The sequence below is a fragment of the Oculina patagonica genome, chromosome 4 (genome assembly GCF_052425735.1).
Source record: "Oculina patagonica isolate OP01 chromosome 4, crgOcupat, whole genome shotgun sequence".
Classification (NCBI taxonomy): Eukaryota; Metazoa; Cnidaria; class Anthozoa; order Scleractinia; family Oculinidae; genus Oculina; species Oculina patagonica.
The window spans coordinates 51,439,802-51,683,551 of record NC_135761.1 but is presented as its reverse complement, the minus strand read 5'-3'; the positions used below and the strand labels follow the sequence as shown (position 1 = coordinate 51,683,551).

The following is a 243,750-nucleotide window of genomic DNA, read 5'->3' as shown; positions in this document are numbered from 1 at the left end:
AGTTGCCCAACTTGTCAAAAGACAACAAATTAAAAATTAACATATTCTCGTCAGTATGAACAAAAAACTTGCTTTGAGTTCCACTGTAAAATTCCTAAGAATAAAATATTACGTTCATTCTGCTCCCGATAGCAAAATGCGTTCTTATAAATTTGTTTAAAAAGAGAACGCTTAAAAAAGTTAACACTTGGGCTCCGTTTTAAGTCCGCGCTAAGTGAGTTCCATTCTTTGATTGTCCTTACACTAAACGTCTTGCCGCCTTCAGTATTCATCTTATATCGAGGGCAACTTAAATTAAGATTACAGAAACGAGTTGATCTTTATGGGTATCAGAGTTTCTGATGAGTTAATCATTTATATATTCCGGCGTGGTGCCATTAATCCGTTTATAGATTAAGGTACATCGGTTAACATATGATTCTGCATAGAATGGGATCCACTTTTTAAAGTGGATCCCATTCTATGCAGAATCATATGTTAACCCTCGGACGTACAAGCAAACTCACACCCCCATCATCGTACAAGGGGGGGGGGTGGATGGAACCCCTCCCCGGAGTTTTCGTTATATTAAGGCATAGCGAAAATATTTTGCACTGAGAAGAAAGCCCTTAGCTTACTCTACAAGATGACATAATTTTAATTGGCTGTGACGTCATATGACGTCACGTGACGTCATAAGAGCCGCCATCTTGGATCCGCCATCTTGGATTTCAACATTTTCTTAGAAAGTCACAAAATAACGGAAATTGATGCAAAATCAAGCCAGAATGCTTAGGGAATGTAAAAATAAACAAATTTTGCACTTCTGTTTACAAAAAAAACTGGAAAAAATCAAGAAAAATGTTAAAAATGACGATTTTTGGCAAGACCTGCCTGTATTTATGACGTTGCCATGGCAACGTCAAATACCATGGAGACATGGTTGACATATCAAAATTTCCGCAAAGGATGAATGAACAGCTACTGAAAGTTTCAGCATTGTAGAGTAAATCTTTTTTTCAAAATTTGGGAAAAACCTTATGGGGGGGTGGCATCCACCCCCCCCCCCCCTTGTACGTCCGAGGGTTAACCGAAGTTTCTTAACAATTGAAAAATCAAGTCTACTTTGTCTTTTACCGAAGAACAGTATTAAAGGTAAATCGTTACACAAGTGCAGCTTATTTAAACCTTGTATTAAATTTAGACTTCTATTTGCTGTGAGAGATTTTCAATCATTTTAACACTGATCGAACTGATTAAAACAACTTGGTGTGCTCGAAAGACAAAGGCAATTAAGAAGTAGGACTAAACAACCCCATAAAAGTCATTGAGGCAAAGAGTAAAAACTAAAAAAGTATCAAAGATGTGAATGAAACACTGCACCAAAGCACAAATTGAAAAAAAAAAATGATCAGCCAAACAGAAAGATGGATTTTCTGAAGAATCACGATGCTGATACTTTTTTGATTCAATCGAATCAAATGTGCGAAGGAAAAACGCGACGTTCTTAAAAAAAAGTGACGGTTAACTGCTAAAGAGTTGTACTGTGGAATTGAAGATCCCTGTAGAGTAGAAGGTTCTTAAAGTCTGGTTACCTACCTTGCTTAGCTTGTTATGCCTGGATCAGCTCTTACACCTCGCTTCAGAAACTCCAGTGTGTAGAAGAACTGCTTGGCAATGACCTTCTTTCGACGTAGTACGTGTTTAATGATTACTTAATGATTAATTGTCGCATATAATACATGTCAAAATAAAAGTTATTTCTGGCGTTCTTAAGAAAAGAATTTTCATATCCTGTTTGCGTTTCTAGGATAAACATTTTTTCATGAAACTAAAGGTATCTTGGAAATACTTTGTTATGATAGATCAATAAACCATTCTCCCAGCTATAGATTGCCGCCTACAACATTTGCCCTCAGAAAATATAACTGCTTAGCATTTAAGAGGAATATTTTTTAGCTGAATTGGCTCCTTCCTTTAACGAATTCACTTAATACGTCTTTGTCGCCATAATAAAAGTTATTTCTGGCGTTCTTAAGAAAAGAATTCACATCCTGTTTGCGTTTCCAGGATGAACATTTTTTTTAGTTTTTCGAGGTTTTAAGCCGTAGGGTTTCTGATGCTACAAAGAGCAAAAATACAGAACGGGAGAAATTCTGCATATTTTGGTGCGAATCAGTAGATCTTAGCATTCCATGTCTGTTGTGTAACCTGTCCTCTCACACTGCTTGAGCAATACTTCCATGAGACTTTCCCAGAATAGTTTCAACTACCCTGCTAAAGAAGGCTCGCTTCGATCTTCCTTAGACGAGACGAAGCGACTTGGCTAGCAGGACTAGCAGGGTACTGTTTTAGTTTACATAAAATATCCCCTCGTTTTAGCACTTCCGTGGTACTAATGCGCATGGCATATAATGCAGAGTCACTTAGATCTTTGCGGGAAATTCGCCTCTTGAATCTCGATTTTTCTGGGAAATAAAACGAAAGATCTTGCCCCTGTTTTGTCACTAACTTCAGTTATGGACTCACCCACCACCCCACCGTAGACAGATTCTGAACTCAAGGGGGAGAAGTAAAAATCTGAGACCTGGGCTAAATAAATATCTACTACAGGAAAGTTTGGTTGTTTTTTTTTTTAAATAAAAAGACGTGCACAGATCCGGGCAGTGACGGACCGACCGTGGCTGGTAAATAACATTTTTATTTTTTTTCCTACTTTATTTGTTTTTAATATACATTGCCGCTAACAAATTCCCCCCCCCCCCCCCCCCCCTTCCCGCAAAATATAACTGCTGGTCAATGTTATCGTGTTTTGTGAATCGCGATATCGCGGCGATAAAAATCGGGCTGAAATCGCAGCCGGTTTACACGAGCGATATTGAATTTGCAACTTTGGCGCGACAAAAATTGCATTGAGTTGCGCGACAAAAATAGCCTGTGTAAACAGTTTTATGGAAAAATGTTCATCCTGCAAACGCAAGAAGGATGTGAATTCTTTTCTTAAGAAAGCCAGAAAAAACTTTTATTATGGCGACAAAGACGTCAGTGAATTCGTTTAATATTCATGTGTTTTTTAAAATCACGTACGTCGAAAGAAGGACATTGTCATTGTTTTAAAACGACTAACACTTAGCAGTTCCCCTACACACTGTAGTTGCTGGTTTGTGAAGCGAGGTGAAGGAGCCGATCCAGCTAAAAAATATTCCTCTTAAATGTTAAGCAGTTTTATTTTTTTCTTTGTTCGTGAGCGGGCGGTATTCTCCAATGCCCGTTCACAGCGGGCGGTATCCGTTGCGAGATGAATCGTCGAGAGCACTTTCCGCGCGAAATCATTTTGCAGCGTTGTACGAACGAACACATGAAAGATTTGCGCTGCAAAATCAAAATAGCCGCTCACCAATTGTTGTAAATGTGAAAAGACAGAATAGAAGTGTAATTAAAGTCCTCGAAGTTCTTCTAAAGGCGAGTATTTATTTCTTTATCGACAAAATCAAGTTGAAGTTCTAGTCATAGTTTGTTGAGTTTGTGGTTGTTTGGGCATTTCGCAATCGCTGCGCCGGTTTAAACTTCAATTTTTAGTTAACACCGTCTTTCTATCGACCACTTTTTTGCCAAAACAAAACACTAGTTGCCATCATTCAAGAAAATGAGATTTATTAATTAAAAACAGCCAAAATAATTCTCGTAATATTGTGCCGTACGTCCAAACTACGCATTTCATTCAGCTTCACTTTCGCACTGTTTATCACAAAGAAATTATGCTGGGAATCAACGTAGAGCTTATTAATTCGTTAAATACAAGTGTGTCTAGCTATACTGAATTTGTCTTTCAGTCAGATAGTATTTTTTTAGTCAGAGAAATTCTCGAACTTAATGTCCTGCGAACAGAGTTCTTTATCAAAACATTCATCGAGAAGCCGGAATCGACGTTTAGTTTTGTCAGTGATAATGCTTTGGCTCTGTTTTACATTTATGATATATTTATACTACTCCAATTTCTTTAATTAAATCTCTTCAGTGTAAATTTAATATGCTGAACCTTTCTGTGAATACGGTTCATTTAAGCGAAGCGACTATTTATTAATTTTATCGAACCAAATAACAAACAGCCTTTTTACAGTCTTGGTAACCCGTCGATCGACTTAACATTGAAATGGCGCGCGTATACAAACTTGTGAATAACATATATCTACGTGAACAAACTGGTTCAAAATCTTCAGTTCAGCTTTATTTGACTATTTTTTCAGTAGAAAGAAAATTAGTCCTAGACTTGTTTATCGAGGTTTTAAGCCGTAGTGTTTCTGATGCTACAAAGAAAAAAAAAATATTCAACGGGATAAAATTCTGTATATTTTAGTGCGAATCAGTAGATCTTAGTATTCCACGTCTACTGTATAACCTGTCCTCTCACACTGCTTGAGCAATACTTCCCTGCTGAAGCAGGCTCGCTTCGATCTTCCTTAGACGAAGCGACTTGGCTAGCAGGACTAGCAGGGTATTTTTAATTTTCGCGAGTACTAATTTTCGCGATTTTCGTGATTTCAACTGAAATAATCGCGAAATTTAATACGCGCAAAGAAAACATTTCGCAAAATTTAATACACACGCGAAAATTAATACCAAGTTGTTAAGTAAAAGCAAATAAAAAAATTTAAATGTTTAGAACTTCAAGTTTCTGTCATTGAAAGTATCTTTCCGTCTGTTTTCGACAAGCACCCTTCCTCTGAATACTCTTTCGAGCTTGTAAATCGGCCAAAACCGTGGTCTTTAGTACAGTCACCAAAGTTTCCATTTGCAAGTTCCTTGTAGTTCTATTGAGCCAGACCTTAATATATATTTCCAGTAGTTTCTTAGTAGTTCCTTGGTCAATAAAACACTGACAAAATCGTGACAAACTTTTGCTCTAATTTTCTTGCAATCGCGAAAATTAATACTACTCTCGAAATTCGGCTCTCGAATTTTCGCGAAATTAAGTAGACCGTTTGGTGTCCGTCCACCAATTTTTAACTTCAAATTCAAATTTTAAAATCACATTAAATCTGTACAGGCCCGCAAATGATCCCGACTCGCAAATGATCGCGGGACCGCAAATGATCCCAAATTGGACCGCAAATGATCCCAGTACCGGAAATTATTTGTGTAAATGATACAACAGAATACTTGGAATGGCGTGGACTTTATGAATCGTCTATGGATGTATTTTTATAAAAGACCAAGTGCTTCAGGCATAATAAAACGCAACGATTAAAAGCGGTGAAAATAACGCTGTGACTATCCAAGTTTTACATTTAGAAAACGCACCTAAAAAATAAACATGAATCTTCGAAGACGCCTCTGCTGTCTAATTAGCCACTTCCTGTACAATGCTGCCTTGGTAGACACGAGCCTCCTTTTCCTTGGAAGCGCACAAAATTTCTACGTGCGAATTTTGGAGTTTATGACAGATTTTGAAACCGTTATTTGAAAACACATTTTCCTTCACAATTCGTTCTTGCAAATATAAAATGAAATACAGTAAACGGTTACAGCGTCTCTGGGTAAATTTATTTGCATACCGCACGCATAGAGCTGTCAACTTTTGCACGTGCAAATTTCTTACTGTCAATTAATCTTTTACTGAAAGCTACGCGAAAATGAAGTCAGTTTTTGAGAGACTTTTTAGTTGCCTGTGTCAGAATTTATTTCAGTGACTTGATGAAGACATTCAAAGAAAAAAATAACCACAGATTTCGACTGAGAGAGTAGCTCGATAACAAGAGTCGGAGATCGATATGATAGAAATCAGCAGCAAAACTCAACTTTCTTCCAGACTTTACGTCTAGACATTTATAATGTCGCTATGAACGCTGCGTGACTGCGTGTGAATGGCTATCAGCTTAAAGCATTTCGCCGCAAATAAATCATCCCTTGATGGAGAGAGTTCATATTTCTGTTGGTTGGATTGTTAAACTTTATGTCACGTTTTAGGTTACTAATCGGAGTACATTTATCAGCTATATTGATACAGTTGTGGGTTTGAATTTACTTTAGTAAATCGTAAACGGTACATTCTCTCGCGTTAATTGTTTTTCTAATTGTTGTATTATTAATAAAGAAATGGATTAAATAAATTTAAATTCCCTGTCCAAATTCTTTAGTCCACGCATATCCAACTTTTACGGTTAGGCGACTGTTTCCGGTCCGGGGATCATTTGCGGTTCAATTTTGGGATCATTTGCGGTCCCGGGATCATTTGCGGTCCAATTTGGGGATCATTTGCAGTCCTGGTATCATTTTCGGGCCTGTACAGATTTAATGTGATTTTAAAATTTGAATTTGAAGTTAAAAATTGGTGGACGGACACCACAAACGGTCTCCTGACAACCCGGAGTGCTCTTGAGAGGGGGTCAACTGTTTGGAGGTGTTTCCATTCTTTTCTTCAATCCCTTCTTTAAATCTCTTAAAGTTCCATTCAAATTCAGGTAGAACCCCACCTTAAGTTTTGTTCTTGTGAGAAAACAACAGAAGTCAAAGGTTGCGTGATATAACCAAGCATGAATTTTAATTCTCCCTCCCTTTCCATCTCTTTAGCCTTTCAGCCCCACCTGTCCCTCCCTTTCTACTCTCATTCAATTTAATGTTTGTTTACATTTCCTAACCAATTCAGTATCGTACTAACCTGTGCCAAGCAATCAGATAATAACAAAAATTTGCCTTAATTTTGATCTCCCATACCAAGACCTAGACGAGTATAAACCGCTAATAAAACAAAACACACTTGATAATAATTCTCTGAGGTTATACACCTTGCAGTATTAACGTACTAACGAACTTGATAAAAAAAACCCATGTCGTACTAAGGATTTTTACTGATCAACATAGAAAATAAGTTCACAATGGTTTGTTCCCACAACGTTTTTTACTGTACAGAGGGTCTGTATATTGACCTGTAACTTGTATACCGTATTGAAAAATTTAGAACGAACCGACTTCTGCACGCTACCATGATATCATGTTGAAAAATTAGCTCGTTCGAAACCGTAGCAAAAGACAAGATACAGCCGTTTACTGGCAGTCTTTGAAAATCTTGAATTTCGTCAAAATGAGCCAAAATAAAGTTATAAAATTTCCTTTATCAATATGGTTCTTATCTTTTTATTCAGTTAGGGAGGGCCATATTGTAAACTACTGGGCCACCAGTAAATTATGTTACCCTCATTAAATAAAGTCGTATTATTATTATTATTATTATTATTATTATTATTATTATTATTATTATTATTATTATTATTATTATTCTATTTTTATGCAGTACTGTCCACAAAGATTTCAATTTCCTCAAAGTTTCGGGACAAATGGATACAAAATATTTCGTGCAGAATGTAATTTGATTAAGCGAATGTTTTCACGTCTATAAATACTTCAAGCAGTGAATGAAAAACCGTTTTGTTCTCATCGATGAGAACCACTTTCAAATAGTTAATGCATAAAAAAATAACAATCAGATCAGAATACAATAATTATTAATGTAAGGTCTCGCTATTATGTCTCGGCAGAGATACTTCTTTTTGCAAGTTCAAATGTAGCAAATTTCGTGTGAAATGTAATTCGATTCTATTGTCTTGTTTACAAACTCTATCTTAAGAAAGTTGTATTTTCGTGAATAAAACCCATTGGCCTGTTTGTTTTCCTGATCATGTTTGTTTGTGATTTTTACAAAACATGTGGTCTTTTTTTCGGAACTTTAAGTTGTACAAAAATTCCTATTTTGAACACAGATGTCACTTCCGGAATTTCTCATCTAAAATTCAATTGGTATTTAATTATAATTACTCGAAGTTTTCATTTTTAAGTCATCTTTTCATTCGATATATAGCTTTACTGATCTCGTAAAAAATTCCATTCAAGTTCACACCAATACTGTACAGTACCAATGTTTTGCTGACGTCTTGAGAAGTGTCTTACTAACGTCACTAGTCAAATCTAAAATATATCCAAACCATTTTGTGCAAACATTCTACTCTTTGTGACAGGCGACTTTAACGCCCAACTGTGCGGAAATGAAAATCGAAATACTTCTTGCTATAAATATATAAAAAATAGTTTTAAAGTGGAGTCCGCCTCAAAAAAATGTACCGCCAGATCACACTGCTATTTGTAGAAACCAGCAAAGCGTCTAGTTTCAAAATTTCCCAAAGTCAGAGCTAAGCGACAGTGAAAGTAAAGCTACAAGGCCTCCTGATAAGAAAAACAAACTCTTGAATTCTCCACGTGCGAAATACAAATTTGTGCATTTAATGAAACTTATATGCAAATGTGTAGTGAATACCCAGAACACCATACGGTATTGCCTTTTAGCTTTAAGCTTTGACCCGACAACGTTTATTGAAATAGCTGTATAACCTAATAACAAGATCAAAAGAGAATAGTAAGCAAATGCGAGTTATCTTGCAACTGTTTGTTTAATGTCATCCTATGACTTCATACAATGACTAAATATTAAAAACGTGTAGTGCCATTACCCAAGAACAAACCAAGGCTTTGAAGGTAGTCTGTTAACTTAGGCCTCCCAAAACTAAAGTTTCGATTGTACGTTTATTTTGATTGTATTTCAACTATGAAAACCTAGCCGGAAACACAATACCGCAATTTCCCATTACCTGTATGGCATCCGTTTTGAATGCGATATCCCACAGCAGTAGTTGTGCATGGGCTCGACCCCCACTGATAAGGGTAATTATGGGAGATGATGATGCGCGGGCAACTGAAATGAAGAAAATGGATGTGTTCCTATCATTTGACTGAACAGTGGTGTTTAAAAATAGGGACGGTGGTCAGATAAGAAAGGGGATAATCTATTTTACACTTTTAACTTACGGTGACAATGAAAATGAACAATTATTGGTTGAATAATTTATTGTATGACTAATTTACACCTACACTGTAGTTTCAAAATGGTCAACTAAGCAGACGAGCAGAAGCAATTTAAGAAACAATTATGATAGCTGTACAGCCCCCGAAATGATCCCGACCCCGAAATGATCCCCAACCCCGAACTGATCCCCAAATTGACCCTGAAATGATCCCGACCCTGAAATGATCCCCAAATATTTTCATGCTGACCCCGAAATGATCCCCAAGTAATTTGGGGAATGGCGTTTTAACGTAGAAGTGTGGACTGCTCAATAATAAGGCCTTATGGCTTAGAAGTGCCATTCGGTTGAAGACTGATGTGATCGGTGTTACATGTATTACCTGGGATGATAACATGAAATCACCGCGAGTTTGCAAGCGTGTAAATTTAACTAGCGGTGATTTTATTACCGTGATACCGCAGGAGTTTCGAATGAGTGCTATTATAACTGAGTGCACAACGTGACCATAAAACAGAGACGTTTTTTAATTCTTATTTATGTTACAAAATTGGTTATTCCCAAATAGGAACCAAGAAAAAGCAAGAACCGTTTTTTTTTTTTTAATTTTTGTTTATTGGATTGTTATGTTCATAGTCATACTTTCAGTCGTGAACTTATTCAGAGAAAAAAAGCGGGATAAAGAAAGGCAACATTAAGTACCCTTAAAATGTTAATTCTCGTTTAATTTGATTTATTTCTAAGTTGATATGTCGCAATCACATCATACCTGTTTTTGACTTCTCGACGTAACCCGGCACAGCGTCAAGCTTTATAAAGGTTTGTTTACAAAGACGATTTTTGTCGCGCAACTCAATGCAATTTTTGCCGTACGGAAGTTGCATCAAATTGCGAACATGTTCGAAACTCCTGCGGTATCACGGTAATAAAATCACCGCTAGTTAAAATTTACACGCTTGCAAACTCGCGGTGATTTCATGTTATCATCCCAGGTAATACATGTAACACCGATCACATCAGTCTTCAACCGAATAGCACTTCTAAGCCATAAGGCCTTATTATTGAGCAGTCCACACTTCTACGTTAAAACGCCATTCCCCAAATTACTTGGGGATCATTTCGGGGTCAGCATGAAAATATTTGGGGATCATTTCAGGGTCGGGATCATTTCAGGGTCAATTTGGGGATCAGTTCGGGGTTGGGGATCATTTCGGGGTCGGGATCATTTCGGGGGCTGTACATAGCATGCAGAGAGTTTTTTGTCATTTTATTCACGGTTCACATATATTTCACTGCGCTGCACTGTATTGCATGTGCTGCTCCGCACTGCACCACACAAATTACACTGGACTAATTTATGAAGCAAACAAACAAGCAAACAACATCCTCTATTTATACGTGATATTTGGTTTAATGAAAAGAAATAAACCATTAAACTACGATGAAAACAAACAACGCACTTACTGCCCAAAACTGCAGGAAGAGTTGAAACTTTGTGGTCCACTCGGAATCTTAAAGTTACAAAAAAATGAAGATAGATTTTTTATTCAAGGGACAGTTTTCACGAAAAGTGCTCCAAAACTTCACACCATAAGTATACTATTTCATACCTTATAAAACACAGTTAGTTGAGTATTCAACACATCGACTCTAAAAGTTCCTAGACAAATATAAAAACAGAATAAAATATAATAAAAAATACAATTCAATAATATAACAAAAATAACTTGAAATACATGATTTAAAGTCTCTATGTCACGCAACTTTGGGCAATTTCGGCATAGAGTTAACTGGAATATCACCATAACAGCTTACAACTGCTGAAGAATTCAAAAGAAACACAGAAAGGCCAAAAAGGGCATGGATGGGCTAAATTCGAGAAGATTAAAACTGATTACGTTCAGGTAAAATTGAAAAAACATCGGCTCGACTTCTCTCAATTTATATGAAAGTGCCATTTACAATGCTTGAAAATCATCTTTGTTTGTCATGTGGCCGTGATTACACCAATAAAAGACTTTTGGTCTGCCAATTTGAAGTTAAGGAGGCTCGATGCAATTTTTTTAGCCAAAGGGGGGTTGTTTTGAAAATTAAAATTATCTAGGAAGCCAATGTTCGATTTTTGCCAAAATACACCATAATGCCATAATGATCAAATATGACCAAATTTTTATTTTTTACCCGTCACTTTGTCACAAAGGTTTCCATAGCAACCATTGACGATTTCTTTTGTTCTCAAACAAGCTTGATTTTCTCGAAATCTAGATTGACTCTTGGTGTTTATTTTTTGATATGTTCAAGTATAGTAGATTTACTACCTGTACACAAAATTTTAGGAAAATCTGTAAGAGCGTTTTAGAGTAAATCAAGAATGAAGTTTTTTGGTATTTCTTATAATTTCTTACAATCGGCAGTCGATATATTTTAACAAATTAAAGCAAAAAGACTTTCGCTTTTAGTTAATGGTCTTTGATGGTGTAAGTATTTATATTTCAGTGATAGTAACTGTGGTCAAATAATACGAAACAAATTTAAAGCACCTATTTTATATCGAAACGGTGTTTTTCTGAAAATTTTATTCTTGATTTACTTGAAAACGCTCTTACAGATTTTTCTAAAATTTCGTCAACAGTTAGTCAATCTACTAAACTTTAACATATCAAAAATTAAACACAAAGAGTCAATCTAGATTTCGAGAAAATCAAGCTTGTTTGAGAACAAAAGAAAACGTCAATCGTTGTTATGGTAACCGTTGTGACAGAGTGACGGGTAAAAAATAAAAATTTGGTTATATTTGATCATTATGGTGTATTTTGGCATCAATCGAACATTGGCTTCCTAGGTTATTTTAATTTTCAAAACAACCACCCTTCGGCTAAAAAAACTACATCGAGCCTCCTTAAGAGCACCAGTTAACGAAAATAAACCAACAAGTTAAGCTAGAAGGGTGAAGGAAGATATTATCGAAAGATATAATTCAACGACTTTTGGTCTGCCAATTTGAAGTTAAGAGCACTAGTTAACGAAAATAAATAGAATTACCTAAAACAACGTGACGTATACGTAGCCCCTTTGATATCATATAATGAAATAACTATATCAGTTTAATATAAAATCTTATCGTATATTTCATGTTTTTGACACCAACTTCCTTATTGGTGGATACAAACAAGCAAGTAAACAATATATAGTTTATATTCTTATTCTTATTCTTATTCTTATTCTTATTCTTATTCTTATTCTTATTCTTATTCTTATTCTTATTCTTATTCTTATTCTTATTCTTATTCTTATTCTTATTCTTATTTTATTATTAGTATTATTATTATTATATACTTTTTGACCTCTTGGGAACTTCATGTGAAAGGGGCTAGGTGTGGTTGAGGCTAGGTGCGTTGAACACAGTTGGCCGCAAGTTAACTTTCATTCATACATTCGTTCATTCATTTCCCCCCCCCCCCCCCCCCCCCCCCCCCCCCCCCCCCATTCATTTATTCATTCATTCATTCATTCATTCATTCATTATTTCATTCATTCATTCATTCATTCATTCATTCATTCATTCATTCATTCATTCATTCATTCATTTAGTCATTCAGTCATTCAGTCATTCAGTCATTCAGTCATTCAGTCCTTCATTCAGTCAGTCAGTCAAACAAATATCAACCACGTATCTCTACCTTCAATTTGTGCCAGTTTATGTATGTCCTCATCGCTTAGTTTCCGGCCCGCAATGTTATTATCAGTAAAAGGAACACACATTATTGAGTTGAGACAGTTGTTGGCATTTCTCTGAAGATGATTGATATTCTTGGAACTGATACTCACAGCCAAAGTCCAGCCACCGCCTAAATAATTCATAAAAATAAAAACATTCTTGTTCGAAACTGTGTTAAACTAAACATCCTTTCGCTTTTCTCTTCTTTGTATTATATTCAGGGTGGAACAGGGGGTTCTCCCGTCCATGTCTCGCAAAGGTTTTTAAGCCCTAATGTAGCGAAAGGCTACGTTTCTTTTAGTCAAAAAAACGAACTTGTTCCACAGTTTAGAATGCACAAATAACCATACAAATAGTAAAACCTATAAATCCGTGTGTAATGTAATCATGTGGTTGTGTGTGTGTTCTTAACTGTGGAACAAGTTTGTTTCCTTGACTAATGGCAACGCAGCCTTCGTAACATCATTCAGAGTCTGCGGCGAAGTATATCACTTAGCATGAAATCCAATCCAATGCATCCAAAATTACACGGTAGACACCAAAAGACGAAATAGCATGAGACAAATAACATGCAGAAAGCGCTAGAATTTTAAATCAGATGAATAAAATGCAGATAGGGTTATGCAATACTCCAGTATATTATGTCATAGCTTAAACAGGCTTTGAAAAATGCGCGGGAAAACAATAAATGAAATTCGAGTTGCGACACCTAATTTAAGAATTATATCCTCTTAAAGGCCCAACTCGAAAAATGACGTCCTGTTCACATGAAAACTTCGTTGGCCAAGCAGAAGTGAGATCTACATTCTCTAAGACAAAATCATCGATAGCCAAAAGAGAAAACAAAAAAGGCCAATATTTAATAAAACTTTGAAAGAAAGCAATTAAAATGAATGAATTGATAACCATCTTAAGTAAAAACAAGATTGCTTCAAACAGAGAGTCTCGCTAGCAGTAGGCTACCGATGATTTTTGGAAAAGGGACAACGCTTTTTAGTTCTTAAATGTTTCGACAGGAACGTCTGTCATCGTCGACAGTTACATTATCTTCGTTGACTTCAAAGGGAAGCTCTCTTCTTCTCTTTCACAATGGGTGTTACTAAAATAGCATACATAACTTAAATAAATTACATCGATCGACAACAACAAAAAAGCAAGTCACAGATGCAAGAAAACATTCATTCATTGATTTCGACATGTATTTTTCAATGACTAACTTACATTTAAAGCTTTGGCCATTATACCTACCATAATTCTCCATATCGCAATAAACTTGTGCATCTCTGTCCCCAATCTTTATCCAGTAATAACCACTTTCGGCCTGGGGCAATTCCTGATGTATATCTTCACAAGACTTAAAATCACCTTTCTAAATTAAAAAGGAGAAATGCACATTGGCAAATCATGTCGCTGTATTTTTTTTTCTGGGAAAGGGCTAGCACACAAATTGATTTATTCTACATTTCTGTATTTGTTACCCTCATTTTAGAAAATGACATGTAGAGTAAATTTCCAAAATTAAAAACATAGAATCATAAAGGTTACGTGTGCTTTGCAGTTACGTCTTTAAAACGTATCATTATTATTCAAATTACATAAATTATATAAGACCTTTCTGTGTTTTTCAGAAGTGTCCATGTACACGGATCCTTCCTTAGGACCATAATCCTCTGGGTGGCTGTGTCTGTCAGCATCGTTCAAGTCACATGACTTATCGTTCAAGTGAAAGTTCCAACTTTTACAGCGGGTCTCGTCTGAGCACATCATAAAACACTCAGCAAGACTGGAGGATATTCTTGTTGAAATCACGTGGCCAGATAAGCTATGCCCATACACTGAGTACGTTGAGGCAGCTGGACATTGTTCCAAGGCTTCATGTAGCTTTGCTGAGCTTATGATGACGAGAATACCAAAAAAATGCTGCAGCATTGTATCAATAATCTTAAGAAAAATAATGACAAAACGTAATTTTTAATGTATTTTACGTAAAATAGGAAATTTGTATTTATTCTTGGGATAGCCCACTGTCATCAGTAGTTGTGACAAGTAATTTTGAAACTAAGTTTTGAGTCCACTTGCATCAACTGTTGATTCTGATAGTTACTATGGGGCAAAGTTTAAAAAGCTCCTGTTCTTAATAATTTCGTAAGATCGTTAAAGGTGACTTGCATCGATTCATCCAGCTATTCTTCAGCAATCATTTGTTTCAGAGGGTGGGCAAAAAGGATTTTACATATTGCTTCTTTTGTGATCCAAAGCGCAAGCATGTAGCTATCTCTCAATTGCGGTGGTCAGTTTAAAAGTCCGTTTACACCTAACCCAAAATCTGTGTACAGCGAAGGCATCGTGTTTCTTCTACCACTTTAAGAACCTATACTTAAGTTATTAAAATAAAACATGAGTCAACAATATCCTTTCGTGCCAGATCGCACTATTTGCTGTCCGCTGCGTCTACTGTTTTACCTGAATTTGTTTTGAAAAACGGCCAAGTCATATACAAAACTGTTAATTTAGTTTCTATCGACAGTCCACATGTACATCTTTGCATCCAAACCCGAAGGTGTTGAATTCTATAGTTTATGAGAGAAACATTCTTAAACGTTTTAGGTACACTCCTTTCTTACAAAAACCAACACGAATGGCGATATGGCTAAAAAAAAAACAGGAAGAGGATATTCCTTTAAAACCGTTCTTGCGTTTTACGTTTTAAGCTGTAAATTCGTTTTAACTCTTCTATTTTCTATTAGGTCATATAAATGCAAGGTCAGAAAACCTTTTTTTATGCCAAAAAGCGTTGCGATGCAACGTTAAAATCGACTCTCCGGGCGATCTTCCAATTAGCTTAACGCTTGTAAATTTATCAGTTTTTAGATAAGTGGTAAATCGTGTAGCTATTAATTATAGCGGATGAATTATATCTTTCGATATCTTCCGTCACCCTTCGAGCTTAACTTGTTGGTTTGGGTCGCCTATGATCAATTTCAAGGAAGTAATCAACACAGAAAAAAAGCAAATAAGTAATCGCGCTTCTAAAATACAGTTTTTGTTTTCTTTAATGAAATACACCTGCAGGACCAAATTCAAAGAGCCACCTTAAAGTCAACCACAAATCAACTCTTTATTTAAATAGAACGAAAACTGCAGAAGCATCGGAATACTTCACAAAACTTTCTGAAAATGCCATCTCTTTTCTGAATTTCCATTTTTTTCTGAATCTTACTGACATATTAAAGAGACCTATAAGGCAGATGGTCTCGTAAGATGGTCTTGTTCAGAAATAATATGTTTAACTATTCAACTATTCTGGAGAGGAGAAGACTTTAACAGGTAGATGCAAGTGACGCTAAATACTTACCTTTACAATTAATGTCTTTGATCGAGCTTTGACTGTGGTATTGCTTTCAAACCCGTAACGATAACCTTCCGATGATGACTAAATTAGGTGAGAGCTTCCCTATGTGTTTAATACTATGTGGATTAAGTTATTAAAACCGTTCATATTTACATGTTAATGACTCAAAAACAAACTCAACAACGAAAAAAAAAATGTTTCACTGTAATTTGCTTTTTGGTATATTTTTTTGTTTATGTTTGGTTTGTGTTTGTACCAGCAGAAAGTAAACGTGCAAGGACAAAAATTTTTTATAAACCTTATACCATTTTTTTACATCTTTTTTACATCAAGATTTTACATCTTGCCGTGATTAATAATTTAGTTTTAAAATTTTGACTTGAATATTTCAATAGAAGTTTTAACCCTTTAGTCATGTAAATATGCAAACGTTTAAGCCGTTTTCCAATAGGTTTCCTTAATGAAGTTTTATTTGCTGTATTTTTATGTATTGCTAGAATTACTTCGCGTAGGGTAAAAAGCCATCCTCGTGTAAATTTTCGTTAGTGTGTGTTATTTGTTGGGTTTTGTATAGTAAATTCCTTTCTTGGCATGTCTTTCGGTTACCGATTTTTTTCTTGGGATACTTTTTTTTGTGTATTACACTTGTTTGAGAAGATCCTTGCCCACTATGCATTTAAATGAATAGGTTAAGACAGTGATACGCTTCTCGGAAAAAATAGTTCGAGTTTTTTGCTCCTGGAGACAGACACTCTTCACACCGGAAGACGCTGTCCCTAAGCTACAGAAGAGTTAGAAGTCAAGTTGCAGAAGGTAATACATGTTTGTTCGACTCCTGTTGGAGGATTTCGACACTTTCTTTCCCCTTGCACTTTTTCTAGTCGCTAGCTGTAATTAATTTAATTTGTAACTGCTCTAGTAAAAATCGAAAGTCCAATTCCGGAATATGTGGATTCCTGCATGCATCCTACTCTAACTGTCAGAATACCCCTAACAAACCGGAGTTATGATGTCATTTATTTTTGAATCGCAGTTTTTAGAAACAGTAAATAATTACGAACGCCACTGGCGGTGAAAATGAACAAAATTGCATACTTCTAGAGTCGGGAGGAAATGCTCGAAGAAGAAACGCGCATCTAGTGGAGAGGCTGTCCTCTTCTTTAGTCTGATAAACACAAGGCCCGAAAAGGCGAAAATTCGGGCGTGATGCTGCCGCTGCCGTCGTTACAAAATTGCTTCCTGTAGAAATTTCATTTTTATTTAGCTTTTAGTTATTCCGTGTGGGACCGTAAACTATTCCACAATGCCTTTTACGTTCATTAAGAGCTCGAGGAGATATATTTTATCGTGACATCTTTAAAGCATGAGCATATGTTAAATTGCATAAGAAGTAGCGAACACGCATATTCTTTCTATGCTGCCCACAAATTAAGGACGTTCGTGCTAATTGTGTATGCGCATCCTTACTGCGCACGTAATTCATTTAGCAACGTCATGCCACGTCATTCATTGAGCGCACGCGCTGAGAAAACTTTCTAAGCACATATAGGATGGGTAGCCGTTCCGCTCACTTAGCATGGAGTTTGCGCTCTTAAATGGTCGGTGATCCCTACTTTTTTCTTAACGGATTACTTTTGTTAATTGATATCTACGTTTTGCGAGAAAATGAAAAAAATCTATTGAGTGGAAGTTTGTTTTTATTGTCCGACTGACGTTTATATTACGCTTTTTGAGCTTTTCGTTTTGCCGTACGACAAATTCTAATGCCTTTTTCAGGGATAAGTCTTACAAAAATGATATCAACACTATGAATTATTTACGTAACAGACGCCCATCTACAAAATGTGACTAAGATCGTTTGCCTCCGTTCACTAATCTTCGATATTTTTAACTATACAAGCCTTGTAAACACTGCTGAATTACGCGCGCCAATTTTTCAAAATCAGGGTAGTTTCCCACACGATTTATCTCTGATACAAAGTCGTGACCCCAACTATTTTGGGACAAACAACGAAAACGTCAGGAAATGCGACTCATCTTCAAACTGGGAACCAATCAATCGAGAAAGGGTAGTTGCGATATTTATAATTAATATTTCTTTCTATTTCAACTTGAAAGTGCTTCAGCCACAATTAATCTTTTGACAGCACATCTAAAAAAAAGAGTGGGCTAAAAAGTTTGTAGGCCCGGGCCTACGGGCCTACGGGCCTATAGCCTAGATACGCCCCTGCAAATTGTTCTTTTTTCCCCAGTAATAAGTACAGTATATTAAAAAAAAACATGACGTTTTTCTTATGGGCTCATGCTAATTAATTATAATATATTTTTGTGCATGCATATTATGCCTGTGCTTGTGCTTTCGCCAGGGTAATATAGACCGCTGAGACCGTCTTCAAAAACCAATAAGTTTCAAGGATTCTTTATTTTTGACCGTTGCGATGTTGGAAACAAAATGAAACATTTTTTTTAAGAAGAAAACAAGTTATTTTTTATCTGGAAGGGTAATTCATGAACTATGTATATGTTTGCTTGATTAAAACCGAACCTTAAGATTTTGCCTTCGGTGGGGGTAAAAATGTGTTTTTTATCATAACGGAGTAGACGTTTTTCCGGGTAGAGATTTAGTTTGTTTTATTTTCATGTTTCGGCCTTTTGCCGAGGATTTCTTTTATTGCTAATTTCCGATTAGTCGAAATGCGATTTATCAATCCAAAATATAAAGTGAAAGGTGTTTCAAGATGAATTTTTTCGGAGAATTGATTAAAAGAGAGGAAATTACTGTCGTTTTGAAGAAGGTCTTTTATACGTAGAATATTTTTTTTGCAAACCAGTTTTTTTGCCAAAAGGTGTTTTGCCTTCGATTTTTATTTTGCGACTGTTCCAAAATATTTCATTGTGTGGAGATGTGTCGTTTTGAAAAGCCTGTTTTGTGCTTTGCCAATGTTTTAAGACTTCGTGATAGAACCTTGGGAGGTGGTTAAGTTGCAGGGAATTTATATCATAATTGCAGTGTATCAGAAAAGACAGTCCTCTCTAATTTTCCGAAGCGATCACAGGGATAATCTTCCCGGATGCGTTAGTTCTGGTTTGCAAACGTGGTATCCAAGCAACTTTTAAAGCTTTATTCATAATGTCAAAATCAGTCATCTTGAGTCCGACGTGTTTTTTCTCACCAATGATAGTTAATTTTTTTATCTTTGCGGGTTTTCCATCCCAAATAAAGTTAAATGTCAATTTCTCGATTTCTTTGATATTTGTTTCTGGGATAACGAGAACAGACGCGTTGTAGATTAATTTAGAAAGTCCGAAAGCTTTGCCAATGCTTATTTTTCCGTAAAGTGTTAAATTTTTTCTTTCCAACTGTTAAGCGTCTTTTCTAAGTTTCGGATTTTCGCTGCAAAGTTTAACTCGTTAGCTTTATCTGTGTCATACTAAAAGAAAATTCCAAGAGCTTTTATTGGTACCTGCGGCCAGCGGAAGGCGAAGGGAGTTTCGGTTTTATTTTTCCATCGACCAAGCCACATTCCTTCGGACTTTGCGGTGTTAATTTTTAGGCCGGAGAGGTTTTTGAACTTATCAAGTAGAGTTAGCAGGTGATCAACATAACCCAGGTCAAGAACAAAAACAGTGGTATCATCTGCATATAGAGAGACTTTAATTTCTTTCTCACTTACATTAATGCCGTTTATGGCGGTATCATTTTTAACTGCTCTCGCGAGTATTTTTATATGCTATTGTAAGGGGTAAATTCCCACCCCACCCCACCCAATTAGTCATTGTGAAGTCACGTGATATGTAAACTAGTCGACCATGAGGTCGAGTGAGTGAGCGAGAGAATAAACTTTGGACAATCTATGACAGTTTATGGTGTTTATTCGGCGACAACGTCCAACACAATTCAAGTGTAACTGTGCTTCCTGTTTATAATCTATGTGCCTTTAACTCCGGTAGACGCCATACGCTGATCCAACTACTTCACATACAGCATTCCTTCACTGTTTTGATATATTCCAAGACTATCGCTAGGGTCCTCGGGACATGGAAAACCATACATTGCCCGTTTTCCAGCCGCTAGTTGGATAAAGATAAAATAAATCAGAGATGTAAAAGTAGCGAGTTACTGACGTACTTCGTTACTAGAGCTTAAGGTGTCTTGTTCTATCGCAGCTAGACCAAGAATGTTGAGGTAAGTGTTTAATACTTATTTTTAATGGTTTTACCAATGAAACAATAGGTTGCTGTTACCTCAAAAATCTTCACCCTGGGAACACCAAAAGAAGTCACAGATACCATGTTTTAATCCTTCAAGGATAATTACTTAAATAACTACTCGATGGAAGCTTTTGTTTTTTGATATATTCTTGCATGAACAGCAAAAGAATTATTTTTAGATTTTTTGTTAAAAAAGTGGAGGAATGGTTGATAGCTACAGTGTTGTTTTTTTTTTTATAAATTTAAGGTGGCTCGGAAGCCTACCTTAACAATTGCTTTTTTAATATTGATACACTTTTTGGTTTGTAAGTTAAAAAAAGACAAGTTTTCACAGACTATATTTGTTAGTTAAAAGCACTATTATAGTCAATTAGGGCATCATCGTCACTTTAGACGTTGCCATAGTGACTAAATTTGTCGTAAAAGTGACCTCAATTTTAGTGGTGAAAAAAATATGTACAAAAAGTTTCTCCTCGATATTATTGATGCAGCTGCGATAAAATAGACGGGAATGATGCTCGATTTTGTTGGAATTGCTTACTGTAACAAACACGTGGTTGACTTATTCCAAAGCTTTTAAAATCGTTTAAAAGCTTCGATTCAAAATCGTCATCAAAACTTTGCGAATTTCTCGCGATCCCATAGCACTCGACCTGATCACGTGCCGGACCTCTGTTCAAGCTTTCATACAGTTATTCTGTTTTGAGGCGCGTCACGTGTTTCAGTCGCGATTCAGTAACATTTTTTAGATAAGGTTGAGCATATTAGCGGGAATTTTCAAGGCCAAAGTTTGTGTTATCTGCCAAATCCGGCGACTGAGGCAGATAACAGGAATCTTCTGTTGAATATCACATGTTTATAAAAATTTCATAACTGATCTACATGATGAAGCTATTTACTTACCAAAGTGCGATGAAACCCAGTTGAAACCACACTCCCCGTTATCATGTCCGTCAAAAACTAAAATCGAGATTGAAAATAAGCACACCGATGGACTTCAGAAAAAATAAATGAATGGATTCTTTGACAACTGGCGTTATTTGGTCGAGAGCAGTCGTCTATAGGGGGACATACCATACAATTTCGAAATTAGGAAGAAAATCCGAAGGTCATAATTCAAGTTAAATTAGTTATTGTACAGTGGAACCTCGATTTAGCGAAGTGCCAAGGGACTGGGGAAATTTTACTATAACTTTGGACGGGCTGAACAAAATCGTTCGTTGAACCGAGGACTTCGTTATATAGAGGTTCGTTAAATCGAGGTTCCACTGTAATAGCCATTGCATGTTCTCGTTTACAATGACTTCACGACAAGATGAAATAAATTGAGGAATAACAAGGGAATACGAGTGATTGCCTAGCCATCATATAACTTCAGAGTATTGTATGTATGTATGTATGTATTTTAGAGTACATGTTCATTCAATAGCTAAAGAATAACAATTTGTAGTGTGATTGCCCAAGAACAAATTAAAACACGTGGTCAACGCCCAGGGCTTAAATGTAGTCGGCCAAAACACCTCTCAGGCCTGACGTTTTGATTGTTCATTTATTCTGGCTGAATATCTAACGGCAACACAATGCTTTACTATTTCAGTTACCGCTGTGACATCCGTTGTAAATATGATATCCCACAGCAGTTGTTGTGCAAGGGCTCGACTCCCACTGATACGGGTAACTGTGAGAGATGATGATTCGTGGACAACTGAAATGAAGAAAACAAATGAATGCTTCTAAACTTAGGCATCAATGGATGCGTTTCTTACAAGTTGGGCTTAACATTAGGGGAAGTGGTGAGATACGCAAGGATCCGTTTTACTCAGTCTATCTAAACAGAGAAGTAGCAGCACTTTGAGTGACACTTTTGGTAAACGTTACTCGCATTTTTCTGTCATTTATAATCGTGGTTCACATATTATTGCACTGTGCTGCACTGTACACTTCACTGCACAAAGCACATTTGTCCTAGTTTAAGGGAAGCTTCGAGCCAAAGTGGCGCATACTGCCGGACCTTATCCCGGTTTCCTTAACATTAAGCAGCTAGTAGTATTTCTACTCCCTCTGGATGGGATGCTAGTCCATCGCAGGGTACCCCCTAGCATTATTTCGCCGGTACCCATTTATACACCTGGATGGAGAGAGGCACTGTGAGAGTAATAACACAAAAATACAACACAGTGACCCCGGCTAGTGCTTGAATAGACTGTTCACAGCCTCTCGATTTTCAACGCAAAAAGCAAACAAAGCAAGCGCGCCCCCTTGCTTCTTTCGTTTTGCGCTGGCGTCCAGTTCTCTCGCCGTTCTCGCCGCGCGCTCATCGATCGAAAAAAATAACACGAAAAAATAGAGGCTTTGGACAGTCTAGTGCTTGAACCCGAAACGTTCGCTTCGGAGTCCGACACGCTAACCATTAGGCGGCCGCCCCCCGCTATTTGTCCTAGTTTACAGAGTATTAATGCGACCAAATAAGCCGATAAAATACGATGAAAAAACAACGCACTTACTTCCCATAACGGCATGAAGAGTCGAAATTTTCTGGTCCACTCGGAATCTTAAATTTGCAAATAAAAGAAGTCAGATATTTTATTAAAGAAACAGTTTTCACAAAAGCTCTCCAAAACATTACACCATAGCACATCATTTCGTACCTGATAAAATAGAGTGTTCATTGTACTCAACACATCGACTCTGAAAGTTCCTAGAAAATATAAATGTAATAATAGAACTAAAAATATAAAATATAATTTAAAATACAATTATAATAATAATATAACATAACATAACATAACATAACATAACATAACATAACATAACATAACATAACATAACATAACATAACATAACATAACATAACATAACATAACATAACATAACATAACATAACATAACATAACATAATATAATATAATATAATATAATATAATATAATATAATATAATATAATATAATATAATATAATATAATATAATATGTTATGTTATGGTGGATACAAAAGACAACTGGAACAATTATTATTTGACCTCTTTGGAATTTCGAGTGAAATGTGGTTCAGGTGTAGCTGTTGCTGTAACATATTTTCAAGTTAGGATTTAAGGTACTTTACTCTCTTACATATCAACCATGCAGGAGCCCTGTTAATCTACCTTCAGCTCCTGCCAGTTTATGGATGTCCTGGTCACTTAGTTTCCGGCCTTCAATGTTATTATCATTAAAAGCAACACACAGTATGGAGTTAAGACAGTTGTTGGCATTTCTCTGAAGATGATCGATATTCTTGGAACTGATACTCACAGCCAAGGTCCAGCCACCGCCTAAAAAATTAAAGAAAATAAAGACATTATTGTTCAAAGCTGTGTTAACCTAAAGAAATTTTCGCTATTCTCTTCTCTGGATTATATGCGGGAGGGGGGGCGACACAAATTGCTTGTACTGTGCTGATTTTAAGCATATCATAGTTGAAAAGCATTCAAGCAATGATTGCGAAAACAAAAAGTATCAGGGAAAATTAAATTTTGTTAATTTCTTGAACAGATTTCCAAAGGGTGTTTTTACCTAGTTTACTGTTTTTAATTTTAAGCTTAATATAAGTAAAGATATCGTTTGGCGTGACTGCCAATAAAATAAACACTTTGGTGGCCTTAACACCCCAAAAAATTATTTTTTACATGTTGTGCTTTATACATGTACCTTCTTTTCCTCCAGCCCCGTTTAGCTAAGTGACGAAGTCCGACCAGGGGTAATTTTTGGGATTTCAATAAGTAACTAATTTTTAAAGCTATGCACGTTGCACTTACCGTAATTTTCCATATCACAATAAACTTGTGCTTCACTATTCCCAATCTTTACCCAGTAATAACCACTTGCAGTATGAGGGAAATCTTGGTGTATTTCTGCGCAAGACTTAAAACCACCTTTCTAAAGAAAAAAATGCATATATTCCAATTACTTAGATTAATCTTTCATTTCCGTGCGGAATGCTAAGCAAAACATACCTTTTTCCTGGTTTATTCTAGATTCTTTCTATTCCATATTAGTAGAATTATACAAATGACCTAAAACAAATGCTGCAATCTGATTAGCAGAGCTATCGTACACTATCTAAACAATAGAGTGTTTCTGTCGAGGAACTATCGGCTGGTAGTTTCCCCGCAGAAATTTGATGTTCTTAAAACAAAAATTTCTCGGACGGGCACTACGGGCTGATAGTCTCCTCTGCGCGACATGTGACATGTGATCAACTTAACCCTATGCAGACCAGGTGGGGGGGGGGGGGGAGGGGGGCGGAATGAGCCCGCGCCGACTTTCAACGCTAATAACTTTTTCAATATCTAACCAAACGCTACCAAACTTTGCGACTTTATCTAAAATTTATCTGGGAATAATTTGGTAGGAAAGGTTGTTGTATCAGGATCTTGACGTCACCACGGCAACGACACTTTGACAGGCATGTTTTCCCAAATTTGTGATTTTCGTGTTTCTATTAATTAAAAATAACTTAAATGCAATTATTTCACCTTTTTTAGGGATTTTAAGCACCTTTTTATGGATTCTGAGTACTTTGCAGTAATTTTGGGCGGTTTTCTGACGTTTTGGAAAAATTTCAAAATCCAATATGGCGGATCCAAGATGGCGGCTGTTTTGACATTACGATGTAATTGTCACGTGATGTGACGTCATTATCCCACGTGACGTATACTAAAAGATATATTTCCGGAGATACTATATATCCTCTAAGTTTCATTGTTATTGCTTAAATATTCTGGAAGTTAAGGAGGGGGGCGGAATCCTCCCCCCCCCCCGGTCCGAAAAGATCCAAAAAAGCCCGGTCTCAATAGGGTTAAACCAGTCAATATCGGAGAAAATTTAGTGGTGAACTACGGTATAACGGCTATTAGTATGCAGTGGATTGATAGGATTTAGAAACAACACTGGGTAATTTAATTACCGAAAAGACGAAAAGAGGGAATTCACCGTGACGTGTCTCTAATTAAAAACGCAAAATTGTTAAATAAACTGATGAGTGCGTGTACGCAGCTTTTAGATTCAAATGGTTATTCAGTCCGCGCGATTTCTCTTTGTGTTAATTTTTATAATAATTTAAATTCGCTATTAAAAGAAAATTTATCAGAATTCTTCTAAAACAAATAGATTACTCGATCTAAATTTCTATGAGTTGATAAGAGATTCGACCTTCGGTGTCATTACCTTCTGATCACCTCGCAAATTTCAAAAATCAAATAAAAATTGAATCACAAGTGGTTATTTTATGTATCAGTAGGAATCAAATTGTTTCAAAATTATTATTAACTAACCTTTCTGTGTTTGTCAGTCGTGTCCATGTACACAGATCCTTCTTTTGGTCCATAATCCTTTGGGTGGGTGTGTCTGTCAGCATCGTTCAAGTCACATGACTTGTCATTTATGAGGAAGTTTATGCTTTTACAGCGGAACTCATATGAGCACATGATGACGCATGCAGAAAGACTGGAAGAAATTCTTGTTGAAATCACGTGACCAGCCAAGTAATGACCATTGGTAGATCTCGTTTGTTCCTTGCAGTTTTTTAAGCCTTCGTTTAGCTCTGCACAGCTTATGATGAACAGAATAACAAAATAATACTTCTGCAGCATGACTTCACTGGCCCTGAAAGAAATCAGTATATTTTTATGAAACGAGTTCATTATGTTCAAAAGTAGAAAATTTTATTCATCTTCTAAAACATTAATACGCTAATTTGTAACAAAGTACCTAGCCTTTCAGAACCTTTTTGTACGAACAATCTCTCATTGAATTAAAAAGGAAACAAAAGTGATCGATTAAACCCCTTCAGTTCTGACAAGCGACCATGAACAATAAGGCAGATAATAACTCTAACCCGTTTCCAAGTCAATGCTATTCTTTGTTATTTTTTTTTTTTTTTTCCTTTTTTTTTTTTTTTTTCTCCCTCTTTTGTTTTTTTTTTTTTTTAGAGATATTTTTTTTAAATAATTTTTTTTTTTTTTTTTTTTTTTTTTTTTTTTTTTTTAAAAAAAAAAAAATATTTTTTTTTTTTTTATATAGATAAAAAAAAAAATGGAAAAAAAAAAAATTGAAAACTCTTATATCTACTCTTTTTCCCCCACCATTTTTTTTTTTCCCAAACTTCCACTCGTGTTTTTATAACTCGATAGAAACACGGAAAATGTTTTCTATTTCTTAATTACCATCAACTTTTAATATGAGGATGTTTTTTTTTTCACTTTTTTGTGCAAATTATTTCGTTCTGTTCTTATTTAACTCGACTAATCTTTGGCCCCACCTAACCTTTCCAAAAACGGTCTCCAGATTGAAGAAATTTGAAAATGCAGACAAGGCGGTGTAGTGTGGACGGCGAAAACGAAGCTTTTGAAAAAAGCTTCGTTTTCTCTCTCTTTTTCTCCTCTCTCGTTTTCTCTCTCTTTTTCAAAAGCTGTGCACGTGCGTAAAATATATCTTTAATTGGAATCGATCGCTGTCTTGAAATATTCAGCGGTTGATAGCTCTAAAATCTATAGACAAGCAGATTGACTGCATTGGTATTCAGTATCGCCGAGTTCTTTAATTAGATTAGAATGCAGTAGTATGTGCGCAAGAAATGTACGTAAGCTCCATTTTTCGTCTAGGGCCGATGCAGCGTTGCGTTTTCAAATTTATCCAACAAAAGTGTGGACGGTGAAATTATTGATAACAAAACAAAACCGATAGTGTGGACAGAAAACATTTTATCCGTTTTCCGGCTTGGCGAAAACTTCGTTTTCAAATTTTTCCGAGTTAGTTTGGACGAACCTTGTATATTTATACATTCGCCGCGAAAAATTTATATCGCTCGTTTATGGTAATTAAGGTCATTGCCCTGAAATAGAACTGAACACAATTTTTTAACCAAACTTCGCCTACTGGTTTTTTACTTCAAGGGAACTTAAATTTTGAAATAAAAAAGGGGGATCACCAGATTTGTTTAGGAGCAGGAAGACCTTGTATATTCCATATAATTCCTTTAAAATTCCTCTGCGAGTACTAGCAAAGTACACGTTTTTAGCGATAATTATTTTTTCAAACACAAGAATTGATTTGTTTTCATTTTACAGAAAGAATTTGATCGCTACACCCAAAATATGAGAAAAAATTGATAGGTCACCAGACTCGTTTACGAGAAAGCGACAATTTACTTCTCTCGCGGACTAAGCCACAAAGAAAAAATATTACCCGTAAAATTATGCGCAGTAAGGATGCGCAATGCAATACAGGGCAATGACCTTAACTCCAATTTCAATAAATTTTACCATATTTGAAATTTTCACCTTTTTTACATCACAGCTGTATGGATTGATTTTCAGTTGGTTTGTTTTAGGTGGCATACAACTTGCTCAAAGTTGAACGGTATCGTCATGATCATTCAAAAACCCGATCGAGCCACCATAAGGCTGCTGACTTCAAACCAAAAGCTTAAACTTTTCTACAAACTTTTAACTAAAAACATTTTATTTTGGTAATGATTTAAATTACCAAAAAACGACATCTAAACCTAAACAATAAGTGTTTCCAATTTTGAGGCTCCAAATGTTACCTATTGAATTTAATATTCTTAAATTTGAAATTACCATCCATATTTATCACCGAGGGCGATGGTTTTCCCTTGTTGTAAAGTATTGAACAATGATAGTAATGCAAGCATAAAAGCAAAATAAAGCTGGTAACTGTTATATGAAATTACAGAATGCTTACCTTGTTTCGGTCTTGTAAGAGGTTGAAAATCATAGTGTTTTGGAACGAACACATCTGGTTAGTAACTAAAGCTTAGCTAAAACAGTGCGTGTGCTTAACCTATTGAACTTGTTGTATTAAAACGTCAAACAGCCTGTAAAATTGTGCGCTCTTATTGGCTCAGGGAAAGCCATGTTTTTATAACGCTACAGAAACACAGAAACTGTTTAAAGAGTGCGTGGGTTCATTTTTAAATAAAATTATTTTTAATGCACAAGAAGATACTGAGGAAATATGTCCTCCTTCCTTTATCAAATTGATATTTTGGTCATTGAATTGAACAATTTCGACATGTTTTAGTTTTAACTTAGCTCCAACGATTCTACAGGAAAATAAAATTTAAAAAATCACATCCAGTTTGAAGGATGAATAAATAATTTCTTTTGTTTTACTCCCTAAGCCCCGTTCCCAAGTTAGAATTTTTTTGTTGTAATAAATCCCCTGTACATATGAAAGACCTGCGCCATGTCGTGTGGGAAACTTTTAACTTGAGGAAAGTAAATAAAAGAAGATAGCTGACAAAACCATGAAAAGACTTGGTTTAAAAAAAATGATAATTACCAAAAGAAAATAGCAGGGTTAGTAAACAAACCAGACTAGACAAGGAACGCACCTGCACTAGAAGCAAAGCTTTATAAAAACTATAAGTCGTAAGTTGTTTCCTGGATGTCTTTGCCGTTTCAGGAATTAGTAAATTCGTGACATTTCAACTCACTTTGTCTTTAAGTTTGCTATTCTCTAACATTTCTCTTTATTTTTTGGTGTTTTGACATTTTCTTAACAATGCGCTAACCAGGCGGTAACACGCAATGCCGCAAAGGATGACAATTACCGTGACGAATCCCCAATTTATTAGTAAACACAACTGCAGTCAACTCTGCAGACACCTCTATAAGACGGACACCTACATAAGACGGGCACCTGGTGTTGGTCCCTGCCGTTTTTTAGTCATTTTACTGTAACCAAACTCCCTGTAAGACGGATACCTTTCTAAGACGGACAACGGACACTTTGAAATCATTAACGGACACTTGAGAATTGATTTTTAATTGCGAATATAATTCTAAACTTTGTATCGACCAAAGTTAGTCAGCGGCCTAAGGATACGTGTATACCAAGCATACTATTAAACCAAAAACAATGACGCTTTAACGGATTACTTCTCTGCTTAAAGTGCATGGGCAGTTTGTAGAAGGTCTCAACTTTTGCGTTAACAAGCGAATACGTTCTATTATTATTTTAGTCTTGTTGCAGTTTGCAAATGTTTGTTGCATTGTGCAAAGGACACCCCTCTGTAACAGACCCAGTGGCGTCTTTATCCTCACCGGGTTTTCGGAGAAAACGTCACTGGGTTGGCTAATTTTCCACTGGGTCGGCTTAAAATGAGGGGTTTTATTGTTTTTACTTTCCCCTTCCCGAAAGTAGCTGCTTTATAGTGGCTAAACTGAAGGAACTTTCTTACTGTCCACAACTTCATCTCTTGCCAAGGTGACAAGCAAAGATAAATCTATTGAGTCGTATGAGTGCAGAGGCGTAGCAAAATTTTTTCAAATGGGGGGTCACACCGTGTCTCACCCAGGTTACTTATCAGATTATCATCTCGCCATACACGCCATATACTTTAAGTGACATTTTTTCGGATGAACAGTCAGGGTTTTCGATAACATTTTTAAAATTCTTCAAAGTACCGGATTTAAAGGTTTAACTAACGGGCGTGAGCCAAGAGGGTGTAAACATGAGTGCCGGAGGCACGAACTTCTAGGGAGTTCCGGGGGCATGCTCCCCAGGGAAAATTTTCAAATTGGACTCTCTAAAATGCCATTTCCTACGTTCCCTTGACCGGAATTGGTTAACCGACCGGAAGGCCTTTTTGGCATTAACAAATGCTCACAAAAATGAAATGTTTCGGATTTTGACTTTTGCAGTATTATTATTTTGTATTATTATTATTATTTTTTTTGTTTGTTTGCAAAATTATGCTGGGTATGGAAAATTCAAACCGCACAGTCACTGGGGAAGCATAAAAATAGCCGGGTAAAATCAAAATATTCGCTGGGTATTGGGGAGACTTAATTTTCACTGGGTAGGGGGAAATAATCCACTGGGTCGGTTTCCACTGGGTCTGTTACAGAGGGGTGTCAAAGGTTTAGCTTTATTATCTCAGAATTACTAGTGTCATGTTACCTCGACTCTCCTCGATGTTTTGACGGCGTGGAATATCAAGTGAAAAATTTGTCTTGGTTGACATTAGTAACAACCAAAAAATGGTAAATCATTTTAGAATCATTGGAGTTATTTTAATTAGTATATTTCGCAAGCCTTTTGACAGACTGGTCACCGTTATCACTGTGTGTTGTTTTTATGTCCGGCAAACTTCAAAGGAGCAAACAAAATGCAAATAGCTATTGTGTTTTGTGGATTCTCTAAGGCCGCCACTTTTCCAATTGTTCCGGCCCCAGTACTTATTGACCGGTACCTAAAGGATATGATATAATCAATGAATAACAACATTTTTTTGGAATATTAAAACTATTTAGCAAATCGTCAAAAAGCAACATCTGTTAAAAGCATCGTATAAAGTATTAAACACATGGCATCCGAGCAATGGGCGTAAACAAATTTGTGCAAGCCGAAAATCCCCCACTGTTCTAGTAAGCTCATATTCCAAGTCCGAAATGATTTTGTGGATTCCTGCATACATTCTACTCTAGCTGTCAGAATACTCTTCACAAACCGGAGTTATGACGTCATTTCATTTTTGAATCTCGGTTTTTAGAAGCAGTAAATAATTACGACCGCAACTGGCGGTGAAAATGAACAAAATTGGATACTTCTGGAGTCGGGAGGAAATGTTCGAAAGGAAACACGTATCTAGAGGAGAGGTCGTCCTCTTCTTTAAGCCTCAAAACACAAGGCCCGAAAGGGCGAGAATTTGGGGTGTGATGCTGCCGCTGCCGTCGTTACAAAATTACTTCCTGTAGAAACTTTATTTTTATTTAGCTCCTTATTTTCCGTGTGTGTCCGTAATATATACCACAATGCCTTTTACGCCTATTAAGAGGGGAACTATTAAGCAGTAACAACTTTGAAGCAAGAGCATAAGTAAAATTTCATAAGAAGAACGAACACGCATATTCTTCTGTTTGCTGTCCTCAGGTGGCATACGTACAAGCACAAGCATAAATGCATGAGTACGAACGCGCGTATTCTTCTTATGCTGTCCACACGATGCATAAGTACAAGCACAAACATAAATGTAAAGGTACGAACACGCATATAGTCTTCGTATGCTGTCCTCGCGAGTATAAGCAAAAGCACAAGCATGAGCATATTAAGGAGGCAGGAGGCAGCATGGCCGAGTAATTAGGTCTTTGGAATTGAAATCCCGGAGGCTGTGGGTTCAAATCGTTCTTCTTGCACCTTCCCAGCAAAGAGAACAATATATAAAAAGCATGAAGTTTTTCTTATGGGCTTATGCTTTAATATATGTTTGTGCATATGCCCGTGCTTGTGCTTTCGCCAGGGAAAACCAGCCTTTAGTAATAAATTCCCCAGGGATATTTGGGCATATGCAAATAAACATAGTAGGTAATAGACCACTGAGAGCGTCCTCGAAAACCAAACAGTTTTAAGGATTCTAAATTTTTGACTGTTGCGATGATTGGAAACGAAAATGAAACATTTTTATTAAGAAAAAAATGTAGACAAAGCCGCTGTTCTAGTAATTCATGGACCAAGACTACTAAACTTGAAATACAATAACCAGTTTTAACTCGGCTTTACCAAAAAGTAACTGAACCTTTAAAGACACAAATTATACGAATATTAAAGGTTAAGCGAATAAACTAGTATATTTATATATTTATTTATTCATTTGTTTACATATTAATTCATTTACATATTTATTTATTTATTTATTTATTTATTTATTAACTTATTACTTACGTTATTTTTTATTAACCTGTTTTTTTGCGCTACGTATACAGCTTTTTTAAAACCGATGTTCAGTAATGGACCTGTACCCGAAAGAAGGAATTGAGCTTTTTATTGACGCAACGTGGTCGTGCGTTTCATCAAAACTAACTCTTTTTAAAAGCTTACGTAAATAAATTTAATCAAACCCAGTAAAAAAAGTTATAAATTTTGCTAAAACGAGATTTTGGAATTAATGCTTCGTTAGTGGTAACGTAAACAAGATCTTGGGAATCTTCGAGAACCGTTTATAGATAAAATAGATATTTTAAGCTCAGGGTTGCACACGCAACTGAACATCTTACATAAGCGATCTAAAATTTGCGACCAAACGATATAGCAATGTGTCTTTGTTTCCGTTTGGTTTAGAAATCGCTGCAAAACAAAAACATCGAGGAAACCTATTAGTAATTTTAATCGCATAGACAGGCTATAAATTAGCATGACAAGAGGAAAGCAAGCGTAAGAAATTGGTTTCCAACTGCGAAACGTTCAAGCTGGCATTGCTAATTTCAAAACAAGACAGTATGGGGCTTTGGAATCGTTGTGTTGATTGCGTTTTTGGCTCATAACCGCTACTAGCGCATGACCACGGGTGCACGATGCCAAAGCTTATCGACTTGTAATTAACTTTGCGCTGAATATCATCCATTCGCAACGACATCAACATCACGATATCCTTAAGATGTGAAATGTTTACCATTTTGATAATTTTCCTATATTCCTTGGTCAAAATGCATAGAAGAGCTCTACTTGGCTTAACTGTATTCCATGTGGTTGCATTTTTTGAAGTTCCCATTGGCATTAGTCAAACCGTTTCGCCACCAACATTTGTGACAATAGGCTAGTATCGGTGTCCTTGTTTTGTTTTACTTTTTTACTTTTTTTTCGTGATAAGCTTATTCTGTGTGTTTACAGGTGCTGTGTTTTCTGACCGGCTCCAAGCAGACTACGAGACAGCGTTTAGACTCGCGATCGACACTATAAACAACGACAAGTCCATCTTACCAAATACGGAACTTAGAGTGATAGTTAACAAAACAGCTACGCTTGATGCTTTCAAAAACATTGAAATGGGTAAGTGGTGAATAAAGCTTCTTTGCGAGGAAATCGGTGAACTTGTTACAATTTATATATCTCTTTATTGTGTTAATACGTGCCTTTAATTTCTTATGTAGTTGCAACTTTAGGTACATGCATTGGATATAAACGCATAACGTTCGCACAATTCCTGTGCACAGGCCTAAAGTTGCTTAAAGGAGCTACGTTACGGACAACAAAGTTTGTGATTCGTAATCCGTCTTAATCTTTGTCAGTCAAAACCATCCTTGTTTATTTTTGGGGTTGGTGTTTCTCTACGTTGTGAAGTGTTTTTCTACTTTGTGAAGTTTCATTCAATTTGAAAGTTATCAGAAAAATGACTTAGAATACCGGGACAAAGATTATTTAAAGCACAATCGTTTCATGTAAGGGATACAAAAATTATTTGAGTATTGGACTTCACTACAATGTCAAATAGGTCTTATTTTATTCCTTTTACTATGAATTATACATTTAAAGTGCAAGTATCGTGGTTTGTCACCTTGAACGTGGGTCAAATTGCATTGATAAATCAACGATAACCTGCTAACAAATGGCTCCCCTGCAGATCCAAATGTCCCCTAGCAAGTAAGAAATTTTGCTTTTGTTTATATGCGGTTTGAAGGACAAAATATTTTATTTTTCTTTCTATTTATCTCTATTAAAAAATTCAATCAGTTTTAAATCTAGGTTCCGAGTGTTGATTCGCTGCGACTACAGACCTGCTCTTGACCATGCCACGTTCTAGGTGGGAAACAAGCACAATAAATTAGCGGGCAACACAAAATAAACGTTAAATAAGCGTTGAGTAGGAGTAGCGTGATAGTGAACACTTTTCTTTGTCTACACTTTCGCACGCTGTATGTTTCTAAGAACTGACCTGTGATAAGCTATCAACGGCAAAATGTACACCGTGTGTCAAGGCTATAGTGTAATTTATAAACTGTCGATGGTCAAAAGGGGCACCTTTTTCTAACTCACTCTGGGCTATGGATTTGTGTCGGCAAAAGCTCTTTTCGGCTTCTCGTGTTTCCCTTTTTCTAATATAATAATCTTTAAAAAATATATTAAACAAAAGTATTACAAAATCGCTACAGAAAAACATTGTCCATGAATTATAGTTTTTTAAACGTTTATAGATTATAACTGTATCTATTTGCATCTGTTACTTTCTCAACGAAACATCTGAACACCCCGGCTATATTTATGTAAACAAAGCAAATATTAGGGAATTAGTATGGGTCGACAGAAAAGTCAGAAAACCTAATTTACTATCAGTTTAAAGAATGTTGTTGATTCTTTTACACATAACTAAAGGCAACAGAAAACAACCAAATAAGCTAGTTGAACGAACCAGAGTGTATTTTAAGGCAACTACGATTACAGCTTTAATCCTGGTTTTCACTTGCGACGCAAGCACAAGCGCAAACACAAGCGCTATCACGCAAAAAGGACACATTTTTATCCTTGTGCTTGTGTTTGCCGCAAGCACAAGCACAAGCATCCAAATCCAACGCGCTTCTGCTTTCGCTTGAGGCGAAGCCGTTTTCACGGAGATATAAGAGCTGTTATTCTTGCGCTTGTGCTTGCGCTTGTGCTTGCGTCGCTAGTGAAAACCAGGCTTTAGCTGTTCGTCAAAGGCGAAACCATGAATTTCTCTATGGAAACCTTCCTTTTTATCTATCCTATTACTTTACAGTCCAGTATCTAATACAGAAAGGAGTGGTCGCCATAGTTGGACCGATGACTTCAACAGGAGTCAAGTTTACCCAGCCCTACTGCGCAGGCTTTCACATTCCGCAACTTGCTCCAGTGGCAACAGATCCAACCTTCTCGTTTACACCAGCTAATTTTCCATTCCTTAGTCGCCTCAGTCCAAGCGATACGATCCAGTGCCAGGCCTTGGCAGGTCTTATAACGCATTACAACTGGACTCAAATTGCATTGTTGACTTCTAAGGATGATTATGGTTTGTGATTGTTCCTTTCCTTAAGCTCTTCTCTTCTCTTTGTAGATAATGCTAGTCAGTTATTTCTATTTCACAACTCAGGACCTTGGGGTGTAAAATCAACCCTCTATTTCAAACGAGCACTGTTGGGACCAGCACAAACAGTCCGTCTTCGAGATGTGCCTGCTTTAGAAAGGTTAAGAAAGGTTAAGGTTAAGGTTAATCGGTTAAGGGATTTCAATCGACGGTGTCACTTTAACCCTGCGACAGTTCAATCCGAAAGTATTTTTTCTGATATTTTCTCGTAGTAACTACCTTTGTTTTTCAATTCCATTGAGAGTTACTGCACATATATTCAAGAATGTTGACTGTTACTTGAATCTAAAGCCATTTTAAAACTGACGGCGATTAATCCTAATAAAACCATCCTTTTATAATAACCCTCTCTCAATTTAGCATCCACCAACACGTATTCTCCTAAAATTTCTAGGTATAAATGGCCTGTTAGCTTTGAAAGACATCGCCAATCAGAAAGGATGGAAAATCACTGCCAACGAACATTTTGACCCCATCACTGACTTCAGCACTCTTAACGTGAACTCCCAGCTGGAAGCGATTCGAAAAACACGCACTCGAATTGTTGTGTTAAACACAATGGCACGATACACGGTTGTAATACTGACGCAAGCTTTGCAGCTGGGGATGCTAAAGGACTGGGTATGGATCGTAACCGATGGATCTACGAATACTGTAAGTTTATATTGCATTGCGGATGCTGTGTGCCGACAAAACAAAGAATTTATTTATATCTCTTTACGTGATGAGGTGTTTCTAACTATTCAAAACGGCCGTTTTTACACAAGAGACGGACAAATCCAAAAAAAAAAAAAAAGAAAATAAAAACACAAACCAAGGACGGGGAGCGGCATCACCTTTCACTGTTTTCCCGTGGAGGGTCACAAGTCTGAGACGGACAAAACGTGTGAAAACGGGGACGGACACGATTTTGGACGTACAAGTCGTCAAACTTGTCCGTCGATTTGGCCGTCTAGGAAGACGATATTTCGGGGACGACTTGGTCTTCTAGACGGACAAGTCGTCCAAAAGCTAGGCATCCTATAGCTTAAATTCACTATAGACAAACAAGTCGTCAAACGACTTGTCCGTCTAGACGATTTGTCCGTCTTCTAGTGTGAAAACAGCCAATGTGTCACAATGTCCTTATACGGTTCCTCTTCGTCTTTCAAGCGCATTTTTTTATGTGACAACACTAAACGAGATATTTTTTCCTTAAAATATTTGCTTGTGTTGCTCCTAATACTTGTACAATTGCTGATCCGTGGGAACCTTCTAACGCCTTTTCTCTCAGGATTGGAGCTTGGTCCCAAGAGACTATCCACTGCACGAGTTTTACGGCGTTATTGGTACACGGCCATCATTCGGCACTGGTAAACTGTACCCAGACTTCAGTAATAAATGGAAATCAAGAGGCCATGATCGAGTCAGTGTAAGTTCTTTGTCAACTTAAAGAGTGTTAAGACAATACAAACACGTATACAACGTTCACTGAGCATCAATGAATTATATCTATTTAACTAATTATTTCATTAATTATTTAATCAATTAATATTTGTTTATTTAACAGACACCAGGGGGAAAGAGCTATGACGCTGCACTTGTTGTGGCAGCCGCTTTGGACCAGATGATAAAAGATGGGCTTGATGTGAAGGAGGCCTCCCTTGAGTTCGATTTTGGAGGAAAAGTGACTACCAAACCTTGGCAACCGGGTCAAAAACTTATGGACTATATTAAAAGTGTGAGTACATTTTTTTATCAATCACCGATCACCAAACGATTGCAATTACATATGTACGAGTATAGTCATATCACATAATTTATATATTGTTACGTCACTACCATTGGCCAATCACAGGAACTTCGAAACTGAGACATTGTTTTCTCCTGATAATCCATAATTGCGTCAAGGTAAAATATACTGAGCGTTTCTCGACACTTTTGAGAACATCTTGCACAGTGATGATGTATTCTAAGGATATTTTTCGCTAGAGGTTACGTTTTACTGAGTTTAACGGAGTTCGCATGCCGTATATTGTTTGATTGTGAGATTTAGTAACATCAAGTTCTTTTGTCTCAGGTCTCTATTGATGGTCTGATGTCATCCCTATCCTTTGATGAACATGGTTCTCCTGGCTATGCTGAATACGATATTGTAAACTTGGGAAGAACGGGCTTTATTCAGGTTGGTCTTTGTCTGTGCATGTAATAATCTGCCTGTACAGCATGAACCAATTGTCAGCTCAGCTATATCTGGTTATCACGCTCAAACTGCCAAGGGTGATTAAAATTTCATTTTCAAACAAATAGTTAACAAGATTATCAACAGAACTCCTCTACAATGTCTGAAATCATTCTCTTTCCTTGATGAAACCTGCTTCGAAATTCTCAAAACTAACTTTTAAAGTTAGTTTTGAGAATTTAGAAATTAATTTTTGAAGCTTGAGACAGAAAATGTTGTTTATATTAATCAACCACACTATAACTGTTTTCAGTCAATAATAGAATGATGGTGTCATGTGTCATTATGCCTAGTCATTTGTAAACAAATTTAGAACTGGTTTGTCATGACGTCAGGAGCTGGTGTAGCAAAAATGGTCGTCCCCACTAACTTTTGAGGGGTTCGGCTAAATTTAATAAAAGTATTTTTACATCAAATACAATTTCGTGGTATCTGGTCTGACACGCATGTTTAAAACGTCTCTGCCAAGAGACTCATCAGAGACCTTTCGGTGAAAGCTAACAGAAATGTTGTTTATATTAAGTATTCAACCACACTATAACTGTTTTCAGTCAATAATAGAATAATGGTGTCATGTGTCATTTTCAACCCCCCACAACTTCCTCTCCCACATACAAAACACATGCCTAGTCATTTGTAAACAAATTTAGAACTGGTTTGTCATGACGTCAGGAGCTGGTGTAGCAAAAATGGTCGTCCCCACTGTTAACTTTTGAGGGGTTCGGCTTCGCGATGCTAAATTTAACCAAAAAAAACAAATAATATCAAACACATCCCTAAAAGTATTTTTACATCATTTGAATTAATTATTCAGGTCGGTCATTGGAATTCAAGAGATGACGTAGTGATGGACCCTCGCCAGCCTGTCATCTGGTTATCGGGTTCTACTACTGTTCCCAAGGATACATCAACAGTTGTTGAGAACACAACCATAAGAATTGTTACTGTCATTGTGAGTAAGATTCCAAGTATTAATTCCTAGCCTACACCAAATTGTCACAAGCAGTGATACCAGTGATCATTTTCCCGATTTGATAACCTATTGTTCGATTGTAGATCAAAGCTCCTTGATTTCTATACCTTTCCCAAACAAAACTGCTTGAAATCTACACCGTTTACGGCGGATATATACAGTATCTTATATATGGGGGTAGCCCCCCTACCACCACCCCCCCCCCCCACCACCACCACCACCAACAACACCCCCACCACCACCACCAACACAAGTAGGTATCTTCTACACGCTTACTATTATTAAAGCTGTAATGGAGTCTATTTCAAGCCTACCCAAGAAAAGAGTAATTTTCTTAATATCTGCCAATTGCGTAAATGGGGAAAAAGTGACTTGCAGCGTTTTATCGACATTAGCATTTGTTTTTGTGCAGGAGAAGCCGTTTGTGTCCGTCAAGGTATCCAAGACCGGTGAGAAAACCTATACGGGTTTATGTATCGACTTGTTGGAAAAACTTCAGGAGAAGATGAAATTCAGGTACACGATCGAAGAATCTCCAGGCAATGTGTATGGAGCACCCGATGTGTTCTCTGGGGAATGGAGTGGAATGGTTCGATATCTCATTGATAATGTAAGTTTAGAAATTATTCTTTTTACCTATTATATATATAAAACGTTTTGGTCTTACTTTAAATCCCGGATTAAAGAGATTCTGTCACGAGTTTCACTTAAAAAACCTTAAGAGCCTTAAGACGTATGGAAACTACGAATAGTCGTCCACTCTTGTTAAAAATCACCATGCAAGTGAACTGAAGCGATAAACAAGTGATATTATTGTGATGCCATCAGGATTTTTAGCTCTCAACTTGAAAAGTCAGGCTGACTTTTTCAAGTTCTGCCCTTTTGGCCTGGAAAAACCGCTAAAATAATAATGGCTCTATTCTTCCTTAAAATCAATTTACTTTATATCTTCATTTTGATGTACTAGGTACATTTCATGTACCAGCAAGCCCACTTCGCCAATTTTAGTACGTTTTACCAAAAAGCAGAAAAATCCCCGTGGCTGCAGTGTCCCTTTAACTACTATCGGCGTCGCGAACATCCAGGTACTGGCATTTCAAAAGCCTTGACCTATAAATCTTATTGTTTCAGAAAGCTGATCTCGCGATTGGTCCTTTCACGATCAGCTCAAGCAGACAGACAGTAATCGATTTTACTCAACCCTTCATGGACGTTGGTTTGTCGATCCTAATGAAGAAAGAAGAAGACAGTAAATATAAGGTGTTCTCTTTCCTTCGCCCGTTTGACTTTAATCTTTGGCTTGCCATAGTATCCACAACATTAGTCGTTGGCGTTTTTCTGTGGCTCCACAGCACGTTTAGTCCGTATGGATACCACGGAAGAGTCGCACAGGCCAGAGACTCAAGGACTGTCACTAAAGATGAAATCAAGACCAAGGATCACTTGCGGTTTTTCAACGCCATTTGGTCCTCGTTTGCTTATTACGTCAGTCAAGGCCCAGATGTTTTACATCCCGTATCTCTGTCTGGAAGAATCGCTGTGGGTGTTTGGTGGTTTGCAGTGTTAATCATTGGTATGTGAAATAAACAAACACTTACATAGTGATAGTGTAAGGTAAAGTTAGTGTCTCTTCTCGGGCCAAAGTGACCACACTGCCAGAACTTGTCCCGGTTTTCATAGCAATGAAGCCAATATAGGTATTGCCACTCCCCCCAGTATTTCTAGTATTTCAGTATTTCTCCTCCTATTTCTATTTAATCCATTTAAACCAAATTACAACAGGACAACTCGGATTAATATTAATCCGCGTGCCGTACGCGGGGATGATTTTGGATTCGCGGTGGTTGTCTTCGGGCGGTCGTGTGTGGCTCCAGTCGCCACTTTCTGTGGGTCATGCGGCCCGCAGTGAGTCATCTGGCGATGGGGGGGAGATCGATCTTGGCTCAGTGAGATATATTATCGATATTTTGAGTGTCCTGTTAAAGAACTGCATACGTGTGTTCACTTTATATTATCAAACCACTCACGTCACCGCTTACGCAATCCTATAGAAAACCATAAAGCGAGCTGATGTGTGTTGGTCCGTACAATTTAACCTCGGCCAAATATTTTCTCGCCGGCCCACCCACTCAGTCAAAAAGCTCAATTTCATTCTCTTATTATAGACTAGGGAATATCACTGGCAACAGTAATTAAAGCTACTTATTTCGTAATTTTCAGGGGCCACGTACACAGCAAATCTTGCATCATTCCTAATCGTCCAACGGTTTCAGACTCCAGTGCAATCGGTGGAGGATTTAGCTCGTCAAACCAAGATCGAGTATGGAATCCCGGGAAATGGCCAAACACAAACTTACTTCCAAATGTCAACCATACCAACTTACGTCACAATGTGGGAGTTCATGAAGTCCAGTGGTACAATCCTTAAGAATTCCACAGAAGGAATCAAAAGAGTTCGCAAGGGAGATTTTGCCTTTATATTTGATTCAGTTGTGCTAGAATATCACGTTCACCAGCCACCATGCAATACACTTCACACAATTGGAAGGTATACTTAAAAAAGGCAGTTTTTATAATTTTGTTTCGTTTATGCAAGTGAGTCTAAGAAATGTCACGTTTACTAATTTCCCGTAGCTGGGTAGCGTGGCCGAGTGATTAGGGCGCCGGACTTGATATCCGGAGGTTCCAGACTACTGTCAGGAGTTGTTTTTACGGTAGACCCGAGTTCAACTCCTCGGCCAGGCTTGTCCGTAGCCAACTGGTTTACCTTATTTCAGTTGGGATTTTAAGCTTTGTTTTGTTTAATTTGATATATTTTTTTTCTAATTTTCGAATGCTTGGCCCCTCTAGCAGTTATACTACATTATTAGTTACCGACGGTAAACAAATGTCTTTTTTTCCAAGCGGTGGAAAAGGCGTTCTAATCTTTATATTTAATTCCAGAGTCTCAGCCCTACATGATATTAAAGAAGAGCAAGGGAGAAAAATGTAGCGGAAAAAAAAAATGTTCAACTCACCCCAAACCCGGCATAAACTTCCAAATACAACAACAATTTCTTTAAAATCCGATTTTTTAGATTTATTTAAAAATAACTCTCACCACCAAGGCCAGTGACGCGTGTTGTTTTTTTCTTTTTAGGGTATTTGGAAAGTTTGGTTACGGATTTGGCCTTCAGAAGAATTCTCCGTTCACGCATCACTTCAGCATCAATGTGCTGGAACTCAGACAGAAGGGGTATATGGAAACAATGAAGAGTAAATGGCTAACTGGGACATGCGAGAACGATGAAACAGATCCCCGTAAGTTCAGTTCTTTCGATATTTGGTGTTTTTAACAACAAGAAATTTCCATTTCGTTTAGTGTGGCTGTTAATATTCTTTAGGGTTTGCCGTTAGAAATTAAATTAGATATATATATTTTATAGGACTTTATTCTTCAAGCAATTTTTTTCCAGAAAGAAAACTTTTAGCCTGTTGCTTCCTCCAAAATATAGTGAAAACGAGCCAATGGTAGTGGACAGGAATGAGAGAAAAGAAAGCGGCCTCTTATCCCGCCAGCTTCATTTACGGTCTCTTCGCCAGCGTACTATTCGTTCGTTTTCCCCCACTATCTGGCAGCGTAAAACAGGTTTAGAACCTATTTCTAAAGAGCCATTCTTCACTATCTCATATTTCCAAATACATTTAGCATATGCACTTCTAGAGTTTGTCAATTAAGGCCAAACGATTGATATTTCTATAGAACTCAGTTTATCATGCTTCCTCCCATTCTAATTCCACTCAGATTCCTCCTCGTCAATAAATACATCCGGGGATGTACTGACGTTTACAGACCTGTCAGGAGTGTTTTACTGTGTGCTGTTTGGTATGGCCAGCAGTCTACTCGTGTTACTTGTGGAACTGTTTATTGAGGCTCACAAGGATACAAAGCAAAACAATAAAGAGGTAGAGCAGTTACAGTAACTTCCAATGCTTATTAACAATAAAGCTAATAAAATTAACAGTTTGAACCCAGGAGCGTCGATTGACGTTTTGACAGCCTAAGCAGAACCTATATTCGGATTGAAGTGAGAATTAAGCCATCGACTTGATAACTCAGTTGACTAATTGGTCCTAACAATTGGTCAGATGACCAAGCTAAGATGACGTCCGGTTACATTGCCAAAACATAGGTTAATCTTCCTCAAGGGTACTCTCACTTGGAAGTGTTGTTAGATATATATAGGTAACATTAACAAACCTTTGCGATACATCTCGGATCTTTGCAGGAGACACTCTATAAACGATTCTTTTTTATCTTGGTGGCAAACTAACTTAGCAGAGATCTGATTGGTCTTGGATGTGGGAAACAGCAAGGCAATTGCTTTATTGCGCCCAAATTGTTTTTGTTTTGTTTTTTTTATTTCCGCTTAGCCGTAAAAATCACAATTACCAAGGTAGAGTTCGGTCAGCAAACAAAGCAAAAGTTGTTCGCGCTTCCAGTAAGTGTGATACTTGGTTGTATAAAGCTGTGTTTGCAAAATTTGCTTCACTTATATTAAGACTGACTAAAAACTATCCCATAATTATCAACGCTATCAATTACAGATTTTTGCTTAATCAAGCAAATTGCGATACTATTATGCCAATACTAATAAATCAATTTTAATTATGACTTTGTTGATGACATGAAAAACACGATGATAACTAAATAAGAGCAAATAAATGTCCTTTCTTGCAGGCCCGAGTTGAAGCACTGAAGAGACGTGTTTTGACATCCTGGCGAACATACAAAGGACCAGGTCGCCCCATGCCCTCATCAGTTGACCCAAATGCGAATGCTCCACAAGGCTTTAAAACAAGGAAAGATTCAAACTCTCTACAAAAAACAAATTCTTTGGATGAACTGAGTGTTGAAGATCTGGAGAAGAGGAGAAATAGCCAACTCAACGGTTTCGTGAACAAATGGAAAGGAAAAGCACTTTAATCTGAAGACAGTGCACCAGGTTACAGAAAAAGTTCGATAGTGTAACTTCCAGTTCGTCATTGAAGATAAACATTGTGGATAAAACTCGCTGAAAGAGAGCTTAAAAACTTGTATTTAACCGCACATTTACAAAATACATAAATATCACCATTGAGTTAACCATTTGATAATGACCATCGCTTTAATTAAAAAAAAGAACACGAAAAATCATTATTTATATACAAAAGAGGGGAATGCATATGCTCTGAGGGGGAAGGGGGAGAGGGAGGGGTTTACCCCTTCATTTGGTCTTACGGGGACGTGTCGTTTCCAAGGATTTAAGTCTTGAACAAGGGATAGCTTTCACTACTTATAGTCTTAGGCCACGTTGGGTCCGTAACGTGTAGAGAATGTAGAGAAAATGAAAGCTAATAGGGTGACCGACGACCGTGAGTCGTGATCACCAGTAGCGAGTTTTCCTTACACGGTTTTGAAAATATTGTTTTGGAAACAAAGACTAGCCGTATTCCAAAAAGAACTATGCCCGTCTAAATTTAAGTCAGCCCTTTAATACCCAAGAGTCAGCAAGGTTATATTTACAGATCCTTACAACCAACATTTTGCCACGCATTACGTCATATGCCCTCGTGGCAAAACAAACAATTATCAGAAATAAATATGAAAGTAATGCAAGGAAATATAATAAGAAAAAAATTCCGAGTAAATCCATGACTAGATATTCAAGCCGATGAAAAAACTTTGGAGAAAACAACAATATTTAATATTGTATCAAAATTTATTCAAGGTGCATTGCACATCAAAACAAACGGAGCAGAACTTATCACAGGCCTGAAAGCAAGTCGCGAACTGTTCTTTTTTAAATAATCTCACCTCTTTCCTATAATCTTTAATTCTGTACCTTATACTTGTTGCCGGATGGTGTTTTGCAATAAACCCGAAATATTGATGTTTTTCCAAAGTTTATTTTATTGGCTGGAATATCTAGTCATGACTTTACTCGGATCTTCCTTCAAATTATTCTAACTCAAAATGTCAGATGGCCCTTATTATAATGCAAGGCAATTGATCACAACATTTAAACCTTGGACAAAAAATGATAAATATTCATAGTCATTAGGAGTTTTTCTTGAATTCCTTTTTTCTTATTTCCCCTTTTTCTAAAAAGAGAAAGGAAAACTTTTAGGCTCGATTTCAAAGGCTGTTTATTAATTTGTTGTAGGTCTACTGGTAGATTCAAACATTACAGCGTGGATTGTTACTCAATTGATCAATTGACTTGGAATAATGAAGAGTACAGCGTGAGGTCCTAACATTGAAGAAACATAAGGCAACCTAGAATTCGATCCAATGTATTTAAACCCAGACCAAGTTGTATTTATAATAATTTTGTAAGTGATTCGTGTGGCAAATACACAAAATAGAAAATTACAAATAAGTTTGCCTGATCGCTTATTAAAAAAAACTTGTAACGTGACATACTGTTATTAAAACGATCGTTTCAAAACAAACATTAACGGCTTAATAGAGACGTATTTTTTGCACAGTATGAGGTCCACTGAGAACAAGTCTTATTGAAATTTGCCTTCGCTGCAAACATTTTCTGGGACATCCTACTGTGCTGAAAATAAAAGTTTTAATATGCCTTTGTTGAGATACTTCATTGCGTCATATAGCATACTGTGCGAAACATTATTGGAAAAACATAGCCGCCATTTTAACTACAGTTCAAAGCCTTGCAACACAAAACTTCCTGATAATTTTCGTGATATAAATGCGAATTATCGACTCTTCTTTACTTCGTGCCTGCATCAAAGATTGAAGTAACAACTTAGTCACTGCGTGGGAAGAATGCAATGTTTGTTGATTTATATAGTGATTCTTTCAAGTTTATCAACCCGTGCATTGAATGCTCAAGTGCTGAAAGTCGGTACGTTTAAGAGATTCTTAGACTAACTAAGTTTATATAAGTGAGTTAAGTAGGTGGAATCTGTGTTCATGTTTGTGCCATGTTCACATACATGTGCCACATTTTGATTGTCAACTTAAGGTAAGGTTGATAAGCTACGTAAAGTGCTACCTCGTTTGTAATCTAACTGCTGGCGTTGCGAACTCTAACAATTTTTAAAAAGCAAACGATACCTCTAAAAGTTAGATTAAACTAATATTGTAATTTATCTCCTACTAAAATTGAAATCTACACTTGTAGTTCAGTTTGACCGAGCCTTTTATAGGTATTTTTATTATCGATAGAGCTTTTTAATCCATTACTGCCGTGCGTTTTTTTTTGTCAATTCGTGCCTTATTTCCGGCATAAGTAACATGTTGAAACTCACTTCTGTTATTATACTTAACAATTCTTTCTTTAATATCAAACTGTTGGTTTTAAAGGAGCCATCTTCGAGACCTCAAGATTAGTTAGCTCGTTCCTAGTCGCCATTGCGCACATCAACAAGGATCCCAATGTCCTCCCTGGAGTGCAGCTAAAACCCATCATCAACATAACCAAACCACTGGATGCCTTTGATAATTTACAAGCAGGTAAGATTCACCATTTTCGCTCCTACTAATGTACTATTCAATGTAAATTACAGTTACATGCGGGGCAGACGGTCTCCAGAAGTTTACAAACGTCTGAAGAGATTTAAAGACCAATTCTTTAATTGGGTCTCCGACATTCATGTTTTGTGTTTTGTCCTCCACAGGCGATAAGCTTTATATTTTAGTGATACTGCTTTTTGAAGAACATTTTGTTTGTTAGAGTTTATTACATCCCTTCAACAAAATTATAAAAGAAAGATGGATGACTAAGAAAGCATGCAGCGCTATTTTTTCTGTTCGACAACTGATAGAGAAGACATTGCAAACTAACGTCTGTTAAATAAGCTCAATCTTTGATGGAAATCATGCAAAAGCTACTTCAATCACTTGTTTACCGATAAGCGTGCAACATTCTTCACAGTAGCAAACACATTTTGTGTCATTCCATAGCTTGATGGGTGTTGAATAGAGATGGTGAAAATAATATTTTACTATACGATTTATTTCTTTTGAAAGCGCAACTTGAGCGAATTTAGAATAAGGTATACATCTCAACCAATCCCAGTACATTGTAATCCTACCGGAGGTTCATGTCCGACAAATCTAACCGATCGAATTTTCCTTATTCCCCATTGTATATTTCCAGCTCAGTACCTTATCCACCAAGGTGTCGTGGCCATCATCGGTCCCATGATGTCATCAGATGTGAAATACACACAGCCATACTTTTCAGGTTTCCATATACCACAGTTCGCTCCAGTGGCAACCGATCCAACCTTCTCCTTTACACCAGCCAATTTTCCATATCTCGTGCGCATGAGTCCGAGTGACACTATACAGTGCCAGGCTTTGGCGGGAATTATTGAACACTACAACTGGAGTCAGTTTGCACTACTTGTGTCAAAGGATGATTATGGTATATTGACGAAAGAGGGGTTTTTGGAAATTAGTTCCAAGACATCCTCCCTTTCCTTCTGAAAGCTTAAACTCGTGTTAACCTGCCTATCACATGCAATCAAGATAAAGGACTTCCCACACTTGCACCCATTTACATGCACATGTCTTTTAGTCGCGTCAGGTTGTCTGCAACCGTAGTAAGAGATTCAAATTTGATATTTGTCAGCTAGATTATTACAAAACCACAGGCTCAATACCCAATTTTCTCTATCCAAAATGTGTGCAGTGCAGCATAGCACAGGATGTAGTTGTATCCAACATTACTAGGGGGGGGGTGCGCCCGCTGCGCCGGGCGGGGGACCAAAAAAAAAAAAAAAAAAAAAAAAAAAAAAAAAAAAAAATTTTAAAAAAAAATTATTTTTTTTTTTTTATTATATTTTTTTTATATAAAATAAAAAAAAATAAAATTTTTTTTATTTATATTTTTTTTATTAAAAAATTTACCCTCCAAAAAAAAATTTAAAAAAAATAATTTATATTTTATAATTTTTTTTTATATTTTAAAAAATGAATGTAAAACATAAAAAAAAAAAAACGCTATAGAAATGATTATTATTATTATTATTACTATTCAAACTGAGTTCACACGAACGTTTTGTCCAGAAGTTCGTTTAACAGATAAAATTAGTCAATTCTTTTTGGTCTTAGCTCCTAAAATACCTCATTAGAAACTCAAGAAATAGACACTTTTGGCTAGACGGTTGTTGAGTTAGATAAAAGTACATTTTTGGACTGCTGAACTTTGCATCGTGAGAAATGGGTATTACATTGTTCTGCTACATTTGAAAATTGCTGAGCTACTTGGTCAACTTATGCAGTGATGATGTATTTTAGGTGACGTTGAAACTTCCGACATTTGTAATCTGCTATTTTTTTATATTGTTATTTGAAATTTTACATAGTTTTAAATATTTTTTAATTGTCTTTAAGAATCTATTCATTTTGTGTTCCCAAATTAGTATGGGTTTTCCCGTGCTAAGTGCTTATTTTGACACGCTAATGAAGTTTCTATCTATCTATCCACACATGGCGCCTGTACCCGAAGTCATATGTGGTCGAACTTGTTGTCGTACCTGTTTGGAGGGTTTTTCTCCGGGTTCTTTGATTTTCCTCCCTCTGCAAAACCAACACTTTCATCGGGAATAAACGACCCTACAAGCTTCTAGCTTTAAATGCAACTGTGTAAAAATAAAGGAAATTTACTTTTTATGTTAATATTTATATCAGGAATCAACGGTGTGCTAGCTCTGAAGGACGAAGCATACAAACGAGGTTGGCTAGTGGTGGCACATGAACATTTTGAGCCTGTACCAGACCCTTCTTCACTCGACGTTAGCAAACAACTAAAATGGATTCGACAAACTGGCACAAGAGTTGTAGTATTGAATTGCTACTTGAAATACTCAAGACAGGTTAGATAAGTGAATAACGAGCAAGATAATATATGTTTTTATTGGTAACGAAATAAACTTACATTTCTTGTAAAAATCTTTAAGCCCCTTCCCACTCCACCACAATGTTCGATTTTATTTAAGCCAACCTTAGCTTGAGACAATAATTCAACATTGTTTCGATATTGTCACTGTGTGGTGTCTAAGAGCATTTAAAAGAGCATGGCTTGTTATGTACATTGACATGAGTTGTAGGCAAGTATAACCAGTGTTCGACAAACTTGCCAGCCGACTGGCCACTTATGGGAATTTCTAAAGAAGGAAGTTGCTTAGCCTCTACTGTCTTAATCTTTGTCATAAGCTAATGGCTAAGTCGAGAATACTTCCCTCGCCACGTAACTGTGCCCCTAGGAGGTGACGTACCTGAAAACATAGTCGCAATGCGACTAGGTCACAAATTTGAAATAAACGTCTTGCCATGGGCCAGGATGACGTAATTTATTTTGATAAGACGACAATCGACTGATGAGGTGAGCACAGACAATCCAAATCCTTCTTGGTTACCTACAAACAGAATCGAACTGAGTGTAATTAAACACGGATGAACATCAGTTAAAGTAAGCGTAGCCTGATCGATATTTTTAAACAGATCTTAAAGCAAGCTGGCGACTTGGGTATGACGAAAGATTGGGTCTGGATTATAACAGACGCACAAACAGAACGGGTAAGTTCTGACTTGAGTTTAACAGACTTTCTCAGTTCTGGTCCCTTCTTGCTCTAAACTCAGCGAAAGAAATATAGGGGTTATCTGATAACAATAACAATTATTTCGAACTAGCTTTTAGCGTTTTATGTTGTAAAAGGATCCCCATTTCTATTGACCATCTTGACTGGCTAAATTGAGGTATCAACAATTTTTATTTATACTTCCCTCACCTGAGACCTTTCTAAGCCGCCCATGCAAAAAATATTGAAAAAATGAACGTTTCTTTTAAAAAATGTACAGTTGCCTCTATTGCAATATGATCTGTTGTTGTTATAGGATTGGCAGACCCTTGACAATGACTACGTTGTGAATCAGTTTTATGGTGTCGTGGGAACACGGCTGGCATTTGGCGAAGGTTCGCGCTACAAGGAGGTTTCAAGACAATGGAAGAGTCACCAACATGGTGAACTTGATGTACGTATTAAATGCTACAATCTAGGAGGGCCTGTACACTCAGCGAATTATAAACCTGAGTGATCCCTACAATATTTGTCATCTAGCATATTTAGTACTCCTTTGAGGTGGTAGGTTTTAATGAAGCTTCTCAAGCACCTGTAAAATTATCTTTACTGACTATTTCAATTGCTTTATTTTGGTGAGCTTAAAGCTTTGTTCACGGGCATTTGATATACAAAATTCCTTTGAAAAAGGAACTACATTTGTTAAAAGCACAATCGCTCTCACAAAATTGAAATTTTAAAGAGTCTATTGCCATACAGCAATATATCATGTTTATTTTTATACTGTTTAACAGCAGTGTTTTTGGCCAATCTTTGTCACTCTTAAAGTTTCTTTTTTTTTTGTTATCCAATAAAATAATAGGGAACACTTGAGAGTACATCAAAAACTGACACTGACACTAAACAACTGGAAAACAAAACTGCCGGCTCAGTCCGGTTTCAGAAAGCGGAATTTCGCCATTTATTGGTACTTGTAGATCGCTATATTTACATCCATATAAGTACTTTTATGGACTGTTCCCCTTTAAAGACTTTTTTACTGTTAAAAAAGTTTCTGTTTTCTTAGTGAAGCATAAGAACAAATTTGAACAAAAACTCTGAATCAGTCTTACCACGGCAAATTTCCAGTTCTCAATGATTGACACCACTCAGTGTTTACCCGTGAAGATTTAACATCATCTGAGGTACAATGGCTGCTTTGTCCTGCAGGTTGTTACTGGGAAGTCTTATGACGCTGTTCTGGCATTAGCGTCTGCACTTCACCTCATGTCTTTAGATGGTTATGACATCGGAGGTGTAAGGCTCGGATTTGACTTTGACAAGGGACCCGTCAAACCTTGGAGGAACGGAGCAGACCTAATGAAGTACATTAAACAGGCAAGAAAATATGCATTTACTACCTAGAGAAAATTTGATCAAAGCATGCTGTGAAATAAAACGTAAGAAATATAGCATATCAAGGGGTACCTCATACAACCCCAAATCCTTTAACCAATTTAAAAGTAAAGTTAGACACGGCATTCATGGAAAACAGGATTAGTTTAATGGATTTACTTCTTCAATTTTTATTTAATAGTATTGATTAATAGTTTATTTGTATTAATTTTTATTATAACTGTAATTTAGTAGTATCTTCCTGATATTTTTAACCGTATATAAAGAAGTGTTAATAAATAAATAATAAATAAATAAATAAATTCATCAAATGCAATACTCATTGAGCTGATTTATCATTAACACGAGATTTTAGAACTTAGTCGCCAATAAATATGTACCGGGTAGTAATTTTTCGGTCGGTTACATTGTTAGTTCTTTAGTAACATGAAATTCAAGGTAGTAAAATTAATCTACAGAAACGGGTACAGTGATTTTCTGATGATTTTGGCAAAACGGGAAATGGGTAATTCCTCGTTAGGGATTGCTCATACAGCCAAATGGTCTGCATTTTGCCATTGGTATTTTTAACGCCAGTGTTATGTTCATTTAAAATATTTGTTTCCTCTGTTCCAGTGGCGTGTCTGGATTTAATCTCTAAGCTAAATGCATCAGTGACCACCATAACCAACATAAACATAAAAAAAAAAAACATAAAATACAAAGAGAAGTAGTTTTCCATTTTAACCCCTCCAAGTAACCACCGAGTTTCTGTGGGCTAATCAATTATGTGAATGATTGGAAACAGCGTAAATGTCAAACACTTGTTGGCAGGTCAATACAAGCGGTATTATGAACGACTTGGAATTTAAAGAGGATGGCTCGCCAACATTTCAAGAATACGATATTGTCAATTTGGGGAGAACAGGGTTTGTTAAGGTAAGTAACTGATCTTCTTACAAAATTTAATATCATTACTTTGTTTTTAAAAAACCCATATTTGGCAAGCCACTCTCGGTCATAAAAGCAAACTGTAGTTTCTTAATGCAGCTAAATCAAAATTCCAAATAAACGCAGTTCTCGTTCTATATATTGTACAGACAGGATTACCTCTTATTGATCACCAGCAAGCAGACCGTTCTGTACAACGTAGTTTATGTATGTATTGCATATATATCGCCAATTCGGCATATATTTTCTCGTTCTGTATACTATGACAGTTATATAGTTGCCTCGAAATAATGCAATTTCAGAAACTTTTGTTTTATAATAGAAGGGATACTTGCATATATCATGTTATTACTTTTTTTATCTCAAGGTTGGTAAATGGAGTCCATCCCAGGGGATTGTCATGTTTCCTGAAAAACCAGTTTTATGGCTGTCGCAGTCACTTCAGACCCCACGTGACCGAGCAGGCACAGTGGAAAACATCAGCATTCGAGTCATTACTGTGATAGTAAGATGACGAAGCATTTTGTATCTTCTGCAATTTACCACAGTGGGACGTGTCTCAGCAATATCCCCCTGCAACATTTTCTTATGTGTGTACACGTTGTGGTTTTGTCCCTGCTATATCCGATGTCACTACAATATGTCTATGCAAAATGTTTGCCTAAAACACACCCTTCTTGTGCAACACCATCTCTTTCGAGATCTTAATTTTAAATCGCACGTGCTACCCAATGGCCAACGCACCTTTTACGGAACCGTCATAATCAACCTCTAGTTTTTTATTCACATTTACTTAACCAATAGCTTCCAATTAAAACTGATTTAATCTGAGATTAAATAACCCTTATTTTATTAACCCTTTGTATACAGCAACCACCATTTGTCAATCGGAAAGTCACCAAATCTGGAGAGATAGTATACACAGGGTTTTGCATCGAACTGCTTAACAGACTGCAACAAGACATGAAGTTTAAGTACACAATTGAAGTTGTACCAAAAAACGTCTTTGGTTCATGGGACATTTTCAGCCAAAAGTGGAACGGGATGATTGAATATTTAGTAGAAAGAGTAAGTATTCTTTTCGACTTAACTGTTTCTTATAACAGTGGTTAATGACACGCTATTTAAGTGCCACTGTCAGAGAAAGTGTTCCAGACCTTGCAAGTCGGGGTCAACCGATTTTCCTGAAACTTACTGCAGAAGTTGGCCTTGATGAGATATTCTAAAAGCCATTTGGGTTTGGTTTTCTGACTTTTACTTTCAAAGTTCCAGGGGTGGTCCCATATTGAGCCTTCAAATCATGAAAAATCCTGCTTTTGAAGGAGTAAGTTTGCACTTGTATAAAATCAAACACACAAAACCTTTTGACTAAATACTTGTAGGCTGTGATTCTACTATAAATGCTCTTTCATTTCATATATGCTGATTTGGCATAGAGGGTTCTGACAGTGTGAGGCATAACACGAAATTTGGCCAACTTTTGATGAGAAAACCACTACCCAAAATTGCCAAAATTTAGATGTCCATATTTTTTAACTGCCTAACTAGAAAAAAAGGACACTTATATCAGGAGTTATTCCAATGCATGTAGAACAAAATTCAGTTGAGAAAAATTTGGGCCGTGTAGTGTTTTAGTTCTTTAATGACCCATTTTGAAGCACACCCTGACCTAATTTGCATATTGTCAAAACCAAAAGTTTAACATTCATACTTATTTTATTTATTGTTAAACACTTTAATTTGCCTTGGCGAGGCTTAAAGTTCTTAGGAAAGCTATTATTAGCAGTAATAAGACGAGTAAACATAAATTTTGACTGTTAAAATTAGCAAAAATTAAAAAACACAATACTGAAAAAAATCAGTTTGTTCCCCTCCAAAGCTTGTTCCCTAAAATATAATGTGCATACAATACAGGAGTCCGTATAACGTCTACGTAATAGTTTACTATACTAATAAATACACTTCTTTGAAACGTATCCATGCTGAACTTGCTAAAACTTAACTTACCAAAGCGTATTAAACGTTCTTATAGCAAAGGTAAATTTCCATATCTTTGAAAATCGTGCGAGTACAAACATCCTACGACCAAATCGTATTTCGCAATGATCGCTTCATTCTGCATTTGATAACAGAAGTCCTTAATAGTCCCTTACAATCAAGAAACGTTTCTGAAGCCGCTCAGTTCCTCGCCATTATGCCATAGTTTTGCTATTTTGGTTGCACGCTGTTCATCCGCCATTTTGGATATGGTCGCAAGAGAACTGGGGCGAGAGTCGCCTGGCTGAAAACGTGTGGACCCAACGTTTTTCAAACGAAACTTCCATAGAACTCATTAAGATACCTTTAAAATGTACTCTTTTGACGCTATGTTATAAACTTGTTGACATAATATTAAGACTTTTTCATTTTGGTCGCATTTTATTGGACCTAGCCCCCGAGACCTAGCCTGGGAGGAACAATTGATAATGCGACACAAACCTAATGGCTTATTAAAATCATTCTTATAATGAAATGAAACAAGTATCAACACGTGTTTTATCTCTGGTGTCGAGTGAGGGCCATTAAAATATTCTCTTTTCGGCAGATTACACTTCAATAGGGTATAAAGGAACTACATCACAGTTGAAAAAAATGGCAATTTTTTAAAGTTTTTCGTCATAATCAGGCATTAAAAAAAACATCTTTGTTTTTTCTCAGGTTTTGATAACTTGCAGAATTACTCTGTTGCCATTTTTACGTGAGAAAAAAATATTATTTTTAGACAAACTTCAGTTTGGAAGTAATTGAAAAATGGCTAAAAAACCCGTGGCTGATTGCTTGATCAAGAGGAGTGTACGTAAACGGCAGTGTCTGCCTTAAACATGCATGAACTTTACTCTGTCCTCCACAGAGGCCTCTTCTTTAATTTTTTGTAAGGGCTGGGAAATGGAGAGAGGTGAAAAGTTAGCGCGAGCCTGAGGAGTGAAAAACAAAAGCGCTCGGGGACACTGGGAAAGAAGGAAGGAAAAATCAATAGTAGTGCCTTCTGTCCTCAAATCCTAATATAAACGCTAACCATATCCGCATAATGTAATGTCACTTATATTAGAGTAACCGATGTGCTTTTTAAGCAAACGGCAATGGCTTGCACGACTCGAGGGCTCGTACATTGTCAAGATTCGATGGTAGGCTCTTACCGATAGTGCTCGTAAAAAAAGCATTAAATGCTTAAAGCAGTGCTCGTTTATTGCCAAAGAAGTGCTAAAATAATGCTAATTTTTTTTTAAAAAGTGCTCGTGGTTTACATAAAAATGCTCTCTCTTTTCCGATTTTTTTAAACATAGAATATTACGTTTTTCAGATTTTCAGTAACATTTTTCATTTTTTTGCCTTGGCTGGCTGTCTTCCATTGTTCCTCGATGAAAACGTGGATGACGCCATCTTGTATCGAGTGTGATGGACTGGGTTTTTAGAAGGAAAACGCTGACCTATCAAATCTATTCCTCAGGCCTCCTCGGCTCCTGTGACTAAAATGAGGGCAAAATGCATCTGGGTTCTGGGAGGCTTTGGACGCCATAAAAAAAGTTAGATTGTGCTTTTTAACACAAAATTATACAAATAATCAGTCGAAAATCCAAAATAATACTAGCAGTGCTTTTTGGGATAAAATGTATAAAAAAATTGCTCGCGAAGCCAAATAATGCCATAAAAAAGTGCTAGCACTATCGGTAAGAGCCTATTCGATGGCGTTTGCCTATAAGGGCCTGTTTACATGGAGAGAGGGTGCCCCGGCTAACCGAGTTACCCGGCTAGAAGGGATGAAACATAGCCCGCCTTAACATGCAGAATTCACAGCCCTTCTACCCGAGTTGAGACAGCGTCAGTAAAACGTGTCACAGCGTGGGAAAACCATGTAGCTCCAAATGATTGAAGAAAAATATGATTATTTACTAAATAATCAAGGCTGGCCGTCTTTAAACCTATTTTATTTTAATGTGCAAGCTCTTAGAACTTTACTACGTCCAATTATGGGGGAATTCAATCGAAATTCAACAGTCTTTGGCCGCCAAATTGAAATTAAATTTGCTGTTTCGTGAGTAAGGATAATCATTCCTACGAAAATTTCGAATTAATTAGTTGTTGCTCAAAGAAAAATTTTCCAGCCTACAGATAAAACTAATTTGATCTAATTTTGGTCAAATGGCACTGTTTGGGTCCAGAATTTATAAATTTTATGCCAACACGCGCGAAGACTTATCCCGGCAAGCTGGGATAACCCGGGCATAACCGTTTACATGGCAAAAAGCTATCTGGCCTAGAAGGGTGCCCCGGGCAAGTAGACCGAGTGCCTCGGCAAGGCGGGTTTCCCGTCTTGCATGTAAACGCTTCGATGCGTGTTTTGAAGAAACGTATGGAAAGTTGGCTCGCCCAGGGTAGCTCGGTTGGCCGGGTAACTCGGTTAGCCGGGGAACCCGCCTTCTACGTAAACAGACCCTAAGTTCTACCCGCTGAACCCACGCAACAAGCCGGGAGGATTTAAACGCAGAAATTAATGGAAAATTAAAAACGTAACTGAACGCTTTATATCCCAGCTACATCATTCAAATTTGTTTGATTAAATATTTTGCTTAGAAGCTAGGCTCCTTCGGATAGTCCATCAGATTCCCATAAGACACTGTAATTTGTGACGGCGTTGCATATCCTTCCAGATGGCGGTCAAAACCGTGACCGGCCTGAAGATCTATTATTCTCGTGTTGTGCTAAAAATAATAATAAATACCGTGAGTCAACTCTCGTTATAGCAACACGCTTGGGACGTCGTCGTTTAGTGTCCATATTAGCGAGAGTCCGTAATAGCGGGATGTGAGGGAAAAAACGTTAAGTAATATAGACTGTTTTTTTAAGAACTGTAACGTGCTCATCAACAGTTCTAGCAGAGAAAATACGCAGTAGCCGTTTGGTACGGAGCATGACAATGGTTGAAGGTTAATTCCGTTTAAGGTTGGCACTCGTCTGGAAGAAAAGGTTGCAGTAGTTTCCTAAATCTAACCTGAGTTGTCGTTTTTCTGTTGTAATTCACCAGTCAGGTCACTTTGACTGCTAAGCTGAAGGAAATGGTGAGCGCACCATTGACATGCATGTATACGAATGTGGCTATTCTTGCCAACTGCAACTAGGACTGGTTTTCGGTCTTGTGCATCATTGTAGAGCTGTGACAACACTTTGATGTCGATTGATGGCTCTTATCTACACCATATACAATATACATGCTGTTACTTGTTTCTCATCATTATATGAGCATGATTGTCATTTCAATATAATAAAAATTCAAATCAGTACTGCTTTTTGCGAATTCCCAGAGTTAAAACTGTCCCTAAAATCAGACGTTTACCTTTTTTTACTAGCTCTTCTGGCCGATCGTTAATTTATTTAGCTGTCTTAGCTTGGTGAGGCACACCATTATGATCATTACGTGTATTAAGTCAGTTTTAAACTCGAAAAAAAAAAACAGTAGAAATTTTAATTTTTAACGATATGACAGGCGGAAGTTCCAGGAATACGATTCAACATAAATCTAAAAACAAAAACAAAAACTCTTGAGCCACTGTTGGCCACCTAGTTGATTTTGGGGCCCGTGTCATATGCTTAACAGTCAAGTTCCACCCAGGTCTAATAAAATGTGACCAAAATGAAAGAGTGTCACGATCAGTTCTTTCTTTAAAGTTGAGCAAAGGACTTTTGTTGGAAAAAAAACTCTGAACAGGAAAACTTCATAATGTAAAACGCGTAGGTTGAGTCCACACGTTTTTAGTCAGGCGACTCTCGACCCAGTTCTCTTGCGACCATATCCAAAATGGCGGATGGACAGTGTGCAGCCGAAACAGCAATGGCAAAGAACTGAGCGGCTTCAGAAATGTTATTTGATTGTAAGGGACTATAAAGGAATTCTGTCAACAAATGCAGAATGTAACGATCATCAGGAAGTACGATTACGCCGTAGGATGTTTGTACCCGCACGATTTTCAAAAACATGGAAACTTACTTTAAGTACTTGAAGAGCGTTTAATACGCTTTGGTAAGTTAAGTTTTGGCAAGTTAAGCATGGATATGTTTAAAAGAAGTGTATTAGTATAGTAAACTATCACGTAGACCTTATACGGACTCCATTTATTGTATGCACATTATATTTTAAGGAACATGCTTTTGAGAAGAACAAACTGATTTCATCAGTGTTGATTTTCTAATTATTGCTAATTTTAACAGTCAAAATTTATGTTTACTCGTCTTATTACTGCTAATAATAGCTTTCCTAAGAACTTTAAGCCTCGCCAAGGCAAATTAAAGTGTTTAAAAATAAATAAAATAAGTATGGATGTTAAACTTTTGGTTTTGACAATATGCAAATTAGGTCAGGGTGTGCTTCAAAATGGGTCATTAAAGAACTAAAACACTACACGGCCCAAATTTTTCTCAACTGAATTTTGTTCTACATGCATTGGAATAACTCCTGATATAAGTGTCCTTTTTTTCTAGTTAGGCAGTTAAAAAATATGGACATCTAAATTTTGGCAATTTTGGGTAGTGGTTTTCTCATCAAAAGTGGGCCAAATTTCGTGTTATGCCTCACACTGTCAGAACCCTCTATGCCAAATCAGCATATATGAAATGAAAGAGCATTTATAGTAGAATCACAGCCTACAAGTATTTAGTCAAAAGGTTTTGTGTGTTTGATTTTATACAAGTGCAAACTTACTCCTTCAAAAGCAGGATTTTTCATGATTTGAAGGCTCAATATGGGACCACCCCTGGAACTTTGAAAGTAAAAGTCAGAAAACCAAACCCAAATGGCTTTTAGAATATCTCATCAAGGCCAACTTCTGCAGTAAGTTTCAGGAAAATCGGTTGACCCCGACTTCCAAGATCTGGAACACTTTCTCTGACAGTGGCACTTAAAGTTATGGCTGTCATAACATGTAATGTACTTCCTCAAATCAAAGGCAACCACACAAAACTATATGGTAGAAAGGCATCACAAAGACCTGTGATAATAATTATAAGCCAGGAAGTAATTCAGGAAGCTTTTTCCCAGGCATAGTAAAAAAAAAAACCTTTCGTTTCCTTCCCATCCTCTAATTTAGTAACAAACCATCTTTCATAGCTAGAAGGTCTATTATTCGAGGAAGACCCTATTCCGTTTATCAATAATGAGATTTATACTGTGTGGTGATCAAGCACAACCAATAAAGTTGCTGCTACATAGTTTTGTGGATTGCAACACTCAACGGGTCATGAGACCACGAGCCAAACCAATCAAACACTGACGTCATATGACAAAGTATGTGTTACCATATGATGAACTTATTCGTAATGCTATCGTCACGACAATCTTGTTTTCAACAGAAGGCTGATATCGCAGTTGCCCCTCTGACCATCAGTTCACATCGCCAGACAGCAGTAGATTTCACTCAGCCCTTCATGGACCTCGGTCTGTCAATTCTCATAGAAAACAACATCAACGAGGACTACAAAGTGTTTTCTTTCCTTAAACCTTTTAACACAGACCTCTGGTTAGCCATCGTTATAAGCACCATCCTGGTTGGTCTCTTTTTGTGGTTACACGCCACGTTCAGTCCACGTGGTTATCACGGGCGGATAGCCCAATCACGTGATAAGAACAACGTAAGGGAGGATCACTGGAGCACGCGGGAATGTTTGCGCATGTTCGAGTCCATCTGGTCATCTTTTTCTTATACAGCTGGTCAGGGAGCTGATGTAGCACATCCGCAGTCTACATCCGGGAGAGTTGTTGTGGCGTTCTGGTGGTTTGCCATGTTGATAATAAGTAAGATATGCATGAGCCAGTACACGTAAATATCAAACGATACTGAATTAGCAAGTCACTTTAGCAAACGGTTTGCCATCCTTTAATAAAGAGCACAAGAATTTTAAGCGTACTGTTTAAGAGATTTACTAGATTTATGGTAATACCAATAAAATGAATGTGTGGAAGGGTGAATTGTATAAATTACTATTTCCACAGTTGTATCAATTTACGTTGCCTTATGAACAATTAATGCTTGGTTACTCCAAGCTAGCAAAACTCGACAATTTCGTTCAAGCTAAACTAACACCGTTTGTTTCCTCATTGCTGTTGTTTGTTTGTTTTATTTTCGTTGCTTTATTAGTTTATGTTTTTACAGGTGCGTCATACACTGCAAACTTGGCTAGCTTTCTAATCACGGACGTTTTCGAGACACCAATCAACAGCCTTGAAGACTTAGCTGCGCAGACAAAAATAAAGTACGGCTGCATGAGGGATAGTCACACCATGGCATTCTTTCAAATGTCACGCGTTCCAACTTATGCAAAGATGTGGGCATTTATGGTGCGTCACGACACTCTGGTGGAAAACGTGACAGAAGGCATCAGGAGAGCGAGGCAGGGTGGTTATGCTTTTATAAGTGATTCAACCGTGTTGGAATATTACGCTGCAGAGAAACCCTGCAACAGCTTGACTACTATTGGAAAGTAAGTCTAACAACTATGCAACTAATTTTTGCATTTATTAAGTTTTAGAGAGCTTTAGTCTTCTTGTTGTAGCCACACGCCTTTTGTAGAACTCGGCTTTCTTTAGCAACATAGTTGACGGGCAAACGTGTTTAAATAAAGTTTTTTTTACCTTCTTTGTATTTACATATCAAGGACATAACAAATTTTCGACACTTGCAGCTAACCATAACATGACCCCTTCCGTTATCTTTATTAATAACTAATTTTGTACTTGTGTCGTCAAAAGACCAAAGTAGAAATAACGTTGTTCTTGTTCATCTTATAACAAAATTGGCTTTCGCTGAGAAATAATAAGTAGTCTGGCAATGAACTCTTTAAAAAAAAAACAAATCCACGTAAGAGAGCTAGAACCTCCTAAATACGTTCTTAAATAGAAGCTGAAAACAAATCATAGAGTTTAAAGCAGTGGAAACAATTTCCCCGGTATGTTTTTTTTTTTTTATCGATTTTTACTTCCTTTTAATTCAGTTATTTATTTTGACGTTTTCCTTCATGGGACGTGCCATTTTTTCGTGATTAGAAAATTTGATCAATTGATCGATGTCAAGTTTTGATTCGTTATGATATTTTTCCTGCTAAACAACTGAAATGGTAAATTCATTTTACAAAGAAATTCAATTATGCTATAGCTGTATTAACACTTTTATCATATCATTTCCTTGCAGAGTTTTCGGAAAGTTTGGCTATGGGTTTGGACTTCCAAAGAACTCACCCTTCACCCATCAATTCAATGTGAAAATTCTAGAGCTGCGGCAGAATGGATTCATGAAACATTTAAGAGATAGGTGGCTTCATGGAATATGCAAGAAGATTTCACAAGAATCAGGAGGTACTAAAGTACTAAGAAAATATATATTAATTCTTGCGTCAAGAAAACGAACCTTGGTTTTAGACTTTTAGTTTTACTGTCAATGGACAAGATGCCATTTCTATCATCAGCTCTCAAAGACAGCTCATACCTGTTCTTTCCCCTTCCCTCCTTACGTTCATCTCCCTACGTTCCTCTCCCTCGCCCTCTCTCTTTTCCCTGTTTCTCTTCCTCGGCCTCTCCTTCTCACTCTCCGACCTCTCCCTCTACCCCTTTCCTCTCCTCCCCCTTTCTCCCTCTCTCTTTCTCACTCTCCTTCTTCCTCTTCCTCTTCTTTCCCTCTCACGGTCCCCGTTCCTCTTCCTATTCCTTCCCCTCTTTCTTTCCAATTCCCATTCCTTTTCCTCGTGCCCCTTTCCTTCCCCGCCGTCTCTCCATCTTCACCTACCCTTAGGGTTAAGAACGTTCTAGTAGAAAAACTCTTTTTATTTTGATTCAGTTATAAAGTTTACCAATTAAGTTCAAATTTCTCTTTTAGGAACTTCCTTCGATTCATCAGGAGACGTGTTATTTTTTCACGACATGGCAGGTGTATTTTACGCCGTCATTTTCGGCCTGGTCCTCAGCTTGTTCATACTCCTCGGAGAATTAACATGGGCGGCGCGGAAAGACAAGAAACATGACCAGGTTGACATTTTATGTAATGTTACATGAAGTGAATAGGGCTCGTGTCTATGAGAAAAGCCCAGAAGAAAAACTCTCGCCATTAAATTAAAAACAGTGAATAGGATCTTATAGCATAGCCTGGGTGTGAAAACATTTTTAACTTTAGAAAGGGACAACGGACAATATAAAGGAATCGGATCCTGGTGGATCTAATCAGCAAATTAAAGAGATAACAACAGCTAAAAAACAGAAAGGGTGCCCGTACGATTTAGATTGAACTGTTGTAATTTCCAATATTTCGACACGCACGGCCTAATTTGTAATAATATTTGTTGGATTGACTACTGAGTTAATTAATCTGAATTATATACCAGGACAACTTCTTTATTTAACACGTTTCGTATTTTAGTAAGTTATTAGGCACATCCCAACACTATATTTACTTTATCTTCCTTTTTATCGTTAGACATCGCACTTCACCAGGCTTCCTTAATCTTTTTATTCAGAAAAAACAGAGACTTGACCGTCTTTATTGTTAATTTTTGTAAAGTAATTTTAATGGCTGAGTTCTTTGTACGTTTTTAGCAGAGAGATTACAGGTTAAGGTAGATTTTTAAGGTCTATGTTCATGGCAGTTTTAACAATAATTGTATTACTCTTTCACAGGCCTCTGGCCTTCTACAAGGCTTAATTGGCAGGCTGAGACGATCCTGGAACAGCAAGAGGGGAAGGAATTCAACTCGCTACAGTTATAATTCCAAAGCGGATGCCACTTGGAATATTGCACTGCAGCAATTACAGTCCCTACTGCCTGCTGTCAAAGAAGCTGAAGAAAAATGCGAAAATCACGAGGGACCTGAGGATGGACTTCAACCCAACAGAGATTTACAGAAAGTTCACAATGGAAAAGATTCTCTAAACCAACATACCAGCAAGCCTTCTACTTATATTTAGGAATACATGATAGAGATACTGGGGTAGACTAGTTCCCAGTCTCCACTCTGTGACTCAGAAATTCTGAGTAATTTTGATTTTTATTTCGAACGCTTAGCCAATCAAAAAAACAGATGTGTCTGATTGTCGAAGAACTTAAAAAGAAAACGAAAAATGCATGCATTATTTTTATTATTATTATTGTTTCGAAAACAAACAAACCTCACGTCAAAAAGTTGTCGAAAACTTTATTTGAAATGCAAGCTCACGTTACTTTTCACTGTAATTCGCTGGACCACTGTAAAAATCTCTCGGTAAAGTTTTTTTTGTTTCATTGATTGGCCATGTTAATTTTGTTATGTCTGGTATTTATTAGATCGATTTACGAGTGAGTGTCGTAGTACCAAAACCAAAGTAATACCTCCAGCCAATCATATAGCCAGCTTGGAGCGCGGGAAAACGCGTGCGAGCGATCACGCTTGGTTTTAGTTTTACCCCTCATTGGTGTGGAAAGTGGCAAACCCAAAGCAAACGCGAATTACTTTTGACACTCAAGCACATAAAATCACTTTCTTTTTCAAGTATTTAATCCAGAGACAATAGTTAAGAAAACTCGTTGGCCAGTTTTCATCACTAAGTAATCAATTGGTCATTTTTTTTTTTTTCATTTCATTTCATTTCATTTCATTAAATGATTGCGTATATGACTTTCTACTTCAATTATTATTTCGCTATACATAGTCAGCCTTAAATGACTTCTATGAGGGTTATACAAATCAAAATAGCGCCATATTTATTTATATTTTAGTTGAAAGTAGTTTTAAACAAGACTTGCTTGCCATAGCTATATACCTGCCCAGCTATTTACTGATTGAAACGCCAAGATCAAAATATTCTTATAAAAAATATTTGTATTGTTTATTATTCGAATAAAACACAGTATATTTTTGGATAAACGTCTGGATTTATTTTCTTCGCTTTTAAGCATAACAAAGAATTTAAGAAAAACGGAAAATTTTCTTTGGTTCTTTTCCCTGGTGTCCATACTTTTACTTTACACAAATTGAACTTCTACCTTCTACCTCGTAAGTGCTCGTGAAATTATCGGAAACTCTCCGAGTCGTTAACGAAGATTTGCCGTAGACAAGCCGATGCCTATAGTAGCTTGCACCGAGCTTGGACACATCGAAACATAACGGATGAATTCATATTCAAACTTTATAACAAGTGAATTGAAACGAATCGTCAAATTTGAATCCAATCATCTCGTTCTGGTGTAAAAAAGTGAAAAAAACAAACAGTAGTGTTGGTTTTAGGCTCTGCCCGGTTATCCATGCTCCGAAGATAGATTGTGATTGATTCCGATGTCCTCAACTGTTTATTGTTAAGGTCACTACCAATTGCATGGCTGTTAAAAAAAAAGAATTATTGGAATAGTATTTAAGCCTGGCATTATTGTTGCAACATTGTTCGGCATGATAATCCTTGATGTTTTCCTGATCAGGTTTAATAATTTTTTATCCTCATTCCAATGATAAAATAAAATGTAGTGCAGGAAATCGTAGAAGCCATTGTAGTGCAACTTCCGTAAGCCGGGCCGGAAACAAAATAAATCGATCAGTTGGTTTTTGGATGTTGTTTTTTTTTTTTTAATTTTACGTATAAAACTAGCAAACCGAAGGGCGATGTCCTTGAAGATGTTCTGTAGCTTGACTAGAAAAAAAATTCGACCCAATTTTTAACAGTGCATTATCTCAGAATTTATTAGTGAATGTTTCTTAAGACGCTGCCAACGACTTAAAATTTAAGCAAAGAACAACAAAAAATCAGTCATCATTTTTACGTGCTACAATTGTGACCATATTGTGACTTTGTAGATCAGTATATGTTGATAAATATTGTAAGAAGCGTACATATTATTGAAATTGCATGAGTAGACAGTTTCCGTTCAAGAAAATGATTTCCACACAGATTGATCAATCATAATATCTGATTATGATCATCATTTTTGATCAGCAAACATTAAAACCTATTGTTAAAACAATCTATCACTTTGATTGGCAGCGAACTTAGTACAAATCTTTTCACTTGCGATTCTGATTGCAGACAAGAAATGCTCTTTATAGTTCGGGTGATGCCTTTTATTTTTTCAATGATCATACTTTATTTTTAAGGTTTTTTAAAAACGTTTGATTCTAATTTTTCTCACCGTTAATTGAGTTTTATTTTTGGAGTTTAATATCAAACCACGGCTGACCGACACCTATCTCTGCGATCGAATCTAACAAGTATTATGGGTTTTGATTTTAATTGAACAAATTGGAAGTTTTACTTTTCTCATATAAAAAAGCACAATGTTCAATTTGCCGGCTTTTGAAGGTAAATCGTCTTTAATCACTGCTTTCAATTTCACCAACGAAGGATTAATCTTCCATTATACTATTTCTGGTAATGATTTTTTATTTTTTTTTTCCAAATTTAAACCCACGTTAATGAATTCTGAAGACACGTATCCTAGACAGAAAAAAAGTCAATTATCCCTTTGAGAACATTTTCCCGACTCCACTTACGTACCACATAGGAAATAGGTTGAAGGGCTTTTATTTCGCCCTTTTCCTGGTAATTTAAGAGCCTAAAAACATGTTACCAGGCATTTTTTCGAGAATTCGACCTGAAGTTTCGTATAAAGAAACACCCACGTAACGACGCACAAATTTTAAAGAAAAATACTTCATTTGTTTTGCAACATATCATACTGTGAATGGTCCAGCGGAGGCGTCTTCGATTCAAAACTGGGGATCATTTGTATCAAAAACACGAAAAAATTATTTTTACTTTTTTCTTCAAAGTGAGAGACACATCACAGATTTATTATGTATTTTGACAATTCTCGAATGAATGGAATAGGGAATATATCTTTACAAGCTTTTCGTCTAACAAGTATCGTGCGCGGAGTTTAAAGTGACTCGGCCGCCCGCTTGCAGCTTCGTTTCACACTAATTTTCATATTCAAAAACTCGCTGTTGGAAACACAGTTTTTACCGCATTACTAGTACATTCGAAATAGTCTCATGCATCTCTCCGGGGAGCGAGTCAAAAGATTAAGACTATATACATGTGTCATACGATAGAGATCATGCTGGAAAAGGCATAATTTGTAATAAGATGCTATTTTTCCCCTAAATCGCAGATTCCTTTAAGAGCCGATTTGACGTTTAAATTATTGTACGTTTGTTAGTTTAAGAACTGGCATAAAACGTTCACTTTGAAAAAAAAAATACAATAGGGTATGTCCCTATCTTTGAGAATGTTTCCGATCCCGTAAAGCGTTACATATAAACGAAAAACACCATACAAAATGGGCCTCGCTCTACTGATAAGTCTTTATAGGTATATTCTTTGAAAGCTTAATCGATGTCAGCCTAGGTAGCATAACAAAATCACAGTGAATTTCGGTGCTTGCGCGTTTTCTGCACAGATTTCTTTCATTCTGAGTGCGAGTTTTATTTTCGATATTTTCTAAGGGCTTGATTAACTCGCGGTCCGCTTGTTGTCTTCTTGCTTTGTCTCGCAAGGTTGAAAGAATCAGCAAGCGGCCCTCGCTGATTCCACCTGTTTCAATCAATTATGATTTCTTTTGAAAAGCCACGCGTGTTAATTACTGCAAATGAGTTCACCACTTAGTGCAAAATCTCTGGTCTCTTGGTGAACTGTTATTGTTATAATTAAATCCTTTGTGATTGACTTAACAATACTGTACAAACAACCTGCGTTGTTTTGAGCACCGTTTGCATACGAAAACAGAAAACAGTGCACTTACATAAAAGCAAAAAGAAAACGATTTTGAGATCACGTTCAATTGTCTGCTATGATGCCCTTTATCTTATTCAGTGGAACTGATATCTATTCCGTTTTGCGTTGAGCCGAAATCCACGTTAAATTGGATTCAGGTGGTTTTGTTAAGTAATGGATAAGGTGTAAATGATCTACTAGGGTAAAACGCGAAGCAAATGTTCGGAAAAGGGCCAGTGGGTCGCCCGTTTTCGATGAACGTATCGACAAACTTTAAGCCCGTTTTATTTGCTTTGCCTCGATATTGACTTCTTCACAGAAAGAGCAACTAAGTCATTGTGATTTTCCGTATCAAAGCTTTTAAGACTGTTTCAGTTTTGTTTTGGTATAAAGTGAAGATCGTTTAACAAAACAAAGGTTCAATCTTCCTCTTATTGTGGTTCTCATTTCCGAGCAATAAACGTCTGAGAAAATGACGTTTCACCTTCCCAGAATTTTACCGCAATTAGATTTGCCGATTTGATGTTTAATTCCAGATAACAAGAAGTCTTACTGTATTTTTTCTTGGCCTTTTTTTATTCTTTAACTGCCGCGTAGAATAATCATTGCGGTCGCCTAGTTATGGTAATGATTCAGTCTGACACTTGTTAATAAGTTATAAGTCTCCTTACTGCCTCAAGAAGTTATTTCTTAGATATTTTACATGTTCTTTTCACCTGTATGTGAACTATAAAAGGCAAAACGAGTTAAACCAAAGAGACTGATGCCTTTGCCAGCAAAGTGAAACATGTCCTCAAGTTCATTCGATTTACAACTGGTGCCGAATTAATGTGTTTTATTTTATCGATGTGCCACAGCCCTTACTGTAGGGTAGTAATGATTATAAATTTTGTGCGTCGTATTTTAGTTTACCAAATATCTGCTTTGACAATGCAAAAGAATTATTTCTTAAGCTATTGTCAGCACCGACCTCTCAAATTTACAGCGAAAGTCGATACTTTTCTTCTACTGGCAAACAATTAGCCTTAAGTAAAATCAAAATTCAAGCAAATGTGATTTCCAGTAATGTGGCATTTAGCTTGTCGGTTGCGGTAACTAAAATCAAACTTATTAGTATTACTAGAAATCAAATATTGAAGTCTATCTCCTTTCACAATAAGACAATAAGCAAGCTATAAAAACTGTTTGTTTCTACTAAAGTTTTGGCGATCCTTCATGTCTCTAAAACTAAAGTTTTAACAAGGAAAGTTCATCAAATCTCTGGCGTCGTCGCCATAAATATTTGATCAGCAAACCATCCATTTGCTTTACGTGTTAATGGCGATTAACTGTCACCTAATGCCGACCGCTTGGACTGCTTTTTTCCTTCTTCAGCTCTGCTGATTGCAATCGGCAATGTGAAGTTTGAGATCACATCGTCGGGTAAAACAAATCTTGCAGTATCGACAGCGATACGGTGCGTTGTCTGTATGAATGTGCATATGGAACTTCAAATTGGACAACTTATTGAAGGCTTTCTCGCAGAGATTGCACCGATATGGCTTCTCTCCGGTATGGATAAGAACGTGATTGCGCAAATTGCCTTTTTGATGAAAGCCCTTGCCGCAAATGTCGCACACGAACTCCTTCAGTTCGCTGTGTGTGCGAATGTGTGTCTTGAGAGTGGAGGAGCGATTGAAGGCTTTGTCGCAGATGTGGCACTTGTGGGGCTTGTCGGACGTGTGAATGATTTTGTGACGGCAGAGTGTGCTTGACAATCGAAATCCCTTGCCACATATGGCGCAGACAAACGGCTTGGCGCCGGTGTGGGATGGCATCTTCAGATGGATGGTCAAAGTGTACTTCGTCTTGAAGATTTTGCCACATTGATCGCACTTGTAAGGCTGCTTGATTGCACCAGTTTGGCATGTTGGAGGCAGCTTCTTTGAACCTTCACGGAGATGTTTTGATTCTGCAAGACCTCGGTGTTGAGACCTTTTCGAATTTTTTCCGGATCTCGCCCTATCTCTCCCTTCTACGACGGTGTAGTCCTCGTCTGTTGTTCTTGATGTGTCTTTAGGACTTTGATTCAACTCGTTCTCTTTGTGACTATTATTTTGTACCAAATCACTGGCGTAATCACGTTCTCTGCCAAAGTACTCCACATTGTTTCTACTTTTCTCCAAGTTCTTTTCATCAGCTTCTGTTGCTTCGTCAAAAGTCGGATTATGCCGCTGGAAATTGAACTCCAGAAAGCCGGTTTCGTGAGACAAGTGATCCCAGGTTCCAAACTGCAAAGGTCCTAAAAATATGCACAATCCACGAGTAAGAAAAAGGGCCTGTCTTGGTCTTACTTGCGTATATTATTCGGAAATTAGTTTTTACCGAGTTTAGCTGTAATTTTATGACAGATGATCCTTGGATAGAAAAAGTTTTGTAGATATTTTACTGACCTGTCAGGGAATAAACATCTTCTCTGCTGTTCCATTCCTGCTTCAAATGGCGCCGCAACAGGAATGACTTGGGCATCTTTGTTTGATTCCAAAATTATTTTATCGTTTCCTTGAAGAAATTCTTTCAAGTTAAGAATTGAGCCAGCGCCTATATTTGTAATCTGGCAGTTAATTGTAATCTGCCTTGTAAGCGAGAGCCTTTCAAATGAACCGCTCGTGCCTGCACGGGGTTTTAAAGCTTCAAATGGCAGTAATGTGTTAATACAATCAGTGTTTTATTCTTTTGCGTCCAATCGGCGCGTGCCGTCAACATGTTTCGGCTTTTTGTTATTGTTTACTAGAGACACACTTGATTGGTTAACAACAGGTTGTTAAGCACAGCCAAAAGGAAGATAAATCGTCGTATCTATTGGCAGTAAACCTTCTTTCGCCGATTCTGAAAAACAATCTTTCAAAAATATTTTTTGGCAAATCTGGTGTCTAGTCAGGACGAGATTTTTGAAAATGAGAATTAAATTTTTTGGAATATCTCCCCGGACATAACCACCTGTCAAATAGGAGTTTGCGAGGTCACTTTGGGGTTAGCCTTGTGACAAAACATGAAAAACCGGTTATTGTACGATAGTAAAAAATTTACTCTCAACCAACTTCGAACCAATTGCCTTTTTTAAGGTCAATCTTTGCGGGTGACAAAGTACAAAACTCTGTTATAATCAGACAAATTGTCTTGAAATTAAAGCTACTTGGTCTGTTGATGAGCGAGTGTAGAAGAAAGAAAGTTATTTTTTAAGTTTTTTTCATTTTTTCAAGGTGGCAGCTGCGATAGCATTATTACTACAAGGCTCAGCTGGTGACCGCAGTGTTTTGGTTTGCTAATGAACCTCTCTCCCCCGCCTTTTCATAAATGAGCATTTTATGCCGGACTTCTTCGGTGAGTAATTAATTATTAAGCAACTTCATGCGTTGTTTTGGGAAGGCAAACAATACTACACAAGAAATAAAACCACTTTGGTAAATAAACGTCGAGTAGGGATTCTTGTACGAAGTTCATTGATACTTGGTTAAGATTTGTGCAAACTGTATTCATTTTTATCGAGCGTTTTCCGCATACACTGTTCATCTTCCTGCTTTTCCTCAAATTGATAATATCAATCCAAACTGATTTGCTATTCTTAGCCAGAAAAATAAATCGTTTTAAACATTTAAAACATACAAGAGCCGACGTTATGCCAGTTCTTGATGTACCCTGCAGAGCTATTGATAACGAGAGCAATTTTCGGAGTGTATTTTTGTCTTTACTCTCAAGATGAGATTCTCACTGTTAAATTACTTTGGATAACATTATTTCATTTCTTCAAATTCATAATAATGAATGCTCACTTGAAGCCAGGCGTTAACGCCCCATAGGCTTCGAATCATGTTCATTAGCAGTTTGGTGTAAATTGACTCGTACGTTTGTCCGAAGCAAATTGCACCCAATTTGGCCTTGTTGTTTTGCCAAATGCTAAAACGTGAAAAATAAATTGTTGTGCGAAAAGATTCATTGAAATATGATAACTTTCCCTAAACAATTAATAATCTACAGATTTTATGAAAGCGGCATTCAGAAACCGCAAGCTTATTCGCGGGCCACCATTAAGGAATATCCTCGATGCTTTTTTGACAAAAAGAAGCCAGATTAGAATACAGGTGTTGTAACTGAGCTAAATGGCTTTCTCGCTGTTATTTTTTTCTGGACCCCCGTTTAGCTTTAGTAGTTTTTATAACTTCAAAACCATCTCTACCGCTGTGAAAATCAGCACTACAAATTACGGCGCTAAATTAATGAGACAAAAAATAAGTGTTCCCGCTCACGCACGAATTCAAATTTATATACAAATTCGAGTTTCTTTTCAATTTAAAATCTGTTCCCAAACTCAAACACTGAGTAGAAATCTCTCATTATGATCCATAAAGCCTGGAAAAACGTTTCACTGTACATTTTTGCCATCACTTCAGACCAACAAACAAATAAAAAAGTTATTGAAATAAGCCAAGCCCGACGTAAAAATAGTTTTAAATTTTCAGGTCAAAATTAAAGAAATTGCCTAGATTCATTTTTCAAAACGGCACACACAAACATTGATATAGGTCTGACATGATGACTTATTTAATGGGCGGATTGTTTGTAAACACAGTGAATTGTTACATGAGAGATCATTAACGTTTTTCAAAAATAACAGACAAGTTCAATAACGAACACTTGAGGTAAAAATTACGCATACATATAACAAAAAAATATCCGTCTGAAAGGAGAAGCTACAAATAGTAAAGCTTTTTTCTTTTAGTTAAAGCTTTTTTCTTTTAGTTAAGGAATACCATATAATTTAGGTAAAATTTTATAATAGCACGTCATACAGATTTATTACAGATTCAAAGAGGATATACCTTGATGTGAAATTATCACAAACTAATTTGTAATATTGAAGGAAGTTTCACTTAAGAAGAGTAATCGATATTTTAATGTTACACTTTATCGCTTATCTATTTATATAAAAAAAACTATAATACGATTTTTCTAGAGGAAATAACTTGCATCGCCAGCTAAATGTTATCAAGAGGTTTTTCCATCTATGCGAATATTTATGTCGCCGATCATACTCCCCTGCAGGTGGAAACCAAAGTGCAAACCAACGAAAAAAAAAAAAGGGCTTCATTCCCTCGATAAAACTTTGGCAGAAAAATTTCCTGGCAGAACTAATGCTCAACCCTGAATCATAAAACTGAAGCTTCCGATTTTGAAAAAGTAGAAAGCCTTACTTACCTTACAATTAAGGTATTTAGTTTTGTTAATTAGACGTTTGACAAAAATATTTCGAGGGCAAGTTTGTGTTCGGGATCTCGATACGGCCTGCAGTGAGATATCAACTTCCGTCTAAGATCAAAAGTTTGAGAACCACAGGGACCCGTTTCTCGAAGGTCCCGAAGGATTTTCGCGCTCGGAAAGCCATAGCAAAATCCCAAACCTTACATAATTGAAGAGCTGTTTTATTCACATCATTTTTAATATGAATATAGGGTCCCTTCATACAAAGTTTCAGGCCTACACACTTCTTTGTTTTTAAGATACAGATATATAAAAATGGCTTTGCGGGCCCCAAAAGTTTCCGGGGCTTCTGAGAAACGGGACCCAGTCGATGAGCTCTCGAATTGACTGGGCCTTGAGGAACTTTTAGTGCTTCTCCTTTCGAAGCTCCTTTCTTTTCTACTAAGCAGCTGATGTTGTCCTAAATCTCTTAAGTGGACACCATACATTTCCTTGAAAGCCAGTTCTGAGAATTTGGCTGTTTATCAAGACAATAGCCTCGTGTTAATGATTGTCTTTATAATTCTCATCACCTGTATGCTTAACAATGTATTGATTTTGTAAGGAGAAATTACATTGTCATCGCCGTTGTTGATTTTTAGCAGGAAAACCTAAAGATGCTTAGCCGACAGACGATGGCATACATAATACATTAAACATCCATTACAAAATAAATGGGCTCTGTAGTTCTTCAAAATGACAAGTCAAAATCGATGAAAACAAGTAGTGCATCCTCGTTGTAATTTCTTCACCGCGATTGCCGCTATATTTTCTTCTTTATTCTAATGACCAGTCCGCTTAACAGTGTGTTTTTATTACAAAAAGAAAATGTTTGGCGGCGATTATACCGATCAGTCTGACTTATCGTTTTATCTAAAGAAATAAACTAAGACCCGGGGGGGGAAAAAAAGAAAAAGGAGGGGGCCGCAAAAAAAAAAAAAAAAAAAAATTTATAGGGGAATTTAAAAAAAAGGGGTTTTGAATAGGTGGCCGTAAGTAGAGCTGTCCGCTTACGGGAGCTTTGACTGTATATAGCCACAGTTTTAAACTTACTTATATTGTGGTTTACCTTCCTACAAAAGCGAACAGGTTTTTCCTTTGTCATCTCGTGTTATACAAATCGCTTTGTTTTCTAGTTGCAACTTGCCGCAGGGCTTCAATGGTCTCTGCCTGCAGTTCTCGCATAGACTGTTCACCGCCTTTCTACTTTTCAACGGAAAAGAACGCAAAAGAAACGGAATTAAAATTGTTTCTAAAAAGTTTATTTCAAGACGTTCCGTGCGGCCTCAAGTGCCTAGATATAATGCTTCCCAGACCAGACGCGTTGAAGATATATCGTGTTTAGTTTAAGTTTCGGCGACAATTTCGATTGCAATTCCAAATTACACAATGCTTAATACTTTGAAGAAAACATTCTGTTTTACGATGTCTTTGAGAAAAGTAAAACAAAACAAACTTATACACGTTAACTACCTGCTTTCTTATCAGACTGTGATTGTTATCGCTATTAATTATTATTTGTGTGGTGATATTGACTTGGTGTTCATTTCCCGCACGATATATTTTTTTGTTCCTGGTATTAGACCTTTTGTCCTTGACTCGAAGATTGCTCATATTGATCAGCTATGTCTTTATGGCCTGTTATCACAGTGGATTTTTATCCCAGAGATCATTTGATTTTTAGCACTAATATTTGACAAAAGTAATCTCAACGATCTTTTGAAATATAAATCAAATATTTTTGGGATGGAGAAGAGGGGGGAGAGCGAGGGAAGGGAAAAGTGCACTTTTCTTTATTTTGCGAATAATTATAATTACAACGCTAGGTATGCGGAAAAGTCCGTTTAAAAAGTTTCATAGTCGTTTATGATCGGTGTACCGCCGCCTGGTAAGCTCAGTTGGTAGAGCGCCGAACTGCTGTGCGGGAGGTCGTGGGTTCAAACCCCAGATCGGACCAACACTCGGGGACTTAAAATAACTGAGGAGAATGTGCTGCCTTTTTAATTACATCTGCAAATGGTTAGACATTCTAGTCTTCTCGGAAAAGGACGATAAACCGTAGGTCCCGTCTCCTGTATCCTCAGTCTTATAACAGGGGACGTTAAAGAACCCACACACTATTCGCAAAGAGAAGGGCACGAAGTTCCTGGTGTTGTGCACGTGGTCTGGCCTTTGTGTAGTAAATTACAGTATGTGTACAGCGCATTTGAACATTACATATGAAAAATGCGCTATTAATATCGCCGATTTGCTTTTCTGGGTTTCCTCTCTGTCTCCGTCTCCCCTGCCTCTCTCTGTCTGGTCGCTCCGCGGGGTGCTTGCGATAAATTAACTTATCATTTATCATTATATATCTATAAATAGTTCAACACAGTGGCCCAAGAATGGATCCTGTGGCCGCCTCCCCTCTCCCTGGTGTCCCTCCCTGCGTGTGCTGCGCAGCTCCAATGAGTATAGTGAACAATACAATAAATTATTATTGTATAAATAAAACAATGAACACTGCACGTGTTGGCAAGGTTTTTATTGATTATTGAGACGCTTACTGCTAAGAACAAACTATTTGGAAAAACGCACCTTATAAAAACTTAACGGCGACTTTAGTGTTACAATTCCTAAAAATTCCTGATAACCGCACAATTCGCTCGTGCAAAAAAACTAAAAACCAAAAATAAAGCATGATAATAATATCAGATACATGTCTAGCCGAACAAAATTGTTTCTGATACTCTCTTATCATATCACTCAGGTCTTGTTAGGAGCTCTTGATTTTGACCCCTTTTCTTTATGACTTTTTTTTTAACCTAGGCCAACACTATGCGAAAAATAAAGGGTTTTTAACCTACTATACCATCCATGAAACTACAAGAAGACCAGAAGAACGAGGCATTAACTGGAAAGCCACAACATTTGGAAAACAAAGCAGCATGCATGTATTTTTCAAGGAAATACGGTGTAAAACCTTTCACGAAAAGTTGAGTTCTAAATTTAAGTCCGAGTGCTAAAATCAAGATTCTAGGCAAAATATATGTTGCACTTTGTTGGCAGGCTGAACCGTTTCGGTTTAATGTCAAAATTTCCAACAAAATTTTTGACACCTTCCTACAGCTTTCTGATGGATTCTTTCTGAACTTGTAACCAATCAAAATCTAAGACTTTTTGGGGTGGAGTGGAATGACAGTTAAAAAATCTCGATCGACGTAACCATGCAGAACAAGATATAGGGAGGGAAGAAATAATCACGGGTTACCCTCTACGAATCAATCACAACCTTTCTTGTGCAGCATCGGCACGGTACGCACTCATTACTGCAATAACAAAACGAGTGGCTTTTATATGCCCTTTCCCTCCCGTCAGAGTACCTGCGGTCACTTGCGGCTGGATCAAAAGTACTGACTTGTCCAGCGACGTATCCATTGTTGGGACACGTTGAGAAGAAATATTGCGTGGGGGAATTCAAATAGTCCGTCCATGAACAGTCCTGTTCGTAATTGCCAGAAGCAGGCCCGGGGCGACATTCATAAAAGAAATGAATGCGGTCTCCTTGGCATTTTCGGAAATAAGTCTCCCACTGGCTCAATTGATGACCTAAAATACAAAGTATGAAAAAATAAGCTTACAAAGTATGAAAATGTAATATTATCTTCTCGCGTGGTTACCACGTGCGGCTATTTTGCGTTCTTTTTGAGCGTATTTTCACGATTGTGAGGTAACGCAGTAATATACAAATTTCTGCGATAAGTAAATCTCAAAGAAACCGAAAGTGTTCCTTGTGTAATTACTCCTCTAGGGCTCCAAATCACGGGCCCGGCAGGTCTGTACGGACGTACGGACAGACGGACAGACGGATGGACGGGAAATCACTCAAAGTAAACAATGTCTTAGTTAATATTATTTTATTAACTTTCCTTTCCTCCTTTTTTTCATTTATTAGTATCAATTTAATCTTATTTACTTAATTAATTTAAAAATACTTATATTGCATGTATAATTTACAAATTAAATTTACTTTTTAGAACAAAACAAAATTGTAAATGTATAACCTTTTATATATTATTATAGACTAGCCACCTCGACTAGCTCTTACGGCTAAATGCGGCTTAGAATGTACATTAAAACTGATAATGTATTCAAATAATTAAAAAGTTGAAGTAGAAAATAAAACTACTGCTCGATGGGTTTACCAAATCTTCTTAAGGATGGGGCTCCGCTTGCGAGCGCCTTCGGAACGCGTAGCAGCTCCGCTATAAATGAACATCTCACCTGGAGGGCATGAAGAGTTGAATGACTGGTGCCATGTGTTCTGCCATGGGATCCCAGGTGGCTGAAATGAATCGCACAACGGAGTTATGGGTGTAACTGTTATCATGATCAACAGAACCAACAACGCTATCTTCATATCCGCCATTGTAACCCTAAAAGTAATAAAATCTCTTATAGGAAACAGTTGCTTAAGAGCATAGAGCATTTACTTTGCTGGAGTTTTAAGTTTTTGAAAAGAATAAAGAATTTTTGTGTGCTTACATGAGAGGGAAGCCTGATTACCGTCCGCAGACGTTTGCAGCGTGCCTAGCAGTTACTAAATGTATTGGTCGAAGCACACTATTAAATCGCTGCCTCGTCCCCGCGCCGATTGGCCGGACGTTGAGGCGGTGGCGGGACAGAGGCGCGGGGATTGATGGTTGGGGCGGCCGCTCCCCGTCCCTCGCCCACGCCGCCCGCACGTCGTCCCCCACCAAGCCCGTGCACACCAGGACGAGGCGCCTGGGGACAGGCAGATTAAATCGGAACTGGTTAATACGTTCCGCTAACGGCACTCAAACAAACCGACCAAGTTCTGCCGCCTCAATATAACACATGATGAGAACTTTGTGATAAGGATGAAAAGACAACATCGTTAAAGTGCTACTATGATCAAATTTTTAACCCTTGATATTTTAGGCGTTTCATAGAGTATTTAACGAAAGATTCAAAATGGCGTTTTCCGTTTTTAAACATCTATTTTATTTCCGGAGATATTTAAGCTTAAAAAGATCGTAAAATATGCAAACTAGGTGACTGATGACGTCCCAGTCCACTCAATCACTGACGGCTGTTATACTGGCGTCGTTGTAACGGTTTGAGTTGAACGAAAAAATTATGATAAATTATTACTTTTTGGGATTAGATGCTGAAATCATAGACTACATGCATAGATGCGAAAGTTTTAGGTATAACAATATGGTTGTGAGAGAGTTGCGTTAATTATGCTAAAAGCTGTGATTGCATTAAGCAGTTGATGTTGACCTTTAAGGCCACTAGCAAATACTAGTTTAAAAACGCGTTTAAAATTATTTGTCAGCGTATATTTGAATATTTTTTTTATGTTTATTTTTCCGTGAAAATTAGAAAATTGTAAATGCTAATGTCTAGGTATGATACTCGGGAACTTGCTTTGGTCTGCGTCCCGTGCGGGGGGGGGCGCCGCCCGGGGGGGGCGGGGTCGCCGTCGTGTGTGGGTCTTTTCGCGGTGCTCGGGGGGCCGCGGCTCCCCGGGCGCCGTCCCTTCTCGCCCTCCCCCCGCTGTCGCTCGTCCCTCCGCTCCCTCGGCCCCGTGTCTGGTCGCGGTCCTGTCCCTTTTCATCTAAAATAATTTTGTCCCCTGTTTATATAGTAAATACAAACTTAGTGCACACAAAGTTTCTACGTAATGGTTGTTAGTAAAACGCATTATCACAGTCGAGCTCGCAAAATTTAAAGACTAAAAAAATACGGTTGCTTTTGCAAATAGGCCCAAAAAAAGGCGCGCTTTTCAGTTGACTTTATTTCTTTGAGTTATTCTGGAAAAAATCGATATTCAGTCAATTTAAGTACTCAGTGATTTGTGTGAAATATAGAAAACTTTTAACTTTAGAAAAGTCCAACGGACAGTACAAAGTAACCGGATCCTGGTGGATCTGATTAGCAAAATGTGTAGATAAAGGCTGACCGTACCGTGGGTGGATTGAACTATTATAATTTCCAATATTTCGTCAGCACGGGCCTGGCTTCATCAGGGAATAAACAACTAACTGACAAAAAACGTTAAAATTTAAACAACCAAGACTAAAGATAATAAGATTACAATTCAAAAGTTACGGTTGAAATAAAAGCAACGGATAAAACAAACGAAGATAAAATAATTAATCCTCGTTTGTTTATCCGTTACGGTCAGCCTTTCTTTTTTTAGTCGTTTGAAATAAAGGCCTGCCTAAGTTAAGAATAAAAGTGAAATTCATTTTTCGTATCGGCGGATTTGAGTACCCCTATTCGCCCTTCTCTAGATGGGAATATCTTTCGAGCGTTTCATGTAATAAAATGTTCATGTAGTCGAGGGCAGCACCCAGACAGTGCGAGATCATGAAGCCGACCGACAACAATTGTAAAGTTATCGATTGAACTAACAACTGGAATGCAAGGTTTAAAATAACAGAAAGAGAGCAGGCGTCCCATCGTCATATTCCTTCAATTTGCTGAATTTAAAAATTAAAATAAGAAACTTACCTTTTCAGATGTGATTTGAGATGTTAACGTTACAAGCTCAAGAAAACAAAGTAATTCTCTTTGCTTGGCTACTTTGTTCAACTGAAAATACGAGACGCGACTTGAAACAAAACAAAGGTAATCACTGAAAAAGCTAATAGAGAACAAAGAATGGTGACCTTTTTCTCGCGTCGCGTCATCATCTCGCGTCCTTGTTTCAATTAAGTCCCTCAGAGCTTTGAATCACTGTCAAAAGCAGATTGATTTAAATTGCAAAAGCAGTCGCATTTTTTCTTTGAAACTTGCGGGCTCGACTACGATGACGCCTTTTACCAACAACCAGCCTGACATAGAATATGTTCACTAAGTTTGAATAAGTTAGCATGAATATAAACAGCGGTCTAAAGAAAGAAAGAAATTATTTGACATGAAAAAGTCATGAATATTTGAGGACAACGGCATCGTAAACAATTTTCTAGAAGCGTCTAGCAGTTGCTAAATTGGACGGCTTGTCGGGTTCAGCGACTTTCAAAGGAATCTACGCGAAGGGTCAAAACTGAAGTAATATAAATTAAAAGAGGCGCACAAAAGATACCCGTTTTATAATACGTCCGACAGAAGATACGATAGTTATTGACTTTATTATGTAAATGACCGGCGGTCGGTAAAGGGGGGGGGCTGGGGGGGGGGGGGGGGGGGGGGAGGGGGGGGGGGGGGGGGGAGGGAGAGAAAGAGAGGTTGTTAATACTCTTTCCCTGCCTCGCTCGCCGCCCGCGCACCCCCCAAAGGAACGACAAGCACGCGGCTAGGTCGGTCAAGTTGTTCAAAACACCAAATGAGTCGAAAATGAGAGAAATTGATGCACTATGGCTGTCATCCGTCTTCAGAGACCCAGGGGCAGTCAGTAAGGGCGGGGCAATGAATTTTCTTCGCCGATTATTTTTTTTTTTTTTTCGCCTGTATATACTTTCCCTCGCCGCAACTAGCTGCCCCTGGGTCTCCGCGGATGGTTGTTATCTAGTGCGTGACGTATGTTCCCGACTGCATGCGACGAGCTTTCCGACGAGCATGACTCATTCTTCGGGTTCCTCGAAAGATTATGGTTCTGCAGTATGAAATCGAAGACGCCTTACTTTGTTTGCTTTTTGTTTGTTTGTTTGTTTTTGGTGCTGTCTTTGACTGCCACAGAAGTCGAGCCCGCAACGTTAAAAAGTACGACTGCTTTTGCAAATAGACGCCAAGAAAGGGCGCGCTTTTCAGTTGAATTTATTTCTTTGAGTCATTTTTCATTTCATTCATTTTATTTCTCACGATTATTCTAGTCCACAGGTCATAAACCGTAATACAACATGCCATTTTGCAAACTCATGATCATTCCGCCTTTACTAGCTTCATCCTCGCAGCTCGGACAAAGATCGTTTGCTATCTTTTGCTGGCGTAGCACGTGCAAAATTGTGAACCGTTCGATGCGGTTATTCAGTTAGCCTTATTTTAAAACCAACAAAGGCCGAAGTTTTTTGGTCGAAAAGTATTTTAAGTTGTTATAAAAGTTGCTTCTAACGTTTACACATGTCAGTGTCAGGCAGAGTTGTAGATGTATTATACATCTACAACTCTGCCTGACAATTAAGGTGTCTTCCTAAGAACACCACGTAATGATCAAAGAGGCCCCGTAAGGGTAGGTACTATGCATGTCCCTCGAATGAATTTTAAAGCTTGTCATGTCGCAATTTGGAACAGTGGTCCCTCACTGTCAGAATTCCGTCATTATGTCTAAGACAGACGAAATACACAGAGCAGGAGTTTCTCAGCCACTTTACTACCGCAGTTAATACGGTTTTCATTTCTCAACCGATTAAAAACGACGTGACTTTAAAATAAGTACACAGAGCAGGATTTTCCCTTACATTTTAAAAGAGCCGTTAAACGGCATTTAATTTTTTGACTACCACGTGACTAACAGAGCAGGAGGAGTACTTTTCAGACATTTTGTTGAGGAGGTAAAAACTGTTTTAATTCTCCACCGGTTGGAAACCTTGACTGATCAACTTTGTCGAGATATTACCGTTTAACGTCAACGGGCCGTTTTTTGGACTGCTTTCCGCTGTTTCAAGCCTTCATCTTTAATTTATTAAAGGTGTGAATTTACCCTTCATCAATTCTAAGACTCAAAAGTGGAGCACCCGATCAGGAGTCCAACGCGTTATTAAACAGATATGTCCAGGATGCGCTTGAGATGCCGTTCCTCATCCTCCGTGTCCTTCACAAACCTCTGTTGGTGTCCCGTCCGGTCCTCCGCTCTACGTGTATTAAAGGGGCTACGTCACGGTATTTTAGGTAATTTTATTTATTTTCGTTAATTAAGAGCTCTAAGTTAATTGGCAAAATCACGGCCACATAACAAACAAGGATGATTTGTGGGCATTGTAAGCGACACTTTTTACAAATTGAAACTTGAAAAAGGTCGGGCCGACGTTTTTCAAGTTTACCCGAACGCAATCCGTTTAATCTTCTCAAATTTTGCTCATCCACGCCCGTCTTTGGCTTTTCCCTGTTTCTTTTGAGCTCTTCTACAGTTTTAAGTCGTTATTGTGATATTTCAGTTAATTCTGTGATCAGTTGGTCAGTGTCAATGTTGTCTAAAATTACGTGACTTACCGCTTTAGGCCTCCCGCACACGAGGCGTTCATTCACATTGGATTTAAGAATGCCAAAGCGAGTTCCATGAAAGATCGTCTTCAAAACATTTGAGTATTTTTACCCTCGTATAGTTCTTTTAATATTGTTAATAGATTTTGAAAAAACTTTTAAGGATATTTCTAAGTTATTATTATTGATTTGACCTTTTACACCAAGTTACGTGAATGTGTACACGCACATGTGTAAACAACGTCATCCAAACTGTCTCTCATGTGATCCTTGACCGAGCAAGGCACGTGAAAGCCTTGAGGCGGAACAAGCTTCGTAGCCTGAAGCTTCGTAGCCTGAAAACCGCTAGCAACGGAGGTTACAGGCTTCAATTGTGTCATTTAGTCGAGGGTACTTAAATTTTACAATCTACGCTAAAGACGGTTCCATTGAAAGCGTCGACAGTGAGACTCAAAGGTAAGAATCCGCGAAGTTAGTAAAGGAGTCGTTCTCACAACCGATCTCAAAGCATATGACTTCCGCATGTAAAACTGTGTTCAGTTTTCCATTTTAATATACGCATGGGTTCGTCCGCCAGATAAGCTTATATGTGTCATGTTGACAGTTAATAAGTTTCAATGTTTTTATCAGTTGCCATATTATTTAGTATAATATCAGAGTGAGTCCAACGGTTTGCCAAAAACCTCATTTAAAGTCTTTCGACCGCATGAAGATCGCGTGACCGCTCGAAGCTGAACGCCGTACGTCATAAATTTGTTTACATACGTGATCAGTTTTTTTTTTTTTTTTCACTTTTGGCCTATAATTACCCCGATGGGGGGAAAATGGGGCAGCTTTTGCATACGTGATCACTTGATGTTGAATTCGATAATAAACGTGAGATGATTGTTTACAATCTTTATAACATGTTTTATACGCTCCTGATTTTGTTGAAGTTTCTTTTCAAAGCTTAGGAGCAAAGTTTGCCTTCGGATTTCTGTAAAGACACGGTTAGCTAAGTTTTGTTGTCGCTGAACAGCTTGACCCATTAATGTTGTTGCTAAAACGCTGAATTCTAGTTTAATTGAATTTTTCTTTTGGTTAGATAGTTTTTTGGAAGACTTAATCGGTTTTCACGACGTAGCAGCTAGCCGATAAAATTACACCAGACTATTAATTCTTTCTCTTAACTCTTTGTCAATGTTTTATTCGCAGCATCCAAAATTTAAATCCCACTGATTCATTTTTGTTTCTGACTTCCGCTTTAGACATAATGGGATCTCTTAAAGAAGAAAAACTCTCTCTGATCAACGATGGCTTGAAAGAGACGCAGAGGTACAACTCGATACCTCGTTTGCAAGAGACACCATCAAGGAGAAAGAGATATCTCGTTGTTCTTTGTATTTTAGTTGTCGAGCTTTGTGAACGTCTTACGTTCTATGGCGTGACAGCTAATCTGGTATTTTACTGTAAAGATGTTCTTAAGCTTGCCTCACCGTTACCTAGCACAATCACGTTGGCATTTCAAGGTACGATGTCTGTTTTGAAATTGTAGGGAATAAAAGATCGTTGAATACAAGTAAAATTTGAGGTGCCATTGACCTTATGTTGAGGGATCCTGATGGGGTAAGGTAAAGTAGTCTCCGGCCTGGGCTCTCGCGCTCCCGTTCCGTGCGCGCTGGGTTGCTCTCCCCCTGGTGGGTGCTGTCCTCGCGGGCCCCCCAGCGTTCGCGTCCCTTCACCTGGATGGGGGGCACTGTGGTGTCTCCAGCACCGCGCGCCCGGCCGGTCTCGCCCGGGCCGTTCCTGTCGGCGCCTCCGGCCACCGCGCCTGAAGGGGTAATTTGGGTAAATTTTCACTCGGAAAATGAGATTTGGGACACTGGGACTGGAAAACACAAACGAAAAAACAGTGGAGCTGGTACTGGGATTGGGAATTCATAACTTGGGAAAACAATACGCTGGGAAATGGAATTTGGGTAAAATTTGGGCTAGGAATTTGAGATTTATACGGAGGACCTACATGTATAATGTGAAACAATTGGGCAACCATTACACATGGCGGCGCGCGGGAAATTTGAAATCAATAATATTTTCCAATTTTTGTTGCTATTCAAATGTTTTTTCTCCCTTGTCTTGTAAAATTTGCAATTTAGGCATTATTTCAACGTCAACTTGTCGTAAGAGTTAAGGTTCCCTTTAAGGAAAACCTGCCTGACGAAAACGTAACTAGACATTTTTGCAATTTGCCATTCAAGGGACTTCCAGAGAAAGAAAAGCTTTGCAACATCTATTAACTGCAAGGTAATACAACTCAAGGAAGGCTTGGTGTCTTAGGGCTTCATGGTTAAAAACGCATCGGCATTGTAAAATGTTTTTAATTCCTAATTAAAGACTCACAAAATGGCCCGCCGCCTCTTAAATTTAAAACCTTGGCGTTACATCTTAAACCATCATTAGGTTTCGTTTCACTGGCGCTGGATAATTTCTTTGGATAGCTAAGTTAGTTTTACATAATATAAAACAAACTGTCTTTTCTTCCCTAGGATCTTGTTTCTTCACTCCTGTTATTGGTGGTTGGTTAGCCGACACAATGCTGGGGCGATACAACACCATATATGGATGTTCACTGCTCTACATAGTCGGCACCGTGCTCCTCACGGCCACTACCTATAACTACCCATCGGCCTACGCTTTGAGCATGTCAAGTAAGGAAGGATTTCTTGCTGTGTCACTCATCCTTATCGCCATAGCAACAGGGGGGATCAAGGCAAACGTGTCCCCTATGGGAGCAGACCAAGTACAAGAAGAAGGAAAAGAGATGGTGCAAAAATTCTTCGACTGGTTTTACTGGTTTATTCAGGTTGGTGGGCTGATCGCATTTACCGCTGTAGTGTACGTTCAACAAGAAACCTCGTTTTTCTATGGCTACCTGATAACCGCCGTTTCTATGGCTTGTGCAACTATTCTTCTCGTCATCGGAAGAAAGCATTACATATTACACCCTCCAGAAGGTAGCTACCTAGCAGACACGCTCCGCATCATTGGTAGAGGACTGAAAGACAAATTCTGTTGCAAGAAAAAGCCATTTTGTACTCACTGGCTGGATGGAGCTAAACATGCTCTCGGAGGAAAGTATTCTGATGAAATGGTGGAAGGCGTTAAGTCAGTGGTTCGGTTGATTCCAATTTTCTTAACCTTCATATTCTATTGGACAGTATTTGGTCAGGTAGGAAGGTGCATGCGTGGTGGAGTGCGGGGGGGGGTGGGGTGCTCTCGATTGAACTCTAATTGCCCAGACTCACGAAAAAATACGTCTTGAAATGCCATCTCAGGATAAAAAGTTATTAAATTATATAACTAGCGCAAAAAGCCATCAAGCAGTGCTTTCACTTTAGCTTCCTCGCCGTTGAAACTTTGTAGGTCTCGTAAAAGGAGACCTTCCAATTTAGGCGTTGTTTATAGATATAGATGGTGTATGTAAAGTGAGTGAGGGCGACTAGTATGAATATTCATGCATGTTTATAACACAAACGTGATAATGTAAAACAAACTCATTTTAAGAGTCGAGCCCCGCATCTTCTAGTCTCCTTTCAAAATTTCTTGGTATTGTTTGCACAATTATCTTATTTTGACATTTTTTTTTCTTGTAGGGTCTCACCACCTATCTCTTACAAGGTTCTTACATGAATCTGAAAGTCTCCGATAAAGTTTCCTTTCCAGCAGCGTCACTCACTGTATTTGAAGGCCTGTCCGTACTGATAATCATCCCTCTTATTGACCGAGTCGTGTACCCAGGCCTCCTCCGCTTTGGCGTCAACTTCACCCCACTGCGCAGAATCGGTGTTGGACTGCTCTTCGCCGCTGGCTCGGTGGCTTTGGCGGGAATCATTGAAGTTGTACGAAAACACGACTATGGCACATTCGAACAAGATGTTTTCAATAAAACTGTAGACGCATCCACTATGAGTGTGTTTTATCAAGTACCCCAGTACATTCTGCAAGGAACAAGTGAAGCTCTCGTGTCTGTAACAGGTGGGTAAAAGTTTCTACGCAGTTTTGGGATTTATTGAAACCGTTTCTTCTTTTTAATATACGTTCGCTTTTCTTAACTTCGGATCTTTTTCCTTGCTGCTTTTCATGATTATATTGTACATTTTTCATTGACTGTTCTCTTCAAACCAAACAAACAGAGGCAAACATTCGTCACGGCAGAGTTTGGCCGGCACAGGCGTCAATGGGTTAAAAAGACAATGGATTCTTGATTTTTGGTTTTTGCAGCAATCTTTTAAAGTTTTTACTTAAACAGTTAGACCACTTACCCTAGATTACTATAAATGAAAACTCGGGCTCGTTTTCTGATTGTTAAATGGAATGATGCAGAATCAGTGAGACCCACTTTGATAAATGTGTTTCATTCTAGGTCTTGAATTTGCCTATTCCCAGTCTCCTGCCGACCTACGTGGCGTGGTGATGGGTGTGTGCTTGGCTATGATAGGCTTGGGTTATTACGTAGCTAGCTTGTTGGCTGACATTGTCAAACACGCTTCACACGGCAAGTGGTATCCTGACGACCTCAACAAAGGCACGCTTGAATATTACATGTTCCTGTTAGCTGGTCTTATGCTGATCAACGCCGCTGTGTTCCTCTTCTTGGCAATAAGGTATCGATATGCTGACCACGCTGATCAAAGCAACCCTGTAAATGATGACCACAGCGAACGCGAGAGAAGTCACGATAGAGGAGAAGCAAGTTCTTGATACTTTTCCAGCAACGACAAGCACTAATTAAAACTATAAGACGATTTATGGAAATGAATCCCGATCTGTCGTCTTCTGGTTATAACTATAAAATCGAATTCAATTGGTTTGTTATAACCGTTTAATAACATATGCTTTGTGAAACATTTAAGAATGAAAATCTGCAGTGTTAGAGCCGAACGACATTTCGATGAGAAAGCTGGACTGTTTGATATACGAGAAGCTCAAAGCTAATTGATTGATACAATAAATTGATATAATTTTTTTTAGTGTTTGATTGAATAGCTTGCAAAAAGTACGTTAACCGTTGTATCCACACAAGAAATCTTGGGAGTAGATGGAGCTTTTTTGCAGTCACTAGATGACAACAAAGGTCTATTGCTCTATGGTTTCATTGCGTTTCCAATCTAAAACCAAGTGAAAAGTATATGATTATGCTGCTATTCGTAGAATCTGCTGAGAGATGTGATCAGCAATAAAAGGAAATAATAACAAACAAGACTGCAAGGCTGATCATACTACATGAAAGGTAGACTCTGCGAGATACCAACACAACTAGAACCGATACAGCAGAATTACAACCGCGGACATGTGGTTCGTCCTTATTAAGACTCATCAGCGCGATGTGGCGTATCTTATTGATGCCAGCTCAAAGAGCCAAACGAACGCAAATAATTTTTTTTTTGAATGAATTTGCCAACCCTACTTACAACACTGAGGCTAAATACAGTTCATTATTACACACTACTTATTATACAAATGTTATACAACACAGCTACTTGCACTACAATACAGTTACCTTACTTACATAACAATACTAAAATCACTACTTACATCATTTACAACACGACTACAATTACATTTACAATCACTTCCACTTCTATACGATTTCGTTTTGTGCTGCTGATAATAATTCAGTTAACACAGGATTAAATAACTTACAATGACCATTACTTACAATTTGTATGGCTTAATTTATATACTTTGTTTTAAAGAATAACTATTTAGCTCTACAGGAGTTACATTAAGAAATTTAGAAACTCTCAGTATATTTTTCCATTTTTGATTTAGATTTTGGCTGTCTTCCTGCAGATTTTTTGATTTCATTGCATATAATTCCAGTTGGTATGTATAGTTAACAATTTTAGTGAATACTCGAAGAGATGGACGGTTGTTGTTCTTCCGGCATTTAGCTAGAACTAAAAGATGATTAAGTAGTAAGAAATCTTCTTTTCTTTTTCAAACTGCCCATTTATGGGGCGCCAAGTGTAAAATAATTATTTCGCATAATTATATCGAAATTGTGTCAAAATTATATTAAAAATGTATATTATTTCATATAAATCATAAGGTTTTCCTATTAATTTTTTGAAATAATATTTGCATCCTTAATTAATGTTTTCATAAAATACAAAACTTATGTTACATTATTTCAAACAATAAAAAGGCCTTACAAAATTATATCAAACCATGCTCGTCCAAAGATATCTTTTATTTGAAATAATTTATCTTCATTTGCAACATTATTTCAAACCACGATTTTTTACTACATTCATGATTTCAAATAATGTTTCTTTGTTTCTTCAATTCATGGTTTCATGTAATGTATTATATCATATAGTTCATGGTTTCATATGATGTATTATATTAAACAATTCATTGTGTCAATATATACTAGTTATGCAACGCTTTCGAGTGGTATACTATGGAATATCCCACGAGTCACTTGTATTTTCTCGATGTACACACGAGCCTTTAGGCGAGTGTGTATACCAAGAAAATACAAGAGACAAGTGGGATATTTCATAGTATACCACGAGAAAGTGTTGTGTAACTATTTTATACCATGCCATAGAAAATACGCTTACTAAATCTCGTCGAGAATACAATCGCAGCGAACGATGGGAAGGTTGGGTTGAATACCGTCGAATATACAATGGCTTTCCTGTATTCTGATTGGCTGTATTTTCTATGGCATGGTATAAAATGCAATACCATATAATTCATGGTTTTATATAATGCATTTTATCATACAATCCATGGTTTCTGCAATGCGTTATATGATTTAATCCAAGGTTTCATATAATTCATGGTCTCAAGTAGTGCATTATATCATATAATCCGTGGTTTCGTATAATCCATGGTTTTATATAATTCGTGGTTTCATATAATTCATGGATTCGTATAACGCATGATATCACATAATCCATGGTTTCATATAATGCATGGCTTCATATAATTCATGGTTTCATATAACGCATTATATCTTATAATCCATGGTTTCATATAATTCATGGTTTCATATAACGCATTACATCATATAATCCATGGTTTCATAGGCCAGTTGGAAAACAAGGACTGGACTCTGGACTGGACTGAACTGGATTTTGTCTACTAGTCAAAGTATAGTCACACGACGTTTTGATCTCAGCATGAACTTTGTTTTCCTGCGAACGGTGAAAACTCTACTTCTGTTTGTCGTGAATGTGTGGTTTGTCCCTATCTTGCTGGGGGATTTATTTATTGGAGGTTTGCTGCATTACAATATACTGATACCCTTACGCTGCAATGACTGTGGTTGCATCCAAACCTGGGGGTCCTGTATTGCACTGCTTATTAGACCGGTATTGAACTATTTATTAGAAGCAGTGCAATACAGGATCTTCAGCTTTGGATGCATCCACAATCATTGCAGCGTAAGGGTATCAGTATATTGTAATGCAGCAAACCTTCAATAAATAAATCCCCAAGCAAGATAGGGACAAATCACACATTCACGACAAACAGAAGTAGAGTTTTCACCGTTCGCAGGAAAACAAAGTTCATGCTGAGATCAAAACGTCGTGTGACTATACTTTGACTAGTAGACAAAACAGACGTTGTTGCCAATGACACGCAAATTACTGACCCCCCTCCCCCTCCGGGATGACAACACACGCTCCCCCCACTAAAAGAAAAAAACACTGAATAACTCCCCTCCCACCCCCACTGAAAATAATAAACATAAAACAAGACCCACCTCCCCCTGGCACTAAAAATGAAAAACATGGGGAAAAAAAAAAAAAAAAAGTTCAGTCCAGTTCAGTCCAGTCCAGAGTCCAGTCCTTGTTTTCCAACTGGCCTATGAAACCATGGATTCTATGATGTAATGCGTTATATGAAACCATGAATTATATGAAACCATGGATTATAAGATATAATGCGCTATATGAAACCATGAATTATATGAAACCACGCATTATATGAAACCATGGATTATGTGATATCATGCGTTATACGAATCCATGAATTATATGAAACCACGAATTATATAAAACCATGGATTATACGAAACCACGGATTATATGATATAATGCATTATTTGAGACAATGAATTATATGAAACCTTGGATTAAATCATATAACGCATTATATGAAACCATGGATTGTATGATAAAATGCATTATATAAAACCATGAATTATATGGTATTGCATTATATTGAAACAATGAATTGTTTAATATAATACATCATATGAAACCATGAACTTTATGATATAATGCATTACATAAAACCATGAATTGAAGAAACAAAGAAACATTATTTGAAATCATGAATGTAGTAAAAAATCGTGGTTTGAAATAATGTTGCAAATGAAGATAAATTATTTCAAATAAAAGATATCTTTGGACGAGCATGGTTTGATATAATTTTGTAAGGCCTTTTTTATTGTTTGAAATAATGTAACATACGTTTTGTATTTTATGAAAACATTAATTAAGGATGCAAATATTATTTCAAAAAATTAATAGGAAAACCTTATGATTTATATGAAATAATATACATTTTTAATATAATTTTGACACAATTTCGATATAATTATGCGAAATAATTATTTTACACTTGGCGCCCCATACCCATTAACACTGGCCTCGGTTACAATCCTGCTGTATCGGTTCTACTCGCGGTAGTGTCTCGCATAGTTACTTTGCACGTAGTATGATCAGCCTTGCAATCTTGTTTGTTATCATTTCATTTTTATTGCTTATCAGATCTCTCAGCAGATCCTACGAATAGCAGTGTATTATCGTATGCGGTCCCTTGCAGTTTTAGTCTTAAAATTAAGCTGTTTAGGCTTGCTTCCAGAACGACCAGAAACAGCTTAAAATGGTCGGGAAAAGTGAAGGATAAGCTTTTTAACGACTATCGTCGACCAGAACGCTAAGAAAACGAATCTCCCAAGTTTCCGTGGAGAATACCATAATACCGCCGCAATCCAAGATTAAAATTGCCGAAACACCGCATGAAAAATTGGCCAATAAACGCAATGTCCCCCTCAACAAAAACAACTGAGTTAACCGTGAATACTGTAGAATCGGTCTCAAGAGGCTATAATAATAATAATAATAATAATAATAATAATAATAATAATAATAATAATAAACTGTACTTGATCGATGGAAAAGTTGGTAACCTTTGGGCTTCTTGTCAGATTAAGGGCCATTCATGGTCCATTCCTCCTTGTTTCCTAAAACAGAATTATGATCTCATGAAGTTGCCCATCACAAAATCAAAATCAAAACAATTAGTGGAAGCTTCGCCTGGACATAGAAACAGAAACACAGGCAAAATTGATCTTACTGTGGTAACACTGATCGACTGATCCCGTATTGAGTTGTTGGTTCTTGATGTGATGCAGAGAAAAATGCTCTGAGAGCTGGCGGCATTTTGGAACAAGAAAACTAAGCGGTTTGAATAACACAAGATGACAAATCAAAAACTCGTTCGCCCTTTCAGGTAGGTAAACCTTAAATAGTGGCCACATATTTTATTTCTTTATTTAACACGAGAAGTCACTGAGAAAGCAAGTATTTTATATTGTGACCATCGATCAATTCGGAGAAATAATTTGTCAACACGCCACCATAACTTTTGTTTTAGCACCGATCACAAGTCAATTAAGACAGGCAGGTGGCACTAAATATTTATAAACAAAACCTATTCAATAACCTTGGTTGCAGTTTTGATTGTTTAAACTTGTTTAGTTTGCAGAACGCCCTGTAGTCAAAAATTAGTCAATTCGTAACGTACGATGTAAAAATGTAACTTGCTATAAAACAAGGATTTAACTTACTCTTCTCGCCATGTTCAGCGACTTTGTGTAAAAACAAAAGCCAAAAAAAACCTGTTCAATATCCGATTAATACCTTGGTTGCAGTTTTGATTGTTTAATCTTATCTAGTTTACAGAACGCCCTGTAGTCAAATATTACGGTCAATTCGTAACGTACGTTGTAAAATTGTAACTTGCTATAAAGCAAGGAGTTAACTTACTATTCTCGCCATGTTCGGCGACTTTGTGTAAAATTCAACTTCATCTCTTTCAATGTTAACGTTGTGTTGCATGTAATGATCGCCTCTTGTAGTGCAATGCTTTTATGTCTCTTGTTAGATATACGTATTATATTAATTATTTGTTTTACTTTTATCGACCATCACAACGGAATCCACTTAAAGAATTGTTATACAGTGTACATTATCTTTCCTTGTTGCTGTACAGCAATAGGTTTAACAGTTGTCTATTTTTGTGACACTACTGTTGTATATTCTGGGAGGCGCGGTGGCCTAATGGTTAGCGCGCTCGGCTCCGAGTCAAACGGCCCGGGATTGAGGCCTGGCCGGGGCGCTGCGTTGTGTTCTTGGCCAAGACACTTTACTCTCACAGTGCCTCTCTCCGCCCAGGTGTATATATAAATGGGTACCGGCGAACTTACTGCTGGGGGTAACCCTGCGATGGACTAGCATCCCATCCAGGGGGGAGTAGCAATACTCCTAGTCGCTAAATGCTACAGAAACCGGGATAAGCTCCGGCTGTATGGGCCACTTAGGCTCGGACACAGACTTTACCTTTTTTTTTTACTGTTGTATATTTTGCAGTGGCCGTGTAACAATTTTTGAACTGCTTATTTCTTTTTCATCTAGTCGATAAGGCCATAAACTGAAGTCCATAAATTGAAGGCAATAAATAAGACCATAAATTGAAGCGAAGAACTTGTCAACTTACGCCAGCAAGTTATTTTGTCGCTTTTTTGATACTCTTTAAGACTTCAGTTGCGAAGGTTTATCTAAACGAACTTATAAGACTTCTCGTGAAACTGCCCCGCAAGCGGCCCGATCCGGAGTCCAGCGCGCTAGCATTACATCACCATTCTATCCGCATTGGTTTTACAATTAACCGCAAGAATATGTAAATTTAAGAATCCTGTCATGAATTCATGCACGTCTGAAATACAACGCCGTTAATACGGTCGTTCACGTGATCTTTAGCAAGAAACATGAAGGGCTTTCAGGCGAAACAAGCTTGATAGTCTGAAAACCGCCAGCCACGCGGGTCACAGGCTAAATGGTCTAGGGTACATGAATTTTACAATCTACAACTAAGACGGCTACATTGAAAGCATCGGCACTATAGACTCAAAGGTAAGAATCCGCAATTGACTAAAGAGACAGTTTTCACAAACGATCTCAAAATATGTGACTTCCGCATTGGTATATAACTGCGTATTTGACTTAAAAGTCATTATATGCATGGTTTGCCAGCTAGTTTAGCTTTTATAGGACACGTTGATAATCGAAGTTTGTATCTTTTTATTATACGCTGTACGTTTTGGTAATTGCGTATTGCTAAAACGTTTCAATGAAGGTCTTTCAATTTGTATGAAGGTCGATCGCGTGACATTCGATCGATCAAAACTATGGTGGGTGATTACTATGGTGGGTGATTACCGTCATAATTAAACTTTGGATTATGTTACTTGTTATTGCATTTTGTTTTACAATAAGTTGCTTGTGTGTTTGAATTTTATGTTGGTTGTATCAATTTTCTGTCAGAATTCAGAAATTTTCACTATGGTGGGTGATTACCGTCATAATTAAACTTTGGATTATGTTACTTGTTATTGCATTTTGTTTTACAATAAGTTGCTTGTGTGTTTGAATTTTATGTTGGTTGTATCAATTTTCTGTCAGAATTCAGAAATTTTCGCCTAATCAAATTTTCGGTAACTCTAAACTTTCTAGTCATTTGAATTTTTCAGGTTGTGCCAGTTTTCGGGAACTATTCCAATTTCAGACTGTTTTCCAATGCTTTGCATCTCCGATTCGTTTTTCGTTTCTGGTGTATTTTTTGCCAGTAGTTCGAATTTTCGGACACATTCAATTTTCTGCTAGTAGTTCGAATTTTCGGACACATTCAATTTTCTGCTAGTTCCCGGCGCCATATTGGAATAGTAACCGCGCAGACATGATAGCGAGGCTACCGGTGACCCGTGGCTGAGCGTGAAGAGAGATTACAGTGAGGATTCGGCAATTAGCCCGTGTTTTTTCGCGTTTTTCGGAACATAAGCGAAAGTTTTGATTCTAATAATACTCCTTCGTCATCTTCTAAGATGAATGGAAAATATTGGGCCGCTTTTGGCTGTAAAAAAGGCGAGTAAACTTCTCAGGGGCTATTTTTCGCTGCGTAACAAAACACAAGGAGATCCAGTGAAGAAATCGCATCCATGGTGTAATCTGATAAGACGCCAGCATGAGCATGGTGAGGACAATTTTCTTCGTCTTTAAAGCAATTTTTCTTTGTGCTAATCATTACAAAAAAGGAAATATACACAGCTCTCCTGAGCAAGTCGTTGGGATCAGAAAAAAGGTTTTTAACATGCAATGTTTACAGAACTTTTGTTTTATACTTGCTTCTAATCACTGAAGTTGTTTGATAATATTTTATATCTAGGAAAGCCCTTCTGTTGACAAGTCTCCATTTAAATATATATCTCAATTCAGAAATTATTCCCAATTTTGCCTACGGTTTTTTTTATTTCTGTATTTATTTTGAGTCTGATATAAGCTTATTGTATTTTGATAAGATTTAAAAGAAATAGATTATTGATAACAAAGAGTTGCTTTTAGGTAAAGTTGTAAGCTTAGTTTAAATCCGTTTTCAATATTGTCTCATAGGTGAAAACTATCCCAGTAAACATGGATTGTGAAATTATCACACAAGGAAGTCACTATTTAAAAGAAGGCACAGAGAAACATCTACTCAAGAAATAAAAATGCAAAAGAAAAGGGAAAACTTTTTTCTCATTAACCAGGAGTATTATTGCACCCTATTAAATCACCTGATGAAAAGTCTGATTGATCTGCAAAGAGAATAATGCATCATTGAATTTAAACTGGTTGAATTTCAGGCAAAGTTTGGTCTCAACCACATTACAGTCAGGGTAGTTTAATCGTCCATCAGTGATAACCCATCATTTTGGTATTATTTCTCCAGAAGAGGTTAAAAATCAACTTTTCTATCAGCTCTAGATGAGAGAATTTGGTCAAATTCAGGGAAAAATTTTAATTACTGTTACATCTCCTTTTGTGTACATGTGTATGTATTGACCTGGTAAAGTTTTGGGGCTGTTCATTCTTTGACAGTAAAGGGTTAACCACCCATAAATCTTTTACACTGAAACCAGAAAGTATGTCAATACTTTAAACACTTTCTGAATGTTTATTATCTCAAATGGGGAGCTATAAAGTTTAAGGTCCTGCATGTAGTATTGAAAATATTTATGTAATGTTTAAGATGAATGTGTTGTTTAAATAAGACAGTAAAGAAAATAAAAATAAATAAAATCTTCATCATGAAGCTGGATGGAACTCTGCTAGATTAGCTGTAGTTCGGTGTCCATATGAAACTCTACCATCAATGGGGAAGAGGAATTTCTCTTGTTGTAACCTCCAGGTCAATCTGTAAAAGGTAAGGTAAAGTCTGTGTCCGAGCCAAGTGGCTCATACAGCTGGAGCTTATCCCGGTTTCCGTAGCATTAAGCGACTAGGTCTACTCCCCCTGGATGGAATGCCAGCAGTAAATTCGCTGTTACCCATTTATACACCTGGGTGGAGAGAGGCACTGAGAGTAAAGTGTCTTGGCCAAGAACACAACGCAGCTCCCCCACCAGGACTCGAACCCGGGCCGTTCGACTGGGAGTTGAGTGCGCTAACCATTGGCCACCGCGTCTCCCACACCAGGTCAATGTGTAGGGGTGGAATTTGTTTTGTCTGAGAATGTGGTGTTAAAAAAAAAAAATTGAAAAAGCAAGCCTTTTCTCTCCAAAATAGTCAATAAAATTCCTTTAAGGCCAGAATAAGGCAAGGACAAAGAACAAATACAGTTTTCCTTGGACATGTAAAGTATAGCAATGATTTTATCATTCCCTCAGGCAATTTTTGTAAATATAACTTTAGACTTGCAAGCATTATTGTCAGTTATACATGGTCCACATTTTGTGCATCTCATAATAATAATCCTTACCATACTGTTTGGGTTGGTAATACTTTTTTATAGTAACAGGAACTGTTAAATGGCTTTTTGAAACACCTTGATTCGACACTGCAAATGATTTATTTCAAAACTTAGTAGCTGATGCAGTCATTTCAACTGAAAACATTTTTTATTCTTAAAAAATTGCCCTCTGCTTGTGTTATTTTCCATTTCTTGACTTGAATAGATGATTTTCTGAGCTTCTTTCAACTGGCAGACTCCTTTTAGAATGTTTCACAATCTATGTTGCTGGGATTTCTCTTTACCAATGAGATAATATTAAAACTTTATTTAAACCAAGCTTATAACTTCACCTAAAAGCAGCTCTAACCAATATAAAATAAACTGCCACACTCAGAAATAAAATAAAAAAGAAGTCTGCAAAATTGAGAATAATTCCTGATTTGGGATAACTATTTTACTGAAAACTTTCAAGAATTGGGCATTGTGTAATGTAAAGTATTATTCTATTTCGACACCAGTCCTACTCACTAGTGAGTCACGTGAGATATGTGCGAGTAGCCTGAGCGATCAGTTGCGCGCGTATTTCCAGAGCGGTCGGTCGCGTTTTGATTATGACGGATTCTAGCGGAAACCTACTTTCGACTGAGGCGGAGGACGCCCTCTTAGATGATTACCACGATCCTAAAGATAAGGCCCCAACAACTGCCCACCAGGATCCTATGTTCACTATGATGGAGAGTGTCAACAAAAACCTCGGAACGCTGGCAGGCTCACTGGTCGCCATGAACGAGTCGATCAAGGACCTCAAGCGGCTTCATTCCAGCAACACAGATGATCAACCCGATCCTAAACGGCGTAAACACAGTTCCAGAGACGAAATGAGTGCTTCCGAGGGTTCAGAAGAAGATGGAGATGACTCGGACGCGGAAATTCAGGCGCTCTGTGGCACTGAAGCCGACAAAACCTCTAAGGATACACCACGTGCTCGACTCGAGCAAAGCGACGGCGGCAATGACCCATTGTTGTCGGAAATCGCAGAAGATTTTCTCAATGGAGACGAATCGGGTCCCGCTGTGGACAAACAACTGGCAAATTTTATTACAAACCTATGGTCTAAGAAATTGCCAGACTCGAAACTTAAAGACAAGGCGGCGAAATATTTACGCCCGTCTAACTGTGAGACTCTCACAACACCGCGAGTTAATCCTGAAATCTGGGATAAACTGAGTCATTCAGTTAAACAACAAGACCTCAGAACAAGCTCAATCCAAAAAACGGTTGGCACCGCTGGTGCGGTCATGTGTAAATCAATTGAGTTGCTGCTCGAAATGAAGAACTCGAAGCAGCCCAAGTCAGACTCTGACATACAACAACTCATAAAAATGAACACAGATGCAGTCGCTCTTCTGGGGCACGCACATGTCGACCTGTCCCACCGTCGCAGGGAGTCGATCAAACCGCATTTAAACAAAGATTATGCAGGCCTCTGTGCCTCGCATATTCCAGTCACAGGTCTGTTGTTCGGAAATGACCTGCAAACCCAACTGAACAACATACGAGCATCCAATAGGGTGAGTACCACTGCAGTTGGGTACCGCCGCAAAGGCACTAAAGGACAACCCTCAAGAAATTACCAAAAATCTGATCAGCGAAACAAGCCTTTTTTAGCCAAAGGTCGTCAGTGGAACTCGACACCACCCTCAAAACCCTTCTTCCGATCGAAGGACCAGGGGAAGAAGCAGCAATGATTTCCACTGACACACTTGATAACCTACAGGTAAATAATCTTTTGTTGTTTGAGCCCATTATGAAACAGTATTTTACTAATAAGGTGCAAAGCTTCAAGGGTGGACAACTGGCACATTTCCTTGACAAATGGAAGGAATTAACTTCTGACTCAGAAGTCCTTAATTGTGTTAAGGGTCAATATATTGAATTTTCCACACAGCCCACAAAAAACTTGGCCCCCAAAAGGAAAACATTCAGCATCAGTGACTCACTGGTTATAGAAGCTGAAATTCAGAAATTGCTTGACAAAGGTGTCATTGTACCCACCCAACATGAAAGTGGAGAATATGTTTCGCCAATTTTTGTGGCAAATAAAAAAGATGGATCATATCGAATGATTCTTAATTTGAAAAACTTTAACCAGCATGTTGAATACCAACACTTCAAAATGGACACTGTCTGGACAGCAATAAGGCTCATGACCCCAAATTGCTACATGGCGTCAATTGATCTGAAGGACGCTTACTACTCAGTCCCTATTGCAAAGCCACACCAAAAGTACCTCAAATTTGAATGGAACAACATGTTATTTATGTTTACATGTTTTCCCAATGGGTTGGCTTTCTGTCCCAGAAAATTTACCAAGCTAATGAAGCCAGTATTTGCCACCCACACACTTGTATAATAGGAGTTGTGGCACAAATTGTGAAAACTCGCTCGGCTCGCCCAGGCTCGCCTCGCTCCTTGTCACAATTTGTGTCCACAACTCCTATTATACAAGTGTGTGCGGAACGCAAGACGCCTTTCTTACCCCTCTCGCGAAACGAGTTGCAAAAAAGGCGTTGGCGGCACCTCTAACGGCCCGCAGCAACAGAGAGCGCCACCTGTGTGCTATATTTATTTTTCAATTGAACAAATAACACCTCAGGGTAAATGGAGCCAACGAGAGATGTTTTTCAACCAAAAGGACCGAGAACGAGAAAGTTTTACATCCAAAACGAAAAAATTTTTGATCGATATTTACAACAATATGTAAGTGTTGACATGATAAAATTTATACACGACTTGGTTGTAGCAATTTCAAAACTGAAAACTAAAGAGCTTAGCAAAGAAATTTTTGAAGAATTGTTGGAAAGAGACTTTACTTTAAAAAAAAGTATGAAACTGAAAAAACCAGAACTTTTTGGAAAAAGTGAAGACTTACCCAACAGTGAAAAAAACGAAGAATTTGTTCCAATAACGACAGTTTTACCAAAAAAATCGTTAGATTATCTTACTTTAACAAAATATCATGAAGCTTTTTTGAGGTTAGGAGAAGTGTACGACTATGTCTATGATTTTGAAAAAATTCCGGAAAATTTAAGGCAAAAAAAACTGAAATCGCTAAGCAAATCTTGGCTAAAGCTAACAAAAAAATCTGGAAAGTAGTCGTGGAAATGGAACTAAAGAAAAAGCAAAAAAAATGGGTAAACAAATTAATTAACTGCCGGAAGAAGAGCCGACAGACTGAACTTCGTACCAATCATTTAAACCAACCATTGTACTTTAGGGCGACGAACCTTTAATTGACAAAAAAGGTTTAAGCTTGCGACTTTTTTTTTTATTTATAAAAGAAAACAACATTAAAAAAACCTTCGCTAACGTTAAACGCGCTAAAACCATTTTTTCTGACCGTTTACAGACACAAAAAAATGGTTGCCCTGCTAGCGGCACGCAAAATCGCGAGCGACTTACGTGAGTTGCGTGACATTTTCAGAGAGAGCCTGGAAACCATATTTCTAGTTCTCAGGCCCTTGGACGAGCAGAAAGAAACATGGCGGCCTAATCAGGATTTAGTGTTTGGGCCGATAAAAAACGAAACAGAACAGATATTACAAAAAAAATACGCTCAGTTAACGCGCTGTAATTTTTTGTGCCCCCACAGAAGCTGCCGAAGTGAAGCGAAGAGAAGAAATCGAGAAATAACAGGATTTGATCACAGAAGTTTATCGATCGATCGAAAGAACTTTCCCGAAACATCGGTCTCAATCGGGCCTGTTTATTTTTTTTCTGCTTCAAGCATTGCTTCCACGACTTGATATGTTATCTGTCTGACCTCATTTTGCCAAACGGGAGTAGAAAGTTCAGTTAAAATAAAGCAAATCGCTTGGAAAAGCACCAACATTTTAGCCTATTTACCAAACTTTACCAAGTGTCTAATTAATGATGACATCATCCTGATGCCCAAAAGCGCATGCGTACTTGCTCAAAATAGGTGAAAGGGTACCACAAGTGAAAAACGTGACAAAGTGAACTATATATAAGTTAACGCGGCCGTAATTTTTTGTTAGTTCACAAATTCTGGTGAAGTCAAGGGAGGTAGTGGATGGCCAACCACTTGAATCCTGTTATAATGGCTTGTGCGGATGGTGAATTACGGGGTATAGGGGGACTCCTTTCAGTGGGAGATACCCCTGGGTGAACCCGCCTCGGCCCTACTGATAACGTGGGGGTGCTCAGAAATTCCTCGGGATTTCAAACCTCGGCAGAGGTAAAAATGTGGGACAGCCGCCTTGTCAGCGGCGGGGAAAAAGTCCTAGCCGGGGCTAGGCAAGAAACAGCCAACGAGCACCCCCCCGACCAGGGTTTTGCCCTTTCGTTTGACCTGTCACGCAACGTCACGCGTGACAGTCACGCTCTGTGTCACACAATGTCACGCTGTGTGTAACACAATGTCACGATTTGTGTCATGCGTTAATTTTATTTTTCTGAACACTCAGATTAAATCCAGCGTTCATTTTCTCAAATCTGATTTCGACTCGGCTGAAAGACGTCTTTTTAATTTCTCCAGTTCTTGTTTTTTTATCTCATTTCTCAATTTTTCAATGTCCGGCTGTGGAGATGACTTTTTTTGGCTTAAATTTTTTGAAAGGTGCCTGCGAACAGTCTCTTTGAGGGCCATGTAACGAGAATATTCATCCAAAATAATTTGGAACTCTTTGTCATCAACTTTATTGTCAATGAGAGCGGCAGAAACAAGTCTATTGACAGTTTCACGTTTGGCAACAGCAAGCGAAGTAATTTCATTATTTTTCAAAATTTTTGGTTCAAGTTTTTTGCTCGCTCCAGTGAAAGCGGCAGACAAAACGCCTGTAATTGCAGCACATGCTGCGAGAGGAACGCTTACCGGCAAACCAACGACTGTTACCGCTGTTCCAAGGCTGGAAGCAGAGAGAACACTGGACAAACCACCCATTGAAATTGCGGAATAATGAAAAAAAGACTTCACCTTTTTATACTTTTTCAAAACAGCTCGGTATTTTGCAACTTCTTTGTCAAATTCTGAACAAATTTGATTGATTTTTGTTAACCTAAAGTTTTCTGGTTGATTTGGCAAAGCGGGATACAGTGTTTGTTTTACGCTGTTTTCTTCGCTAACACCATAAGCAGGGGCACTCGGGAGAACATTAGCAGATGACATGGTCTCGTATACAATAAAAAAATATTAATTTCATTCTAATTCAAAATGCAGCGGAGCTCCAACAAAGTCAAACTTACTGCCAGTTTTGTCTTTGACGGTCAATGTGACACTGTTCACACTCTGAACAGCGTTTGTTCGACGTGAATTATTGATAAAATTTTGAGGGTAATGAACCAAATCATAAGGTTTCCCGGTTATTGGTACACAAGCGAGAATGTCACTTGGCTTTCCATTATACAAGTTATTTTCTTTGGAAAGTAAATCGCAGTGAATGTAATAAAAGTCTGGCTTAGTAAAATCTTCAATTCTTGCGTTAGCAGCATCAACAATTGTGTTCTTAACAAGTTTAGAAAGATTTTTATCAAAAGAAAAGCTTTCAATATTTTTTGATTTTGTTATTGAAAAGCCTCTTTTTAAATCATCCCTTTTTACTGTTAGCTTTTGTTGATCTTTGAACTTATTAGTCAGGTAACTTGTAATTTCATCAAAATTGTAGTTGCCTGGAAAAAAAAACAGCAACATTGTTGCTCACATTGTTTTGTTTAATGCTTATGGAGCCAATTTCTTCCAGATTACGCCAGCTGTTTTGTAACGAGCATGACAGCAGGCTGATAAACCTTGGTTTTTCAATTGGCTGGTCAAAGTAAACAGTTTCCCCGTTGGAACTCGCGTCGATTGTGAGCACAACCATCTTTATAATTATCTTTTGAAAAATAAATCTTTAATATAAAATGGCGCCGCCTATTCCGAGAGCTGATGACATTTCTCAATCAACTTTTCTTGATTTCAAAGAAAGAGATTTTATGAAGTGGATGAAAACCACAGAAGCAACTACAATTTCTGAAGCGGCAAAAGACAATGCGTGGAAACCTTTTCTTGCAAAATATCCAAACGCTGACCGAACAAAATTTGTTGCACAGGTTGAGTTCGCGTACAACCACACAGCAACGGCAGACATTTATTACAAGGCAGGGCAAGGCCATTTGATAAATGTTTTTGGCTCTGACAGCAAATATTGGAGCCCAGAGATGAAAAAAGCACTGGGGGTGAATCAAATTTCAGGCGGTTTTCCACAACAGCTGTCACCAAGCGGCGCAAAAGGCTCATCTTTGCCAATTCCAGCTGTTGGATTTCACGAAGCCGCACCAAGTTTGAAAAAAATATTTAACAGCCAAATAAACATCTACGTCACACCAGACCAATATTTCACAACGAAATTAAGAGAGATTTTTCAAAAAACAAAACTGAAGCATACATCAGGAAAAGAGTCAAAAAGGTGGCTTGCTAGCCAAAATATGGGCTACTGGCCTCAGCAACTTAACTTTGCTGTTTGGTGTGCGACAACAGGCAGTGGGGTAAGCCGAGAAATTTTCGATGAAGAACACTCATCTCTTAGCTTGCCACCGATTGTGCGAAATTTTTACCTTTTTCACGTTTATTTCACGATAAGGCGAATATTGTTTCAGATGGGGGGGATTCAGAGCGTAAGCGCCTTGCCTGGCGACCCAACGTTTAGCCAGTTTGACAACAAGTACGACGTGGCTTCTTACAAAAGAATATGCGCTGAGTTCGGTGTCGACCCGTCAAGCGATTTCCGTTTCACAACAGGCGCAAACCACGGACTTGGTAACGTTTATATCAGGATATCAGGGCATGGTATACAAAAAACTGGAGCAAAATACCCCGATTACGATAAATTTTCGGATGAAGGTGGAACTGCAAGCAAAGGTAACTTGATTCAATACATCGAGCCAGACGACGCTGCATATGCACAGGCAGACTGGTTTTGTCCTAACGGCACTGAAGGGCTTACTCAGGCAGGTTTGTCGAGAGTAAACCAGTCGATAGAGGCTTTTGTCTACTGTATTCTCGGTTCGCAGGTGAACGTTCGAAGTAGCATACTTGGAACAGGCGGCCGTGCAAAGGAAGCGCAAAGTGAGTTCCTCGTGTTGGTTGAAGACGCTATAAGGCAACCTGATCTGGCAAAGTCGGTCCAAAGATACCAACTAGCCATCGACGAAGCTAAGGTTCGGCTTAACCTTGCAGTCTGCCCAGGTGCCTGGCTTATGCCCGCTCGTATGGTGATAAACACAGAAAGCGTTGTTGGTTACAATAACCAGCTTAAGCAGGCTGTTGTTGGGATGAAATTAGGAGTGAATGATGAGGTTAATAAAGCTACAAAAAAAGCAGCTCTTAAACTGATGGCGGGAGGAAAATCAAAAATCAACCCACCAAACAGCCACCCTTCAAATCCTATACACAAGAGCGCCACAGCAAAAAAAAATCAGGCACCTGCAGCAAGCGCTGCTGAAACACAAGCTAGCAACGCGCAAAGCGCTAAACCTACGAAGGCCGTAGCCAATGATTCACACGAAATAAACAAAGCAACTGTCGCTGTTGGCGCGGTTGGAGCAGCAGCTTTGCTCTACACCCTTATGCGCTAACGTCTTTTTTTGATGTATTTTTCAACAAGAAAAGCAACCACAGCAAGGATAAGCAGCCAGGTGTGCTCTGCAAGAAATCCAATTACTTGACCAGCGGTTTTGAAAAGAAATTTCGCAATCGAGCCAATGAGACCAGGCAGAGCTGATGCTACCTTTGAGCCAATATCACTTAGGCCTTTTCCCAACGCTTTGCCGGTGGCCTTCAAAGAGTTTGTAATGGCACCAATTACAGAACCAATCGTGACACCAGCAGCAAGAAGTATTGCTGTTACTGTCACGCCATATTTTTTGAAGATCTCTTTGATCCTCTCACGAAGTGGAAGCGCCCTTTCTCTTTCTGCAATCTGCGTTTGCAAACGCCCGAGCTCCTCGGTTCTTTCTGCAACTCTTTCTTCCGCAGCTTGTTTGTTAGTGGGGGATGCATTTTCATCCTCTATAACAGCTTGATCTTCCTCGTTTTGTTGCTTCAGCTCGGCTTCTTTTTCTTTTAGATCATCCAACGCTCTTGTGTCGTTGAGCCTTTCTTGCAAAGTATTTCTTCTGCTCTCTATGGCAGCGAGGCCTGCCCTTAGTTGGTCGACTCGTGTTTGTTCTTTTGCCTTCTGCTTAGCTTGTTTTTCAAGAGCAGCAACTTCTTTTTTTTTGTTTTCAAAATCCTTTTCAAGATTTTTTTTCAGTTGCACAAGTCTGCGCAATTCTGATTCATTTTCAACATTTGACCCAAGTTGATCCATCTTGGCATTTATTCGCTCGATTCTTATTCTGAGATCTTTTACTTCTTGGGTGACTTTTTCTTTCTGCATGGCAATTGTTTCTGCCTGTTGTAGTTGACTTTCAGCTTCTCTTAATCTTGGTCTCATTTCTCTTATTTTTTCATTGTCTTGAGAAATCAGAGATTCCGCTTCTGGCCCAAGGGGGGCTTTAAACTTGTCTGTGAATTTTTTGAGAAGGCCAGTTCCGTCTTTTTTGAAAATTTCGGTCTCGCCACCTTTTGATCCAAAGGATACAATTGTAGTTTCATTGCCACTCTTTTTGCTAAAACCTATTGGGTCTAATTTTGCGAAGTTCACTTTGGGGAATTTTCTTTTGATAAAATCTTTAGCTCTGTCAATCATTGCCGGTTTGTCATCTTGATGAATAAAGCTTCCCAAAAAAGGTGTTTCTTCGTAGGATGTGTCTGGCAGCCCGCTCTGTTCGTGCTGCATCGTTTGCATTTCATGTTGTTCACCCCCATGGTAGGGTGTGGATGCCCCCCCGGGCTGAAATGGTCGGGTTGTGTCGACCTCTTGTTCCTCTTCATCATCGTTATCACTGTTGTGGTCAAGATCTTGGTCCAAATCATGGTCCTCGTATCCAAACTCACCACCACCTTCCGCCATCACGTAATTTATATATATTTTCAAATTAAACTTTTCAATTTAACAATAAAACCAATCGAGAGATGGCTGCTGTTCAAGAAAACCTTCGACCGGGGCGCACAGAGAAAATACTCGGCGCACTGAAAGCCGAGCGCGCGGTAAAACGAATCACTTTTGACCGCACAGAAGCCAATCCAGAGGAAACGTTGTATGTTTCAGTGCCAAAGCTGAACGAAAACGAGGTCATTGTACCCGGCTCGCTGGCGCTGCGCTTCAACATCGACTTAAGCGGAGGCCATGCCAACAACTTTCTGGTTGACAACGTCAGCCGAGCTCTGGTCGACAAGTTTGTTGTAAAGTACGAAGGCACTGTAGTGCAGGACACGGTGGGCTATGACATCTACAAAATATTTGAGGATTTTTTCCTTTCGCAGGAGGAGCGCGAAGACAGGGTGCCAGAGGGCATTCAGAGCGAGGACCTCAACAAAATTCGCTCAAATGCTGGCGATAAGAAAACTTCAGGTGTGGACGCAGAAAAAAAGCTGAATGAGATATATGGAAATAAATACCGCATCCGACTGGATCACCAGATTTTAACTGACCATGGGGCATTTTATCCTCAGGCACTATACAACGATCTTGTGTTCGAACTGAAGCTCGCGGCAGCCGAACATGTGGTCAGAGGCTCAGATACAACAAAACTAAAATACAAGTTGACAAACATCCAGCTGGAGTACGAGATGATAAGAAGCGAGGAAATTGCAGATGAAGCGTTCAGCGCTTATTCGGGCGGCAAAGAGTTCGCTTACGACCACATCCAGCGTGATAAAGTGACGACTTTTGCAAAAGGCTCCGACACACGTCTGAATCTAAGGGTCAACCCGCAGAGGAGGTCCATGAAAGGTATCTTGCTCCTATTTATTGAGCAATATAACAAAGGTGCAAGGAGCTCGGAAAAGTACATTAACCCGGACCTTACAAAAGTAAGCATCACTGTCAACGGCTCGCCAAACATGCTGTACAACAACGGCATCGAAGGAATGGACATTTGGGGAGAAGTTAAAAGATTCTACATGAAAGAAAAAAATAAAACGCAGCACATGACTCTGCAAAAGTTTTACACAGAAGACAAGTTTGGCCTTCTTATTGATCTGCGTTCCATGGCTGACCACTCGATGCACGGAAGCGGCACGCGCCTTGTGAACACAAAGGACGGTGTCCAGCTTGAGCTAGAGAGGAAAGCAAGCGGCTCAGGTAATTTGAACTGCCACATTTACGTAATCAGCGACGCCCAAATGAATATACTTGGCAGGCAGTTAGAATCTGTGCTTTTATAATTTTTTCTTTGAAAAAGTGTACCTTAGGTACATATACGAACGAAGATGGATCCTGCCAATATACCCTTCAACGCCCTCATTGTGGGACCAACGAACTCAGGAAAAACAAGATACGTGGTCAATCAGCTTTGTGGCCCTTTCCGCGGCAAGTTTGACTATATCGTGCTCATCTGCCCGACTTTCGAACACAACAAGACTTATTATCGCTTTGCTGAGGAAGATCTTCGATTTTTTGTTTTAATTTGTGAGCAGCACGAGGTGGAATCTTGGTTAAGGCTTTCAAGATTTCTTTTTGAGGGTACTAACACGCTTATCATCCTCGACGACTGTGCTGCATCGAAAGATGTAAAGGGAAGAACGGGTGAATTGGTGAATCTTGCTTTCTCTGCTCGCCACGCAGGCTTGAGCATATGGGTGTTAACTCAAAAAATGACAAGCATAACAGCCTCATTCCGCGAAAATGTGGCGGCAATCGTTTTCTTTTACACCCCCTCTGCCAAGACCACGAAGGCAATCTTTGAGGATTACGCTGGCGAACTTGCTCATGAGGATTACAAAGAAATCATTTTAAAGCTAAAAAAAAATAAGTTTTCGCATCTTGTCATTTCTCATCGCCACCCTTACGGCACAAAATTTTCTTATTGAACATATTTTTTAGAGTAATAAATGGCTGACCCGTTCGCAACTTCTCCTCCCGAGAGCGTCAAGGGCGCTGCAAGTGAACAAGAATTAGCTTCCGTAATGGAACTGCTAGGAGCTGAACCAGAAAGTACAGAAAGCGCTATGGCACTCATTCAAGGCCCTGACATTCCTGCTTTGCGTGAACAGCTTGCAATCCTTGTTTCAACAGGAAAAGCCAAAGAAGCAATCGGTGTGCAACTGACACACGAGCAGGTGAAGCGCTTGACAGATAAAGAAGTTGAAAAGTACTTAAAGAGATATGAGGCATACGTTGGATCCAAAACAACCGACAGCTTGATTGACAGCTTTATTTTTCTTGTTACTAAAGTCGTTGGTATGGCCGTAAATATCAAGGACGTCAATGATTATCAGAAGGAACTCAAAAACGACTACATTATCAGTAAAGAGCTGTCCACTTTGGCAGGCGGTCTGGCTTTGAAATGCGGCCGATTTCTTGCCGTTGCAAATGCTGCGCTCATCACAACAAAGCACGTTAATTTAAACGAAGCTACAAAGTCGCACACTTCGCTGTGCGAAACCAAAGGTGCTTCCAAAGATGCGGACACAAACACTACTGAAGATTTTTCTGAGCAATGCTAAAAAAATGCTAAGTAATTACTGAACAATGCTTAGCAATTGCTTAGCAAAAAATCTTGCTGAGCAATTTTCTATTTAAATATTATTTTTTTTTTTTTATTATAAATGGCCGAGCTCGAACAAACTCCGATCGCTCAAGAAGAACAGAAACAAGTTACTTCAACAACTCGAGCAACAAAGCCTGCCAAAAATCCAAAGCGAGTTGCTGCTGGCAAGCTTGCAGCTGAAAAAACAAAACAGGCTCGTGAAGCACAGAAAAAAGCTGCTGTCGAGGCTGCTGCAATAATTGCAAAAGAAAAGGAAAAGAAATCTGCTGCTGCAAAGCGAAATGTAACACCACCGGCCGTAACGGAACCAGCTCCGCCCGAGGCTCAGCCGCAATCAAGCGGTCTCACCACAAATCAATGGATATCTTTGCTTGGTATCGGCGTTGCAATCGTTACAACTTATGTGAAACGCGAAGACATAAAAGCCTTTATAAACGAAAAAAGAAGTCCAACATTTAAAGCTCCGCCAACTCTTATAACTGATGACACACCAGTTACAGCAGAAAGTATTGGAAGGGTTGCAACGCGTTCTTCAGACACGCCTTCGACAATCCAAAATGCCATTAGACCTCGCAAACAAAGAGGAATCCGTCCGATGGATTAAAAAATTTCTTTTGAACATTTATTTTTCATTTATTATACCGACAATGTCCCTTGGTTTTATTCTTGACAGCCTTGTTAAAGGTGCAGCTATGGCTGGTATTGCATTACTTTGGTTTGAATTTTCCAAAACTTGCGCTAAAACCGCTATTCGGGTGCAAAAGGATGAGGATACAATTTTTAAAAGAGGTATAAAAAAAAACAAAAGAAGTTGAATCTGGTGAAGAAGTTGCAAACTTTGCTTCGCAAAACGGTGAAGAATAAACAAAAAAATTTTTCAATTGAATATTTTTTATTATTTTATACTGAACCGCCATGTCCGACAACAAGCTCGTGAAAACGCTCATGGATGCCGCCACCATTACAGGTCTCGCCGCCGGAATCGGCTGGGCTGCCAAAAAAGTTGTAAAAGAAAACTTCACATCCGACCCAAGCAGCAGTTTTATGAACTATGTAAAGTTCACAGCCGTCATGGCTGGCAGCGTTGCACTTAAACAGTATCTCGAGGACCAGAAAATTCTCCCCACCAATTAAAAAAAAATATTATAATATAAGAACAAAAAAACACAATGGCAAGCGTAGCGATTATGGCTGGCGGAGCTATCTTGAACGCTGCTGCTTTCATTGGCGGCAACTATCTTGCTCGAGCTTTGGGTGGCGGAGATGACGCCGCTTTGAAAGAAAAAGAAAGACACGACAAAGCTCTCGAGGCTTACCAGGCAGCTTACGCGAAGTACTCTCGTGACCGCACGAAGCTTCTCGACTGGATCGAAACCAACAATGAGATCAAACAGCAAGCGAAACAAAACTTTACGAACACAGACTACGCTTTCAAACTCTACAACCAGGCACATCCTGACAAACAAATGATTCCTCCGAAAGAACCCAAGTTCTCTGATTTTTATCAGCCAAGCGAGCAGCAGAAACAAGGTGAACTGATGTTTGTTGGCGCAGGCGCTCTTGCTCTTGGGTACGCTGCCTTTCGGTTTCTTTAAACGTTTCTTTTTTTTCTTGTATACGCATGGATGCAAAGATCTCAAAAGTCTACTATAGCCCCCAGGGCTATTGGAAGGAATTGCTGCGATAAAAAAATTAGCCGAGGCTGCCAAGGTTTCCGAAGATGCCGCAAAAAAGTGGCTAGTTAAGCAGGCCCTTTGGCAGATCTACCTTCCGGCACCACGATACGTTCCTCGCCCAAAATTCGATGTTTCTTCTCCAAACGCGGTCCACCAGGCGGACCTTCTTTTTCTGCCACACGACAAACTGCCGCGAGGGCGAAAAGTTTACAAATACGCGCTGACTGTTGTTGACGTTGCCAGCCGTTTCAAAGAGGCCGAGCCTTTGACCTCCAAAGATTCAACTGAGGTTGCAAAAGGTTTTCAGACAATTTACAGGCGAAGTGCACTAAAATGGCCACAGATGCTTCAAGTTGACCCTGGTCGCGAATTCATGGGAGCTGTTACTAAAGAAATGGAAAATCACAAAACCTATATTAGACGCGGGCGTGTTAACATTCACAGAGATCAAGCTATTGTTGAACGTTTTAATCAAACACTGGCAAAGCGCCTGTTTGGTTATCAGTACGGTGTCGAGATGAACCTGCCATCTGGCCAGCGGTCGACAGCGTGGGTAAAAAGGCTTCCAGAAGTTGTTACCGCTCTGAACAACGAAGTTACCAGTCTTACTGGAAAAAAGCCTGCTGCTGCAATCAAAGAAAAGGCTGTTTCGTCAAAACCGTCCTCAAAATATACAAGACCTGTTGGCAAGAAAGAAAAAAACTCCCCTCTCTCGTTAATGTGCGCTTTCTCTACCAACCTGGCGAGCTGGAAGGCGGTGTAAAAAGGGCTACAGATCCGATTTGGTCATTAAAAGTCTACAGCATTGAAAGGTCTGTTACTAAACCTAATCAGCCAGTTCTTTATTACTTGCACGATGGTCCAAAGCGCGGCTTCGTGCGTGAAGAATTGCTTGTTATTCCTCCAAATACACAGTTACCACCAAGCACTTAGTGCTTGAGCCCCTTGGGCTCAGAAAAGCTCTAAAAGTTATGTTTATGTAGGCTTTGTTTCGCAAAACTTATACCCGTAAGCATTTGTATGTATCCCATCATCCGCTATCCATCGCTTTGAGTCAAAAGGCGACAGCGATTTTTTGTTTACCACTATTGAATACATCTCGTGGGCATAGCTTCTTAGCATGTGCATTTCGTGAAAGCTTTCCTTGTTTTGAAAAAGTGTATCTTTGAAGTTTTCATGATCTATCTTATTCTTTGTCACACACTCTTTTACCCCCTTTGCTTTTTTTATATTTTTTTTGTCTTCTGTCATTATTGAATACATTTTTGGCCTCAAACAAACACACTCTGAAATTAGTTTTCCTGCGCATTCGTCTTTCATTTTTCCCAACACCTTTTTGTTTTCGTTTGAATGAAGTGAATGCTCTTTTGGGTAGTCGCTTGTGTCGTACTTGTCAATGTTTTTTGCCATGTCCGCGTAAACGTCTTCTGTTTCTATCTCAAGCAAAAGGCTGTCTGTGTCTGTATACAAAAGCTCGCAACGCTCTCCGTACTCCTTTTTCAGATGGTTGTAAAAGAAGTCATACATGCATAGCTTGCTTACGTCAAGGATGGTCATGCCTGTGTAGACCGGTTTATTAAGAAAAAGCCTGCTTTTTCGCATGTCTATTCCAACTAGATCGTTTGAAAACATTACATGCCTTGAATACAATGGGCTTGCAACTAATTTTCTTATTTTCTTTGTTTCGTCGCTTCGCGCTATTCTTATGTCTACACGGTTTCTCAGATTTTCCATTGTTTTTCCAAAAACCGAGTTATTCATTAGCTTGTAAAAGTTCTTTTCAAAGTCGTTCTTTGCTTTTTTTCTGAATTCTGTGTTCATCCGGATGTAGGGCTCCATCCAGCATTCCTGTTCAAACTCTAAGACCCTGTGCACTTTTTTGAGTTTCATTCCCTGTTTTAAATAAAACTGCAAGTTTCGGTAATGCACGACGTAATTGCTTTTGTCTTCGAGAGTCAATACAAGCTTTTCGCTTTCTGGCAGTTTTAAATCAAGATTTTTTATTATTTTCTTTTGGTAAGGTGAAAACATTTCTTTGTTTATTTTCTTTTTCTCTGGCGCTAATGGATAGCTGTTTTGGGCGTCATGCAGCTCTTTCGGGTATTCTAAGTCCACCTCTAAAATCCATCCAGCTTTTGCAAACTCTTTTTTCGTCATTATTTCTTTTTCTGTCGGCATAACCTTTTTCCATCTAAAACCACTTTTTGGGAGCGGCTTGCTCATTGCCCACCCGTAAAGGTTATTCGCATCGAGGTACATTATGTATTTTTTTGGCTGGCTCGGGTCAAATCCCTCAACATAAGGGTTGTTCGCCTTTGCATATCTCTTGCTTACCATCGAAATTCCGCCTCTTAATCCCCTTTCAACAAAAAGATGCATTTCATAGTCCGTAAGTAACTCAAGCTCCACGCCTGTCTTTTTCAAAAGTGCGTCCCAAGAAAGGCCTGGCGTCGTGTAATAATTCGCGGGATCTAACCCGTACTTCTCAAGACAGATTTTTCGGAAGTTTTCAAAAACGTCAGCCAACAGAGAAACGTCTGTCTTAACGTACAAATCGTGGTAGTCGCCCAGGGTCTGGCAGCCAAAGGTTTCCCACACGTTTTGCGCGTGTTTGTACTCTTCATCCGTTATGTTCTCATCATTAAGTTTGCTGTAAAACTTTTCTTTTTCAGGCAAACTTGTTTCGCTAAATCTTTCCCATGAGTCCATGTATTCGTAAGGATAGATTCCCTTTTTGCAAAGAAGTTCAAAACTTTCATCAGACTGTGTTGAAATAGATTTTGTTATATTTAATGACTCCTTCGGTGTCGCTGTTACAAGTGAATCAAGACTTCCTTGAAGAAAGTTTAAGCTGTCAATAAAACGCAGTCCGCCAAATGAAAATGTGATGTATTTTTCCATGTTGTTTGCGACACATTTTACCTCTTTCTGTGCCTCTTTTGAAATCTTTGACATTGCCTGCATTAAATGGTGCGCATCATAGCCCCTTAGGTTGTGAAATACAACTGGTATTTGGACATTTTTTGGATTTATTCTCATCATCAAGTTACAAATGTTGTGCGCGGCTCCTCGAAACTTCCCTGTTATGTGGCAGTGGTCCTTTACCACATCTTTGTAGTTCGGCTGGATAAGCGGCTTGTGGCACTTCAAACATTTTTTTTGGTTTTTTGCGGCCACTATGTGTGTGTTTTGTGTAAGCTTTTTTAGCTCATAGTGGTGTTCGGTACCAAGGCTTTGCTCCGCTTTTTTCGTGCTGTAATAACATTTTTTGTGAAGCTGCCCAAAGTAATTAAGTTCACCATAATACCCAATCCATACCGGCAACGAGTCTAAAAAGTTTTGTTTCATTAGCGTTTTTTCGCAAATGTGGCAATCGGTTGCATTTTTGAATTTTTCCCAGTCTTCCCAAGTCATCACAAGGGGTTTTTGCTTTGACAATTCAAATCTTATTTTTTTCTCTTCACTTAAAAGACAGTTCAAAAACACTTCAACGGCGTTTTCTCCCCTGTAAACGAAAGGTTTTTCGTGTTTGCCGTCGCTCCTTACAACTGTGTAAGCAAATCCACACGCCTCGTGCTGTTCTGTCTTGTCTGTGTAGCTTTTTTTCTTCAAGTCTTCTAGTTCTTCTCCTTGTTCTTTTCTCTTCTGGCGGTCCTCGGGCGTTTCGCGTTTACATCCTTGCATCTTTCTTAACAATGCCTCAAAGTCGGCGTAAATTACAAAAGGCGCTTTCATTTGTTTTTGATAGTTTTTAAAAGAAAGAGTGTTTTTCCCCTCTTCCGGCATTTCGATTCTTGTTGGCCTGCCGTTAACTCCATTGCAGTTTTCTTCGTGCTTTTCGAGCAAGTCTGCTCTTGTAAAACCGGTCAAGCACATCATGCAAAAGTGTTTTTTGTTGTGTGATTTAGTCTGATCGTAGAGCAATGCGCTTACTCTTTTTATAAAACAGTAGTGCTGTATTAATCCTGACTCAATTAACATAAGGTTTATACGGGAAATGCTATTTTCTTTTTTGCTTGTTCTGAGAGGTATCACACAGTCGTCTTCCCATCCAAACACATTTATTGCAAGGTTGTTGTTTTGCGCCTCAAGCCTGTCAATCTGCTTTAGAGGCGTTGGAAAATCGATTCCATTGTAGTTTATTCCGTCGTCAACTGGGTATCTGCTTGTTCTTTGCGGATTTTTCCCATCTCTTGGCGGAAATAATGCAGCTCTCAAAGCCCATTTCAAACATTCGTTATCCCTGTTTTGCACGTTAATAACTGCTTTTTTGTTTGCCAATTTTGGTGGTAAAGGCAGATAACTCCCCCCTCTCAATGGCTGATAACGCGCGACATTGATATACGCCATTTCTATTCTTTCAATTTTCCACCCCGAGCCCTTCTCTGACCAAGCCTCAATTTCTCCCTTTGCTTTTTCGATAAATCTGTCAAACTCTTTTTCGATTTCTTCTTTGGTGTTTTTTGAAAACACGTGCGGTTCTCTTTCACTGAAATAGTGGTTCATGTGTTGCGTAACTCCGTCTCTTTGTATCGAAAATTTAACTTCAAGTCCAAAGCTTGCTTTTAAGCTTCGTAAGTCATCAATTTCGCTTACTAAAAGATCATAAAACTTTTTCTTGTTTTTTCTTGCAAAAATGTAAAGATCTTTGTTGTTTGTGTCAGTTTCGGGTATGTCCATTTTCCATACTCTAAGCCATTCGTTAAAATCGGTGTGGGCGAGTGAAAAAGACAAATTTCTTTGGGGGTTTCTTTGAAATTCACGGAGGTTTTCCTCCATCATAGCTTGCAAAACTTCTGACGAATATCTTGCGGCAGCCATCTGTTGCATATACTAAAGAAAAATATTTGTTCAATTGAAAAATAAATCTAGCACACAGGTGGCGCTCTCTGTTGCTGCGGGCCGTTAGAGGTGCCGCCAACGCCTTTTTTGCAACTCGTTTCGCGAGAGGGGTAAGAAAGGCGTCTTGCGTTCCGCACACACTTGTATAATAGGAGTTGTGGACACAAATTGTGACAAGGAGCGAGGCGAGCCTGGGCGAGCCGAGCGAGTTTTCACAATTTGTGCCACAACTCCTATTATACAAGTGTGTCACCCTGCGACAGCTTGGTCACCTGTCCTCAGGTTATATAGATGACTCTTGGTTAATGGGGACAACCTGGGATGATTGTGCAAAAAATGTTGTTGACACAGTCAAACTGTTGGATACTTTAGGATTTGTAGTACACCCTGAAAAGTCAGTGTTCATCCCAACTCAAAAGCTGGTGTTTCTGGGGTTTGTTCTAGACTCAGTTTCCATGCTAGTTTACCTTACCCCTGAGAAGGCTCTTAAGCTAAAACAGGCAGCTACTGACCTGTTTAACTGCAAAAACCCTACTGTTAGGGAAGTAGCTAAGGTCCTTGGGCTTATAGTGTCAAGTTTCCCGGGCGTTGCCTATGGACCCCTTCACTACCGTTATTTAGAACGGGACAAAACCACAGCTCTTAAGACTAGCATATGGAACTTTGATGCCAAAATGTGCATATCCAGCCAAGCAAGGGAAGAACTTAAGTGGTGGATTGACTCAATCGAGTCCGCATCCAACCCAATCAATCGAGGAGAAGTAGATATTATCATCACTTCTGATGCCTCAAAACAGGGCTGGGGTGCTGCAACCAGGGATTCCTCAACTGGAGGACTCTGGACAGCTGAGGAGGCTAAGGAGCACATAAATTTTCTTGAAATGTTAGCTGTGCTATTTGCCTTAAAATCATTTAGTACCTTGACTCATGGCAAACATGTCAAGGTCATGGTTGATAATACAACCACAGAATCTACCATTAACCAGATGGGTACAAGCCACTCCCCTAAACTAAATAAGCTGACAAAAGAAATATGGGATTGGTGCATCGAACAACATATATGGCTCACCATGGCTCGTATACCAGGGTGTGAAAATGTTGAGGCAGACAAAGAGTCGCGTACATTTAGAAGGTGTACCGAATGGTGTTTAAAGAAAACCCTTTTCACAGATGCTTGTACCAAGCTCAGTGTTGCCCCAAACATTGACCTATTTGCCTCTAGGATCAATTGCCAGATCACACCCTATGTCTCTTATCGAGCAGACCCAGAAGCTTTTGCTATCAATGCTTTTCACATGTCATGGCAGCATTACCTATTTTATGCTTTTCCACCCTTTAGTCTGATAACAAGAGTGCTACAGAAGATTCAAGAGGAGAAAGCAACAGGGCTCCTACTTGTGCCCAAATGGCCAACCCAACCGTGGTGGCCCAAGTTAATGCAGATGTTAATCCGACTACCAATACAACTTCCAAGGGAAAGAGACACTCTGTTTCTACCAAGCAACCCACAGGAACCCCACCCACTTCACAAGAAACTGTGTCTGATTCTATGTCACTTGTCCGGAGATACCTCAATGGCAAAGGCCTTTCGACAACAGCTACCACGGTCATGGAACAATCTTGGAGGTCAGGCACTAGAAAGCAATATGCTACTTACCTTCAGAAATGGAGGGGGTACTGTGGTTCAAGGGGCATTGATCCCATTTGTCCCTCTGTAGAGGATGGAATCAATTTTCTTGCTGAACTATATGATTCAGGCATAGGATATAGTGCTATCAACACTGCGAGGAGTGCTGTCTCATCCATTGTTACGTTGTCTAACAATACCACGTTTGGTGCCCATCCGATGGTGTGTCGTTTCCTGAAAGGTGTGTTTGAATTGAAACCTTCTTTACCAAAATACAAGAACATTTGGGATGTCAATACTGTCCTGACATACTTGTCCAGCCTTCACCCACCTCAGGATTTAGCTTTGAAGGATCTTACCTACAAAACTACAATGCTTTTAGCATTGTTATCTGGGCAGAGATGTCAGACACTACATTTGCTGTCTGTCAGCAGTATGGTATTGAAGCAAGACACCTGTGTGTTTCCCATTCACAATCTTTTGAAGACCTCACGACCAGGAAAGCATGTGTCAGAATTGACATTCACAGCCTACTCACCAGACAACCGATTGTGTCCTATTGTATGCCTATCTGAATATGTCAAAAGGACAAGCAAGCTCAGAAAGGAGAGTGACCAGCTGCTAGTGAGTTTCCAAAAGCCTCACAAACCAGTTTCAACTGACACGATTTCTCGATGGCTTAAAACGGTTCTTGAAAAGTCAGGAATAGATACCTCGGTCTTTAAAGGTCATAGCACCAGGGCTGCATCTACATCTGCAGCTGCAATGTGCAAGGTTCCTTTATCTACTATCATGGACAATGCAGGCTGGTCGAATGCCACAACCTTTGGAAAGTTCTACAAGAAACCCATTGTCCCAGCAAGTAAAGCTTATGGACAGCTTCTGTTGGAAAACTTTCACACATAGGATTGTTACAGATCCTTTTCACTGAAAACCAGTGCTGACTAACACATGTTGTTGTGTTTTTGTTTACTGCCTACTGTAGGCAGATTTTCCTTTGACAATCAGCAGTTCATTGTCTACTGCTTTTCTTTAGGTACATTCTGTGCACCATAGGCTGACTAGCCATATGCTGTAGCTGTTTTCCTACGCATATTTTGGCAAATAAAGTTGTTTATGTATATATATTTTGCTGCTCGTGATTGCACGCTTTAAAGTCTCACGTGACTCACTAGTGAGTAGGACTGGTGTCGAAATAGAATTTATAAGTTAAACGAGACTTACCTGTAAGTTGAAGTTTGACTGTAATTCTATGAGATACCAGTCACTAACTAGGGAGTCACGTGCCCTACCCTTTCACTGGGTTATGTAGCTTATTCCTCTAGTTATTTCCCACCCATTATTTGTCTGCAATCACTCACCGTTTTTGAAGACTGATCGCTCAGGCTACTCGCACATATCTCACGTGACTCCCTAGTTCGTGACTGGTATCTCATAGAATTACAGTCAAACTTCAACTTACAGGTAAGTCTCGTTTAACTTATAAATTAAACATCAACTTCAGTGATTGAGAGCAAGTAAACAAAAGTTCTGTAAACATTGCATGTTAAAAACCTTTCTTTCTGATCCCAACGACTTGCTCAGGAGAGCTGTGTATATTTCCTTTTTTGTAATGATTAGTACAAAGAAAAATTGCTTTAAAGACGAAGAAAATTGTCCTCACCATGCTCATGCTGGCGTCTTATCAGATTACACCATGGATGCGATTTCTTCACTGGATCTCCTTGTGTTTTGTTACGCAGCGAAAAATAGCCCCTGAGAAGTTTACTCGCCTTTTTTACAGCCAAAAGCGGCCCAATATTTTCCATTCATCTTAGAAGATGACGAAGGAGTATTATTAGAATCAAAACTTTCGCTTATGTTCCGAAAAACGCGAAAAAACACGGGCTAATTGCCGAATCCTCACTGTAATCTCTCTTCACGCTCAGCCACGGGTCACCGGTAGCCTCGCTATCATGTCTGCGCGGTTACTATTCCAATATGGCGCCGGGAACTAGCAGAAAATTGAATGTGTCCGAAAATTCGAACTACTAGCAGAAAATTGAATGTGTCCGAAAATTCGAACTACTGGCAAAAAATACACCAGAAACGAAAAACGAATCGGAGATGCAAAGCATTGGAAAACAGTCTGAAATTGGAATAGTTCCCGAAAACTGGCACAACCTGAAAAATTCAAATGACTAGAAAGTTTAGAGTTACCGAAAATTTGATTAGGCGAAAATTTCTGAATTCTGACAGAAAATTGATACAACCAACATAAAATTCAAACACACAAGCAACTTATTGTAAAACAAAATGCAATAACAAGTAACATAATCCAAAGTTTAATTATGACGGTAATCACCCACCATACAAAACGTGCACGCATTCGTAAACATGACCACTTGACATAAAATTGGACATTTAACGTAAGATTATTGTTAACAACTTCGTACTAAAATGAAAAGCAAATGATTTTGTCTTCTACGATTTTTTTTTTTTTTTTTGAGCTTAGGATAGGTGCAAAGATTTCCTTCTAATTTCTGTAAGCAAAGGCGTTTTTCGATGAGTTTTGTGGCAACTGGAGTTTATACTAACGACGGAAGCCAGACATTATTGTTGCCATCGATGTTGCTAAATTAAACTGTTGTATACTGTATATAACACATGTAACAATTTATAATACTAATACTTCTGTGCAAAACATTTGGTGAGCCGAGCTTACTCAGTTTATTTAAATCGATTGCTTTAGAGCGACCGAATCCGGTCCGTTTTCACGACGTAGCAAGCCAGAAAAGCACGACAGCCGACATTGGCTCTTTGTCAATGCTTAAATACGCTGACCTCTACCACCTATAAAAACACTGATTTAATATTGTTCATGTTTTTCTTGGTATGTATCATTTACCGTTTGATTTTTTACGGCTTCAGTAGCCACGAAAGTACGAAAGTACGACAGAAAAAGTGCCATGACAATTACAATCAAATTCCAATTTTGTTCTCGTTTTCTCTAGGTATAATGGCATCTGGTAAAGAAGATGAGCTCTCTCTAATCCATGAGGCGCAGAGAGATAACTCGAAATCTCGTTTACAAGAGCCACCACCATCCAAGAGAACGAGACATCTCGTTGTTCTTTGTATTTTAGTTGTCGAGCTTTGTGAACGTCTTACTTTTTATGGCGTGGCAGCAAATCTGGTATTTTACTGCAAAGATGTCCTCAAGCTTGCCTCACCGTTACCTAGTACAATTTCGTTGGCATTTCAAGGTACGATGTCTGTTTAGATATTGTAAGGAAATATCGTGTTATTGACATTTACTAAAATATTTACTAATTCTTTTATTACTACGAGCACGGAGGAATCCATCGCAATTTCTTGAGGCCTTAAAGCAAATCATATATTGATCGGAAAATCGAATGTAAACTACTGATGGACCAGAAGCAAATCGGCCAAGGAAAACAACCGAGTTGTCCAAGGGTTCGAGAAATTGGGATTCTCTATTTTCACAGGACTAGAACAGAGCCTATTTTGCGAACTGGGAGTTTCTGTACTCAGATAATTTGGTTTTAATTTGTCTTTTTGACAGTTGATTACTTCCAACCTTGTTTTCTCAATTTTATTACTCGTATACAACCTTAAAGTCTCATCAGCTACAAATGGGGACTTTATTTATACGTACAGATGGTCTTAATATTCACTAAAACAACAACAACAACAATAAAATCTGTTGTTGCTGTTGTTGTTGTTGTCTCTAAATCGCTCTAATGTAGTATAAAACTTCCCAAGTGACTTTGTTTCTCTGAATCATACCCATGCCATGGTCATTAACACACACACACACACACACACAACACCCTCTAATTAATTTAATTTTTGTTTTTCCTTCAGTACTCAGGAAACCTGACTGAACGCTGTATTGTATTAATTTTATACCATGTAGAAGTTGTTTGCGTTGATAAATTGTTATTTAACTCTATAATAGATCTTTTTCATATCAGAAGTTAATAAAATTTAACCTAAAATAATGGAAGCTTCTTTTTCTCTAAGGAACATGTTTCTTCACTCCTGTAATTGGTGGTTGGTTAGCCGACACAATAATTGGGCGATACAACGCCATATATGGATGTTCTCTGCTCTACATAGTCGGCACCGTGCTCCTCACGGCCACTACCTATAACTACCCGTCGGCCTACGCTTTGAGCATGTCAAGTAAAGAGGGATTTCTTGCTGTGTCACTCATCCTTATTGCCATAGCAACAGGAGGGATCAAGGCAAATGTGTCCCCAATGGGAGCAGACCAAGTAGAAGAGGAAGGAAAAGTGATGGTGCAAAAATTCTTCGACTGGTTTTACTGGTTCATTCAGGTTGGTTCGCTGCTTTCGTTCACCGCTGTAGTGTACGTTCAACAAGAAATCTCGTTTTTCTATGGCTATCTGATAACCGCCGTTTCTATGACTTGTGGAACTATTCTACTCATCATCGGAAGAAAGCATTACATATTACACCCACCACAAGGTAGTTACCTAGCAGATACGCTCCGCATCATTGGTAGAGGACTGAGGGACAAACTATGTTGCAAGAAGAATTCAATTGGGCCACACTGGCTCGATGGTGCTAAACATGCTCTTGGAGGAAAGTATTCTGATGAAATGGTGGAAGGCGTTAAGTCAGTGGTTCGGTTGATTCCAATATTCTTAACCTTCATATTCTATTGGACAATATTTGGTCAGGTAAGAGGTTGCATGAGGGATGGGAATTCATGTTGTTCTTCGTCGATTTACCTTTGTTTAGGCTCACTGCAGAAGCTACGTCTTCAAAAACAAGCTCTAAGATACTAAGTTATGACATTGAACAACAAAACGCCATTAAAAAAATGAGGGGGTCACTTCTGATGCTAATTGTCAGTTTTGCGCTTTAATGAGTACTTTGCGAGTTTGTAATAGCAGTATCAAAAAAACCTGGCGTTAGTTGAGAGGCGCTCTGAGGTTCTAACTCATTGTATGCAGAATGTTTTTGCTAGCTGTAGAATATGAGAATTACTCTTTAGTACTGAACACATCAATGTAACAGTAAAAAGCCTAAATTTGGCCGAAAAAAAGCAAAAATCATGAAATAATAGAGCTATTAAAGCAGCAATACGCTTCCATTGAAACGTGTAAAAACATAGAGAGTATTTTTAAATTGAGAAGTCAAAAATTCTTAAAATTTGGATATATCATATCAGAAGCATAGTGATATGCTTCTGATCATATAGAGTCACATTTTTATATTTCTTTTAATTTATGTTTATGTCCCGATCGTTACCTTAAGGGTCTCTCTTCCATTCACTTTTTGGGTTGACCATATTTATTCCTTTGACTCTCGGCAAACCTGCCGCGTTTCTTTATAAATTTGTTTCTAACCTTTTAATTCTGTAGATGGAAGCCTGAAATCTATTGAGCAGTAAATGCACTTTCATGTGTTATTAGTTATTATGCTATTAAGGTGCTACTAAGCTTTGAAGTCTATGGAATTAACCCCAGCTTGACCATTCAAATGAAAGGGAGTGTGTGGATATAACACCGTATTGTATGAAACTTTTGAGAAGAACTTTGATGTGGTGTAATTAATATTTATTCAAAATTAGTTTTCAAATTTGGCTGCTCGTAAAACTAAAAGCCATTTAGCAGTGCTTAGATGCTGGAGTTACTGAAAAAAACAGATGCTGTTCGTGTCTATCACACCAGCACTATTACGTAAAACAAAATCCTTTTTTTTTTTTAGAGTCAAGCCCTGCATCTTTAGAAGTTTTTATCATTGGGCATGTTTACTCAGTGTTTTTCTCTTTACATTTTCTTTCTTTTAGGGTCTCACCACATATCTCTTGCAAGGTTCTTACATGAATTTAAAAGTCACCGATAAACTTTCCTTTCCCGCCGCGTCACTCACCGTATTTGAACTTATATCCTTACTGATCCTCATTCCTTTTATTGACCGAGTCCTGTACCCAGGCCTCCGCCATATTGGCTTCAACTTCACCCCCCTGCGCAGAATCGGTGTTGGACTGCTCTTCGCCGCTGGTTCGGTGGCTTTGGCGGGAATCATTGAAGTTGAACGAAAACATGGCCACGGCACATTCGAACAAGATGTTTTCAATAAAACTGTAAACGCGTCCACTATGAGTGTGTTTTATCAAGTACCCCAGTACATTCTGCAAGGAACAAGTGAAGCTTTGGTATCTGTAACAGGTGGGTAAAAGTTGAACCCAGTTTTTTGAGATTTCTTTGAGACAATTTTTTTTCCTTTCAATGGCTGTAGCGCGTTTTGTAAAACTGATACGACACTTTCCTTAACTTCACAAACTCGCACTTTGGTTGCCTACGCAAGGGCGGTCTAACCCCCCCCCCCCAAAAAAAAAAAAAATTAACAACTGACTTCAGTAGAGTTGACTATAGTTCATAGGAAACGAGTGCGCGGAAGTTAAACTGCAAAAAGAGATTGGTTTAACGCCGAACCAAAACTATATAAATAAACCACTGGGCAGTCTCTGAGTTATGCATAAACAGTTAGACCGCTCACTCTCGGTTTCGATCGATTTTTGTTTGGTTTTGAACAAAACCCCGAACTTGTCGTCTATTTAAAAGCGCAAACAAAAAAAAAAAAAGTTAATCAAATAAATGTAGTATTACGAGAGCTCTACTATTTCAATAAACGTGTTTTTTCCAGGTCTTGAGTTTGCCTATTCCCAGTCTCCTGCTGACCTGCGTGGCGTGGTGATGGGTGTGTGTTTAGCTATGATCGGCCTGTGGTTATTACGTTGCTGGATTGCTAGCTTCCATTGTCAAACACGCCTCACACGGCAAGTGGTATCCTGACGACCTCAACAAAGGCACGCTTGAATATTACATGTTCCTGTTAGCTGGTCTTATGCTGATCAACGCCGCAGTGTTCCTATTCTTGGCAGTAAGGTATCGATATGCTGACCACGACCGCCATATCCCCGTGAATAATGACCGCAGCGAGCGTGAGCGAAGTCACGATAAAGGAGAATCAAATTCTTCATACTCTATAGACAACGACGAGCACTAATGGCGTATGGAATTGAATCAGGGTCTTAAGTATTCTGAACCCGATTTTAACTCCTTTGCTGTGCATTTCTAATAACAATAAAGTTTTGTAAAAAACCAAGGAGAAAGAAAAGAAAGAAAAAAGAAAATTTAAGGGACTGTGTCACAAATTTAGGCATGGGAAATGACCATCAAATACTTTTAAATATAAATAAACCTCTTTAACCAGTGAATGGATATTTCAATAACACAGCAAATTAAAAAAAAATCGGCAATATAAGAACTGTTAGATGTCTTGATGAGCATGCTGAACTGTTTGATCTAGCCCGATGCTGTTTCTCATGAACATCAATCCAAAACACTTATGCGTTACAGTACATTTGATATTATATCTGCTGTTTGTTTGAATAGTTGAAGAAGCACTTACGAAAAGTGCGTTATAAAGCGCTGTATCCACACCGAGATTTTTGCAGGGTATGCTTAGGCCCTTCCCGATTACGCTAGTAAAACTGGCATTTTATGCTCGTCTCTTGTCCAAAGATGCTTAAATTATGTTTTATTCTGCAGTTACACTTTTTTTTTATAAGAACCATTTTTCTATGAACGTTGACTGACTTTGCCCAAACATTAAGAAAATGTATGGACTAAAATAAGAACATTCTCAGGCTCTGCCAAATTTCTCGCGTTCTTATAAAAAAAAAAAGAGTGTCGTGACAACAAAGATCTATTTTTCTTTAGTCTAGTGTTATCGCTTTGCCAATCGAAAACCAAGTTATAGATCAATTTAGTCTAAAGCGATCTTCACGTGACAAATTTAAGTTGGCAAACTCAAGTTTGTGTGCGTGAACGACGCAAAAACAGTAGGCAAACAAATTGGCAAAGTTTTTGCTGCGTCGTTCACACACACCAACTTGAATTCACCAACACGAGTTGGCCGATAATTTGTCGTGTGAAGGCCGCTTTAGAAGTGGAGTCACGGATTTAAGTTCCTGCCAAAAAAAGACTGGCTAGCAAGCTAGAATAACCAACAACGTATCAACCTCGTTCCCAGGGCTTTTCCCTTGGTGATTTGGAAAAGCCCTGGGAACGAGGTTGACAACGTATGTAATTTAGTTTTGGAAATGCATAAAGTATTTGTAACTCATTTATATTGAAATAAAAAAGGATAATCGGCATTATAAATTGCAAAAATAAAGCTAAAAAAGAGCTCTTAAGACTACTTTTCTTCGTTTGCTGTTACAAACTTAAAGGAGAAGTTCACTCCAGAATGGCCATTTATTTTCTTTACGCCAATAAAAAGTTTACACAAAGATATGTTATTCACCAAAATTTCAGCCTCCAACGTTCGCTATAACCCTACGAAATCTCTCCCAAACCTCGACAACTGAACGCCGCCACCTTTGAGCTGGTAATGTGACGTCAAAGAGCTCAACCTGAAGTTTAACGGGACAATTTTAATAGTCGAAACTCCTTGTTTTTTGTATTTTTTGGAGCTCTGTTTGAGCAAAATGGAGCTGCACAAAGAGGCATTTTGACAAACGAATGCCACTTCGAAGAAACAAGGAGTTTCGAGTATTTATATTTTCCCGCCAAACTTCAGGCTGAGCTCTTTGACGTCACGCATACATTACCAGCTCCAAGATGGCGGCGTTCAGTTGTCGAGTTTTGGGAAAGATTTCGTAGGGTTATAGCGAACGTTGGAGGCTGAAATTTTGGTAATTACATATCTTTGTATATACTTTTTATTGGCGTAAAGAAAATAAATGGCCATTCTGGAGTGAACTTCTCCTTTTATTTTCTTTACGCCAATAAAAAGTTTATACAAAGATATGTTATTCACCAAAATTTCAGCCTCCAACGTGCACTATAACCTCAGTACGAAATCTTTCCCAAAACTCGACAGCTGAACGCCACCATCTTGGAGCTGGTAATGTATGCGTCACGTCAAAGAGCTCAGCCTGAAGTTTGGCGGGAAAATTTTAATAGTCGAAAATCCTCGTTTCTTCGTAGTGGCTTTTGTTTGTCAAAATGCCTGTTTGTGCCGCTCCATTCTGCTCAAACAGGGCTCCAAGAACTACAAAAAACAAGGAGTTTCGAGTATTAATATTTTTCCGCCAAACTTCAGGCTGAGCTCTTTGACGTCACGCTGCATTACCAGCTCGAATATGATGGCGTTCAGTTGTCGAGTTTTGGGAAAGATTTCGTAGGTTTATAGCGAACGTTGGAGGCTGAAATTTTGGTGAATAACATATCTGTGTGGACTTTTTATTGGCGTGAAGAAAATAAATGGCCATTGTGGAGTGAACTTCTCCTTGAACATACTCAAGGGCTACATACAGTAAAAACCCGCATGTAAGAACCTGGGGATTTAAGAACCTTCTGGAAGTAATTTGCCTTTTTAATACCCCAAAATATAAGAACCTGTTTTAATAGCCAAACAAATTCCAACAAGTTCTTATATGTGGGGTTTAACTATTTAATTTATATATATTTTTTACTGTATCATTGATCAATTTATGTTGTTGGACTTTTTGCAACATGGGCACATTAATAAATATTTATCATGAAGAACAGACCAGATTTTATACTACTTTCTGATAACCAACAACAAAGTCTACTCTGTAGAAATTAAGAACCTAATTAAAAACCTACTTAGCCTAAACTGTCAATAAGTACCCCATAATACAAAAACCTGTTTTGCCAACCTCTGAAAAAGTAGGTTCTTTCACGCAGGTTTTTACTGTATATCAAGTCGAGTACCAAAGCTGGCTTGTGACTCGATGCATCACCCTTGGCAGGGAACTTCAAGAGTCTAGATCTGCTTGAAGCCTACCTGTTGCTTCTTCCATGAATGGACTTCTTCCATGAATGTAAACATGTAGTTTTACACAACCAGGGATGGCGCAGTGGTGAGAGTACTAGTACTCGCCTCCCACCATTGCAGCCAGGGACCGATTCCGGCAGGCCAAGTGCCATAAGTGGGTTGCGTTTGTTGTTGGTTTTCTTTCTTCAAGGGTTTTTTATCGGTCTGGGTTCTCCGGTTTTCCTCCCTCTTGAAAACAAACATTCCAGATTCAATTCCATCCGGATAAAGAACCCGCAAGAAAACCAGCTGGAGCTCATGTCGCGTCCTCTCCAAATATAGTAACAGTTACTATTTAACAATTAGACTACGAGCCCAAGTTTTCTATGAGCAAATAGTCAACGAGGCGCAGCCGAGTTGACTATCGCTCATAGAAAACGAGGGCGAGTAGTCTAATTGTTTTAGTAGAAACTCTAAAGGATTGCAGTCCAAAACCTACAATATTGTGCACTTTGAAGACAAAAAACAAGAAAATTTACCGCTTAAAGAGCTACGCGAGCGCGCGACTGTTTTCTATCGGCGAGGGAAAAAAAAAAAAAAAAAAAAAAAAAAAAAAAAAAAAAAAAAAAAAAAACCGAAAAAAAACACAAAAAAAAGAAGAAAAGAATCTATTGTAATAGAAATCAGTGGGAGAACCAATCAGATTCGCGGATTTCCATTAGAACACAGCTGAGTTTCTACTAATACTATTTAGTAGAAACTCAGCTGTGTTCTATTGGAAATCCGCGAATCTGATTGGTTCTCCCACTGTTTTCTATTAAAGGGTCGGCGGGGGGGACCGACGTTAATTAAACAAAAATCGAAAAATTAGTGTAATATAACGCCGATAGAAAACAGTCGCGCGCGCGAGTAGCTTTTTAAGTGGTAAATTTTCTTGATTTTTGTCTTCAAAGTGCACAATATTGTAGGTTTTGAACTACAATCCTTTAGAGTTTCTACTAAAACAATTAGACTACTCGTCCTCGTTTTCTATGAGCGATAGTCAACTCGGCTGCGCCTCGTTGACAATTTGCTCATAGAAAACTCGGGCTCGTAGTCTAATTGTTAAAAATAAGTTAATTAATATTTATAACATTTTTCTGCCTGGCTTCATTTGAAAGAGGCAATGACCATAATGACATCACAGAAGGATCCTGAAGCGGGGAAGGGGGCCCCTCCCACCTCCACCTCTTCCCCCCCCCCCCCCCCTCCACCTTCCTGGAAGGGGGGAGATGGTATAAAAACCCATTTCCCAGCCCAAATTTTGGCCCAAATCACATTTCCCCGGCAACCTATTGTTTTCCCGATTTTCCAAATCCCAGTCCCAGTTTTATTATTTCCTTACTCGTAATTGCCATTTGATCTAACGCCATTTCTCTCTTAGAGTTATTCACTAAACGCCCGACACTATCAAGCTCACAACACCGAAGCTATTTAAAAATTTTAATAGCAAATACGATCACGTAACCTCATTCTAATTACAAGCACGGACAAAAGACAAGCACTTAATTAGTTCAATAGTCTTGAGCGTGTTTCCTTGATATACAAATTTCAAGAAAAGTTTTTCTCACTACAAATAATATTACGACAATGGTTCAAAATAATTTTAACACAATTATTGCCTCGTAAAACAATGACGTTGCTTTTCAATTAAATTAATTTAAATTACTGGCAAATGTTTCGTTTGAAAGAGGTAACAAAATACCATACGTTTTCGTACATAGTACATGAACTTACACCTATGCGATAAAGCACGTTAATCAATCATTTAAACCACGTGATCGAGAAATCGTCTGACCTTTTACGTCTATACCGTGCTAAGTAACCAAGCCACTTCTTACAAGGCTGGGTTGCACAGCTACATAACCAAATGAAGTTTCCATAAAAGTAATTTTGTTTCACTTTGACTTCAAACCCTCTCAGCTCTGAAGGTTATCAACTTCAAATTTCTCCCAACATTACAATTAAGTCAAGCTTACAGGTAATGAAAAGATTGAAACTAATCAGAAAAGAGACATTTTGTTAGCTCGATTCAAATTCTCCTAACTTTTACTAGATGTGATATAAGGATACCAGACTGACAATACAAGGAGAATTTGCATGTTGATAACAAGATCACAGAGAATACCCACACTACATAATGAAACTTAGACTGGCAAAAGTGAAACTAAATGATTTTCAAGATAAGTGGTTTTCGTGATTATTACACTAGACTCAAATTTGGAAAAAAATATGATCATGTTGTAGAACGATTTTCACACACTTGTGTCGAGTAATTCGCGTCTGCGTTGGTTTTGTGATACTGCGCTGTGTGATAGGCTCAAAAACTTGTGCTTATTTCTCAACCAATTAGAAGTAAAACCAGAACCAATTATGAATCGTTGACAGGTTTTATCTGTGCCCTTCACGCTGGCTACATGTAATTGCTGTGAGTTTTGATTGGTTCAATGAAAAGCCTGTGTCCTTATTGATTGACCAGGGTGATTACTTTCGTTTGGTTTTACGACACTCAATCAAAAATCGCTCTAAAGAGTAAATCACAATACTCAGTGTTTCTAATCCTCTGCAACAAATTTTGAGATAATCATGCAGTACACCATTTCTTTGACTAAAAACACAAATGGACAAAAAAGTAACATCAAAAACTGCATATTATTTTGTGTATTTCTTAACAAATACAATCCTAATATGCAGTTTTTCATAATAGATTGAAGTTACAATGTCCCGTTAAGTTTATACCCGGCATGCAGGCAGTTTACTCCCTAGAGAGTTAAAGGCTGCCCAAGTTAAGTATTTGCAAGCACTAAAATTCTATACAACCCACAATGGCGCTAATTACTACATTGATCAACATCATGTATTTAGAACGAATTAAACAAAAACTACTGACCTCATAAAAATCCTGGAGTAATAAGGGTCAACACAATACACTAATACTACAGTGTAAATGCATATTTGTGCGTGTCTTGGACACAAAATATGTCTTTCCATTTGCATCCTTCAATATCTTCGTCTTCACTTATTTCACTTTGAAACCTCTCATACCGAGAGTCCTGTCAGCTTTAGTTCTACAGGCATTATCTGACCATGGTGTGAAGAAAGAACTCCTATTGAAAGGATACTTTCAGGCAGGCTAGCTATTTGGGATAAGGTAATCTTTGCCTCTCGTAAAGACTCAGTGCAAATTAGTTAACTGTCTAAAAATGGTGATTGGACACTCGACTCGTACAGTGCAAGGTTTTAAAAGGAGCTGTCAAAGATTGCGAGCTAGATTGATTAACCTTCATTTTTAAGTGTGTTGTTTGCAATCCATGGCAATCTTTCCCTCTTGGTCCTTCTTTGTATATCACTACTTTTTAGTGCTAACTTTCACGTAAGAAAGGTAATGATAAGGAGGCAGTCCAATTTGAAGGCAATTTGGCAACGACGTTATGCTGTAACATAACTCTTTTAACTGTACATTCACTAATTGGGTAAAAAGCCAAAAAACTACAAGCGACTAATGTATTTAAAGTATGCAGCGTTGTCTCTTCACACCACAGTCAGAATGCACACCTTGCATAAGCAAGGACGGTGGCTAGCTTACAAGCCAGAAGGCTTTCTTAAATAGAATAAATCCTAAAGTTTTCTTAAAATATCAGAGAATTCTGATATTGCCTATAAGTAGTCCTTTTTTATGATCATAATGAGAACATTGATTTTGTGGTAGATCCTGTCTTGCTCATGGTATCCTCATGTGCCTGCAAAATACAAGCATACAATTCATAGTTTATTGTGACAAATGCCTTTCACCGTGGTTAGCTAGAAGGTAAAGTCTGCTTTCAGCCTAGTGGCTCATCATGGAGCTATCCCAGTTTCCGTAGCATGAAGTTATAGATCCTTCCCCCTGTCTTCCCGGCCCCATCCTGCGCGCCCTTCCTCTCTCCGCCCTCCGGCCCGTCCCCACAAGGCCTTTTACCATACATGTATAGGAAGTATATTTTTACTTACTAACTTGACAATATTTGAGCTTAGTTATTACTTTGTACTTGACTGAGGTTGAGAATGACCATAAGAACATAATTTTCTGTGGTTCCAGAGAACATCCAAACCCACCCCACAGATTAGGTCACTGAAAAATCTGACACGAGAGTTTGGGTATTGAAAGCCAAAATTTTTTTAGAAAGGTATGAAGCTTAACTGCAATTTCTAGAAGGGTGGGGGCAGGGGGTTCAAAGCAGAAAACCTTCTGTGGGAGAGGTATGGATATTTTCTCAAACAATACAATATTTCATGTAATTATTTAAGAGCTGCAGAATAACTATACTGTACTATAATTATCAATTCAGTAATAACTAAAAAACAAACATAAAATGAACATTACTCTTGCAAATCTGAAGAAAAAAACATACATGACATTTAACTACATGAAGCAAGATCTCACTATCAGTCTCACCTGGTAACCTATAACAAGTTTGGGTGGTAGGTTGAGACGCTCCTTGAATTTGCGTCTGCAAAAAAAAGGAGCCTCAGTAAATATGCGTTAACTGTGTGTTACGGTGCTTTTCAAAATCATGCAAACTGTGACATTTCAAATCTCAACTAATGTTTGCAATGCATGCACGTTTCTTAGCTGCCATTAAAACTGATCAACTGATGGATCTTAGTTTGGTTTTGAACTTCAGAGTTCATTTGATTTGGAAACACCCAGTAATTGCGGATAAATCCTGATGCTCGACTTTGTCGACAGTTCTATTAGAAACTGAACCACTCTTGGGATTGAACAGGTTACTGAAATTGCCATAGGCCTTATCCAACAAAAAGTCACCATAATGGTTTCCAAATTATCATGCAAATCAGCCACAGGGGTTATTATAATTACAGTGCTGTGAGCTGTATCCACTTGGATAATTTTTTTTTTCTTTTTACTCATTTTTGACATCTTCTTGACAACTTTTTAATGGCTTTCATTTAAATGGGCTAATCAAAGTACAAGAACCGTGGCGATGGTCAGTTGTCAAGTTCCATATTTACTCTCTACAGCCTCCCTAAATTCTGGTACTTTAATTGGCCAAATAAAATAGAAGTTGTTTATAAATGCTCAGAAGTTGTCAAAAATAACCTTATTATAGGAAATTGATGCTTCATGAAATTAGCATGAATTTCAAAAATTCATGTTAATTTAAGTCCCATTAATTTTTGTTTTTGTTAATTACTCTGCCTTTTTATTAAATGAAGCGTCAATTTCCATGACCTTAATTTCCATTATTTTGGCCCCAAATTTTCAATACAGTCCCTATGTTGTTGACTTCTAGAGAAAAACATTATTTTATCAGGGTGGAAATCAGCTGGTATCACTAAAACTACAAGGATTGCTACATGTAGAAGCGGTCAGATTCCTTCACTTAACCCCTACTTTTGGGGAAAGTAGCAAAAACATTGTTTCCGCTAACATGACTTGTTCCTGTTACCTCAACAATGTTTTTCTCTGAGTACGTCGCGTCAATTTAATTCATTTTGAAATGTAACCCTTTCTCTTGCATTAATTTCCTTTATTAGGAAGTAATTTTTCCTTCAATTCGCATTAAATTAAGTCGCATTTATTTCAAATACCTTAATTAACACAAGCATTAATTTCATATAATAAGGAAATCAAAAACTTTGTCCAGCCGCAACAAAGTGTCATGCAGTACTGTCAGAAAATACCTTATTATAGGAAATTATTACAGGCAGGTCTTGCCAAAAATCTTTATTTTGAACATTTTTCTTTATTTTTTCCAGTTTTTTTAAAACAGAATTGCACGATTTGTTTATTTTGACATTTCATAAGCACTCTGACTTGATTTTGCATCAATTTCCGTTATTTTGTGACGTTCTAAGAAAATGTTAAAATCCAAGATGGCCACAGCCAATTAAAATTACCGTAAAGTTCCGTGTACATGTACAAGCTGCACCTTTTTCCTTAAAATCTTAGTCAAAAATCGGGGGTGCGGCTTATCTACGGAAACATCTATGGCTGGAGTTCCCAAAGGCCTAATTAATATTCATAAACAACTTTTCAAGACACCACTGAATAAACATATAACAACCTGAAAACTTTGTTGTCATTCACTGCCTTTTCTTTTCTCTGCAAAGCTGTTTGCAGCGACGCCTTCCGGTCACTTCAACGCTTGCCTTTCTCGCCGCGTCCGAGAATTGCCCGACCGCTTCGCTTTTTTATTGACCTTCACAGCAAAACATCAAACTCCTATTCTGCATGAAGTTTTTATACTGTTGCGGGTGGCAGTCTCCAAGAATCTTGAAAACGTGGTTTCTTTATACGAGGGCCAAACCAAAGGAAAATGCCGCCATGTTTGTTTTGTGATGCCCAGACTCCTCTCCACATTTCAAGCTTGGATACTAAGCATTTATTCGCGTACGAATTTCACAGCTGATTTCATCGAGTGTTCAGACGTGAATTTCTTGAAAAAATGACATCAAGATAGCATCTCAAGCTAACGATATTGTGAATTCAAACTAAAAAGAAGGTATGACAAGTGAAATTTTGCTTTCATAAGACTTAATTCATATTAAACATTGCAACAACTGCCGTGTCAGTGTTTTGAAACCGTGCTTGTTTGTCCTTGTTTGTTTACCAATAGAACTTCACTTGAACTTCAAACTTTTTTGTCTGCATTTTTTTTTCGAAATTTGAGCTTCCAAATGGGGGGTGCGGCTTATCTACGGGTGCGGCTTATACACGGAACTTTACGGTATGCCATCTTGTAGAGTAAGCTACGGGCTTTCTTCTGAGAGCAAAATAATTTCGCTACGCCTTAATATAACGAAAACTCCGGGGAGGGGTTCCATCCACCCCCCCCCCCTCCCCCCTTGTACGATGGTGGGGGTATTACTTCCTAATAAAGGAAATTACAGGAAAGAGGGGGTAACATTTTGAAATAAAGGATATTAACGCGATGGACGCAAAGAAAAACACTTGTTGAGACAACAGGAACAAGTTTATTTCAACACTAGGCGTATAATCCGAGACCGAAACAATGTCTGTGATACTTTGAGTAGTAGATTTCCACCGTGATGGAATAATGCTTTTCCCTAGGAGATTAGAACGTCTGGACTGTATCGATAAATTGGGGCCAAAGTAATGGAAATTAAGGTATCGGAAATTAACACTCCACTTAATTAACGGCACGGAAATTAACGTCAACAAAAATTAACATGACTTAAATTAACGCGAATTTTTGAAATTCGCGTTAATTTCATGAAGCGTTAATTTCCTATAATAAGGTAGATAGATAGAAAAACCACCATGATAGTTATCGCTATCATAAACAAGCTCTTTTGTACATATTTACACAAATGATCACACCTACCCTATACTTAGGTTGGCATCTTGATCTGTTGCATTGTTAGTCCAAATTGCCAGCTTGTCTCCCTTGGTACGGATTTGAACTACTGCTCCACACACACTATCAGAGTACTCCCCAAACATCTCTCCAACAAGAAGCATCATCTGTACATAAATTATGCATCACAGTAAGTAAAGCAACAGGGATGTAGCTAAGATTTCCAACAGGCGAAATTTTCTTGATCACAGGCGGAAAATTTGGGTCGCATTAAAAGAAAGATCTAACCAGACACAGAATTTTAGCCGGAATAATCAAGTCCTCAGGTTGTCATTTTTTGGCCTTCTGCCTATTATTTACATCCCTGAAGGAATGCTGCTTTGGGCATTGCGAAACTGAAGCTTCATTGTACGTAGCAAAATCAACAGCAAACTACCGGTAATCTCCTTGGCCTTGCAGGCAAATGTTTAGATCGATTGCAATTTTAAAATAAAAAAAGTGCACACAGACAAAAAATCAACTTAAAAATTGCTACATGTACAGTTTCAATATTGCTAGAGGACAAACTGAGCTTTGGTTGCACCATAGCAACGAGATTGATTCTCGCACAGGTCTATAGCAGTTAATAGCGAACTTAAAGCTATGCCCCTTGCCAACTGATGAGTCTTAACTACACAAGAAAAGGATTAATACAAATGAGTTCTATACATGTACCGGTACATATTAAGCAAACAATGCAGTTTCAGCTGCACATTATACCGGTAAGTTATTGTTATTGCTCTCATTATACCGGTAAGTTATTGTTATTGCTCTCTCATTGCATGAGAGAGCAGTGACATTCATACATTGTGGCCTTTAGCCAGACATTTTTGCCATCAGGTCTTCTGAATCATTCAATACTAAGCTAGCAATATGTATGCAAGCCACTATAGGTTTCACCACAGTGAATGCAATTTTTGAAACAGTTATATATGTTGTACATGAGGAGGAGGTCAAAGAAAGCCTAGCTACATTAGAAAATGATCCCCATATAACCACTGCCAGCCATGCAATACCATCAGATTTACATCATAAGTAATGAACAGAAATAATAATAATAGCAAACTTCTTACAGTTTCAGTCCATAATCTGTCAAGTTCTTGTTGCCTAAAATTTTTCTGTGTGTTAACTAGCCAGCGGCCTCCTTTTCTATTTCTCTCATCTTCCCACATAGGCTCAATTCCTTCCTGTAAATAGAACAATAGACAAGTATTTATAATAATTTTATACCCTTGAATGGGAAATACAAGTTTGAAAGTTTGCTATTGCAGGGTTTTTTTATGTGTTGTCATCAAAATTTCAAAACCTTACTGCTTATCCTTATCCATACAAGATTAAATAACAAAAGTGCAATTTATTAGACAACACGCGGAAACAACTATAACAGCCCATGACATTCATCCCGATAATTTATGAAGAAATTTTAAAGAGGAATGTGAACAATAGACAACAACACCTTTTCTTATAAGCGTTGCATTACATCCAGGACATTCATTCTGTAAACGTGTATGTACATTTTCCTCAAGTCTGTTTAACATTGGGAACATCCCAGGAGACAGGCGGCATAATTATAAAAACTAATTATACATGAAGTAACCCAATTAACTCTGATGAAGGCAACAGCCGGAGAGTTGCCAAAAATTTACTTTTTATTATATGTTTTTAACATCTTTTAGCTTTTTAGACAATCTTTAGATCAGCTACAAATCCTTTTATTAGAACATATGCTTACCACTGATCGCTCAAATAACAACTACAGTATATAATTCACTAGCTGTGTTTCTGACACGTACCTTGAACAATGAATAGTCACATCCAGACTGTAACCTACTGGCAGCTTGGATATGGTTATATACACTGAAAAAGCAGTGAGTTTGACCTTAGTACATAAGTGAAAAAGGGAGTCCATGGATATTAAACTCAAAATGGTAGGACTATGTCTGCCTTTCATGAATGTACATACATGTACATGTTGTGGTCCAATTTTGCCTTTGGTACAATTTGGTATTTTCCTTTGTTCTGGTGCATATTATAATAATGAAATACATGTAAAATAGAGCGATTTTCACTTGAGTGTCGAAAGTTAATTGCGTTTGCTTTGGTTTTGCATTTCTACGCTTAGTGATTGGCTTAAAAATCTCGCGCCACTTTCTCAGCCAATCAGAACTAAAACCAAAACCAGTTAAAACATAACTAGTTAATCATGACTCGCTCGCGCACGTTTTCCCGCACTTCGTACCAGCTACATGTATTTGCTTCGTGTTTTGATTGGTTCACTGGATTGTCTATGTCCTTTGTGATTGGCCAGAGTAATTACTTTGGTTTTGGTTTTACGACACTCAATTGAAAACTGCTCTAAAGACAAACACCAGATTGTTTAACCCTCCAAGTTTATTTTTTTCCTTAGTGGCAATTTGGCCACCAACTGCTCAATATTGGTTGCCAGCCTGAGTGAAAAATTTTAGTCACTAAATTAAGCAAGTGCTTTTAATCCTGCTTCTCAATTTTACTTGCCAGGCTGGCGACTTCGGTTCAAATTTAGTCCCCAGCTCCAAAATTTTAATCACCATGGCGACGAAAATGGTCTTAACTTGGAGGGTTGTAAAATTGAACTACAACATACATATAGAGCAGTTTTCAATGGAGTGTCATAAAACCAAGGTTATCACTCTGGCCAATCACAAAGGATGCAAATTTATTATCAGTGTTAGGCTAATGCATATACTCAGCACGAAGAACAGAAAAGCATACATGAGCAAGTCACGGTTAATTTTGGTTTCAGTTCGGATTGGATGAGAAATTGGCAATAAACCAATCACTAAGCATAATAATGCAAAAGCAATGGAAACACAAATTCTTTCAAAACCCGTGAAAAATGTTCTATAGTGATGTTAATTTCAGATATATTGTTCTTGAATTTTAGAAAATTTCTTTGAGAATCAAAAAAAGGCAAAACTTTCGTGACAGAAAAAAATTACATGTCATGGTTATAAAAAGGATGAACAGTGGCACAACATGTACTTACCCCCAAAAATCTTCAACCTGTTATTGATAGTAAAGCAAGTCAAGGGCAATTTTCTAATAATTTAAAGGGGCTATGTCAAGCAGTTAGCACTGACCTCATTTTCATAGATTTAACTGAAATAAAAAAAACTGTGTAATAACTCAAAAGAAACACAGAAAGGCCAAAAAGGGGCATGGATGAGCAAAATTTAAGAAGATTTAAATGGATTGCGTTCAGGTAAACTAAGCGATAATAAGCCCCTTCCAAAAATAAACTTTCCATACATTATTTATCTCAGATCAATTATGCAAAAAAGATTATAACATCATAACTATGCAGTATTTTTCTAACACGGCATATAGGAAATAAAATAAATGTAAAGGATACAGTATCGAAAGAAGTTACAAGACGGAGATTTGCTTTCCATGATTTTGCTTTGTCATTTTTGAAGAACCACAGAGCCCATTTGTTTTGCAGTGGATGTTTTATATACTGTGGTGTAGCTACAGCGCCATCTTCTGCTGACTGACCATCTTTAGGTTTTTCCTGCCAAATAATCAACAAGAGAGTAAAGAAAAGGTAAAGTCTATCTTCACGCCTAGGTGGCTTACCTGTACATGTAAGAGTATTTCTATTGCCCTGGGTTATCCCCAACATGAAATTTACCCATTTGTACACTTGGATTGAGAGAGGCACCATGAGAGTTTAGTGTCCTATAAACACAATGCAATGACCCCCGGGGGGCACCCGGTATATTTTTGGGTGGGGGTGTGCCGCTGGGAATTTGAAGCCCTTACCCTATACCAGACCATGTTCAGCTGATTTTTGCAACCCTATACTAAACTAGACACTGAAAATCCCTACCCTATCCCAGACTTGCATTTTGTTAGAACTGTATCATTATCAGTGTTTTAATGGAAAACCATCTGTGAACAACGATGCCGCGATGATTTTATTTACGTTTAGGAAAGCCTCTTTCTCTTCCGAGTTTCTGGACTATATTCGTCATACCGTCGATCGGTTTCCCGGCAAATGCTACCCTTTTCTAGACCAAAACTCTCTGATTTCTATACCCTATCCCAGACTAAACTGCTTGAAAACCATACCCTTCACAGCGGCAAGAGAGGATAATGGGACAGAGAGGGACTTAGAGGGTGTTGGCCGGGATATGTCAAAGACAGAAAAGTTATTTTTAGATATGCGGACGTCCACAAAAGCGTAGTTCCGGTTCTAGTACAGTAAAGTCAATAAATCGGGCCAGCGTGACATTTGTTTTATCAGCTAATCAACATTCAGCATGTCATTTTTAGTGGGCATTTTACAGGCATTTAGAGTTCGGCAACGATATTAATGTCAATGACAGATTGTATCGGAAGCTTTCCAAAGTAAGCGTCTTCTGTAGATGCTAAATAAAAATCGTGACAGGCCTACACCAAGAGAAAATATTATTTTCTCTTGCCTACGTACACGGACTCCTACTGTTTATTATTACTATTTGCGACCTGATTTTTTAACCGCTGTGTCTTATAAGTATCGCTCTGAGAAGCGTGTCTTTAAGCGATTTGCTTTTTTTAATGCGACAACATAGGATAAAAGGCTTTCGAAAAAGGCCTTCTCCTTCTGCATGCTATAATTATTATTGGGAAGCGTTTTAGGTCAAATAGACGTTTATGGCACTCCAAAAGTGTACACTGGAGGTCACACAAGTCTGCATGCTTCCCTGCAGTTTGTAGACATTAACACCTCTCTCATTTGCTAAATGATTTTGCCTGTGCGGTTTGATTTGGCTGATATCATTTTGCAAGATATGTTTTAATCTCTCAAAATGTTCGCCCTGGAAGGACTTTGTCGGAAACTTTCTTTGAAAGTGTAATTTTATTTTATTTTGTGACGCCGAACCCGGCTGTTTAATTAACTTTGCTTGAAGGTGTGATGTATCTTATCACAGATGACATACCGGTATCTGTGTTTTTCCGGTTTCGTCTGATTCGTCAGAGAATGTCGAAAAAGATATCTATTTGTTTCAGAGAGACGCTGTGCCGTATTCGATCGGGCGTTTTGTCACTTGAGCTCGAAATAACGGAGGTTTTTTATTCCCCTGTTCGCACGTATGGTCTGGCACCGCATGAATGAAATGTTAGAGTCTCTCTAGGCGTACTGGGGTCTGTTATCTGTTATCTGTTCTGCCTGTTTATGCAGGTTTAATATAATTATATGGTTTTGACTTTATTCTTCGCGAGCCATTGGAATTGAAAAAAATTGTAGAATCTATCTCTTATTCCTAATATTTCCTGCGAAAATTTTATTTCACAACTCGCTCTCATCAATGAAACGTTTCCACTCTTGTTAATGACATTTCTCACGCCTTGATCATAAATGGCGTGTGCGGAAGCCAAGAAAAACAGACACTTCCGTTTTGCACGCGGCTAAATATAACTTTTCTGTCTTTGACATATCCCAAGGCCTAGACTAGTAGACTACCTCTCTGTCCCCTTATCCTCTCTTGACAGCGGCACATACCTATATAGCTTATGTATCGGAGTGCCCCCCCCCCCGGGAATGACCCTAGCCAGAGGTTGAGCCTGTACTGATCAGTTACGATCCAGCACAGCCACTGTGCCTCCCACCAACAAGAAAGTAATCAACATTCAACAGATAATTTGTAGTTAACAATATCAATTTTTTTCAAGACTGTTTATTACAATAAACTAAATCACCAACCACTCAGGCAAATTGTCTTGATGTACATGTATGCACAAATTGCTAAATTTTCAATACTAATATCATACTTTAAAATATACTAAAACAGTGGATAGCATTGTTGGCACGCTGATTGGCTACTCAAAAATGGGACCCTTTGCTATTCACCTCAGGGGAACTTGCGTGAAAACTGTTATTGTTGACAGGAATTAATGAGTTAAATGTAATCCTTTTTAGTTATATTATCTCACTGTTTATACCAACACAACTATTCACCTTAGTGTCGGTGGCTGGTGGTGGATATTTACCTCGCCGCTTCGCAGCTCAGTAAATATCCACCACTAGCCACCTCCACTTCGACGAATAAATGTTAATCAGAAACTCAGTATTCCAAGTTGGTATTATGCATCAGTCAATTGAAACCCCGGCCCCCCGACCCCCGGGACTTAGCGGGGATTTAACGCGTCCAAAGCCGGGATTTAACGCACTTTTAACGGCGCGTTGGCCCCGGTGGCCGGTGGATTTAACAAAATGTCGGTAGACCGGGGGCCGTGGAGAGGTGATTTAACAGCACACGATAACCTGAAGCGGGGACGACAGCTGGGGTTTAACCGTCAAGGACTGTATTTTTTCCTCAAAATGTTCATTCCTTCTTAAGGAATCTGCCACCTTTGTACACTATCGTCTCAAAGAAAGTAGTTTCTGTTTGTGAGATTTCAGTCGTGAATTATATCGTAGGGTGAAAGTTGTTTGCCTTTTGAAACTGAAAATAACTTTTCTATTTTGTCTCTTCTTATGTCCCACATTAAAAAGACGTCGTCAATGAATCGTTTCCAAAGGATAGGTTTATTGCTACTTTTTCTGAACATATCGTTTTCTATTTTGGCCATGAAGATGTTAGCAGAAGCTACGGCGATTTTCGTGCCATGGCTGTTGGATGGGTTTGAAGATTATCTTTTCCACTGAATTGGAACAAGTTTTCTTGAAAGATCAGACTCGGAGCATCTTCGTCTCAAAAAACCTGTTAGGTACAGGAGAGTTTATGAGACAGAGAAGGCTTTTTTAGGCTGTTTAGGCAGTGCAATCTTCTCAATAAAATTATTAAAGTCTGTCGCACAAAGCTTGTTTCTTTGCTACCGGCTGAAGTTAACTGTTGATAAAAGCTGAAATACGTTCTTCCGACAGGTGTGTTCATAATAGCTAATTACGGGTTTGAAATTTGGCAAACTTGTGACTGACTACGAAAAACAAATTTCTTATAAATATTTTTCTCAAAGTAAAAGGCTATTTGTGGAAACAGGTTTCTTTCCTATCTTATAACTATATATGAAGAACAATAAATGAAAGAAATAGATTTTTCAACTTCCGCAACGAAAGAAATCAAGATTTTTGCCTGGTTTTTGCTGGAAGTCTCTCTTGAGTTGGTTTCTTATTTGGTTCGTATTCCCCCGCTACGCGGGGCTTTTAACAGACGTCTTGGCCCCTATGGCGGGGTAAAAAGCCGGGTTTTAACACTTGGTAAATGTTAAATTCCCCGGTAAGTCCCGGGGGTCGGGGGGCCGGGGTTTCAATTGACTGATGCATTAAAAGATTCATTTTCAAAGAAAATCCTTGATGTTGAAAATAAAAAAAACATCTGGTCAATAAGTACACATGTAGCTCAGGGACTGTTATGTTGAGTTTTTCTTCTACAGAAGAAAATTACATTGCAAAACGTTCCCTAACCCACCACAAGTCCCCTCAGTGAACTGTTTCGGACTGAGGAAATTTTATATTTGGCAATCAATTTATACAATATTAGCTAGTACAAAATTACATGTCATTAATAACCATAATACAAGTTAAAAGGCTTCAGTCGCTGCTTTTAGAAATGATAGCTTTCTCGTGCGAGAAATCGCTTTCTGTTAGTTTAGCCAACTAAGAAAACATCGACTAAGCAAATAGAGTTCTCAGAAATATAGCTTATCTGTTTAATCTCACACTGGTAATCGCCTGTAATTTCTGATATCTAAAATACAATCGTACTAAAAACTCAAGAATGTGTAAAAAATTCATCGCAACTAGGCAACATCGTCGGCAAAACAAAAACTCCTTTCATTAGTGGACAGTCTGATACAAATAAAACCTTTCTATTGTAGCAAATTAAACGAAAAATGGTTTTGAATTGATTTGTACACATGACATGCAGTCACTACTCTCGAGTCCTTGTTAGCGGATTTTTCATCAAATACGCCCGCGAAAACCGCGCAAATTTTACCACAATAAATTACAATAATTCTTTCGCCATCTTACCTCTTCTTTACTTTGTTCTTTTTGATCTTTAGCTGGTAACTCATCGCCAGAAGCCATACTAACTTGAGTAAAATCGCCGTAAATCTCTCAGATATTTCTCTTACCGGCGTCACGTGGGAAACTTGTACATGCGTACTTTTGTCATTCACGTTCAGTCTCCTTCGGCCCAGCGCGGCAGCGAGGTGTGCACGCCTGGGCGCAAGGAAAGGAACCGGAAATATTAATTGAAACACAAAAAGGGCATTAGCGACTGTCGGCATAAGCAGAAGTTCATAATTCTTGGATTATGAATTTTTGGCATAAGTTATGAAATGTCGATTATAGAAAACAGTGTGTTCCGTTGAAAGAAGTGCTATTGAGACGTAGTTTGAGTTAAGAATCAGGACCGACGGACGAATCGATGGACTGACGGACTGATGGACGGACGGACCGATGGACCGATGAACGACTGGCGACAAAACAAACGAACGAACAAAAAAGAATAAATAGGGTGGGTGAAAGAATAAGTCAGTTGGTAAGCGAGCGAGAGAGTGAGCTAATAAGTGTTTACATTTTCCGGTTTGTGTCCTTTTATGAGGTTTACAGAAGGGATCGAGGGAGAAAAAAAAAAAATTGAAACACCACCAGACCCCCAGTGTGACCCCCACGAAAGAGCACTCCAGGTTGTCAGAGGACTGTCTGGTGTCCGTCTACCTATTTTTAAACTTCAAATTCTATTTTTAAAATCACATCCAATCTTCAGTATTTCTTATTCCTCTAAATTTTACTAATCCTTCTAGAAAAAAACAAAAACATCCCCCAAAATCACCCAAAAATTTACAAACACCGCAAAAAATGGATATGTGTAATGAGCTAAGGGTTTTAAGATTCCTTAAAACGCAAACGAGATATTTCCGTTAAGCCCATGTTAAGGGGTGAAAAACGGTCCTCAGTTAAACCCCCGCCTTAACTTAACGATGTTAGGTATGTTCGTACTCTCTGCTTTAAAAGTGCGTAGTTAGGTATGAATCTTCAAAGCGCGCGCGCAATTCTCCCTTTGATGACGCCATGATTGTGTTTGTCTTGGTAAGAGAAGTCATGCAAACTGCACTACAATGCATCCTCGTCATCTCCATTTTTCCGTGGATTGTCTCATCCACCAGCGTGTGTGATGAACAGCCTAGCCTCATACAAAGCGCGCGCGCAATTCTCCCTTTGATGACGCCCTGATTGTGTTTGTCTTGGTAAGAGAAGTCATGCAAACTGCACTACAATGCATCCTCGTCATCTCCATTTTTCCGTGGATTGTCTCATCCACCAGCGTGTGTGATGAACAGCCTAGCCTCATACAAAGCGCGCGCGCAATTCTCCCTTTGATGACGCCCTGATTGTGTTTGTCTTGGTAAGAGAAGTCATGCAAACTGCACTACAATGCATCCTCGTCATCTCCATTTTTCCGTGGATTGTCTCATCCACCAGCGTGTGTGATGAACAGCCTAGCCTCATACAAAGCGCGCGCGCAATTCTCCCTTTGATGACGCCCTGATTGTGTTTGTCTTGGTAAGAGAAGTCATGCAAACTGCACTACAATGCATCCTCGTCATCTCCATTTTTCCGTGGATTGTCTCATCCACCAGCGTGTGTGATGAACAGCCTAGCCTCATACAAAGCGCGCGCGCAATTCTCCCTTTGATGACGCCCTGATTGTGTTTGTCTTGGTAAGAGAAGTCATGCAAACTGCACTACAATGCATCCTCGTCATCTCCATTTTTCCGTGGATTGTCTCATCCACCAGCGTGTGTGATGAACAGCCTAGCCTCATACAATGCGTCGCACTAAGAAACCAATACATATTGCCTATAAAAGAGAGCTGCAACCCTCTAAAGACAGCGAACTGCGAAACAGGAGACCTGGTCGATCCAAGAGTCGCTGACTGTCATTTAGAGTTCAGTGGAAACGTTTTTCATTCGTTGGTCGATGATGAAGACCAAGTTAGTTATGGCTACAGATGTTTTCCCACCATTCCAGGTCCCAATATGTTTCACAGGCGGAATGTTGGTCCGAGCTTCGGGGAGCCCCGGTGCGTTCCGAAAAACCTGCATCGCTATGGAACATTCGTTTGCGGGGAGCACGGAACCCGCTGCGTGTGCGATGCCCCGCCAGAGAAAAATGAAAAAGGAACACAGTGGTTAAGACATAAGTGTAGGTAGGTAAAGAAATTGATTAAGGATAATATTTTAATTACTTTTATTCTTAAAACATCAATTGCAGTAACTGTTATGCAAATTCATCAAAATGAACAGACGTGAATTATAATTAGTCTCACTCTAGACCATTTACCGCTTATAAGTCGTATGTTCCTCAGACAGGGGAGAATGAGTTACTTCTCTTGACTTAGGGCAGTAAATATTTTGGAATGGAAACAGGTTTCCCTGTTGTAATTTTGCCCTTTCGATTCATGCCCATAGTGCGATTTTGCGTCCGTGACGTGCGAAAGTTTGTGAAGCATTTTCGTCGAGCCGCCGTTTTAATTTGTGGATATTTCCCAATGTGGTTACTTAAAATAAAGACTTAATAAAATATTAAGTGCAAGTGGAACTGAATTGAAATGTTTGCTTCTCTAGCTAGAATGGCGTTATACACTGTGAGCTTTTTAATAATACTATCGTGTTTTTACCATCCACGTGGAGCAGTATTTATTCCATGAATCAATAATGTGCGAATTTATTAATTTGAATTTCTACTGATTCTGCTTCTAACATTCACAGGTGTCAATATTTTGTAAATCTCTGTCGTATCCCGAAAGTCTGCGCGCACCGTGGTAATTGCAAGATGTGGGGATCTGAGCTGCAATGTCAATGCTCCGCTAACGACAAGTCCTGCAGGCCCGGAATAAACCAGTGCAGAGCTAATCCGGGACTTTGTTCGGAAAAAGGAAAAGTGTGCATCGAACTGTACGATACCAACGTTGGATGGATGATTGGAAATGAGCAAAACGGCGATGGTTTTGCCTGTATTGCAGCGGATACTGTGACATCATTGACAAAAGTCACGCACTATTGTGACATCTCCAGGGAAACGTTTACCAGGTTAGGCGGAGTGGAGCCTAAGAACGAGCTAGACTTGTGCTGTTATCGAATGCTGACATGCGCAGGGGGCGAGAGCACTCCAAAGAAGGGCACCATATTCAGTTACAGACCATGCTATTGTAACGTGGAGTTTCGAAAGTGCCTTCTCATGGCCGCGTATGATGCTAAGTTCAAAAGCAAAGTTGAGCACATGATCGAAGTGTTAAATAACATGGCGTATTGCCAAATTGATGACGGTGTACGGTGTGATCCAATACGGCCCTTTACCTGCAAGAAAGGCGATCTTATTAACCCTAAAATCGCGCATTGCAAAATCGACTGCAAAACGGGTCCCCTGCTACCTGTCTGGGCTCGCGCATGCGCAATTAGACAATGTAAGCCACCTTATCATCAAGATAATCTTAGGATCGTAGACGTGCCACGTTCAGATGAAAGTTCAATTTGTAAACCAGTCGAGAACCTTGCTGTCGTGTGTGGAAATAGAGACACGAATACACGATGTGTGTGCGACGGTAAGCCGAGCAGTTCCGACTTTACCGACAGATGCCGATGTCAGTATTGGCCTGACACATGGGACCAACAACATCGTTCTGAACAAAATTAAACTAGTCAACGATCTCTTGCTAATGTAATCTATGCATTTTACGCAAAAATGATGGAGATGTATTTACTCTCTAAATGTTCTCAAATTCTCGTCGTTTTTTATAACAGTATAATAAAATGGCTGCGCGTGCCATCATGATTAGAGATTATTACCATAATATACCTATAGCTACCGAGTGTTGTAGAAGTCTATTATTTGGAGATTTTAATCAGTTTGTAAAGCAACGAAGCTTAGATTTTACTGCACAAGAAGTAAATAAAATCGAGTGTTTGCTGTGGGACGTAAAGGTTGATTTACACGGTACAATTTTGTCGCATGTGACAAACTTACGACAGGCCCAGGGCATGACTAAGGACCAATTACACGTCAGCGCGTCTGTCGTAAGGATGTGGTAGTAGGTTGATTTACACGAAGCGATTGGTGTTGTAGTCATGACGAAAGTCACCCTGCGAGCAGAGCCTCTTTTAACTTCTCTTTAGTTGAGATTTGGGAAGTAGAAAGAGGCTCTGCCTGAATCTTGTCATTTCTTTGAAGTCGCCGCAGCCCCAAAGTTTGGGCTGGTCAGCCCGGATTAAACCGGTTTTTGCTGCGCAGGCATAAATTTTTTAGAGAAACTGACGGTCAAGACAGAGCCCACAGTACGCTCTCGAAAGCACAAGAGCTGACGAATGCTCTCGCCATCTGCTACGTTAGTGTGCGCGTGCAGCTTTTGGATCATTTAAGATCTCGGTTTTTCGCAAACCAAGAAGAAATTTCACTGTTAAAATCGCACATCTCTACCATAAATTCACTAATAATACCTAAAGCGGTACTTGACATGTTTTTACTGAAGAAATTCAGACGCTCTTTACAAAAAAGAAATTGTGAAAGAAACACTTTGTTCACGCTGTCGTGTGCGATCCGTCACGCCATTCCGCGCGCGCATGCCAAGATTAAATCGTCCTCGCGCAAGCCCGCGCAAGCTAAACGCGCAAGCATCGCGTAAACCTCGCGCATGCTCAACAAAGATTTTACACGATTCTTGCAGAGCCCTTTCTTCTCAAGTATATTAGTGGAAAAGAAAGGGCTCTGCTCGCAGGGTGGACGAAAGTGTGTCGCATGCGATAATCGTAGGCAAAATCGTACCATCTAATTCACACGGTGTTTGAGAATATATACTTTACATGAGTGCACGTTGGATATGAGATGGCGGATATCAACGATTGCCTACAACTATCTCATATCCATCAAGCGCGAGTGGAAAAATTGTTTTATTAAAAACGCCCAAAGAATTGCAATATTTGATCGGCTGTTTTCGCTGATGCGTACACCTACCATATTTGTGGTCCACGGTACTATGAGTTCATATACCATGGCTCGTAAACCAATCAAAACTCAGAAATCGCAAAGTACCATGGCTACTTTTTAGTAATGCTGAATATATGTCTTTTGCTTCTTTTATGAATATCTGTAACGTTCCGTTACATATAGACCCATGTACATAACAACGAACTTGATAATTTTAACCAACCACAAATAATTTATCAACTCACTTTCGCGCCCATCAGAGATAACTGCATAGTAGGCACAAATTAAATCAGTGTCGATTGAAAATGTGTCAAAGAACATATTGCAAATTGGTCCTCAAGTCGATGCAGTACATCTATTGCTATGTTAAACAAATTGGTCTCTCCCTATTGTTTTCTATTTTCACGAAACATGAAGTGAACGGTTCATTTAATGTTTCTGGTAGCTGAAATTATAGGGAGCTATAAGGAATCATGGGTCAATACAAGGTCCCATTAAGATCATATAAGATAAACAATAGGCAAAGTATTAAAGAATTTTTTCTCAGTTTTATTTCGATATAATGACCTTAACACACTTATTCAGTCGCTCAATTGACGAATTAAAAACACCAGCATTAGTTATACAAATGTACAACAAAACCCTGGGAGATTACATACATACATACTGATACATACAAATTTTATTAACCCATCCCTGATGAGGCTTTTCAGAGTTAAATAAATACATATGCTTAAACCTATAAATACATATTGTAAATAAACTATGAATATAATAAAAATAAAATTAATTAACCTAAGAATTCCGTTAAAAGTAGACGCTTTAAGAATTGTTTAAATTCTCTCTGGGATTGGCGAAGTTTAAGTTCGGGTGTCAGAGAGTTCCAAAGACTAACAACCTGATAGTAAAAGGTTTTCTGTCCACTAGCAGATCTGAATAGTGGGATATCAAGAGCTTGTGCGTTTCTAGTAGAGCGCTTTGACACGTCGGAGCGTTTAATGAACTGCTCAGTCAAGTAGCCTGGGGCACTCCCTGTCATGCACTTAAAGCACATGATTGCTTGACGACAGTAAAGTTGGTCTCTGACTGGAAGCCATTGTAAACGCTTCAGTATCGGTGTAATATGATCGAATTTTCTGGCTCCGCTAATGATGCGACACGCAAAGTTCTGAACCGCTTGGAGTTTATCAAGATTACGTTCAGTTGTGTTGCTCCATACATTAGATTTCTGTATGAAAGGGATGCTCATCGGAAGAACAATCGGGTGTGGCTTAAGCTTTTTCGACTTCTAAAGGAGACCATTTTTCATGCCTGATCGGTCTCTTGGCGTTCTGTCCTGAACTAGGAAGCATTGGAAGCATTGTTGTGAAAACATTGTTCTTTGTCATGTTTCCTAAGTGGCTAAATTAGCAGGAAGCAAGGTAAATGTTTTGCCGCCCGTGGGGCTAAACTAGGAAACAATTTTCCTGAAACAAAGTGTCACGCATTCGCACAAGCTAGTCAACATTGCTTCATGTGGCTTAACTGGGAAACAAATGTTTTTGGAAGTAAAATTTATGTCCGGGTGCTTTAATATAGGATTTACCCCCCCCCCCCCCCCCTAGTCGTTAAAACAATTACATTCGGTTTCGTAATAACCAAAACAATCAAGGTCCATAGTTTCGGATATCGCAAAAAATGTTGTAGTTGTTTATTAGCGGTCGTTGCGCGTTATCGCAAAAGAATGAAGTATTTGGTTTTTCTATTCCTTGACTTGTCTCACCCTCGCTGTGGTCATCATTCACAGGGTTTCCTTTATCAGCAGTGTCAGCATATCGATATCTTACTGCCAGGAATAGGAACACAGCGGCGTTGATCAGCATAAGACCAGCTAACAGGAACATGTAATATTCAAGCGTGCCTTTGTTGAGGTCGTCGGGATACCAGTTGCCGTGTGAGGCGTGTTTGACAATGTAAGCCAACAAGCTAGCTACGTAATAACCCAAGCCTATCATAGCTACACACACACCCATCACCACACTGCGCAGGTCGGCAGGGGACTGGGAATAGGCAAATTCAAGACCTGGAATGAAACACGTTTATCAATGCCCCCCCCCCCCCCCCCCCCCCAAAGGATCTAACTGGTTGTGCATCAACAACAAACAGACTACCAGCCCGAGTTTTCTAAGAGCGAATAGTCAACAAGGCGTTGACTATAGTAATAGAGGGCGAGTAGTCTAATTGTTTTAGTAGAAATCCTAAGATTGTCGCCCAAACTTAGATTTTATAGTTACTGTACCCTTGAGCGACTAACGCGAGTTGAAAGAAAAACAACCAAAAAAACAAACCTTATACAAGGATAAAATACTTTGATATAAGAAGCCAAAGCCGGCTTAAACTAATGTATATTTTTCAGAACTTTCTGTGCTATCTCAATTTGTGAAGTAAAGTTCAATGGGTGTTTTTTTTTTCACAATACTTGAAGAAGCCTTGAGAATCAAGAAACAGGAGTTAAACGTTGACCCACCGGTTACTGATACTAATGCCTCACTTATTCCTTGCAGAATGTACTGAGGTACTTGATAGAACACACTCATAGTTGAAGCGTTTACAGATTGTTGTAAGACAACTTGTTCAAATGTTCCATAGTCATGTTTTCGTTCAACTTCAATGGCTCCCGCCAAGGCCATCGAGCATGCGGCGAACAACATACCAACACCGATTCTGCGCAATGGGGAAAAGTTCAAGCCGACGCGATGGAGACCTGGGTACACGACTCGGTCAATAAAAGGAATGAGGATTAGTAAGGACAGGAGTCCAAAAATGTTGAGTGACGCAGCGGGAAAGGACAGTTTATCGGTGACTTTCAAATTCATATAAGATCCTTGCAAGAGAAAGGTGGTAGAACCCTAAAAGAAATATAGAAGAGGGTAAAAAAATAACAAAGAAATCAATAAAACATGAAGTGAACTCTTCAAATAAACAAAAATAACTCAGTTTTAGACGTGTAGCTCACAGTATGAAAATGGAGATTCACAGAAAATTAAAGGTGGCTTAAATAACCTTAAAATCAACTTTAAGCTACCAATTTTATGTTCTTAAAGGCCCTATAGTTGGCATTTAAGGAACTTTAAGCCAACTTAAAGTTTGCTTAAAAATTTAAGTCACTTAAAGCGATATTTAAATATGAGTGTAAAGCTGGATTAAAGGTCAGCTTAACAAAAAATAAAGGGTAACGCAAAGCTGATTAAATTTCACATTTACGCCAGCTTTACTAAAGCTTTACACCAGAGTTAAGTTATGTTTTCATGCTGTGTTTCAATGCAGCTGAGGATTAGAGGAATTCTAAGGCTTTTTTCCAGTAATCAAAATTTCCATATCAACTTTGATTTCAAGAGAATCACTTTAAATAAAAGTTAGAACGCTTTGTTCAGCACAGTAAGTAGCACAGCATCACAAAACTGCTCAATAGCTTTTACTTCATTGGCCACACACATGCCGTTCGCAACTTTTCAATTATATGCAAAACTTGGAACCGCCTTAAACAGCACAATTAAAAGAAAGCACAACCACTTACCTGACCATATATTGTCCAATAGAATATGAATGTCAAGAATATCGGAATCAACCGAACCACTGATTTAACGCCCTCCACCATTTCATCAGAATACTTTCCTCCGAGAGCATGTTTAGCACCATCCAGCCAGTGAGTACCAAGTGGAGTCTTCTTGCAACAGAGTTTGTCCTTCAGTCCTCTACCAATGATGCGGAGCGTGTCTGCTAGGTAACTACCTTGTGGTGGGTGCAATATGTAATGCTTTCTTCCGATGACGAGTAGAATGGTTCCACAAGCCATAGAAACCACGGTTATCAGGTAGCCATAGAAAAACGAGATTTCTTGTTGAACGTACACTACAGCGGTGAAAGAAAGCAGCGAACCAATCTGAATGAACCAGTAAAACCAGTTGAAGAATTTTTGCACCATCTCGGGTCCCTCTTCTTGTACTTGGTCTGCTCCTATTGGGCCCACGTTTGCCTTGATTCCCCCTGTTGCTATAGCGATGAGAATGAGTGACACAGCAAGAAATCCTTCCTTTATTGCCATGCTCAAAGCGTAGGCCGGTGGGTAGTTATAGGTAATGGTCGTGAGAAGAATTGTGCCGACTATGTAGAGCAGCGAACATCCATATATGGCGTTGTATCGCCCGATCTTTGTGTCGGCTAGCCAACCACCAATTATAGGAGTGAAGAAACATGTTCCTTAGGGAGAAAGAAGTTTCCCTTATTTAGATGAAATTCTCCTGAATTAACCTTTTCAAGACTTAACTGACAAATTAATTGGTTGCAGATTATATGGATATAATGATAATATGTAGATTCCCGACCACATTTCCTAATTACATATTCCAAATATTTTCATTGCTTCAATGCATTCAGTACTGATTATTTCTATTATTATTGCAGCTATGTTTAATTTTACAAGCTCTGTGGACCTCTGTGCCAATCGACCTGGTCTAATTAAAGGTAGCAACTGAAAGTAGTCCCTTTCCGACCATCAGACCAATGGTACCTCAACTCTTCTATTAATCATTGATCTTTCCTTATAACTTCTAAACAGACATCATACCTTGAAATGCCAAAGCGATTGTACTTGGTAACGGTGAGTCAAGCTTGAGAACATCTTTACAATAAAATACCAGATTAGCTGTCACGCCATAGAATGTAAGACGTTCACAAAGCTCGACAACTAAAATACAAAGAACAACGAGATATCTCGTTTTGGTGGATGTTGGTGGCTCTTGTAAATGAGATCCCGAGTTCTCTGCCTGCGTCTCTGTGCTGTCAACCAGGATTTCAGAGAGTTCATCTTTTTTACGAGATGCCATTGTGTCTAAATAAAACAGAAACAAAATTTGAATTCGATTGTAAGTGTCACGGAGTTTTTTCTGTCAAAATGTCCTGGCTGCTAAGGCCGTGAATGATCGAACGGTAACTGAGTCAAACTAAATTTTGTCTACCCTGTGGTAACGTGCTTTTCTTTGCGCAAGTTCGAAAATGAAACATGGAAAAATGAAACATGGCAAAAGTACTGGCGTTACTGCGAATCACTTATGTATATGTATTAACTTCGATCGATCACTGATGCGACACTGATGAAAGTTAAACCCCTTCAAGTCTTGGCAAACCATACACAAACAACAAATAATATAACCAATAAAGAGATTTAGACTTAGACTATAAACGTAGCCGATATGGAAGGAAGAAATCCATGCAGATATGAATCATATAATGGCTTTATAGAAGCACAGATCCATAAATGAGTACGTCCGGCATAATGCTTTGAGACCAGGCTTTGTGGCCGTCTGTATACGAGGAATGTGTGAATTCTTACCTTTTAGAGTTTTAGTGCCGACGCTTCAAATGGAATAATCTTGGTGTAGATTGTAAACTTTTCGTGTATTGAAATGAACGATGCGATTGAAGACTGTTCCTTACAAATCCGTCTCAAACATTAGAATAGGCAAAAGGTTATGACTCTCAAGTCACGTGAATGATCATTGTTTACGTTTGTGGGGCTACCGTAGAATTCCGGTTATAAGCCCTGGGCTTATACAACTTCGTAAGGGGTTTTGGGTGGGCTTAAAAGCGGAGGGGCTTATATCCGGGAGGGCTTATAAGCGGAATGAAAAAAACGTTTCAAAACGAGCCACGGGAGTGTTGATAACAATACGTTTTTAAGTTAAAAACACATAATAAAGCAACATTTAGCCCTATTCAGTACTGTCATCTGGTAGAGGGGGGCTTATATCCGGGGGGGCTTATAACCGGATGTATTTTTTTGTTTCCAGGATGATGGGCCTATAACCGGGGGGGCTTATAAGCGGGGGGGCTTATAACCGGAATTCTACGGTATCAGTATTCAGGTTATTTTTTTCGATTGATACGGGTCAGTGAAGGAGTCTGAAACTCACGGTGAGTGTCACAGTATAACTTTTTTCAACCTACTGTATTATATTAATAATGCTATTAATAATACCCGGCACATGCCGAAAATGTTGGGAAAATACCCGGCACATGAGTGTTTTGGGGTGAATCACCAGCTAAAATTTATGAGTTCCCTACAAAATGAGGTGTCTTAAGACTCTTATATTGCTCTCTAACAGGTGCTATAATAAGCACTGTGATTAATTTCATGAAATCTTGCATATTCTCCCCAAAACTTTTATCAGGGGTGTAGCTAAGAAAACACTACCCCGGCCCATCAACAAGCTCAGCTGACTTTTCCGGCCTTAGCAGCTCTCAAAGTTAACTAAGTCCTTCCTTCCATGTGGAATTTCAGCTGAATTTAACTTCTATTTCTACATTTGCCTGGGAGATATGTTCAGAACCAAAAAATCCTTTCTCTCCAGTTCACTTCCGCTGCTGGATACCACAGTTTTCTACCCTTCTGCTCAAAAGTACCCACAATTGCAATGTCTAAACTAGTACCAAATATTGTGGTTACCAAAAAGCAACTTGTGGATATAAGAAATTATAATCTTTCAAATATTTTTCTCCCGCGCGATTGGTTTAAACACGTCACGCGATGCAACCAAGAAAATATCAGATGATCCAGGAGTTGGGCTGGCAAACATTGGAACAACGAAGAAAATCTTTCCGACTTACATTACTATATAAAATGAGTCACGACCTTGCAGATATAAATGTTGACTCCTATCTTAGTAGACATAATGAATCCAGAACTCGTGGCAGCCATAATTTCAAATATACGCAATATAGTCTTAGAGCGACGAAAAACGCGTATTTTTACTCGTATTTTCCGAGGACCATAAGAGAGTGGAATGCACTCCCTGCGGCGATTGTTGAGTCCGACTCTCTTACGTCTTTCCAGTCTGGACTGCGCGAGCATTTTTATTAATTTAGTGGTTTACCCATATAATTTTAGTATTTTTAGATTTTTAGAATTTTTAGATCTTTAGAATTTTTTTTTAGTTATTATATATGTACATATTGTATTTTTACTTATTTTTAGACGTTGGTGTGATATCGGTATGGACTTTTTACCGACATATTAAATGTAGATGTAGATGTAGATGTAGATGATATTCCTCTAGTGATAAAACTTAGTTTTCGAACTTTGCTATTTACCTTCGCACGTTAAGTTTCCATCCCGAGTAAATTGTTAAACTGAAGAGAACTCAGTAAACATTTTGAAAAGACTAACAATATTTTGAGCGCTGACAGAAATACCTCGACGTTTAAAAGCTTTTTAGAAATGGTCTCCCAAAATGAGCGGCCGGTTGTGTAAAACAATTTGAGGGATAAGAAACACAATAGCCTCCAAATGGCTTCAAAAATATGCACTCATATCTGTCCTTGGACGTTTCTCATAGACCTTTCGCTTCTCGGAACTCTATCGTGGCCGAGTGGTTTAGAGCGCTGGTGTTGTAATCCGGAGGTCACCGGTTCGAGGCCTGCCCTTGCCACTAGCTGGATTTGTATCTCGGTTGTCTCGAGTTCAAATCCTCGACCACGCTTTGTATATAGCCAACTGGTCTGTCTCCTGCCAGTTGGGATTTTTAACCTTGTTATGTTCATTTATAAATTATTTGTTTCCTCTGTTTCAGTGGCATGCCTGTAAACTAGCTATCTCGTTGAGATACGAAGCTAAGTGCATGACCACTATAAACACATATTTATTTTTATTTTTTATTTCTATCCGCGGACAAATATCAGTGCATATTTTGGCGCCAAATTGAGGGAGGCGCGGTGGCCTAATGGTTAACGCACTCGACTCCGAGTTGAACGGTCCGGGTTAGAGCCCTTGCTGGGGTGCTACACTTTACTCTCACAGTGCCTCTCTCCACCCAGGTGTATAAATGGGTACCAGCGAATTTACTGCTGGGGTCCCTGCGAAGGACTAGCATCCTATCCAGGGGGAGTAGCAGTACTCCTAGTTGCTCAATGCTACGGAAACCGAGATAAGCTCCGGCTCACAGACTTACCATTTTTTTTTTACTTTTTTAGCGCCAAATGGAGGCTATTGTTTATTTGGTAAAAAAAATGGATCGCTGTCAAGATTGATAAGAAAAAAAAGTGTTTTTTATTTTGGACATTTGGCAACGACAGCTGGCAGAGTGTGGAATTTTTCTGTTTCTTCTTCCGGAGGTGTCCCCTGCGTGCTTTCGTTTTTCTCTTCACTGGCTCCGCACACTTAGTACTTTTCACCCCTCCCCATTTCCCAGCCCGTACGAAAAAATAAAAGAGGCCCCTGCGGAAGAAGGAGTTCATTAACGTAGATTACCAACGACTGATCTGTCTCCTTTTTTTAGAGATAAGCACCGTCAAGAGGGCGTATAGAGATCTAAATCCACAAAGGGTTTGCCGTTAACGTTCCACTGTCTTGATGCTCATGTCATTTATGTGATCAACTTTACTGTGGTCTTCAGAGAATTAATTCCATAGAAGAAGGCCTAATTATTGTTTTGACTTGTCCTACACGCCCTTTGCTCCATGGGTCTATCTTTAGGACGTATTTATGGCGTTATGAGGAAGGGTAACAGAATCACAAAAAATAAATTGGTGGGGATCTAATTTGGCGAGAGGCAAAGCCACTTACTGGTCTTCAGCCATCCCTTTTGACGCAAGGGATGATGCCTCTGCTAATTTTCCACCATCCCCGCTTCTTATTAATATTTTTTTTCTCATGACGGAAGACTGGGGACAAGTCAGGCAAAGGCTAAAACTACTTCTCTTTGGCTTTGGTGACCAATTCTGTTGAGAGACAGAACAGCCTCCACTTCCATTTGAAATGACTCTGTCCCCATTGACTGAAACTATTGTAATTGAATTTTAAATAAAACCTTCTTCACTAAGCCCTTCTGTGTTGCATGAAAAGCGTTCAAGATCAACAAAAAGCAATTGTGCAATTGTGTTTATTGAATCCTTTAATTCTGAAACAAGTAAACAAGTGTAGATGCTGATGAGAAAAACAATGAAAACCCAGACTGAAACAGTGTTTGTGATGCTGCCTTAGTTGATGAGCTATTTACAATCATTATGGAAAGTTTTTTAAGAGGAGAAAAAACAGATCCACTGATGGCCAATAGACTACTCGCGTCAGCTCCCCCATGTCTGTTATGTTACGGCTTTTGTACTCTTTCTTCGCTTTCTCCGGCTCATCCTCGGTGTAAAAACCTGTGAAACTCACCAGTGACGTAAAGCAAAGAACGAACAAGGCAATAAAGAACCTCAAAACAATACAGAACAGGAAAACAATAGTTTTCAAAAAAAGGGATATTTCACAGGTTTTTACACGGAGGTAAACCCCTTTCTCCTACCAGTCCCCCAAGATAGGAAATGATAAAAAGACTGGGGAGAGGCTTTGTAACCTCACTCTGAGGTTTTTGAAAACGAAGATGACTCAGGCAAGCTGACTGTCTTTTGTCGTTGTTTTGACTTCATCAGTGGATCTGAAACTGAGGGACTGACATACAAAAAACCTTGTTTGCCTTGGTACACTCTATTTTTAATTGATCCAGATAATCATCATAAATTTCAGCTATCCAACGAGGTTATCGTTGGACGTTTTAAATCATAAGCCCTTCAGTTAACTAAAATTTGTCCTTATTATCAACTAAAGACGATTTCTTAACTCACATGATCAGTAACATGAAATTAAATATAGAATAAAATAAAATAATTAAATATAAGGTGTGAATATCGTTAGATTTGTATTTAAGATTGTTGGTTATGTAATCATTCTGATCTCAAATAGCTGCCTTAATCTAAGGTAAAAGTCTCTTCAGTTATTTTCATTACAAACGATTTACGATTGCTTATTGTTCTGCGAGCTTATTTTATTATCGCTACAAAACTAGTGAACTCAGCAAAGTGCAATCTGCTGGTGATTTGTTCTATTTAAATTATTGTAATTATGCACGTCAAAGCGTAAAACAAAACTCGTGTCATTTTCATGGATGGTACACAAAGTCGTAGGTCTTGTTCTGAAAAATAAAATGAACAGAATAAGTTATCAGTAGGGAACTTGTGGCCAGGAATGTTTAGATAATCAGTTTGTTATTTCTCTTGGTCGTGTTCTATTGAGACAAACTGTTTACTGGAATCGTGACATGTTTTGCTTGATTTGGCTGAAGCCTCTTGAGCTCTTTAGAACACTTATCAACCGTTTTTGGTTTGAACCTTTCATAACCATTCGGTCGTGTTCAGTGGGAATCATCCGTTTTCAATTGGTAAATGAAAAGTAGTCTATTGAATGAACGAACGAACGAACGAACGAACGAACGAACGAACGAAACGAAACGAAACGAAAAGAGTCAAACAAATCAACAATTCTAAGGATTTTTTTTTGGGAATATTAAGCAAGCGATATTTGTGTTTATTAGCTGCTTATACCTTTTCTCTTACTTCCTCGTCTTTCTTGTCCTTGCGATAGTCCCACATCTAGAATAATAACAAAAAAATGGTGTCAACACAATCTGCTAGATGCAACAACAGAATACTGTCTGACTCACTTCGAGCGCGTGGGTCCAATGTTTCCTTCTCTCATTAACCACCTTAACAAAAATTATGCCTCTGTTCTTAGATGTTGGGCTCTTGTAGGGTGCTATGCCAAACAATATATCACAACACTAACCTCTTGGTTTCGGATGCAGTAGAACAGCAGAACTAGTAGCCCCTACAACATAAACACAATTTATCAGAGTTATTAAACAAATATTATATCTTTAGGGTACTCACGTAAAAGTACCACCCACCTCACCACCCTCACCCCCTCGTCGTGTTTAGGTTAAGGTGACGTCAGTTAAAAACAAGCGAAGTCCTCTTACCTGGAAAGTGTAGAACACGATGAAGAAGTAATGATAGATTTTGTCGTCAGTGTTATTCACTGCCAGAACACCAAACAGCCAGGTCAACACAATCACCACCATGATCACTGATGACGTCATCAGACGAGTTCTGCGAAATCAGTTGAAAGTAATTAGCAAATAACATAAGGAGCTAACTTGGCTTATAATCTTCAACTTCAAATTCAAACCAAAATACTAATTTTTAAAAGTGGTATTACATGTCAAACAGAGACAAGTATAGGGCTTGAAGTTAGGGCTAGTGCATTTATCGGTTAGAATAGTAAGTGCGTAAAACTTCCGAACACTAGAGATATTTGATGATAATTTACCGATCTTGGATTTTTTTATTTTTACATTTACTTACTTGGCCCTTTCAATCCTGATATCATCCGGGTCGTCTTGCCAGCAGACAATCTCCTTCACAATAAATGCTCGGGCGAGAAGATTCAGCTAAAAATAAGATTTAAATCATACCGGGTTAATATTAAACGATTTAAATCTTAACTAAAGGTCACCATATAAGATCACGAGGAAACGCAAAATATGGCACCATTTTTATACCTAATCGTACCTTTTTGGTACGCTTCGGCGGCATATCAGGCGAGTTTGGTCGAGCCATGGTTCGTATTTTGGCGAGACGCAGTCGAGCCAAAATACCCATGGCGAGACCAAACGAGCCTGATATGCAGCCGAAGCGTACCAAAAAGGTTCGATTAGGTATTTACCGTACCCAAATTCAGCCAAAAATCCGGTTATATTTATCGCTCTACTGAAGTCATGCTTGCAAGCTACGTACTGCAATTTGTGTTGACTTGCTCTTCAACACTTTTACCAAGTTCCTCTTCTGCCTTTTTTTCCACTCGTTTGTTTAGAGTTTCATTCTCTCAATTTTCAAAATAAAAATTAAGCGAAAACTTTGGAAACTCCGACTCCATTTTTTCAGTCTGAATGTCTCGATCAGTACTCGTCGGCAAACACCGCGCAAATGGCGAGCGCGCTCAAGTTTAGTTTTGGCGGGAGAGTTTTTTCTTTTTACGACCGCTAAACACCGCTAAATTTAAATTACGAAGTTCTGTTTTATTGGTAAAACCTCTTTTTAATTCATCGTACAGTGACACTACTTTACTTCAAAGTGACCGTGATATGGGGGCATATCAGGTCAGTGACTTGATATCGTAGGATATCAGGACAGTAGATCGCGCTTCTGATTGGCTACTTGCGAATTTGGGTACGGTAATACGCTGTAGTATTCCGGTTTAACCGGTTTAGAACAAAGCGAATAGAAGTTGCTGTGTGCGTGCGCAGAACAAGAGTTACATCGGACGAAGAAACATGACCTAAAGTACGTGGAAAATAAAACAGTGGAAGCCTGCGGGGCTCGTAAAATATTATGCAACTCTTGAAATACCAGCACGTATTATCTGTAAAACCATGAAATACGGTGAATATAATACCAATCACGTAAGACTACTTCGGATTTAAACCTGTCACGATAGCAGTACCCCAGAGGTTGAAGATTTTCTTTATTCTTATTACCTGTTAACTTGAAAATATATTGATATCATTTTAAGGACAAAGTAAATATTTGATCAGTATCTATGGACTCACCAGTACGAGAATCAAGACAGGCGCTCCAAAGAACCACGCTTCACCTCCGCTAATAAACATCCAACAACTGCGGCCAATCAAACAAAAGCAAATTAGTTACATTTTTTGCATCTAAAATACATATATTTGTGGATTTTGTACACGTAATTGATGTGCGCCATAATTAGGTAGCTTTCTTCACCACTGATTTGATAGAATGTGAAGAGAACGTATTTTATGCCAGCTTTTTTAAAGTAATGTCGGAAAAATGGACGTTGTACAAAATCAGAATTATATAACTGCACGAGAAAATTTTTGGATTTTATTATAAAAATCACATTGTTGTTGGTGTTGTTATTGTCTGTTTGTTTGTTTCATGGTCCATCTGCATGTGTGCCTTATGTCTGTCTGTCTGTCTGACTGTCTGTCTGTCTGTCTGTCTGTCCGTTTGTTTGTTTGTTTCATTTTTTGGTTGATTGGTTGGTCGGTCGATCGGTCGGTCGGTTGGTTGGTTGGTTGGTTTGTTGGTTGGTTGGTTGGTTGGTTGGTTGGTTGGTTGGTTGGTTGGTTGGTTGGTTGGTTGGTTGGTTGGTTGGTTGGTTGGTTGGTTGGTTGGTTGGTTGTTTGGTCGGTCGGTCGGTCGGTCGGTTGGTTGGCTGGTTGGTTGGTAGGTTGTTTTTTTGTTTATGGATTGGTAATTAAACAAACAAACTGTAGTTTCACTTACAACTCGCTTCCCTCTGGATTACCGAAGTGAGGATAGGCATACTCTGCGCATGCGCTTGCAAATGCTACGGGCAAACCTGTGTTAAAGAATAAGAATAAGTGGCATGAACGGCTACACTTGTACTGAACTTTACAAATATTGAATTGCTTGGCTTTTACATAAAAATTCCATATAGTAGCTGAGCCAAGTCTTAATGGTCTTTCAAAGAATTATCTAAGATAAGTTAAAAAAGAAAGGTTTCTTGCAAAAGTAAGGGTCGTTCCCGAGGTTTTACGATCATGAATTTTAAACTGAAACAAACGTATCCTGTCTTCACAAATACTAACTTGTACGCACTTTGTTATTATTCGTCAGTTCCCGTATTGAAATATAAGAGATCGTTGTTCGTTACTTACCCCAACCCAAAGCGAAGTAAAACACAATAGGCACAGTGTTTTTCTCGTTGAATAGTGGTTTCAGTGTTGAGTAGTAGTACATTCCTTCCATCAGTAGCCAAGATAGAGCTGCCAGCTCAAAAAAGTGAACGAATGGATTGACAACTTCACACGTTTTGGGCTTGGAAAAGAACTGAGGAGAGATAACATAAGAGCTAGTTAACCTACCACTCCCCAACCAGTGGAATTTTTATTAATTGATATTATGAGAAAGATGTTATCAGTCAGTGTTGCACTCTACTCAAATAATTCCGAGTTCTTCCAGTAGAAGTCAAACTTTTGACCTTCTACGCACCGGTCGGACGCTCTATCACAGAGCTAAAGAAGACTCGTGGGAGCTAGGCCATATTACTTTATACGAATATGACAACTCTCTCACTGTTAGGATTACAGTTAATAAGTTTTTAAAGGTAGACATTTTTATTTTTAGTGAACATAATGCTTAGGTTTGGCTGTTTTGAAAATAAAAGATTTAAACAAAGAATTAATTGCAATTTCTCACCAAGTTGTCGCCTGTGGACAATCCGATGAAGAAAACCAACTGACTGAGCAGAAGGGCAACGTCGATGTTGAGAGCAATGCGCATGTGGTCTTTTTGATGATAACTGAACAAAAAATACATATTAAAAGATACGTTTATAACCCTACCTAGTTGGATTGGGGAGGTAATCAAGTGACGCAATTGACCTAGCGTCACAGTCACAAAGGGGTATCGAATGGTCTTTGCGAGCATGCAAGCATAGCAGTTTTCTTTGCGAGCACACGAGCATTGACAAAAAATAGCCTTAAGAGCAACGAGCACTTTTCAAAAAGCTACCACCACAAAAAACGAGCATGCGATCACGAACAAACGAGCACCCACTTAACATTTTGCGAGCATTCTGAGCAGAAGCCTAATTTTTCGATCACTGTAAAATTTTGAGGGACCATTCATGGCCCACCCACACATATTCTTGTAAACTAACTACGACCTTTCCAAAATTTACAAGCTATACAGAGAAATAACATATGTTATAGCCGAGTGTATCCCATCATATCTGCTTGAGTTGTTTCGCTGCAAAAAAACCATAAGTGCCCGCGCGGGTGATCTCGGCCCAGGTCACCACTTTAATTTCTTTGAAAAATATGCTATTGGTATTTGACATTTTTACATCTGCTGATATATTCGTAATTGCACAAACAAAAATCCTCGTGCCTAGGATTTTGTAGCACTCAAGACAGTGCGCAGTCAAATAGTGAATCGATTGGGAAGTGTTTATTATACGGGAACATGCGCACTGTACACAGCAATATCGCCATTGGCTTTCACTTTGCGAAATTACGTAATGAATTAAGCTAGGAGTTACTTGTCTTACGTGAGAACAATGGCGACAATGGCACAGATGAGGAGGCCAAGAATTGAGAATGAACCCAACACAGTCGCGACAGTAACGACCATTTTACGGTCTGAGTCATCTACCTGAATGAAAAAAAAAATCACCGAAGGTTTAATCAGTAACTAAAATCCAAGCAGAGTGGCTCATCAGGCAGAAACCTATCCCGGATTCTGAAGCATTAAGCAGCTGGATGTTAGTCCATCGCAGGGTTAACCCCAGCAGTAAATTCGCCAGTACCCGTTTTTACACCTTGGTGGAGAGAGGCACAACTTATTGCCCCGACCAGGGCTCGAACCCAGACCGCTTGAGCCAGAGTCCAGCACACTTAGCATTAGGCCACTGCGCCTCCCGCAACGTATTAATACATGAAGCATTCTGACGACCTAGGGGGACTAAACAGGGAAGCTCCGACCGAAAGGGATACCTTTTCGGGCTGTTACTATATAAAAGTGTAGGGATTTCACGAGTTGGAGTATACAAAGATGTAGAACTGTCACGGTAGCTATATAAAAGAACCTATTAAAACCACAGGCGGCCCAAGCGCACTATGTGAATTATTCATAAAGTTTTAGCGAACGTGACCCTTGCCTTTGAGCGGTGTTGTGTTACAAAGATGCGATTTATAAGGGTTTGTATGGGAACTCAACGATTTTCTTTCAAAAGGAATAATATGTAATGTTTCGCTAACAAAATCGACTAACCTTATTGCCTTGTTGTATACTTTGTTGTTTGTCCGCTTCTCAGGCCATTTTGAAGCGTTTTCGGTGAGTTAGCGCTGGCTGGTGGTGTTCCACTTCGTTTATAGTGGAACACCACCAGCCAGCGCTAACTCACCGAAAACGCTTCAAAATGGCCTGAGAAGCGGACAGAAAACAAAGTTTACAACAAGGCAACAAGGTTAGTCGATTTTATTAGCGAAACATTACATATTATTCCTTTTGAAAGAAAATCGTTGAGTTCCCATACAAACCCTTATAAATCGCATCTTTGTAACACAACACCGCTCAAAGGCAAGGGTCACGTTCGCTAAAACTTTATGAATAATTCACATAGTGCGCTTGGGCCGCCTGTGTTAAAACTTCTCAAACAGACCTAACAGTATCCCTTCTGCAGGTAGGTGAAAGGGGTGCCATTTTTCCATCAAGGGTATACGAAGGGGGCAACTTTTTCTGTCGAAAATGATATATAAATACGTGAGGATTAAGACCTCGCGGCGGAGCCTCTGCGTATAACAAATTTTGAGCCAAGAGGGCTGTCAACTTGATTGTATTACCTTCTCCTTCACTTTCATGATCACAGCAAATGTTGAAAAGTGTGTGCATTCACAGACGGTTTGCGAGTCGCTGGTTTCTCCAACTTTACAACCGTTTTTGGACCACGCGCTAAGGTAGGAAAAAAAAAACAAGAAGGCGATTTAGTATTGATTTAAGAATAACCGCATGCCATGCGTGTGCTCGCCACTACACATTACTGTAAATATTTAACCCCCCAAAACATTTCTTTCTGGTCTGAAATGCTGATTTAACTGTAAGTCGATGAAGTCGATCACTCTGGCTTTGACTTCTCCAATTTATAGTCACCAACGCTATTATAAATGATCTTCGTCAGATTTTGGGAGTAAAAACAACCACATTTTTCAAGTTCTTGATGTCGCATGACTAAATATAACCACGTGGCAACGCGGATGGCACTTTGCTGAAGAATACTGAAATAAGGTCAAAAGCTTTGTTTTCCTGTACATTTCAGACCTTGTGACGAGAATTATTATTAATTGAAATTTTTTGTATATGTCAAAAAGAAAAAGAATGGCCGATGTCGTACTCAAAGAGAATTTAACAATCCAGATTCCTTTCTAACTCAAACGTATTGTTAATTTATAGTTGCTAAAACTTTTGAAAAATTTACCTTCCGTCCCAGTAAACACAAGTGGGCTCAAAATGGTCTTCGGTCGCCTGAAGAAAAAAAATTCATTTGAGATCATTAAAACAGTGCGGACAAGAGAAAGTTTTCCGAAAGTTGCGTCTCATCCTGTTGATTGCAATTTGATAAAAATGGGGGTCAAGTCAGTGATTAGGCATCTGTTTGATGCCATAATTTTTGCGTCAACTGAAAACGAGTCACAGTATTGATCTGCCAAGTTGAGGTGCTGGAAAATGCAGGAAACTGTTTTGAGCCACTTAAAGGTACACTGTCACGGGTATTTTTCTGCTTTTTAGAAAAAATACTAATAGCATCACATAAATATCACTTGCTTAAAGCTTCAGTACAATAGCATGGTAATTTTTAACAACACTACACCACTATTTGATAGTTTCCATACGTTTTAATATTCGTTACAGCTTACATGAAGGTGTTTCAGAGTGATCAAAGCTGGTTTTGTCAGCGGTCCATTCAGCTGCAGTCCTGAATTTGTTTCGAATTCCACTGATAACAAGTTGCTGTTGATTCGCTTCTTTGGAACTTTCTTACGAGTTAAAAGCTTGTCACCAATCACGTACAGCTCGGATATGTCTGAATCTGGAATGTGGCTAAAAATTAGAGAGAAAAGGAGATAAAAACTATTAGTAAATTTAGAAAGCCTGTATTTTTAGCAACAGAGAAAAAAAAACTTCCTACATGTTCCCTCGGCAGACTACTAAGTACCAAGATGCTGCAGTTTATTAAATTGTAGCAAATATGGATTGAAAAACATTTTATTTACGATCCGTTTGGACCAAAATAGCTTAAGAACTTTATAAAGAACAATTCTGTAGTACATTTTGGAAACTGATGTGCAAAGTTTATCAAGCAAGTGAAAAGCTTTTAAGCTACAGGTATATTTGTTGTGTTGTGTTTGTTTGTTTATCTAAGTTTACTGTTTCAAATAAATGAGTTATTTCACTCTAAAGTCTGGTAGAAGATGTTATGACAATTTTGGTTGCTTCTTTTGGTTAAAAAACAACATTTTGGAACAATCTTGACCAATTTCTAAAAAAAAGGGGTCTGACACTAAATGCTTTAGAAGCGCGACACAATTCAAAATGGTGGCTGTTAAGAGTCGATACTCACTTCTCCTGCCAGGCCATCTCATCATTGTCCAGATATTTGGCACCGAATACTTCAGGCAAAATGGCGACAGAATAAACGACTTTTCCTGTAAATAGAGAAAGGAATCAGGCTGGCAACCGCTAACCACTAACGTTTATTCCCTTTATGCATGCCTGCAACAAGGTAGAAATGGTAAGAGAAGCATCAAGTAGATTTTAGAGTTCGTTTCCAAGAAGCATCTCCCATTTTTCGTAATGTAAAAAAAAAGAAATCAGTTTTTCTTTGTCCTGATGATGGCCTTGTAATCATATTCACCATTTGTCATCTGACTTCCTTATTGATAACATTTGCACCAATAAACTTTATACGACAAAACTGGCTCTCTGGAAGTCTAAAAGAAGATAAACTACCGTAAAATTCCGGAGGGGGGTTGGATGGGCTTATTAACGGAGGGACCTATATCCAGGAGGGGTTTATAAGCGGAATAAAGAAACGTTTCGAAACGAGCCACGGGAGGGTTGATCGAAATACGTTTTTAAGTTAAAACGCATAATAAGGCAACATTTAGCCCTGTTCAGTACTGTCATCCGGCCAAGGGGGGCTTATATCCGGGGGGCTGATAATCGGATGTATTTTTTTTTGTTTCCAGGCAGATAGGCCTATTACCGGGGGGAGGGGGGCTTATAATGTAAGAATTCGTTGCAATATTCTCCTAAAAAGACTCATTTTTTAAAAGCCATAAGTCATGTTAATTTCCTTACCACCTGAAGGTAGTTCTTCCACTGGGAAAGCAACAGAGTCGCCCATAGCTTTCCACTTTTCAGTGAAGCCTGGGTCCGAGTAGTTTGGAAAAGTAAGCAATTTCATCTTGGTGTTGTTGACATAGTCAGCGCTATCAAAGAATCCGACTTCCATTGCTGAAAGTAAAAACCGTTTAATTGTGACATGTGTAACTGTTTTCTTAGCTGAGGGGTCACGTAAACCGTTTTATGAATTTAAAAATGTTATGTGCTCGGATCTAAAGTAGACAGACTTTCAATGGAAAGAGAAGAATAAAGGTATCAACATGTATAATTGAACCTAATGTTTTAAAATTTTAGGAGATTTGTATGGAAGTTGCTACCACCAAAAAAGCTAAAACCTTTTAACTGTTTAACGCCACAAGGCTCAAACATAGCCATTTTCTTAATTCATCATGCTCTTTCCATTTTATTTATTTCTTTCATTGTAGCTTATATTTTCATTGTTTAAGTGACCCTTAGCTACTTAGGACATCAGTAATTGTTGCTTCAAAAAGAGTACAGTCTAACCAATCATAGTAAAGCTGTTGTTTTTCGGCCAATAAGATGAGATCACAAAGCCAACGGGTTATTTTTTTTCCCGCGCTCGCTTGTACTATTTGCCGCCTTAGTGATTCAGGTTCTATCACAGAGTTAGGTTTAGTTTTATTGGCAATCAGTTCAAGCAACTGGATCCTCTGGTAGAGATTATCAACAATTATAACTACATTTTTTTTCTTTTCCCCTCTAAACGTTAATTATAATGCCTCACAATGTATTCATAAAGTACATTACTTAGCAGTTAAAACGTTTATTGTCTCGCTCCAAGTCCCCACCCCTCACGCCACCCCTTTGCGCTGGTGTCCAGTTTCCTCTCGATTCTCTTCCCGCGTTCAACGATTGAGAAAAACACCAATACTGTGAACCATCTATATGACGCGTAGTTCAACAAAACAAAATTATCCCCACTCACCCATTCCGTCAGTAATAACAATTGCGGTGTCGGTAACATTAGGGTCGCCGCTTTCTTGTTTCCTTTTTAATTCCTTGGCTAGGGCCAATCCCAATTTCATGGCTTGCTTAGGAATATCCATGTCAGAGAGAGACAAATTTTCTGGTTTATCCTGAAAATACAAAAGATAGCATGTTAAGTGTTGCATTCTTGCTATAGTTATTGTCGTTCGGTTAGTTGGGTTGCCCCCACCCACCCCCCCCCCCCCCCAATCTGACCGAACGCCTGGAACAGGCATATCAGTTGTTGTTGCTATTGCTGATGATGAGGTTGGTTGTATGTCTCTTCTTTTGTTTGTTTGTGACACGTTTGGTCAAAACAAGATGCACGTTAATTGTTTAGAAATTTTTTTAAATTGGTAACACTTTTGGCGTATTGCGCGTTGATCAAAAACCTAGCAAATCAGTTTTGCTTGACAGACGTACAATTACATTGAGAGCTAAAATTTTTCTGCTTGATGCAGGGTTCGTTGTAGGAGTTATCATGCATATTTTTGTTCGTCTGTTTGCTTGTTTACTTTGTTGTTTTTTGATGTTGTTTTTTGGGAGGAAGAGGGGTAGTTTAGAATAGATGTAAATACAAAGAAGGTCTTCTGTAAAAGGTCTACACAAAGCGTATCGTTACCTTGACACAGCTGGACATCGAAGTCATTAGCTCCTAAATAAGGAGGAAAATCGTTAAAGAAATAAGCATGATTAGTGGCTTCTTAGTGCATGGGAAACTTTAGAGAATATAAGTAAGTTTCCCGTCGGTTGCAATCTCCTTTGATTTAAGCCATCCACGCTTAGTGTGCCTAATCAATGTTTTTCTTGTTTCCACTTTACCCCGTATACAAATATGAGAACCTTACGAGATTTTACTTTAATTTCCGAAGGCTTTCGAAGATAGTCCGAACCTGACGAACCTTTTTTTAACTGTTCCGACGGTCCACCGAACGATGCCACAAACATAAATGAATGACGTATTATCAATCACCTACTGGACCTTTTGAAAGACGTGCTTGATTGTTATGCAGCATCCGGGACACTCGCGAGAGTGTCATCACAAATTCAAAGGGAAGCTTTATTTTCCGGTAAAGCATTGTTATCGATATAACGCAAAAGGTGATATTGTAGTATTTTATAAGTGAACATTTGTTGTTTTTCTTGACTTACCTTCACGCATTCTGCATCAGTGCATGGAGCGTCCCAGTTGATATCGTTGCATTTCTTTTTAGGTGTGACTAGAAATGAACAACGAGAAAAGTACAAAATGTCGCTGTCAAATGGCATTAAAACCAGTTGTTATAGTTAACCACTAAATTTTCTCCTTTTCTGATTGGTTTAAATTGATCACGTGACGCGATAGTGTTCATCCGCAGAGAGACAATAGCTTTCAGCCCATGGTGTCCGTCCGAGAAAAATACCCAGATGGATAGTGCTCGTCCGTGAAAATTTTTTTAACAAGCGAGAATACAGACAGAACAACCCGACTAAATTTACTGCATTTGGTAGGTTGCTTGTCTGGTTTTGTTTCGTTTGTTACACTTCGGCTTTCAATTAAGTATTATATCCTTAAATGTAAAAAATAGATGCAATTCGATGCTCATTTTTAAATGGATGCACGGAAGAAAATTTAGTGATGAACAATAAAAACGATAGAGCGTTTTTGCCTCGAAACTATCGTTCTGATAGAAAAATTTGATGAGCATCAAATTTCCGCGGGGCAACTATCCGATAGTTCCTCGACAAAAAACACTCTATTTTTTAAATGGAGCATATTTAAATAGTGTTAACTCTACAAAGAAACTTAAATTGTGGTAGAGTTCCAGACCTACCCGTCTCAGATGCATTTATCGTCTGTAGCGGCTGTCTTGGGTCAGCGGTTGCTGAGGGCTGAATGGTATTTCCAGGAATATTGTTAAATACGGAGTAACTCAGATCCAGTGTCACTGTTCCTAGGATAGCTGAGCCATTTGACGAGGCACTGGGTGCCACGTTTGAAGGAGAAACTGTTAAAAAAATAAGAGTACAGATTAGGTATTCACTCGGGGTAAAGAGGCGCACAGCAGCCGGATCTCAACCTGTTCCCATTACTCCAACGTAGATTACTGCCCTTACCCCTTACCCCTCCCCCCCCCCTCTCCCCAAGGATTAAGTCAATTTATCCTATTCGCCGATGGGCAGTTATGCTCCTGGGCCGGATTGTTCGAAAGCCGATTAACACTAACCCAGGATTAAAAGTTGATCGAGGGTTCAGTTTCTATAGTAAAATTGTTTTTATTGTGGAGGTTGGGATGACGTCAAAACTGGAGGACAGAAGAGAGAGAAACCCTGAGAGCAAAGCGTCTGCAGTGCCAGAAACCCGGACCACTCGATCCGAAGTCTAACGCACCCCTAACCTCGTTCCCTCGGTCTCTCTCTCCCCGCACCTCCGCCCTGACACACACTCTTTGTTCGAAACTGTTCAATATCGTTCATATGTGATGAAAATCTGATTTTACCTTACTGTGATCAATACAATGTCAAGCAAACACGTAAAGGGAATATGGAAAAACATCAACAAGGGGATCGATACTGACATGATATATTACGAAATTCCCAGAACTGGCACTTAAAGAAATGTGTGAAAATAAGTAAGGAGAATAAGAACTTTTTTTTAAAAGTTAAAATATGATACGTTTAAAAGCTACAAGGTCGTATTTTTCTTCTTACAACCGAAAACTGTTTTATCATTTCCTCTAAAGTTGACTTCGACGTTCAAAACGTTAAAAAATGCTGATATCTTACTACTAACCTAGCGACCCCAGTAATCCAAGGCTAAAAATACTGGTACATATTTTAACGGAAGAAGAAGCTGGAAAACTGATGAACAATAGGCTCTTAACAATTAATGGGGGAAGTTGTCAACTTAATATAAACAAAAAATTGTTTCGGGAACCAAAACAAATTGTTGGGAAACGTGTGATTAAAAATTACCGGGAAATGAGAACAGTGTACTGCAAAAGCATGTATCAGGGACATCGCACATAATTTTTAAAACATCGAGATGATGCTTACGATTTTCAGACTTTTCAGCATGACTTTCTTTCCTACATGGCATAACATTTCATAGCGATTCCGGCCTCCGTATATTTATTTTGTATGTTTATGGCATGCGTCATTCATTTTGTAGATGGATATTATTCATAGCTGATTCTTCGCAATATTATACACCGTTTTGAACTCTCTTTCGGTGACGATGCGAGTTAAATGTGCGTGTTGTTTTTCGACGAAAACTGCAATATTTGTGAAAATAATAATAAAGACAGGTAAAACTGTACTTCGCGATGACTAGTTAAACTTGACATGGCCTCCGGTCAGTCCATCATTAAAGTTTTCCACGAAGACCAACCGCGAGCCAATCATGAATAATAAGCAAAACTTATTTACTCCGCAAAACCAGATAACAACCTTAACGACCCTTTACCTATAAGCTACGACAAGAAGGCTATTTCTTACATTAAGTTAAACTTTAAAATGCTGTAAGGTATATATGGATTATTCAAGTTATTCTGTAAAACGTTTTGCACAGTACTAGTGGAATCAATTTTATCCCCGCATGCACGAGAATGGACTTGATAATAGTTGGTTTTGCGGATGCATAAAATATAATGTACGATGTTTTAAACTAAATTATCAAATTTCTCAGCTATTATCATTATTACTTACCAGTCACAGTACTTGAATCGCAAAGAACCTTTTCAGCCTATGTAAAATAGAAATATTAAAACCTCCGTTACTCGTTTAACTCAAGGAAATGTTAAGCGGAATCTGTCCGAGTCAACCAGTCTTGTAATAAATGAAGTCAAAATTACCTTCCATAGGCAGAAAAGTATAAGAAGCGAATTCCACATTTTCTTTGGAGTTCTTCACGCAATTTGTGTCTTCAAGAGAAGAAAAAGATATCGCGCATAATTTGCTTCGTTTTGGAAAGGGTTCTCGTCTGCAAAACAAGCAAAAATATGCAAATTTTTCTCAGCGTTAAATTATTAATAGTCTTAACTTAGCCGCCATGGAAATAGAAAGAAAACATTGACTGTTAATTTACAGACCTTCTTTGACTTTCACAATGAAAAGAAAGAGCTTGAATTGAAACCAAAACAACGGAGTTGGAGCGAAAGTAGTTTTGTATAAACTGAAAGCAAAGACAACCTTAATTCCTAACACTTCCTTCGTGTTTTTGAAATTCAAATTGACTTTCTAACGGAGGAAATTTGACAAGTTCAATTTATGGCCTCAAAAGCAGGTGTTATTCGGCATAATTAAAGCTAAAAATGACGGCTGACATGCCTCGGCAAAAAATTTCCAAAATAATAGTAACAGACCAAGAGAGATTAACATCTTTCAGATACCCATTTTCTTGTGGACTGTTACATATGCCACGAGATAATTTTTTTACAGTACAGTGGTACCGCGATTTACGGACACCCGCTTAATTTGTTGCCCCGACGAAGAATTTACACACTTTCCCGCTTATTAGGACAACGTACACTTTTTTTCTGTGACCCAAATGACACGCTCCCGCGGCTGTCATTCAGATTAGACCTCGCTTTACGGTCACTTTCCGGTCACTGCTTATCTGTGCACCGTTCATCAGTTCATTCGTAACGACTGTGTGCTAATTGTACCCTGTTAGAAGAAGAATATCAAAGAAATCGTGTGAGGAGAAATGTATGTTCAACTGCGTGACTTTATTGACTTTAATTGTGAAAGGGAAAATAACCGACTGAGAATTTATTCCACTTTCGTTTTCTACGTTTTGTCGTATTTCGCTTTACATGGTGTTAAGTATTATTCAACCAGTTTTATTTAATCCTGTTTTCAAATTCCCGTAAAACGTCCCATAGAATTTCCGTTTAATGAACGCATATCATTGGTTTTCAGGGTGCTTGTAGCTTAATTAAAGCGCTTATGCAACGTGACTCAATCACGCAAACATGATCCTACAGTCTAAATTTCAGTTTAGAGTACGATGATTTGGTTCTTAGTTTTATTCACTTCCAGCACTTCATGACACGTAAATTAAGATCACTAGAATGATAGTCTTTGACTGTTCGGCTTTTCACGGAACAGTCTACTACGCACGCGTGAAGTTAGTCATTTGTTCGTCTTATACCACATAGAGGCGACACGCATGTTGATCACAAATAAATAGGTTGGAAGATTTCCAACATCATCGAGGTTCCGGACCGGTTATGAAGGAGGTTTCAAACCTTCTTCATAGCTTGAACGGTCATCTTCAACGGGCCTCTCTTTTCTTTTGAATCTATTCAGTTTTGACTGACTCGTTGTTTTTTCTTCCAGCATTTTGTGGCCTTTCGTTACTAAAGACGTTCACGAGACTTTTTCCCCTCTTTTACATATGTGTTTTGGTACAATAAATTTTTTGTAGCTACAAGGAAAAAGACCGAATGCGTTTTGAATAAAAAGAAAATAAACTGTTGTTTATGCTCACCAAAAATGAGGTCAAGTGAGTGGAAGAGGGGTGAAGCTCAATTTGGATTGGTAACCCTCAACCGTCCGGACCTCGGTTTCTAGTAAGGCGGAAGTAAGATATTTATATTGATTCAATAGAGAAAACACTTCCTTGTGGGAGATGATGTCGACTGCACATGCGTACATGACTCACTCAGAACGTTTCCCAGGACTAACTTATTTGTAATTTTCTCGGCTTTTGTCAAAATTCTTGTCAATTATAATTAATTCTCTCGCGTTTTCTACCTTTTACCTTTACCAGTTAAAACACAAAAATACCCCCGACTCGGAAAATTTATTTTCCGTCTCAGACCCACAGGTTGTTTTCACTCGCATTCAGGAACCAATATGGCGACCCGTCGAGCTTAAAGATCTATCTCGACGACTTCACGGAAAAACAGGTGACTGTGAACAGTCTAAGCTTCGCTGGTTCCCTGTGACCTTATGTGACATCGGTTCAAGGCTTTTCGATTACGTCTTTACGAAATTTTTAAAATGTGTTTAAAAGTATAGAGGTATGAAAGGTCTTTTACTGTAGTGTTAGAAATTAGCGAGTACAGGAATCAAAACATCGAATACATCAGAAAATATTGTAGTCAACTTTGTGTGACTTTATTGACATTTATTGTGCACCCCTTTGGACACCTTGTATTATCCTTTCCCTCTATCGTATTCGTATCGATCGTCAGGTCTAAATATCACAATCTACAGGCGATGAGTTCCTTGGTTGCCATTAATTAAGTGACAAAGTTTTAGTCTGTACCGGTATATAAAATTACCAACGATCATTTAAAGTAGTGTTATTAGTGAGCCGATGAATCGAATGCGCCCACTGAATCAACATTGCGTGACTTTATTGACTCCAACCGTGAAAGGGGTTTTTCCCTTTTCACAATGAATTTTAAATCATTGGAGTCACGCGATATTGGATCACATATCCAGTGCATTTGATTGGTCGGCTCATAAATGCAAAATACTTTTAACAGTGGTTTAAGCGCTCTTTAGGAACTCTATACGTCTATACCGGTGTATAAAATTACCAAAGATCATTTAAAGCAGTGTTATTAATGAGCTGACGAATCGAATGCACTCACTAGACCGGCATGTGAATCATCATTGCGTGACTTCACCGACTCATACCATGAAAGGGGTTTTTCCCTTTTACAATGAAAGTCACTAAAGTCACGCGATATTGGATCACGTATCCAGTGCATTCGATTTGTCTGCTTACTCGGTATTGATGCACATTATTTTTAACACTAGTTTAAACGCTCTTTGGTAACTCGATACAAAATTTTCATTTGTGATCAGTTTTGTACGTCGCCGTTCGACGTTTCATTTTGTCGAATGTTTAACAGGTTCTCAAGCCAGTTGAAATTGAAATAAGACTTCACAGTATCTATATCTTATTCAAATATAAAATGTCTTGAAACTGAATTAAAGATCAGCGACGAAAAAAGAAAGCGACTGTTATTCGATCTTACATTACAACGCACGCGTAATGACATCTTTGTTAATGACGTTTTTGTTCTGTACTACATGGAATACAGACAATAATTTGACCACTATAAATAGGCGATGAAGACTCCCAAAAAAACGAGCACCGAGTATTGGTGAAGGTTTACGAAACCTTCTTCAGTACTTGATCTCAATCTTTTAAAGATAAATTTTAAGACAACTCAGTTCATGTTTAGACTCGTTTCAATTTCTTCATTGACTCGTTTTGTTTGTTGTTTCCCTTGCATAAAAGATGCCTATAATCGAAGTCTGGCCGCGCCGACGACGTGTCTTCGGTTCTAAAGGATTGGCAAACGTAAAAAATTATTTTGTTCTCTTCATTTCTTCGATTTTTCATTTAAATTAAATAAATTGCTGTTTACGCTTCTAAAAAATGAGGTCAAGTGAGTGGAAGAGGGGTGGTTCAAAGAATTGGATTGATAACCCTCAACCGTCCGGACCTCGATTTATATATGGCGGAAGTTGAAATAAATATATTGTTCTGATTAAGGTATCGCTTCCTTGTGGGATATACTATCAGTTGCGCGTGCGCGTGCACACTAGTCCGAAAAGTCACCAATAATTAACTCAGTGTATTCTTTATTTTTTTTAAAAAAAATTAAGTTTTCTATCATGTTTTTGTTTTAATTTCTCACTTAATATTAAGATTAGTCTGCATTGTTTTGGATCAGCGAGGCGTACATTTTCTAACTATAGTTTTGGGTGAACAGAGAAGCGATCACATTACCGAAATAGCTAACTGTAGTTATCGCCGTCTTAACAAAAGTTAGTAGCCTAGATGTGACCGCAGCCAATCGCCGACGAATCTTCGGTTCTAAAGAATAGATTTTTCATTTAATTTTTTGGCTTAAATTATGAGGTATCAAATTAAAACGAATTAAACTACTGTTTACGCTGCCAAAAATGAGGTCAAGTGAGTGGAAGAGGGGTGGTTCAAAGACATTGGATTGATAACCCTCAACCGTCCGGACCTCGATATGTATATTGCGGCAGTTAAAATATATATATTGTTCAGATTTGAATATCACTTCCTTGTGGGACATACCATCAGTTGCGCGTGCGCAGATATACTAATCCAGAAATTCACCGAGAATTAACTGTTTCTTGAATTTTTAAAACTTATAACATTTCTCTCGAGTTTTCTATCATGTTTTTTCACTCTATTCTAAGACACTAAAATACCCATAGTCTGTGTCTATTATATTTAGCTATACAAGGCTATTAAAAACAAGGAACATTTGCCATATTAACGTTTGCTCCGGTGGATTATTCAATTTAAAAAGTGTTCTGAGGGGCGATTTAAACTTAGAGACTCTCTCTTAGGTACCAAAGGTCTTTTCCTGTAATAAAACCCAACGCGAAAACAGCGACACATTGCGAGAGTTTACAGTCACGACCTGCAAACAGACAAGAGTTTGTTGAGGCGCTGCGTGACTGTCACGTTTTGCAGGTGCCTCGTGACCCTGTAAAACATTTATTTATCAAAAGGGGACTCGAACTTTTCGTTCACTTTCTAGGGCAAAATTTAACTGTAAACTTTCCTTGATCCCCTCTAGACTTTGTACATTTTGAAAACGCACACACCATGAGTTTCGCCATTTTGCAAAGGATGGCAGATTTTGTGAATATTAATCAGTGCCGTTTGAAAACTTGTAATCTCGACTATATTGAAGGACATGTACTGAACGTTGAAAACTGGATAGCACACTCTTACAATCTTTACTTTAAAAATCAGATTACAATGCGAGGAGTTTTTCCCAACATTAATATTTTCCGATCAAAAAATCACACGTCGAAGGAGGCCGGCCGTACTGTGTCACGCTCGACCAAACGTATTGTTTGAATAATTTTGTGAACGTATGTAAATTTCCTACTTTATGCCCGCTTTCGAGATGACGTAAGACGAAAAGAATACAACTAAACAATAAAAGGAAAAATATAGTACTTTCGAACAATAGACCATTACCTCGAACTGATAAAATAGACATGGCTCTTCCAAAAAATTATTCTAAAAATATTGTGATAGACCTTATTTATCAAGCTGATTTGACTTTGTGCGAGAGTTTTAACGATTCGAAAGTTTACAGCGTAACAAAACTACAAGACGTTTCAACTAATTTTTGGCCAACAGGAAAACCTTCTTAGCTTCGTTTGTTTGTTGTCCCATTTCAAACCATGTGATGTTTCACCTTTGAGAATTATTTAGAACTTTCAAGTTCATCAAAATCCACATGAAAATGAATGAATAATTTTCAGAAAGAAAAAGGAAAAATTCTCCAAAGAACATAACATGATATGAAATTGGCAACTTACATATGAAGCTGAAGGGGTCCATTGCTCGCAAAGCGATTAAAAATACAAACTATTTACCAGCTATTAGACATGCTAGAAAAAGTGTCATATATTAATCTTTTATTTTATAAGTTTTATTTATTTTTTTAAATAAACAAGGACAAATGCCGTTAAAAAAGATTGTCTACGCATGCGTAGGTGATGTTGTATCCCACACGGAAGGCAGCCTTCTTTGTAAAACATATAAATATTGAACGCTGATATTACTTAAATCGAGGTCCGGACGGTTGAGGGTTATCTCAAACTGAATTCTGAACCACCCCTCTTCCACTCACTTGACCTCATTTTTGTCGTCGCTGTTCTCAACAAGAATTCTCAAGAATTGCTTATCTTCGATTCCAAATGAATCTATTTTCTGCTTTATTTTTTTAGCAGTGATCGGGCTGAAGGAGATCATTATTTCCAATGTCAAATCAACAGAAGTTTGGTGATAAACGTTGAACAAGTTTCGAAGACTTCTGGCGCTAACCGAACTTTCCAATTTCTGTTATCGCTGTTTAAATGTAATTTTTAGGAACAGTACCGTGAAAGTTCAGTGAATAGCTCAATTCTTCGATTCTTTCACGCTCTGAGCGTTTTTATTTATATTCGTATGCAAATTTCGTGTTACAGGTGACGCAAGACAAGCGAAAGCTGTTCTTTATTCCGTTTTAAAGCATTTTATTGACTCGTTTTAATTGATCTCTGACAAACATTTTGATCAAGGATTTAAGGCATTGATTATGATTATGATTTTAAAATTTCAAACTACAAAATTAAGCAGCATACATTCTATACGAAAGTTTCATTGTATAAACCTTTTTTCAACTGGGCTTTATTTTGGTAAGATCTTAACCTGCGTATTCAACTCGTGTTTAAAAATACCTGAAAATTTTATGCATTCTAGCTGTATTGTTTTCTTCTTATAGAAGTAATACAAACATTTATAGTAATACAAGATTTAGTTCGCTAGTAAATGTTTATTATTAACAAGTGAAAATATTTTTCTTCTGTAAATCTTCGTACTCATGCGCAGTTGATGATACATCCCACAAGGAAGGCACTCTACTATCTAAACCATATAAATATCTTTACTTCCGACATCAATAAATCGAGGTCCGGACGGTTGAGGGTTATCAATTTAGAATTCTCTTACGCGAAATCTGGTTTGCTTACCCCCCTCTTCCACTAACTTGACTTCACTTTTTATCAAGAAAATATATTTTTTCTTTATTTTTAAGCTCAATCCTACAAGAGATCATACTTCAATTTCCAATTTAAGTTCAAGTCAATTTTCCAAATCGAAGCTACTTGAAGACAAACTATTGAACAACTTCTAAAGGCCTCTTTCGCCAGGCGAAACAGGCAGAAATAAAAGACCTTTTGCAAAGGAGATCATGCATCTACTAGAATTATTCCAAAGAACAGGTTACCCCGTGAAAGAAAAGGTTGCCCCGTGACACGCTGCTCGGAAGCCGGCGCGTGTCATTTCGCACACTGCCTATTGTTTAGCGTGCAATTTTTCCTGTATTTTGCTTGCACGTGCGTTTTTCCCTGTTTTTTTTTTTTTCGTGAAGTGTCACATACATCCAACTGCATGGATCGAACTTTAACTCGCCTAATATCGTTGTCACTCAAATAATGAACGCGCAATTGTTCTAAAAATAAAATGATTACTTGATACGATTGAGCCAGTGCTCTTCGAGTCACTTAAAAGTTTTGGTGCATGGAGCTGAGTGTTTTTCTCTAGTTGAGCAAAATCAAACGCACAGAAGATGAAATCCATCGCGTTTGCTGCCGTGTTATTATTAATCGAAATTGAAGGCGGTGAGTGAATATTTTTTTTCGATTTTTCGTACCCAAAAGTAGACACTCCAAAAGTAACGGTAAACTTCCACAGTTTTTAGCAAATCGACATCCTTCGAAAATCCTGTAAGAAGGCGCCATACGGAAGTAACGAGCCTTGGTTATTAGCGATTCCAAACGAAATTTAGCTTGATATGACAAACAAAGGGAATAACATACAGCGAGCTGCAGCCAAATGACTCTTACTGCAAACACGTACAACTGGCTGTGGTCACATCACGCTTACTAACTAACGTTAAGACAGGGATGACTATGGGAACTATATTTAGCTATTAATTTTAGTAATGTGACCGCTTCTCTGTTCACTCTAACTACAGTTAGAAAATTTACGCCTCGATGATCCAAAACATTACAAACTAACTAAAGTTTAATATACCCAAGCAGGGTTCATGGATTTGTCTTTAGTTTACTGACACGAGCAACGAATCAGAATGTGACAACTCTATTCGCGCGGACGAGATGAACGTATAACCGTATACAAATAAGAATAAAGCGTGAAGCGAGGGGGGAAACAACAAAGAAAAAATTTACATAAAATAACATAAAATGTAAAATTTAACAGCGGATATAGCCAATATAAGCAACAATAAAGCTTGAATGACTTGAATTCTTCAATTATATTTCTTAAGTTTCTACGACGGTTTGCCACACGAAAACAAAAAATAAGTAAGATAAATAGACACCGCTTTCGCCGGTCAACAATAAGGGCTGCCACCATCTACTTTTAATACTGACGTCATTCAACGGTTAATCAGAGTTAACTGCGTTGGTGTGACCATCGACTGGAAGCTCTAACTACAGTTGAGTATGACGTCATGTAGCTTGATACGAGCCAGAGTTTAACTATAGTAGTATAGTTACGGCGTAAATTCTCTTTCATACGATTTATCTTTTGCATCTGTTTATATATTGAGAATGTTTTTATTTTATTAAAATGGTCGGTCAACAAGGGGTACATGTTTAAAGGCATCCTCCACTCTAACGACAAGTTGACCTTTAAATTGTTTGAAATAATATATACTAAATTCAATTTTTTAGGATAAGGGAGAACATTTAGTCATGATAATATAATTTAAAAAAAGACGGCTTTTGAATCTCCCGCGCGCCGCCATTTTGGATTTTATGACTTGTAACTAGGGGACAAATACAATAATCAATGGTCTGTTTTGCAGTCTTTAATTGTATTATTAACTTTTCGAAATATTCCGGTAATCCTCTTAGCTTTCTTAGCTTCGGAAATCGGTGTTAAGTACATTTCTTGCCATGCATCGTTTATCTACGTATGTCTTACAGCTTTGGCCATAAGATGCTATGAATGCGTGCCCGAATTCAGCATCATTGCCAACCATCTTGATGTCATGAAACGGAGCGGGACAAACAGCATCTGCGGCAATCCTAATGAGACCATAGACTGCAGTGGCCCCTTGTACGATTCCTGCGTGACCTCAAAGCTGACAGGCAGGAAGACAGGTATTGGCGAGTTCACAATCAACTCTCTCAACTGCACCTCGAAAATGATGTGCTCCATTGGTCTCGCTAACTCGACATATGCTGAGATGAAGGCTTTAACAGACGCAGTGAGTGCCGAGCTCGTGAACTGGGAGATAAAGTGCTGCCAGGGTGACCTCTGCAATAAACCCGCAGTGCCCTCTATGACTCCGCCTAGCACCACGGCGAAAGGAAGTACCACTGCTAAGTCAGCTGCGGGTATTAATTTCCCTCAAAATCAGTGTGCCATATTCGGGATCCTGGGTGTGATAACTTTGGTCTTCATGAATATATTTTGAACAAGCTATATTAATTTTGTGCTTAGTGAAAAGAAAGCCCAAGTTACAGCGGTTACCAAACATAGGTTCAATAGCACATAGCACAGTTGACTGACATTCACCTAACCTCAATATTTTGTCTCGGCTTTTTGGTCGATAAGGTTTTTGTTCTAAGAGGCTCGCGCGATTGAATTTAAACCAGCTATTAGACGTTGTAGAAAAAAGTGTCACGACGAATTCAACAGAGAGTTGTCGAAAAGTATGTTTCTTATACGTTTTTAATTTATACAGTGGAACCTCGATATAACAAAGGGCCAAGGGACTGGCAAAATGTGTTCCCTATAACGAGGTTTCGTTATATCGAGGTTCCTTTCTATATATTTTGCTATTTCTGGGACGAAAAATATCGTTCGTTATATCGAGGACTTCGTTATATAGAGGTTCGTTAAATCGAGGTTCCACTGTAACATCTTTTTAACTTTTTTAGATTTTTTAGATCAGTTTCAAAATCGTTTTAACTAAAAGTAATAAATAATAAATACTGATCGCCCAAATAACATCAACAAGTGTCATAATCATGCTTAATTCTGTTATTTTTTGTTTAACAAACACGAACAAATACCTTTTAAAAGTTTCTGACGCATGCGCAAGTGATCTTGTATCCCACAAGGAAGGCAGTCTTCTGTGTAAAACTGTACTATTACCGAGTTTATCTTATTATAGCTCACCAAAGGAGGTTGAAGTAGAATTTGCCACAGTGGAACCCGCCTTGCGACCACCTCGTTATTAAGGTCACTTTTTTGTCCCGGCGAAACATTTTCTTCTAATAAAACCCCGTTAATACGGTCAACAGTCACATTCTGACTGTTGGCAGAATGTGACTGTTAATACGGCCACTTGAACCAAATACCCATTTTTTACCAGTTATGTTCATTTTCCATCATCTTGTATACAGTAAAAACTCGCGTATAAGAACCTAGTTTTTTCAAGTTAGCCTAAACAGGTTCTTATATAAATGGTATTTAGTGTAAAATTAGGCTAACTAGGTTCTTAATTAGGTTCTTAAGTTTTGCATAAGAAATAAAGTAGAATTTTTAAATGATCTGGTCTTTAACAATAACAGTATTCTTGGAGGCTTCGGTAAGCAAAATACTATACTATTTTAATCTGATTCTGTTAAAATCAAACGTATACTGTAACCTTCACTATAATTCCCAATAATTCTATATTTTTGAGAAGATTATTTTTTCTTTTTTAAAAATAAGAACCTGTTTTAGAATTTTTGCCTAAAATGGTTCTTATGTGAAGGGTGCTTAAGGTCGCGCAGGACCCTTGCTCATTAATAAATTCATTAGCCAAATTTCTTGACGGAGTGCTATCTTGTAAAGCTTTAATTCGCTACATTTTGAACATTTATCAAGGATATTAAGGGATGATGGAATTACATCATGATTGTCCTTTTACTGAGAGATGACCGTTAACTGTAATGTTACAGGCTCTTAAAAGTTTAACTGCAGATATTGCGATTTTGTGTCCAAGTTTTCGGCTACAATAGCGCACCGAATTAGAAGATTATATAAACTAGTGATGAATCATAACCTCTTTTGTGTTATGACAAGAACGAAATTTTAGATTTCAAAAACTGCTAGAAGTAATCTGCTTCTAAGAGAGTAAAAATGTGAAAACTAAACTTTGAAACGTGCTATCTTCAACTTGAGAACGAAATTTCAAAATTCGCTCTTGTCATAACACAATATAATAGAGTGCACCAAGTTCATGTTCCTCGCGAATCAACTCCTGAAATTCTATATCGGCGGAGAAAACTTGGACACAAAATTGCAGGATTTTCCGCTTCCGAAGACCTTCCGAGTCAATGTTTACAACCGTCTTGTGCTATAGTTCGCAGCTGTGAATCTAATTATGATAATTCGCTTTGTTTCAGCGCACGGTACGCAAAGCTGAGAACAATACCGTCTAATTACTCGTACAAAGAACTTTAAGAAAAACATTCTCATGAACATTTCGTTTGTTGTCGGCTTCAGTCGTCGCAGTTCGTGCATACTCTTTACATAAATACATACATAATGATTTCAAGGGTCCTGCGCGACCTTAATAACCGGCATGCAATGCATGCTAAGACGATGACTTTCCAGTATAGCAAGTCAGTAAGTTTGAACATAGTTAGTACTACTAACTATGGTTTGAATCAAGCCCAGTCGATGACTAAAAATAGACCTTTTGAGCTTTGTTTGTTTGTTGTCCCATTTCAGACCTATATGGAAGGTGAATAGGTTAGTAGTGTGAACTAGAATGTGGGAGTATGTGTTAGGTATGAAGTAGGATGGCTTTGCAGAGCATGTTGGCTGAATGCAGGCGCACAGTTAATGGCATAGTTAAATAAATTAAAACGGTATCGGAACGCCAATCGCCCAGAGCTTTTATCAGTTCAATAGGGACGCCTGATTGATAAGCAAAGGAAGCGCCGCCCCTGCGAAACGAATGACCCGCGTAAAGCTTCGGGTCTACCCCCAGTATGGCAAGGTGGGATCGCAACTTAGAAACAAACGCGCTATAGGTAAACACATGGGGTACTTGGGAACCATTTACCCAGTTAAAAGCTTGAGAACCCTTGGTAGATGCTGGCGCCGTAAACTTGAAGGCATTAGTTATGGCTGTAGTAGGACAGAGCGCAGATCCTGGGATGTATGGGAGAGGAATATCGACAACCCTTTCCCGAAATTGAATTGTTTTGCTCCACCGGACCGACACAAGGGTACCCCACGAAAATATTTTGAAGTCGGCCTTAATTAGTTGTTTAGACGGGTTAAATTTAGTAGCTGCTGTAGGAAGGAGATGCGATTTACGGAACATGCCATAAAATGCTACTAAACAAATAGCCCAGAATGAGGCATCGTGACTACAGGTTAGATCTAGTAAAGCGTGAAGCTTGATTAGCATGGCTGGGGTGAGAGGTTGCTTTTGGTTAGGAGTTAAGCCCTTAGATCTAGAAATACCAGTTAGCAAGGAATTAAGGGACCAGTTGTTAAGCAGTGGGTTAGGCAGGCCAAACTCCTTGTGCAGTAAGCCGATGATATTGAGATAGCTCCGCACTGATGATGCTTTGAGGCTTCTGGCTAGAAAAGCGGCGTACTGTAGAAGATGATCCGTCTGAATTGGAACTGACAGTATCCCATGTACTGACAGAAACGCAGGAATGTGTCGCGATGTGTTTTGTACGTCTTTTTTGTAGATTCCGCGAAAAGTTGGGAGCGAAATTGAAGGACCTCCTGTTGAAGTTGCGAGGCCAGATGGTCATCGCGCCGTGTGCCTGGAAAAAAGGAAAATGCTACTGTGAACCGACATGTGGTCAGTCAAATTCAGGTCGGCAACTGGGACCGGCGATAAGCTAGTCTGAAGAAACGAATTAAACAGGAGAAGACTCCCCCGTTCATGAAGCCTAGAAACTGCATCTGCTAACGTGTTGCAAGCCCCGGGAACATACGTTGCGCTGATATGAAAGTTATGAAGAGCTGAAAGCCAAAAGAGCGCGCGTAACTCTTCCATGATCGTGTCATTTGCTGTGGTACCTTTATTAATAATTTGGACGGCCGCTTGATTGTCACTGTGAATAATAACACGGTGGTTGGCCCACTGAGTGGCCCAGCGTTTGGCCGCCAGTACAATAGCCAAGGTCTCCTTGTGATTAATATGTAACTGGGACCAAGCTGGGCTGTCAATTGCAAAATTAAAGTAAAACCAATCGCCCCTAAAATACCCCCCTGCCGCGGGCGGACATGCATCGGTCATAACATCTACTGTTGGCTGTTGATTCAAAAAAATCTGCGTGCCATTAAAAACGTGGAGAAAATTGACCCACCACGAAATATCGCAGTAAAAGGAAGCCGTTAATCTATGTTTAGCGGAAGGAGACATAGAATTCATTGTGTCAAGGATGCGACGGAGAAAGGTGCGTCCGCCATAAACCACTCGACAAGCCCAATTTAGTTTGCCTGCTAGCCGTTGCAATTGGTTTTTTGTAGCGCGACGCTTGTTTTGAAAATTAGAAATGATGTTGTAGAGGTCCGCCAGTTTCTCTGCCGGCAGTGTCATCGTACAATCCACGGTGTCGAGTTGCACGCCTAGGAACACAAGTCGCTGCGTCGGGGGTACAAGTTTGTGCTGGCTGATGGTAAAACCCAGGTCTTGAAGCAATTCCAGTAGAACACGAAATGCTCGTTCGCACTCCGTTTGAGTGTCCCCAATAACTAGAAAGTCGTCAAGGTAAACCACGATTCCATGGAAGCCTCGTTTGGCCATCATACGGCGAACAGCCTGCGTGATGCGATGGAAAATTCCGGGAGAGCTCTTAGCCCCGAAGGGTAAACGCGTGTCATAGAAAAACGTGTCGAAGTTATCCCCAGCGAACCGCCACTTACAGCCAGTTGCTTGGTAGTTCGCCGGATGAATAGGAACAGAACGGTAAGCGTGCTTAAGGTCAATCTTAGCCATGTAGCAATTTGGTTTGATTAATTTAATCGCGTCATCAAGCGTCTGAAATTTGAAAGAGCTTGAAGTGATGTAATCGTTGACCGCTTGCCCATGCGGTCGCGAGCAATCATGAATGAGCCGTATTTCAGTTGAATTAGGCTTAGGAATAGCTCCTAACGCGCTTACAACTGTAGGTTTAGAAGCAGCAATAACGTAATTGCCCTGCAAAATTTCTTCGCGAATGGTTTCCTCCACTTTAGCCTTTATGGAGGGGTTAGTAGCCGATTTGTAATTATCCATGTTCACTGCTGTGAACGAAGCGCTTATGGGTGCCAAATGAAAGCCATAAATAATGCCATCTGCTAAAAAAGTTTCATCCTCGTCGCCCGCGAGTTCCCTTACCCATAACGTTTGGTTAAGGGGAGAATTGGAAAGTGGTAGTCACAGGTTTTGGGGCCTTGGTTGCTGCTGATTCTGGGAACTGTGGGAAAACCCGGAGTGATTTTGGCCACAGGCCTTGCCCCCAGCTACGCGGCGATTGCAAGCATGCTCATACACGCAGTTGGGAAAACTACAACCCCGAGAACTTTTAAAATTCCGGCAAATTGTGCGCCCGTCGTTAGTAGTGGCTACGAATAGTGCGTTCTGGTTAGGGCGATTAATGCGTGGCGTTAGTGGCGTTTTGGGAATGGGCTCTAATAACACAGTATGTAAATGATTGGAGTCGAAGCTCCACGGATAATTATAAGTGCCTTGTAGAAGACGAAATTCATCGTCATACTTTAAGACAGAGACCCACTGAAAGCGATTAGCTAATTCCATAATCTATTTATTGGCTTGCAGTAGTCTTATGACTTTCATGTATAAAAATTGCTCAATCGATAAAATTAGACTGCACCTTGCCTGAACCCAACTGTGAACGTTCGAGTGGTTGTCATGTCTAGATTCATATTAATAGTATTAATATTCAACGTTACCCTTGAAAATTTCTTCTTTCAAATTTAAACAAATTCATGATATTCAGATAGATAAAAGGAAGTTCTTTAGGAAGCATCATGTGATTTGTAGTAGGCAATTTTTACATACAAAGCTGAAAAGGTCTATTGTTGTGAGTGAACATGTGAGCTCAAAAGATATCCAAGTAATTTTACACCGAAATTGATTATTGTTGATTGAAGTGTGATTTAATTTGAGACTGACTCATTTGCTATAAAATAGGAAAAGGGGGTTTGTTACAGAATTTTGTAATGCAAGCTTTTTCTAAGTCCAAAATATTGTTGTCATTTGGAGGTAATACACAACTAAAGTACAAGTGGAGTCAAGTAAAGGTGATACCAGGAGGTGATACAGTGGTGAGCCAGTGATGACTTGAAGGGTCCTAACATGCAGAGCAATCGCAGAGCAATTAAATTCAACTTTTGTGTATTTCATTTTTTTTATTTTGCTTATTATAAAATCACAAAACAATTTTGCAAATACATTACATGCATACAATGTGATGCAATAAGTAAAAGTACTGACCGTCGTCAAACACAAAGACCTAGGAGTAATTTCCATACCATTGGCGAGTCGATACACAGGCGATACATGTCAGAAGATTGTGTGACATTTTCGTGTGTAAGGGTCACAGAAGGCATCGTGTAAATTAGTCTGCATCAAATTAACAGCACTTAATTTGAAGCAAATATTATCAGTGCATGCAAAACAAGGACTTCAGATAGTCCACCTTTTCAATCTTTTTCAAGGAACTGCAATCGATTGACCTTTTGGTAGAGGCTTCTACGGAATTAAAAGTTACGAAACTAAACTTATCGTCGATGGTGTACAATAATTACAAATACTTCAGGACTGACGTACTGCATGACTCGTGCGAACTCAGATTTATCCGCTACCTGATAAAGTACGGCACTCACTACAGGCCTGAAACCTCTATTCAACAGCTGATGCTATAGCAGAAAAAGTAACAGAAAATTCTTACTTGTACTCGCCCCAACTCAAGATGGCGAGTCGTGTTGGAAAGAAGCAAATAAATAAGCTCAAATATTATCGATAAAAATGCACGCTCAATCAAACAAAGATTTTAGATAGCTCGCCTTTTCAAATGCAATCTGATCAAGAAACTGCTATCGGTTGGCGCACTCAGTTACACTCAAAAAGTTACGACACTTCTAAACGGCCTTCTCCACTTCTCAAGTTCAAGCTTGAGTCAGTTATCGCGTATTAAAAACCCGGGGGGGGGGACTCGCATATGAAAGTGACGGGGATGCTCGTCGTCTCGCTTAGGGGTGTAAATTTCGGACTTTTTCTCGCTTAGGGTGTTCCGGGGAAAAATGCTCAAAACGCCAATATTTTTAGCCATAATGGTCTCGTTTAGGGTTACACACGAAGAAATATACAAATATAAACTCCATTCTTAGTTTTTTGGTATCTTTTAGGGGTCAAGAAAGGCTTGAGCCACACCCAGATTGGTCTCTTTTAGGGGTTCTTTTCAAAATTTCCGACGAGCATCCCCGTCCCAAGGAAGGAACTCTACTATCTAAACCATATAAATATCTTAACTTCCATTCAGGGTAAATTGAGGTCCGGACGGTTGAGGGTTATCAACTTAGAATTCTCATGGAAATCTGATTTGCCTCCCCCCTCTTCCACTAACTTGATCTCACTTTTTATCAAGAAAATAATTTTCCCTTATTTTTAAGCTAAAGAGGTCGTACTTCATTTTCGAATTTCGGTTCTAGCCAATAAAGGCTTTTTCTGGTAAAACAGAAAACTTCTGTTATCAAGTCCTTCGTGATGATCAAATAAGACCACTTTGTAAACTGATGTTTTAGGGAAAAGGGTGTTACCTAGCTAGTTTGCGTAGCTATTTCCTGTTCTACACACGCGTTACCAAATTGGAATTTATTCAACTTTTATTTTCAGGTTATCCAAGAGGTTTTAATAACCTGGAATTCTTGCTTCAAACAGCTCATCGACTCACTTACTTGACTTCACTTTGTACCTATAATGTCGAAGAACGTAAAACAAAATAAAAAACAAACCATCCTAAATGTAACCATATTCAATTTTACAAACCATGCGTGTGCCGACCTTCATGCTCAAAAATGCTAGTCAGAGAGAGTGACAGCCAGGCTTTACGCCGGACACAAATAATCTGCAAAAGCCTAGTCATGCCTAGTCTGCATTGCAAGACGAGCGAGACCGCCATCTTGGATAAGTAGGCGCCCAGGGGGCTAGACCAAGTAAAAGGGAGAGGCTAGTCCCAACCCTCGCTCTGCTCATCAAGTTTCCAAGATAACGACTTGAATGTGATCGATTGTTTATATTATTATCAAGCGTTCGGACGCAAAACATGCCTGCACTGCAGACAACGCTATGGTATACTAAACTGGAACAAAATGAAAACACTTTATGAGGCATGCCTTCTTACGTCAGCTGCTTGGAAGCCGGCGTGACATTGCGCACACTTTCCATCGTCATCAACTCGTTAATTGTCATTGTTACTGCCAATATTGAACGCGCAGTTGGTCTAAAAATAAATTGATTGAAAATAAGATAGAGTGCCAGCGCCCCTTAAGTCACTTCAAAGCTTGTGTGCGTGGACCTGAGTGTGTTTCTTTAGTTTAAGCGAAATCAAACGTCTTGCAAACGTACTATTAAGAAGATGAAATCCATCGCGTTTGCTGCCGTGATACTATTGATTGGAATTCAAGGCGGTGAGTGAAGTATTTAATACGATTTTCCATAACGCACGTTAAATTTAAGAGCACGCTATCCCTGTGCAAGACTTGTTTTGTAACGACTTTCGCCAACGAGCTTTCAAATACTGGGCGCTTACTGCTCCTGTATGAGCTTATATGGCGGCGTACCATTCTGAGCTCTCCTCAAACATCCCACAAGCTACACTTCGGTTTTTTGGCCACCCAACTTCTAGGGAGAAATCAGGTTTTTTTAATGCGCAAATTCAAATTAAGTTCAGCGATTAGTCACGCAGATTTGACTTTCAGTTGAGGCTGTATCCCGCCCTGGGTGCCACGTCGAGCAAGATTGAAAGAGTTGTATTAAAAATATGTGACACTCGCCAATTTTACTTTACGTGTTTCTTGGCTTTGTTTCGAGACGCCCTTTAAACTTGTATCTGAGAAAAAAAAGGCAAAATGAAAAATTGAATGAAAATTTATATCGTCCGAAGTCGGTAAATAGTTTCTACAACAACAAAATTTTGTTACACATTTTAGTTATTTCATTCGTCGGGCAAATTGGCGAAAGTGCAGCAGCCAATATTCCGTACCCAAGAGTATATCACTCCAAAAGTAACGTTAGAATTTCACGCGCGGTTGCTAGCAACTGATCCCAACCCCACGAAAAAAACGAGCTTTAAAACGTAGTGAATTCAAAAATTTAATTTGTTAAGATAAACGAAGTCGAACAAAGGAAAAAGAAAACATACAGCAAGGTGCAGCAAAAAGATGTTTTATTTGTTTAAGATGGCTCTTACTGCAATCACAATATAGAACTCTGTTTTAATGTGATATAAATTCTTTTTCACAAGATTTATCTTGTTCATCTGTTTTTATATTGAAAACATTTCTTATTTTGTTTTTTGAATGGATCCTCGCACAGGGTGCACGCTTTGACTACCCCAATGTAGTACCCTGTAAGCTGTGGCCCTTAATAGTGATAGAAAAAGTTGTTTAATCCGAAAGGAACTAAGAAGTTCATTCATCATTATCACTTCAAATCGGTGGCAGAAGCAGCATTAACCTCGATCGCGTATTGATATAAGAATGATAAATTTCTGTTTCTTTATTAAGCTGATGGAATTAACAGATAGATAACTCGATTGAATGCTGCGAATATTTAAAGTTTGATTATTACAATATTGCACAATGCAGTAACTGTATTTAACATTTTTAAGCCAAGAAAAGAATTCGCTTTAAAAGAGTGTTTTAAGAAAGGGCTTGTGTGCACTTTTGAAATTGTTGGCCTTTTTTAAGGAGGCTCGATGTAGTTTGTTTAGCCGAAGGGTGGTTGTTTTGAAAATTAAAATTATCTAGGAACCCAATGTTCGATTTCTGCCGAAATACACCATAATGTTCAAATATGACCAAATTTTAATTTTTTACTCGTTACTTTGTCACAAAGGTTACCATAGCAACCATTGACGTTTTCTTTTGTTCTCAAACAAGCTTGGTTTTCTCGAAATCTAGACTGACACTTGGTATTCATTTTTTGATATGTTCAAGTACAGTAGATTTACTACCTGTGCTCAAAATTTTAGGAAAATCTGTAAGAGCGTTTTAGAGTAAATCAAGAATGAAGTTTTTGGTATTTTCTTATAATTTATTACAATCGGCAGTCGATATATTTTAACAAATTAAAGCAAAAAGTCTTTCGCTTTTAGTTAATGGTCTTTGATGGTGTAAGTATTTATATTTCAGTGAGAGAAACTGTGCTCAAATAATACGAAACAATTTTAAGGCGCCTATTTTATATAAAAACGGTGTTTTTCTGAAAATTTCATTCTTGATTTACTTGAAAACGCTCTTACAGATTTTTCTAAAATTTCGTCAACAGTTAGTCAATCTACTAAACTTTAACATATCAAAAAATAAACACCAAGTGTCAGTCTAGATTTCGAGAAAATCAAGCTTGTTTGAGAACAAAAGAAAACGTCAATCGTTGCTATGGTAACCGTTGTGACTAAGTGACGGGTAAAAAATTAAAGTTTGGTCACATTTGATCATTATGGTGTATTTTGGCAAAAATCGAACATTGGCTTCCTAGGTAATTTTAATTTTCAAAACAACCACCCTTAGTCTAAAAAAACTACATCGAGCCTCCTTAATTAATTGAGATAATAAAATTCTAAACATTTTTTGACATTAACCACTAAAAATGTATGTGGACAAACTTGAGTACCTCAACTACATCAAGCCACGGTATTGCGCTAAAAAATAAAGCTTTCGCATCTCGGTTTTATCGGTAGATCGTAGTTCGTTTATATGACCACCCAGCTTCTGGAGAGAATCAGGTTTTTAGTGTGCAAATTAAGGTTTGCGATTAGTCACGCAGATTTGACTGTCAGCTGAGGCTGTGCCCCGCCCGGAATGCCCCGGCTCTAATCATGATTTCAACTGTTATATCCTAGTCGGCGAGCAGTCTCTCTTTTGCCTTAAAATCCGTGGAACGAATGCGAAGAAAAGCCTGGTTTTCACTAGCGACGCAAGCACAAGCGCAGGGATAACACTGTCTTATTTCACAGTGAAAACGGCTTCGACGCAAGCAAAAGTACAAGCGCATTGCATTTTGAAGCTTGTGCTTGTGCTTGCCGCAAGCACAATGATCAAAATTTGTCCTTTTTGCGTGATTGCGTTTGTGTTTACGTCGCTAGTGAAAACCAGGCTAAAGCGAGCGAGATTGAACAACCAGAGGGTTGTAACTGATATGTGGCACGCCTATATTTTACATTCGTGTTTCTTGGCTTTGTTTTGAGACGTCTTTGAAACTTTTATCTACCAAAAAAGGCTATTTACTGTGGCAAAATGAAAAAAAAAAAAAACAATTATTACAGGCAGAGTAGTTTGTTTTGTTACACATTTTAATTATTTCATTCGTCGGGCAAAATGGCGAAAGTGAAGAAGCCAATATCCCGCACCCACTGAAGAGTAGGCCTGCAAAAGTAACGGTAAAATTTCACGGTTGCTACCAAATCCGGACCCACAGAATAACGAGCCTTAGAAAGTAGCAAACTCAAAAATTACATATATTTCTTGTATAGCAACATATTGCAGTCATTTTCGCACATAATTTAGCCTGTTGTCCTTGTATCACAATATAACCTCACTTATTATTATTCCATACAATACTTACAACTTTTTACATTGGTTTCCTGTATTACAGCAGTACGTTCCTTAGTCTTTTTTATTTAAAGCGCAATGTTAGCTTTACTTGTTTCTTATAATTTTTTTTGGAAGAGTAATTTTTCGTACCAAATCAGGGACGTAAATAAAACTTTATCAACAAAACTAGAGAAGTGAATGGGTTTGATCTGCATTTCAAGTTCTTTAAATTTAGCTTGTTATGACACACAAAGTTTAACAAATGAATAAAATATTCAGCAAGCTGCAGCTGTTCTATTTGTTTAAGATGACTCTTACAATATAGAATTCTGTTTTAATGTGATATAAATTCTTTTCATCAAGATTTATCTTATTCATCTGTTTTTATATTAAAAAATTTTTTATTTTGTTTATTGAATGAATCCTTGCACAGGGTGTACGCTTTTTAAACTACCCTTATTTAGTGATACCCTGAAAGCTGTGACCCTTAGTAGAGATAGAAAAAGTTGTTTAATCCGAAAAGAATGTTACTTTCAATTCGTAACTCTATAGTGGTATAATATAAGGTCATTCATAATAACGGAAGCTTAATCTCTTCCAATCAGTGGCAGAAGCAGCATTATCCTCGATTGCGTATTGAAAGAGGAATGATAAATTTCTGATTCAATATTAAGCTGATGGTATTAATAGATAGATAACTCGATTAAAAGCTGCGATCATTTTAAGTTTGATCATAACAGTAATACACAATGGTAACTGTATTTAACATTTTTAAGCCAGCAACAAACTAGAAATGGCTCTATAAAATGAGTGTTTTAAGTCCTTTGAGCATAATACTTAAACAGCGCCCGTTTAAAGGGCTTGCGTGCAGTTGTGAAATTGTTGGCCATTTTATTGAGATAATAAAACTCTAAAGAGATTTTGACGCTAACCACTATTTAACAATACATGTGGACAAACTTAAGTATTAACTCAAGTGCATCATCAAGCCACGGCATTCCGGATATTGCGTTAAAAAATAAAGCTTTCGCATCTCGGTTTTTCGGTAGATGTACATGTGTCACAGGTTCCAATTTGTGTAGTTGGTGGTGGTTGTTTTTTTTTGTTTAAAAAAAAGTAATTTTGCTCTCAGGCATGCATTGGAAAAAGCAAGCGAACTTTTTTCGTGTGTGCATGCTCTCGTATTGATCGGTTTTGGATGTCCAATGAAAGAACGTTTAAAACAAAATCCAAATTGAAATGCACGCAAAGCAAATTACGAACAAGAAACTTGTATAAGCGCAGTACCCTCTTAAACTAATAGCACAAATATGGGGCAAATACTGATGAGTTTAAAACATGACGTTTTTGTCTGGGGCACATATATATCTTTTTGCTTACTTGAAGTACAGTAAAAACCCGCGAGTAAGAACCTAACATTTAAGAACCTGTAAGGCTAAAATTGGTAAATTAGATACCATTTTTATAAGAACCTATTTAGCTTAAAATTTGGAAACAGGTTCTTAATTTCTAAAATTGATTAAAAATGTCTACTTTTGGGAAGATATGATACGATTAGAGCTACATTTTGACATAAACACTATGTGGTATGCAAATTTTATACAAGAAAAAGGCCGAATACTAAAATCTCTATTACAACATTGAATTTTTTCCTTCAAAAATCAAGACCCTATTAAGAACTAATTAGCCTAGATTTGTGTTAATAACCCTTTATGTAAGAACCTGTTTAGGCTAACCTGAAAAAAACAATAGGTTCTTTATACTCGCGGGTTTTTACTATACTATACTCTCATCTAGCCTCAATTATACTGTTTCGTCCTTCGGGATTTGCACAAGAATCGAGCAAGAGAAAGACTTCGCGAAAAAAAGAGAGCGAGGTCACGCTTCTCTTTTCTCTCGCTTTCTTCACTTCATTTTCTCACTCAGTTCCCTCAGCTAATTATCTGAAAGCCTCTAGTGTACTATTTTTTAATAATATTTATAATTTGGAGGCAAATACAATTATAAATGGTCTTCTCAGTGCAGTTCTATTATTAATAGCCTTTCGAAATATTCGGTTTGCCTTCGGTTATCTTCGGAAATCAGTGTTCGGCTGATCGTCGGCAATTTCATGTGACCCTCGGATGTTTACTGGTGTACTTAAGGAGATTTTGCCAGAATACTGTACGTGCATGCATCTTTTTATTTACAGCTTTGGCCTTAAGATGCTATGAATGCGTGCCCGTCTTCCACAACACCAGCAACTTCCTCGAAATCCTGAGCAGGAGCGAGTCAAAAAACATCTGCGGCAAACCTACTAAGGCCATAGACTGCCCCGTGAACCATTCCTGCTCGATCATGAAGATGACAGGTAGAAAGGCAGGCATTGGTGACTTCACAGTCAGCACTCTCAACTGCTCTTACAGTTATTGTGCTAATGTCACGGCGACTAAGATTATGGCATGCCCTAGGATGAAGGCTATAACAGACCTAGCCGGCGCTGAACTCGTAAACTGCGAAGTGAATTGCTGCCAGGATGACCTCTGCAATAAACCTGTGTTTCCCTCTACGTCCCCTGCTGACTTTCCTCCAAATTGTGCCATTTTCGGGATCCTGGGTGTGATTTACCATGCCTTCATGAACATATATTGAACCAACTATTATTTTTTTGTTTAGTATAAAGGAAGCCGGCGCAATAAAGTTTCAGCGGTTACCAATGACAGGCTCAATTGATTGGCATCCCCCACATCCATGAAACCTTCTTTTTTGTTCTAAAGCCCGGGCCAAACGAGGAAGAGAGTTCAAACTCACACTCTCTCGTGAACTCTCATCGACTCTCGTGCGCTCTCATCGACTTTGAACGTGTTCAAAATTTTCATGAGAGTCAATGAGAGTTTTCTTTCGTTTGGCCCGATAAGAGTTGACATATTAAAACTCTTAGCCCGTGCTTAATTAAGGGGCTCGTGTGATTGACAACCGCTGTAAAACCGCCAGGCTTTTGTGTTGTTTTTATTGCTGTTTGTTGCCATTTTAGGTCATTTAATTATAAGCTCTGCGTCCACGCACCAAACCCAAGACTAATATTAAGAGGATAACTCAAATCACGCATTTTCGAAACTCGTTTGTGGCCTTGTAGTTTCAACTCAAGTCTGAAATCGGCAGAGAGTTTAAAACATTAATTCTTCACTGTACGCAGCACAAGGTGTCATGCGCAGTTTGCCGGATTACTGTCGGAGATGTGTTGAGGTGTTTGTTAAGCTAAAATACCTAAAATCGTTTATTATGAGAAATTTGGCTCTCTTCAGCTGCAGGTTGCTTCAGTCAGATTTCGCGACTTCGTTTAAGAGTAAAAGATTTTTGCGGTTATTTTTTTTTTGCCAAATATATTCTGTGTTACGCAATCAGAGTGGAGCCATACAAGCCAATACCCATGCAAGTTTTTTTTTGCCACAAAAAAATAAATACGAAATTCAATGTGCAAAGGTCAAACCAAAGCAAACGCAAATTACTTTTGACACTTATTCCTCAATAGCAAACTAGTTATTTGAAAAGTTAGTCTTGACATGCAAGGCCGGTGAGATTTCGGGTGTTGCTTTTTTCGCAGCTTAACTAAACCGCGGGGTCGGGGGAGGAAGGGGGGAGGGCTGCGGGGGTGCTGATAACATGTCAACTGACATCTGAACTGATATTCAGATTACACAAGGCCTAAGTTTACACAGACCAATCATGATAGTTTATTTTAGTTTTAGTTTTGTACGCCATGTTGAACAAAGGTTATTCAAATTCAACTTCTTTGCTGAATGGCTATCGATCTTTTAAAAACATTTTTTTCTGTCTTAGGTAATAAACTTGTTTGAAATCATATTTAAATTATCACTGGTATGCCAAATCGGTTAACCACAATTCAAGCGTTGAAACTTGTTTCGTTTCCTTAAGTTGCTAAATACCTCTTTTACGCACGCGCAGTTGATAGTATGTCCCACATCTGTCCCACAAGGAAGGAAGCTTGCTTTCTGAACAATATAAATAGCTAATTTTGATAATAGACATCTCGAGGTCCGGACGGTTGAGGGTTATCAATCCAAATTATTGAACCACCCCTCTTCCACTCACTTGACCTCATTTTTCTTTTCTTGAAAAAAAAAAAAAATCCCCTTGTCGAAACCTTTTACTCTAAAGCAGTCCTTTGTTTTCCGCGCATTAAATCCGTAACTCATAGCTAACTTGAATGAGTATTAAAGTGACAGGTTAAAAATTCCTGTTTTGATTTTTTTGCTGCGGGGTTAATGCTGCTATCCATACATACATACATACATACTTTATTGACTTTCCCCCTAGAGGCTTTTCAAAGACAATGAAATAAATACAATAATAATTTAAAACTACTTAAAAACTCTAAAATGATATTCATACTTAAAATTAATTAACTAGGATTAAGAATCTATAAAATCTTTGACAAGTTTACGTTTAAGATAAAACTTAAAAGCAGATACATTCTCGAGAGTTTTTAGAGAGCTATCCATGGAGTTCCAGATACTGACTATTCTGTAGTAAAACGTCCTCTGACCACTGGCAGACTTGAAAAGAGGAATGTTCAGCATTTGTGAACTTCTTGTGGCACGTCCGCTTATTTCTCCTCGCTTACTAAACTGGGAAGGCAGATACTCCGGCACGCGGGATGTAAGACATTTGAAGGCCATGATAGCGCTCCTGAAATATAACTGAGTCGCAACTGGTAGCCATTTAAGCTCTTTTAAAACTGGTGTGATGTGATCATATTTGTGCGTACTGGTCGCAATTCGAGCGGCAAAGTTCTGAATACCTTGTAATTTATTTATATTACTTTTTGATGTATTCGCCCATACGTTCGAACAATAAAAAAGCTTGCTAAAAACTAAGGCATTTATAATAGTTAGTAGGGTGCATTTGTCAAAAACGTGCTTTGTGCGGCTTATTTGACCGAGACAAGACATACAGGAGGAGACAGTTTTGGTAATGTGTTCGTCATAGGTTAAGTTCTTGTCCAAAATCACCCCAAGGTCTTTAGCGGTGTGTTCCGGTACGAGTTCTCTTCCCATGAAAGTGAGGCTGGGAGTGTCCAGTCTGGAATGCATTTGCCTGCTGCCAAACACCATGAGTTTAGTTTTGCTTGGGTTCAACAATAAATGGTTGTTGGAACACCATTGGCCTATTCTATGCAAATCAACTCTTAAGTCAGCAAAGGCGTTTACAGTATCTTTCATTTTGAAGGATAAAACTAGCTTCGTGTCGTCCACATAGCTCTGGACGCTGCAATTCTGTGGTGCTGAAGAAAGATCATTTGTGTATATGCTAAATAAAAGTGGTCCCAGTATACTTCCCTGCGGAACGCCACAGATTATGGGCAAGGGCTCTGACAATGTTGAATGGATTCGAACCACTTGTCGTCTATCATTAAGGTAGCTACAAAACCACTGGATAACTGGGTCTGAGGCGCCTACATCTCGCAACTTCAAAATTAGGGTTTCGTGGTTGACGCTGTCGAATGCCTTACTCATGTCTAAGAACACTACCGAAGTCAACATCTTCTGGTCTATCGCTTTGAGGATAGTGTCGGTTGTTTCTATGACAGATGTTTCGGTCGAGTGCCATTTTTTGTTGCCACTTTGGGTCTTTGTTAACCTGTCGTTTAATTGCAAGTAAGAAGTGAATTGATTGTGTACGACCTTCTCGCAAACTTTTGATAAAACTGGTAGAAGAGAAATTGGTCTGTTATCCTTCCTATAAATAAAAATTGTTCAACGGAAATGTAAAAGCTATAGGTGTATACTGACATTTTATTTTAATATTCCATTAACATGTGTTTGATATTTAATATTTACTGCTTCGTAGATTCGTAGTCGAAGCCTGCGTTTCATGAGAATCTTGGCTTCCGCTGTCATGAATGGTAAAGGCTTTTAGCTCGCTTTCCTTTTACCGAATCATGGGCTATTTATATGAGCACGTTTTGCTTTCGAATTCCCGAAATTATGTACCACTGCTGTACAGGAAAACCTGTATCTTCGCAATTTTGAAAGCATTTTTGAAATTGTATCTTCGCAATTTTTGGTGAATTTGAAGAGCTTTTAGGCTTTCTCGATATCAATAATAGATAACATCAACAGAAAAGGCACATAAAAAGCTAGGCATTCATATTATTTCTCTTTTAAAACAATTAACAAGGCAAGACGACCAAGAGTAGACCCAGGTTTAAGAACGATGGACTGAGAAATGCCAGGTAAAAGTGAGAGAAGCTCAATTTGTTTTGGCCAAAAACGTTCGAAAATCTCACGAGTATACGGCCTCTTATTATATGGCTACAATAGTATGCACGCTCTGATTGGCTGCTGAGCGGGCATTATTTTCTTGTAATGACCGGGCATTATGAAAATTTTTTTCGGCTCGACGGTTTTTTGAGTTGTGAGTAAAAGCTACTAGCGAGGGGGCAAAAACAACAAAAAATGCCAACAAAATATAACTATCTTTTCAATAACTGAAAGAAAAACATAAGCATACCGATACTTCTTTAGTATGGGCGACGAAGAGAGCCACAGAGAGCGAGAGCGAGTTTTACCTCCAGGGTTTTTTCCCTTGATTCTACTCTTTTTTTGAATAGTGCTTAAAGGCCATATAATAAATAACTTATTAACCTCGTCCGTTCGGTCATTCCAGGCGTAGTCAATCGATAGAAATCGATATCGGAAATCAATCGATACAATCGATATCTATCGATATCAATCGGTGATTGATATCGATTGAAATCGGTAATCGATAACAATCGAACTCACAGAAAAATATTATTATCGATTGTTATCGATTGAGAAAATCGATAATAATCGATAGCAATCGACAGTAGTCGATAACAATCACTAATCCTAAGAAGCCTCTGGAGGTGTATTCGTTTCAAACATATTCTAAAGATGGCGTTACTATTTAGTAAAACAATACGACACCGGCGTTTAAATGGTAAAACATTTTATTAATTTAGCATCTAGTCCTGCCGAAGTCCAGTCTGGGGTCCAGGCAGAATGTTTTCATAAAGATTCTCGGGGTCCATTCAACCCAGGCAGCGCTCAGAGCGCTGTCGATTGCATCTCCATTATGGCATTCAGTTCTTGCGTAGGTGAAAGTTCAACTCGATCCAATAATTATATGCACGGACATTGTAGCCCTCCCAAATGATTCCATCTTTTTGCTTCATACAATGCATTGATGACGTTGTTATAGCGAGACTAGAGGGTTGCGCACCGCTACATATTGTTCTTGTTCTTTTAGTACAAGTTTGGTAATATTTGCATTACATATCCACGATTGAAGGACTCAATACACCCATAAAACAACATCGTGTTCATGTTTAACATGAGAAATTGACATAAATAACTTCCGATAAAAATCGATAACAATCAATAGCAATCGATAAACCAATCCTTATCGATTTCCGATGTCAATCGAACTCACAACTTTTTTTCTTTATCGATTCCTATCGAGTGGTATCGGAAATCGATATCAATCTTCGATTGATATCGATTGCTATTGATTGTTATCGATTATCGGTTTATCGATTGACTACGCCTGGGTCATTACAGGGGAATCTCAGACCTCGACCTTGATGAATTGACCTCGCTGTCGCTCGGTCAATACATCAAGGCCTCGGTCTGAGATTCCCCTGTAAAGACCTCACTCTCGGTTAATAAGTAGTATGTAAACATCAAACAATGTTCAATAGCTCAAGAATGGCCGACAAAATTTCTCAAGCGATACCATTGAAACTAACTTGTATTCCATTGAAGAAGTCTCGAAAACGTAAGCTTACCTGCTGAATTATTTCCGAGTGCAGTCCATTTTTATCGAAGCTGAATTTAGACAGTTTACTCTTCAAACAAACCGCGCTTACTTAATCTTCTTTTTAATACAGTTGAATTCAGTCTTCGCCAGCGGATGTATAAACTATCTTGAATAATTTTAAAGTTTCTGTCTTCACAACTCCGGTTTTGACGCATTCTGTGACCAGAAATGACAACTCTGGTCTAGCGCTACTGATAAAACACGCCGAATCAACGAAACAGTTTGGCAAAAATTTTCCTCCGTTCCCCGAGCGGGCAAGATGGCGACAGCTGTGCCACTGTGTCAGTGGGCGCGCGAAAAATATGACAGTTATAAAACAAAACAAAACAAAAATAGAAAAGAAAGAAAGAAAAGAAAAGGAAAGAAAAACCTCTACCGAAACCTCCAAAACTATAGTACAGATTTCCAACTTTAAATGAGATTTTACTACAACCGTTTTCTTTTAGTTGCTTTAATAAGGTAAAAAGAAGACTGAAGTGGGTAAAACTCTCTTTTAATTATAAAATGCAGTGTAATCATTTTAATCCATCTTCTTTATACAAAGTTATTTTCCCCATCACTGGAGTAGTAATCATCCCGTTTAATTCTCTTTCTAAAAATATAAATTAACTGAAATCTCTGTTTTCACAAATTATATTTCCGGGTTTCTGGAAGAGAGAAACTTTTTTTATATAAACATAATATATATATTAATTTTGTAAAATTCCCCTTCTGGATATTCTCTCTAATCCTTTATACTCGACGACTCATTGAATAACAATCTAGAAAACACCTAATATGGAGAATAAGCAGTGCATTTGTTCCCTCACTGACGGCAAACAGTTCTGTATTTGCTCCGCGACGTTTCTACGTGACGTGACATGAGTGAACAATTTCCACTGCGATAATGTTATTTTCATTTTCCATAGGATTTATTTAATTTTTTTGGAAAATGTAAACTAATTAAAAGGTACGATGTCGTTTGGCGAAGAAGTCACTGTTCACGCCGCCAATAGCCTAGTCTCCTTTATAGAGCCGTTACTTGGTTCGTCACGCAAGTGGAAAGAAGCGTTGCGTGACGACACGAACAACGGCTACGAATAGGACTACCAAAAACCTAGCCTGCGTAGCTGGCGGTATTTCTCCTCCCCAAGCCACTGGCGGCTGCGCCGCTCGTTGTCGCGGCTTCGCCGCTTACTGTTAGGCACTTAAAAACCGAACAATACCGCCAGCTACGCAGGCTACCAAAAACCTTACACGGCCTTAGCTGAATGTAAAAGTGGAGTATTAATTGGCGCCTGTTCTTGGTCCTCTTCCACTGTAACAGGAATTCTTCTTTGTGTTTCCACGTACTTATACCTCCGGGCGAGGTAAACAAAAACAAGAAAATTCAAAAACATCACAACAGCAAGAAAAAAGAAATAATTTTCCAGTTTGCCGTCGTTGAGATCCTGTGGGTACCATGAACCGCCAGTGGCCTTCCTCGCTATAGCTGCGAGAGCCCCTGCCACGTAGAATCCTATTCCAATGGTCGCCAAGTTAAGGCCCATGATGACGCCGCGAAGGTAGAGAGGGGACTGGGAGTAGGCAAAAGCTAGTCCTGGGAATGATAAAAAGAGAAGGAAACAAATATTAAGAAAACAGTCGAACAAGCCATTGAGGGGGGTACTGAGCTATTTGTACGTGGAACAGGATAACACTGCAATCTCAAAGGGAATCATTTTTCGCGTTTTTTGGTCATTTTGAAAGGGCTGCAAACATGGCGCGAAAAACAGCGTTTGCATTATAATATAAATCTGCAACCGAATTCATGTTTCTCGATGACAAATAGCAAACACGCGATATCACGCTTCCAGTTAGCTGTGCATCCTTCAAATACATCATTTTTAGGTTTTTCGCGCCATTTTGTTTCACCACCCTTTTTCATCTCAAAATGGCGGGAAAACTGCGATAGAGCACGTGCGGCAGCACTGAACACGTGCCACTTGCATGTGCCACGTGCATTACCCTCTTAGGATCATACTTGCTCACCTGGAATCGAGGTTAAAACTTCTCCAGTCCCCTGCAGCACATACTGGGGAACTTGATAAAAGATATTCATCTGAGACGCATTCACTGGGGTATCAAACGGATGCTGTTCAAAATAGCCATGAGAATCGATGTACTTCTTTCTTTCAATCTCCATAAGCCCCGCCATGATAACAGAACCCATGGCAAACAGCATGCCAACACCCATTTTTCTCAGCGGTGTAAAGTCAAATCCAAAATGGCGAAGGGCTGGGTAGATGATGCGGTCCACTACTGGTATAAGGATTAGTAACATGCTGATTTCAAAGAGGTAAAGGGACGCAGCCGGCATGGTAAAGTGTTCTGACAGTTTCAGCTTCATGAAAGAACCTTGAAGGAGGTAGCTTGTCTGACCCTAGGAGAACAAAGAAAGTAAAGTTGAAGCCGTAAGAGCCGTAGGGAGTGTTTATTTCTTTTCCCAACTGTGTTATGTGTTATCAGGCTATTTAAAACAGAAGGCTCCAGTCTCCTTTGCACGTTCAAAAGCCGGTAAAACAAGCGCAAACACAAGTGCAAGCAAATGAAACATGTTTCATGAACTTGTACTTGTATTTGCATTTTCATTTGCAGCATCGGCATAAAACATCTATCCAACCTCGATCCCAGGCTCCCTTTCCTTTTCCTCCCTTGTTGTTGAGCATAGAGATGTTGCCACTGGGCCTTTCTTTTCCACAAAAGACTCTTATTTTTTGTGCAGGCTGGGAAGTGGGGAGAGGTGAAAAGTAAGCATGCAGAGCCTGGAGAGAATGGCAACGAAAGCGCAATGGGGACACTGGGAAGGGAAAAGCTGAGCCGTTCCCTTTCTGTTGTTCCCTGCGCTCCCCTATTTTTCATTTTTGGTGTTTTTTTTTTCGTCTTTTTCCCTGAAGGAGCCTCTGCGAAAGAGAGAGGTCACTGGGCAGGTACAACCATCCTCAGCCAGGGTCTCTCTACTCAACAACAAGGGAGAAATAGAAGAGAGAGTCTGGGATTCACGTTGGTTATCTATCTTGTTTGGGGGTGTACTGTTAATGACGTCAATGAGCTACTGATTGTCGAAACATCATCTTCACCACTTATTTCAAATGAATCCCTAACTTTGTAAGTGAGTACGCATTTAATGTTTAGGCATTTTTGTTTTTCAGATAAGGTTTTTGCACCAGTCAGTCAGTTCCCTACCTGTCCATAAATTGTCCAGTATAGGATAAATGTAAGAAATATTGGAACAATTCTCAACACAGATTTGACGTCCTCTACTCGCTGCTCTTTGTATGTCCCTCCTGAACTCTGCTTCGCCCGGTCAAGCCAATGAAATCCTTCACCCTCACCACCCCTGCATCGGATCTTCTTTAAACCTTCCCATATTATCTTCAATGTATCTGTTAAGTAACTTCCCTTATGTGTGTGAATAATGTAGTATTTTCTGCCACTTATAAATAACATAATTGCCAAAAACATTGACAAGGCAGTTATGACGTAACCATAGAAGAACGAAACTTCTTGCTGCACTGTGACGACTGCAGTGTATGCTAGGAAAGATCCTAACTGAATAAACCAGTAAAACCAATCAAAAAACCGCTGGACTATTATGGGACCCTCGTTCTCTATCTGATCTGCCCCCAAGGGGGAAACATTGGCTTTGATGCCGCCAGTTCCCACGGAAATGAGTAGCAGCGAAATCCCCAGGAATGCCTCTTTACTTCCTGTGGTTAATCCATAGCTGCCACTATAATCAAATGTTGCAGCTGCCAGAACAATTGTGCCGACAACATACAACAAAGAGCTTCCATATATGGTGTTGTAACGACCAAGGAAGGTATCTGCGACCCATCCACCGATCACAGGTGAGAAAAATGAGGTACCTAAAGGAAATAAGAGATGGGCGTCAATAGCGGCAATTTGAATTTAAGCGCCACACGGTAGAGCACATCTTCAATGAAGCGAGCAAGCCGACTTATGATAGCTGAATCCACTTTACAGACAGTACATGGACTAATTTTTTGTCCATATTTTCTATCTTGTAATTACACCCGCTTTCAGTGTTACATGCATAGTTGCTTTCTATCGGCATCCATTTTTTGACATGCTTAACAAACAAGATGGATTATAATCTGCCAATCACAGCCACCAAGCATGACCCTCTGAACTTGTGGTCTCATTTGCATAAAACCAACACCGGTATGCATCTGTTTTGATTGCCTCATTTTTACACAGCACGTCAAAAGCCGATGTCGAAAGATGATGCCGAAAGATACATTTGTAAGAAAGCTACATGTATGCACATAACACTGAAAGCAGGCGTAATGTGGATATTTGATTAATAGTCAGACACTTTTCAGGGCTTGAGACTAACTTTTTAACTCACTGGTTTACTGGCTAGTGACATGTCAGATTCTACTAGCCAAAAGTTATTTTTCACTAATCAGGTATATTGATTTCTATGAAGAACAGTTGACTTTTCCAAGTTTTTCACTAGCCAAATGGCTAGTAGGAATGCTAAACCTGGTAGCCAAAACCTAAATTTTAGTAGCCTTTGGCTAGTTGGCTACCGTTAGTCTCGAGCCCTGCTTTTTGTGGTCCCTAAAGTGTCTGTATAAACTTGTAATTGGTTTGACTGAGTAACCATTTGCATATTAACAACTAAAATTATCAACATCGATCATACATCATCATCATCATCACTTTTTTTAATAAACATAAATATTACAAATTTAATTATTGAACCCAAGAAGATGTTGCACTATTAATATAAAAAGCAAAACAATAACAAAAAATGAGGACTAACAAATAGAGATATCACTTTATATCTACCTTGGAATGCAAGACTGATACTGCTGGGTAAAGGTGCTTCAAGTTTTAAGTAGTCTCGGCAGTACAGCACAAGGTTTGCCACAATACCATAAAATGTGAGACGTTCACACAACTCAGTGAACAAAATACAGACTACCAGCAAAAACCTGGTTCTTCTGCTAAGGGGGCCTGGATGTGGGTCCATTGGTGCAACACTTCTGCTGGTCCCAGCAGATGATTCACCCAGGATAGGGCACAGTTCAGGATTCTTCTTTGTCCAGTTCACCATTGATCTGTGGTGCTAGGTTAAGATAATAATGGTTTAATTTGATCTTTGAGAGCAGCTGAGGGATAAATTTATTGTACTTGCGCGCATTGCTATACTAAACAGTGACCTGAAATGGGTTAAGGGCCCACTGACGGATTTCTTGTGCGTTGCTAAGGTGCTAAAAGAGCGTGCGCTGTATTGCATGTACGGGTTACTCACGCTATCTGTATGCGCCAGATGTGCAAAAAAAATTCCTTTCGAGCACTTCTTCAAACTCGCCAAATAAGATGAAACAATAAGAACTACCGAAAAACTTCCTGACTATTAATAGTTGACTTCACATCTGAGAATCAGTCAGATTAAATTGAACCAGGAAAAGCAGTTTTTTTACACATGCAAATAATCTCAAAAGCGTACGCGTACAACTAGCGCGCGCACTGTTCTCTTGTCAGATGAATAACGCATGCGTTAACAAAATGATTTCCGGTTTGCAGAAAAAATCTAAATACTTAGCTTGGCGGTCTTTAATTTGATTCACTTCTTTTCGACATAATATATTTTTCCGACCTGGGTCGGGAACATAACTAAGTATTCATTTGCTTAAATCATTTTAATAAAAATTTTATGGACAAATCAATATTTTAAATCTCTTTAAAAAAATTATTTTCCATAATGAAATGAAACCCATACTTACCAAGATACAAAAACAAATAAAGATCATCAGACACCATGAATGATTTTCTGATAACATGCAAAACATCAAAAATTTTAGACTTTTTCTTTATTGGTCACGTGATCATGGGCGTGGCCCAATGACGTCATATTTACGTTATGGACTGAGTAAAAGATTCAACCATAACTAAACAAGAAAAATTGCTAAAACTATATAACAGTGAATGTCCCTAGCAACTGGTCCAATATACACGTCAGTGGGCCCTTAACATTGTAAAAAGAGCTAGTTCTTAATTAAAGACTTCATAAGGACTTTTTATCATTGAAGACCTTTCAAAAGAAGGGGGTATAGTGATGGGGTGGGGAAGGGGGAGGGGGTGTTGGTGGAGAGAATACAGCAAGAAATCTCGCAAAAGATTTCAACTTGGTGAGCTCAACATTTTTACAACAACGCTATTATTTCAATATTGACCCAGCATGGAATTTATACTGGAGAGAAGCATATCACCTAGTTCAAGGTGATATGCTTCTGACTGGATTATACTAAAGGTAGGCAAAATTCCTTGATTTTGTATAAGCTTACAGTTATTGCAAGTCTTGTGTCGCTGTGTGATTAACTGAAGAACATTAGGAAATCTAAGGAAAATCTAAAGAAATCTTATATTTCGACACCAGAATTGTCAATCAGAAAATTCCTGACATTAGATATTCCCGGGGTATCCAATCGAACGTTCGGTAATCGAACTCAATCGAACACCAATCGTTCGATTGGGTTCGGTAATCGAACATAATCGAACTCACAATAAAATTTGGTCAATCGAACTCAATATTGAACGTTCGATTACCGAACAGTGAACAATCGAACTCAATTGAACGTTCGATTACCGAACAACCAACAATCGAACTCAATCGAACGTTCGATTACCGAACTCCTGTTTGTTTATGCTGTTGCACGGTGCACCATTCCCCTAATCCTTTTTTGGCGATTCGCCATACCCGGGATAGGACGATTGTCTGCACAATAGCCACGGACACACCAGTCTGCCACGTGGTTGGGAGAAATTTTGTAACACATGTGTGTTCTTCACATATTGAACACAACTGTCTGTGTTGCAGTGAATAAAATGGTGCAACTTCCGTTTGAGTGTAATGGTTAAAAGCAGGGGAGAAACCATATCCTTCCTTCTAATATAGAAATGTAAACAATAGTGCATTTCAGTTCTTTTACCGTCGTTTTGTTCTCTTCTACCAAATATATTTTATTAAACATTGACATTCAGTTCGATATTTGGACGTTTTTATATTTATTCCATTCAATAAAAGTTGATTTTGATTAGTCCTGCGTGATTTACTTATCAAGAGAAAGATTCCGAACAAAATCGAACCCGATTGAGTTCGACTGTGTTCGATTATGTTCGATTGGTTCGGAAATCGAACTCACAGCAAAATAGATGTTCGATTTTGTTCGATTACCGAACCCAATCGAACGATTGGTGTTCGATTGGGTTCGATTGATTTTTGGTTCGATTTTGTTCGATTGGATACCCCGGGGATATTTATCGATCCTCAAATTTTCTTCCGTGTTTCAGTCTGACTTGTCAGAATTGCTGCCTGAAGACGGTTTGCGTGATAAAAAAGCTTGCTTTGATCAGCGTAAATGGTAGAATATAATTATTAAGTTTACTAGTAAGTATAAATCCAACAAGGTGTACTCTCCGAACTATCACTACCTTTATAATTTCAGCTTACCTTTCAGAAGTCGAGGACGTCTGTATTTGTTTGTATAAATGCGTTTGACACCACGAGCTGTAAAAACGTAGTTGGGAAATACAACTTTCGATTGCTGCCACTGCCAAAGCCACAAAGCTTTAGGTAGCCAGCGCGGTCCTACGGCGCGAGCTGTATTTCCCAAGACGAGCCTTCGCTTAGTAGCTGAAACCTCGCTGAAACCCGCTTCCAGGCGCAGTGTGTGACCTGGCTAAATAAGTCACGGGACTGTCATATGAGAACCCCGTTACAGCCCGGAGATGATCAGCTTCCTTTTCTCCGGGCACGAGAAAACTTATATATTTTCGCAAAGAAAAAGACATGTGTTTAGTTTCTTGAGAAACAAAAATACATTATTTACATCACATATCATTTTCCTTACACTGACAATTTGAAATTGCCATGATGGTGAATTTTCGGAACCGAATTTTAGAGAATTTATTTTTCGTGACAGTCCTTGTAGGGATTTCGTGACAAAATCAGGCCAGGTCCCTAAGGTCTGTTTTGGGGGCATTGTGTGAGTCTCACATGATAGAGTTAGAGGCCGGTCTATCGCTTTGTCTGACTGTCTTGCATGTTAAAACTTTTCCTCTTGGCAAATCTATGAACTGTTTGGGAATGACTGTTGTTCTTTTCACCTAAAGGTAAGCATTTGAAGTACGCGTATAGCATAAGGTGGTAAATTTGAGCACTAAACGCCGAGCTCGCATTTGGAATTTTTTTGGCGAGTCACTCAAATCATTCTTCAGTCGGGCGATTACGAAAATTCGAGAAGCTATGCTTTGCACTGGGATGGTGGTTTGCGTAAAAAGTCTAGAGTGGAGGCAAAGGCTCTGCTGTACAGTTTCTACGTGGTCGATACGTACATGATGAATTTAACAGAATGAAGGACAGATCATTCAGGAATTATATACGAAGAGAAGCTGTGAAGTCTGCAGGTGTCGGCTCCAAACAACGACGAACGCGCGAACACGTGTCACAAGGAGTGAAGTTGGCAAAAGAAAGAAAGAAAATCGCATTCAGACACTGCATTTGTTTATGGTATTCTTAATTTCCTTGTTGTTCGTTTTTCTGAGGACCGTTTCCGGGAGAGGAAACGAGATAATTTGATATTGCTTGACCTGTTCCCAGTGCGCGTGATTAACTCGAGAATCCCACAAAACTGATTTATGAATTCCACAGATCGCCAGAATGGGTAAAATTTGTTTGCATAAAATATATATTTTTAGCCCTGCACTGAGTAAAATTAAACTCAATTTATGCGTCTTGTTTCATTCATCTGTTGTTCATGTCGACGGTAGACTAAACAAAAACTTATTATGCAAATTAAGTTTGGGGCTGTAGACCTAATGTGTAGAAATGGTTGTCCTTCATTTCTGTTATTTGGTTAAGTTTCTTAAAATGCTGATGGTGACACTTGAAAATATATGAAATAATATGCTCTTCTGAGAAGTTTCAGTGTTTTTGGTTTAAAGGCCGCAAAGTCATGGAAAAAGCCACCTTGGCCTGCTAGCCTCGTTTTCATGTTTTTTTTTTTGCAATATAAATGTCCCTGTAACTTCCCATTTAACAAATTGATGTGAGTTGACTCGGGGCTTTGCTACTCGCCAGCTATCATCCTATAGAAACCTCAAGCTTGCTGTGTAGTTGTTAACTAGAAACTGAGATAAACTTCTCCTCTGCACTAATGGTAGAATTACTTTTGTATTTTCTTTTGTCCCCAAAATCTTTAATGTAAATTAAAGAAATCTTGAATCTTCCGGTTACATGTAATGTGTGGTTCTAGAAAATGTCCATACCCCCTCACGGAAGGGATTTTCCCTATGAGCCCCCCCCCCCCTCCTCTGGAAATTCCAATTTAGCTTCATACATTGCTTTAAAAGTTTTGGGTCTTTGCGACCCCCCCTCCTCCCCCGGAATTTCCAATCCCTTCTGTGGGGGGAGTATGGATATTTTCTGGAACCACACAATTTTATTTATACAAAACTTCTAGATGATAAAAGAATGAGAGTAATAAGCAACTTCTACTTTTCGTCAATTTTGTAGGAATGCAGTTCTTGGTCACCTAACCTGCAACAAGAGTCATGTCAAGTGAAGACGTAAATTCTCCATTAATCTCGGAGAACAATGACAGCCTTTCAACTGTTGGTGGGGGCAGCAGTAATTCTTCTGTTAGCAAACCAAGCATGGGGCGTGGCCGAAAGTTCCTTGTCACACTTTGCATTCTTGTAACAGAGTTGTGTGAGCGTCTGACGTTCTATGGATTGACGGCAAATCTACTGTTATTTACCAGCAGTGAGTTAAATCTTGACTCACCTTGGCCATCAACTACTAATTACTTGTTTCAAGGTTAGTTAGTACTTTTCTATTTAACTTTAGTGGAACCTTCATTGATTTAATGAACCTCTACATAACGAAGTCCTCGAAATAACAATAATAATTGATCCTCTTTGTCCTCTTGGTAATACTAAAATACCATAAAGTTCCAGTTATAAGCCCTGGGCTTATACAACTTCGTAAGGGGTTTTGGGTGGGCTTATAAGCGGAGGGGCTCATATCTGGGAGGGCTTATAAGCGGAACAAAAAAACGTTTCGGGCCACCAGAGTGTTGATCGAAATACGTTTTTAGGTTAAAAACACATAATAAAGCAACATTTAGCCCTGTTCAGTACCGTCATTCAGCAGAGGGGGCCTTATATCCGGGGGGCTTATAACCAGATCTATTTTTCTGTTTCCAGGTAGATGGGCCTTTAACCGGGGGGCTTATAAGCAGGGGGGCCGGGGGCTTATAACCGGAATTTTACGGTATGAGGTTGATAAAGTAAAAAAAAATTCTCCAAGTGGGTATATAAGAAGCAAAAAAGGAACCTTAAGACATTATTGTTAGCAATAGGGATGATTACGTACAGGAAACTACTTCTGATAATCCTTTAATATATATTTTGTTTAAAAGCTGCTGTACTGTTTCTTGTCCTTCAGGAACATGTTATCTCATTCCTTTACTTGGAGGATGGCTAGCAGACACTTACATGGGTCGGTTCAACACCATTTATGCAAGCTCTTTGTTGTATGTTGTCGGAACTTTGCTACTGGCTGCAGTTTCCATGAGAGATGATATGTTCAAACAACTATTCGACGTCAAATCCGTTCACAATAAAACAATGAGATTGGTGTACTTTGTGTTGTCGCTAGTGATGATTGCATTCGGCACGGGAGGAATCAAAGCCAATGTGTCGCCGTTTGGAGCAGATCAGGTTCAAAGGGAAGGACCTAGAGCCGTCCAGGCCTTCTTTAACTGGTTTTACTGGTTTATCAACATAGGATCTTTAATCGCGTTTACAGTGGTTGTGGGAGTTCAACAATCAAATGTCTTTTATGGATATTGCATCACAGCCGGTACAATGTTTCTTGGTGTGATTGCATTTCTTGCTGGTCGTAACAAATACTTAACCAAGCCGCCAAGGGGCAGTCAACTCACAGAAACTGCAAAAATAATCCGTGAAGCAATAAGAAATCGCAGGCAGAATGCAGGAGCCTGGCTGGATGGAGCAAAGAACAGCTTTGGAGGGAAATTCAGTGAGGCACAGGTTGAAGATGTCAAGGCACTGTTGAGAGTTATTTTTGTATTCATTTTTTTCATCGCTTACTGGACAATTTACTCACAGGTTAGTCTCTCGTTAACTAAGTGTGTACTGTAATGTGAGGCCTTTTCACGTAACCCTGATCATTCCCAGTGTATATAAAGGTGTTTTTGTTGTTTAAATTTATCTTTGGTTTAAAATTTTTTAAACTAGTTTGATTTTTATTTCCCTTTGTTTCAGATTAATGATTATGAACATAAGACAATGGAAAATGGATGGGTGGTTCCAGAAAATGCCTATACTATCCACACAGGAGGGATTGGAAATTCCTTGGTGTGGGAGGGATCTCAAAGGCCCAAAACTTTAAGGAAATGTATGAAGCTTAATTGCAATTTCCAAAGGGTTTGGGGGGGGGGACAGGGGTGTTAGGAAAAATCCCTTCCGTGGGGGAGGTGTGGATAATTTATGGAACTACACAATATAAAATTAATAAAACAAAAACATGTACATGTACATGTATTTTGGTGGTGCCAAAACTATTGACAGTAAGCTATTGTATTGTGATTTGGGTATTGTTTATTTCTATTTTCTTATGTAGATATTACCTTTTTATTTGTACATGTAAAAACAAAATTTAAAATATATTTTGTTTTGAAGAGAAGCAAACATCAATAATTTATAATGTTTTAAATGACATGTATCTAGTTATTTTTAACATCTATATTTCTCTGTCAGATGCAGACAACATTCCTTATTCAAGCTACCTACATGAAGTTAAAACTGGAGAATTTTACAGTTCCAGCGGCATCCTTGTCAATTTTCGACATTGTTGCTGTTCTAACACTCATTCCCATCATGGATCACGTTGTCTACCCTCTTCTTAGTTACTGCGGCATAAGGTTCACTCCTCTGCGGCGCATTGGAGTTGGAATGCTGTTTGCAGCAGCATCTGTGATTGTGGCTGGAGTGATTGAAATAAAACGAAGAAATACCTAGCACGATGGTGGGTTTGAAGTACAAAAAGTTTTTGATGAAAACCGCAATGCTTCAAGTTTAAGTATCTTCTGGCAAGTCCCACAATTTGTGTTGATTGGATCCAGTGAAGTGCTGACAAGTATCACAGGTAAACAAAAGTATTATTAATAATGTCCTTTTTAACTCAATTCAATTTGAAAAAGATGAAAAATGTTCATAATGTCATGAACAAAGAAAAAATCTGAGTTCCAATGGGAATCAAAGCTATGGCCACCCAGATACTGGTTGGACAAAAATGTTTATAATGTCATATTAACAAAGAAAAAACCTGAGTTCCAATGGGAATCAAACTTATGGCCACCCAGATCCCAGTTGGACACTCTAACCACGAGCTACGAGGGACTTGCAGTAAGCTGGGCCATTAACTAGGTTTATATGTGACATGCATCCTGCATACTGCTAGGATCAGCAATGTCAAAAACATCAAGTGTGTAATATAAATAAGTAATAAAGATGGTAAATTTTAAGCTCGGTGATAAATAGTAAGTGTTTGTTTATGAGTTAATACAGTAATAAATATGCAATGCTATATACTTTTACATGTGAGTATTTGGCCTATGGTAAGGGTTTGAATGGACCAGCAGGGCTAATACACTGTACATAATAATACACTCCTGTATCTAGGGCAAAAGAGGAAATACTTTTCCCAAGACTGGGGGGAAAGAGGGAAAGAGAGCAAGACGATTAATTTCATGTGTACATGTAATGCAATTTTTCACGAGCATTGTTGTTTTAAACGATAATCTTATGGGGTTAAAAATATTTGGGGTTTTTTGGTTGCAAATAAAGAAACTAGTATAAACTTGAAAGACTGTAAATTGGCTAATTTGCATTTGAGAGAAATTTTCATTATACCGTTGGAGAGAACTGTTTTGTGATCTGTGAAAAATCAGACTGTCATTTTTTTTTCTCTATGGGTGGAAACCATGTATGCAGTTGCATGTACATGAAATTAACCTTGTTCATTTTTCTTGTACAGGACTTGAGTTTGCATACTCTCAGGCCCCTAAGTGCCTTCAAGGACTTGTGATGGGTGCTTTTCTTGTCACAAGTGGCCTCGGAAACTATGTCGCAAGTCTTCTTGTCGTCATAGTCAGATCAGCAAGTGACAATGATTGGTATCCAGAAAAAGACCCCAATCAAGGCCACTTGGAATATTTCTTTTTCCTGTTAGCTGGACTGATGTTGGTGAATTTTGTAATTTTCCTGTATGTTGCTTCTTCATATAAATACAAGGCTGCGCCCAAAAGAACTGAAGAGATTTTAAAAGACACAAGCCAATCGACTGATGGTGACCCAGCTGTGTAAAGTCAGTAAGACCTAGTCTGAAGGTAGCAAAGGGTTTATGTGCGACACATGAAAAGGACAAAAATGAATTTGACTGTGACACCTAAAAGACACCTGATTCGTGAATCCAGCTGTTTCAAGTACAATTTATGTATATGTGACACATGAATTTGGTTAAAATTTGTGCGTGAAACAGGAACGCAACCCACATGCTTGTATATAAGGGGTTAATCTAAACTGTCCTACATTTACTTGGGAGGTGATCATTTCCATGTCCTTGGCCACTAGACTTTAGGAATCTTTTGATTGGTGTACGAGTACAAGAATGACCACAAAGGCGTCTTTCAAACCTAGTGCTTTGATACTTTCAATTATTACATTTCACGTTAATCTCACGCCTATAGACTCATTTTCAACTGGTCCACAACAGGGAGGAGTGAGGGCTTTGGGAACATATAACTTGATTGAAACTAACAAGTTGTACTCATACTACAATGTGAAGGTCCCAATTGACTATAAGCAGTCCTTTGTCTCTCTCATGGATTGTCAGCAAAAAATGGAAAATTACAAGTGAGAGAGAAAAGGGATAAAAATGTATTCAAGCATGTACACTGGCTAGCCCTTCTCACTAAAGATCTGTTAAATTATCTAACTTTATAGCGACCTAATATGCACAATGGGCTTCAGTCACATACTTGCACGCATTGCTTGCCTATAATGTTTCATTTAACAATTATTCCACGAGTGCGCGTTGGATATGAGATGGTAGATAGTCATCGAGGCACGTAGCGCCGAGTTGGCTATAACGATCTCGTATCCAACAAGCGCGAGTGGAATAATTGTTTTATTAAAAACGCCTGAAGAATTGCAATATTTGAGCTAACAAATTATTATCTCCCCACCAGCAAGGCTTCACAATTCGGTTGGCAGAGCCTCACACTGGTATGACAGGTTGTGGATTCAATGCCCCTCAAGAATACATTTTATCGTGTCATGACATCGACATGCTTTAATTAATTGGAATAATATTTCGTTTCATTATATTAATAACAAAAAAAGTGATATTCAAAATGCGACCAACCAAGGTGGGTTTACAAGATTTTTTGGTGTTAATTTTAGTGTAAACATTCAGGGTTGATTTTAGTTTGTTAACTTTCTCCGACTGTTAATTTTAGAGTTTGGTTCTTGCACAATAGTCTTCACACAAAAGACAAGTTCCTTAACCAATACAAAAGACAAGTTCCTTAACCAATTTTCTTATTTTTTTTTTCTATTGGATTTGCCATAGGAGAATTTTACTACTTATTATTAGTGTATTTAAAAAAAAGATTTTAATTTATGTATTTGTAGATAGAATTCTTGTTGTGTTTCTTTAGAAAAAATATTGACAACATATGAATTGATAAATAAAATCCAACAATATTGTAAATTTCATTCTAGCAGCCTAATTCTTATCTCGTTTCCGTAGGAGGTGCTTCCCTATACATATAAGTGACTGGGATATGCTCTTTGGAGGAAAATCTCTCAAGATATGTGACAAACATTTTGTGGATATGCCTCCCTAAATGAGACCAAAACCCTTAATTTACATCCCCTTTTTCATATGGGAGCTCCCTTACCCTTACCCTCTGTACTTGCGCAGGTAAGATCGCGCGCGCGCTCAGAGTTTCATTCCAGACGTTAGCTTCGGAACCGCGCAATCTCGAAACCTTTACTGGCGGTTTGTCCATACGGCCTTTGGCATAACTGTGCGCTATAAATAAGCTGCTTTGTTATATGCGCGCGCAGTGAGCATTTTTAGAATGTTTAGGTAACGCATAACTGATGTCTTTGACCCTTGCATCCGCTCCATGCTCCATGTGAATAATGGCAGGTGTCTAATGTTACGAAATAAAGGAAGTTTGAATCACGATTTTGGTTCTTTGGAAGTTTTTCTCTTATCATCGTCACTTTTTATAATTAGTTAAACCTTAAATAAAGCATCTTTGATAATGTTATTTAAGAGAGATTTTCGCTGAACACCGTGGCTAGTGTGTTTTTAATCAGGATCTTTGTACACTATTTCTTCACTGGTCTTTACTGTCGCAGCCGTGTCAGACGGACACAATATAAGTATGCGGATCTACTACTAAAGGTTCCAAAGAATCTTGCTATCTTTGTCATTAAAATGTTCAATTTATAATAGACAATTTTAGCATAAGCGTGGAAATGGACGTCGAGGAGGCCTGTAAAATAGCGACCTTCAGAATTGACTACGAGTACGACTTTGGAATTTCGACACAATTGTATCCCACAAACTATAACTCTTCCCTGTTGCTGACTAACACATAAATAAACGTTAGGGGTAAGATAGGTGATTAAACGAGGCACACAAATTTGGTTTGAAAACTCGTACTCGTAGTACAATCTGAAGGTCGCTTAGAGTGCCGTTGAGTACCCACCTCGCTTGTGAAATTCGCGCTCTCTGGTCATTGGGTGGCAGCCGTGGATTATTTTTTTCTTTTTCGACCTTTTTCATCTTCCCCGTCAGTTGTATGCCTTCCTCCCTTTTCACCACAGTTGAAAGATTGTAAGTTTTGTACTAAGTTTCCCTTGATGTGGTTCCCAAAACTCTGGCAGGGCAGAAGAGCGCGAATTCGTGACGGGCACTTCTTAGACTTCTTTATACAGAAGTCTACAGAAGCGAGGAAGGTGAACCTCCTCGTCATCCTTTTCCACGCTAATGCGAAAATTGTCTTGTATAAATTAACATTTCTGAAGAACAAATTAGATTCTTTGCAACTTTTAGATTTATAACTAGTTCGGATCAATTTGGGTTTCTGTTTTGCGTCTATTAATGTACGTCTAAAGGCTGGTTCTCATATGATCGCCCCGATCGTCTCTGTCGCTTCTGTCGTTTGCAAAGTCTGAGGTGATTGGATCAAGCAAACTTTTTGAAGCGACAGAAGCGACAGCGACGATCGGGACGATCATATGAGAACCAGGCTTAAGTCGCGACAGTGAATAAATACCAAGATCAATGAAAACTCTACCCACGGTGTTTAGCGAAAATCTCTCTGAAGTAACATTAGCTAAATTACTTTATTAAAGGTTTAAATAATTATAAATAGTAACGATAAATTGAGGAAAACTTCCAAAGACGCAAAAATCGTGATTCAAAGCTCCTTTTATATCGTAACTTGAGATGCCAACCATTATTCACATCTTGAACACTGCCGTTGCAAAAAGTCTATTCGCTGTTTTCACCGTTCCCATAATACATCTTGTTTACCCCCCAAAATTTTTGCATAAGCATTGTTTTCAATTTCTCTTGGGATTTACAATGACGTGCAATCGTCCCAAGAGAAATTGAAAACAATGCTTATGCAAAAATTTTGGGGGGTAAACAAGATGTATTAATAAGCGAATGCTTATTAAGACCGGGTATCCAAACCTCCTTCACGATTAGAGCAGTTTTCAATTGAGTATCGTAAAACCAAAACCAAAGTAATCACTCTGGCCAATCACAAAGAACACAGACAATCCAGTAAACCAATCAAAACTCGAAGCAAATACATGTAGCTGGCACGAAGCGCGGGAAAACGTGCGCGAGCGAGTCACGATTGTTTTTGGTTTTAGTTCTGATTGGCTGAGAAAGTGGCGCGAGATTTTTTTAGCCAATCAGTAAGCGTAGTAATGCAAAACCAAAGCAAACGCAATTAAATTTCGACACTCAAGTGAAAACCGCTCTATGATTTTTTTTGTTTTAACTTGTTGAATCATTTAATGAGTTTGTGTCTTTTCTCCGTTTGCTAAGTTTCTTTCCCTGGGTGGGAGATAGGGTCAGATTTCTCCGTATTCGTAATTCTTGTTTCGATTGAGAAGATGTATCAAACACTGACGAGACATGTTTCATCGGCTATCCAAACACCTCGAATTTCGTCAAAAAAATCTCCGCTGCGCGTCGTATTTTCAACTCTCTTCTCCCGATGAAACACTGTCTCTCGTGTTTGATATATTGCGTGAAACATTGCCATGTTGTGAATGCAATCGCCCCTCATCTACACCCAGCCGCTTTGGGAGTGAGAGGTTCCTGAAAGGGGGAAGGCAAGTTGGTTATAAATCCTATTTCTCGGTTCACATTTTTGTCCAAACCCCAGTCCCTCTTCCATTTCTTTGTTTGTGATTCCCAGTCCCAGTGACTCAAAACTCATTTGCAGTGCCACTTTATACAACGACGCGCTATAAAAAAGGGGCAAACTATAAGTTGCACAGAAAAGGGAAAAAATATTGTGGTATTCGCCCAAAACAAAACAACATTTTGTGTCTACACGCATTCGCTCTCCACACTTACTTATCACATCCTATGTCGCTCGCCTTGTCACTTATACCGACCCTTCCTATTGCGTGACTTGAGTGGAATACCGTGACCTCAGAACACGTCTCGATCTGGTTTAGTCGCGTGACTTCAGTTGTTGTTGAAGGCGGATTCACAGACTGAAGATGTTATTCGTTCATGTTATTACCTCTTCTCTCCTTATCCTGACAGCGGTAAACAGTAAGTTTGTACGAGAAACGGTTATTTCATTCATTTAACAACAGTAAATCAATAACTTCGTTTAAGATTTACTGTTGTAATTCAAGCGAAAAGTAAAGTTGTTACTCGTATACTCGTCTTGACGAGGACTTCATATATGACCCATATATCTATAGCAATTTGCAATTAGAATGCTTAGACTAATTGTATGAGCTCTAACTTCAAAAGTAAATGAATTAGTTCGATTTAAATCAACGTTTTCATTTTATTGCAAGTTCGTTTTTGTAGATGATGGCAAAGGCATGATGCGACTTGTCCGACTAATGCATTAGTCAATTGAAACCCCGGCCCCCCGACCCCCGGGACTTACCGGGGAATTTAACATTCACCAAGTGTTAAAACCCGGCTTATTTCCCCACCCTAGGGTACTAGACGATTGTTAAAAGCCCCGCGTAGCGGGGGCATCCGAATCGACTTTCAGGAAAAAACGGACAAAAATCTTGATTTCGTTGCAGTACCTAACAGGTTTTTAAGAGAGATGCTCAGTGTGATCTTTCAAGAAAGCTCGTTCCAATTCAATGGAAAAGATGAGCCATGGGCACGACAATCGCCGCAGTTTCTGCTGTCATCTTCACGGTCAAAATAGAAAACAAAATACAATAAGCCTATCCTTTGGAAACGATTTATTGACGACGTCTTTTAAACTGATGTGGGACACAAGAAGAGACAAAATAGAAGAATTTCTTCTAAAGGTAAACAGCTTTCACCTTACGATATAATTCACGGCTGAAATCTCAGAAACCGAAACTACTTTCTTGGAGACGATAGTGCACAAAGGTGGCAGATTACAAGTACAATATAATGAGTCTATTTTTATCGTGCGAACAGCGTCGCGAAAGGCTTTATCAATGAAGAAGCGTGGAGACTTTTTAGAACGGATTCCTCAGAACGAACATTTTGAGAAAAGCATTTAGTCCTTTATGTTAAATCCCGGCTGCCGTCCCCGCTTCAGGTGATCGCGTGCTGTTAAATCACCGCTCCACGGCCCCGGTCTACCGACAGTTTGTTAAAACCACCGCCCACCGGGGCCAACGCGCCGTTAAAAGTGCGTTAAATCCCGGCTTTGGACGCGTTAAATCCCCGCTAAGTCCCGGGGGTCGGGGGGCCCGGGTTTCAATTGACTGATGCATAATCCATGTCTTACAAAGCTTCGTCAAGCGAATTGTACTTTTCATAAAGGACTGCTTCGAGAATTAACATTAAACCCATCATTTTCTGTGAACAATTTTAAAGTAGTGGAATTATTTTATCCAACAAATTAAATTCCGATTTTACACGGTGAATCACCACTGCGCGCGAGAATAAAAGGGATTGTTTTTCAAAAAAACAATATTTAGGTCTTAACTTAAAGGGGCTATGTCACGCAATTTTAGGCAATTTCGGCACTGACCAAATGGTCATAGAATTAACTAAAATATCATTACAGTGGCTTTTAAGCGATGCAACTTTATCTCGCGAAGACGGCACTTTTCACGATAATATTGCAGCCGACGAAGAAGAAATTCAAGAAGCCAAGTAGGACGACCCAACAGTCAGCCAACTCAATCGAGACACGCACAGTAGCCTTAGAATCCACGGCTGTGTCTGGAGAGGAGACGTGCGAGGAGTCCCCAGTACGTCATTCCCTCCCCTCCCCTCCATCGCGACTCGACGTCTATCTAGCGTCGAGGCGACCTATTTTACTCAAGTGCCTGGTAGGCGGGCACAGGAATAAAATATAGAGATGCTCTAGAGGGAAGAAACCGGGAGACTCCTTGCACGTTAACTTTTCCCATTTGTTTCCTTATCTTTGCATCTTTGTTTCCTTATCTTTGTTCCCTACCTGTCCATAAATTGTCCAGTAGAGGATAAATGTAAGAAATATTGGAACAATTCTCAACACAGATTTGACGTCCTCTACTCGCTGCTCTTTGTATGTCCCTCCTGAACTCTGCTTTGCCCGGTCAAGCCAATGAAATCCTTCACCCTCACCACCCCTGCATCGGATCTTCTTTAAGCCTTCCCATATTATCTTCAGTGTATCCGTCAAGTAACTTCCCTTATGTGTGTGAATAATGTAGTATTTTCTGCCACTTATAAATAACATGATTGCCAAAAACATTGACAAGGCAGTTATGACATAACCATAGAAGAACGAAACTTCTTGCTGCACTGTGACGACTGCAGTGTATGCTAGGAAAGATCCTAACTGGATAAACCAGTAAAACCAGTCAAAAAACCGCTGGACTATTATGGGACCCTCATTCTCTATCTGATCTGCCCCCAAGGGGGAAACATTGGCTTTGATGCCGCCAGTTCCCACGGAAATGAGAAGCAGCGAAATCCCTAGGAATGCCTCTTTACTTCCTGTGGTTAATCCATAGCTGCCACTATAATCAAATGTTGCAGCCGCCAGAACAATAGTGCCGACAACATACAACAAAGAGCTTCCATATATGGTGTTGTAACGACCAAGGAAGGTGTCTGCAACCCATCCACCAATCACAGGTGAGAAAAATGAGGTACCTAGAGGAAATGAGATATGTGAATAATATGGACATCTCACAAGTTCACTGAGACACTTTGAGTGGTCCTTGTGATGTTTGTATATGAACAATGTTTTTACATTTTCTTTACTACTAAATTAAATAGTATAGTCATAGGGCCAATACCCTGTAACTAAAATTAACTAATCAGATTGTTCCATTGCCAGTTTGGAGCAGGTATTGTCCAAAGTTATCCCATGTGAATTTGTGTATCGAAATGGCTAACAAAAAAGGCTTACAAAAATGAAAAAAAATTACTTGCATAAAAACCCTCCTGCGCTTTCCTCTCGGAATTCTTTTCCAACTGAGACACCCAATGGGCCCTTAGTCAGAATTCCATTCTCTTTATCCTTTCCACTTCCCACTAACATATATAAAAATCTTTTTCAGTCATGTAACAAGTCTCCTATTAACCAACAATGCTCAGGACCATACTGGGAGAAAATTGGCCATATGTCTTTTCTGTACAAACTTTGTTGCACTTGGTCTGTACTCTGTACCTTAGGCCAATATTCTCCCAGCAGGGTCCTCATGCTTGGTTAATAAGATATATTCATTGCCATCATCATCATCATCATCATCATCATCATCATCATCATCATCATCATCATCATCATCATCATCATAACCATTAATTTTTACATATTAAATAAAAATAAAATATTAACCCAAGGTATGTCCATAATGTTCGCTTTATAAAATATATACTATATACAAGGCTAAAAAGAGTTAAAATGGTAAAATTAATATGATAAAACCAAACGTTTTCGGCTGTTTGCCATCATCAGGGTTGAAGAGACCGTCCGCACGCATGCATTTATATCTTATGTAATTCCCGTTGGGAAAAGTTTACTGACATAAGAAATGACTTGTTTGTTCAAACTGGGGCGGAATTGTTGGATCATTAGACCCTCAACGATTCTACGCTTGTGGAATGTCTGTGCTGAAGAGAGAACACGCCAGGTGAAAGAATGCGATGGGTTTTCCCGCAGGTGTTTTGCAGGTTCAGAGGTGTGAGCAGGATTTGAATGTTCCGCAATTCGCACTTCTAAATTTCGCACAGTCTCGCCAATGTAGTCAACCCCACAAGAACAATCTCCTTTGTAAACAACTTTGGATCTGTGAGTGTTTTTGTCTTTGTTATTAAAGAGGCTTTTGATGCGCCTTGTTTGCCACAGGATTACAAAGATGAAGTTGAAATTAGTAAACTTGTTGAGTTTAGCAATAAACGTTTTACTAAGTTTTTCGTTTTTGCCGCAAAACGGGAGCTTGATGAAAACTTTCTTACGTTCTTCGAAGAGAAAATCTGGAATGATGTTGTCGTCTTGTGATGAGTCGGTTAGGAAGTTGTTGATTGTATGCGAGATAAAACGTTTCGGATAACCTGCTTCGATGAAAGAAGTTTCTAAAGTTTTAATGTCCTTCTCAAAATCGGTGGAGATTCGTTTGGCTCTATGGAGTGCGCCAGTGATGCAATTCCTTTTCCACTTGGTAGGGACCTCAGATTTCCAATGTGTTGGTAATTTCCCCGGTTTCTTAAAGACGCTGCAATTGAACTTGTTGGTGTAACTAAAGGCAGTATCAAGAAAGTGGTCGGGGTTTTCTTCGACAGTGAAAACAATGTTAGGGTGGTAGCGATTTAGGCGTTCAAGTAGAGCATCAGGCTCGCCCTTTTTCTTCTTAGAGAAACAATCATCAACATATCGATCATAGAATGGTGGGTTGAAAGGTCGGACTACATCAGCTTCTAGTTTGGCCATGAAAATGTTAGCAAGGACTGGAGATAGTGGGTTGCCCATGCCGCATCCATCGATTTGTTTATAAAGCTTGTCGTTAAAACTGAAAACTGTATTCTTGGTGACATTACAGAGAAGACGTCTAAAGAGTAACTTTGAGCTGAGTTGTGGTAGCTTGTTGTTGGTGTAGATTTCATAAATGATGTGGTCGATGGTTTCATCGAGCGGAACTTCAGTGAAGAGAGAGGACACATCATATGATACCAAGACTTCGTCATCATCAACAGTTCTATTAGTTAGACGCTCAGCGAAATCGGTGGTAGTTTTGATGCTGTATTCATTCTCAGTGAGAGGGAGTAAGTAAGAGGCTAGGAATTTAGCTGTTTCGTAATAAAATGTTCCACAAGTGCTGACAATCGGTCGAAGTTTCAAATTGTCCTTCGTAATTTGCTCAGGGTTCTGGAATTTATGGGTTTTGGCAGTCCCATAAAGGAAAGCAGGCTGGTTTGATGTCGGCTTGATCTTATCCAAGGGCAGAGATGACTTGAAGTTTCGGGTCAGAAAATTTTGAAAAGATTTAAGGTCTTTTAGTGTGTTGTCGTCAGTCACAACGTATTTACCGTTAGTTATGCCTTCTTCGATCATAGTTTCAAGTTTGTTGACGTAATCAGCACGTTGCATAATGACGACTGATGAATCTTTATCGCCGGAGAGGACCACTAAGTCGGGATCAGATGCTAGTTTTTGTAAGACTTTGTAAGTGTAATCAGGAGTGTTGTGAATGTTTTGATTGAAGAGGTTCGAGTGGACGCGGAGGAAGTGTTTGAAATCTTCATGTTGGCAATCAGGAACGCTTGAGCTGACTTGGTTCAGAAGAAGTTCAAACTCCGACAGGAGGTTAAGTTTCACGTGCCGGTTCTTGTCGATGAAACTGTGGTTGAGGCCAAAACGTAAATAATGTAAAGTAGCATCCGGGATGACTTGACTTGAGAGGTTAATAATAGGTACTGAAAAGTCCTTCGGCTGATGTTTACTTCTCAGAAGTTTGGAAAGCTTTTTGTTCTTAGTGCAAAGAGAATCAAAACGTTCACGACGGAGGGATTTTGATACCATGCGATGTATAAGTTTGAAGGCGCCTGTTCCATGTTTAGACACGAAAGCTGTCCGGAAGATTAAGAGGTCAGCATTGACACGGCGAAGCTTGAGGCTATGCTCTTGAAGGTTCGCTTTAAGGATGCTCTTTACAGCGGTGTAACGGTGATCCTCTGATGCGAAATTTCCATTCACTATGGCGAAAGTTGGTGTGCAGCGGTTCCACAGTGCTTTCTGTACAAATCCAATGCTAGCAGCGGTCCTTTGAAGTTTAGATGTTAGGTACTTCAATGTTTGATATGAAAAAGCGATGCCTTGAGGTAAAGGGATGTCCATAATGTTCGCTTTATAAAATATATACTATATACAAGGCTAAAAAGAGTTAAAATGGTAAAATTAATATGATAAAACCAAACGTTTTCGGCTGTTTGCCATCATCAGGGTTGAAGAGACCGTCCGCACGCATGCATTTATATCTTATGTAATTCCCGTTGGGAAAAGTTTACTGACATAAGAAATGACTTGTTTGTTCAAACTGGGGCGGAATTGTTGGATCATTAGACCCTCAACGATTCTACGCTTGTGGAATGTCTGTGCTGAAGAGAGAACACGCCAGGTGAAAGAATGCGATGGGTTTTCCCGCAGGTGTTTTGCAGGTTCAGAGGTGTGAGCAGGATTTGAATGTTCCGCAATTCGCACTTCTAAATTTCGCACAGTCTCGCCAATGTAGTCAACCCCACAAGAACAATCTCCTTTGTAAACAACTTTGGATCTGTAAGTGTTTTTGTCTTTGTTATTAAAGAGGCTTTTGATGCGCCTTGTTTGCCACAGGATTACAAAGATGAAGTTGAAATTAGTAAACTTGTTGAGTCTGTGGTGCTAGGTTAGGAAAATACTATTCAATAAGATCTTTGAGAGCAGCTCAGGGATAAAGTATTGTACAATGTCAACTGCTCTACTAAACAGTGACCTGAACAGGGTGAATATTGTAAAGAGAGCTAGTTCTTAATTTAAGCCCTGATAAGAGCTTTTTTCATCTTTCAAGACCTATTGGTGAGCTCAACATTTTTACAACTACATTATTATTTTAATATTCCCAGCATATTTATTTTAAAAGGTCACTTATCCAGTCAGCAGAATGTATGGTCATGTATGGAATTATTGACTGTGTACATGATATACTGGATATTACTAAAAGTAGGCAAAATTCCTTGATTTTGTATACAGTTATTGCAAGTTTTGTGTGCGATTTAGTGACGAACGGTAGAAAAGAAATTGCTTGCATAATAAACTTTGGCGTCTAAGGAAATCTTATATTTCGCGACCGGAATTGTCAATCAGAAAATTCTTGACACTGGATATATTCATCGATCCTCAAATTTTCTTCCGCATTTCTGACTCGCCAGAGTGGCTGCCTGAGAACCATTTGCGTGATAGAATAAGCTTATATTTCGATCACAGTAAATGGTAGAGTATATTCTTCAGTTTATAATCTAACAGGGTGTACTGTCCGAACTAGCACTTCCAAATTCGTTCATCTTTTGCCAGGACGTTTATAATAATCAGGATAATAATTTCAGCTTACCTTTCAGAAGTCGAGGATGTCTGTATTTGTTTGTATAAATGCATTTGACACCACGAGCTGTAAAAAACGTAGTTGGGAAATACAACTTTCGATTACTGCCACCGCCAAAGCCACAAAGCTTTAGGTCCTTCGGCGCGAGCTGTATTTCCCAAGACGAGCCTTCGCTAGCTGAAACCCGCTTCCAGGCGCAGTGTGTGACCTGGCTAAATAAGTCACGGGACTGTCATATGAGAACCCCGTTACAGATGATCAGCTTCCTTTTCTCCGAACGCCAGTACCGGTCAGCGGTACGTTAGTAATAGGCATGCGTAGAAGCGTCCTTCTCTCTCGGTCCTCGTGTTGTCGTTCGTGTCAACTTGTTCTGTGATCGCTCAGGCTTATTAAAGGTTCCAGTTGTGTAACGAATCGTGTCATCGATCTACCTCTGCTTTATCTACTGACGTGGTGGCAGCGTCCTCGAACTTACGCCAAAAAAATCGGCGCATTAGACGATAATTTCAAGGCAAAGCTACTCGTTTCACTCAGGTACGTCGATACTTCGAACATTCTCGTCGTCCAAGCACGATTCCATCGTACAGCCAGTACACAACCATGGGAACCACTACACGGGCTCCGAAACAGTGGAGCCTCTCGAAGAACGAGACGATCAACAGCTTCGAGAATTGGAGGCAAAACCTGGTTTATACTCTGCCACTCGACACTAACTTTGCTCCATTTCTCGCCGACGGCGCCACTTGGGCAAAGAAGACTAGGGCCCAGCCCCTACGCGGTTTTACCGATGACGGAGAAACAGTACCGCTTTCCAGACGTAAAACAGCTCGCCAGAAAGTTAATTTTTTGGAACTAATGCTCGGGCAGATAGCCAACTATTGCCCCGTTATATCGAGGAGCACCTTATTAAAGAATTCGACCTCCATTCAGTCTGTTTGGAACATGATTCGCGAGCATTTTGGCGTCCAAATCACTGGAGCTCACTTCCTCGATTTTGCAAACCTCTATCTGGAAGCTGACGAACGGCCTGAAGACCTCTTCCAGAGACTAATGGCCTTCGTGGAGGACACTTTACTCCACGCTAACAGCCTTTCCCACCACGGTGATGTAACCACTGAGGATGAAGAACTAACTCCTACACTGGAAAATTTCATCGTACTGACCTGGCTCAGACTAATCCACCCCGAGTTGCCTAAGTTAGTGAAACAAAGATATGGCACCGAATTACGATCACGAACTCTAGCATCCATAAAGCCAGAAATATCTCAGGCCCTCACTTCCCTACTCGATGAGATACGCACCGCCAACGACGCTAAGATCATGCGCACCGCGGTTAGTAGTTATCGCAAACCCAGTGGCAACCGATCTCAGTACAAGGTGAGCACACGACCCAGCCGTCCATCCAAGTCTTGCCCACTATGTAAACAAGCTAACCGTCCAGAGAGTGGCCATTTCCTTAGCGAGTGCAGTTTCCTTCCGGAACAGGATCGCAGGTACATAGCTAAGGCCAGACAAATCGCTGACATCTTCGATGACCCCGCTGATCCTGATACCAGACCCTATGCAGACGAACCAGACAGCGACACTGACGACCCTGGTCCTAGTCCCAACACTCATGTCTTCCGCATACAGACTCGCCAGTCACCGTACCTTGATATGTTTCATGCACACCACCCAGTGCGCATAACCATTGACAGTGGCGCCACGGGAAACATGATTCGTCACACCGTCGTCCAACGTCTTGGCTGCCGCGTGACGCCCAGTTCTCAATCCGTCCACCAAGCAGATGGCTCATCTCCCCTACACGTGGTCGGTGAAACACGCTTATCGTTCACCCGGGGAGATCGGACGTTTACATTCGAAGGCCTTGTCGTTGAAGATCTCGACGTAGATGTACTAGCAGGGACCCCCTTCATGGAAACTAACGATATTGCAGTACGCCCAGCCAAGCGCCAAGTAATCCTAGGAGACGGGTCCATCCACCACTATGGGTCGCACCAACCTGCAGTAGTCAGCTCCGCCGCACGTCGTGCCATAGTGCTGCGTTCCCCTTCCTCGTCCACAACTATCTGGCCCGGAGAATTCATTGAAGTTGATCTACCGAGTGATGCACCTCGCGACTCTGTGTATGCACTGGAACCGCGGACCGATGCGCCGAGCGCAAGAAAGCTAACAGCTTCCCAACTGTGGCCAAGCCCGGCCATCATCTCCAGCGTCGCCGGAAAGATACGCATCCCCAACCTTTCTCCCGAGCCACATTTCCTCAAGAGAAATGAACACTTCTGCCAGGTGCGCGCTGTGTACGCACCGGAAGCCCGCGACGACAACGCACAGCTGCAAGCAACCCCGCAACCCAGGCCACCTATCCTTCAGACCAGCACGAAACTCTCTTCAAACGTGTGTCTCGATCCAGAGAACTTACTTCCTCGCGATATCAGAGCCAAATTTACCTCACTCCTGGACGAGTACGACCACGTCTTTGACCCAAACATAAAAGGTTACAATGGCTCAGCAGGTCCGTTCGAAGCCAGGGTAAACATGGGCCCTGTGGAACCCCCCCAACGGAAAGGCCGTCTGCCACAGTATGCCCGTCACCAGCTACTGGAGCTGCAACAGAAGTTTGACGAACTAGAAACATTGGGTGTCTTTAGACGCCCCGAAGACATCAACGTTGCAGTTGAGTACCTAAACCCGTCTTTCCTCATCAAGAAAGCCAATGGTGGTTACCGCCTAGTCACTGCATTTGCTGACGTTGGTCGCTACAGCAAGCCTCAGCCCTCTCTTATGCCCGATGTCGACTCCACCTTACGCCTTATTGCCCAGTGGAAACACATTGTCGCGACAGACCTGACCAGCGCATTCTACCAGATTCCACTCTCACGTGACTCTATGGAATATTGCGGCGTCGCCACACCATTCCGAGGTGTGCGTGTGTATGCCCGGTCTGCCATGGGCATGCCAGGTTCAGAGACCGCCCTCGAAGAGCTCATGAGCCGAGTGCTCGGTGACCTGTTGCAGGAAGGCATCGTTGCTAAAATCGCTGACGATCTGTATTGTGGCGGCAACTCCCCAGAAGAACTCCTGCAGAACTGGACGAAAGTCTTACAAGCCCTCAACAAATGCGATCTCCGCCTTTCCGCATCAAAGACCGTCATCAACCCACAATCCACAACAATACTAGGCTGGATTTGGAACTGTGGCACCTTAAGTGCCAGCCCACACCGCATCGCCGCCCTTGCTTCATGCCCTGCACCCGACACCGTAGCCCGAATGCGGTCCTTCATTGGAGCTTTCAAGGTGTTCTCCCGTGTCATTCCTGGATGCTCTACACTCCTTGCAAAACTTGACGACACTGTTGCTGGCCGTGAATCTAACGAAACGATCCAGTGGACAGATGACCTCACTGCATCATTCCACAACGCCCAGACAGCCCTATCCAATACCCGCACCATCTCCCTCCCCAGACCTGTAGACCAACTCTGGATAGTGACAGACGGAGATGGCAAGCTACGCGTGGCAGGATTTTTCAGCGCCAAACTACGCGGCTCCCAGACAGCGTGGCTACCATGTGAGGTGGAAGCGTTAGCTATCGCCGTTGCCACTAAACAATTCAGCCCTTACCTGATACAGTCTCATCATAAGGCCTGCATACTGACCGACAGCAAACCATGTGTACAGGCATATGAAAAACTTTGCCGAGGAGAGTTCTCAGCAAACCCCCGTGTGTCTACCTTCCTGTCTACTGTGAGCCGATATCAGGCCTCCGTAAGACACGTATCCGGCTCTGCAATACTGCCGTCAGATTTCTCCAGCCGTAATGCTGCTCCGTGTGAAGATGAAGCCTGCCAGGTCTGCGCATTTGCGAAACTCACCCAAGAATCAGTTGTCAGACACACATCTACTCAAGACATACTTCGTGGCACCAAGCACCTCCCATTCACCAGCCGCACCGCCTGGTTGACTACGCAGGCCGAATGCCCTGATTTACGACGCACTCGTGCACACCTACAACAGGGAACACGTCCTTCGAAAAAGCTAACGAACTTGAGGGATGTTAAGAGGTACCTCAACGTAGCAACCATCGCGAAGGATGGCTTGCTTGTTGTTAAGCGCAACGAGCCTCTCGCACCAACCCGCGAATGCATTATTGTCCCCCGACAAGTACTAGAGGGACTCCTAACCGCTTTACACATCCAACTCGGTCACCCATCCAGTCATCAACTCAAAGCTGTAACAAAGCGCTACCTGTATGCCCTGGACATAGACAAGGCCATTGACCGTGTGACTCAAGCCTGCCACCAATGTGCTGCCTTGCGCCAAACTCCGAAAATGCGAGAGGAGCAGTCATCTTCCCCTCCGCCTGACGCCGTTGGCGTATCGTTCGCTGCAGATGTTATCAAGCGCTCAAGACAGCTCATACTAGTGTTACGTGAGTGTGTGACCTCCTTCACAGCCACGACTCTGCTAGAGGATGAGCGACACAACACACTACGTGATGCCCTAATCCGCCTTTGTGTCCAAATGCGTCCGCTAGACGGCCCGTCAGCCGTCATACACACTGATCCCGCATCAGGGTTCAAGGCACTAACAGAAGACCTACTACTGAAACACCACAGAATCACCATAGAGATTGGAAATGCCAAGAATCGTAACAAGAACCCTGTCGCCGAGAGGGCCGTTCAAGAGGTTGAAAATGAGTTACTCCGACATGACCCGCTAGGCGGTCCTGTGTCCCCTGTGACCCTGTCAGTAGCAACAGCCACCCTTAACGCACGCATCCGCTCACGTGGCCTTTCTGCTAGGGAGATGTGGACACAGCGTGATCAATTCTCAAACCAGCAGATACCACTGCACGACCAAAACCTCATCGTTCAGCAACACGAACAACGTATTGCCAACCACCATCACAGCGAGAAGGCTAAGGCCCCCATCGCAAAGAACCGTCCAGCTGAGCACATCACCGTCGGTGACTTGGTCTACCTGTACTCAGACCGCAACAAGACAAGAGCGCGCGATCGCTATTTAGTTGTAGAAGTAACCGGATCTTTCTGCAACATACATCAGAAAGTTCGTCGGCTCTCAGCTACGAAGCACATCTTACCGGGTGAAAACCTCAGATTGCTACCGGGTCCCATCTGAAGTAGCAGACTACCGACCATCCGCTTTTAACGATGATGTAGACTCGTCCTCCGATGAAGCCCCACCAGCACAGCCAGTGCGTTCCCCGCCATCTCCGCCTGTCATACCGAGTGCAATCTCAACACCTGCAACTCAAGATTTTCCTCATGACAGCCTTCCTGATGGTGGACAGGAGCCCTGCGAAGACAACCACCCCAATCCAGTAACAGACTCCCCCGCCAGTGACTCTGAAACCAGTCCCCCGCCCCGCAGATCCACACGTGTGCGACGTCCTCCAGCCCGTTACAATGACTTTGTTCTGGACTCGAACTAACTACAAAAAAAAAACAGAGGCAGATAGAACAATTTATAGTTTTTGTTACAAGTTTAATACCCGTTCATGTTTGTAATTAGCATGTAGCTCTAAGGTTAGCTCGCTACACATTTGTAAAGTTTGAGGGAAGAAGAAAAGGAACTTGCGCCAGTACCGGTCAGCGGTACGTTAGTAATAGGCATGCGTAGAAGCGTCCTTCTCTCTCGGTCCTCGTGTTGTCGTTCGTGTCAACTTGTTCTGTGATCGCTCAGGCTTATTAAAGGTTCCAGTTGTGTAACGAATCGTGTCATCGATCTACCTCTGCTTTATCTACTGACGGAGCACGAAAAAACTTATTTATTTTCGCAAAGAAAAAGACGTGTTTAGTTTCTTGAGAAACAAAAATACATTATTTACATCACATATCATTTTCCTTACACTGAAAATTTGAAATTGCCATGATTGCAGGTATCAGGTATCAGGTATGGGCAGCAAGAACAAACGCTCGTCGAATTCGCTTAATAGCTCCTTAAATAGCACGCAAGGTTTTAAGTGCCGACGATGAACTACCACCTTCTTTGAAGTTCTGTCTCAATACATGTATTTAAAAGAAAGATGAAACAGTTTTTACTGTCAAACTGTTGTGCCTATTCAATTTAATATTAGTACTAGGTTTTTCAATCACACTTGTTGATTTTGAATGATGTAATGAATTCACTTCTCGCTAGCTGAATCCTGATACCAAATTGATTAAATACTTTGTAATTAAGGTCTTAGTTAAAGGGGGACTATCTAGTAAAAGCCTGTAAGGGTTTCTTTAGTCCTCCTCCATTCTTTTATATGTTCCTAAATTTATGTAATATGTAGTGACCAAAATGGAAATAAAATTGATTGATTGATTGATGGTGAATTTTCGGAACCGAATTTTCGAGAATTTATTTTTCGTGACAGTCCTTGTAGGGATTTCGTGACAAAATCAGGCCAGGTCTCAAAGGTCTGTTTTGGGGGCATTGTGCGAGTCTCAGATGAGTCTCACATGATAGAGTGAGAGGCCGGTCTATCGCTCTGTCTGACTGTCTTGCATGTTAAAACTTTTCCTCTTGTCAAATCTATGAACTGTTTGGGAATGACTGCTGTTCTTTTCACCTAAAGGCGGTAAGCATTTGAAGTACGCGTATACAGGGATTAGGAAGGAAAACAGGCAAATGAGCCCATGGCCCCTGTCATTGGAAAGTTTTGGGCCATTTATAAAACGTTTGGGCCATCAGGCTAAATGAATGGGCCAGGAAAAAAAATCAGCAAAGGTTACATGATGCTTTATTGCTTGTATTTCACACTGGTTCAAGCAAAGTGAAATTGCAAAGTCGAAGATCTTATATAGCTAATAAGAATTGCATATTAAGTACTGTAACTTACAGTATGAAATTATACAACAATTTCATTTAGATAAATTATAGATTCTGAACTGGAACTGACATTTTCGTTACTCAGAACTAGAATGCTTGGAGGATACACTTTGATCGTGAGTCGTTTCACCAGACCTTCGTTTTCGTCATTGTTTACAGGATTACGATTCTGCTCAGTTGTGGCGGACTTGACGTTCGTGGTGAAAAATGTCGACAATTTTTTTCTAAGAGCTGTCCAATTTTAGCACTTTTTTGGTAGGCATGTTGACTTTAAACAAATGAGGCTAATAAGAGATGTAAATAAATTCAAAGCAGCCTATTAGAATGACGAAATGGATGACAACACGAAAACACGACCGGAAAGCACATGGAACTCTGAGCAAGAGCCTCGCTTGCAAGCAAAGTCCGGGTTGAGGATCTGGGGACAAAAATAAAGCGACCGCGAAGCAAATAGCGAAGGCACCGTGTTTTTCGCTTGTTTATCCGTCATTAAACTGAAAATTTACACATTAAAAACCTTTTCACAAAGTAGTGTATATTTTACTAGCTGTTTTGCGGCTTGGGCGCATCACAGGCCCGGTAAGTACTTTTTTAATGCGCCATTTTATAGCTTTATGCGCCATATGCGCATGGCGCACGTCCTTCCTTTTAGTTTCTTGAGAAACAAAAATACATTATTTACATCACATATCATTTTCCTTACACTGAAAATTTGAAATTGCCATGATGGTGAATTTTCGGAGCCGAATTTTCGAGAATTTATTTTTCGTGACAGTCCTTGTAAGGATTTCGTGACAAAATCAGGCCAGGTCTCAAAGGTCTGTTTTGGGGGCATTGTGTGAGTCTCAGATGAGTCTCACATGATAGAGTGAGAGGCCGGTCTATCGCTCTGTCTGACTGTCTTGCATGTTAAAACTTTTCCTCTTGTCAAATCTATGAACTGTTTGGGAATGACTGCTGTTCTTTTCACCTAAAGGCGGTAAGCATTTGAAGTACGCGTATACAGGGATCAGGAAGGAAAACAGGCAAATGAGCCCATGGCCCCTGTCATTGGAAAGTTTTGGGCCATTTATAAAACGTTTGGGCCATCAGGCTAAATGAATGGGCCAGGAAAAAAAATCAGCAAAGGTTACATAATGCTTTATTGCTTGTATTTCACACTGGTTCAAGCAAAGTGAAATTGCAAAGTCGAAGATCTTATATAGCTAATAAGAATTGCATATTAAGTACTGTAACTTACAGTATGAAATTATACAGGTTTAACGTTATTCCATCAAAAGCAACAATTTCATTTAGATAAATTATAGATTCTGAACTGGAACTGACATTTTTGTTACTCAGAACTAGAATGCTTGGAGGATACACTTTGATCGTGAGTCGTTTGACTTTCACCATACCTTCGTTTTCGATATTGTTTACAGGACTTACAGGATTACGATTCTGCTCAGTTGTGGCGGACTTGACGTTTGTGGTGAAAAAAGTCGACAGTTTTTTCTAAGAGCTGTCCAATTTTAGCACTTTTTTGGTAGGCATGTTGACTTTAAACAAATGAGGCTAATAAGAGATGTAAATAAATTCAAAGCAGCCTATTAGAATGACGAAAAGGATGACAACACGAAAACACGACCGGAAAGCACATGGAACTCTGAGCAAGAGCCTCGCTTGCAAGCAAAGTCCGGGTTGAGGATCTGGGGACAAAAATAAAGCGACCGCGAAGCAAAGAGCGAAGGCACCGTGTTTTTCGCTTGTTTATCCGTCATTAAACTGAAAATTTACACATTAAAAACCTTTTCACAAAGTAGCGTATATTTTACTAGCTGTTTTGCGGCTTGGGCGCATCACAGGCCCGGTAAGTACTTTTTTAATGCGCCATTTTATAGCTTTATGCGCCATATGCGCATGGCACACGTCCTTCCTTTAAGTTTCTTGAGAAACAAAAATACATTATTTACATCACATATCATTTTCCTTACACTGAAAATTTGAAATTGCCATGATGGTGAATTTTCGGAACCGAATTTTCGAGAATTTATTTTTCGTGACAGTCCTTGTAGGGATCTCGTGAGAAAATCAGGCCAGGTCTCGATCAAAGGTCTGTTTTGGGGGCATTGTGTGAGTCTCAGATGAGTCTCACATGATAGAGTGAGAGGCCGGTCTATCGCTCTGTCTGACTGTCTTGCATGTTAAAACTTTTCCTCTTGTCAAATCTATGAACTGTTTGGGAATGACTGTTGTTCTTTTCACCTAAAGGTAAGCATTTGAAGTACGCGTATACAGGGATTAGGAAGGAAAACAGGCAAACGAGCCCATGGCCCCTGTCATTGGAAAGTTTTGGGCCATTTATAAAACGTTTGGGCCATCAGGCTAAATGAATGGGCCAGGAAAAAAAAAATCAGCAAAGGTTACATAATGCTTTATTGCTTGTATTTCACACTGGTTCAAGCAAAGTGAAATTGCAAAGTCGAAGATCTTATATACCGGTAGCTAATAAGAATTGCATATTAAGTACTGTAACTTACAGTATGAAATTATACAGGTTTAACGTTATTTCATCAAAAGCAACAATTTCATTTAGATAAATTATAGATTCTGAACTGGAACTGACATTTTCGTTACTCAGAACTAGAATGCTTGGAGGATACACTTTGATCGTGAGTCGTTTCACCAGGCCTTCGTTTTCGTCATTGTTTTAAGCTTTTAATACAGGATTACGATTCTGCTCAGTTGTGGCGGACTTGACGTTCGTGGTGAAAAATGTCGACAATTTTTTCTAAGAGCTGTCCAATTTTAGCACTTTTTTGGTAGGCATGTTGACTTTAAACAAATGAGGCTAATAAGAGATGTAAATAAATTCAAAGCAGCCTATTAGAATGACGAAAAGGATGACAACACGAAAACACGGCCGGAAAGCGCATGGAACTCTGAGCAAAAGCCTCGCTTGCAAGCAAAGTCCGGGTTGAGGATCTGGGGACAAAAATAAAGCGACCGCGAAGCAAAGAGCGAAGGCACCGTGTTTTTCGCTTGTTTATCCGTCATTAAACTGAAAATTTACACATTAAAAACCTTTTCACAAAGTAGTGTATATTTTACTAGCTGTTTTGCGGCTTGGGCGCATCACAGGCCCGGTAAGTACTTTTTTAATGCGCCATTTTATAGCTTTATGCGCCATTTAAGCAATGGAGGACTTTTTCCGTGTTTACATAGCCTCATCTAAACACGAGGGAGGTTGGGAGAATTCGAGACAGTTGTGCAAACCCGAGACGCAGTCGAGGGTTTGCATAACTTTCGAGAATTCTCCCAACCACCCGAGTGTTTAGATGAGGCTATGTAAACACGGAAAAAAGTCCTCTATTGCTTTTAAAAAATATTTTTTTTCAAAAATAATTCGGAAAAATGAGAGGATTTGGTTTATTTACTTCTTGATTGAAATAGATTTTCTCAAAACGCGCATTTGACAACACATGAACCAATCAAAATTCGTGTTATAAAAGTTCAAGTAAAATTTGTGGCATGTTGCGCCGTGTCGACGAAAGCGATTCCACGTAAATCTTGCAGAAAAATACGGAAAGCTTGGCAAAAACTAAAAGAAATGCTCAAAATACGGCTCTGTAAGGATAGAACTTCAAGATGAGGAGTTTATTTAAGCTGGAAATGAATGCCACTGTGCTTTATCGCTCTTGAAAGTGAAGTGAACTTGCCTGAATGATTTGGCAGCCCGATAACACGCGGTTGAAATGTCTCATCGTGTCTTGTGAAGTTTTACTGGATAATTAGGAATCATAGCACAAGCAGCGGATCTAGCGAGGTCGGTAGCAATTGTATGCATTTATTGTACGGTAAATTGTTCAGTTCCTCCGTCTTTGTAGTGTGCTCCAAGCGTAGAATAAACCTCAAATTGACAACAAATTCTGCTTTGGTTCTCTGACAAATATTTCCATTATTTCGTCTTCCCCAAGCCCATTTTGAATGAAAAAAGTTCACGACTATTATGGCCAAAGTAACAGTAGAATTTTTACGCTAAGGAAGTCTCAGAGAAAATATATTTTAAGCGTCATTTTAATTGCATTTTAAGCAGATTTGCGGTAAGTTTAAGTTTGTAGCTTATAGTTTCGTTTGCATTGACCTATAATTTTTTTCCAATAAAGAATGACTTGTAGGGAATTTTTTTGTAGTACTTAACCGCAAAAATTTACTTGAAAAATGTTTATGTACAGCGTATTTTGTTGCATATTTTGTCGTTCGCTTGAGCTCCCTCCAGGCAAAGCGCTGTGGTTCTTCTTTCTTTTGCTTTTTTACCTCGGGCTCATATGGGAAGAGAAAGCTGGAACACATATCAAAATTTGGTATTGTTTTCAATTTCTTTAATATCGTACTTGAAGTTACTTTGCAAGTCTTTTTGGTTTCAAGTCTTAATGTTTTTAAATTGTGCCGGGAAACACAGAAAGCGTGACGTCACAACCGTGTTTACATACTCTCATCTAAACACACCTATCGACCAATGAGAGCGCGCGTAGTATCTTAATTATTTTATAAATGCGCATGGCGCACGTCCTTCCTTTTAGTTTCTTGAGAAACAAAAATACATTATTTACATCACATATCATTTTCCTTACACTGAAAATTTGAAATTGCCATGATGGTGAATTTTCGGAACCGAATTTTCGAGAATTTATTTTTCGTGACAGTCCTTGTAGGGATTTTGTGAGAAAATCAGGCCAGGTCTCAAAGGTCTGTTTTGGGGGCATTGTGTGAGTCTCAGATGAGTCTCACATGATAGAGTGAGAGGCCGGTCTATCGCTCTGTCTGACTGTCTTGCATGTTAAAACTTTTCCTCTTGTCAAATCTATGAACTGTTTGGGAATGACTGCTGTTTTTTTCACCTAAAGGTAAGCATTTGAAGTACGCGTATAGCATAAGGTGGTAAATTTGCGCGCTAAACGTAAAACGTCGAGCTCGCATGCATTTGGAATTTTTTGGCGAGTCACTCGAAGTCGTTCTTCAAACGGGCGATTTATACGAAATTTCGAGCAGCTATGCTTTGCACTGGGATTGCAGTTTGCGTAAAAAGTGTACAGTGGAAGACAAAAGGCTCTGCTGTGCAGTCTCTACGTGATCAGTACATGATGAATTTAATCAGAAATTATGAAGGGAAGATGTGAAGTCTGCAGGTCAGTGTCGGCTTCAAACAACGACAAATTAAACACATGTTTTAGGAGTGCAATGGACGAAAGAAGGAAAAAATCGCATTCAGAATTTGTTTTTGATATCCTTATTTCCCTGTTGTCCGTTTTTCTTAGGGCCGTTTCCGGGACAAAGCGGACGTTGCCCCGAGTGCGCGTGATTAACTCGAGAATCCCACAAAACTGTTTTATGAATTCCACAGATGGCCCGAATAGGTAAAATTCGTTTGCATAAAATTGAAATTTTAAGCCCTGCACTGAGTAAAATTAAACTCATTTTATGAGTCTTGTTTCATTCATCTAGCTGTTGTTCATGTCGACGGTAGACTAAACAAAACTAAATATGCAAATTAAGTTTGGCGCTGTGGACCAAATATGTAGAAATGGTTGTCATTCATTTTTGTTGTTCGGTTAAGTTTCTTAAAATGGTGATAGTGACACTTAAAAATATATGAAATAATATGCTATTCTGAGAATTTCAGTGTTTTTGGTTAAAAGGCCGCAAAGTCATGGAAAAAGCCACCTTGGCCTGCTAGCCTGTTTTTCATGTTTTTGGCAATACAAATGTCCCTGTAACTTCCCTTAACAAATTGATGTGAGTTGACTTGGGGCTTTGCTCCTTGCCGACTATCAGCCTTAAGCAACCTCAAGCTTGCCGACTAGTTGTTACATTGTAACTAGAAACCGAGATAATCTTCTCCTCTGCCCTGATGGTACAGTAGAATTACTTTTGTATTTTCTTATGCCCCCAAAATCTTTAATGCAATTTAAAGAATTTATTGAATCTACCAGTTACATGTAATGTTAGTTGTAGAAAACTTATAGATGTTAAAAGAATGAGAGTAATTAGCAAGTTCTACTTTTCGTCAATTTTGTAGGAATGCAGTTCTTGGTCACCGAACTGCAACAAGAGTCATGTCAAGTGAAGACGAAAATTCTCCATTAATCTCGGAGAACAATGGCAGCCTTTCAACTGTTGGTGGGGCCAGCATGGGGCGTGGCCGAAAGTTCCTTGTCACACTTTGCATTCTTGTCACAGAGTTGTGTGAGCGTCTGACATTTTATGGATTGACCGCAAATCTGTTGTTATTTACCAGCAGCGAGTTAAAGCTTGCTTCACCTTGGCCATCAACTATTAATTATTTGTTTCAAGGTTGGTTTGTAACTTTTCTGTTTTAACTATAAATTATAAGTACATGTAGATGATTGTATTAAAGACACACCACTTAAAACTTGGTCAGTCTTGCATGTTTTGAAATTGTCTTCTAATAAAAAGAGTCAAAATGGTAGAAAATGTCCACAAGTGATGACGATGATGATAATGATGATGATGATGATGATGATGATGATGATAATGACGATGATGATAATGATTATAATCATGGCGACCCTCCCCTCGGAAAAAGTCGACTTCCCCCTCGACAAGGTCAACTCCCCCCTCTCCAAGTTCGACTTCCCCCTCGCAGGTATACCCTCCCCTCTGTCAAGGTGGATTTTCCCCCCGGCAAAGGTCGACCTTCCCCTCATAGGTCGACCTTCCCCTCTTAAAAGTCATCTTTCCCCTCTTAGGTCAACTTTCCCCTCATAGAAGGTCAGCGTTCCCCTCGTCTAACTTTAAACGATTTATATATTATTTTATACGTACTAGAGGTGTAAGGAGAATAACTCCAATTTTTTGTATGAGTAACAAAACAGTTGTAGTGTCTTGTTATGAAGCAAAGAAAGCAATCCTGCATTCTTTTTCAAGTAGAAAATTTCACAATAAGGCGAAAGAAGACATACTATTGAACATCACAAAAGGATACAGTTGAGTTTATTTGAATTAAGGAATTATACTCTGCTTTTTAAACGTTCGGTATCCTTTAACATTATACTTTTTAATATTATTTTATTAATATTTTATTGTAAAGCAATTAGTGAATTTGGTGCTATATAAATACTATTATTATTATTATTATTATTATTATTATTTCTCGCCTTTTTAAAATTCATACAACGTGTTCATACAGTCGCGTTTTTAATGTTAGTGTTTAACAGTTTGACAGTTATAACGAAAAACGTTTCTTGGACCAAAAACTCAACGTTTTGTTTTACAGGTCATAAAAACCCATCGATCAACGTTGATGTGGCTTCCAGATATATGTATATATTTTATTTGAGATTACTTCCTCTACGTAGTGTTTGTGTCTCGGCTCATTTATTATCGCTACACCAAAAGTACAATCTGAAACATTTTTGTGATTTATTCGAAATCAAACATACAGAATATTTTAATTCTTGAATATTTCATTTGCAGTACATCATAGTTTAATATGCTGGTATTAGTTTTTAAGCGGCAAATCTAGATCTGATTCACGCGAAAATCAGGTTTTACTCAGGACATGAGCTGCTAAATTGCATCCTTCAAATGGACACCATTTAATTTTAAGGCCGAGTCTGGGTCTTCCCTTGCTCATCCGGTTCGGTCCCCTTCTCTTTTCTTCCAGACTTGCGATTGAATTAAGTTTGACAACTTCCTTCTCCTCCTTTTTATGCTTTGAACACAAGTGCCTCGGCAGGTTAGGGCCCTCGTAGCTGCACGTCCGGATCGGACACTTGTTAATCGAATGATGACTCTTCTTCTTTAGCTTCTCCGTTTGCCTTGTTCCCCCCCCCCCCCCGGTTGTTTCACTTTCTCTTGTGTCTCTCCGCATCTCCTCCTCCTGTTGGCTACTGATTTTTTATTCTGCTGTTTGACGAACGTTTACGTCACCTGACACTGCTTTCTCTATCGATGGTGCTTGTTTGTGTTGTTCTAAAGCTGCTTCCTTAAGTGCAGGGACGATGTTGATTTTAAAGGATATTTGGTCTTTGGTCTTTTAATTCCCTCTGGCTCGTAATCTGGGTCAGCAGCGTTTTGTTTGCTGATTTCGCTTCCATCATCGCTGTAAGTGGTACTGCTGCCATCTTTATCGCCACTCTGTTGTCCTTTCCATCGTGGTTCAACCTTTTACCGCAACATTTTAAGGCTTTGTATGTGCGCCAACAATCCACTAGCAACGTCCTGTCCGTCGATTGGTACATCTAACTGCATCTAGTGTTTAATTTCCGCTAGGTACTTAACCTGTGATCAGGCATTATTTTTCTCGCGGCGGAGGGGTCAACGGAAAAATGAACTTCCCTCTGCCGCGAAAAAAGAAAGCCTGATCGCAGGTTACTAGGTACTGTGTGTAGGCCATGACGGATTTTGAAATAGCTAGCAACTGCCCATTTCCGATGTAGTCCCCGATAGCAGCACACTCCTTTGCACTTCTGAAGTGCATTTTAAGTGTTGTGACATTTGGGGCAATATTAAGACTCCAATCTTCATACTTGGTGGTTCTTCCAGACTAAAGAAACGCAGCGCTTCTGGATCTCCATCCGCCGCCTGCCCAATGAATTTACTTAACCGTTGGCAGTGGTGCTCCCGTCCCTCGTCAAAAACCTCCCCAATGCTCTCTTACCATTTCTTGATATGGGAGATCTTTCAGAGCGGTCTCGTCCCCCATGTTGCCTAGTGCAACAATCCTTAGGTACTCCTCCATAAGTTAGCAACTCTAGATCTCTTTTACCAATTACACAAAACTGAAAACAAATTTAATATAGCTAATGAAACTGGTTTTAACTTATGGCTCCCCACGTTATCCTTTTATCAAATTAATAACACTTAAAAGATGATAGGGCATTTTACAAACAATTCTTGTGTTTTGAGAACGTTTTTGCTCCAACCCCCCCCCCCCCCTTAGCTTCCTACTTACGTACATATCTCACTGACAGTTTCCCTGACAATTCTCTTATATTACGGGGCAAAACAATCTGTTAACAGAGCAATTAACATGTGACTTACCTTAATCGAGATGCGTCCGAGTATTTGTCCGATGTAGACTGGACACGGCTTAATTCAAACACAAAACTGAGGGGAAAGTCGACCTTCACCACGGCTTATTTCAAACAAAAAAAATTGAGGGGAAAGTCGACCTTCACCAAACATCGATTTGTATCATTCAAATCGTTTTTTTGCTTGGCTCTTTTACTTGCTACTTTCAAAATTAGTTAGAACTGTCTTTATCGTTCTCTAAAATGTAAATATTAGTAGCAAATTTTGCTAAGTCAGCATTTTATGTAACCGCTTAAAAGAAGACTAAAACTGCATAATTTCAAATCACCGCAATTTTGTGAGGTTCCACCTTCAAAGAGATTAAGAGATCGAAAATCTTGGATTCAATATTTCACTTTTTTAGAAGCTTGAAACCAAAAAAATACTAAATCTCGAGGTATGTTATCAATTCTTGGAAAGAAACAGCTTGAAATGTCAAAGATATTAAATTTTTAATAAAATTTTAGTATTGGTCAGCGGTATTTCATTACAGATAATGCGCACAAGCAAAAGTACATTTTCATTACATGTAAAACTATAAGAGCTTTGATGTCGTGGAAAAAAGGTTGAAATCGGCTCAGTTTTGATTTTTCTACGGATTTTTTTTCGTATTTGAAAATGGCGGTTTCTCGACTTCCAAATATGCAGAAAAGGCAAAAAAATGCTTAACAAGCAAAATTCTGCCAGTTGCATTAGCTTGGTATTAAGAATGTGATGTGTTGTAACTGCTTGCCAAGTTTCAAGTCGCCCAGTGGTCTGGTTCCAAAGTTTTGGTAGTTTGAACTTTGTCAGTTTCAACTACAGGTAGAACTAACTGGTCGACTTCCCCCTCCCTTCAATATCATTAAAAGCTTTTCCTAGTCAATCATAACATGATTATTTCTTTTGAAATCTACTTAGATTATTCCTCTTATGGATACCATTCAAACACGCCAAGCATTCCTTATAAAGATATATTGCTGGGTTTTTTCAGCCGCTACACAAAGTCATTTCGTTGACGCCATATTTACAAATAAGGGAGGGGCTGGAATAAAAATTTTTTTCAAAGTCACAATCCGCTCAATCCGAAATGAACTCTCGAAGATTAGTAAGCAGATTGTTAAGAGCTAGTGTGATTACTTTTCTACGAGTAAAGCTGTTTATTTGGATGATTGACAGTCTTTAAAATGCGTCTTCTACAAAATTTGGCATCTCCGAGGTGTCTAAAGTTTGACTTCCATATCTCAGAAGCAATTTTATTTGGTAAAGCTTTCAATGCATGGAAAGTCAACCTTTGAATTGAACTTTCGAGAAATGTTTTTATGAGGAGTGCCACTAAAGCACTTTGCTAAGAATATAGCTTGCAAAAACAGTACATTTTTTTAGCAAAAGGTCGTCTCTCCCCTCGTTTTAGCCTCTTTCATCTTAAGTTACCAGGCAACGAAAAGACTTAGCCTTCGTCAAAGGAACTGAATGTCTACCTTCTTAAGAGTTCTAAAAATCTGCAGCATAGTTTATCTGATATACCAAAAAGTAAAGCCACTGGATTCAGTTATACGTCGGTGGAATTTCCCCTCGGTAAGGAAAAGGTGATCATTTCGTTAAATTTTTAGTTGCTATGCAGTAACCACGTGACATTGTGACGTCATACTTAATGTAAAGAAACAACAAACAAATATACATATCATGTAAAGATTTGAGCAATTGTCTGTTCAAAATGACGAAGTTATAAGTGTTTGATCTTTTTTGGCGATTTTCAAAATCAAGGTTGAGTTGAGCGAGCTCAAAAACCGGGTGTAATATATAGACCTCGGCGGCATTTTTGTGTCTGCTCTGAAACCAATTTACCGAAATAGTGGTGATAATCGTGATTATAAGGGGATCATGGGTGATCGGTCTAAAAGTCATACATGCCAAAAATCGCGAAAAAACGACATTTTTTAGCTGTATTCCCTGTCAAAGTCTACTCTCCCCTCACCCCCGAGCTATAAATGATCATTCCCGTTAGCCATTTCAACTGGTCACCGCCAAATGCATACAATCTGTTGTTTATGCACTAATAGTCTGATGCCTAAAAACGTAAGTCAATTTAAATAAATTTGCTTTTACTTTTGGCCATTTAAAAAAGTTGGTGATAGGCGAGGGGAAAGTGTACGGTGGAGGATTCCAATGATGATGATGATGATGATGGTGACAATGACGATTAAATGGTAACATTTCCACGGGATTGCTCTACATCTAAAATATAAATAAAATAAAAATATATCCAAAATCTAATGTAAAATATATTTACTTGTAATTAATAATTACCGGTATATATTATAGGAACATATTACAGCAAGGCACCCAAAAGTGTGACCACTTTTAATTTATTCACATTCGTTCGTGCAGATTTAATCCAATCTAGAGCCGTGGATAGCTTGCAGTTAACTTCTGATTGGATTTAATCTGCATGAAAGAATGTGAATAAATAAGAGGGGTCACTCTTTTGGGCGCCTTGCAGTAACAACTGGCTATATAATAAGCCAAGAAGGAACAGAAATATTATTGATTAGACTGGGGATGATAAACCTTCAGTTAAATATTTTTTTCTGATAATCCTATTTTGGTTAAAGCTTCTGTACTGTTTCTTGTCCTTCAGGAACATGTTATCTCATTCCTTTACTTGGAGGATGGCTAGCAGACACTTACATGGGTCGGTTCAACACCATTTATGCAAGCTCTTTGTTGTATGTTGTCGGAACTTTGCTACTGGCTGCAGTTTCCATGAGAGATGATATGGTCAAACAACTATTCAACGTCAAATCCATTCACAACAAAACAATGAGATTGGTGTACTTTGTGTTGTCGCTAGTGATGATTGCATTCGGCACGGGAGGAATCAAAGCAAATGTGTCGCCGTTTGGAGCAGATCAGGTTCAAAGGGAAGGACCTAAAGCCGTCCAGGCATTCTTTAACTGGTTTTACTGGTTTATCAACATAGGATCTTTAATCGCATATACAGTGGTTGTGTGGGTCCAACAATCAAATGTCTTTTATGGCTATTGCATCACTGCGGGTACAATGTTTCTTGGTGTGATTGCATTTCTTGCTGGTCGTAACAAATACTTAACCAAGTCGCCAGGGGGCAGCCAACTCTCAGAAACTGCGAAAATAATCCGTGAAGCAATACGAAATCGCAGGCAGAATGCTGGAGCCTGGCTGGATGGAGCAAAGAACAGCTTTGGAGGGAAGTTCAGTGAGGCACAGGTTGAAGATGTCAAGGCACTGTTAAGAGTTATTGCTGTGTTCATTTTTTTCATCGCTTACTGGACAATTTACTCACAGGTTAGGCACTCTTGTTAACTGTGTACTGTAATGTCAGGCCTTTTCACTTAACAAAAATTAAAAAAAAAGAACATATCGAAAGTTCCTGATCATTCCCAGCGTACACTGTACATACAAGTGAATATAAGCTGGGAAGCCTCGAGCCAAGTGGCCCATACTTGCCAGAGCTTATCCCGGTTTCTGTAGCATTATGTGGCTGGGAATATTTCTACTCCCCCTGAATTGGATGCTAGTCCATCACAGGGTATCCACCAGCATTATGTCGCCAGTACCCATTTATACACCTGGGTGGAGAGGCATTGGGCGATTCCAGAAAAATCCGTCCCTCCCGGACGGCTTCCATTTTCGCCCCCTTGCCTTCGTTCCAATGCGTTTCCCCCCATCCCTCGAATTCCTATCGCTACCCCCTCCCTTCATTTTCATTCTCCTCTTCTCCCTCGCCCTGTGGCTTCTCATCCCGTCAGGTTTCGTTCTGGGATGGTCTCCCTTCCCCCCCCTCGTGGTATCACATCCGTTCTCGTCACTACATTCCGCCATCTTGCCTCGTCCTCCCCCCACCACTTCAACTCTCGCGGTCCCCTTGACTTGTGGTCCGCTACAGGGCGAGAGGTTCTCATGTTGGCCTCTGGCTGAGTGCACGCGTTTGTTGCGCACCTGCCTGATGTCGTCTCTTGCCTCCCGCGCGTCGTCGTTGTGCTGTCTGTGTTGTTGCATTTTCGGCACACTCTTTTTTCTCCTCTATCCAATCTGACTCCCCCATGCCTTCGTTCCAATCGTGTTCCCCCCATCCTCTTCCAGTTCAATCCCCCCTTCCCTCGATTTCCCCGTCCGTGGTTGGTCGGATATCTCGCCCATTATGAAAGTAAAGTGTCTTGCCCAAGAACACGACACAATGACCTCAGCCAGGGTTCGAACCCGGACTGCTTGATCTGGAGTCCCTTCCGTGTGGGAGATGGAACTACACAATATAAAATTAAACTATAACATGTACATTATGTGTATTTTGGTGGGAGTTTGTTCGTAGCATGAGTCAAGTTCGAGCACGAGTCAAGTTCGAGCCCGAGTCAAGTTCGAGTCACGAGTCAAGTTAGAGTCAAGTTTATTTTCCCTTTTTTCTTTTAGTCTTTTGGTTTTAATTGCTGGTGAAAATAATGTATCAGTGGTACAAGTCTGAAGAACAGCAAGATTTGATTTGACTCCATATTCCTGCATTGGTTCGCAGCTGCGGCTTTTCAAAGAAGAAATATTCCTTGGCATCCATTTATTTTCCTTACACATATCTACCTGTATTAATTACACATAACTGAGGTAAAGTTCCATCTCAACGACACAAAAATCATATTTAAAAAACGCTAGTCAAGGGAACTTGAACGTCGCCTGCAAGAGCGAACACAAGCGGCCGCCGATACCAATTGTGACACGGGTCAAGGAAGTTCACTGATAAAGTTGTTTTCCCGCATTTTTCTGGGACACCGGGACATACCGACGGTTTATGCACATTCTCTATTTCTCTCAAATCAAGACATGATCTGCCCGAAATTATTCTGAATTGGTTGGAAATAATTTTGAGCCGAAAAATGGATGTATTCCAAATGGGTGACAAAATGAATCAACTATTAAAATCGAGTTGTTCGCATTCGAAAATAGAACGCGATGAAAATCTTAGGCGATGGGAAAAATATATATTTCTCAGTCGCCCAAGACAAGCCATCAAGCAAAGAAACTGCTTGTAAAAGCGTATTGAAAGTCGAAAAGCGTATTAAAATGCTATAAAAACAAGGAGTTGAATGACGGAGCGAGGAATACCGGTAGTTGAGAGTTATGTTGTTTCAAAATGCAAAATGAAATCTTTCCGATCGTGTCTGCAGTAATTAAAAAAAAACTTTGTCGTTTATCAAACCTCGGTGCCTATCTTTATTATAGTCAAACGATATTATTGAAAAAAAAAGTGAAAAAATTCTTTGACTCGAACTTGACTCGTGACTCGAACTCGAACTTGACTCGGGCTCGAACTTGACTCGCGCTACGAACAAACTCATTTTGGTGGTGCTCAAACTATTGTTGGTAAGCTATTGTGTTGTGATTTGGGTATTGTGATTTGGGTATTGTTTATTTCTATTTGCTTATGTATAAGAAAAAACAAAATTTAAATTATGTTTTGCATTGAAGAGAAGCAAACATCAATATAATGTTTTAAATGACATGTATAGTTATTTTTAACATCTTTATTTCACTGTCAGATGCAGACAACATTCCTTATTCAAGCTACCTACATGAAGTTAAAATTGGAGAATTTTACAGTTCCAGCGGCATCCTTGTCAATTTTCGACATTGTTGCTGTTTTAACTCTCATTCCAATCATGGATCATGTTGTTTACCCTCTTCTTAGTTACTGCGGCATAAGGTTCACTCCTCTGCGGCGCATTGGAGTTGGAATGCTGTTTGCAGCAGCATCTGTGATTGTGGCTGGAGTGATTGAAATAGAACGAAGAAATACCTGGCACGATGGTGGGTTTGAAGTACAAAAAGTTTTTGATGAAAACCGCAATGCTTCAAGTTTAAGTATCTTCTGGCAAGTCCCACAATTTATTTTGATTGGATCCAGTGAAGTGCTGACAAGTATCACAGGTAAACAAAAGTGTTATTAATAATGTCCTTTTTAACTCAATTCAATTTGATAAAGATGAAAAATGTTCATAATGTCATGAACAAAGAAAAAATCTGAGTCCCAATGGGAATCAAACCTATGGCCACCCAGATACTGGTTGGACAAAAATGTTCATAATGTCATTAACAAAGAAAAAAGCTGAGTCCCAATTGAAATCAAACTTATGGCCACCCAGAAGCTGGGCCATTTACTAGGTTTATATGTGACATGCATCCTGCAAATACTGCTAGGATCAGCAATGTCAATAACATCAAGTGTGTAATTAATATATAAATAAGTAATAAAAATGGTAAATTTTAAGCTCGGTGATAAATAGTGTTTGTTTATGAGTTAATACAGTAATAAATATGCAATGCTATATACTTATACATGTGAGTATTTGGCCTATGGTAAGGGTTTGAATGGACCAGCAGGGCTAATACACTGTACATAATAATACACTCCTGTATCTAGGGCAAAAGAGGAAATACTTTTCCCAAGGCTAGGGGGAAAGAGGAAAAGAGGGCAAGACAATTAATTTCATGTGTACATGTAATGCAATTTTTAACGAGCATTGTTGTTTTAAACGATAATCTTATGGGGATAAAAATATTTATGGTTTTTTGGTTGCAAATAAAGAAACTAGTATAAACTTGAAAGACTTTAAATTGGCTAATTTGCATTTGAGAGAAATTTTCATTTTACGGTTGGAGAGAACT

The 243,750-nt window shown here is 38.9% G+C and overlaps 19 protein-coding genes, 1 long non-coding RNA gene and 2 pseudogenes across 34 annotated transcripts in view; 14 read left to right on the top strand and 8 right to left on the bottom strand.

Annotated features, from left to right (window-relative positions):
• Nucleotides 1-8,583: 8,583 nt before the first annotated feature.
• On the bottom strand, nt 8,584-14,478 carry LOC144648568 (uncharacterized). Its single transcript, XM_078508094.1, has 6 exons — nt 14,161-14,478; nt 13,798-13,918; nt 12,512-12,679; nt 10,442-10,491; nt 10,296-10,342; nt 8,584-8,722 (listed from the first exon to the last, which is right to left on the bottom strand). The coding sequence occupies exons 1-6, from the start codon at nt 14,476-14,478 to the stop codon at nt 8,584-8,586; spliced, it is 843 nt and encodes a 280-aa protein (XP_078364220.1).
• A 5,144-nt stretch (nt 14,479-19,622) lies between these two features.
• On the bottom strand, nt 19,623-27,939 carry LOC144650552 (uncharacterized). Its single transcript, XM_078510258.1, has 9 exons — nt 27,857-27,939; nt 25,426-25,756; nt 23,908-24,028; nt 23,257-23,424; nt 22,762-22,811; nt 22,618-22,664; nt 21,715-21,818; nt 21,017-21,073; nt 19,623-19,972 (listed from the first exon to the last, which is right to left on the bottom strand). The coding sequence occupies exons 2-9, from the start codon at nt 25,741-25,743 to the stop codon at nt 19,872-19,874; spliced, it is 966 nt and encodes a 321-aa protein (XP_078366384.1). The 5' UTR covers nt 25,744-25,756; nt 27,857-27,939; the 3' UTR covers nt 19,623-19,871.
• Nucleotides 27,940-32,473: 4,534 nt separating this feature from the next.
• LOC144650532 (glutamate receptor 4-like) lies at nt 32,474-44,547 on the top strand. Its single transcript, XM_078510220.1, has 14 exons — nt 32,474-32,710; nt 32,786-32,944; nt 34,647-34,916; nt 35,386-35,645; nt 36,265-36,402; nt 36,541-36,711; nt 37,051-37,155; nt 38,027-38,164; nt 38,598-38,795; nt 39,317-39,758; nt 40,406-40,733; nt 41,325-41,485; nt 41,970-42,130; nt 42,906-44,547. Exons 1-14 carry the CDS (start codon nt 32,560-32,562, stop codon nt 43,149-43,151), a joined length of 2,928 nt encoding a protein of 975 aa, XP_078366346.1. The 5' UTR covers nt 32,474-32,559; the 3' UTR covers nt 43,152-44,547.
• A 307-nt stretch (nt 44,548-44,854) lies between these two features.
• Nucleotides 44,855-63,034, top strand: LOC144650533 (glutamate receptor ionotropic, kainate 2-like). The gene is made up of 15 exons (XM_078510221.1): nt 44,855-45,078; nt 45,540-45,689; nt 46,336-46,605; nt 47,874-48,058; nt 48,687-48,761; nt 49,080-49,217; nt 49,973-50,140; nt 50,972-51,076; nt 51,456-51,593; nt 51,959-52,156; nt 58,469-58,910; nt 59,269-59,596; nt 60,304-60,467; nt 60,985-61,133; nt 61,779-63,034. The coding sequence occupies exons 1-15, from the start codon at nt 45,000-45,002 to the stop codon at nt 62,064-62,066; spliced, it is 2,877 nt and encodes a 958-aa protein (XP_078366347.1). The 5' UTR covers nt 44,855-44,999; the 3' UTR covers nt 62,067-63,034.
• On the bottom strand, nt 58,698-75,705 carry LOC144650535 (dermatopontin-like). The gene is made up of 4 exons (XM_078510222.1): nt 75,639-75,705; nt 75,378-75,529; nt 74,477-74,702; nt 58,698-58,884 (listed from the first exon to the last, which is right to left on the bottom strand). Coding segments are annotated over exons 1-4 (408 nt in total). The 5' UTR covers nt 75,641-75,705; the 3' UTR covers nt 58,698-58,856.
• LOC144650531 (uncharacterized) lies at nt 66,374-69,024 on the bottom strand. The gene is made up of 2 exons (XM_078510219.1): nt 68,270-69,024; nt 66,374-68,118 (listed from the first exon to the last, which is right to left on the bottom strand). The coding sequence occupies exons 1-2, from the start codon at nt 68,343-68,345 to the stop codon at nt 67,208-67,210; spliced, it is 987 nt and encodes a 328-aa protein (XP_078366345.1). The 5' UTR covers nt 68,346-69,024; the 3' UTR covers nt 66,374-67,207.
• A 4,841-nt stretch (nt 75,706-80,546) lies between the features above and the next one.
• LOC144650530 (solute carrier family 15 member 4-like) lies at nt 80,547-85,270 on the top strand. The gene is made up of 5 exons (XM_078510218.1): nt 80,547-80,720; nt 81,512-81,772; nt 82,790-83,472; nt 83,897-84,278; nt 84,667-85,270. The coding sequence occupies exons 2-5, from the start codon at nt 81,517-81,519 to the stop codon at nt 85,002-85,004; spliced, it is 1,659 nt and encodes a 552-aa protein (XP_078366344.1). The 5' UTR covers nt 80,547-80,720; nt 81,512-81,516; the 3' UTR covers nt 85,005-85,270.
• A 5,986-nt stretch (nt 85,271-91,256) lies between these two features.
• Nucleotides 91,257-122,265, top strand: LOC144650529 (solute carrier family 15 member 4-like; annotated as a pseudogene). Its single transcript, XR_013570138.1, has 5 exons — nt 91,257-91,462; nt 117,107-117,358; nt 118,140-118,822; nt 119,938-120,319; nt 120,798-122,265. The product of XR_013570138.1 is annotated as a solute carrier family 15 member 4-like (transcript).
• Nucleotides 91,765-93,677, top strand: LOC144650528 (uncharacterized). Its single transcript, XR_013570137.1, has 2 exons — nt 91,765-92,579; nt 92,996-93,677. It is a non-coding gene; the product is annotated as an uncharacterized LOC144650528 (long non-coding RNA).
• LOC144650527 (uncharacterized) lies at nt 94,823-96,064 on the top strand. Its single transcript, XM_078510217.1, has one exon. The coding sequence runs from the start codon at nt 94,928-94,930 to the stop codon at nt 96,062-96,064; it is 1,137 nt and encodes a 378-aa protein (XP_078366343.1). The 5' UTR covers nt 94,823-94,927.
• Nucleotides 95,971-115,441, top strand: LOC144650526 (uncharacterized). The gene is made up of 2 exons (XM_078510215.1): nt 95,971-96,093; nt 113,826-115,441. The coding sequence occupies exons 1-2, from the start codon at nt 96,061-96,063 to the stop codon at nt 115,017-115,019; spliced, it is 1,227 nt and encodes a 408-aa protein (XP_078366341.1). The 5' UTR covers nt 95,971-96,060; the 3' UTR covers nt 115,020-115,441.
• Nucleotides 122,266-125,386: 3,121 nt separating the features above from the next.
• LOC144650525 (eukaryotic translation initiation factor 4E-like) lies at nt 125,387-139,464 on the bottom strand. Of its 3 annotated transcripts, none has more exons than XM_078510212.1 (8): nt 139,316-139,464; nt 134,733-134,878; nt 134,367-134,383; nt 133,135-133,198; nt 132,415-132,528; nt 131,330-131,469; nt 128,416-128,470; nt 125,387-127,720 (listed from the first exon to the last, which is right to left on the bottom strand). In XM_078510212.1, exons 1-8 carry the CDS (start codon nt 139,392-139,394, stop codon nt 127,661-127,663), a joined length of 675 nt encoding a protein of 224 aa, XP_078366338.1. In that variant the 5' UTR covers nt 139,395-139,464; the 3' UTR covers nt 125,387-127,660. The 3 variants fall into 3 exon arrangements, with proteins under 3 accessions (XP_078366338.1, XP_078366339.1, XP_078366340.1); XM_078510213.1 differs by having other exon boundaries at nt 125,388-127,720; nt 134,733-134,895; nt 139,339-139,462; XM_078510214.1 differs by having other exon boundaries at nt 125,388-127,720; nt 134,733-134,891; nt 139,338-139,461.
• Nucleotides 139,465-141,020: 1,556 nt separating this feature from the next.
• On the top strand, nt 141,021-143,286 carry LOC144648831 (uncharacterized). The gene is made up of 2 exons (XM_078508282.1): nt 141,021-141,522; nt 142,085-143,286. Exons 1-2 carry the CDS (start codon nt 141,047-141,049, stop codon nt 143,007-143,009), a joined length of 1,401 nt encoding a protein of 466 aa, XP_078364408.1. The 5' UTR covers nt 141,021-141,046; the 3' UTR covers nt 143,010-143,286.
• Nucleotides 143,287-145,886: 2,600 nt separating this feature from the next.
• LOC144650523 (solute carrier family 15 member 4-like) lies at nt 145,887-149,780 on the bottom strand. The gene is made up of 5 exons (XM_078510211.1): nt 149,668-149,780; nt 148,903-149,166; nt 147,853-148,535; nt 146,803-147,184; nt 145,887-146,358 (listed from the first exon to the last, which is right to left on the bottom strand). The coding sequence occupies exons 2-5, from the start codon at nt 149,159-149,161 to the stop codon at nt 145,943-145,945; spliced, it is 1,740 nt and encodes a 579-aa protein (XP_078366337.1). The 5' UTR covers nt 149,162-149,166; nt 149,668-149,780; the 3' UTR covers nt 145,887-145,942.
• A 3,425-nt stretch (nt 149,781-153,205) lies between these two features.
• On the bottom strand, nt 153,206-168,051 carry LOC144650522 (adhesion G protein-coupled receptor L2-like). The gene is made up of 21 exons (XM_078510210.1): nt 167,924-168,051; nt 167,778-167,814; nt 165,905-166,078; nt 165,243-165,310; nt 164,713-164,745; nt 164,050-164,200; nt 163,059-163,214; nt 162,319-162,403; nt 161,615-161,798; nt 161,176-161,222; nt 160,544-160,652; nt 159,250-159,353; nt 158,397-158,499; nt 157,856-158,027; nt 157,461-157,536; nt 156,755-156,821; nt 155,511-155,596; nt 155,126-155,255; nt 154,933-154,974; nt 154,692-154,739; nt 153,206-154,282 (listed from the first exon to the last, which is right to left on the bottom strand). Exons 1-21 carry the CDS (start codon nt 167,960-167,962, stop codon nt 154,250-154,252), a joined length of 1,944 nt encoding a protein of 647 aa, XP_078366336.1. The 5' UTR covers nt 167,963-168,051; the 3' UTR covers nt 153,206-154,249.
• A 7,067-nt stretch (nt 168,052-175,118) lies between these two features.
• LOC144648830 (uncharacterized) lies at nt 175,119-177,604 on the top strand. The gene is made up of 2 exons (XM_078508281.1): nt 175,119-175,259; nt 176,592-177,604. Exons 1-2 carry the CDS (start codon nt 175,208-175,210, stop codon nt 177,083-177,085), a joined length of 546 nt encoding a protein of 181 aa, XP_078364407.1. The 5' UTR covers nt 175,119-175,207; the 3' UTR covers nt 177,086-177,604.
• A 7,518-nt stretch (nt 177,605-185,122) lies between these two features.
• LOC144650515 (uncharacterized) lies at nt 185,123-191,366 on the top strand. Its single transcript, XM_078510209.1, has 2 exons — nt 185,123-185,268; nt 190,586-191,366. The coding sequence occupies exons 1-2, from the start codon at nt 185,217-185,219 to the stop codon at nt 191,023-191,025; spliced, it is 492 nt and encodes a 163-aa protein (XP_078366335.1). The 5' UTR covers nt 185,123-185,216; the 3' UTR covers nt 191,026-191,366.
• A 5,347-nt stretch (nt 191,367-196,713) lies between these two features.
• LOC144650498 (solute carrier family 15 member 4-like) lies at nt 196,714-221,441 on the bottom strand. Of its 3 annotated transcripts, XM_078510189.1 has the most exons (7): nt 221,375-221,441; nt 203,741-203,965; nt 201,073-201,352; nt 199,441-200,123; nt 198,247-198,637; nt 197,468-197,815; nt 196,714-197,332 (listed from the first exon to the last, which is right to left on the bottom strand). In XM_078510189.1, the coding sequence occupies exons 3-6, from the start codon at nt 201,338-201,340 to the stop codon at nt 197,469-197,471; spliced, it is 1,689 nt and encodes a 562-aa protein (XP_078366315.1). In that variant the 5' UTR covers nt 201,341-201,352; nt 203,741-203,965; nt 221,375-221,441; the 3' UTR covers nt 196,714-197,332; nt 197,468. The 3 variants fall into 3 exon arrangements, with proteins under 3 accessions (XP_078366315.1, XP_078366316.1, XP_078366314.1); XM_078510190.1 differs by lacking the exons at nt 203,741-203,965; nt 221,375-221,441 and adding an exon at nt 221,176-221,359; XM_078510188.1 differs by lacking the exon at nt 221,375-221,441 and having other exon boundaries at nt 203,741-204,056.
• On the top strand, nt 205,614-211,573 carry LOC144650499 (solute carrier family 15 member 4-like; annotated as a pseudogene). The gene is made up of 4 exons (XR_013570128.1): nt 205,614-206,107; nt 206,738-207,423; nt 208,075-208,462; nt 209,354-211,573. The product of XR_013570128.1 is annotated as a solute carrier family 15 member 4-like (transcript).
• The window catches only part of LOC144650489 (uncharacterized), a 40,022-nt gene continuing 10,364 nt past the window's right edge, over nt 214,093-243,750 (top strand). Inside the window, exon 1 of the mRNA XM_078510170.1 lies at nt 214,093-214,198. Within this exon, the coding sequence (XP_078366296.1) occupies nt 214,144-214,198 (55 nt within the window). The 5' untranslated portion in view covers nt 214,093-214,143. The remainder of the gene's footprint in view (nt 214,199-243,750) is intronic.
• LOC144650488 (uncharacterized) lies at nt 221,509-226,895 on the top strand. The gene is given in 3 exon segments (XM_078510169.1): nt 221,509-222,928; nt 223,133-226,224; nt 226,226-226,895. Coding segments are annotated over 3 exon segments (4,647 nt in total). The 5' UTR covers nt 221,509-221,766; the 3' UTR covers nt 226,619-226,895.
• LOC144650494 (solute carrier family 15 member 4-like) overlaps nt 228,784-243,750 on the top strand; it is a 17,033-nt gene continuing 2,066 nt past the window's right edge. Inside the window, exons 1-5 of one of the 9 annotated variants that reach the window (XM_078510179.1) lie at nt 228,784-228,979; nt 233,301-233,399; nt 234,062-234,336; nt 239,699-240,384; nt 242,625-243,012. In XM_078510179.1, the coding sequence (XP_078366305.1) occupies nt 233,374-233,399; nt 234,062-234,336; nt 239,699-240,384; nt 242,625-243,012 (1,375 nt within the window). In that variant the 5' untranslated portion in view covers nt 228,784-228,979; nt 233,301-233,373. The other 8 variants (XM_078510180.1, XM_078510182.1, XM_078510185.1 and 5 more) reach the window with 8 other exon arrangements.

Coding starts and splice junctions, on each gene's coding strand:
- LOC144648568 (XM_078508094.1), bottom strand. CDS start 14,478: ATGCTGCAGCATTTTTTTGGTATTCTCGTCATCATAAGCTCAGCAAAG. Junction 12,680..13,797: donor TTGCGATATGGAGAATTATG/GTAGGTATAATG, acceptor TGAATTATTTAG/GCGGTGGCTGGACTTTGGCT. Junction 10,492..12,511: donor TAAACTGGCACAAATTGAAG/GTAGAGATACGT, acceptor ATATTTGTCTAG/GAACTTTTAGAGTCGATGTG.
- LOC144650552 (XM_078510258.1), bottom strand. CDS start 25,743: ATGCTGCAGAAGTATTATTTTGTTATTCTGTTCATCATAAGCTGTGCA. Junction 23,425..23,907: donor TTGTGATATGGAAAATTACG/GTAAGTGCAACG, acceptor TTAATTTTTTAG/GCGGTGGCTGGACCTTGGCT. Junction 19,973..21,016: donor CTGGGTTTCATCGCACTTTG/GTAAGTAAATAG, acceptor TTATCCAACTAG/CGGCTGGAAAACGGGCAATG.
- LOC144650532 (XM_078510220.1), top strand. CDS start 32,560: ATGTTTACCATTTTGATAATTTTCCTATATTCCTTGGTCAAAATGCAT. Junction 32,945..34,646: donor TTTCAAAAACATTGAAATGG/GTAAGTGGTGAA, acceptor ATTACTTTACAG/TCCAGTATCTAATACAGAAA. Junction 36,403..36,540: donor GAGGCCATGATCGAGTCAGT/GTAAGTTCTTTG, acceptor TTTATTTAACAG/ACACCAGGGGGAAAGAGCTA.
- LOC144650533 (XM_078510221.1), top strand. CDS start 45,000: ATGCAATGTTTGTTGATTTATATAGTGATTCTTTCAAGTTTATCAACC. Junction 49,218..49,972: donor ACCAACATGGTGAACTTGAT/GTACGTATTAAA, acceptor TTTGTCCTGCAG/GTTGTTACTGGGAAGTCTTA. Junction 51,077..51,455: donor GGAGAACAGGGTTTGTTAAG/GTAAGTAACTGA, acceptor TTTTATCTCAAG/GTTGGTAAATGGAGTCCATC.
- LOC144650531 (XM_078510219.1), bottom strand. CDS start 68,345: ATGCCCAAGTCATTCCTGTTGCGGCGCCATTTGAAGCAGGAATGGAAC. Junction 68,119..68,269: donor AGATGTTTATTCCCTGACAG/GTCAGTAAAATA, acceptor GCATATTTTTAG/GACCTTTGCAGTTTGGAACC.
- LOC144650535 (XM_078510222.1), bottom strand. Junction 74,703..75,377: donor CAACTCTTCATGCCCTCCAG/GTGAGATGTTCA, acceptor TTTGTATTTTAG/GTCATCAATTGAGCCAGTGG. Junction 58,885..74,476: donor CCAGCCGCAAGTGACCGCAG/GTACTCTGACGG, acceptor GCAAACCACCAG/AACGCCACAACAACTCTCCC.
- LOC144650530 (XM_078510218.1), top strand. CDS start 81,517: ATGGGATCTCTTAAAGAAGAAAAACTCTCTCTGATCAACGATGGCTTG. Junction 81,773..82,789: donor AATCACGTTGGCATTTCAAG/GTACGATGTCTG, acceptor TTTCTTCCCTAG/GATCTTGTTTCTTCACTCCT. Junction 84,279..84,666: donor AGCTCTCGTGTCTGTAACAG/GTGGGTAAAAGT, acceptor GTTTCATTCTAG/GTCTTGAATTTGCCTATTCC.
- LOC144650527 (XM_078510217.1), top strand. CDS start 94,928: ATGACGGATTCTAGCGGAAACCTACTTTCGACTGAGGCGGAGGACGCC.
- LOC144650526 (XM_078510215.1), top strand. CDS start 96,061: ATGATTTCCACTGACACACTTGATAACCTACAG. Junction 96,094..113,825: donor ACACACTTGATAACCTACAG/GTAAATAATCTT, acceptor TCCACCCTTTAG/TCTGATAACAAGAGTGCTAC.
- LOC144650525 (XM_078510212.1), bottom strand. CDS start 139,394: ATGGCTTCTGGCGATGAGTTACCAGCTAAAGATCAAAAAGAACAAAGT. Junction 128,471..131,329: donor GATGCCAACCTAAGTATAGG/GTAGGTGTGATC, acceptor TTTTTTTTGCAG/ACGCAAATTCAAGGAGCGTC. Junction 127,721..128,415: donor AACTTGTTATAGGTTACCAG/GTGAGACTGATA, acceptor TGTATTTTGCAG/GCACATGAGGATACCATGAG.
- LOC144648831 (XM_078508282.1), top strand. CDS start 141,047: ATGCAAACTGCACTACAATGCATCCTCGTCATCTCCATTTTTCCGTGG. Junction 141,523..142,084: donor TGGTTAAGACATAAGTGTAG/GTAGGTAAAGAA, acceptor TAACATTCACAG/GTGTCAATATTTTGTAAATC.
- LOC144650523 (XM_078510211.1), bottom strand. CDS start 149,161: ATGGCATCTCGTAAAAAAGATGAACTCTCTGAAATCCTGGTTGACAGC. Junction 147,185..147,852: donor ATTGGACAATATATGGTCAG/GTAAGTGGTTGT, acceptor TATTTCTTTTAG/GGTTCTACCACCTTTCTCTT. Junction 146,359..146,802: donor GGCATTAGTATCAGTAACCG/GTGGGTCAACGT, acceptor GTTTCATTCCAG/GTCTTGAATTTGCCTATTCC.
- LOC144650522 (XM_078510210.1), bottom strand. CDS start 167,962: ATGTGGAATTCGCTTCTTATACTTTTCTGCCTATGGAAG. Junction 165,311..165,904: donor GATAAATGCATCTGAGACGG/GTAGGTCTGGAA, acceptor GTTCATTTCTAG/TCACACCTAAAAAGAAATGC. Junction 163,215..164,049: donor TGTTATTACTGACGGAATGG/GTGAGTGGGGAT, acceptor TTTTACTTTCAG/CAATGGAAGTCGGATTCTTT.
- LOC144648830 (XM_078508281.1), top strand. CDS start 175,208: ATGAAATCCATCGCGTTTGCTGCCGTGTTATTATTAATCGAAATTGAA. Junction 175,260..176,591: donor ATTAATCGAAATTGAAGGCG/GTGAGTGAATAT, acceptor TATGTCTTACAG/CTTTGGCCATAAGATGCTAT.
- LOC144650515 (XM_078510209.1), top strand. CDS start 185,217: ATGAAATCCATCGCGTTTGCTGCCGTGATACTATTGATTGGAATTCAA. Junction 185,269..190,585: donor ATTGATTGGAATTCAAGGCG/GTGAGTGAAGTA, acceptor TTTTATTTACAG/CTTTGGCCTTAAGATGCTAT.
- LOC144650498 (XM_078510189.1), bottom strand. CDS start 201,340: ATGGTGAACTGGACAAAGAAGAATCCTGAACTGTGCCCTATCCTGGGT. Junction 200,124..201,072: donor TATCAGTCTTGCATTCCAAG/GTAGATATAAAG, acceptor TATTTCCTTTAG/GTACCTCATTTTTCTCACCT. Junction 197,816..198,246: donor AGTTTTAACCTCGATTCCAG/GTGAGCAAGTAT, acceptor TATCATTCCCAG/GACTAGCTTTTGCCTACTCC.